The 288,358-nt window shown below is 41.1% G+C and overlaps 3 protein-coding genes and 1 long non-coding RNA gene across 10 annotated transcripts; 1 reads left to right on the top strand and 3 right to left on the bottom strand.

Annotated features, from left to right (window-relative positions):
* Positions 1-35,700: 35,700 nt before the first annotated feature.
* On the bottom strand, positions 35,701-41,721 carry LOC144464590 (uncharacterized). Its single transcript, XR_013492273.1, has 3 exons — positions 41,556-41,721; positions 36,161-36,276; positions 35,701-35,852 (listed from the first exon to the last, which is right to left on the bottom strand). It is a non-coding gene; the product is annotated as an uncharacterized LOC144464590 (long non-coding RNA).
* Positions 41,722-44,170: 2,449 nt separating this feature from the next.
* Positions 44,171-50,020, bottom strand: spry4 (sprouty homolog 4 (Drosophila)). Its single transcript, XM_033649671.2, has 2 exons — positions 49,774-50,020; positions 44,171-47,248 (listed from the first exon to the last, which is right to left on the bottom strand). The coding sequence occupies exon 2, from the start codon at positions 47,195-47,197 to the stop codon at positions 46,049-46,051; it is 1,149 nt and encodes a 382-aa protein (XP_033505562.1). The 5' UTR covers positions 47,198-47,248; positions 49,774-50,020; the 3' UTR covers positions 44,171-46,048.
* A 77,826-nt stretch (positions 50,021-127,846) lies between these two features.
* Positions 127,847-132,975, bottom strand: LOC117265400 (putative fibroblast growth factor 1). Of its 7 annotated transcripts, none has more exons than XM_033639879.2 (4): positions 132,820-132,975; positions 131,028-131,244; positions 130,313-130,416; positions 127,847-129,827 (listed from the first exon to the last, which is right to left on the bottom strand). In XM_033639879.2, the coding sequence occupies exons 1-4, from the start codon at positions 132,859-132,861 to the stop codon at positions 129,642-129,644; spliced, it is 549 nt and encodes a 182-aa protein (XP_033495770.1). In that variant the 5' UTR covers positions 132,862-132,975; the 3' UTR covers positions 127,847-129,641. The 7 variants fall into 7 exon arrangements, with proteins under 7 accessions (XP_033495770.1, XP_033495779.1, XP_078028683.1 ...); XM_033639888.2 differs by having other exon boundaries at positions 131,028-131,299; positions 132,820-132,955; XM_078172557.1 differs by lacking the exon at positions 132,820-132,975 and adding an exon at positions 132,334-132,438 and having other exon boundaries at positions 131,028-131,299.
* Positions 132,976-145,034: 12,059 nt separating this feature from the next.
* LOC117267754 (rho GTPase-activating protein 26-like) lies at positions 145,035-278,139 on the top strand. The gene is made up of 24 exons (XM_033643757.2): positions 145,035-145,741; positions 202,945-203,040; positions 204,973-205,034; positions 205,190-205,261; positions 214,835-214,936; positions 215,026-215,136; positions 215,819-215,923; positions 218,444-218,573; positions 219,068-219,168; positions 222,401-222,495; positions 223,944-224,022; positions 226,179-226,215; positions 226,425-226,490; positions 227,754-227,828; positions 227,919-228,003; positions 230,297-230,355; positions 243,495-243,600; positions 245,143-245,302; positions 247,396-247,540; positions 247,775-247,955; positions 270,499-270,534; positions 270,628-270,738; positions 271,752-271,843; positions 276,146-278,139. Exons 1-24 carry the CDS (start codon positions 145,588-145,590, stop codon positions 276,232-276,234), a joined length of 2,349 nt encoding a protein of 782 aa, XP_033499648.1. The 5' UTR covers positions 145,035-145,587; the 3' UTR covers positions 276,235-278,139.
* Positions 278,140-288,358: the final 10,219 nt, after the last annotated feature.

The raw sequence follows: 288,358 nt of genomic DNA, 5'->3' as shown, positions 1-288,358 counted from the left end.
TTAAAGGAGATAAATGAACTCACAGGATCAGCAAACACACTCACTTTGCAGCATGGTCTCAAACAAAATGGATTCAAATAGGCCACTCCCACACTTAAATAACCTTCCTCTTCCTGGATTTCCTTCTTACTTACACATGGCTTTCTCAGCCCAAACAGCACTGCCATCTTCAACCAAACCCAGGCTCCATACATGCGAGCTCCAGGCAGAAGCAATGCTGATACTAGCTTTCCTGTCACATTCACCATACTCTATTTCACACACTACATAGCATAACTACAATATAAGCTAAAGTTAAAGGAGCTAACTGGACTTACAGGATCAGCAAGCACACTCACCTTGCCGCATGGCCTCAAACAAAATGGATTCCAATAGGCCACTCCCACACTTAAATACTTCCTCTTCCTGGATTTCTCCTGACAGGAAGTGGATCTCTCCACCTGATCTCAAGGAGTTATGTGCCCTGCTTAGTAGTTCCCCCTGCTGGCCCCCAGCTGACATTATTTCTTCTGTAATAGATAAACTGGCTGCATTTAATTGCTTCATCTGACATTTCCCTCACTGTCTTCCTCAAATTCTGTCCCCGCACTCCGAGTTCCCCCAGGAGTGAGACAGTTGATCTTGCTATGAATCCCCTACACCCCACTTCCACTGGACAAATCCTAGTCTTCCATCCTCGCTGCTCAGCTTCTGCTCCTAAGTCTGCATATCTAAGCTTTTTTCTTTCATAGGCTTCTTCCACTGAGTCTTCCCAAGGAACTGTCAGCTCAATGAAATAAACTATCTGTTGACTCACTGACCACAACACTAAGTCAGGCCTCTGCCTGGTACAGACTATTTCCTGAGGAACAACAAGCTTTCCCCCTAAATCTACTTGCATTTCCCAATCACAAGCACCTTCTAGGCGGCCACACCCTTGCCTCCTCACTAACTTATCCCTTCTGTATTTCTCTCCCTCACAGACAAACTGAATTACTAAGCCCCTATCCTTAACACCTTCTGAATTCACCTGTCTTCGTTTCCCTTCGATGCCTGCAGCTAAACATTTCAACACCTGATTATGTCGCCATGTATATCGGCCTTGTGACAAGCCAACTTTACAGCCTGACAAAATATGCTTTAAAGTTGCGGTACGTGAACACAATGGGCATGATGGGTCCTCATTTACCCACAGTTTTAGGTTCTGGGGGGTTGGTAACACATCGTATGTAGCCCCTACCAGGAATCTAATACGATTCTCCTCCATACTCCACAGGTCCCTCCAACTAAGCTTCCTCTTCTCTACACTTTCCCAATTCAACCACTGTCCCTGTTTAGCCTGGGCCACTACCTTTGCACCCCTTACTATCTCTTCCTGTCTGCGTATCTGTTCTACAACCAGCTTTCTTTTATCTTTGAGGCCTGCTGTATTCCATACCGGTTTACCTGAGCCAAGCCCCAGGCCTCCCCGGCCAAACTGAACATTACCTACAATCTCTGCATGTCTAAGAGCTGCCTCTGCCTCCTGAACTGCCGATCTTGGGTTCCACTTCCTCCCCTTGGTTGGATTTGGAACCACACTCCTAACTACCACGTCCTTACTCCCAGATAACAAGAGCTCTGTCCTGACCTTGGTACATTTAAATTCCTCTGTTAAACTAGATACTGGCAGCTGAAGTATCCCTTTTCCATACAATGCAACACTACTTAGGCACCTAGGAGCGCCCAACCACTTCCTAATGTAGGAGCTAACCGACCTTTCCATTCTTTCCACAACAGATATTGGAATTTCATAAACTGACAATGGCCACATTAACCTAGGATATAGCCCAAATTGCAAACACCACAACTTCAACTTTCCTGGAAGTTCTGATTTATCTATTCTATCCAATCCTTCAGCCACATCTTTTCTAAATTTCACCACCTGTTCCTTATCATTCAACTCTACATTGTAGCACCTACCTAAGCTCTTTACTGACTTTTCCCTAATTGTTGGGATGTCCTCATCATCTATGACAAACTTCCTATCACTTAACTTCCCTCTACATATCGAGATGCTTCTAGATTTACTAGGCTTGATTTTCATGCTGGCCCACTTGAGGTTCTTATTTACCTTCTCTAGTAGCCTCTTTGTACATGGCATTGTTGTGGTCACCAGTGTCATGTCATCCATGTAAGCCCTAACTGGTGGAAGATGCAACCCATTCTGCCGTCTCTCCCCACCTACCACCCACTTAGAAGCCCTGATGATTACTTCCATTGCCATAGTAAATGCTAATGGAGAAATTGTACACCCTGCCATGATGCCTATTTCTAGCCTCTGCCAACCTGTTGCGAAACCTGCTGTACTTAGACACAACCTAATATCCTGAAAATATGCTTTCACTAAGTTTACAACTACCTGTGGCACTCTGAAGTAGTCAAACGCACTCCAAATGAGGCTGTGCGGTACTGAACCAAACGCATTTGCAAGATCTAAAAATATTACATGTAGGTCCCTTTTGTTAATCTTCGCTGCCTGAATCTGGTGCCAGATCATGCTAGTATGCTCTAAACACCCTGAAAAACCTGGTATTCCTGCCTTCTGCACCATGGTATCTATTAAGCTATTCCTTTCTAAGTAGCTAGCTAGTCTCTGCGCTACTACACTAAAGAAAATCTTCCCCTCCACATTCAAGAGAGAAATCATCCGGAACTGGCTAAGGTCCACAGACTCCTTCTCCTTAGGAATGAGGACACCCCCTGCCCTACGCCATGCTCTTGGTATAATTTGTTTTTCCCAAACTATTCTTAGCTGTTTCCACAAAAATTTAAGGGTATCAGGCGCACTTTTATAAACCCGGTAGGGGACTCCATTAGGCCCTGGGGCCGAAGAAGCCTTTGCACGCCTGACCACCTCCTGAACTTCCTTCCACCTAGGTGGCCTGACATCCATCTCATGCTCTATCCCTCCTAATTGGGGGATATCAGGTGGGAAACCTACTATCCTATTCTTCTCCAAATCTGAATACGTGTTTCTCAAATATTCTTCAACCTCTAACCTTTCTGCTTTAAGCTGCCCTCCCTTTTCCTGGCTGAACAATCCTTTAACAAACTTAAAAGGGTCCCTGAAAAAACCTGTCCTAGCATATTCCTTCTTCCTCCTCTTTTTCCTGAGATGCTCCGCCCTTCTAAGAACTGCTAGCCTGCTTCTCAACTCCTCTTGCAACACCTTAATTCCCTCCCTTTCTTCTTCTGTAGCCTTTTTCCACTGCTTTCTTAACTGTCTCCTTTCCTTGACTAACTTCTCTATTTCTCTCTGCCGCCTAGACTTACCTGACTGTACCCTCTCACTCCTCTTTCTCTCATGCACCCCAAACCTCTCTACACCATATGAATACATTATATCTCCCATCTTTTCTAACCTTTGTATTGCATTTCCTCTAAGCCTACTCAAGATTACTGACAAGTCTCTATTAACTATCTCCCATTCTTTACTGTCATTTGCTCTAGGCCATCTAACTCTAACCTTTTGCTCCATAGTTCTTTCTCTGGCTAGCATACTGGCCTCAGTGTCACCTGCATCCTCTCTTACTACCCCCTCCTCCTCAGTGGCAGCGTTACTGATATCCTGCGAACTGTGGTTTTCTACCTGCCGCTGGACTTCATCCGACTGACTCGACTGACTTCTTAGGAAGTACTGATCAATGCGGCTACTCTGCCCTTTCTTTGCCACACACTTCTTCTTTCCCTGATGAGTTCTGAGGCCTTTCACTGATGTTACTTTCTGCCAGCCGCAAGGACAAACCTGAAGCATCTTGTTCTCAACTATGCTACTTTTGCCCTCTACAGATGCGCTCACCTTGCCCTGAGTGCTGCTAATTCTAGCACTGGTGGATAGGTCCGTGCCCCTATCCTTCACTGAGTCACCGGTCCAAGTCATAGTCGTGTCCTTTCCAATGTCTGTTACCGTGTAATCCACCTGTGAGTCATCTTCCACCCCTGCTCTCGCTGACTCTTGGGGTATTTTCCCTATGTTGGCTGTAGCTAATTTTGGTTGTAATAAGGCTGCTAGGCCTCACCACTGCTACCATGGGTTGCTAACCATGCCAGCACCGCTGGGGTCTTTTCCCTCCTGTCAGCTGTCTTTCCAAGCGGTCACATGGTCTTTCCCTTGTTGTCAGCTGCCCTATTCACAGCAGTCACTAGCTGGGCTAGTTCTGAATTCAAATAAACACAAGAAGTTTGTGCTCTAATAAAAAAAAAAAAAAAAGGGATCAGCGCTCAGTGAATAATCCTCCTAAGCCCTACGATAAGCTATTATGGCAAGGCTTAACTATACAGACCCATGAGCAGTGATAACTAACATGTCTTTGGGGTCATCGGGTGGGAACCTCCTTTCACCGGTGTTTCGTCTAGTTAGTCCCACGACACCTCCAGGAGGCTAGACAGTGATCTCTGGCGTCCCAGAGACACTCCCCTAATGCCAGGTCTCACTGCTCCCCGCACTAACCGAACAACCTCCTTTACCTTACCTATACTACCACAGAGGAGGTAGACCCAGGGAAGGAAGCCTTGTTAGGCTATCACACTCCCCCGCCGGGTTAGGCTGTACAGTCTACCTACCTCTATAAATGTGTCAATAAGAAGAACAAAAGCACCAACAAACTAATAGACTCTAAAGAAATAAACAAAAACTCCAAACTTTACATCCCATCCCCCCCCCCCCCCCCATGATGTGGCAGGCACTTGGTTCATTCCGATTGGCCACTTCCTGTATTTAAGAGCTCTGTTTTTTGTGTTTTTGCTCTCTGGCCTGACAAGAAGTCCTTTCACCAACAGTAACCAGCAAGCGCACCTCCAGCACTGGTAACTCACAGAAATATAAATTAGAGTGACTTTAATTTTAATTATTAAAAACAAACTAAAGTGTGAGCGAACCAAAACACTACAAAAGAAACTAATGTACTGCCAACATGTATCTGCAGATGTATGTGCAATGTCTCCTCCTCAATGAATACAAAATTAAGTGTCATCTATATAAAAGTAAGGTGTAGATAGTATCAGTAAGGAGGTTTACCAACATTTAAATCAGCTGTGTGACAGCAGGTGTGGCCGTCGCACATCCAGACACTCTTGTATCCCTTCTTGTCCACCCTGCCCTGTAACCTGTATCTAACTCTGTAAACTCCTCACTTCCCCTTGAACATGCAGGCTGGTGGAGGTGGAGGTGGAGGTGGTAGTGGCTGGGCTCCTTCCTGCTTTGAAGCGCTCCAGTCAGCTGTGTTGCCTCTGACTGCCTCTCTCTGAGGGGCATATAATGGCTTTAAGACGTCTTGGCTTCCTCCATAATAACTGCTTCCTCTGCTCTTGTCCTGTCCTGGCTGGCTGGGTGTGTGTGGGTGGTTGGCTGGCCACCGGACAGACTGACCAACGCTTAGCTTGAATCTGTAGTATTACTAAGAAACTACAATAATGTCTCCCAGAATCTGTCCCTTGTACATAAAGGCCTGTCACAGTATTTTGTTTCATACGCTGCTGACTATCAGGTAATTTCCTGCAGATTATTTGCTGCATGTTTTAGCGGTAGTCAAGCAGTTATCAAACTTTTTTCCCCATCTCTGTGCTGATGTCTTTGTGTCACAGGCTAATATTGCTTGTAGATTACCGAGTAGTAAATCCCACTAACTGACTGAATGGCTGGTGAGTTGTTTTGCTGATTAACTGACGGGATGGATGGCTGCTTTACCGCCTGGCTCTTTGACTGACTGGCTGATTAAAAGCTGGCTCCTTAAGTAGCTGACTTATTGGCTGTGGAATGCAGCAGGTGGTTCAGAATCTGAATGGGTTTTTGCGGCTGTGCGTGCGTACGTGCACGTTTATGTCTTGTGTGTACGTGTGTGTGTCTGAGTGCATGTTTTTTCCCATGGTTGAAGCCATTGAGCTTGTCTGCAGGCCCTCAGATTGCTTCTCTAATCTGGCATGTTTCACATTCCCAATTTCCTCCGCTGATGCATGACTCCTCCGCTCTGTGTTCAACTGGAGACTGCAGAGAGGAAAGTACGACAACTGCCTGTCTGTCCGACTGTCTATCTCTCTCTTTTTCTCTACTCAGCCGGAGCTCTTCCTCCTTGCCGATGAATCTCACCTACTGTGTTCGTCTGTATCCCATTATCCTGTTTTCTCTCACCACCAGGAATGGAGTGATTGTCCTCTACAGTTTTAAACTGAGTGCATCCACAGCTGCTTAACCAACAGTCTGCATGCATTTAACTTGTACTCCAATTTAGAGTGACTTGAACCTGTGACCTTTGAGTTATGAGATGGCCTCTCTTACCTTAAGGCTTTTCCTGATACGTGTTTGTAGCTTAAACATTTAGTTCTGGAAGTGGTTGTAGATAATAATTTTCCCTGTTGGAGTGTCAATGTGCAAACATGCTTTTTGCCTTGGTTTTTTAGTTCAAACTACGTGATTTGATAAAAGGAGAGAAAAGAGTCTGCAACCACGCTGGTGGCTCTGTGAGGCTAAGCACTGCAGTGCTTTGAGCTAAATGCTAACATCAGCAGTGCTTAACATGATGCTTACCATTTTCACCATGTTAGTTTAGCATGTTATCAGCTACGTGACTCGCCCACCATACCTACACGTCAGTCCACGATCAGCCCCCTTTGCCCCTTGGTCCAGTAGTCGAAGCACTGAAGAAAATGCTAAGTTAGCATTCAGCTAGCTATGAAGTGTTAGGTTAAAAGAGAGGTGGTTGAGGTTAGGGTTAGGGTTTCATCTCGTAACTCATACAGTGAATCATGTCTTTATGTATAAAGAACTATAAAGTGGATTATTGCTATGTTTGGCCTCGTATTTATTCCCTACAATGTCATTTTGTAGCAGAGGCCAAACTGGTCCAGCCATGGGGTCCAGATTTCTCCTTAGTCATTAGTTCATGGTCCACACAGTTTAATATATTTAGCTTCCTACTCGCCATATGTCATACGTTTGTCCATGCCGTCAAGCTAGTCAAATAGCAGTCTGTTAGTCAGTCACTCTACAGGTGTAAACACCACCTTAAAATAAAAGTTTTGCGTCAAACAGTCACTGTACTTCAAAATAAAGTGTTTTTTTTTTTTACAAACTTGACATGTTTGTGAGTCATTTGCAGTCAATTCAGAATGAACCGACAACCCACTTTTGGACTGTGGTCCACCAGTTGGGAACCACTGCACTAGATAGATGGATAACTTACTGAGGAGAAGTGGGTATACTCTTCTATATAATATATTCCAGTGGCTTTGTGGCTGATAGGTGGGTAAATGGCCAGAAAAAGACAAGGGTATACGCTCCGCTACCTGACTGTTACCATGCACACATTTGGAAAAGCGCTAAATAAGCTAAAACTGTTGCTGATGGGAATATTTCTATCAAACCCGAAAATGTCAGCCTCAGGGTGGCACTACAGGAATAGCCAAGGGATCATCAAAGTGATTAGGATTCATCTTCTAGGTATGACCAATGTCTGTACAAAATTTCATGATAATTCGTACAGTAGTTGTTGACGAATTTTTGTCTGTTGTCAAAGTGGTCAAGTGACTGACCAACAGCCATCCCCAAAGCTGCGACGCTAGCATGGCTAAAAAATATTCTTCTTTTCCCTAAATACTGCAAATATCAGTTTAATTTTTAACCTCAGATTTGCCACTGAAATAAAAATCTGCGATCATCTCCGAGATATTATGTTGTATCTGCCCAGGTCTCCGGTATCGAAGTCCTGCGCTTCATGCACATAACTTTCCATCCTGGCCGCCTCCCTGCTACTTGTGAACTGTCGAATCTAATACGCTAGAAAAAATGTAAACACAGAACATAATCCAGACAGCAACTAAGTTTCCGGCAAAGCAAAAACTTATCTGTTTTGATAAGTAAGTAGTAGATGAATGTAATCTCTAGGACAGGGCTGCTCCAATTATACACAAGAGGATATGAAACATAGCCTGGTTGTGGCACTATGGGCAATGAAAAACACCTACTTAGTCACAAGTGTTCAGGTGCACACGCACGCACGCACACACACACACACACATACATACATCCACTTTATCATAGGTAAACAGAGGGCAGCGGAAGCAAAGGAACACTCTATCAGCAGGCTATCTACAGTACTGTTGACTCTACTGTCCCTTATCTGTTACATGAACTCTACTCTGTCACATAAACATGCTCTGTGTGTGTATGTGTGTTACATATTTGGATACACACTCATATAAATATACTCTCTGACTATGTATGTGTATCTGTCAGTGCATATGAGTGTGTGACCGTATATATTTGTGTGAGCTGGTGTGTCTGTGTTTTGCTGAGGTGGAATTAAAGCTGCAGGGCACGTGAATGTGACACCAGTGTTTTCTGATGCAACAGTGCTAGTGGATTCTTTTTGGGATATCCCCAGAGAAACCCAAATACACCAGAACTTATCTGATTTTCGTGCAGTGCTATGTCAACTTTTCTCAGGACAGACAATTATTGGCAGCAGTTTGCCACATGTGAGCAGAGGGTAACTGGGGTAAATTTTGATGCCATGTAAATAAGAAAAATCAATACACATTCTGTATTTTAGTCTTGCCCCAGATCACTTCTGTAGGTCAGATAAAAAAAAAAATCAGCTGTATCCTAATGAACTAAAGACAGTTGGAGCTCTTTCGTTATTTATAATTTTCCCATTTCCCGGGCAGTCACCTCTCCTTTTTCCACTCACCTCTCTTGGTCTTCCTCTCCCTTTCTAACCCCCGTCCTTCCTTCCTTCCTTCCTTTCTCTCTGTCCCCATCCTCCATGCTAAATGAGAACCAGATGTTCAGCAGACCTAATCAAGATGTCCTCAGCTGAATGAGCCTTATTATGGGATGGGTAAACAGTGAGTTCCGATGTTGCCGGGGGATAGTCCCGGGACAAACTGGGGTTGATTGAGAGGAATGATACTGATATCGCACACTGAACACTTGTCAATTACAACTACCATTTGTTGATGTCTGAGGAGGAGGAACAGATCGTTTCAGGATTAATTATAAAAAAATGTCAGGTTAAGGAGTAGTAAACACTGGTCAGCACAACAGTTGGCATAGCAACTAGCAACATAGCAAAGAAAATAAAACCATAATGTGGTCAAAGTCAATCTTAGGGCTATATTATATACCTTGAATTAGTAGCCTATGTGTTTGTTGTTACTCCCTTGAACTCTCTCAGGGAGTTCACGAGGGGTTTTGTGCAGTTTCCTGTGGATTGCTGACTTGAGTGGTCCTGCCATAAACTCTGAGCTGCGCTTGTTTTGTCCTTAATGATGAGAGGCCATTCAGACTAACAACCTGTACATAAAGCATGGCTGTAAAAAAAGCTGCGTGGTGAGAGTGCTCTTGAGTGTTAACTATGGATCAGATTCCTCATGGCAGACTTCCAGCCCCAAACACTGGGGGAGTTCATTACCTAAACGTCTTTGCCTGAAGATACATCGTTCATATTAGGAAAGCATTGAAGGTTTAGTGTGAGAGCTGGCGACCTTTTAAAGGTCCGGGGTGGAGGATTTAGTGGCATCTTGCGGTGAAGTTGCAAAACTGAAACCTCTCCCGTGTGCCAAGTGTGTGGAACTACAGTGGCTGACACGAAAATATAAGGGTCCTATCCGCCTCGTAGGGTAGACATATTGGCAGAACCCTTTTAGTTTAAACAGACCAAAGCGGCCTTCCACAACGGGAGGGGCTGTTGAAGATTTGTGGGAGGAGCTGTTGATGATGCCGCATGTGCGACCCACTGGCGGTGGATAAACAGGAAACAGCTGATAGCAGGAATTAGCGAGCAGCTAGTAGCAAGAGGGAAACACAAACCTGACAGACACTGTAAAGATGAGCAAGTGGGGAGACAAAGAATTGCGCACCCTCCTTGCTCTCGCAAACGAAGAGGCCATTAACCATCAGATGTCGGGAACGGTGAAGAACAGGCCGACTTACGAGAGAATTGCTGAAGGATTGACCAGCTGCGGCTTCCCTCCCACGTCACTGTTTACGTCACACGCTGAGCTACAAGTTTTGTTACTTGCTCACGCCCCCCATTGCCCCCAAAAAGGCGCATTCTAAATTTCTGCAAATTTGCACAATTAACAACCTATGCTACATTTCCTGCTCTAAGCACTCAAGCATCATGTCCGGGTTTTGCTCGGAAAAACTCTGCAATAGAGGAAGTGATGTGCTTTATTTTTGTGGCAAAATCTACTTGTTTTGAATCAGAGGATGTACTAGGTCGGCCTAGCTGGGTAGGTTACTACTTAAAATGCCATAATGTAATATTAACATGCTAAAGTTAGCATGATAACATGCTAACATTTTAGAAATTACATGCTAACTACCAGCATTTAAGCATTTCAAAGATGTAAACATGTATGTGACCAGGCTAACTGTACACATTAGCATCTACAGCTACAGCTAATAGCTATTCTGACGTTATTGTTGTTGTTTTTTTGTTTTTTTAAATAGCAGCATTTACTTTCTGTAGGCCTTGGAAAAAAGTCTAGAAGTGACCCCAGGCCCCCAGAAGTGCACTGGACTTTGTAACCCTTTTTTACACAGTGGCCAAACCGTGAAACTACAACCTCCAGGTCTGTCATGTGATGTTATTGGACCCAAAATGTCTTTTTCCCCAAAGACTTGCATAAGAAAAGAGACATCTGTAAATCAGTGGATGCATTTTTTGAGTGTCACAACTCCTTTGAAATGATGTGTTTCACTACTGGGATTTGATCCATTCAGTCTGATAACATTTTGAAAGTCTAGAAGAGCCGTATGATTGAATCATTTTATCCCAGATCAAGTTAGTGGAGGGTGAACAGGGAGTTAGCCTGTCGGCCAGCGAAGTGTCTAGTGCACTTGTTCTATGGGCCCAATGATAAGGAAAATCTGGGTAATTTCTACCCCCTGGAAAGTCAAACTTCTTTTGGCTTCATGTGTCACTGAACACCTTCAATAGGAATGAATGGGCACTGGCACAAACAAACACACACAAACAGCAGGGAGGCCTGCTTGTGTGTGCATGTGTGTTTTTACTTACATACATGTGTGTATATCAAACACGAAAGGACAGTTTACTTTCATGTTTGTGCATTTATGCTCTTAGAATGCATTTTTCCTCTGTTTTGAATTGTGTTGTTCAACTACAGCAAATAGTAGTCATAACATATTAATCAAAGCATGTGATTTCAGATACATAGACCACAGACTGGTGAAGTTAAAAGTTCATATTAAAGTGTCTTATGTTCTCTTTTAAACTTTCTATAATTAACTGTGCAATGCTGCACTGAAAACTCCACACCCATGCTGCACCAAAGTATGACTAACCACAGAAATTACTCTCCCATCCAGTCTGACCCACCTGGAGTGTGCTATATCAGCCAGACTCAAATCACCGAGAGCAACAGTTAGGTTTTTATAAAAACTACGTTCCCCACTGTGGCCTCTCTGTTGACTGCACCTTAACTGGTAGTCAAACAGAAAGCCCTTATCATAGGTAAACACTAAGTGGCCACTCAGCCATCCGGCTACAGAGATAGGCAGGGAGGGATAAACATCTCTGTATCGCTACGCAGAGCTGTGTTCAAATCGAATTTCCGCTCTCCAATTTGGAGGCTTGTTTATATCCAAAAGCATCTGGAATATTAACATGCCCTTGAAAGAATTTCCTGGCATGCCTCATGCAGTGACCACATGCGTCTTTGAGTGCCATATTAATGCAAGTGTGCGCATGTGTAGCAGGCACTGTCCTAGTGTGTGTGTGTGTGTGTATGTGTGTGTTTCTCTTTGTGAGAGTGTGCATGTTTGTGAACATGTTCCTGTTTTGTGTATTGTGTGTGTGCATGAATGTGTTCCACTATTTAACTACTAGTGAGGCGTCCTCATTACTATAAAACCATCTGACAACCATTTTTAGAACTTCTTTAGAGTTTGTAATTTTTGACTCTTGTTTAAATGGTCTACTTTTTCTTTCCAATTGTTTTCAGTTATTTTGTCTTCAAGAGGACGGCTGGCGCTGTTCTACTGTTGTGTTTTCTGTCAACAAATCTCATGACCTCAAGGATGCAATTTGTTCCTACTAAAGACAAAAATATTTTAAAAAAGGGTTCATATATAAATATATATGTAATAGCTGGGCACTGTAGTTTTTAGTAAACAGCATTCAAACAGAAGTTAATAGTCCATTGGTCCAGGACTCTTTTCATCTTTGGATTATTACACATTTGGTGTGCTTGTGAGTATTTACGGCACCAGAATGATGCATGTGGGATTGGCTCAGACTAAACTACACTACCCATGTTCATTATAATGAAGGAACATGTGACTCAGTGCTCACTGATGTGTTTTTAATAGTATTTGGACAACAATGTACGTCATAGTGCAGTGGAAACCGTTTTAGTAATCATGTCTGCCCGGGTCAAACTGATCACCATAAACGGATAATTCCTCTTTTTCAATATTTCTTATGTAGAATATTATCTGATTAACAATTTGTATGCTTATTACATTAGTGCACATACATTTTCTGTCTCCATCACTAGCACTAGTCACTGGCAATAAGCTTTGAGGAGACTACGTTTTTCATTGAGAGAAAGAGACTTTCTTTTACCTACGTGATTTCAATGTGCATGCAGCTGCAGCCTCAGGTAGCCAACCATAAATAAAAAAAAATGCATGCTAGCATTTTTTTGATGATCACCTCTGTTCAGTCCTTTCGACTTATCACATTTAACCAGTTTTTTGTTGATGGGCAGTGGCGGCTGGTATGCATTAAACTTTCAGTTTTGAGTCATGACTCCTTCTATTCTCGCTCCCAATAACACAACAAGATGACATTTTCAGACTCCTATGTAGCCATCAGTCCTGTGGTGGCAAGTCGTGTTTTGCCTCCAACTAACAAACTCACGTCACTGTGATGTTGGCCCTAAAAGGGTCTATAGAAAACAGTGCAATCAAACTGATTTAGTTGCTGACGCTCGCTCGCATCACACAGTTAGGACATGGTGTGAGCCTTTGATGTCTAAAGTCGTAATCATGAAATGTGGTTTCTACTGTACAAAGAGTATCAGGCTTTGGACATACAGGCAATACTTGTTGGTAGGACAAATTACTAGGTATTCTTGTTTACAGGGGATTTGTTGACAGTAACAAAAATCTAGAAATCATCTGCTTGAACACCTATTTTCATGTGGTGCTTGCATATAGAATGAAAAAGACATTCTATTCTGTCCTCAAACTCAGTTTGTTGTGTAAGTTGTAAAAATTGGGCACAGCTCAGATCTGCTTAATTCATGTTTAAAGCTAAATATGCAGCACGTAAAGTGTCTATGTATATGTGTTCATCTGGGACTTTTTTAGCCACGTATGTTGCCACACAAAGCCTGTTCCTTACAATGAACCTGACACCAGAGCAGAGCAGAAAGAGGGACGTTGTAAAAAATCTAAAAACAACTCCCTGCACGCTTATTTTGCTCTTGTTTTCCTGCAGCACACCAGTTTTTCATTTTGGGGAGGGATGGAGGGATGGAGGGATGGAGCGAGGAAGGGAAGGCGGGATAGAGTGCGTAGCGCTGACAGTATTTATAGCCCGGTGTTCTGACCAAAATTATCAGTGTACCACAAAATAACTTCCTCTAGCCTCACCGCCAAATAACAGGAAGCCTTCAATTGTGCGTATTTATTAATTCTAACGCGCACGCATGCACTCACGCAGACACACATAGCAGTGCACATGCTGAAATGTACTTGCACAAACACAAACAGCTCACACGTACAGCACATGAAAACATGCTCTTGTACACACACACACACACACACACACACACGCACACGCACACACACACACACATATGTAGTGAGGGTTTGCTGTCTTTATAAATAGAGCAGCTCCTGGAGCTCTGCAAAGTCGGCTGTGTAAACTTCCTCCAAATTCTGGAGTTGGTTTTTCTTTGTACTCACAAACTCTCTTTCTCTCTTTCCTCTCTGTCTGTCGCTCTCATGCACATACAGATGGACACATGCAACCAAGTATGAGCGCACGTGGAAATACACACACAAATATGCACGCACTCTCAAAGTCTGGCCTCCATTAGAGAGCCATTCAGTGGAGTTTAGACGGGGGGTCAAAGGTGAGAGTGTGTTAATAGGTGACGTGGGGGGTCGTTTCTGCTTGGCTGACCATCACTGCCATGTGCGCGCACACAAACATGCACATATAAAAACAAAACCCCACATATATAATTATAAATTATACCTAAGTCCTACTTTCTCTTCCACCACTTCAAGCTGTCTCTTTCGATCCTTCTCTCTGTGTTTTGCCTCTGGGTCTGTAAATCACAGGTTGGATGTTTCAGCGCAGCACAAAATACAATCACAGATGCTGCACCTGGTAGACATGTTAGTGAGCATGTGCACATGTGCAGCTCTTTGTGTGTACATGTGAGAATGTATGATTGCATGCCTGCCAGCCAGTGATTGTAACGGCAACTGTGCTTATGTTTCTATTAAAAAAACACACTCATATGTAAGCCTAACAGTGATTTTAAAGCACTGAGAATATTTGGTGTCATCTCTGGCAATACAGCAGGTTTTATATAAATAAGCCCAGTGAGGCCTGTTGAAACTAATCCATGCAAACATATATTACTGTTAAATGAATTGTAATGATGGTTGTCAAACTCAGGACGGTCAACGAGGTCTACACATGGCTTGCAGGATGTTGGAACACAAAAGGCGTACACCAAAACTGGAAGTCCTTAGCCACTCGTGCGTGTATTAAATTACAAGTGTGTGCCGTCCACTGGTGAAGCAGCATGTTTCTCTGCTGTAATCACTAACAATAAACACAATCCTCGATTTCTTTTTGAAAATGTAGCCAAACTTACTCAAAAGCAGCTGCCTGTAAACTGCTTTTGTTTCTTCAGAAAATAGATTGGATTAGGTATAAAATTAGTTCCTCATCTCCAGCTACTTCTGCAGGATCGATGGCGCAATATTTATATGTGAAATCCAAGATAGTCCTACAAATTTTGAGACTAGCTCTCTTGAAGCGTGGTCTGAGCTGGGGTTGGCTTCTAAACGAACCACCTGCCTCCTTGATGCCCTACTAGCTAAACCTTTGTAAGATTTCTGGCCATTTCTGAGAACCATGATGCTTTATATTGTTAACTTATCACTTGCAACCATAGACCAAATACAAAGAATGGCAATGTGCCTCTATGTCCTCCCACTGTGCAAAAATGAAGGCAACATACCCCAGATACGGGCTCTGCCATTTTGTGCTGGTGATGTCATGGAGCCATAGACTGCACAGAGTCGATTTCCACGGTTTTGAGTTTCTGCCCATACACCTGTCTAATCAATTGCGAGCAGCACCATTGATCACAAGCACACCAACTGGCATACACAGCTGTCAATCATGATGTCATTTCCCTTTCTATATCATCAAATAACTCATTAAAATCAAACTTGTCAGAAAAATGAACACTTGAACGTGCAACAGTATGATAAGACCTGCCTAAAATGATGTAAACCATCTTTGGGAAACATTTATTTGACGTGTATTTCAGTCTATTAGTTTAGTCCATGTCCCATCCACTACCATAGAGCCATAGAGGGGGCAGGGTTTATGACCTATACTGCAGCAAGCCATCAGGGGTTGATCGAGATGTTTTGTCTTCACATTTGGGGAGCTGTCATGTGGTGCCTCTTTTTTACACAGTCTATGCTTATGACTGGCACTGTCCCCACTACCCTTAGGACTTCTGTGGCTAAACCTCTACTTATAAAACCACACCTTGACCCAGGGTCAGTGATTTGGGACCAATCTTTAACCTTCCATTGTTTTCAAAGTTTCTTGACAGAGTTGAGCATCAGCCTTTTTTGGCCCACACACATTTTCACTCCACTTTCAGGGCCTGCCACTCCACTGAAACTGCACTTACACAAGTGGTTAATGATCTTCAGCTTTCTTTAGATACCAATTCCACCTCTGTGCTTCTTTTACTGAATCTCAGTGCAGCCATGTGCATCAAAGATCACTTTATACTTCTGGACTAACTGGAAAATCAGTTTGGCGTCTCTGGTCTGTCTCCCGCATGGTTTAAGTCCTACTTATCTGAAAGAGCACAGTGTGCTTCCTATAATAATACTACACCTACATTTTCTGATGTCAATTATGGGGTACCTCAGGGCTCTGTTGTTGGACTGCTGCTTTTCTCTCATTAAATTTCACCTCTTGGCCAAATTATACACAGTCATGGAATCAATTTCCTCTGCTTCGCTGATGATACTCACCTGTATGTATCTGTAAACAGGATTATTTAGGGTATGCGATAAAAGCTCGACCTGGATTGATTGACTGCCATCTAGTGTTGCAGTGGTGCTACAACAATTGCCGTGTCAAATCCATTGCTAAGTGCTAAAAATCAGTTACTACATTTGAGGCGTCTACAACAGGACTGTGACAACATGTTGACTGGAAACACAACTCCTACTTAAGTAATGCTGTTCTCTTCATTTCGTGCTACGCGACAGAGGCCTTTGGAGCGACCGTCCATGTCAGACTGAGTAAACAATTAGTCATGCAAGTATTATGCTGAGTTGAAATCCCATTCAGTTGGTGTAAGAGCCCTTGAATGTGCCTGCATACTTGTGAGTGCGTCTTTTTCCTCACCCAGGTGAGTGCATTATCTGTGTGTGTGTGTGTGTGTGTGTGTGTGTGAGAAAGAGGAGTTGGCTGGCGTTGCGTAACCACCATGTGCCTGGGTGCCTGGAGCCGGCAGCTCGTTAACCTGCCTTCCTTCCTGCTGTCACCTCAAACTAAATAAACACAGGGGCTATCTGCTGTGCATGCACACGTGCGCTAACACACACACACACACACACACACACACATATATATATACTCTATATACACTTCCATTCATGCACATGGACATTTCTTTCTGTCTTTCTCTCTTGCCTGAGTGCGAGCTGTGCATGTATGTCAGCGACGGCTCTTTCCTTTGAGGAGGACAGATCATATATCTCTGTCTGATCACACACACACACACGCACACAAGCTCCCCGCACACACGCACACTCTAACTTTGAGCTTTTATTTACCCTGTGGGGAGGATGTTACAGTTAGGATGGGATACAACATGTCATTAAGGAATCCTGCCTCTCTGACAGTTGAAAACAAGCTGCCAGGTCTCTGCGGACTTTAACCTCTGCTTGGTGTTTTTTCGGCGGGTGGCTTATTGGCACCCAACCGAGGTTTGCAGATGTTGTGACAGGGCAACCGAGATGTTATGAAAATAAGACGTATGGCATTTGGCCAGGTTTAAATGTGGATGGTGGTACAGAATCGTAGCTTTCAGGCAAACACTTGTTTTACCATCTGAACTTAGTGAAATGACAATACAAGCTTTTAATCGGGAGTTTTTTATATTTTGTTTTACGCCGAGCAAACATGGCTGTAAATAATCATGAGTCAACAATGACAGAAAGCCCTCTTCTTAACTTTACTGCCACACAGCAGGCTTACCTCATTGTTTTTCCCTATTCACACCAGAGTGTGAGGCGGGCTTTTTCATAATTATCCATTTTAGAAAATCTGTTTTTGGGTGTTAAAATGACAAGAAAAAGATGTGTTTTCAGACTTAGTTTGGATGTAGACTAAAACAACATACAGTATATTAAACATGTGACGAAAGCATTATGGATAACATACATAAATGCCATTGTTGTTGGATATAAAAATTCCCTTTGACCTCTTAACAGATCACAAGACGCTGGTCGGCAAAGTTTGACCTCATCCGATTTCAACTTTTCACTTTCTTTGTCCTGCGGCCTTTAAGTCTGTTTAATACCCACTTTGAAACTTCAGCTTTTCATTCCACAAACACAAAACATATCAAACCACATGTAACAAACCCACATCAAGCACTCATGTTTGTTTCATAAAAATAATTACATTAACATACCCCACTTTTAATCTTGAACCCAATGTTACAACAATAAACTCTGCTGGGCCTCTCAGTCAGTGGGGTTTTGTATTAGTGTCTTTCTTTTAAAAAATAACACAGGAACATGGGGGAGGATGGGCAGAAGAAGCATTAATAAACAAAGAAATAAATAATGTTTATTGAGAGCCAGACATCACAGTGGGTTTATGGCTGGACTGTAAACTAGAAGACCCGGCTTAGAATTTACATAATTACTTCCTGGTGTAAATTACTCACCCCCTCCTTCTCCCACTCTTCATCTCTCTGCCTCTCTTTCTCTCTTCTGCGTCATGTCATTACTCTTAAGCATAGCAGCACCGATATAGGTGCTTTTTTCAGTAGCACTTATCACCTTTGGATGGAAGTGTTTCTGGATATTATACATGGTGTTCATTTATCCTACAAAATAACAAAATGACTTTTGGTGTAGACGGAACAACAACAACAACAACAACAAGCTATGACCAATTCTCGGAAAAATGTTGTTGTGTTGCTATTTGTGAAATTTTAAAATCCTCACTTGTCAGCACTGTTCCAAAGTCGCAAAGTTGATTGATAATCATCAGCGTATAATTAGTAAGTTATTTGGTATAGCCTTCCAGAACACTAACATCAACCCTGGTGCCTTGAAATTATATATACCACTATTTTGCAACAGGAAAAACATTTTGGGAGTGATGTAATGCCACCTAAATTTAGTTTTTTTATCCACATAATGAGAGATTGTTTTTAATGAACATATTTAAGAAATGTTCACAAACAGCATAGGTGCAAAACCTTCATATACAACATATTTCATTTGCTTTCCCTACAATATCTGCTCTCATAATGCAAAACCTCCTTAGAGCAACAAAAGCATGATATAGATGGTTATTCTTATGTTTTGGCACTTAAAGCACTTAGTTAAATTTAGGAAAAGGTTGTGGATAGGTTGTTAAAGGTTGTTAGATATGGAAAAAACAACGCATGTTTACTGTATTGGATGTTATTTTAAACCGCAATCTTTTGTGAAATTTAAGCAAAGTGCTTTGCAAATCCAGGTGTCTGATAGCCATTCACTGCCATATAATTTTCTCTTTAAAAAAAGGACAGAAAATAAAAGAAAAAGAATTTCCACAAAGCATATTAATGTCCAAAGAACAACTTTTGTGTGTCTTCTGATCTGACAGTTGTATGGGTAATGTTTGGTTTAGGCAACTTTCAAATACTTTTGAAAGTGGTGCTATATGACTAGAGAAAACAGGAAACGGGCTGTGGCATTTGATTTTGCAGCAAATTCCGATTTTTACCCAGCAGAGCGGTGTTCGTGTCCCATAAGATTCTAAAGCCAAACCTTGTTCTTTTTTCCTAAACCTGACCATGTGCATTTGTTGTTGAAAAAAAAAAAAGTCAATTTGTGGTGTTGTACTGACATAGTCTGTTTATTTTGAAAGAGACTGTATGTAAATGTTAAATTTCCTGTGAAAATGGAAGTGTATTTTGAAAGAAGACAGTGTGTGTAACAGGCAGAGCTTGACACGGTGTCCCAGAACTAGAGATGCACCGATCCAGCTTTTTCAGTTTCGATGCTGATCCTGATGCTGTGGCTTTGAGTATCAGCCGATACCCGATACTGATCCGATACCATGGTTGACCTAAAAAGCTATATACCTTTACATGTAGAACAGAAAAGACTAGAGGCATCAGGCATTAATGACTACACAGTTCTTTCCTAAGATAAAATGAAACAAGATGAAACAGATTAATGCAATGATGAACTATTTATTTTCAACAAAAATTAACAACTGTGCAACAGCAGTTGAAATAGTGTGAAATACCACCACACAGCAGATTCTCTCCTTCGCTCCATGACGTATGACGTAGATCACGTTGCAATAGATTTAAAGAGAAAGGATTGCCTTAGGTATAGGCTGCATTTTCCGATACCTGATCCATCTATTTTGATGATATCGGGGCCGATATTCGATCCAGATATCGGATCGGTGCATCCCTACCCAGAACATCAACAACCAACGCACTCAGGTTACCTTGCACGTCATATGTGTACATGGAAAGTCCATGACCAAACGCTGATACGTGACGAGGTCGGAGTGAGAATGTGTTGCACTGGTAGGATGGAGGGAAGTTTACCAAAGTTTAGTTACACATATTACTCACATTGTTATGATACAAAGCTGGTTACATATTGGCAAAATATCCCTTTAAGGTCAAAGAGGTTAAACGAGCCTGAATGCTTAAAAAAAAATCCACACCAACCTGTGATAGGAGACAAGATGCTCGACCTTCACAATAAGAGGTTTTGTTGCATTACAACACAGTCATGTTATAGATAACAAGCATTATTTGCACAACTGCAACAAGTTGCTCTTCAGGAAAATGTAAGTCATTTCCTGTAATATAGATAATATGGCAGTGATACCAATGAGGGCATTCCTTTGTTGCCATTTTACTTATTTGATAGCATCTTGAATGCATCAGTAACACGGACACTCTGATATGTTCTTTACTGTTATAGAACTTTGACCAAGAAGTTGCACCACAGTTGTAACAAGAAACACATTACGTAACTTCCACCTAGTCATTGTTATTATTTTATCTCACCATTATCGCCCTTTGGCTAATATAACATTATCAGTGTGAGGAAGTTCAGCAGTCATGGGACTTGATCAAATGTCTGAGGAGTTTAAAATTTGTAACATTTGCTGATAACATACAGGACTCACTGTTGAACACTTCTGAAGCGCACTTTACAATGAAAGCCTTCCGCTGTGAGCTGCAGGGAGTGTTTTCTGTCTCTGGTCCAGCATTGAATTGTAAAGCACAGGGTTAGGTTAGGTTAGTGGACGTCAGGGAACACAAGGACAAATTACTAAATGAAACGTTTCTTCTTCTTTAGGTCAGACTCTTAGCCTGTCTGGAGTTTATGTCGCGGGCTCGAGAAGTGAGGGGTAGAGGGAGGAAGTGGGGATGACCAGGAAGGAGAGACAAAGGCTTTAACTTTCTCTGGCCTGTTTGTTCGGAGCACAAATGTCCCTCACTGTGGTCATATCGGTTTTTTCCTCTCTCCTGACACTTTCTTCATCTCTTTCTCTCCTCTTTTTCACTCTTTCACTCCTTTCACCCCCCTCTGCCTCTCTCTTCCTCTGTCCTTCTTTCCCACTGGGACGACAGCCATGTGCTTTGGAGGCCCTCAGAGATGAAACCACACACTGGAGCTGTAGCAGGGGGTAGAAGAAGAAGAAGGCTCCAGAAAAAGCTCTGCCGGCGCTCCCAGCCAAGACACCAGCCAGAAACCAAACTGGATGTGGTGAAACTGTCAAATTACTTAAGGAAACTGCAGCAAAACCTCAGGAGGCGAAAAACAGAGAGGGAGAGGAGAGGGTTTTTTTATTCATTGTGTTGCAAAACAAGCAAAGAAAATGGTATTTGTAAAATAATTTATGATTTTGAAAAACTGTCAGTGGGTCGGGCCGGCTGTTTGAGAACATATTTTTTCAATAACACTTTATTTTTCAGATGTACTTTAACTAGATCTTAGTCTAGGATAAGAATATCCTTTTGCATCCAGGTTGCTCTACAAAATATTTGTAGTTTTGTTAAAAGGGTATTTATGAAATGCATCTTTTGATTTAAACCCACTTGGGGACCTTTGTTGCGTGTCTTTCCACCTATATTTCAAATCAGCTCTCTAATGAAGGCATAAAATGCTCAGGAAATACCAATTTATTTGGCAACACTTACATTTTTTACCATGGAAAACAAAACTTTTCCAAAAAGTTGCACCTGGCAGTTGAGAAATTGTATGCATTCATCTTTAAAACAACTTCACTAGCAACTTAATCTTATTGTGAAATCTGCAAATGTTGCAAACCTGTCTGATCATAAGAGTTTACCAATTATTTAGTGAGGGAAACCAACAAGACCACATCCATTTGCAACCAGATCCCTTACGTTTAAATTATGTTCATGAAATAGCAATTTGTTATGTTTGGAGGAAACATAATTAATACCCAGAGTATATTCAGTGGCAGCATTTCTTTTAGGGAACTTTAGCAAGTACTACATTTTAGTACCACATGCAAGTCGTAGGGAGTTTCCTGGTGGAGATGGAAGGCGTACAAAGACTTTTTAGACAGCAAATGTACTTTGGTTAAGGTTAGGGAAAGATCTGAGTTTCCATTACTGGTCATTAAAGTAAACACAATGTGTTTTGTGCTTTGGACATTTTATTTTTTTAGTATTTAACAAAGACTAAACTGCGGTAAAGGAACCACAAGAAACATAACTGTGCTTTAGTTGCTGCAAGCAGATATTGTTAAAAAAATAAATGATATATGTGGTTGGCGAACATTTTGCAGATGTGTTCCCTATGGTATACCAAATTGCAACATGCCAGATACATTCATTTTTGGTAAGAAATGTAATTCTGGTGACATTTGCTGCTGTAATTTAGCAGTATATCACTGTAATTTCAAGAAGACCAGGTTGTCAAGCTTAAGGTTGCCTTAAAATCTGGATTCTTACAAGTGCATCAATACTGATGATTGGTTCGTATGCATCTCCACAAGAAGAGAAAACATTTTTCACTTTGCACTGAGTGGTAAAAATATGCAAAGCATTACAGGAGATCCCATAACTTCAGAACACGCTCTTTCCCTGCTGGAGGTACTCCTTCTTTGGGATCTTTTTTCCTCTGTAAAACTGAATTTGTGAAAAGTTAAAAACAAAACAATTTGGCACTATTTTCGCACTGTTTTTTGCAGATTCTAAAAATCTGCACTAAAAGAAATGAATGTCTTTATTTTCACATTGCTTCACTGACACAGGATTCCAGTTTCATGTCATTTAAGAGGAAGATGTAACATGAAAACGATGTAGGAGTTGACATAAGGGATGAATCAGCTCAAGGCCTGAGTGGATCATTAGGCAGCTATAAATCACTGCTATATGTTTCAAATAAAGCGTTACCATTTGTGTGTGTGTGTGTGTGTGTGTGTGCATGCCTTTGCACTGTGCTCTGGCTCCACTGAGACTCCATGCCCAGCAGTTATAAATGGCAGACATGGCTTTAACTTCCACTGCATCCATCCATCCCTCTCTTTCTTTCTCTCTCTCTCGCTCTCTCTCTCTCTCTCACACACACACACACACACACCTCCTCACCTCCTCCTCACTCCATAACAAACAGCAAGAGTCTGGGCCCCCAAGGCTTCCTGTATCCTACACACAGCCAGCAAATAAACACAATCACATTCATTTACCCCTACACACACACACACACACACACACACACACGCAACCACACAAAAGCATTCATTCGTGCACAGCCGTGCTGCAAACATACCCACAGACCCACACAAACACACACACACACACACATACACAAGCATTCAGGCATGTGCAGACACACAAACACACACACTCTGCGACTGAAAGAGGACTCAGACCAAATGGGTAACCACTGCTATTTCTTCCCTCATTAAGCAGCAATATTACGAGCTGACACTCTGAGAGGCCTGTGGGCTTGGACTCGGTGTCCCGAGGTTTCCACTGTTAAAGGGGGGGAATGTCTCCTTCTGTTACAGGAAGAGGGAAGAGAGGAATCGGAGGAGATAACCAGCGATGCCGCAAAGATTTAATGCCCATATTTTAGAGGTTAAATCGAGGAAACTGTGTGTCCACAGGATGATTAAGGTCACAGAGAAGGGGATGAGTTTTCTTTTGGCATTCTCAGACCTCTTTGTTTCTGGCAATTAAGTATTGAAATTACATTTTTTTTCTTTCTCTGCAAGTCTTCCAGGAGCATTTTCTATCACTATGATTATGAGTTATCATGATTTCGTGCGAATAATCAGTAACTCTGCCGTAAAAGCACAAATGGTCAGTTGTTAATTAATTGGCAGATCTGGGTTTTTGTTTTTTTATGTATGAACAAAGCTTAGTTTACTGTTGTTGCTTCCAGTCTTAATGTGCAGCTATGCTGATGACTCTATAGCTTCACATTTACCATACTAACACGAGTCGATACCTTCTCTGAGTATTTTAAAAAAATGTCTAAAAATGTTGAGCTATTCCTTTAAATTGTGCAGTTATTTTTGCCATTTTAAAATGGAGGAACAGTGTGTTAAATGGGGTACATACCATATATCTAATGTGGCTGTTCATGTCATTAAATTAAAGCTGAAAATAATCACTTTGACATTATTGTTTCATTAAAAATTAAATGTGCAGGAGTGCAGAACTGACACAGCAAAATATATAACCGTCAGGCCCCCTATGGGCTGCGCTGTATGCACAATATATAAACATAAAAGGCTTCAAAAAGGAATTTATTGTTATATCAGCTTAATTCACTACCGGGCCAAAGCAATGATTTGATTGATCTGTGTTGGCCGAACACCAAACTGCTGCAGGACAGATACATGTAAGCATTTGTGAGTTGGGAAGGAAAGAAGTGGTTTCTGGGAAACCAGAGCTCTCGTGGGCCTGCAAACAAGCCAGCGTGCAAGCCTCCGAAATTTTAAATATTTGTTGTGCAAATCTGTGGTTCTTTGTGTCAAACAAACTGTGATTAGCCGAGCGGGAAGGGAGATCGTGCGGTATCATTGGGATCGTGCAAACACCCAACATGGGACTAAAACAAACAACCAAATAGTGAGTATTATTTGTTGTTTCATTTTTCTTTATTTCATCTGTTAGTTCTGTTTTTATATACATTTGAGTTTGATACATGTGGCGAGTATTTATTTAAAAAATGGCCTCTAATTAATCTTATTGATCATATTAGAAAGTGGCACCAGTAAAGATCCTTGAGCTCCTTACATTTATTGTCAATTTTATACTGCATACTTGGAAGTATTTACACCGTTTCTCAATCTAGTGGCTCTGAATGTGCATTAGTAGTACATGCGTCACTGAATATGAAGTGTTGCTGCAAGTCTCAACAAAGCTGCAAACAACACCTATATGAATGACTATAAATGGAAAGTTCAGCGTGAAAACAATCGCAACAACCACTTAAAATCTCTCCCAACACCACTGTACGAAACTGTTCCCACTGGTTTGTCAACTCTTGCAAATTCCCTGTTTGTAGCCCCACCAATAATGTATTTTTGACTTCACCTACATGTGTTTATAATATCCTCTCCTCTCCCCTCGTCCTCCTCCCGGGCGTGTGAAAGGAAGATACCAGGGTAGCAACAGAGGAAACATAGCAACCACATAATTGGTGGCCAGGATCAAACTTCAATCACGTCGTCCTATCGGCGAGGTTCAGTACCCTGTTCTTTTCCCATATATCTTGTGCCATAATGACTGTGACACAGCTCTGCTACTACAGGGTTTGGTTGAGTTGGAATGTATGTAATTGGTTTACAGAAGTTGCATTTAAGACACAAAAAAAATCTGCACGGTCGCAAGTCACTGACATGTACACACTGTTGTGGTGGAAACGAAACCCACCAAAAATCTGTTTATCCGCCTCTCATGGTAACATAATTTTTGTGACATAAATCATCAGGATGCATATAGTCGATATTAAAGGGGACCTTTTATGCTCATTTTCAGGTTCATACTTGTATTTTGGGTTTCTACTAGAACATGTTTACATGCTTTAATGTTCAAAACACACTTTATTGTGCTCATGCTGTCTGGGACATCTGTAGACACCCTCTGTCTGAAACACTCCATTTTAGCGTAAGTTCCCCTTCCGAAAAAGCCCAGTCTGCTCAACATGTTCTCATCCCAACTCATCAAATAATGCTGTTTTGTCAGTTGGCTGCTGTTGACGTCCCTGGATGCTGTGTCAATTTATGCTTTTTTCAAAACGCACTTGTGTTTTCACAGGAACTGTACAGTTTCTGCTCCTTAGATACATACAGTCACATCCAAAAAAAACTTACAACGTCTATTTATTGATGCAACAAAAGCACCTGGTTAGGTTTAGAAAAAAGGTAACATTGGCTCAACGTTAACACAGGAAGCAAACAGGGGACACCTGGGTGAAAGTCCGCAGTAAAATTCCATTGTTACCAGTGGTGTTTTAAGGCCCATTTATGCTCAATGTTTCTGCACGTTGCCATAAAGCTTACGGATACGGGCCAAACGGAGCAGTACCACCAGAAACCGTGGGGGCAGTGTTGCTGTCAGTCTAGCTCTAGTGAGACACGAAAAAGAAATAACAATGGCGGAACTTTTTGAGGAAAGGTTGTGCGAGTTATTTAGAAACTATAAACATCTCTATGATGTTACACCCGGCGAAGCATCGAATGCCCCGGTGGACATCCTAAAGTACTGGAAATGACGCTCATCATCAATTTCTCTCATCAGCAGTACTAGAGAAAAGAATTCTCCGTCCTCCAGTCGCAATGTATTTAACGGCCTCACCGACCACCGCCTCCTACAACGCTGCCTTTGTTTTCGTCTTTTATGCAAGAGGTACATTATCAATATCTCCTCCACAGTCACCATGTTTGTTTTTGAGTTTGTTGTTGTCATAAACTTTTGACTCCAGGCTGCCTCCTGGTGGATATATTGGTTAACATCCATGCCAACATAAAGGACGCATGTAAGTATGTGGGCAGTGACGGCAACATTGTTTGAAATGGACGTATCCATTTTCGTACGTAAAGGGAGCATACATGGGCTTTTAAACTTACAATGTCCGACATTATTATAAACTTACACCACACAGCAGCTTATCATACTGATGTTCAGTGTTACACACTGTTGCTGCTTGGCGGTGTATCACATCGGTGTGAAAGGTGCCTTTTTGCATCAGTGTCTGATGCCAAAATCACTGACAAAGCACCGGTATTTGAAGACGGGAATGGGAATGGCTGGTCTGCTCTGATTGGGCAACATTTGCAGATCTTCCACATCTCACTACAGCTGCAGGAATGACTGTAACAGAGTATAGTGGCACTTTCTACCTTGAAAAATCAGTATTGAAAGTGTAGTTTGTCAGGCCTTGCTTATTCCAATAACAAAAGATGGTGAGATGATGGTGAAGAAAAGACTCCGCTGATACAAGCTTCGTAGGAAGCTTTAACTACTTCACAACTGGACATGTTCTCTGCAAAAGTTTCATGAAAAACTGGTGAGAAATTAACAACATCAGCAACCAAAAATACATGTTTCCCTGGCATTAGCATGTAAGAGCTCTTAAGCACATATTTATATTTGATGAAAACGTCTGTGTTGATATGACATATCAAATAGGTTCTGCTATCATTTAAGTTTACACAACAGTTTCTGTATATTTTAAATAGTGTATAGCAGTGGACTTTGCTAAAGTTATGTTAATATTTACTTTATTTATGTATGATAACATTATTATTATTATTAATATTATTTACGCCAGGTATGGTGCCGTGAGGGAGTTTAGTGTGCAGGACAAAAAGGAGATTGTGGACAATGTCGTGCATAAAAGATGACATGAAGTGTGTGTTGGTTTGGATCATATGTAGTAGGTTTTTGACTGTGTTATGCAGTGTTGAAGTTCAATAACAGGTCATACCTAAGAATATATAGAAATAGGACATATGAGATGTAGTTTTGGAAGGACTTGGCCTGCTGTTTTGTTTCTTTTTTGCATTTTCAATAAACCTTGTTCAACATTTTTTCCTGCTTCATGTGAGTACTGTGGATCTCCAGAAAAGGAACAGAAGCACGAGTCAAATCAAAAACTTCACACTTCTACAATTTCGACACCATAATCTTCACAACTGGACATGCAGGGATATGAACCTGAAATAGCTACATGTAGCAATGTAGGCTACATGTAAACACTTGCAGTAGTGTTCCTGGAGCAGAAATCCGTTATGACCTGACATTGGCTTGTCTTGATGCCAGCAAAAAAACAACAAAAAACAAAGTTGAAAACAGAGTATCCAAAACAGTCTGAAGTTTACAGTTTTTGGTCACAGTAATTACTTCCTAGTCACCTATTTTTGATGTAGACTACATCTCTGCATTTACGATACTTTTTGAAATTGAGATTAACTTTTTTGCTTGCTTGAAAGGAAGTATATTGTATTTTTGTTGTAAGAGCATAAATAAAATAGACTCAGGCATCTTTTTTTTTGCATGTCAAATAGCAATTGCTTGTGGTCAAACAGCCTAAAATAAGGAACATATCCTCTGTTTTACTCTGTTTTATTGAGAGCAATAGAAATGAGCAAAGCAGTAAACTCTTAACATTTATATATATTTTGAGTGTAAGTGATTTACAGCTGCAGCAGTTAAAAATATATTTAAGTTTACAAAATCTGTAAGCAGGAAAAGGAGGTCAGGAATTTTATGCCTTGATTTCCTTGAACTGTACAGCTATAAAAATCCAAGGACGGGTTTGTTGATTTTAGAAGGTTGAGTCTCCTTCCTGTTATCAAAGACAGACATTGAGGTGGTGGACAATTATGTAACAGTGAATATCACAGACCTGTTGCTGAGTCAAATTCTGAGGCCAAAGAAAAGGGGAAAAAAAGAAGCCTTTCATGTAAGCTTTAATGCAACGTCCCCATTTTCAAAAACCTTTTCCCTTTTGACCTCCTTATTAGCAACTACAGTATTTGAGCAATGCTACCTACATTTCTTCTATGGTTGTTGAGCTGTTTCCATGGCGATGGTAGTCTCAAGTTTAGCATCCAAAGTTTAGCCCTGAAGGGGGAGGGTGGCCAACTTTTGTGGCTGATAGTGATTCTAATTCCCTTTATTTTTTTGCACCCGTCTCCTGTCTTCTCCTCTGCTTTTGATATAAGTAAAACAGGAATTTTACAAATAAATGATGATTAGAAATGTATTAGAATCTGTAAGGAAAGTGTTTGAAATGACTGAAAGAACCAGAATTCCTAGAAAAAATGAAAACTTTAGTAGAAATATTTCTGTTTCTCTGGAGAGAATGACCACTGATTACTGCCCACTGCTGTGTGTGTGTGTGTGTGTGTGTGTGTGTGTGTGAATAGAATCAGCCTGCACAAACAGCTAGCTTGCTGTGCTGTTTGGTCGTCCCACCAGACACAGGAAGTTACAGTGTCCCGGACGTCATTGTACTGTGGGACAGAGGTGTCTTTGTGTGGGCCCCGAGGTCGCCAAGCAGGTGCTCTGTCTCTGTTCCCTCAGTGTTTCTCAGTCACTCTCTCTTTTCTCTCTGTCTCTGTCTTTCTCTCACTCACTCCCCAAAGCTCCGGCTGTGTTTCCCTCCACATTAAACACATGAAATTACAAACATTTAACAATATCTGCCTGATTTGGAGGCTGATAAAGTGTGAATTTCATTGCTGCTGTTTGGCTTTTACGTGTAGTAAAAATGAAACTGACATTCTTAATCCAACTAGTTTCACCCAAGACTATGGATTGATGATTGTCAAGGGGAGAGACAGACAGCATCTCCAAGCACTGCAGCTGGTTATGATAATGTTTTCCTAATTAAAAACACTGATGGGTGGATAAAAGTTTTAATAACTTGGGTTATTTGCTGAGATCCGGGATTGCTGCAACATAGCTGAAAAGATGACAGGTTTTAAACAAGTCCCCGAAGGTTAGCCAGACTTGATGGAGAAGGGGTTCTCTGTCTTGTGGACATAATGGAGCCTTTTGGCATCAGCGATGAGGCACTGAATTTGTTTCCTCTAACTGATTAAACATGATTGATGCTGTTCTTTTTGTACTTTATCTTTGCAACTTCAAGTTATGTGTTCTTTTGAATATGATGTCATTATAGTACATAGGGTGTGGCACTTGAACCTCCCATCCTTGGATCCATTCGATCCAATTGATTTGGAATCCGGTTCAACCAATTATCCAACATTCTGGCTGCCAATACATGTGTCTGCCATATGTCTCTGTCCATTTAGACTTATGAAGACACTGTGGTGTCCAAAAGGTTTGTCTGTTTAATCAGTCTGCTCCAGGAAGTCAGCCAAACTTATAAAAAAGACAATATGAAGGCGAACAGTGAAGTTATTATCCAAACTGTCTGCTGTGAAATTCCATCACAGTTAAAGACTGACCTCAGTGTTCAGCTTTGACACATCATACTTACCATATTTCTGCAGACACACAGTAAACCATACTGTGGTGATGACACTGTAATAAACATTAAAGCATTGTTTGCAAAATCTTCATAAAAATTCTCAAAAAATCTCAATCGAAACAGCAGATAATGACATTTTGGGAAAAAGAGCATAAGTGCCAAAAACCAAAGGAGACGGGAATAAATACATAAAAAATAAATAAATACTCACTCTGGCTTGACGGGATTGCAGTGCAAATATTATTTTTGAAGCTTGGAAATAAGACAGATGTCCAGTCTTTTGTCTTTTCCGTGCAAAACATGCCAATAGCGGTTACATGGCTGTTAGAGGAAACACATTACAATAATACCAAGTACACTTTTTAGTTCTCGTGGATCAAAGCATTAAATGTGAGCAATAATAATCTATCACTTTAGAATGATTCCTTTTTCCTTGTGGATGCTTCATTTGAAACCAGCTGAGGAAAACACAACTCACATTTTTCTTCCACTCTTTCATAGTTGGATGGTAACACAGCTCTTTATTTGTCTCTGTCTGGTTATTGAGCATTAATTCTAGTTTTTGTCTGACCCTCAGCGGCTCGCACATACGTAGATGTTTGGGCCTCCTGTTTACAGCACCGTAGGCCATCGGCAGGAAAGGAAAGGATGAATCGAGGCTGCAAAGATGTATTGAAGAAGGCAAGTGTATGCAACCACACACAAAACACTTACACAGACCCAGGAAAGAGGAACGTGAGAAAAGAACGAGAGGGAGATTAACACACTAATCCAATATCCGATGCTCCTGGACGGAGGAGCGGCTGTTGAATGATGCCTCTCTCTCTCTCTCTTTCTCTCTCTCTCTCTCTCTCTTTCTTACACACACACACACACACACACACACATGCATGCAAGAAGACACACATGCAAGATACTGTAATGGGGGGGTCTGAAGGATCCGTCTCGTAAGCGTTTCAGTGAGACCAACCACATCCTTGGCTAAGCCACACACACACACACACACACACACACACACACACAGCCACAGGAATAGTATTGTGGGCCACAAGGCTTCACAGGCCAGACCATTTCTCACACACACCAAGACAAAATTTACAAGGCTTGCTACTAATATGCACTCGACTGTATTTGTATGTCTATGCAGGAACATGTGTGTGTGTGTGTATGTGTGTGTGTGTGTGTGAGTATGTGGTTCGGTTAACTAGTTCCTGTAGTTCCTAGAGATTCTTTTTCTTGGAAACCATTACCCAAATCACTTTTCACAATCGCTGGCAGGAAGTGAATCCAGGGTTTATAATTCATTCCCTTTCTCCAAGTTTTCAGAGGTTCTGTCCATTGAGACCTGTCGATTGGCGGCTGGATACAGCGCTTTGTTGAGTAAGATTAAAACAGCAGTCAATTTATCTAATATTGCACATCTCTAATGTCAGGGGAGTCTCTATGCACAAACTTAAAAAGAAGAATGGTTCTGTCTTTTAAAAAAGTCTCGTTTCATGAGAATTGGATAGTGGACACCAAGATGGCACCCACTGGACTGCATGATGAAGAAATCTCTACTATTATAAACGGGGGTCTCAGTAGTGCCAGTGACTTATACTAGCGTTTTTTTCTATCATGCGGTACGACTGGCTTTGGCCAAGAGATCTATGACCTTCGAGAACAGAGAATGCATGACAGGAACTTCACAGGAAGAGAAAAGGTCAGCCAACAGGAACACGAGAGTGCCAACGGAGCTAAAAGGAAACATTGAACCGTGGTGAGACATGCCAAGATACCCCACCCTCAGGTCCTAAACATGCAAACACACATACACACATACGCACATGCACACAATTCTCACATACCTGGCAAAACATGACTTGACCTCTTTTCTCTTTGCCTAAAGGTGCACTAGTGTGAGAGCTGGTGTGTTGTTTCTGATGGGTTGCCGTGGTGATTTTTCTTGTTGCTCATGATATTGACTAAACAGATGTATGTTAACAGGAAGGAGAGAGGGTTTTTCAGAGTAGAGCTGTGTTAGCGGTCGGCTAAAGAAGAAGATGTGACCGTGTGAAATTTACAAGAGAACGTTTCACGAGAGTAGGGTCTCTCCTCTCCCGAGCCACAGAGAGAGTTGGCAGACTCGGTGGAGTAACAGATGTGTGTAACATCATTATTTCAGTTACTGGCAGGACCACTGTTGGATTTGTAATACAAAGCTGCTGTAAGTTTATCACAGCACATCCAGCCTTCACAACTAAACTCTACAAGTCCCCCAGAGTGTGTGAGAGGTAGACCATATTGGTTTTGTGTATGTATGTATGAGTTTATAGTTTGTTTATAGCTTGATGAGGTGGAGTCTATAGGCTGGCATGTGTGCATACCCACAGAATAAAGTTCACTGAAGCTGCCTGTGTCCAGTCTGATGTGTGACCTGGATTTCTTTTCTCTGGCCCTCACCTCAGTGACCATTACAGTCAGTACATTTACATGACATTAGAGAAAAAAGATGTATTGTGTTAGTCCTGTATGTATACAGTCAATCAGACCCAAACTGGTCTAGGTGATCTGCGCATGCTCCCCAGTTTCCACCCTGCGCTTTGACCCAGAAGTCGATTAAAATTATATTCGTAACAGAATAAGAAGTCAGTAACAACATTGTGAATCTACATCCGGAGCCATGTATTTTTGGACCGATGAGGAGACACAGTTCATGGTGGTACCAGTTTGCCGCTAGCTAACTGTAGCTAACTTGTTTGTCAGTTGTTTGGTCAGTGACATAATAGGTCATCTGGAAAAAGGTCCAATACTAACAAACAGATAGGGGGCATATTGCCACCTATGGTAGCAGAGTTGGACATACTTCAGTCAATAAACTGATCCCCCTCCCCTGCTTGCATACTGGGACAACCAGCATAACCGTAGCTCTACTGATTTGTGCATGTAAACATAGTGACTGAATCTCCGGAAGTTATAAAGCTTGGCGGACAGATATTCTGGTCATGTGGGCTGTCGGTGTGACTAGAAAGGCTAACCATGACTTAATTCATGCATGCAACTGTGCCTATTTGTGCTGCTTATGTTTTGGATGGCAATTTAACCTTAGACTATAAAAGAAGTTGACATAACCTCCGGTCGGAAAAGTTAAACCAATGCGGAAATGCCTTAGACCTGCATTATTTCTAATGGCCAGCAGGGGGCAGCTCCACTTGATTTATTCTCTCAGTAAATATTTTCCCAATGAGTTTATGGTCTCAGTCACTACTTGAAAGTCTTCCTTAATATACGCAATTATGATCCCATTAAGAGTAAAGTAGATGATTAAGCAGGCTGTGGCTACCTTATGATTGACAAGTGACTACCTCACCTGTCCTTGGGTTCTCAACCATATCCACCCCTTGCTTCTCCACAGCTCCACCCTCTCGTCCAAATATGGTCACGTGTGGCTCCAAACAAGACCACAAAAAAGGCAAAATGCCAAACTCAGGATTTCAAACAGTAGTTCACAATCCAATGGGTGATGTCACTATAGGTTCACGCTTGATTTTTGTCCGCAGCTTTAAGAAAGAACCTCAGGGCAGCAGAGAAAACCATTTTTAGTTAACTTCAAGACCAACACCAATAGTTTTTCATATGATAACACCATAACTACCATCCTCATCTTATACATTATGCGTTATTGCTTTCAATGGGAATATGAGTGTTTGTTGGTTAATTACACAGACAACTAAAACCCAAGAGTCAAACTGGACATTGATTCTTCCTCCTGAGTCCAATGACAAAACCTCATTATAGACCAAATAGCTGACACACATACAAACACACTGTTATGACACACATTCATGAATGGGTACACTCACAATTGTAAGATATACACAGGCTGTATACACAGGCTGGGGAACAAACAAACAAACACACACACACACACACACACACACACACACACACAATGGTGCTGACTTCCTGTGAAGTCATACCTGTTACATAAGCCTCTCTCACTCCTTGTTGTTTCACTCTCTCTCTCTCTCTCTCTCTCTCTCTGTCTTTATGTGTGTGTGCGGTGCGTGTTTGGCACATTTTGTGTTTGTCCTGACAGAAAAGAAACTGAACAAGCAGACACGTGAATGAAGCAGACTTCACCTTCAGTAACTTCAGTAACAATTACACGGAGAAGCATATGTGACTTTGAAGCCAAATCTAGGAAAGATGAACAAGCAATCTGAAAACATCATGTTGGGTCTATGGAAATTATCGTGGGCACCTTTTACTATTTTCTGACATGAATGGAAGCAGGAATAACTATTAACATAAACCAAAATTAAATTACTTCATAGTTGACATGGTCCCAAGGGTCTGTTTCTCCTTCTCCCAAAGAGTGCCATCCATGCATCTGACATTGGGCACGAGGCAGGATACACCTTGGACAGGACGCCAGACAATCACAGGGCTGACACATGCAACCACTCATGCTCACATACAAACCTATGGGCAATTTAAAGTCACCAATCAACCTTACCTGACTAGAAGCAGGAGAACCTGCAGAAAACCCACACGGACAAGGGCCCGAGCTGGCCAACAGATTCAAACCTGGAACCCTCTTGCTGCGAGGCGACAGTGTAAGCGTGCACCAGCCAGACGGGTCCATGTCATTGGTCTGACAGCCCATTGGTCCGACATCCCATTAGTCTGACAGTCCACAGTGCTGAACGGCTCCCGGCGGACGTATTTCTATCTTGATGGTGCGCCGTGACTGGCTCTGGGTCAGCTGGGAAAGGCTTGAGGCGAAGCAGGCTCACGGCTTATGTGTTTGCCACTTTCTTTTTCATTTTAACCCACACCATGATCTTTTCCTGACCCTAACCAAGTGGTTTTTGTGCCTAAACCTAACCAGACCTTAACCACAGGGCATCATGATGATTTCGGAACAACGGGACTTCGGAACAATGGGATGTCGGACCAGTGGGCTGCCGGACCAATGGGCTGTCGGACCAATGGGCAGTTCCCCAGCCAGACACCTGTGAAGCTATACATACATTATTATTTTTTGCTCTCCATCGTCATCAGGTTCACACACTGTCTAAAGTTGCCCTTTCATACATGTTGCACACAACAGGAGATTGTCCATGTCAGAGGCATTCTCACCTTTTGGAAGTATGCCATTTGGTTTAGACGAGGGTTGGCGCCTGGGCGGAACATGTTTATGTAGCTGGTTCGTAATATGGTCATAAACAACCAACTCTTGTTGTCTCTTGACTTTGTCTGATAATTTTGGTATTGTAACCAACAGAAGCTCCTGAATCTCGTCATCTCTCCAATTAGACATTTTCATTGGCACCTTCGTGTAAATGACTCTTCCTCTTCACCCTGTAATCTTCTGGTTTTGCGTCAGTCACATGATAGAAATGTCACCGACACGCCCACTTGCATGGTTTGAATTCTCCGGACAATTGCCTGCTCTGTTCACACACAGGCTCAATTGGATGTTATATGAACTTTGCAGTAGGTAGCTGGCAGCTGAAGTCTGTTGAATGACTGTTCCAACTGATTCAGACATTTGCGTTCTCACTTATACACGTCAGTAGATAAGTTTAGGGTTGCGTGCAAGCGTGAAAGGAGCTTTACAATAAAAAGGAGGAGCCAAGTATCTAACAAGAGCCACTGAATCTGATTTTTACTTCATAATTGATGATGCACACTTTATTCTTGGACGTAGTACATTTCTGAAACTGAAAAAGTTTTAAGGGGGAGTGTGAAGAGACCCATGAAGCTGAGGAGGTTAGGGTATCGGCTGTATCCCGTAACAAGTGGAGGTCAGGATGAAGGTGGTGTTATTTGTTATCTGGTGAAACTGTGAGAGAAAAAGTCAGTGCAGTTAGAAAAGAGAAAGCAAGATTAGAGAAACAACATAGATAGGAACACTTGGACAGAGAGGAGGAGAGCAAAGACGGGAATCAAAACAGTGTTTTGCAATACTTTTCTATGAGTGCATGCATGTACACGCACCGTCTTTCTTATGCATGCACACGTGTGTCTGTTCTCTGTTTGTGTCAGTACTGAGTGTAAGAGACTCAAGCCAAGAGATAAATGTATGAAATGTTATTGTGGCCGGGCTGGCCCTGCTCCAGAGGAAGTGCTTGGCTTTGACAATGCTCTCACCAGGAATGCACTGCAGGCCGCCGCCAAGTGGGCGTGTCGCTGCTCCGGGGTCGGAAGCCAAGTTTGGTCGGCTCAGTTTTGGCCCCTCCGACGCCTCAGGGGACTGTTCTGCTCTGCTGTTGTTCAGAAAGAGAGAGAACGAGAGGGAGAAGAGAGAGAAAAAGAGGGGAGAGAGGGTGTGGGTTTGTGTGTTCTTGTAAGCTTACTTTGTATAGATTTGAATGAGTGTGTTTGTGTGTGTGTTTTCCCCTTTGAGAGGAGGATCTGAAAGGAATGCAACTGTTCCTTTACACATGTCCACCCCCCCTTAGGCAGCCACAGGGCCTGTTGAAAACAGACACGCATCCGTGACACACACACACACACACACAAACACACACGGAGGTTGTGGAATGGAAGGAAGTATCAAACTACACCGGCAGAATACTTATCAAGACTGAGGAGCAAAGCTGCCCATTAAGATTCCAGACTTTCACTGCTTAACTTCTGCAATAAGAAAATAATAGGATCACAATAGAACAGAATAGAAATAAAATGTAGAATATCAAATTTTTAGGCTTCAAATGTTTAAAAATGTTTCTCCCTCTGCTGTAAATCTGAAAAACAAGACTGCAAAAAGTTGAAAAACTGATGCATGCATTCCAAAGTTGTATGTCTAAACTTTAAATACATACAGTAAAGTAACGCCACTGGTTTTCTTAGAAGATTATATTTTTGTCAAGACAAAAAAAAAAGTTAGAAAAATGTCCTCCTTTATGTTAGGAGGTGAGGAATTGAAATTCAATTAGAAATGCTGTTTGCTGGGGTTTAATTTGTTTTTCTTTTTCTGTGCTGCCCCTTTTGTTGACACCCCTGAAAGCTGAAATAAAACCCTCCCCCTGGGTACAGGGTTAGTATAATGGTGGTATAATGGGAGAAGGCTGTAACAGAAAGCAGTAAAGAGGCCGGTGTGGTGGAGGCCTCGGTGTGCTGCAGACTGGCAGTGCCTGGTGATAAGAGGCTGTGGCCTGGATGGCCTCTCTGAGGGGAAGTGATGCAAGACAGTAGCTCTTTGTTTAGTGGCATTACTTGGTCCCATGCCAGTGGCCCCACTGAATGAAATGGACCGGTTGGCTTGTTTGCTGGCTGGGTGACTGGCTTCATGGGTGGACAGGCTGACTGCCTGGCTGACTTGCTGGTAGGCAGGCAACTGCGGCACTAAAAATCGTGGCTAATCTCTCTTTTCTCTTCTTCTTTCTGTCTTTCTTCCTCTTTCGCCTCCTCGGGCTCAAAGGAACACTTAAGCCGTGAACTGGGAAATATTTAGTTCCATAAAAAATGCACCAGCACCACCGCTTTGGTTTTTGACATACTGGAAGTGAAAACTATTTGGATGTTTGACAATAGTTGTCAAGGCTGAAATTGTTTGTGAAAAACTTTAAGATGTTTTTAATTTAATATCTGCAGTCGTAGCTCCAGCACACTGAGGCTCTCATTGACCATTTTAGGACGGATGCACATTAAATCAGAAAAGCTTCTCAGAATCCCAAACAACCGCTCCTCCTTTGCGCCCTGTTCTCCTCCGACTGTCCCGGCAGCTCCTCTCCTCTCTGCTTTCCCCCGCCACTTCCCAAGTGTTGAAATGTGTGTTTTTCCTGCAGCTCAAGCCGTCCTGTCACACTTAGGTTCATTTTACTTTTGAATTCCACAGAGGAAAGAGAGGAGGGGAAAAGAGGGGGGGCAGAGGAGGAGATACTGTGTGTGTTTGGACATCTGTGCCTGTGTGTGTGTGTGTGTCTGTCTATGTGTGGTGGGAGGCGACATGATTTTACAATCTGCAGGTCTAAATGTCAGGGGGTTCCATTTCCAAACAGCGTGCACTTGCCATGTCTGCCCCATATAAGAGCGTGCATTCCTGCAGACCTGCGCAGGATCTCATGTGCGTACAAGCATTACGAACCCCTCCCCACCTCACTGCACACACACAAACTCTTCACTTGCCATCATCATCCTGCTCCTGAGTCACTAGCAGGAAGGCAACTCCTTGTGCATTTCCATCCACCTGTTTTTAGGCACTTTTTCAATATGCATAAAACAACTGAGTGGAAACACTGTAATTTAGAAAAATAAAAAGTTGAAATATTGCAGAAAAATGTGTTCATTCGAGATTTGACTGGTGCTTATATCATTACATCATCATGTGTATTCATCTGCAGTGGTTTAATGGCACCTGACTAAAGAATAGCTTCTTTGCATATAACTCCATACATCAGTGCATTATCTAGATGGAGGGTAGGCAACTGGAGGCAAAAACAAACAACACTCTAAAAATGCCTATGATTTAACTGTTTAGGATTGTTCCAGTCGATCATTTGAGAAAAATCTATGGTTACTTTAAATCACGAAAATAGTTGGATGTAATGGGGAGAAGTTACATAAAAAAGGATGCAATTATAATGTGCTGTGACGACTTCTTTGTGTTTTTAGCCATGACCCAGATTTTCAACGGTGTTTCTCCAGACCTTTGGGAACAGTTGATTTAGTAGGAAGAAATTAGCTTTGGTTAGCTAATATTAGCATGTAACGTTAGCCTGACAGCAGTGCATCCATGTAGCCTTCAGAACTAAAATATAAAAGAGAGTTTCACTCAAGCACATTTACTTCCACAGCCAAAAACAAGATGGCAGTCATTTCAGTTGTGGACCCAACGGCACACAAAACAATAGACCAACAGACACTTGTACACTTTCATCAGCTCATCGTATAATATTAGTAATGGTAACAATGTGTAGAGGACAAGATCATTTGCAATGATGATTGTGTCCACTAGGGATGGGCAAACGATCAAAATTCATTATTCGATCATCAAAAAAATTAACGATCAATTATCTATTAATTTCAAAAGAGAGAAAACAAAAGAGTGCAGTGCAGATTGTCACTGCAAGAGAGCGCAGCTGCCCCACTTTTTTTGCCTGGCGTAGGTCCGTCTGGGGGTCTCGTAGGCACGCCGGCTCGCCGGGCCTGTAGCATTGTAGGGGAAACACTGCGACTATTGGGCAAAATTATTTGTGTCAATCATCGATAATCGAAAACTGATGCCCATCCCTAGTGTCCATACCAGGCAAATTAGTCATGTTGAGGGCAAAAATCACTTTTCTTCATTTTGTATTGATCACATCCAACATGAGTTTCAATTTTCCGGGATACCTGCTGCCTTCAGGTTCATCTAACCCTTTTATGTAGTCAAATTCTTCTGTTTCCATTTCAGCAAATGGATTTATCACTTCCTGCACTCCAACTGAATTTAGTGCATCATAATAGTCACATGATCGTCAACAAGCTAGTAGTGCATCAAGCAACCAGGCCAACTCCTTATTTCCTTTCCATTTTATTTAGCTAATTTTCTGGAAATTTGGTTAAAATTTGTACTATATTTGGACGCAGACATGACTATTGTCTACAGGTTTATAAAGAGAATCATTTCCCCAAAAGCTATATTTTCATTTTGTGGCTGAGAAATTATAAAAACAAAACAAAACAACAACTTATATTTCTTTTAAAAGTGACAACAGCTAACAGTGTTAGCATTTCCAGATGATTACTGTGTCAGATGTTGCTGTCATTTGGATGAAAGACCAACAACTGTAGTTTCCAAAGTATAATGGGAATGTTGTAGAGACTGTCAAATGTATCCAACGACAACCAAAAAATATAACATGTTTATCTTTTCTTTGGGGCTTTGTGAGCTGTGAATTGTTTCCAATATGACACAAAACAGTACAGTGCCACAAGTCTGTTAGTTCAGCCGATTTTAGGGACAACATTTGTAGGGACTTTAGCAACAATTTTGTTGGACAGGGACTACATCTCATATTGTTTTCTCATGTAGTAATTTTGCCCCTCTATCTCCAAAGCTCTATCGTGGACAGATTGCAAAACTGTAATATTTATTTTTAAAAAATCAATCTGCATTTATAGATATTGTTAAGTAAAATAAAGAAAGAGGGAGAGGGGATGAATGGGGGGTGAAAGGAAAAGACAGCGAGGAACGTGTGTGTGTGTGTGTATCTGGGGGTTGTTGGGGGTGCGAGGGGGTTTGGTTGAGTGCTACACCAGATGTGAAAATGACTTTTGCAATATGTCATCTAAACAGCAAACTGCGGGGGATTTACTTGAGCTAACTTGAAGCACATAAGTGGTGGAAAGTCAAAATTACTGTTAGCTTCTTGAAAATCTCAAATGTATTCAGGGACCAGCTGAGGGGAAACATCATTCATTGCAGGAAACTGGCATGTGGTTTCCCCCATGGCCTCGGAGCATTGGTCTAACATATGTTACCCAAATGCAGGTTCACGCTGCAAAGGGGCGGCCCGCCCCTTTAAGTGGTATCTCGGGTCACATCGATGTAGGATGATATGGTGACTTAGCCGGACGAGTTCTGCCAGTTGTGAAACGCAGCAGCTGATAAGAAGACAAACATGAGATGGGTCAAGTCAGATTATGTCGCTTGGGGGTTTCACCTGATGATCCCTTTGTCCTGCATTATCGCAACACAAGCTCTGTTTTCAGTGCGACTCATGTAATGATGGACCAACCCACTCAAACACGCACACACAGAGGAGGTCACACGTGTCCTAACTGGAACAAAGTCCCATCCAGCCAGAGGGCGACTGACACACTTCTCTTTCTATCCCATCTAGTCTCTTTTTAAAAAGCACATTTACTGTATTTAAATGTCCTTTTCTCAGCTGTTTATTCAAATAACGAAAGTCACTTTTCATGTCTGCATGAAAGTACCAGCATGACAGAAATACTTTGCCATAACAACAGCTGACGTGTGTGCTGGGTGTGACGACCTTATTCTCGACACTGTACAATAACGCTGCAAATGAAGCAGAGCACAAACATGCAGCAGCAGTCTGACTAGCTCCCCGCCACACACACAATGCTGAGCAAATAAGAAAAAAAAAAACACAGTACACATGTACAGAATGCATTTTTTTAAAACATTAAAATATTAGTTTCAGCTGTTTTCTGGCTGGTGTTCGTTGCATTGTCTCCTGTGGTAAACCAAACCCTTTTGGTAGCACAGCAGGCCAAACCTCAGCACAAATAATTATTTGCATACACAGTTTCTGACCCAGGACTGGTTCCTCTGTGAATGCAGCCTCCCATAATACCAGCAGATAATAAATGGTTTCTTCTTCACCTGCCTGTGCCGAAGCTTCCTGTGTTGATGATATGTATGTGGCCCGATGGGGTGGAGATGACAATGTAGGTGTGGAGGAAGTCAAATGCAGGTGTTTGTGTGTGTGTGTGTGTGTGTGTGTGTGTTCGTGTATGTGTGTGTGTGCGCTGTCCCAGGTGGGTGCTGACAGACCGGCAGGTAAACAGGCAGGTTGGTCTCTGATCTCACCTGTTAGAGCAGACACTGCAGCGCCTGCAGGGCTTCTGCAGCGGAAACATGTTCTTTATGTGATGCTGGAAGGCCAACTCTGCTCTGCTCTGCTCTTCTCTTTATGTCTTCTTTTTTCCTTTCTTCTGCTCTGCCTTTCTCACACACACTCTGTGTCGCTCATTTGTTCCACTCTCCTCTCTCCCAGGTGCACTCGGGTAAACACCCAGGAAACAAGCGTGTGGAGGGGACGGGCATAAGGGGAGGAAGAACGCCTCGGGGTAACAGCAGCGCAGGTGGGCTGGGGGGAGGGGGTGGGAGGGTGATGACAGTGTGTGTGTGTGTGTGTGTTTATGTGTGTGTGTGACTTTGACTTGTGTGCTCCAGCTTCTTAAGGAGGTGCTTTGGGGAGAAAGGAATGTTACACATCCAGATTATAACAGACCACCCCTATAAACTAGAAGGAAGTCAGTTTAACCTGCGAGTCACACACACACACACACACACACACACACACACACACACACACACACAGCAGCCATCAAGCATAAGCTCTGATAGGAAGTGACCGTCTGTCTCATGTTACATCGTCCAGAGGAAGTCAGTGAATTATTTCCTGTTACTTATGTAATGTTTTCTTTCAGTTTGAGGTCAAGCTGCTTTATTTGGCCTTCGGTGACCTACCAGTGTTTTATAGAGAGCCATCTATTCAGACACAGGAAGCAGGGCACCTCAGGAAGTTGAAGTGTTGATATAAAACAACTAAAGCCCATAAATTGTCCTTTACAGGATGATTAATAGTTAAAGAAATCAGCATCTAGTAACTAATGTTCCTTGATAAGAAGCTTTAAAGTGGCGACAGAAACATTGAAAGATTTTTTGTGCCAAAATGTACTGTACATGTGTATCATTATTCCTTTTATGTCAGTTTTAATTGAAGAAAATGCTGATGAACACATTTTTGGCCATAGACTAAGCAGTGTATCTTTAATGAGGAGTGTAAATTTGACCAAAATCCCACTTTATGTCACTCTAGGTCACCCATAGTCATTCTGAGTGCATGATATATGTGTGTGAGTGTGTGTTATAAGTGTGGAAACGACTGACAAAAGTAACGACACAACAGCCCAGTATATTTAACAATATATATTTCCATTGTCAATGTACATTCCATTTCGACATAAGCTTTCTTCACAAACAAAAAGTTGGCATCTAAATAAATACTATATAAAATAGAACTTCAAAATAAATATATCTATAAAGGGAACCTTTTATATGAGAGATTTTTTTTTCTTTTTGTTATATCTAAACAAAACAAAAGCACAGATCTCGTTCTTTAATCCCCAACATTGACATTGCAAAGGCATAAAGGAATGGAGTAGCATCACCCAGCTGTATGAGACTTTTCCTCTTGTTTGGGTTTAAATTAATAACAATAATAATAATAATAATAACAATTAAAAATAAACAGTGCCTGCAAATGTGCGACACAAAGGGATACGGGTGTGTAAAAGTCATAGCATTGTAGCAAAAGGGGACAAAATGAAAAGAATAAAAAGTTTTTTTATCATTGAGTTGTCGTTGTTGGATGATTTATTCCACACCTTGAACAGGCTAGGGAGCACATGTAAAAGTATAAAGCTAACGTGTAGTGAGGAGAATTACTCGTGCAAAGACAGAGCTGGGAATTAAAGTAAAGAAAGGCAGCTGGAAAGAGAGGTTCGCTGGTTAAAAAGATGGCACAGAACTACAAATCCAGAGGAAAAAACGAAGACAGGGGAGAAAACAGACGAGAAAGGGAGAGAAAGAGAGACAGACAGACTTGTCTTTCTCCCCCGTCTCTGTGGTATGACAAGTTTATGCACAGCAGCTGTGTTTGTCAATCAAGGCCAGGGGTGTTTGTTGGACTATTTCTTAGGGAGGAAGGAGGGAAGAAGAGAGGAAGGGGGAAAAAGCGAGAAAGAGAAAAAGAGGGGAGAGAGCTGAGACACTGAGCAGTAACAGCAGGAAATGGGTTGATCCGGATAGGGGTAGATTGTGTTCCCTGTGTGGATTCAATGAGTCCACAGTCTTTAGGACTCGGAGAGGAACCAGGGAATTAGCTTAGCCTCTCGACTGCTAATGAGCCATGGATAGCATAAACAGCAGGAGTTTTTTTTTTCGCTCTCTTCTTCTTTATTGCCGGGCACACTTTTCTAAATCAAGTGCGAGTGATAGAAAGATCATTTTTGTTACCCCTTCCTGAACCTTCCTCTCGCCGCCCTCCCTCTTCTCCTTTTTCTGACGACCTCGAAAACATCTTTATCTTACCCTCAAAATATATATCTAATATATTCTCTATATATTTTGTACTGAATTGTAGTTATAACGTACCATGCAATCTTTCAAGGACATTTAAAAGTCTCTTCTAAAGAACACAAATGTTGTGAAACTATTTACAGCAAATAACATTTCACCTGCATAGCTCTATTACTAAATATATTGTCAAAACATTTGTGATTTTTGCCGCCCACCTACATGTATTAGGCCTTTGCCCAGTCACACAATCATTCTCAATTTTGGCACCTTTCTCTCAGACTGAATTGCTAGGTTTTGAAAATATTGCCTCATACATTCAAGACTAAGGACAGTGTGTTTTTTTTCTTTCCTTTTTTTGTGTTTCCTGTGTGTGTGATATCAGCTTTGTGCAACGAGACAAATACAGGTATGAGCAAAGTTAGGCACCCTAATGGAAGTTAAGGGTCCGACATGAAAGAGAGGTGTGTGTTATGGAGCAACAAAGACAGTATGCCTTTATGCCAAACAGAAAAGGCCATCTGTATTAAAGGGCAGCATGCCTTTAAGAAACCAACTGCTGTCAACTCCCATTTGGCAAGAGTGCATAACAACTGTGATCACTCCGACAGCGAAGACAAGCTACTGTATGCTAGCTTCCTTTGGCAAAGTCCTAAGAACATCATGCAAGCCACAAAAATAGACTTTAGGAATAAAAGACAGACTGACTAACGTAGCTATGCAGCATAATGATTAGAGTTAATGAAGACACTGTGTGTAGAGGGGGGGCTGGGGGGCATGTGGACTAAATGTAGTGCACGCAAACGTAATGTGAGATAGCTGAGGTGGTTAATACTGTGCTTTAGTACATCCTTTAAGGGGTTTGCATCTTCCTAAAAAGGTTGTGCAAGTGGCAGGTTTGATTTCGACTAGATACGAACACAACAACAACTTTGCTATGCCGTCTCTCCCCCCCTCTTCACTCTCTATCACTTGCATCCCCTCTCCTCTGGAAACATTATTTTCTGGCCAGTTTGTCTCTCACTTAGCTTACTCGTTTTAAATTATTCACTATTGCCTTTTTGCCCCTAAATGATTCTTTGCTGTCTTGTGCAAAGAGGAAGTAGACCAGGCTCTTAGGCAGTTTAGAAATCAACATGCTGTAGGCCAAGTTCTAGAGAGGATTACTGAAACAGTCCCTGAGAAGGTTGGGTGTACTTTTTTTTTTTTTTTTACACATTTCTCTACGATACATCGACTTCTAGCACGGTGGGTAACCATTAGACTAGAGCATGCAGTTCATGACATGCATTACCTCTGAGGTGATTGGTGAACAGCATTCAGTATCTTTTAGAATCTCTGGGCTTCACCCCCCGAAAAATAGAAAACACACTGTAAAGTGATTATCTCTCTCATTTGCAGTATGACTGCTTACGCACAATACAGAGTGAGAATTATGGGAAATGATTATATTTTTAAGTCTCAAAAGGTTCTTATTTTTTACAGCTCCTCCATGGAGATTAAAACTTGGAGATAAAATGTTAGCATTACCAAGCTAGCATCTTTAAGCTAACAGAGGAAAAATGGCGACACTAAAAGATGGTGATCATCATAATAGTGGAGAGAGTGAGTGAGTAAGTGGTAGTTTCACTCTTGCAGTGGCCTATCATAAAGCCACAGTATAGGTAATCACTTGTTTTCATGTTTGTTCAGACAGAAGGACACTGGGCTGTGCTTTTGGGGGTGGGAGGGGATGGGAGCGTTGAGATATTTATCTCCATCAAATAACTTTTCTGTTATCCGAGGATCAGCAACCAGCTTCTGGTTAGTTACCGTTACAAAATTAGCTGAGAAATACAGAGCAGCAGAGAGGTACAATGACTTTGTGCCTTCAGCCATCTTTGCAAACAACACAAACACCAGTCCCACAATCTAGTCTCTTCTTCGTCTTCTTCTTGTGTCACTCTTACAACAACAACAACAAAAATATTTCAGGGGGGCCTGTTAGCTATTCCTACTATCCAACTCTCTCAGGTCAGGCCCCTTTTGATCATCCACCCTATCAAACACAGGTCAAGAAGCCATTTAAGTACCTTTGTTTTACATAAGTCACCTTCCAGCAGATTAATGGGGTAGTTTAAGGGGTTGGTGTTGGATTGTCCTATCCATAGAGAGCAAGCAAGTACTGTGTGGTCCTGTCCGTTTTTAGCGAGGCCACTGCTAGCCAGTTCGGTCCACTATCATGACCCCTGCTGCTGCTTCTCTAGCGTCCCAACTTTTGCTTCCACGCCTCCGTTTTTACACACAGGGGCGCTCATGCCTCCCTGGGAGTTCTTGCAGCGGCAGCCGGGCCTGCTAACATTGTCGTAACACTTCTGTCCCAGTTTGGCCAGGCCCGTAGCCGGCAGATAGCAGACCAGGCAAGGCAGGACAACTGAAAGGGCAGCCATGAAGGACCAGCGTGCGCAACAGTTGGCCTGGGAGCACGAGCAGGGCTTGTCGGCACAGGAGCCCTCATCGTCCTCATCCTCGGTGCAGTGGTAGAAGATCCCTTTGACCAGGCACATGCAGGTGGCTGTATCCACCAGGCTCTGAGCAGAGCACAGGCACTCCTGGTTGCAGACCCAACAAGAAGGTAGGGTTCGGGGGAGCGTACACTCCGTGCATCGGCACTTCCCGCAGTGCTCGCAGAGAAGGAGGTGCTTCTTCTCGGCCGGGGAGGAAGGAATCAGCGCCAACCCCTGCTGGCCTCCAGTGGTGCACACGCCTCCCACGGGCATCTTTGCAGACTTGAGGTCCAGCGATTTAGAGGAGGAGGAGCAAGACGAGGCAGAGGAAGAGGAGGTGAGGACTTTCGACTCAGAAGAAGTGAAGCAGCCTGGAGTTCGGGTAGTGATTGTGTTCACTGGGCCCTGGTGGGGGTGCAGGTTTGGGTGGTGGTCTACCGTTGGGGTGGGTGCAGCGTGGTCCAGCAGTCTCTGATCAGATGAGGTGCTGCTGCTGCTGCTGATAGAGCTGGGCCTCCCACTGAAGGAAATCCAAGGGTGGGTGGTGGTGTCCTGGTGAGGGTGGGGCTCGCACCTGCCCTGCTGGTGGTGCTGGTGTTGGTGATTGTGATGGTGGTTGTGGTTTGCCCCCAGGAAGGCCTCCTGGTTCTGACCAAGCCAGGTGATTCTTCGGTTTGCAGACTTCTGACTCGGGGGCTGCTGGGAGACGACGGCCGGGCTGTCGATGTAGTCGTTCTCCACATGCGAGGACTTTATTTGGTCAATGGGGTAGATGGTGAGAGGGTGCTGCAGGCGGCCATAGGGCACTCGACTGTCCAGCAGGGGCTGGGATATGAGGGAGGAGGACACTCCGGGGATGTGGTGGGGAACCCTGGACTCCATGTGTAGGCTGGTGCCTCGCACGTCTTCACTCTAAAGCAACATTTAGCAAAACTGTAGAATGACAAAAGAGACAGTTATGACTGGCTGCATCTTTCACCATTTTGATTGTCTTATATCTAAACAACTTATTTATAAGTACAAATAAAGCAGAGCAAAGGGGACATGAAAAAAATAACATGAATAATTTTACATAAAGTTATTATGTCACAAAACTATCCAAAGAATGATAGCCAGGTTCGCTGTAAAGAGCGAGAGCGAGAATGCATGCCTTACTTAGTCTTTAACCAAACTGGGTTAAGTTGACGTCAAAACCTTTGTTTTTTTGACATAATGAAAGAAGAAAACATCCTGTCCATGCTGTCGAACTTGTATTTAATCACATATATTACTGTCTATTGAAAGGTCAGGTTGCAAACTGTAATTTTTACCCTCTGTGGTATAATTTCAATTTCCTGCTGCTTTGCACTGCCTCTGATGATGACTAACCAGTGCTTTATGTCACAATTTAACTGCTTACACTACTCTCCTCACATGATTAAGGCTTTTCTGTGCGGCTTTAAATAACTCGCACATTGACTGTGTGCAGGTATAACTAGATTTCAAACTAACGCCTCCAACAGCACGTAAAACGGTCATCTATTGCAAATAGCTTACTTCACCCAAGACATTTATTAAATCTCTAAAACCAGAGCGTTTCAGCGTCTCAATGGAAATCTCTTTCAAGGCCGGATCCCTGCAATAATCTGAATGTAGAGTTTCCAAACGATCTTGATCTTTAGACTGAATACCAACAGGGTTTCAAACCTCCTCTATTCTAACTTTGACATTAGAACAATAGAAGTTGGGCTCTCATCGCCTCCTTTCCAAAGAGCAGGGAGCACCAGAGAGCAGGGCTTGCATGCAAAAGACTCAAAGATGCAAAACAAGGCAGAGCAAAGAGAGGAGAAGGTTGCCAGGAAAGGGACTTCAACAAAGATCTTGAACAAATGAACAAGAGGCAAAGGAAATTAGGTCTTGGTATAGAACCACACATTAATAAAGCAGTAACATAATTTTACATATAATTGTATCTGGTATAAATCGTCTCTCGTGGTATGTGTAAAGTCTGAATCAGAGAGACAGGCCAGTCTAGCAATTTGTGAATGGATCCGAATTTGTGAACTGCAGGTTTTTGTGAATGAAAGCTGCTGGCTGCACTCGGTGTTGCAAGCATGAATCAATGCGCTCCAGTCATGATGAGCCTGAATGAAATCGGTTTCATCATTCATCTCACCGATGAACGCTCGGCAGCAGGCAAAGACCTAACCTACTTTACAGAAAACCAAAAGATGATTGAAGACAAACGACGCAGCACAGCCGACATTTCCACTGACCCATATCTGTGGTGTTTAGCTTCTTGCAAAATACCCCACAAACCCATCTCATTCACACCATAAGACGCATCATGGATACCTGGATATTTCCAAGGACCTATAAACTGCTGTCTTGTGGTTCACTATCCCTGATCGATGCGCTGTTTTATATAAAAATGTGTCAGTAGTCGCCACAGCTGTGCTTTGACCGTCGGCGTGTGTTATTTTCCTTTTCCACAGATTTGCAAAAGCAAATGGTTGAGAAACCTGTTGCGACATCGCTGGCACCGACACAAGCGCCTGTGATCGTCAAATGTAGACCATTATGAGCTCCAAGCCGGAACAGTGCGTGTTCAAGTGCGTGTATGTGCGTGTGTGCGCGTCCCTCCCTTCAATATGTGAATGGACTGAGTCATAAAAACCGGAGGCGGCCGCTCAGCATACTCAAATAGCATGTTTATATAGGCATTGTAACCACGTATTCAACGCGGCACCCTTAGTATCTGTCAATTGATCAAATTATGACATTGATAAATAAAAATGGTACAGTGTGAGCCACCGGGCAGACGGTTCGGGGGGTAGTTTTAATCCGAGGTGGTTAAATCTGTAGTTTGATGCGTAAACGTGGACGTTATCGTCCATGGCAACCAAAAGAAGCTGATTTAAGACATATTTATACATTTTATGTGGGATAACAGGAAAAGGTAATGGCAAAAACACCTGACACAGCCGACATGGTGCGCCTATCAGGCGGTCGCTGCAGCGAGAGCGAGACACGCAACTGAACCGCCCGAGATAGACTGGAACATGAACAGGCTTCAGAGAGGACGGAGATGGGAAAGAGGATCAGCTCCGCCGCCTTTTATCGTGACAGTGGCTTTAAAGGAAACCACAAAATTCGCCGCTGTGTATATGGACATGCGTATATTAAAAAAAGAGGTATTATGGGCAAGTAACGCTTAAAAACGCGACACTGTTTCCCCTCGCTGCGTCCGTTGGTACAAAATAAGTGGTTAAATATTGACTCAAAGTGCAAACACGGGTCCACGGAACAGCTTGTTGCAAAATAGAGTTTGCAGGAGCGTTTTCATGCCTGTGATCCAGCGGATTGAGGAGGACAGTCAAGCGTAGGCAGCAAAGGCACTGAATACTCGGCTTGTGCAGCCACACGTTCACAAGTCACACACATTAAGCGACGAGATAACACCGGAGGTGATCACTTACTGTGGTTTCAGGATAAAATTTTCATGTCTTCGTTGCGCACGATGATTGCGCGCAGGCTATAGTCCAGTCCGAGCGAGTGAGTAGCTCCACAAATGGCGAGTAAAGGTAAACTCCAAGTGTTCCAGGTTGTGTGGGCAAGGTAATGCGAAAGGAGAAGCGGGTCTCCTGCACTATTCTCCACTCGCTGGTGCGTAAAAGGCGACTGCGGTTGTGGACGCAGAGCTGTGGATTTGATGTTGCAACCACCGAGGGGGAGGGAAGTGAGTTTTTATGAATGGGAGGGTAGAGGAAAGGAAAGGGACGGCACTGCGCAGATGCCTCGGCTTTTTTTTCTCTCTTTTTTTGTGAATGGGAGGGCAGAGCGATTCGGGAGGGCTGAAATGCGGAGGTTACATTTTTATGAATGGGGAGGACTCCGAATGGCATTGCGCAGGCGCGATGCCGAGATTTTTATGAATGGGAAGAAATGGCGAATGGTGTGTGTGTGTGTGAGAGAGAGAGAGAGAGAGAGAGGGAAGGGGGGGTGAGGGAATGAGGAGGTGGGGGTTTTTTGGTCACAAGGGCAATGTCAGGCCTGATTTACATAAAGAGTCGGCTCATCGGCTGTGGTGCCACCCTCGCTTTATTTTAGCCTGTTAATTTATTTATCTATGCAGCTCGTGCTTCCTGCAACATGTTAAAGGAGACGTGATTATGGTGGTGTTGTGTAATAGATGAGAGGGAGAGCGAGATGTGAGGGGGCTAAATCTGCAATGAATGATTTTTTTTTTCTCACTGCTGGCAAATCTGATCTCTGATATTATTCTGATTGGTGCCAAAAAAGATGAAGACGTAGCCATGGTCTACATTTCAGGACACAACACATCTCAGCTGAACCACAAGTCTGCAGGAATATGATGAATAAAAGAATATGACGCTATTTAAATCAGTGTCTCCTCAACGATTATATCAGGACACCACTTACTCTCTCAGATCTCATACCTTGGCTCGATTATTCTAAATAATGGCCGCTCCCTGTGTGTTACTGTTCTATCTAAAGCCGTTTATTGCGAACAAGGACGTGCCCTTCCTTCCTCTGCAACAATGTGAGGTATGACTACAGCTTCTATGGTAGTGTAAAAAAAAAAACAGAGGAGAAGAGGAGAAGGAGGAGGAGGAGGAGGAGGAGGAGAGGAGGAGACGGGTGGGGGGTTATAACGCCTACTCTGAAACGCAAACCAGCATGAGGGCAGGCAGGATTCACAAAAGGACAGGATGTTGTTGATTTGTACCGAAACCACACGGAGGAAATGAGTGTGAATTTCCTTTCTCTCTGACATCCCAGTGTGTGTGTGTGTGTGTGTGTGTGTGTGCGCGCGCGCGTGCGCGCGTGTGAGATTCCCTGCAACCCCCCAACCCCCCCCCCCCGCTCCCTCAGCTTGGGGCTTTTAACCAGTCAAAGGTTAACAGTTGCCCCATTATCCGTTTGCACACATCACCATGGCAACCACTACACCTCCAAATTGGGATTATTGTTTTGGAGAAAGATAGAAACAGAGAGAAAGCGAAGGAAAAAGTGAATTTACTTCTATATATTTCTATATCCTATAATATTCACTCTATGATATGTCTTTAATAATATATAGGGGTTTTCTGTGTGACTGGACTGCTCATGCAAGTTACATTATTTTTTTCTCTTTAACCACAATTTTAATAGCTTATTGTTATATTATTAATAGTATATATATATATGAGTATTTTAATGTTTATTTAGCGGTGCAATACACACTACATGTATTGTACCAGATATAATTTTCATTTTCAGTAAGTAAGTAAAACTAGGGTGTTGTATGTAGGCCTACTGATTGTAAAGCCATTTGTGGCACATTTGTGATTTTTTGGCCACATAAATAAAACAGACTTGACTGCATTTGTACTGCAGCACTTTTACACAGTACATATGACAAGTACAAATAAAATAACACATTTAAATGACTATATTTAGGCTCTATAGGGGACTGATGAGGTTACAGTAATTATATTGCACGCCTGGTCTTGCAGGCTACTATTTTTTAGTAGCATCACTCCAATAGCTACAGTACAGTATTACAAAATTACAGTATTATTACAGTATTTAGAAAACAAGATGATAGTGCAGACTATAAAGCTGTATGGTTTTACTTTCTGTCAGCGGTAAGGTTATATTTTAAAATAATGGAAGCTTTCATAATTGACCATTGAATATGTAAATCTCAAATGGCAGCGACTCTTTCCTTTTCCTTACATTTTATTATCTCTCCCTCTCTCTCTCTCTCTCTCTCTCTCTCTCTCTATCTCTATCTCTATCTCTGTCTCACACACACACATGCACACACATTGGGAGATGCACAAAGCCACATACTGCAGATACTTGCAGATTTCTGTGCGCAGCTGTGTGGCTCGCAGGCATGGCCCACATGAAGTGCTTGTTGAATTGTAGATTTCTTGTCGGTGTGATCATCCAGGCATACATGCACGGAAGGGAAGGCCTAGATTTCTCTCCAGAGTCTTCCCTCCCAGACCTTCCTTCCTGCCACATCTGCTGGCTACTGCTGTGAGCCTGAGATTACTAATGGACAGCCCCATCTGCTTCCACAGCAGTTTGACATATTTAATGGTAAAAGTGTTTTTTTTTTATTTCACTGTGCACACCTAACAAAACCTTCATTATTCATAGTTTTAAGATTTGCTTCTGTTTGATTATAATTTCTACTAAAAATCTACTAAATCAAATTACAATGTCAATAGTCTTTTTGTTTATCACTTAAGTCTATCACTTGATGTGTTTCACTAATCTATTGGTATTTGTCAGTGTTGTATTTCCTGACTGCTCCCAAGACACAATAATCAGAGAAAAGCTGGTAATTGCTCTGTGTGTGTGTATTTGTGTGTCTGTGTGTGTGTGTGTGTGTGTGTGTGTGTGTGTTTGACAGTGCTTAAATGCAAATGGAAGCAATAGCTCTAAGGAGTGCTCACAGCTAACATCAAACACTTCCTGTTGCAGGTAAGTCATCATTTACTTCGTCCACCATCCCCCCTCGACACTTCCCAATACGCACCTCTCACCAATTAACAGTTGTGTGGGGCTCTGGCTGCAGTGCTACAGCTCCAACTTTCTGAATGCCTTCAAAGTGCATTTCACACCAGGTCACCATGTCTGCACAGCTTTCCTCACAGGCATGAAACAAAACCGTGAAGAGAAAATTTAGAACTGATAATCACACAAGAAGTGACTCATTACAGAGGATGATAAAATGCTTGTTTATAGGATCTGATAAACATATACAACATATAGTAAAGAGAAGCTCACTGCTTGATTTTGAGTCATGTTTCAGGAGCAGATGTGGAGCAAATATGCTGGGAAAAAAGTTGTTTAAATCTTCATATCTCCAACTTCAGTTACTAAAGAATTCCCCATCAAAACTGTAAAGTATCTGACACAATATTAGCAGTAAAATGGCTGTGTTTAAGATTAAATACAGTCGGTTGAGAGACAGTTACAGGCACACAGAAAACTCAAACACTCTCTAGAGTTCTGTTCCTGAGCTGGCAAGTTTGCTTTGCTTGCTTCCTGTAAATATTTGTGTTGTTAAGGAACATTGAGCAATCCTATTCTACCTTCTAACTGTGAGAACTGGTCCTCGGGTGCATTCAGATGAGTGACATATCAAAACAACTCTGCCTAGTCATGATGATACTCATTCCTGTTGTGGAGCATAATGTTAGTCAAACTTAGAAAAAGGATGTTGATCCAAAGACGGATTCAAGGGAAAATAGTGAGGAGCCCCACAACGTTATGTATCATCAGAGTATGATTGGTTTATTTCAAAGCAAAGCATTGATTTCCAACCAGTGGCACTTAATCTAACCCTAACCCCAATGAATTTATTATTAAAAATATATATCCACATATTTGTGTTAGTGAGGAAAATAAACCATCAAATAGGATTCAGTTGGTGTGATGCTGATCTTTATTAAATCTAAACCATTTAAACCACATGGGGACTGAGAAAGTATGTTGCATGTAAACTGGTTTGCGAGTAAGCGAGAAGTTGAAATAGTTAGCCAATGGATGAATGGTTGATACAGACAGTAAAAGGTCATGAATAAATGGTTGAAATTGTAATACAATAGTATTAATAATAGTAATTAGTAATAGTAATAATAGTAATAATAGTTTAACAGTTAAAATAGTTAGCAAGCTAAACAGTTGAATGTTTTGGACAAATGAAATAGCTACTGGATAGCAGTTAAAACTTCAGGTCTGTGACGTGGTGCTTTGGGTCCGGAAAACACGTTTTCCCATAGATTTACACCGTGAAAGTCATATTTCTCAGTCTTTTGAGGTACATCAATGTCCCAGTACAAACAACACATTCTCACTCTGACCTTTATTAATTAATTTAACATTTAACATTAATTAATTTAACATTTACATACAGTCTCTTTCAAAATAAACACATTACGTCGGTACAGCACCAGGAATTGACTTGTTTTTTTCTTTGACAACAAAAACACATGGTTGGGTTTAGGCAACAGCAGCATGTGGTTAGGTTTAGGGAAAAGGAACAGGGTTTAGCTTAAGAATCTTATGGGCAAACACTCTCTCGGATGAAAGTTGGTGTTTGTTGGACCCATCCACCACCCATCCTGCCTGCCCCAGTCGGACTTTCACCACCTTAATTTTCATCCTCATCCCACTGCATGTCCCTCTGACCCCACCAGCTGCCATTAAACTGTAGCGTATCATGCCAATGATATAGGCCACCTTTGTTGTTGCTTTCTGACACTGCAAGTCACTGTCCAAGCACCGGATTTCTGCGACTTCGGATTGAGACCAGGCTCGTGCAAAAACTTAAATAGTCCTTTTTGAAATCATTATATGTTATGAGTTATTTTCCAACTGTCATTCAGCACAGCAAGTCTGAGACTGAGTGCTTAGGAGGCAGGGTTAAAAGAAATACTAGTGTGCCTGCTCTTGGGGCCAATGGTTTTGGAAGATCTGTATCCGACAATCAAAATTTTTTGGTTTCATACACCACTGAGCAACTATAAATAAATGGGGCCACAACTCCAATGCTGTATCCAGTTATCTTTATACATCTATGGTTCAAAATTTAGTTAAAAGTAATGGATAAATGGTTGAAACAGTTAGCAAAAAGTAGGCTAATGAATAAAAATTAGCAAGCTTAAAATAATGAAATTATACATCCTGTTTCTGTCACTCCAACTAAATACAGTGCAAATGCAAACTTGATCAAAACCACCAGACATTGACTATTCAGTCGTATGAAAAAATGATTAGAACGTCATTTTCATTTAGCGTGATGGGTGGTGTAGAGCTCAACTGAAATGGCGCTGGGGGTTGGGAACTGCTGCAGCAGAGAACATCACCAGTACTTGTGTTTTTTGTAAACTGCTACTGAAAGGGTGGGTTTTTCTTTTAAACAGTAGGGTTGACTTTGGGCCAAGAGTAACAGAATTAGAAAATGTAATGACGTGTTTAAACCTACAGTAACACTCACATGGAGCAAGCTGAGAGCTGCATTGTAGAAAACTCTATAGTTTGCCTACAGTAAGAGGCGGATCTCGACCACGAGGCCATGTAGCTTCAACTCCTCAAATATTGACTTCCTTCCTCGCTGCCCGCCTGGTCAGGAGGTGTGTTTGTGTGCTTTGGAGTCAGGAGAGGTGTGTGGTGAGAGAGGTAGGAAGAGGGGGGTAGGGGCTCGTGTACGTGTGGTTGTATGAGTCTGTGTGTCCACATCCATCAAAATAAAGAGTTTGATGACTTTGGCCTGCCCTCATTGCACCATAATAGGATACATTAGACCTAATTCACTTAGAGCCATTAGAGAGCTAGAAAATTCCTGTAAAGGAATAACATCACACAGGCCAAATCAACTACACTGGCTCTGCTGCCTGAGGAATTGTACAGGTTGTTCTGTAATAAGATCATAACTATTATATTACTTGTAATCAAATATATGTTTGTAGACTTTGGAAGATCTAATTACTATGTAAAATTCTTGACACCAATCACACCAGTTTCCCTTCAGTATCTATAATTAATCTATCAAAAGTTACTTTAAATCAGCTTTAAAGTAAAGTTACAGTAAATAAAACGCTGGTGAAACAGTATGTTGTACAGATAGATACAGAAACTTTAAGTATGTGCAAAAATAACCTCCTATCTGCACCTATTATGTCTTCACTTGTTTTGCTCCTTCTAAATGCTTGAGTAGATTTTGTTATGCTAAATTTTTTTATGTAGGCTATATGTTTTGAAGGCATGTCTAACTTTTTAGTTTTAAAAATTTTAATCATTAATTAACGTCAGATTTCAATGTATTTTTTTTATATAAAGCAGGTATAGGTGCTGTATAAATACTGTGAAGGAATCAAAACACTCAGTACATAGAGAAGTGTACACAGTCCGTATCTAGAGACTGTGCCTTTAATGGAGCTGTCAGGACTTCCGTGAAGGTGTGATGTCACAACTATACTATGTAGACCATTTCAAACTTGAAAAATAAAGATTTTAAATGTGACCCTTTGTATTTCCTGTTTGAATGTTTAAAGCCCACTTCAGACCAATGATTCGTGACACACATTCTCATTGATTAATTGGCACTGGCTATTTATATTATTGTGCCGAATTTATTATCAACACAGTCCATCTGATGCTCGTTTTGTATGTTTTTTGTCGTTTCATCACTACTACAAATGCAACTGTAGCCACTAACTCACTATTATTATCCTCATTCATGTTTTAAGAAGCTACAAATTATATTCATGCACAAAATAAGCAGGAAATCAGAACGTAAGTACAAAGAGTCGTTGCATAGAGATGATACACCATCTCATCTAGTTGCATTGGTGTGAACCGGCAGACTGCATTGCAAGTAGTCTCCTGTTTCAACTCGTCTCGTCGCCAATCTTTGGTAATACAGTGTGTGTGAATGACATCAGCTGACAGGAAGTAAACCTGGACCCAAGCTGTTGCCTAGCAATGCAATTCCAGCTCTTCTATAGAGATAGAAAGTGCCGCTACAGTGCTGTTACAGTCATCCCCTCGGCTGCAGTGACGATGCAAAGATGTCGAGAGCGCAGGTGTGGAAGAATCAGAAACAATGACTAATCAGAGCAGTCTGGACTTTTTCAGAGAGGGGGCTTAAAGAGACAAGGGCTTAAACAGAGATACATGTGTAAGAGATACTTACATATGTATATTCAGGCAGACAGTATAAGGCGAGTTTTATGAACAATAAAATATGTAAAAATGTTCTAGTAGAAACCCAAGATACAAGTATAAGCCTGAAAATGAGCACAATATGGGACCTTTAAACTATTTCTTTTACCCCTCAAACAAGCAGGTCTTTTGTTGGTGTAGTCAGCTCTTACACGACTTCAGTCCACATTATTCTAAAAGAGCTTTTGCATGAGCATTTGACATTTTGAAAGGAAAACTTGTGACCAATAATTTGACATGGTTACGCACGAGGAAATGGGTTTGTGGCTCCAGATAGTCACACCCATTGTTAGAAAAGCCCTGTTCCGTCAGTAGCGGTCTGTCCAGATCAGCAGTGAGACCATAGGACGCTGTTGTTTTTTTCGCTCTGGGCAGCCATCCCAGGAAATGTGGCCTCACCTGGTCTGGGTTGGTCATACTTCAGACAGCTTTAAGTAGCATATGCCATTTAGCAGAAGCCTTTCTCTATGCTATTACAGGCAAGAGTATTACATAGAGCATAGGCCCTCAAAATAGCAACCTCAAAGTAACTCTGAATAGCCCGCAACCCCTATTTTGTCTCAGAAGAAGATTTTGTCTCAAGGAATGCTCGCTGAAAAGATTATTCTTGACAAGTAGGAACTTTATTTCATAAAAGCATAAAACAACAATCCTGTAATTAGTGCTTACACATGAGAAAAATGCTTGGAAATAATTAAATGTGACATCAAACTCCATCAGCTTCATTTTGCCGGTGACTCTCAGAGACCCCTGAGGATCTTTGGTTTGGAAACCTCTGACCTCGAGGTCAGGTAGACTATATTTTTACTTGATGACCCAGACACAGTGTCCATGTTGACAAGCATCTGCCCTGCTGAAATGCTCTCGAGCGAGACCCTGAATCCATGTCAGCTGACCCTGACCTCTGAACTTCCTGGGTTGGTGGAAAAGTGATGAAAGAATTTCCCTGTAGGGATCAATAAAACCATCTCATTAAAACACTGTGATACATTTTTAGCACTGGTGGTCCTAGAGGGAGTCACATGCCTTGGTTTTGGAGGGCCTAAATGTCTGATTTCTTCTATTTCAGGATGTTTTAATTCATTGTTCATGCTTCTACCTCTTGTAAAAGTAATGCAATATAACTTGCCATGTAATCCTGAACCAGATGGCCTGCGATCATGTGACCTATGCACTGCAGGCTGTTGACTGTCATGATGGTAGCAAACGATGAAGTCAGATGATGTAAAGAGCAACAAATACCATGTACGCAGGAAGTTTGAGTTGGTGGGTGGGTCAAACAAACAGCTTTGATCCAGGAGATAAGGTTTGTGTCCTGTGTAAAAAACAGAAGTAAACACGTACGTAACGTCACGCCACATCCAACCACAATTCTACATAATCTAACCGGTACCAGGGTTTATTTGTAACATATCAAAGGAACTGTGTGCAGTTACCATCCCAAGTGTGTTGTTATGGATGAACATCGGGAATAAGTACCTCCAAAGGGATATAAAGTATAAAGAAGTTGTGTTTTTGAAGAGCATCTTACCTCTGTGAAGGTGATACTCTTTGTGTCTAATGTTGGCCTTCCTTCACACTGCATTTACATGGTTTTGAGTTAATAAATCTAAAGCTGAATTACTACACTCTAATTGTGCTTTTACTGCAAATGAAAACAGTTGTTGACCATGAATTTACAGCAGCGCTTCTTCTATGAGTTAGCTGCTAATTGCTAGTAGCTGATTTTTAAATCTCCTGCGGTGGGTTGCATGCATAACACATTGTCAAAACGTCACACCCATGCCACCCATGATCCTGTCGTTGACATGGACAGTTTAATTACCTTTTCATTTGGAATGAAAGTTCATTCCTATTAAAAGTCATCTTGCAAAAACCTAATTTGGAATGAAAATGGCCAATACGACTAAAAATTCAGTCCAATGTAAGGGGCTGGAATATTCCGTTTCTAATTCCAAATGAAAGAATTTCTCGCACTTGTATACACTCATTCCTCTTTAAGTTCATGCCGGTCTTTCTGCGCATGCTCGTTTCCTTGTCCTTCTGGTGCGATGACGTATATAGCGCGCACGTGACTTGTTGCACTCATTTCTATTTGCCAAAGCATGGTCTTCTATCTTCCTTCTTCAAACTTCTACCTCCCTTCTCCTCCTCAACAGATGAAGCATTAGCAGAACAAGGTTGTTGTCGTACTGCTGCTTCAAGAATATAAGCAAAACAAGCAAGAAAAAGGCACTAAGAAGGGCATCTTCAAGCATCTTGTTATCCGGAACGAGGACTACAGTGTTTTCTTCCGGTAAACGTAAACACGTAACATCCGCCCCGCCCCCTATCCAATCAGGAACCTTCCCTGCCCCAAACCTTGCACAGACCCGAATAAAGGCGATTAAACTGATCCCCTGTGTAAACCCTCATTCGGAATGAATGTTTCCCATGTAAACTACCTGGAAAAACTTTAATTCCAAATGATTTCATTCAGATTTATTTCATTCTGAATGAGAAGCTATCATTTAATTGCACCCAATGTCACAGATGCACCTTGTCTTTAAAATGAAAATGCCACTACTACTCTTAAATTGCATTTGAAATTTGAGTGTTCACATGGGATAAAACATTTTGCATCTTTGGAACTGAGCATCATTCAGACAGTGTCGGACACTAATGTTGAAGTATAGATGAAAAGATGTCTAATTTCATATTTGACTCCCAGTGCACGATAACATATATATATACATGCACAGAAAGACATCCATGAACATACAGAGCATACAGAAATCACACACACACACACACACACACACACACACACGAACACACATCACTAACTTGGCCATCCATCCCTGTTTCCATAGTCAAGCGGCTGGTTGATATTATGTCTAATTCCAGGCATGTAATTAGTGTGTAGCCTGGTCTGGTTCTGTCTGGGTCAGTCAGACTGTGTGTGTGTGTGTGTGATTGGTGTGTGTGTGTGTTGAGTGTGATGTTAGCCAGCACAACAGGATGGGATGCGGACTGCACCACTCTTAGCTGAACCACACATGAAGGGCAAATAGAAAACACGTTACTATGCTAGCACACACACACACACACACACACACACACAGAAAGAGAGAGAGTAGGTCCATCCTTGGTGCACTTGTGCCAAGGATACGTAAGTAGTCATATGCACAAATACATAAATAGCAAAGAACAACCAATATGGGCCCAATGCTTTTTACCAGGCAGCCGCAAAACATACACATCACTCATATTAAAACTCATGAATGTGCCAAACTAAGCACTCAGACAGACAGAAGCAGAGTTCTGACTTTCAAATTTAGTTGAAATGCTAATGCGCCCTGTCCCAGCCAGTATTAACAGGGTACATCAAAGACAAAATAGGATATATATATATATATATATATATATAAGAAAAAAAAGCATGTGTGGGCAACACGTCGCATGTATGAAACCAATTCTGACATCAGTAAAAATCTTCCAATATCCATGGAAATTACAGAGGGGGGAAAAGATTCCCAGACTCTCAGGGAAAACACCATATTTTTACCATTTTCATGCAGAGTTGGATCTGTGAACGAGGTTTTATATGTTTCATTTTGTTTATATATGAGCTCTTTGTGGTATATTCTAATTTCATTTTGCAGCTCTTTGATGTATGCTGTAGTTAAGTTACTTTTTATTTCTAGTACTTTCCCTGTTCATGCCGTTTTAAACCTGTCCTCATCCACATCAAAGGTCTAAGAAGAAAAGATCTGGTACAGATTTTATAGCCCTGAGACATGAGGGAAAAATGCAAGTATGAGTATAGTGCAGAGGGGTACCTACCTCAGATTTGAACTTAAGATGAGTACTTGAAGAATTGTGGTATGTGTGTGTGTGTGTGTGTGTGTGTGTGTTCATCCCTGGGGTGCCTGGATGATATGTGCTCACAGCGACACTTGGAATGCCCAGAATGTGAGAGGTGGCAAGGAAAAGTGAGGGCCTTTGTAGCCACGCCCCTGATGGCAGGTCACGCTTCAGTGATTGGTTGGTCCCTGGAGGTCGGAGTGCAGTCGGGGTCCTGTCACTCCTCTGAAGAAATGTCAAAGGTCAACTTCCTCCGGAGCTCTCCTTTCCTCCCTTCGCCCGGTGGGGTTCTTCCAGCTTAGACGAGAGCCACAAAGTCAAAACTAAGCCATTTTCTTCAGGAATGTTTCAGCAGAACAGAACAGAGAGCTTTACTGCTAAAATCTCTCAACTTTATATTTTTTTACTACATGTTTGCAAATATAACACAGAATCTTAGAGCCATTAAGGATAAATATCTTACTGTGGTTTGAGTTTGATGCATTAAAGTATAATCTTAATATTCTCTCGAATTAGTCATTTAAACCCACTGTGTTCCAGTGGTTTCTACATTGACTGTTACTGTAAAATCTAATTGTTCTCTATCTGCTCAGATGTAGGTGTTTTAGTAATGTGTCACTTTCCAAAAGGGTGGTGATAGTTGAAGCTGATATGCTGCTGAGGAATGATGGAAAATTATAATGTGACCACAGCAAACTATTTATAGCTCAGAGACACAATAAACACCCCACGGAAAAGGACTTAAACTCTGGTACAGCTTAATCACAAGCAGCTATGACAGATTGTCAGGGGTTATTTCTGATCAGTCTACCTTTCGTTAAAGGGGCGGCTATAATGCTTTTCCTTATTTTCTGTCGCTAGTACTGTGTCCATTCAAAACATGCCTGTTCAGACTGGGCCGTACGAACAACTGCACGTCTTTGGGTCCTGCAATACACCGGGGCCCCTAACAGCTATAGATTAATAATGGTGTTTAGATATGAAAAATATTGAATTATGTTGCTATTCTTACTCATTGTACCTCGAAATAACTTACAGAAGGGCCCCAAAGCACTTAAAAAATATGCAACTCAACAGTATACTACCTACTGTGTATTTCTACTAGTACCTCAGACTTCAGATTCAGATTTCACTTACAAAATCTAATAGTTAAAATATGATAGATATTATTCATTAATAATAATTCATAAATCTGTCCAGTATTATATTAAAATCAATTCAAGTAGAGTGTGCCTTCATTGCTTCATATTGTTCTCCTCCTGCCCAGGGCTTCATGCATCCCTGAGCACATGCATTACATTTTTTTAACACCTGTTTGGTAAGTGCCACAGAATAATTTGAGTGCTGACAAAACTTTCAAAGTCATAACAGTTTGTTATAAGTTAAAAGTTTATCGAAACTAATTTCATCAACAATAGTTTGTCTATTTTTAAATTTTTAAAACATTAGGCACATATAAAATGATTTTCTAAGGGTTAAGTTGTTGAATATTTCTGGACACTTCATTGTGTGAGAGTGAATTTATTTAATTTTTTCCCAAAAAAGATGCCCCTAAATTATGCCAAAGCACAATTTTGCTCAAACTAAATGCTATATAACCAACATATGACCATTTATATTTGAAGTGTTTTTGGAGATATAGCACTTACTAAGAATGAAGTTGTTGTAGACTATCTCTTTTTGGTGTTGCACTTTGTAGACGTTTCCTGCTCACTTATCTCACTGCACATAAAGAAGACAGCTTGTTTGGATGAAATGTAGCTGGTTGTCTTGGTGGAAAAGAGGCGTCATTTATGTTTTAACACCGCTTTGCGCATGTAAGTCATTAATCTGGGACGTTCGAATGTGTTAATATCTTTCCACCAAACTGCTGCCTGTTAGGCAGTACTGACCTCCTTTCACCCCCGGTTTTAAGTAAGTATGGCAAAGAAATACACCACAGATCTCAGCCACTCGCGGTCAAAAACACAGTGAAATACACATTTCATAGATTCAAAGTTTATTAATATTGAATGTGTCACAAATCCAATCGACAATGCACATCCCAACAATACACCCGCCCAGTGTGAAGATGATCAGATGAGCGTTTCTTGAGATATGTGAAGGACACACAGAAAGACAGATAGACAAACAGATTCCCTGCTTCATAGTTAGATCCATGATGTTACAGTGTCGAATATTCATGTTAAACTAAGTTTTAAATAATGAGGTAAATGTATGTAAAAGTAATCAGTTCCTAAAACGTAAAACCTCAGACTTCAGACAGTTGTGAGAACCGTTTCCAGTGTTTTTTTCTTCTTTAGCTAGTGACAGATTTCTTTATTTGATCATCTTTTCCAGGCACGCTACTGCAGGTGCTGACATTTCATACACTGCTACATGTAGCAACATGCTAACATCAGGGAAACATGTAATCTTGCTTGTTGTTGTTGATGTTAATTTCTTCCGGTTGTAAAGATTTTGATACAGAAGCTATAGTTGGTAATTTCTCATGGGTAGAGAGTGCCGCTCTGTTACAGTCATTCTCCAGCTGCAATGAAAATGCAGTGACACGTAGGACCTGAAAACGCTGACCAGTCAGAGCAGACTGGGCTTTTTCGGGAGGGAAACTTAACGAGACAGAACAGAAAAAGAGCATAAACATGTTGAAGTAAAAACCCGAAATACAAATATGAACCTGAAAAAGAGCACAATAGGTCCCTTTTAAGTTACATAATCATTTAAAGGATGACTTATTCAAATAAAACAGTTTTTTTTTCTAAGATGGTTGTCAATGCAAAAAATTAAAAGTTATCTTTAGCTTATCCATATCTTTTACTTTGTCCTGGGACTTAAGCATGGTCATTTAATAACACAAAGGTACCTACAAGGTTAAACTCATTCAGTGTAAAGATCACAACAATATATTTTAGAGCTAACTGCACCTCTTCTGATCTCTGACCTCTGCACAGCTAGTTTCAATCTGTTGTCACAATAATCGGAAAAGCCATGTTATATTACATGATCTGAATTTGTGAGAGCTGGTGACAAATAAACTAAAGAAGTATACAAATTATGACAGTCATACATTATCATTCAACAGCATTTTCTTTTTTTGAATGCTGCACTTGTGTTGTCACATTGCTGAAAATGTTTCCTTGATTTCATTATGTTTGGTTTGTTTGCTTGTGTTTTCTTCAGTTGCAGTTGATCTGCCATGGACACTGTACAAAATGTGTGTCATTAAAATAAAAGAAATTACATTAGGAGAAGAGGTACATGTAGCACCAGTGCTGCTTTTAAAGTCGAATGAAAGCCATACACGCTGTCTCAAAGCCAGATAACACACTGGTGAAATCCACACCAAATCCACAATATGTTCCCTATTTTTAGATTGTCTGTGAACCAAATGTATTTCAGCCTGTTTTCTCTGCTCTTTACGTCTTTGTGTCTGCTCTCAACAGTGTTAGATAAAGGTGAGAAATAATCATTTAGTCATGTGAAACAGGCACAAATAGAGACCAGCAGTATTGCAGGCGAGTTATCGGCACCCCAGAAGTTGTGATGGCTGCAGCATCAGCAGTATCCAACTTCAGCTCACAGACACTCTGATGACAAGCTTAAATTAAGCCTTCAGAGGAGGGAGGGGAGGACAAGAGGAAAGGAAAGGAGCAGAGGAGAGGAGGAAAGACAAGAGGATCAGGTGAGTGGAAAAAGGAGGTAAATGAGAGGAGAGGGCAGGAGGACGGAAGAGGAAGAAGAAAAGAGGGTAGATGAGAGGGGTGAGGAGATCAAAGGCGAGGAGGAAGGAGATGAGAGGAAGACAAGGAGGAGATGAGAGGAGTATAAAGTGATTTGGGGGGAAGAGAAGAGAAGAGGAGCAGAGGGAGGAGATGTGGCAGTGGAAAGGACAGGAGATGGCGAGGGATGAGCGTGAGACAGCAACTTCCTGTGAGCCATCAGTCTGGAGATGAACACAAGGAGGATAAAGTGGGTGGCAGACAAAGAAAATCAGTTTCATGGTGGGAACACACCCGCAAAGATTTCCCAATGTAGTCAGCTGTGAACTGGTCATACATAAAGAAGCACATGCTTATGAAGGAATGTCTGGGAACAGGGTTAGACTGACTCAAGCCCAACGCTGGGCTTTTATTAAATAACTGATGTCAGCTGCTGACATAGCAGACACTGCTTTCCGTTACCTGTAAGAGACTATAAACCTGCAATGAAGTTTTATTTTCTTAACAAATTTTATTATATGTTTAAGTGACCCTGAGCTCCATTGTTTTCAGCAATCCCATGTTGTTTTGAAGGAATGTGTTTTTGGGAAGTAAACTGTCTTGAAGAGAGACACAGTTAGCTTAGCTAAATATAACGACCTGAAGCAGGGAGAAACAGCTACAGCTAGCCTGGCTCTTTAAACCAGCACCTCTAAAGTGGGATTTATACTTCTGTGACGAATTGTCAACATACCTACAGCATTGGGTCTGAGTTGACATAGAGCCAACGCCGTAGCCTACGCTGTCGCCTAAAGAGCATCTCCCCAGAATTGTAACTAGCCTACACGTTGCAGTGACGCAGACCTCCTGACAATAACACAATAAAGCCCCCACAAAAATAAGTCTTGTGTGTGATTTATCCTGGCTTCATATGAGCAGAGGAAATGTCCGGTCATTGCTAGGCTAATTTATACAGTGTAAAATGCCATAGACTTGTGCTAATAACGTTAGCATATTATATTTGTTTGGAAGGATGTTTAGTATTCATGGGTACCAGTGACGTCATGTCGACGAGACCGTCGCCATATTTGTGTCCAATTTGACCGTACCCCTCAGTTTCGCTATGGCAGTACACACCTCACACTTAAACGAGACAGAGAGACAACGATATTTGTTAAAAATTTCCATTATTGGTTGCGACCCATATTTAGTACCCTCAACAGTATGGGAACTGCCCATTGGTTCGACAGCCCATTGGTTCGACATCCCATTGTTCCGACCATATTAAACTCATTACTCCGAAGTCCCGTTGTTCTGAAATCATCATGATGCCCTGTGGTTAAGGTCTGGTTAGGTTTAGGTACAAAAACCACTTAGTTAGGGTCAGGAAAAGATCATGGTGTGAGTTAAAATGAAAAAGAAAGTGACAAACACATAAGCCGTGAGCCTGCTCCGCCTCAAGCCGGTCGCGCCGCACCATACGCTGTCGCGAGACGTTCAGCACCGCGGACAGTCGGACTAATGGGATGTCGAACCAATGGGCTGTCGAACCAATGACATGGACCCAACAGTATTTTGTCCGCTAACCTCTGCAACACGCTGTGTGTGCGTGTCCGTCTGTCCGTCCACCGGCCACTTCATTAGGTCCACCCGTGCAATCTAATCCAACAGCTCTGTCATACATTCTACTTTATGAAGCTTTTTACATTTTCAGTTTTTGTTGACATTGTCAGAAAGGTGATAATTAAACTTTATGTTTATTATTAAGGTTGTACTGGGTGGTGCTGGCGTACTGGAGTGTAATATATTAAAGTGTTCCTAATATTTTGTCCCCCTCAATATATGTTAATAGATTGGGCAAAATTATGAGAACACCGCACAATATAATGAACTCCAGTACACCAGCACCATCCACTATGACCTCTATCATAAACATAATGCATAATTATCACCTTTTTGAAAATGTCAACAAAAACCCAAAATGTATAAGCTTCGTAAAAATAGCATTTATGACATAACCATTGGATTGGATTGCATTAGACCACACAAGTGTTACCTAATGAAGTGGCCGGTGAGTGTGTATTATATTTAAGGACCCACACCACGACAAGAGTAGGTATGAATAATAGTTAATTAGTGACTGACATCAGCTCAAAACACAAGCTTTTGAGTGTACCATAATCAGATAACGTTAGCTAACATTAGCATAAGACAATGTGAATCTCCATTGAGGTAGCTAACATCACGTTAGGTAACGTAGTGTCAGGCTGTCGGCGTTAATTATATGGCATCTGAAGTTAATCATGTTTTGTGTGTTTTGTAAGGGGTTTTCAAAGACTAAAATAAAAATTAGATAGCGTTGAGGACTTACCGGACACAAAGTGTTGACTGCACAACCTGGAGTTAATGTTAGCTGTTGGCTGCCAGTGGTCTCTTCTTATCGCAGCCAACCATTTATTCCGCCGGTCTACATCCTTTGGGATGGAATAAAACTGCAGTCCGGGGTTTCTTTGTCAACTAGTATCACAGCCAACAGCGCAACATATTCCTGGCATCCTTCAAGTAACATACATTTTCGGTCTCTCGCTGATTTTCCTCGTACTCTACTTGTTTTGGTAATGTGACAACGCTGTGACCTGTGATCTGACTGCTGTGAGCGGACACAAATATGGCGGCGTGGAATCACTATGACGTCATGTGGTCTTGATGAATAAGACAGTTGTTCTGTCAGTGAACCTTGTGAGTTGTAATGGAGCCGAATTTTGTAACGTTACCTTTGTTAAATGTTGCTGTTGTCCCTGGCTTCATATGAGTAGAGGAAAAGTCCGCCAGCTGCTAGGATAATTTATACAATGTGAAATACCATAGGCATGTGCTAAAAACATTAGCAGGTTGTATTTGTGGGGAAAATGTGTCCAGCAATAGACAATTACTTTGTCTGTGAATGCTGCGAGTTACAGTGAAGCAGATTTATGTACTTGAGTTTGAAACTGTGTCCATGAAGCCATGTTTAATGTGTGTTTTGGGTGTGTTTTGAATCAACTAAACTTTACGGCACTTCAGAGAAACCCCGCTGCCGATCTCTGCATAGGCTCTGCATAGAGCTGACACACAAATACATACCGCTTAAGGGCCCTGACACACCAAGCTGACGGTAGGCTATTGGTCAATGTTGGGCAGTAGTGGCCTAGTAGGTTTTGCTGTGTGTCTTGCACTGTTGGCACTAGTCACCTTTTGTGGACTTTTTTTTCTTCTTGGCCGATTAAGCATTTCGAATCAGCATTTCTACTGTCAGTGTATGAAAGTACTCTGATTGTTCAGCTCAGTGTATTAGAAGATAAATGTTAATAAGAAAAGCAAACAAATGAATAAAGTCAAGAGAGTTTAAAATAAAAAAAATTGTTATGTTAGGTAAGATTATATTTTTTAGCCATCGAGCTCTTTGGAAGAAATGATTTGCAATTGTGTTGTTGTTTGCTAGCGCATGGTAAATATGATTTGTTCTTTCAACATCAGGTTATGTTGTAAATATGCTAACTGGCTAACTAGAATCTTCTTGACCTGTCCGGATAAGGTTGTTAATATGCTAACTGGCTAACTGGCATCTTCTTGCCCTGGCCGGATAAGGTTTTTAATATGCTAACTGGCTAACTGGTATCTTCTTGCCCTGTCTGGACAAGGTTGTTAATATGCTAACTGGCATCTTCTTGCCCTGGCTGGATAAGGTTGTTAATATGCTAACTGGCATCTTCTTGCCCTGGCCGGATAAGGTTGTTAATATGCTAACTGGCTAACTAGCATCTTCATGCCCTGTCCACTTTATGTTTTTAATGTGCTAACTGGCTAACTGGCATCTTCTTACCCTGGCTAACTGGCTAGCGTTTTCTTGTCCTGTCCACATTATGTCTTGAGTCACTGCACTGGACAAGAAATAGTTACAGCACATGACTCCCCAAAAAAATACAACTTGTCATTTTTTCTTTTCTTTGTGTAGTGATTAAACAAAACGAGTTATTAATTTGTTAATAGCTATTTCCACTGGTTTCCAGTTTTTATGCTTCACTAAGCTGATCAACTCCTAACTCTGGCTTCATACTAAACACAGTGATATTGATCTAATTTGAGGCAAAATATAAAACTATACCTTTAAATTTTGTTCAGAGGGCTTTCAACACCAGATATGCAGCCATGGGAAAAAGGCTGGACTTTATCAGTTGTGCCTTTGAGACACCAAAGGCCCTGGAATGAGTAAGCTGAGCAAATAGGGCTTGCTGACTCATTGTACCATCCTCTAAAATCAGTAAAAATAATTAATCATGAGTAATCTGTAAAGGTGTACCAATCTGTAATGGCTGTATGTAAATCCGATTTAGCCCCTGAGAGTTTTGTGTGTTTGTGTGCATTTGTGTCCAGATGTGAGCGGAGTGAGTGTGCTTCACAGTCCTCTGATTAATATAACAAGATCTCCTCCTGAGCTGAGAGGATGTGGCTCAAGAGGGATGCTTTGACTCACGGGCTCTTTCATTGTGATGGATGATGAGGTGGTCAATTTCCGAACTAAGGCCCAGTCAATACAGGATATGAATCAGGATACGATTCAATATGAAATGAAAATAAACAGCAGTTCTTCACTATAGGGTCTATTTTTACATGATACAATTCTCACTGAAATGAATCATCTCGGCGTCAGGAGCTGACTCAGTGATAATGATTATATCCTGACAGTCGGCTCATTGTAGACTACAAAGAATATTTTTCTGCATCGGATGAGCTGTCACTCAGTGCATTCACATGTGCCTGTGTACCTGGTTAAATTCAGCCATCTGCAGTAAATCAAGGATTAAGACAAGCTTGGTTAACAGAATTAGAACAGCATCAATTCTTGTCACAAATACGTGTAACACGGTTTATGGTGAGGTTTTTACAAAAGCATATATGCATAACAAATGGGCAAAATATGGCTGGAGCAGAAATGGGGAGGGGAGACAGGGAATTAAAACAAATAAACAAATGAAGCCAAAATAAATCTGAATAAGTCCGTTTTGGAGTTAGACCAAATGCTCAAAATTCTGCCTACAGTCTGATTACCGACATACAATATGAAAACACATTCAACAAACCTGTTTTCTTGGTTGCATGCAAATTATGTGATGACAAATAATAATAGTCATACTTTGTGTAACCTCTGCTATTTGTCACACTATAATGAAGCCATAGTATGTATAATACGTCTTCTAAAGATGTTGACAAATACTGTACATGAATAAGCACATTAAATTTCATTTTAACTACATTATAATGTGTTATAATCAACTTTTCACAGGTTAAAATGCTAATAAATGATATATGGGAATGATATTTATAATTTTTGGGCAAACAAACTGATGTTATGTAGGGATTGATATGCATTTTTCTCTAAAGGTCCAATGTTTGCATGTCCTAAATTGGTCATTTATCTTTTCTAAAAGTCTATTGTAAAAGATTTAGGGGGATTTAGTAGCATCTCATGATGAGGACTGCAGATTGCAACCAGCTGAAACTTCTCCCGGTTCGATTTCCTTCAGTGTTCATTGTTTTTACCAAGGGCCACATTATTCACAGAGGTCTCTTTTTCTCCAAAACAAGTGGGCCAGGTGATTAAAACTGAAAACACTGAATAAAACAGTTTCATGTTAAAAGAAAATCTGTATTTGCAATGCTCTCGTCGTTGAGTGAATGGGAACTACAGTGGCCTAAGCGACAGTGCAAAAATGCGGAAATGTGAATAGCCCTATCTTGAGTCAGTGTTTGGTTTGTCCATCCTGGACTACTGTAGAAACACAGCACTGCAACATAGCAATCTCCATAGACGAGGACCTGGTCCCTATGGAGACAGAAACGGCTCATTCTATGGTAACCAAAACACGATGATTCTTGTTTCAGGTGATTTAACACTTAAAGGGATAGTGCACCCAAAAATGAAAATTCAGCCATTATCTACTCACCCATATGCAGAGGGAGGCTCAGGTGAAGTTTTAGAGTCCTCACATCATTTGTGGAGATCCCAGGGGAGAGGGGGTAGCAACACAACTCCACCTGATGGAGGCTGACGGCGCCCCAGATTCAAGCTGCAGACTACAATGAGGCTAAAAACAGAGTTCAAATGATGTTTTTCCCCAAACAACTTTTTATGTCGGGGCTTCAGGATATTTGGATCACTATGGAGGAGCAGTATGGAGATATTTTGTGATTTCAATTATGTGTTTTTGGACGTTTGAATCTGGGGCGCCGTCAGCCTCCATTAGGTGGAGTTGTGTTGCTACCCCCCCCTCTCCCCTTGGATCTCCGCAAGGGATGTGAGGACTCTAAAACTTCACCTGAGCCTCCCTCGGCATATGGGTGAGTAGATAATGGCTGAACTTTCATGTTTGGGTGCACTACATACTTATTATGTAATGTTCCATTTTTGCTAAATCACACACACTGAACTTTTAATTTGCAGCGTTTATCAAACTTTTACAGCCAGTTGCCTTTGCTTTATAAGGAATATTTTTAACTGATGCATTTTATAAGAATATATTGAATATAAAATATGAAATGTATGGGTCATAGATTGTTTTTTGAGGCATTTTTACCAAAATGTCAAATGTTCCCTTCACCCTCTGTTCTGTAAGAGGTGAAATCCTGAAATCTGCATAACTGACCTGGAGAGGTGACATTTCATTCTGGACTTCACTCCCCCCCCCCCCCCCCCCACACACACACAAACACACACACACACCCCTCCCTTCATCACCACACCTTCATTTCCTAAATTGATCCCCACATCCTGCATATCAGGCAGATTAGCCTCGGATTAGCCAGGTAAACACAGCAAAGTGTGTGTGTGTGTGTGTGCATGCGTGCGTGCGTGCGTGCGTGCGTGCGTGCTTGCATGCGTGTGTGTGTGTGTGTGTGTTAAACCAGAAGGGGAAGTGGAGTCTTTGATCAGGCTAATGAGCTGCCAGTCCTCCCTCCAGGGCCTGCTGGTTGGCTGGGGGTGGATGGACACCTGAAACAACATGGAGACCATGCATAGCCTCCAGTGACACACACACACACACACACACACACCCTGCAGCACACCCGCATCCTGCCACCATTATTCCCTCCCTGCCACCTCCTACCGCCCCCCACTAGCCGTCTCTATCCATGTGTCAGTCACACCCTCTCTTCACCTCCAATCTCCTCTGCAGCTCCCACCCGACTAACAGTAGCCTATCCTTTCACAATGGCCACACCACCCACCTACTGCCTTGCCCCCTACCTATCCTCTATTCTGTCACACACACACTTCCACCTTCACTCACCATCCCCCATTCACCTTCATCTCCACTTCTTCCTTCAGTGAAGCTCATCAAAATAGTGTCACAAAGCCTCTTCTTCTGCCATTATTGTTTTTGTTGCTACCAATATATGAAAAACATACAGTGGCACAAAACTTCTAACACTAGTTTGCTTCCTTCCTGTCCTCCACTCATCTTACCCATGTAAAAAATGGCCCAGTGTCCTGTCAAATGTCACCCAAGCAATATTTCTTGTTCGTTTAGCCACAGGCATGAAACTGAAACATTTACTCTGCTTTGTCTCAGACTTTTTTTTTTTTAATTCACCTTTGCCATGGTGTTTTGAGTTTGGCATTAAAACTCTGGCTAAGTTGACATGCTCAACTGTGACCAACTAAATCTCTACTTTGAAAGATAAAATCACACTGGCTTTTCAGTGTGCTACATTCTTTATTTTTTTTCATCCACCGTACTTCCTGAGCCTGTTTTGTCAAACACGCTCAAAACCTGTCCTGCAATCACTGCTTTTATTGTTCCTCCTCAAGGAAGTTTCCAGCTCCCTCACACACTCACACACCCACATACATCACACCTCCTCACCCTTGCTGACCCCTCAACCCCGATGTGTGTCACTCAAGGTGGTGACAGTCAGAGATGGCGCTGCTGACGCGAGGGCGCTCAAGCGATAAGCATTTGTCTTTGCCCTCCTGCTTTTTCCTCTTCTGTGTGTGTCTCCTTCTCCCTCTGTGGCCTTTGCAGCCTACTGCTATGTGACCCATTGACCCATGACTTGATTGGTCTCTGACAGCCATCAAAGCACTTTCTCATTTCACAATGACAGCTACAGGACAATATATGACTCAGATATGTTTAAAATAGAACAAGGAAGTAAGTTAAAAACAAGGAGCAGCTGGGAGTTCTGATGTCATATGGCACTGCTGCTGTTTAAAGGTATAACCTAGAATTTATTTGACCATCTTAAATGGGTTGCTCCTCACATTATAGTCTTTGTCGTGCGTTTGTTATGTTATACGGCTAGGAAACTTTCTCAGCCCATCATAACTCAAATTACAGGTCTATAATGATAAGGAGGAGAAAGTTAATATTAAGGTTTAAAACTCCTGAGCCTTCGGTCCAGTGAATCGCATGGCTTCTTCAAATAAAGCCACATCTCATCCTGATTATACTTCACCTTACTCACCATCCTGTCTGGAAGCCGTCTTACAATAACTGAGAGGTTCACATTTTCACAGCCCACAACTCTGCAAAATGCTTATCTGCATGATTTCAAAACCTTCTTACCACAGATGTCTCCGTGTTATATTTAGCTCACTGGTGTAGCAACACTTTCAGTCATCTGCAGCTGACACAGGAAACCAAAAAAAGTTTCCGAGGTGAGGCGAATGGAAACAAAACACTGATACACTATTTTTGTGGACAGATTTTCTCATGTAATATGGTGTCATGACATGCGATACTCAAAGATAAACATCTTAAAAAGGTTTTGTGGTTAAAACTTAAAGGTTATCTTCAAGAGATTGTACTGGTTGTGGTTTGTCAATGTACTTTATGTCATTGTGAAAAAACATGAAAGGCCCCGTTTGACTCATACTTGTTTCCCCCAAATGACTCTGATGTGATGAGATGTACATGTTAACAACGTAATATTCTTTTCCGAGAAACAAAAAAAGGCACTTGTGTTCTTTTTAATTTTAATTCTTGTACTTTCTTTCACTTCGCTCCACCAGCTGAATTATTACTCATCTCACATGGACAATTTTAGTGTGTCTGTGTGAGTGTGTATGGATGTCTCAGTGTGCACTCAGGATGTTTTCACAGCGCTCACTTTTGACGGGGTGATTTACATCCTCTTAGACCTTCTTATAGAGCAAACGCACACACAAAAGCCACACACACAGACACACACTCCACAGACCAAAGAGCGGAAGACATGCTCAGCAAGAAAACAGGTTGATGATCAAACTGGTTTAACAGAGGCCTTATGATGTTTGTATAGAGATCTTGCCCTAGAAATCTGTTTCACATACTCAACCCTGACAGCACTTCCGCTGAACTCTGAATGCGAGGGTGATGGATATTTCAGAAGTTAGCGGGGTCCTGTCACACAAACATTCTGCTGTTTTAAAGACTGGCTTCCTGGCACGAAAATATTTGGCTTTGATAGCACAGCAGTACATTCACCTTGACATATTGTGAGCTTCTGAGTTTTGTTGTTTCAGGAATGAATCATCATCAGTGATATGAACAGCTGAATTAGTTAATGCTTCATGTGTTACTCACTGATGAAGTGTGATATACTTTCATTTCCTCCTCCAATTTCATAATTGCTGATAGGAAACTGTGGGCATAAGTTATACGGATGCTAATTAGCTAGTAGGCGTTTATAAAATTACATATACAATAGTTTGATATGCATCTCAGCCCTCTCTGGCTTGTTGTCTCATTTACATGTTTTCACAAGTAGGGACTGGTGATGTGAATTTAAAATTGCTGTATTACATTTTCAAGAACATGAGGGCAGCCCTAAATGTGTTTTATAGAACTGATTATGATTGAGTGTTTACAATATAGGCACAATTTGAATTTTAAAGTTGAGTGTTCACAAAAAATGTTTTTGAGAAAATGTAACGTGTACAACTCAAGCTTTGTTAACATGAAAATTAATCACCAGGATGCCAGCAGATGCATTTTCATATCGCAACTAATAAGTAGGGATGCACCGAAATGAAAATTTGTGGCCGAAGCCGAAGCCGAATAATATTAAACGCTTGGCCAAATACCGAGTACCAAATACCGAATATCGTTGTTTAGTTTTTCATTAGTTTTTGCAGATGAACCCCCTCCAGATTAGTGTTGTCACGGTACCAAAATTGGATCCCACTGTACGATACCAATGAAAATATCATGGTTCTGAGTAGTATCACGATACCACAGTGAAAATGAGGCAGATGTGCCTTTTGTCATTTATGAAAAGATAAATCACTTTTCTATAATACATCAATGATATTTCAATGGAATAAATTACTTATGGACTTATTCATACTTCAAAAACAGCATCAATGAGTGATGAACATAGGGGGGATCAAATAAAATAAATAAATAAATAAGAATCAACCAGCCACCCTCCTCCCCTGACAAGTAAAGAACAGTCCCTTCATAAGTAAAGAACAGTCCCTAAAGTGTGGTGAGGTTTGTGGGCTGTGAACGGCTCGTTTCTCTTCTGACACGTCACATACCTGTGTTCGGCTGGCTCGGCTGTTCAGGTACTTCCTGTATTTGACAGGAATGCATTACTGTCTGTGTCTGTGACCCTCGTTCAACCCACAATCGGTGGGATACACCTTTTGTTTCTGCTGCTGGTTGAAATCTGTAGGCTGCTCGCACAGCGTGCTGAATGATTTAAGCCTATTTTGCTCGCTCAAAACTATTTTAGTCGCAAATGCGAGTGCGGTGACGGGCGGATTGCCACGCTGCCGACATTTTATTCCGCCCGTCACGGCATGCTGTTTGATTGCGTTATCAAAACACGCCGCTATTATTCGGCCTTGCTTTTAACTTATTCCACTGAATACCGAATGTGTGTTTTTTTGCAATTCGGCCGAATATATTCGGTTACCGAATATTCGGTGCATCCCTACTAATAAGCCCAACAAGTGATGGAATAATGTGAGAATTACCAAATAAACTGAACTTGCACAAACTGCAAAATCTGATAGTAAACCAGATACAGATTCCAGCTGACATCGGGGCTCAACATTAACACTTTCTGTGTTCAGGCAAGTGGAATACCTTAGACAGTTTTCCGATTGGGCAAGCGAAATGTAACTGTGACGTTTAACTGTAATGGAATGTTACCTAAAAATAAACTGCGTACTGTATTGCTAAAGTAATGCTTTTCCATGTGTGAGTCTTTCTCACCATCAAGTGTTGAACAGGACTGATGTGAAAAATGTGACATGGACACTACTGAAGTTAACTCTGGGGTCACAGTGTAATAGAACGTTACTATGTTAGATATCTCTGAAACACTGCGTGTGGGAGACTTTTTTGTTTTTGGCCTAGTAGCTAATGCTAACTGATGGATGTTGATGGATGGATGATGTTCCAACAAGGACTCCGATGCAATTGTTTCCCTTTCAGAAGCTTTGTAATCCAGCCTTGAACTGTGGTGACTTTTGGGAGACTTTGTAAAATTAATCCGTAATGACAAATCTAACACTGAATGTCTTCTTTAATTATTTATCCATATTCCTGTGTCAAAAAAAAAGTTACTGTTGTTGTTAGCTATCCACTAGCTGTTCATGATGCCTTGGATTGAGTCTGTCAGCCAATCAGAGGCTGTGTTTCTGACTGTGTGGGCAATGCTTAAGTTAGAATAATCTCTAATCTTTAACAAAAAGTAGTTCATTTTGGGATTCAACCATCAACGTGCTCATCTACAGTGTGGATAACAGTGCCGTGCACAGACTCCAGGGTCTGGATCATGCGTCTTCATCTGCATGTAGGCAGATATGCTTTGGTGTTATTCAGATACTTTTGCGTGGCACAAGCATTTTGGAATAGAATAGTAAACACATTTTATACTTGTACAGCTTTTGGTATTTGGCAAACAAGCTCGTTCTGACATACGGGGATATTCAGGAGATGTGGCTTATTAGATGCAATTTGGGAGCTCTGCATGTCATCTCCTTTGCAAGCTTGTGTGACTTAGGGTTACTCGTAACGCCTCTGCATAGATCCATGAAGACGTTTATATACATCTGTATAAAATGCAAGGGACAAAAGTGACACTTCTTGCAGAGTTGGGGTTATTAAACACAATCGAGTGGCAGTACACCAGAGCATTTGAGCCATCTAGAGTTCACTTGGGTCTGACCAGAGGATCATCTTTGGTGCCACTTAAGCCCCTTTTACACTGACAGATTTTCTGCAAATGTTGGGCTGTTTTGCCGGCAAGCTGCGAGCGTTTAGACACACCATTGCCCCGAAATAGGCACATTCTGTATGAACAAAAGTAGGCAGGCGGCATTTTGCCGCACTCCCCGATTTAGTTTTTATACTGCCAATGCTGAAAGAAGACTGATTGGGCTTTCCTGCAAATTTGCACAATTCCTGTTTAAGAAGGGCTTTAGATTGCAACTTCAGACCAAAAATGATGTGAGGATGTGTCCTGTTAGTGCATAGACTGTAAACCAAGTAAATCACTAAGGAAGAAACTCAGGTAGAAGCACATAAGAGTCACTAAACTACAGTAGATAACCCCACAAAGACTTTCTCCAACCATTGCTGAAAATTGTTCTGTACTGACCAACATTTGCACTAAAAATTCTAGTGTAGCACTGTCCATTGCTGTTCATTGCATGCATATGTGTGTGAGTGCATGTGTGTCCATATTCTTCTGTGAATGTATGCGTCTCCAACAGCCACTCTCTCTGCTACCCCCTTTCTCCCCCTGTTGTTCTCTCGCTCAGGTGAAAGGGATCCTGGGAACAGCCAGGTTCCAGCTTCCCAAAAGCCTCTCAGTGCTCGCGGCTCACAATGGAACAAAGATTGTCTCAGTGTGTTGGGATGCTTATGGGAAACCCAACCCAGACTGTAATGGCCACAGTTTGACAACTGGGAACCAACAGGAGAATGGAGGACAGGATACATCTACTGTATAAGCCTGAGAGATGAGATTTTAATCCACCCTTGTGATTGGAAGACATACAGAAATAGAAAGTCTGGTACTTTTTTTTTTTTTTTTGTGAAATTCGCTTGATCACCCAAAGGATAGATCTGTGTAAATTAGGTAGGAGTACAGTACAGCTGTTTTCCCATATGAACTCTGGACAATGTCCAGTAAATCAAGTCCAGACATTGTCCAGAGTTGCCCTTTAACACATGTAGCCTAACAACAGGAGATTGTCCATGTCTGACACATTCTCACCTACTGGAAGTACTCTGTTTGCTTTGGGCAAGGGGCTGGCGTCTGGGCAGAGCATGCAGCAAGCAGAACCTGATGCAAAAGTACACTGCAATAATCAAATTTTGTTTCGAAAGCCCTAATTTAGCCATAAGCAACACAGTCTCTTGGGGTTGCTTAGATTTGTCGGCAATGGCCTTACTGACAGAGGTTCATGAATATTGTCACCTCTCTAGTTAGACATTTTCATTGGCGTCTTTGTTTTTATGACCCTCCTGTTTTACCCTAAGATGTTGAGTATTCTTCTGGTTTCACAACAGTTGCATGATTGAAATGTCATCAAAATGCCCAATCATGTGATGGGAATTGACAGTGACCTGCTCTATTCACACATACCCTCAGTCGGGCATTACCTAGCTCCTCTAGGTAATAACTAGGTAAGTTCAGGGTTGCATCGCATGTGTGAAAGGGGCTTAAGTTAGGGTTGGTGTGTCCTCTACAGATCCATCCTCGTCTACAGAAGCATTGTGACCAATTAGTAGGATCAACTAGAATTAAAAATGAGTTTGTGCAGTGTGGGTTACCCCTGTTCTACCTATAGAGAAGTTTTTTTTTGCCTTCTTTCTAAAGAACATTGAGGGTTGGGGTCAGCTTTAACAGCACACTAATTGTTGGGCATTCAATGTCTTGCTAAAGGACACTTTAGGACATTTGCTATCACAGAGTGCTGAGTAGGCTTTCTGTTTGAAGGATAGTCTGCAGTATGATACAGATACTATACACCACATACCATGCTATGATATACCAGATGTAATATATGGGTACATGTATGTAGATCCACTGGTGAGTGGAAAAAAAGCTCTGTTTCTGAGAGTGTCTCTGTGTTCAGCTTTTAGTATTATTGTAGCTTCTTCCTGAATTTCTGTAGTTTGGAATTTGTTTGGGACACTGATAGGTGGCTAGTCATTGTGAATAAGACCTGGTGTTGCAGCCTGGTAGGTCTGCTAAAAAGCTTGAATGGTGGCAGTATCTAACAGCTTAACTTGGCATGAGTATCACTAACAGTATGAGTATACCATGGTACACCATGCCATACCATAATATATAGCATTCTGCTTCTTGACTATTGTCAAACATCAAGAGAGAAGAGGAAAGGAGTCAGTAAATATTGTATTCTTTTAGCAAAACCCCTCCAATATCAAAGATCAAGTAAATCAACAGAAAACAGATGGTAATAGTGAACAGGAGCCATGGGTGAAAGAAAAAAAAAAACAGGTGACGAAAGACAGAGTGTGCATTATTCACAGGGTGTGACACCACAACAGAGGCTCCAATAGTAAACATGTGTGGTGGTTTGGGGCCTAGTGGCTGCCCCAACTCCCAAACAGGCTGTCTGGCTTTTGGTAGGAAGCTAGGCTTGTCCAGTATCTCTGTACTGTGTAACTGACACGTTAAAGGATTTGGACATTTTAGCCAATTTATAATGTACTTAACAATCCAAAGGAGTGCCAGTGTGCGCCATGCCTATTAAGATTTTGTACCTTTTAGGCTGTCACTGGTTTCAGCTCATATCAATACATTTAAAAAAATCTGCTGCCTAATCCATCACAGTGAACTTTTGTCAGACTTACATTATTATTACGTCCACCAAGAAGGTTATGTTTGCTGTTTGGTTTGTTTGTTGGTTGGTTTGTTTGTCTGTTTATTCAGCAGGATTACTGAAAAACTGCAGGCTTGTTTTTCATGAACTTGGTGGAAGGGTGAAGCACGGGCCAAGGAAGAACCCATTAAATGTTGGAGTGGATCTGAATCACAGGGCGCACACACAAATTATTTCATCAAAATTACTAGATAAGGCATTTGGCCTTTGTTGTTGTTGTTGTTTGTTTGCAGCTGCAAACATGGTTTCGATCAATCCGTCATCACGCGATCATCAAATATTTGAGGCTTGGCTGTTTTATTACTTTCACAAGTTTGTTGAGATGCCAAAAACCTCAAAAAATTAATAAAATATGCGACAATTGAATCTCAAATTTAAGAGTTTCCTTAATCCAAAAGACAAATCCAGTTGACACATGAAGCCAACTGTCGGCCACAGGTGAGGATCTATAGTCCTAGTTTTTGAGGTTTGTTCCACACCATCGGCCAATGTTGGCCCTTGTTGGCTGTTTTTCAGCTGATTCAGCATGTTGAATCAGTATTGGAGCTGGTAGAGACTGTCATGGAGAGAAATCACCCTGATTGGCAGTTCAGCTCAGAGCAAGAGAAGAGAAACAGAAGTGAGGAAAGCTAAGAAGCAACTAAAAGTGAGAGGACGTGAGATTTTTTTCTTTTTTTGCCATTAAGCTCACTAGCAGAAATGGTTGAATCCGCTCAGTCAGTTTCCCTTTTTGAACGATGAATTCAGACTTCTGCCACCTGCTGATATGGAGGGTTATTTTCTCTCACTCAGGCAGAGTACTTACATGCTTTGCTGTCTTCGCGGTGTGTTCAAGTGCAGCTTTTCAGCCAAGACACAGGCGACGTGAGGCAATGCAACAGTTAGCCTTCGTCACCACTAGTTCTTTGATGTTGGCTTGGTGTGTCAGGGCCTTTAGGCCTAGAAGTACATAAGCCACCATTACCGCACGAGGCACCTCACTTGTAATCACTCCACGTTGGCACCTCTGTTGCATATCCGGACTTTCTGCAGTCAAATGAATGAGGAGACTACATTTTTTATTTTTTTACATATGTCTAAATGTGTTATGAGCATGGCCTTAAATCAGTAAAATATTGGATTGTGGACATCTTGTCAGCGCCCTTTTCTTAATGCCTGAACATCTTTAGCCAAAATCACAATTTCCTGGATTCATCTCTAGTTACTGCCAAGGTACTAGTTTATGCCAAAAAAGTGTACATATAGGCACCAAATCTGTCTCCCTGTCATTCACAGGGTCTATCTGTCTGTCTGTCCATCCGTCTGCGTGGGTGTGGCCATGTCTGTCTGAAGTTTCTGAAGCTTAGAGCGAAGCATTGTACAAAGTGACAACCCCATCAAAGAGACCGGGCCTGCATAAAAGGACGTTTTATGACTCTGCCCTTCAAAAGAACAGTTTGAGGAGTTCAAAGCACACACACAGGGAGAGGCAGGCTGTGGATGGAAAGTTCAGCGCAAAACCAAGAGTGAGACAGAGAGGATGGAAGAGAGAGAGGGAGAGAGAGGGGAACATAAAAGGCAAAGAGAGGAAAACCCTCAAAAGCCATTTGATATCTCTCATCAAAGAGCGATACTAACCTGCCTCACTTTGCATTTCCAGCTCGGCGCTAAATCTTCAACATGAGGTTGTCATTCTCTCCACGGCAAACGCACATCAAGCGCAGACGTGGTGTTTGATCAATCTCACCAGTTTGCACGTGTGTTTTTAGGGCACACACCTTCCAGCCACATGCTGGGGATTTTCCTCAGAAGACAGGAAATGTCATTTTGTGATTTACAGGGAGGTATTGATGGATGGCTAAAATATGAACAATGGTCAATGCTGATGGACTGCCCTTTTGTACACCTACCCGCTGTAGTGCAAAGATTTAAAGCCTCAGATGGATGGTCTGGCACGAAGGCAAGACACCTTCTGTGTTTTTAATTAATGGCTGCAAATCAAAGTTGTTCATCTGTATTTTCTTTCCAAAATTCTTTCAATCCACCAAAAATCCCCAATATGTTCCATGCTCAGATACAATGTGATTTCTTTGTAAGCATCAAGAAATCAAAAATCCCTGCAGCTATCTTCAGTGTTGAGTTTTATTTTGTTTTTTATTGCACCAGCAGCCATTTTGCAAAAGCAGTAGTTGCATGATATCTTCATAGTCTTGTGTTTGTGTGTCTATGTTTTGTTTGGTCTTTCTGTCTAGAGGTTGTCTGTAGTTTGTGAAAATATTGCATTGAAGATATTTACTGTAACACACTGTAAATGTGCTGCAAAGTAATGGGTTTAGGATAGATTTGATATTTGTTTGAGATTCAACACTTACAGCAATTAAAAGGCTCCAGATTAGGAGCCACACCACTGTACAACAAAGTATACGCTGCCTAAACTTCTTATTGTATTAACATTATCAAAGGAGCTGTATACGACATTTAGAGCATTCATATAGCTATGCAAATATATACTGTAGTAGAGAACGAACTCGCACTCCCTCTCTATGTTGTGATTTGAGCTTCTCTGCTCTTTGTTGTGGTAGCCAGTCCGACTGCTCTGCACTTTGCTCATATGGTGGTTACAGCTGATAATGCAATCTCGACCTATGGTGGTAGAACAGAGTCTTTGCGGAAGCTAACACCCACCCTCTGATTCCACCCTAGGTTAGCCCCGCAACCATTGTGGCCATTGTTAGCTGTTCGCCCTGTTAGAACTGATAGCTGCCTTGCTCAACCACCTACATGTTAAGAGCCGTGCGCAGGCAATCCCAGCTTCGACTCTAAATCATAGCTATGCTCCAAATGTCGCATACAGCTCCTTTAAAGGGATACTTTGAAGATTTTCAACCAGCTCTGTATCATAACAATGTGGGTAGTATGTGTAAAGTGGCCAGATCCCTCTGCTCATCTCTCAACTCAAGTCTGCTGGAGGATGCAAAATTTTTGCTAGCTCTAGGGCTGTTGCTTGAACTACAGATTGTATTTCTGCATTTTCGTATGCCCTTCACCATGGACATAAAGAGTGTAGAAGCGGATCAAGAGAGAGAGAGAAAGAGAGCCACCCCTCTCCATATTGTTTCCTGTGGAAAGATGGCCAAGCTCACGTTACGTTACCCACCCAAAGGAGCATTTATAGGTCTGGTGTGCCGCAGTGCATTCTGGTAGTTGTAGGTTTTATACCTCTTGAGCAAATGCGAATGCCATAGCCTTTTTCTCTATGTTTTATCTGGTCATATATCATCAATTTCAAAAGTGTATGTGTCTTTCTCCTGCACAGACAGCCTAATTTTATGTAAAGATCCTTTCTGGCACTGAAATACTTCTTTAAGTAATTTATTTAAAACCTTGCCCAGACAATTTGTAGTACAAATGAGTACTTTAATGCAATCGTCATAAACCCAAAGGTTCCTTTCCTACTTGGAGTTACAAGACATGCTGATACATCCAATATTCACTTAATAAATCAAACCATGCGATCATATGTTGATGGTAAGCCTTTAATACAATGTCTTATGTGTCACCGCAAGAAATGCGCCTGATTTCTTTTCAGTACATCAACATTTAGCGTCTCTACTTACAAACATCCAAGTTTTCCTCTATTGACATCAAGCCAGGTATGCCATAGTGTGGGCCAGCTACTATCACTCCAACCACAGCCTCCACGTTTGCATTTGTTCTCTGTAAAACTTGTACTCTGAATCAAGTTTGTTTCAGCAAGCTGTCGATAAACTTGTACTCAGTCATGTGGTGGTGAAAGACGTGTAGAATAACACGGTCGTAATGACAGAATCTATCCAGGAGAAACTGCAGAAAGCGAAACTAATCAACGCAGTGAAACAAAGACAAAGAGAGATTGGAGACAGACGGCAGGTAATGGCTCATTCATTATTCATTATAGAGAAAAATGTTGCCTTCCTTATTGAATCACAATGTTAAACGCAGATGGTCACTTTCCCCAGATGACTGTAATACTAACAGTGACCACAGGCTCATAATGGAGCAACTAATACTGATTTGCACATATTAGGCCAAACACAACCAAGTAAACATCTGTGAATGTGGAGTGAAAGTGGTTCTTTCTTAGATCATATTTCTGTTTTTAAGATCTGGGAAGCATATAAAACTTCAAGCCCAGCTCACATCTACGCAGGCAGGGGACATTTTCTTAATTTTGCGTGTGTGTAATGTGGTGTGTTGTGCTGGTGGCGCTGATTAGAGGTGGAGGTGTGGGGGTATGGTGTTGGAGGTGGCAACCCTACCCTCACCTCCCCAACTAATCCCCCTGTAACAAAGGCCTGCTTCTCTGCTCTGCTGGACTCTGAGCCCTGCTGGACTCTGCCTAGGCCTCCAGGCCCAAAAACCTGCTGTTTACAATTTTGCTATTCCCGCTTTAAATGTTGCTTCGCTCCGAGAGAGAAAAAGGCGAGGTGGGGGGGTTAGAGAGATGGAGAGAGAGAGGGAGAGAGAGGCCACAAAGGTGCTGTTTTGTCCGACAGGGACAAGGGAGCTATTACACGAGAGATGGAGGGAGGAAGGAAGGAAGGAAGGAAGGGAGATTCAGGGAGGGGGGTGACGGGTGGAAGAGGAGGAGAAGGAGGAGGAGAGGGTCCCGTTGGGGATTAGCCAGCCAGCTGCTCCCTCAGGGACCAGATATAAGAGACACTTTTATTCTGACAGGAAGAGGGACTCCAGAGAGCAGTGAAGAAGAGACGGGAAGAATAACCGCAGAAGGACAAACTTAAAAAAACAAGGAGAGGAGGACAAATGCAAAAAAAAAGAAAAGAAAAAGAAACAAGAAAAAGCAGAGGAATAAAGGAACTACAGTAAAAAAAGAAAGGATGTCATTAAAAGTGTCTACTCTGTTAGTAGGCACAGTGGTTTTTATCAACCACGATAGACATGCAACAAGGGCTCCCATCTGGTCTTGGGATGAATGTTCGCCTACTCCTTGACACCTTTGCTCTTTCTGTGATTTATTTATTTAGTTAAAGGTGCAAGTAGGGGAGAGGGGGGTCTGATGGGACAGGAGAGAAGTTGGCACAGTTTCAGCACAGTGTGATGTTACAGAATGACATGAAATGAATGTGACATCTGAACGCCCTATTACGTTGCAGTGGCAAGTACTGTGTTGAAATTATGGTGGCAGCATGGTTGGGTTTAGGCACCATAACTACTTTAATAGGTGTAAAAAAAGATTGTGTTTTCAGTTTAAATAATTACGTTTGTTACATACAGGATATGTAAGTAAGTATAGGTATGTTGTAAAGTGACATAACTACGTCAAATCATGTGATGTAACTACATAAGGGGTGTGAATAGATTAAGCTGAAGTCAACAGTCAGTACGTTTACATGCACAGCTTAATCGAGCTATGCTCAAAATTCGATTTTGGCGTCTAATCGGACTTCTGTCTTTGTCCCAGTTTACATGCAACTGAGAAAATCAAATTACTGACGGGAACGTGTCCTCCTCCTCAACACTAGGTAGCGATATGTGTCGTTTCAGCGGGTTAATACGGCCCCCTTTCCGGTGTACCTATTACGTCACTTAATAATAAACAACTGGAGTCAGATGGCAGACCGGCATTTTCGAACAGCAGCAAGATGGATAATCGTACAGCTTTGTTCATCTTGTACGTAATGTACGTGTTACTGATTGTGCAGATAAGGTGCATGCTATCCCTTGTGGTCATGGTGATTTCGAGAGGCAGACAAGAATGCCGTATGCTGTTGGAGGGCTACAACAATAGCATGTCTTGTCTGTTCTGGGGTCATACACCAGTGCGGGGGGTGTGGAGCATGCGCACATGCATTGTCTAGTTTAACTCCGATTACGGCGTATTTTACACATATACATTTTACATGCACTTCAGTTGTCCAGTTATAGTCGGATTAAGGCAATAATTCGTTTTTTTCAAGTGTCATGTAAGCGTACTGACTGACTTTAGTTTCACACAGGACACAGACAGCAATCTCCTGAATGAAAGTCCGGTGTTTGTTGACCCATCCACCACCCTGACCTGTGAAATGCAAGTTCATAGAGGCCTACATTTCAACCTCTGAGCATATTTTCAATGTCCACAGTACAACTATTTAACATTGTCTTTAAACTCTTAACTTTTTGTTCATTGTAATTTCTTTTAATTTGGAAAATGAAGTAAACTCAGTAGCTTACGTAGACCTATAGGGTACATGTTGCCTGTGATAGGTGCCACTGAAATAACCATTCGGAAGACATTCAAATTCCTTATCTCGATCATTTATAAAGACATAATACTTTTACAAATGTTTTTCTTTCAAAGACATATATGATCAAGTGTTACTGTAAATATAAGGTGTTCAAATTCACAGCATTTTTTTTTTTAATTTAAATGTTGTTTTTTTTTCCTCTCTTAGCCCAGAACAAGATATCCAAACGGTCCCGGAGAGGCAGAGTTTTGGTAAAATGCCCTCCTTGCACATTAAACAAAGTTGTGCCTTTCAGGTTTGGGTAGGGCTCTTAAAAAATGTACACTGTTCATGATGAACTGTTAATAGAAACCCATATCTAGATATTGGGCTCTATTAATGTCCAACACCAACATTTTTAAAACTCTTGCTTTCCACAATCTGTTACTATGAGTAACTATAAAACCACCATATCTCAAACATTTTAATATCCCTTTAAACTTTGTTTGCACAAATCATTTTGTTGTGCTAAAGGCCTCACGTGTATATGGCAGAGATATGTGTCCCTGTGGACCAGAGATGGTGTGAGTGCGGCCGTGGTTTACAGCCACACATATCTTTACAATAAGACAGGATTGATATCTCCATCAGCTCGTTGGGACATCAGACAGCTCAGACGTACGCACTGCCATATGTGTTGCACATGACATGAAGCCATTCAACAGGAAATCTTAACGCAGCACATGACGCTTTGTCAATAATCTGATCAAAATTTGAAAACCCTATAAGATAAAACTTGCAGGTCCAGATAGAGAAAGAGGATGCAGAGTTTTTCCTCCCTTCTCTTTCCTTTCTTTCTCCATATGGCAGCCATTTGTCTGGAGGAGGTCTAACAGACATAAATAATAGGTTATGAAAAAACAGTAGGAGGGAGGGGGACGCTTGCTTTCTTCCTGAGGGACGGGATCTCCAGAGGCCTGGTGTCCTTCACAGCAAAACGGGGCGAAGGCGAGATGGAGGGAGAGAGAAAGAGAGAGATGGATTGAAGGAGAGATTGAAGGAGAGAGAGACAGAGAAGGAGGAAATACAGGCTGCAAGCAAGTGAAGTGGTCAGTCCGTTGTCTGGAGAACCAGAAAGACCTCGTGTTATAGTCGACTCATTTGTAATTTGTATGGTTTTTTACTTTACTGCAACTGTCTTAAGCTATGACCTCCATGACACTGCAACCTTTGCATTAAAGCAAGATGAAGATTGATGAATTGCCTGGGCAGGGCGGCAGGAAGACGACAAGCCAGGGGGAAGAGAAAGTGAAGGAAAGACAGAGTGGTGGAGGGTGTATTGTGAAAGGGAGATGGAGTGCAAGGCAAAGAACATTAAGGCCTTCTTGAGTTCGTGCGCGCTGATTTTCATCTGAAACCAATTAGTTCCAAACCACGAAGACAACACCAAGCCTAGTTTTTAAAAACATCCTCTTTTCCCCTCTCCCCATCCCCCCCCCCTCCTCCCTCCCTCCCATCCATTCATGTGTCAGGCTCTGCAGCTCTCCGCTCGGTCTAGACTCCTGTGTGTGCATGAATGCAAGCATGTGTGTGTGTGTGTGTTAGTGTGTGTGCGCGTGCTCTTAAAGGCATCGTGATTAACATTCGCCCCAATTCGCTGAGGGACACGCATTCTAAGCCCTTCCTTCCTGCTCCGAGTGGAATTCTCATTAGCTGATAACTACTTTTCAAGAGACTGCTGCATTCCTCTGCTGGATACCAGGGGCCTTACAGGACTCCTGAACACACACACACACGCACACACATGCATGCATGCACAAGCAAAGCCACAGATACAAACAAGAATTGGCACCCCAACATGCAGAGATACAAGCGGATACACTTGTTAAGCTTGTAAATCTGATTTTTGGACTTTTCCTTGTTTTCATTAAGAAGTTTCATGGCTGTGTTGCGCGCTAACAACCCTCCTAACTTCAGTCGTAACCCAAAAGTTTCCACAAACACAGACAGGTACACCGGCAATAATAATTTCTGATATGTTCCTGCATAATTCTGCCTTCCTGAGCCACAGGAAGAGAGCACTTTTCCTTATTAGATTCTCACCAGAAGTTTATGGTATCTGTTAGCATTGAAACCAAATGCTGTCTCGCATCTCACTCACTTCCAGGACTATGAGGCTGCCAAGCAGACCAGGTGGGGGGGAGAGGAACAGAGAAAGAGAGCGAGGAGAGAGGAAAGAGAGGTGAGTGTGTCTGTTTTTAAGTGGGGGCAGACAGAGGAGAGACAGGGACACCTGGTGCTCAGTTTTCTCATCATCATCACACCTCATTTGGTTTCATCCGATTCAGAACTTTGGGGAGAGCTGTATAGGATATCGACTACATTCGGGAGAACCTGACATTTATAATACTCATGGGGGCATGAAACCTGTTGATGCCGTAAAGAAATACGGTCAGGTATGGTGACATGGAATTTAAAAAAAAAAGAATATAAGAAAGGATGTGGAGAAGTACAGTCATGCTAAAAGAGGAGGAAAAGTTAGTCAGGTCTTCAGCCAGCCATGTCTGGCCAGGGTGTAAATGTGAAAAAGGTGCTCGGTGAGAGATTAATCAACAAATGACCATCTGTCTCATATTCTTCTCGCCCTGCATATGTAAACTCACCTCCTTTGCCATCTGCCTTTTTGCTCACAGTAACGGCTGCATGGGCTGTTTTGTTTTACAACGTTCAATTCTCCAACAAACCCCGAGATTTGTCTTGTGCTCAAAGTGCACCACATGCTCGATACTTCATGTCAACACATGGGGCTATTAATTTATAATGTGTTATGCAGAGTGGCCTGGTTATTACAGAGACCGAAAGGGGGAACGTCTCTGTGACAATGGAGAAACAAAGACTGAAGGGAAAGAGGATGACAGTGGACCAATATATTAAAAATTGAATTGAAAACATAGAAATGAAAGCACACAACAACGGCTATGAAATTAGACATTCATCTCCCGCTCTTCCCCAAAATGTTTTCCTCATAGTATCTCAAAATGGTTTGCAACCTTGATAAAAATCACTATAACCCATTGCAGACCTCTCTTACACAAGCTCTCTGTGTTTAACTCCTCTCTTCAACTTTAAAAGTGGATTGCATGTTAAGCTATTCTGTGATATTTCCGGTTGTATCTTTGCTTGTAAAGTCAGAGTCCACCTCCGTGATCCCCGTTGTCTACCTGTAGGACTGATGAAGGCGAGTAGCTCTGTTATAGGCCGGTGGTGCCACCCACTTAGCTCTCATTCAGTCATTTGTCTGGCTCCATCCCCTCTCCAGGAACACTTCCCCTCAGCCTGTAAAATGATCACCGGATGGCTACTTGATTTCCCTCTCTTTTCCTCTGTCTACTCTCCTTTCCCCCCCTTCCTCTCATCTCCTCCTTATTTTCACTTTCTCGACCCCTTTACTACTCTCTAGCTCACCCAACCCGACGTATAACCTTAATTCTCTCAGTCCTTCCTCTCCTTTTCTCCTCCTCCATCATTTTGCCTTTCTTCCGTTGCTCTTTTCCTCCCTAAAATGGATGCTGTTCCCCTGGGAGTGGTCAGCAGAGCACAGAGGAAGGAGGAGGCACTTACTGTAGAGAGCCAGCGCTGGTGCCTTAACACTGATGCTTCTGTAAAGGAAGGCTGTTAATTCACGGAGGTATTAGGTGTTGGCAGTTAAGGATGAGAGAGGTGCTGGAGCTATTTCCTGTCTCTTAATTAAAACTGATAAACACAGTTTGTTGTAATCAACTGTACGGTGTCTGAGTCATCACACTTTTTATTAATTTATTAACATGTCCATAGAAAAAACACCTTTACCAATTTGTCATTCTTCTTATTTTTTTCTTTTTTGTCACTTCAACTTTCCTTGTTATGTTTATGTCTAATGTGTTAAAAATTACAAAATTGATGGCACTGACCATTTAAAGTCCAGGTTTTCATAATTTCAGTCTGTGTGCGAGAGGTACTTCATAAACGTCCTAAAACCAATAACCCAAGCATCCATCTCATGCTGGGTCATTGGAGCTGGAACCTATCCCAGCATACCTTGTGCCCTATAAAACTACCAAGTTACCACCTAGAAAAGCCACAGGCCTGTGTCTGTGATTGGCCCAGTTGAAAAGAGTGCAGGAATTTTGGCATTTGCTCTCATCAGGTAAATCTTTTATGGAAGCCGGTTTGTGGTTTTTGCCAGCACTCAGGCAGCGGTTTGTGGAAGGAAGTGCACCTTCCATAATTTATGTTCCAAACTTAAAAAGTAAAAAGTTTCTAATGCCCACACTTGTGAGCTTTCTGACGTGAAATTGAGATCTGCCTTCTGTTAATTGTACATCACTCTGTATCCTCAAGCTGTTAGAGTGAAATATTCAGAATGAAGTTTTTTAATGTTGTATATTTTTTGTGTGTCTATAGCAGCTTGGACTTGGACAGTGGATGTGCACGCAGCTCTGCTTATGCATGAATTACTTTTTCTGCAACTGATGATGTGCACATCTATGTAGCAAACGCCCAGTGCAGACAAAACTACAAGGCTGTGTGTTTTGGGAGTATATCTGGTTCATTAGACTATGTTGGGTGTCTACTCGGCAACCTCTGGGGCTGAAGAATAAAGCCATTGCCAAAATACTGCAGTTCTTTGAATGGCCACTTAATTGGGGCGAGCTCCATTCGTGCCACCATAGATGCTTGAGTTAAAGTACCCAACTTTGCAGCAAAAATAAACATGTTGATAGACTGCTATGAAAAACGGTTTTGGTCTATACAGCTAATCTTCCTCTTCATGACAATGTAACAGGAGGTGGATTTTTATATAACTCAACCATTTACATTTTTATTAAAGCTCAAAGTTATGCATAATTAAGGGCAGGCCACTTTGAGTGACAGGCTATCTGCACATAGTGCCCCCAGCTTCTCAGTCAGATCCACTCCTTGCTCCTCCACAGCTCTAGCTTATCGTCCAAATATGGTCAACCCTGGCTCCAAAAAAAAAACAAGGTGTCGGCCAAAATGCCAAACTTGGGGATTCAAAATGGGAGTCCACAAACCTATGGGTGATGTGACAGTAGCTATGTCCGTTATGGTGTCTACACACCCACTGTTACTGACTCTACACCTTGGTTAGGAGTAACAGTGAAAATATTGTCTATAAGAAAAACTGAACTATGACTTTTGCTTTCAAACACATCGTAAGTGATTATAGAAAAAAAGAGGCAACAGAATGGAGCAATCATTATTCATTATTATTATTATTGTTATCATCTTAGTCATCAATTTTGCTGAAAAATAGAGAAATAATGTTTCAGTGTGGACAGATTATTGCAAATGGTCTGAAAATGCTGGTATGCAGAGTCAGACTGGGAACAAAATTCATCCCAGGCAATTTTCCTCTGGACAGGCCCCGTCGCTACCCATGGCTTGCAGCATCAACCTTGAGTCTTTTTTTCTTTTTGTCTCTGACCTTTTCTGTTCCATCTTTTTGCTTTTAAGATTCTTAATCCATCTAATTTGTATTTTTATTCCACTTGCTCCACTTTTTCTGTCTTGATTTCATTTATATCCTGCTTGACCTCTCCTGCTTGACCTCTGATATTAGGTGAGGGACCAATCCACTTGAAGGGGTCGGAGGAGGTGACAACAGTTGGTTCCACTACACCGTATAGGTAGGCCATTGACAGTTTTGGGACCATGTAACCCCTAATCAGATGGGCTGTTCCAACATCAAGTGGGCTGCAGCTAGCAGGTCTTTCCTTCTTTCCCCCCCTACAATTACTTTTCCAACATTGCTGATGGTGGCCTTGGGGCCCACAAGGTGGGGAGGCCCATCTGACATTTGCCAGAATTGCTTGATGGTCAGTCCAAGCTTGCTGGTGTCCATTCAGTGTTTTTAGGTTAAGCCGGTACCAGCATAGTCTTTGTGACTCCTTGCATTCCTTTAAGTTTTCCATTTGGGAAAAACAGATGGCATTTAGCTTGTTACTCAAAGCACAACATGTCTAGTGGTTGAAAGCCTGGTCTATTCAGGCTTCTGTTGATGGAGAAATTACGTATGTGCCACTGTCTTCCTGCAAAGTGTGTGCCAGCCAGTACAACATGATGAGTCAAGAATGAAGCTCCTGCCCTTTGATTCTGTGTTTTTTTTTTGTTGATGAAGCTAACATTTTGCTCCAAACTCCATGCTGATCCTCAGAACATCCAACCAGCTAGCTCTGCACCAATCCTGGGGCCTGGTGCCCCTGTTGTTGCGTGATCAGACAGGCTCAGGGGCCCCCGGTCGCTCTGGCTGACTCCACTTCTTTTCAATGGGGTCTTCCGCTGTCACAGTCACAGCCATGGGTCTGAATTCTCATATACACACACACTCACACACACATACACAGTCCCTACCCATCTACCCGCACGTGCACACACACTCACAGACATCAAGGGAGGTAGAGGCTGGAGTCGGGGGGACGGGGATAGGGGGGGCGCATTGGGATAGCCCCGACCGGAGGCACGCTTCTAGACTTGTGGATGAGGCAGAAAAGCCATTATGGATTGTTATGGTTGGCTGATCGCTCCCTTTCAGCTGCTGAGCTGCACACAAAAGCGTCAGGCAGAAGCTAAAATAATGGATCTCCTTTCCACACACCCCCTCCAGAGCGTATCTGAGTTTATGTGATCACAAATGCATGTTGGGAGGTGGAGAGGTGTGTTTTTGTGTGTGTTTATAAGAGTGTGTTTATGTGTGTGCCTGTTGTTGAGTGTGTGAATAAGAAAATGAGATCACAAGAGCAGGACTGTAAATCTTTGCAAATGCAGGTGAGCATTTTCATTGACGGGTTCGTTTTCATTGACAAAAATGTTCATGGGAGATGATTTGCTAAAGGTATTAGTATGATCCTCAGGTGTTACTAGGGAAACAAGCTATATTTAGTAAAACACACACACACACACACACACATAAATGCATGCACAAGTGTGGACACAAACTCCTACACAAACATGACAAAAGAACTACATCCTACTGAATGAGATGCTGCACTGCTCTGCTCGCTTAAAGACCCCTCCATTCAAAAATGTGTTTTTCTTATGTTTATATCATTTAAAATGTCTGAACTTGACTTTACTGACTTGTATCTGTGCAACGTTTGTCGCTACAGAGCTGTTTTTCCATTCCTCTAGAGGGGGCACTGTCTGTGCACTTCCCCAAAAATCTGAAATTCAAATACAACACGCAAGCTTCATTAGGTACGTCACCTGATAGTAAAGCTAATCACTGACTGTGTTTACAAGGTCTTTAGTATCCCGGTTTTGAGGCTTATCCCGGTTTTGAGCATATCCGGGATATGATGTTTACATGGAACACAGAGAAACCCGGTTATTCATATCCCTGTATACATGATAAATACCAGTAACCCGTTTTCTGATCCCTGCATCCTATCTGCGCAGGCATGTGTTACGTCTTTTATGTCATTTGTTTACAAGAGATTGAGCGGGAAATGTGATATATTTATTATATTTAGAAGTAAGACAAAAATGAGACCTCTGTTGCTTCTAGCGGGCTTAGCGTTAGTAGCTTGTCCGCTACAGACTTGAATAGGTCGGCATTTCTGTGTCTTCTGCCGTCTAAACATGTAGTTATGTTGAGTTCTTTCATCATTTTCAGGCAAAATTCAGTCTCTTCGTAGCTCCAAAAATGGGAAGCTCTCATTGCCGCCATGTTGCCTGTATATCTTGTGCGTCACTCTGGCACCTGCGCCCACAGCGGGCAGCCGTCAGAGACCAGCATAAGGCGTATACATGCTCCAGTATCCCGGCTTCTATCGGACTACTCCAGGTGGCAAAACCAGGTTTCTTGAAACCGGGAAAAGGGCATAACCCGGTTTCTGAATTCGGGATATGGTGTTTACATGCACAAACACAAAAATGGGATACTTAAAAAACCCAATCAAAACCGGGATACTAAAGACCTTGTAAACACACTCACTGTCTCAATGGGAGAACACCGGCAAAGAAACCTGGGGGGTATTCCAGAAAACGGGTTATGTGAAAACTCAGAGTAAGTTAACCCTGAGATGAGGGAAACTCTGAGTTATCCGTTCCAGAAAGAGAGGTAACTGAAACTCTGAGTCAGTCACCATGGTAACAGACTCTGTGAACCTAACCTGCTCGCTGACAGGTTTTCTTCAATAAACCCTGAGTTTTTCTGTCTCCTCCCTCTTACACGCGGTTTCATTTCCTCATTCATTCAGTCCGTGTCAAAGCTTGTATCGAAGCGCATTAATTAGCGGAGATTTACCGTCTGTCACAGTCTAAATCCTGCTGGATATTAGTTTGTTACTCAGGACTGTCTTAAGTTACTGAATTTATGCACATCACTCATTTCTTTGGACGTCGGTTTTTGTCTTTACATTCAAATATTACACAGCGAGAATTCACCCTCAGCTCAGAATCAAACCTCTGTCCTTTTTATATTTATTATTTTTTATAACACTGTGCACAAGGATCGGACTGTCAGTCTGTTAGAGCAGCTCCGAAATGTTTATTGCACATAATGTGTAGGTCTAATTATTTAAATTTTAAAAATCGGTATGAAGCTTTAGACACGTAGTATTAATGACTAATGATCTCTATCACTGATGTCACTGGTCGCACTGATGGAACATAATTCCTATAGCCTAATATTGGGGATTATATGTTAATATTTCTGAGTGAGCAATGGTGCAGCATTTCAGTGTCTTTAAATTTACTACATTTGTAGCTGAAATAAAGTCACTGAATTCTGTTGAGTCAAGATACAAATAGATGTCCAACATTTTAAAATCTACTGTATTTTAACCTCAACGTCTTTTCAAGTGCAAATCACCAAACTTATTATTACTGGGTCAGACTGTGAGTTTACAGTCATGTCTTTATGTCTTTGATCTATAGCCTAGCCTATATGTTTTAAATCTTCCTGTTTTTCAGTTGCTGCCTCCTGTGTTTTTCCCCATCAGATTAAATCTGAACAAATATATTATTATATATTATCAATATAATGTAATGTATCTACAGCCTGATACACAGTCGGATTCCACCACTTTATCTTCATTAAGGAAATGTAAGTCTGATAAATGATGAATAAACGGACAACACTGAATAAAACTTTTTTATTAACTTTATGGTTAACTTATTTATACTTTCCTCGCTCTGACTCAGGCTCTTCTTTTAAAGATAAATGTGCACCGTCTGCTACACATGCATTAATATAGCTACATCCACTGGATTAAAATGGAGGCGCTGTCTTTTATTTACCTGTTGCCATGGTGAATCGTGGAGTCGGAGCTCCATTGATGATGGCTTTTTATTGTCGGCTTAACTCAGAGTGAACATACTCAGAGTTGACTGAACTAACTCAAATCAGCTGTTCTGGAACCGGTAACTCAGAGTTTCCCATCTCAGGGTAAATCAACTCAGAGTTCAAGGTTAGACTCAGAGTTTGTTCAGCCTCCTACCTGGAATACCCCTCTGAAATCTTAAGAGCAGCACAGACTGTCAAGGGAGAGTTTGCATTAGCATAATGAACGTTAGCAAAACATAGTAGAGTGTGCAGTGTTTTGATGTAAACTCGACCAATGTGAACACACTAACATTATAGCATAATATTGTATGTTTCAAAACCACTAATGCTGTGTCAACCACTGCCAGTTACAAGCTAACGAGCTAACAAACAACATAAACAAATAAAAGATGCTAACCACACTTATCTTTCTGATACTTAAGCCAGCTGCCAATTTTGGTGCACAATAAACTCCTCATCTGAGTCTGGGTGTGACTGAAGCTCAAACATACATGGCCGAATCTCTCTGACATTTTGTTTTATGCTAACGTTACTCATATTGATAGGCACTGCCGGCATCTATCTCCACACTTCACGTTAGCACAAGCAGTGGTGGAGGAGGCCAGACCCAGAATTTCACAGTGAGGGAGTAAAGTGGCATTTATACTTATGCGTCGAATCAATGGCGTAGGTTCTGTGCCGTAACCTATGCCGTAGCCTGACGTGCACCTCCTCAGAAAGGTAACTGCATGTTACAACGACGCACACATCCTGTATTTTTGTAAGCTGAAAACCATTTCCCTCAGTGGAAACAAAGCTTTTATTTACTTTTATTTCACAGATAAGAAATAATAAATTGTGAAGACAATAAAGCCAGTAACATTACAAAATAGCATTTTAAGTCTTGTGTGTTATTTATCCTTGCTATGAGTAGAGGAAATATCCGCTAGTTGCTGGGCTAATTTATACAATGTAAAATGCCATAGGCTTGTGCTAATAACGTTAGCATATTGTATTTGTTTGGAAAATGTGTTTTGTACAAGACAGTTGTTTTGTTGGTGAACTCTGTGAGTTGTAATGGAGCTGAGTTTTGTAACATTACCTTTCTTAAATGTTTTTTTATTTATTTATTTATTGCCTTTATTTAACCAGGTCGGTCCCGTTGAGACACAATAATCTCTTTTTCAAGGGAAGCCTGGCCAAGACAGCAGCATAGAAAAGTTGCAACAAATATAAGACACACAGAAATCACACAGCAACAGAGATAAAATACATTACAGAATAGAAGCAACAGGACTAAAACTCCAGATTCACATTAAAACAAGAACAAGTGCGGTATGAAGCTGCTCCAATTTCTCTCACACGAGTTTTCAAAGATCCAAGGTTAATGAGCTCCTTTATCTTTAGAGTTTTCTGCAGTGCATTCCAAGCAGCACGTGCAGCGTACTTAAAGCAGTGCTTACCAAATTCAGAATTAACTTTGGGCACGTTTAATACATAAAACTCGTTAGAACGCAAGCGGTAATTGCTTTGGGATTTAGAGAAATAATTACATAAATATTGGGGGAGCAGACCCAAGATGGCTTTATAAATAAAAATATGCCAATGTATAAGGCGGCGTGCTGCCAGAGATGGCCACTCAACTCGAGCATATAAAGTGCAATGGTGAGTGAGGGCTTTACATCCAGTGACAAACCTTAAGGCACCATGATACACGGTGTCCGGAGAACACAGACAATTTGCAGGGGCATACATATATAAGAGGTCGCCATAATCAAGTACAGGGAGGAAGGTGGCAGCAACCAACTTTTTCCTGGTAGAAAAAGAAAAACAAGATCTGTGGCGGAAAAAGAATCCCAGTTTCAATCTTAATTTTTTTTACCAGGTTTTCTACATGTGGTTTAAAAGAAAGCCGATCATCAATTAAAATGCCGAGATACTTGTAACAGGACAAAAGTTCAATCTCACACCCTTGTAATGACAAAATGCTGGGAGGAGACACAGGTACTTCCCTGCCATTGGAAAATATCATCAGTTTAGTTTTGGCAGCATTTAAAACAAGTCTTAATTTAATGAGCTGACTTTCCACAAGGTTAAAAGCAACCTGTAAGTTGCCAAGGGCCTCGGCAAGAGTGGAGCCACAACAGTATATAACCGTGTCATCAGCATAAAAATGAAATTTGGCATTTGGGATGTTTCTGCCCAATGTATTTACATAAATAACAAACAAAATCGGGCCCAGAACTGAGCCCTGAGGCACACCGGTAGAAACATTTAGCAGAGTGGATGAGCTGCCTTCAAAATAAACACATTGTTTTCTATTTGACAAATAATTATCAAACCAACCAACGGCCTGCTCAGATAAACCTATGTCAAACAGTCGTCGTTTCAGAATAGAATGATCGACTGTGTCGAAGGCCTTAGAGAGGTCAACAAAGAGAGCTGTACAAAATTTCTTATGATCCAGCCAATCTATTATATCATTGGTGAGTTTAAGGGTGGCTGTAATTGTGCTATGTTGTTTCCTGAAGCCGGATTGATATGGGGAAAGAATGTTGTAAGTATGAAGAAAATCCTTCAACTGGTCATTTACTAGACCTTCAAGGACCTTCGACAGGATGGACAACTTGGAGATAGGTCGATAATTATTTAAACAAGTAGGGTCCCCTCCTTTCAAAAGGGGAAGGACATAAGCAACTTTCCAAATTTCAGGAATACAATTCGTAGTGATAGAAAGATTAAAAAGATATTGGAGAGGTTTGGCAATAAAATCAGCAGCTAGCTTTAAAAAATATGGTTCCAAGTGGTCTGGGCCTGCAGATTTAGAAATGTCGAGAGAGAGAAGAGCTCTATGGACCTCTTCCACTGAGAACAACCTAAAAACAAAGGAAGGTTGACCAGCAGAGATATGGCCTAGAGACATGTTACCAACATCTAGGGCAGAAGACACAAGATCAAGGGCAGGCATAGCAATCGTGGAAGAAGACCTAGAGAATAGGGAACCAGAGGCAGAAAAATGATTATTAAAACTATCAAGTATAGTAGCCCTGTCAGTTACAGTAGTAGCATCATTAACAATACAGGATGGGAGTTCGCAATGATTATCAGTGGCTGAGATAGATTTGATCACTTTCCAAAATTTTTTAGGGTCGTTTAAATTTTTCGTTATTGCAGAAAGATAAAAACTGGACTTTGCTTTTTTGATAAGAAAGGTAAAACGATTTCTAAGTTGCCTAAATATAAGTTTATCTGCCTCAGACTGAGTCTTTCTGGCCTTAGCCCAGGCAAGATTTCTATTATGCAGTAAATCGGCTAAGTCAGACGTGAACCAGGGATTATCCCTCCCCTTGACCTTATATTTTCTGAAGGGAGCATGCTTATCAAGCAGGGAAGAGAAACCCTCAGAGAAGAATTGCCATGCAGTCTCTACATCATCAATTAATTCAATACGGTCCCAGTTAGTATTATATAAATCATAGAAGAACCCCTGTTCAACAAAGGTCTTCATATTACGTTTTATCAAAATATGAGGTTTGAATTTTGGAATTTTGGCATTTCTGACTGCAGCAATCACACAGTGGTCACTTATATCGTTTGCAAAGACAGCTGAGCTGTGTAAGATTTAATGAAACACAGGAATCTTTGAAGGCATTGGATTTAGAATTTAGCCAATCCCAATTGAGATCACCGGTTAATATTATTTCATTATAGTGCAGGTCAGCTAAAAGCTGATTCAGAGAAGTTAGCGCTTCAGCAGTGGCTGATGGGGGTCTATAGCAGCCCACAACAGTGATGAAGAACCCATTCGAAATTTCAAGATTTATGGCTAAGAACTCAAACTGTTTACTAATTGATTTGGACTGCAGGACATTTACATTAAATTTTGTTTTACAATAAATTGCAACCCCGCCCCCTTTCTTGGGACGGTCGGCCCTAAATACATTATACCCTTTAATGGAGATGGCTTTATCAGAATAAGATTTACTAAGCCACGTTTCAGACAGAACAATGACATCTGCATCAGTTGATTTTGCCCAGATATGCAGCATATCAATCTTTGAAGGCAGACTACGAATATTCAGATGGATTAAACCTAACCCGGTCCTATCCTTAAATTCAGCAGGTGTGTTACAAATAGCGGTACCAGGACCAGGATTAGGCTGGATACCAGAAATCAAGAGTAAAATAAACAACAGAAATCTTTTCCTAGTAATTTCAAGGTTGCTAGGTGTTTCTGTTTTAGAGTGTAGTCTAGCATGCAACTTGACAAGAGACTTATCGGACAATATGAAGTTTGATTCTAAGACAGTGGTGCAAACAAGACATAACCATTGTGCAAAAATAAAAGGATCCATATAAGAATGGGTCGGCATTTGTTCACTTCGTTCACTGAGCAAGTTATTAGTTTCAGGGTTTGGAGTAATTGGAGGAGAAAGCACAATAGCTGGTGTGCACTCCCCATGGTAGGTAGTTAACCCAAAGTCCAAGAGAGTCACTGTCACAATCCCTGTCTCTCAGTCCTCTCCTGCCACTCTGCTGCAGTGTTTTTCCACTCCCCCTCCCTCTGCTTCACTCTACCTGCCAGCCGCGCCCACCTCATCAGCCCAACTCTGCTCACCTGCCTATACAGCTGCAGCTCATCAACCAGCCCTGCATATAAGCCTCTCCAGCACCTTCACTCACTGCCAGATTGTTCTTTAGCATTATGCGAGACTCTCCAGCGTTCTTCTCCTGCCTGATCTCCCGGTGCCAACTCTGCCTGTTCCCGACCTGCTCTCCTCGTCTGCCTCCCGGTAAACTCACCTGCCTTCTGTCCCCGACCTCGTGCTTTGCTTCAGCGTCTCTGGTTTCTGCCTGCTCGTCTGGTCTCGACTCCTCCGCCCGGCCTCGTCTACCCTCCTGCCTGCTCCTCAACGGTGCTTCTGCCTTCGCTGACGGCTCTTCTAGCTACGACCCCCCCACCGGCTCCCGACCTCGCCTCAGCTCACTCCTCGTCGGCTTCTCAGCACGATCAGCCGGCGCTTCAGCCTACGGTGCGTCTGCCTCGCCACCTTTGGCTGCCGTAAGCTTGATCTCTTTCCCTCATCTGAGCCTCAGAGACTGTGTGAGGGCAACTTGCCCGAAGAACGAACTTTATTCTGTGTTTATTCTGCCTGCTGCATTCCCTGTTTGCTGTGGTGCTAATAAAAGTCATTACCAACTGTTCCTGCGAGCCTGGTACTGCATTTGGGTCCACAAACACACCCGTTTCAAGTCACAGTAGCGATGAGGACCATGAAGAGAGAATGCATAGTACCTGCACAGAGTTCAATCCCAGGAGAGAAAATGGCGTGCAGGAAGCGGTGTATCGCAGAGCAGGGTGGATGGAGCAAGCCGCAGGCTGCAGAGCAGGTTGATGAAGCAGGCCTCAGGCTGCAGAGCAGGTTGATGAAGCAGGCCTCAGGCTGCAGAGCAGAGTGATGAAGCAGGCCTCAGGCTGCAGAGCAGGGTGGATGGAAAGGCCTCAGGCTAGAGAGCAGGGTGGAAGGAGAGGCCGCAGGCTGCAGAGCAGGGTAATGAAGCAGGCTTCAGGCTGCAGAGCAGGGTGGATGGAAAGGCCTCAGGCTGCAAAGCAGGGTGGATGGAGAGGTCGCAGTCTGCAGAGCAGGGTATTGAAGCAGGCTTCAGGCTGCAGAGCAAGGTGGATGGAACAGGCCTCAGAAGCAGTGCAGGATGGGTGAGGTGGATCCCAGGCCCCAAAGCAGTGTATAAAAAAAAAACTGTTGTATGCTGCTATAATCCAGGACCAACCTCGAGCCCTGACACAGCAGCTCCAGGCAGAAAGTCAATCACACCTCACAGTTCCAAAAAGCTCAGAGCAAGCCACGGCTAGCAAACCAGTCCACAAGCAGAACGAGCAGGCCAGAGCGTACAAGGCAGAGCAGCCTTCCAAAGCAGACAAAACATGAAACAATCCACAGACCTTTGAGAGTTGGCTATTCGTCAGTGCAAAAACCTTAAACACACTAAAAAAACACTAAAACAAACAGACACATGACAGAGACAACGGACATGCTGCCATCTTGGTGGTGGGAGGAGTCTGCTGATGATGATGTTGCTGTTGTCCCTGGCTTCACATGAGTAGAGGAAAAGTCCGCTAGCCAGCTAATTTATACAATGTGAAATGCTATAGGCTTATGCTAATAACGTTAGCATGATGTATTTTTTGACTTGAATCCTGTGAGTTATAACGATACCCATTTGTGTACTTGTGTTTGAAACTGTCGCTATTAAGCCACGTTTAATGTGTATTTTGGCTGTGTTTTCAATCAAGTAAACTTTACAGCACTTAACAGAAACCCCACCGCCAACTTGTGTTTTGGAGGTGTAAGTGCAGAGTGACACAGACACACCAACGCACAAGTATAAATGCTTGCAACGGCAGAGGCTAAAGCATAGGCTCTGCATAGAGCTGATGCACATGTATGAATCTGCTTAATGCTGCATTCACATGCTACTCAGATGGTCCCTTTTTCTGAGTTTGGGTGCTGTTGTTCCGACTTTGACGTGTTCATGAGCTTTTGATTTCCCAGACTGTTTAACGTCCCAGTGAAGATTCATGTTGCTAAGTATGCTGAAGCAGTTTGAAGCTTTATGTTACAAAGTAATTTTGTCCCAGACTTGTTACTGCGCTGGTGCGCTACATTCCCTAAAACCATTATAATAGTGCTTTACCCTTAATGTCTGGTTTAATGCTAACATATAACTCTCCTAACTAATCTAGGTCATTCTAGGAATAAAAGAATTAACAGTTACAAACGTAATATCATTTTACAAATTGTGTGCGAGCAAAAATTAATATGCAATAATGTGAGAATTAATAATCAGCCTACATTTACTTTTGTCCACCATGTTTCTGCGTAAGGTGACATCATCTCTGCATGTTGTGTGGCAATATTTTTGTGATCTTTCTTTGAGCTCTTGCTCCGACTGCAGGGGGCATTCATGTAAATTTTCCTAGTGGGGAACTGATTATTCAGATTATTGTGACACTACATGAATGCAGGGAAAGAGCAGAGTTTTTGTTTTACTTGTTATGTGGTAAAACAACATTAGACAAAATATTATTCGTTATTAATCATAGCAGGGTATTTTTACATACTTTAAAATGTGGCTAGAGGGGGACTTTAAGTTACACTTTGATATTAAATATATGGTCAGGAGTGAATGACTTCTCATGAACATGATAAAATGGAGTCATCAGTGATGGCTAAGCTTGCTGCTAAAATACTTCATTACTGTAAGGAAGAATTTTGGATCAAAGAAATGTGCAGATTGTGTGATAATTTATGAGCAAATCCTCATAATATGTTACCATTTGCCCTTTTACAAACAGCCAGCCTTAATTTGTTGGGAAGATGTTATCCTTGAGTGCTAACATAGCACAATGACAGTGGCACGCTGGCTCTTGTTATGTCACTGGGCTTCAGTGACATTGAAGGGAGTTACAGCCATCCATCCATCCATCCATCCATCCATTAATCTATAAATAGACCTGGAGCCATTTATAGACCAAAGCCACGCTGTGACGCCTGAGTGCTGCTTTTTACTAAATGGATGACATGTCTCAGTCAATATGAGAAATGGACAACAGGATTATGTCTCAGTGATGGCCTCACCTCACAGTGTCCAACAGTGACAGTGTATTCTTTTTTTTTTGGATTTACATAAACCTATTACAGTAATATAAAAATACAATTAAAAAAGTCACTTCATCTTTGCTGCTTATTTTGGCATGTTTACATGGGTATTTTTACTGCTGCCCGTACACAGGAACTACATCCTGTCACTCTCAAAGGCCACTCGGCTGTCAGTGCTGGCTGTTGCAGAATCAAACCTGTGACCTTTTAGTAGCACTAATAGGACCGTTTAATAGGCTTGCCTCTGTATGCCATAGGTCACCCTGATCCCAGGGTGCATTTTCAAAGGAGAGTACACTTTTTATGTCATATGTTCTAACTTGTGCCCTCACTGGAGAAAAGTCTGTCTGAGACCATTGTCAAAGTCAAACAAAGGCAGCACGCATAATAGAAAGATTTACACGTAACACATGTCATAACACCGACATCCATTGTTTTCTATATGTGAGTCTGCCATTCATGCAGGGCGATGTACCCGTTCATCCGGTATACCAGTCATAAATTCCCATATGATATGAGTTTTCATGTTCTGCCATATGGGCGCATATAGCTGAAATACCAACTGCAACTCCTCAACAAAGCAGCAAATTAAACATAGTCCTATTAACTTCTCTCTAATTTATTATTGGTCAGTTTATAACACAACAATTAATAACAATTAATAACGCCACTAAATAGCATGCTGGGTACAGCTCGCTAGCTAACATTAGCCAGTTAGCATAACAATCATAACTTTGCCGGGAGAAGCTCAGGGGCCGTTTATACGACAACAATTTCAGTAAAAACGGAAAAGTCTGTCCTTTGTGTTTTAAAAAACTTCTGTGTTTATATGACAACGTTATTGAAACGATCTCTGTTCACACCGAGCTGCAAAATCTACTGGAAATGCTGTAGTATGCACGCCAGGTCAATGGGTGGCAGTGTAAATTTGCAAAGCAACACCACAGCATGACGGCATGCGCTGAAGCGCCTTCCTCTCCAACGCCGTGATTATAAACCAAAACAAAGAAGACACACTGGTGAAAGCATGCACAGATAACTTTGTCTGGATGGACGACGAGGTGGAGTTGCTACAGTAACAGATCTACACATCACTTCAAATCAACAGGGTGAGCAGCGCAAGCAGAGCTCAGCATTGTTGTTGTGACGCTCGGCATGCCTAGTGACTGGAACCGTAATGCGCATGTGCGAAAAGTCTCCATTTTCAGAGGAACTACATATTGCAAGTTTACATGACAATGGAGACGCTGCCGTTTCCAAAACGTTGCACTCTGGAACCCGTTTTCAAATCGCTGCGTTTTCAAGCACCCAAAATGCCGCTGTCGTGTAAACGATCAGCCAAAACACAACTAATGTTTACCGTTTTCAGTTGAAATCGTTGTCGTCTAAACGGGGCCTCAGTGACCACATAACATTCAAGATCAGAAAAGAGAGATGGAGGATAAAGAAAGAGATCAAGAGATGGGAGCAGAACCAGAAGAACTTGTGTCTAAGAGAGGAGTTGTATCTGCTGTTTGGAAGCTTTTGGTGTTAAAAAAATCTGACTTGCTTGCACCCAAAGACAAAAAAAACCCCCCACTTTCAATAAAAAACAGCAGAGCTTACTGATAACCAGTGTTGTGCTAGTTACTGAAAAATAGTAACTAGTTACCGTACTAGTTACTTCATTAAAAAGTAACTCAGTAAAAAAAAAACTCGACTTAGGACTCTCGTCCTGGCTGTAGATGACTGAGTGGGGACACTACAGGGCACTAGGTGCTTTTCTTTTTTGCAGTGTAGTTTTTCTAAAATGAGCTAAAGAGAACATTTGAAGAGCTACATGATGGTGTCGAGTCTGTCGGACACCACAGACATTGTCTGTCCACAACAAAAGCTTCCTCGGGATAACAATGTATATCACGTCACTGGATATAACGTTACTGGGACTAAAAATCTACAGAAGCGCTAACATTACCGCTTAATGTACAGCACTGTGGTGAGGCCAGCAGGTGGACAGTGACTTCAGAGATGGTGAGAGACGTGTTTCATTAAGATGCTCTGGTAAGAACTGTTCATATACCTCTATCTGACTTGACTATCTTTTATTGTTTAGGGCTAAAATGTTTTAGTGAGAGGGAACTTCAGTTTGTGAAGGAATACTGCATGCTGTGCGCTGTTTTAAAACCTGGCCAAAAATAACGGAGTAACGCACAGTTTGGTAACGGTAACTGAGTTACTGAATTTAAAAACTGACGCGTTAGAGTATTAGTTACTGCCAAAACTAATGGTGTTACTGTAACGCGTTACTAATAACGTGTTACTGCCCAACACTGCTTATAGCGTTAGCCTGCAGCTACGCGTTTCCAAACACCAGGGTTAACTGCTGGAGTCGGAGATGACGGAGAAACAATGGAACTGTAAAATCTTTCCTGCTTCCCTGAAGTCAGCATTGTGGCAACATGTTGCCTCCGTGAGTTATGTAAACAACGAACGCATCTTGACAGGAAAACTACAGTCTGCAGGCTACACTAGTGAAGTGAAAGTCAAAATAGCCTTTTGCAGGTAAGGAAACTCAAGCTGTTGTTGTGAATTACCCTCTGCTAAAAAAATATTGTGATATACTGTGAAACTACCAGACTCTTAAAAAATACGTTGATACAAATTTTTGGTCATACCGCCTAGCACTTCCTACCATCATGATTTGATGTCAACTTGTTGAGCTATGTTACTGTCTTGGTTCCCAAATCCTGTCTCCCCATACGGGCACAGTTTTAGCCATATGACAGCTTCAGCATCCTTTAATCCTTAAGTGATCGGCAATGTGCCCACTATCTCTTGGACATGTTGGGCTCCTTTGTTGGTTCTGTGCTTGCTGGAATGACACAGAACTTGTGAAAAGGGTTGAGTGTATGTCAGCTGTGTTGCACCTGTTTGCCCTCCAGGCATGATGCACCAACATGTCTCTGTGCTCCTTGATGACCCCAGAAATGTGTGTGTAGGGTGTCTACTTCTTGTCTTTTGACGCCTGCAAGGTTAGGCCAAAGCTCCGCCCAATATTAAAAAGTAGGCGGTCTATGATGACTAACCTTTAGCCAGTCAGTGTGACTGGATCAATGTTATGTCGTGACAGGGCATCCATTCATTGGGCTCCACTCACTGTATCCATATAGTCTAATAGAGGACAAAGCCTGTATAAGACAGAATGCAGGTTACGATATTGTAACCTTAGTTCTATTAGCTAAACAGCTTGCTCAGCTTGCATGACGATGCTCAAGCCACACGACTTTTATCTTATGGAAACATCAGAGCTGTTATCAATGCTGACAAGGTTCTTGCAGTTGATTTGCTGATTCACTGATGCTAATTTACTCAGCAGTTACATAAATAGCTTTAATGTAAATCACAAACTATGGAGACATCAAAAACTACAGGGTGTGTTTCCTTTTTGTTGAATTTCTTCTGCACCCACTTGCAAAGCAGACAGATAAAAATATGAAGATTGTGATAAATGGTGGAGGGAAAAAATAAATCTGGTGTGTGTTGTGGCTGTTTGACTTCAGTGGTATTATGATGTGGAACCTGCTCTTTAGCTCTTTCCCACCCAGTTTGATAAGAGTGCTGGACTGACTCAATGCTGAAACAGTTATTTCCTCTCATTGTCTCTGATTCAAACACGCACACTCATAAACAATTGACTATAGGTGATGAATTTTCCAGTGAACTAATGTTTTTATGTCTATTTCCACCCAAGTGACGTTAATCAAAGATATTTTTATACTGCTAATGTATTTTCAGCTGTTGATTAATTATAGACACTTTAGATTCATATCACTAAATCTGTTAGCAAGCAGTTTATCTCTGTGACTATGCTGACATACTCTCTTTCCATTTCCTCCATTTAAAAAAAAAAAGTCCTTCAGTATTTATTTTTTCTCATCTCTGTCTCAAAGATCCCTTTTTAAAGATTTGTTTGGAGGTTCACAGCAATGAGACAATGAAGAAAGTTCTTTTAAACTAAAAAAAATTGCAATTTCTCAGCTTTGAGAAATTTTGACCTGTCTGAAAGAAGTCATTTTCAGGTTCACTTGAGGCGAAGGGAAGTGCTAGCAATCTGTCTTTTCAGGCCTTAGAGTCAGAGTCACAAGACTGAGAGTCAAGGCAGTTCTTGGTGTAGAGCAGCACCGGGAAATTTAATGCAGTGTTTGTTGACGTCGCATCATGTTGAGTCACTGGATATGCTACATCTAATGAAACATTCCTACAGTGTATTGTGCTTCATCTCAATCTTACTCAGACTGCTCAGGAGTAGTTTGTCATTTTCATATTGGTTACATATTAAATTGCAACTTGATGATAATTTGTTATATCGAGGGAACATCTTGAAATAGCCTCAGTAAATATGAGCAGTTGGATCAGGGACAAGGAGCCAAGTAAACAAAAGTAGTGGTTCTCAGACTTTGTCCTCAATCTATCAGCAGGTAAACTGACAACCCCTGACAACGTGACATAGATGTAGCATATTAATATATTCCATGCATAACAATAACAGTGTAGAACAACTGATAAACTGTAAAATTAACCTAAATATTGAAGTAAGTAACTGCAGGAAGGTTTTCAGAGATTAGTTTTTCTGTTGTTTTTTTTTTAGCTTTTTACTCAATTTTTTGTCTCTGTAATGTTTTTGTGTGTTTTTTTAATTTTTATTTTTAGCAATCATACATAGACCGACTTAATAGACTTTTTTTTGTTGACAAATTCAGTATTTGCTTCAGCTCTTTGCCTGGCTTAACTGCATACTTCTCTAAAGCAGGATAAGGCTGTTGGCATAAAGTTAGGGGTCTGTGAGTATAGCGCAGGGTCAGCAAACTTTACTATTGAAAGAGCCATTTTTGGCCCCTCAATTTTTTTTTAAATCTGTCTGGGGCTGCAATACATATTTGTGCCTTACAGTGATGGCAACACAGCCTATTTTATCTAAATTAGCCTATAAAAATCCTTAAAGGTCTAAATGAGCATTTATTGAATATGTTTTACAACAAAGTAGTTACTCTGCAGTGAGCTATTTATAATTATTTGGTACTTAAACTTTGCAGCGTTTCTAATGAAAGCAAACACATCTGTCCACTCACTATGAGATTCTCTGTTTTCCTCCGAGACATTTTCTTTTTTGGATGTGGAATCAATAGCTAGCCTCACTAAGGCCTCATTCAAGACAAGCCATCACTACTGAGATTTGGCAAATTGTAGGAAAAGGCACCGCTATCTTCTGTCCCTGGTTCGGTAATGGTGTTAGTAACCATCTTGCAACGGGCCAGCTTAGCGTAGCGTGCCTCACAGCATGTCTCACCAGAGTAGATTGTTTTGGTTTAGGATGGGTGTGGCAGACAGCATGTTGTCTGTTCCGTCGTATGGGCTGCCTTGTTGAGCGCAGTGTTTAAGCTGTATTTATTTTTTCCCAGATGTTGACAGGATAGTTTAACATATCATTCATTGTAAGGTGTACCATATACCAAACCAAAAGCCTTGTACTGGATGCTTCAGTATGAATGCATGTTTTGTTACACCTCTACTAAATAGTGTACTGTTCAGTATAGTAGCAGAAGGAAAACTGTAGCACTCCTCATACTGTCTGTGCTGGAACACCTGTATTCACCCTCTGTCTGAGGTCCCGTTTATATGACGATTTCAACTGAAAACTGTAAACTTTAGTTGCGTTTTGGCTGATCGTTTACACGACAGCAGCGTTTTGGGTGCCTGAAAACGTAACGTTTTGAAAACGGGTTCCAGAGTGAAATTTTTTGGAAACGGCAGCGTCTGCGTTGTCATGTAAACTTGCAATATGCAGTTCCTCTGAAAACGGAGACTTTTCGCACATGCGCATTACGGTTCCAGTCACTAGGCATGCCAACCGTCACAACAACAATGTCGAGCCCTGTTTGCGCTGCTCACAAACAGTGAAGTGTAGATCTGTTACTGTAGCAACTCCACCTCGTCCTCCATCCAGACAAAGTTATCTGTGCATGCTTTCGCCAGTGTCTTCTTTGTTTTGGTTTGTAATCACTGCATTGTAGAGGAAGGCGCTTCAGCGCAGGCGCATGCGTCATGCCGTGGTGTTGCTTTGCAAATTTACACTGCCACCCATTGGCCTGGCGTGCATACTACAGCATTTCCAGTAGATTTTGCGGCTCCGTGTGAACAGAGATCGTTTCAATAATGTCGTCATATAAACGCAGAAGTTTTTTAAAACGCAAAGGACAGACTTTTCCATTTGTAGAGAAACTGTTGTCGTCTAAACAGGGCCTGAGACACCCTGTTTTAGCACCTGTCTCTTTATGCTTTCCTCCCGAAAAAGTCTGCTCTGATTGGACAGCGTTTCTACAGTAGGTGTTCTGTATGTGCTCTTTTGGCCTCTCTGCACCATGATTACAGCAACGGGAATGACTGTAACAGAGTATAGCTGCAGTGTGAAAAATTATCAATTCAAACTTCCAAAGAAAAACGACCATGTTGCAGCAGGAATATGATCGAAAACTGGGGAGAACATCAGCAACCAAGAATACATGTTTCTCTGACATTGGCATGAAGCTACATGTAGCAGTGTAGGCTACATAATGCAAACACTTGCAGTAGTGTGGCTGAGGCAGATGACCATATAAAGAAATCCGCCTTGAGCTCATGTCAGCTTGTTGGAAACTGAGTATGCAGAAATGTCTAAAAGCTGAGGTTTCTGCTCAGGGAGTACTTTTACATGTGTTTACCTCATTATTTGAAACTTTAGCCACGTCTAATATAAATATCCGACATGTTAACATCACATATATGACAGAAAATGAGAACAAATACAGTACATCTCCTTTAAGGAACTGGCCAGTCCAAGTTAGGGAGAGAAAAGAGGGCAAAATAAACAAAGTCAATCTACTGTAAGTTGCCAAGTAACATGAAATGTTTTGTCTTTGGTTTACATTTACTGACATTTCTCTTTGTCTATGAGTGGAAATGCAAAATAAAACTATTTTGTGGTTAAAACAAAATAAACAACAATTTTCTGCAGTATAATAACAAAAATACTCAAGATAATGTATCCCCAAAAGAGTAACATTTCTTATCCAAGCGGAAAGCTCTGGATCCCAGAGCACTGTCAGTGCTGATAATGAGTGATTCTTGGTCATGTGTGAGTAATAAAACCCAGCACACTGTTTATTTCCTCAACCTGACCTCTTTTCAGAGCACGCATAACTAGGATTATTACACCGACCGCAGTGATTGTTTTCAGAGGTCTCTGTTTTTAACACATGCCATATAAAGTAACTCTTTCTGTGTGTGCGTGATTGACACTCGCAGCTTTAATGCAGCGATTGTGTAAGAGCAAAACAGCCCATTCATCATATTTTGCTGCGACATGAGAATCACTTTTGACACATTCTCAAACACCTTTTTGCCTTTTTCATTCCTCTTATCTCTTCTCTTCTTTGACTCTGTCGTTCTGTTTGCTCTTCCCTCTTTCTCTCCCTCCCTTTCTCTCTCTCAGTCTCTCCCCCCTCCGGTCTTCCCATGGGCCCACAGGAGATGATAAGGTGATGTCATACCTCCGCTTCCTGGGGATGTGAGTAACTGTACACTGTGTGCCTTGGGCCATGGCAAGGAGTGTGTTTGTGTGAGTGTGAGTAGCACGTAGTTTGTGTTTTTGAGTGTGAGAGAGACAAATGGAGAGAAGAGGAGGAGAGAGTCAGTGGTGGACTGACTGCAAAAGTGGCTCAGACAAAATGTTTAAATGATTGTGTAAAGCCTTCTTTCCCATGTCTGTAACACACACTACGTATTAAACGCTTTCAAGCACTAATATTTTGACATAACTGCAAAGTTGTTTGTGTGTTTGGGACTACGTGCACAATCAGTATGTGTTTGTACATCACAAGGAAAGTTATATATTGCGCAAACTGTTTACAGCCAATGCAAAATTTGTTTCCCCATATTTGCTGCTAAAGCATGATTAAAATATTTGTGGTTATGTCAAAGCAAGTGTCAAAGCACGAGATTTAAATCTGGGAAGGATCATGGTCAGAGTTTAGGTAAAGCAAAAGATGGGATCAGAAACTATCTTTCATCTGCTACAATCAATATTTTTATTTTAACAATGGATCAGATGACTTTGCAACACATTCTCACTTCAACCTCGTCACATACTGACATTTGGTCATGAACTTTTCACATCCAGATTCGATGTGAAAGGTACCCTGTGTGTGTTGGTTGTTGACGGTCTGGGACGCCGTGTCAAATTCTGCTTGTTACATGCATTGTCTTCTTTCAAAATACACTTCTGTTTTCACAGGAAATTTACCGTTTCTTTCAAAATAGATGCACTACGTTGGTACAACACCACACATTGACATTTTTTTCCCTCCAACAACCAACACACGTGGTTGAGTTTAGGCACCAAAAGCATGTGGTTAGGTTTAGCAAAAAAGAACAGGGTTTGGCTTTAGAATCTCACTGGATGCGAATACTGCTCTCCCGGGTAAACTTTGGAGTTTGTTGGACCCGTCCATCGCCCCTTCCACCCAGCCTACTCGAACTTTCATCGCCTTAACTGTCATTCTTGTCCTGCCACACTTCCCCCTGACACTGCTGAGCACCGTTAAACTATAATGGCAACCGGCCGCATATCACGCTGACATTAAAGGACAGCTTTTCCGTCAGTGTCTGACGCTACAAGTCGCTGCCCAAATGCCAAAATTCTAATGACTTCAGAGTATGTAATAGGGGTTGCTCGTAGTGGATAATTGTCATCCGAATCTGCAGTTCCCCTTAACTCTATGAAGCATTTTAATGTCTTTCAGCTTATTGTTTTGGTTTTTGGGTCCTCACCTTTACTTTTTTGGTTCAGTGTCATCCACATTTACTTTCAACTAAAAAAGCTTAAAATAATGACAGTATGCTACCTACCCAGTAAACAACACATAGAAAGGACACAAAGTTGGCAACTGGCTGATGAACTGTGGAGCATTTAGCAGCTACAGAACCAGATTTCCCTCAGGAGTTGGCAGAGAGCTAAAACCAGAGGGAATTTGACCTATATTCAGTCAATCAGCTCAAAAAGTATTTTTGTAGGCTTTGGTTTGAAAGTTTTCAATTTCCTAAATAATGCCCTAACTGTTTTTGGAGACCACTGTCAAAAACAGTTTTACAAACTCCCATCCTGTGTGGTGTTTCCCTTTAAACTGGAACCTGTGTGAACCAGACTTTATCTCTTATCTGTGGCCTTGTGTGCTTTTATTTGTGTGCTTTGAGTACTGTCATTACTGAATGGTGAATTCAGTCCATCCAAATAAACTCAGGTTACCTATCGATCTCAGAATTGAGTGAATGCTTAACGTTTCACATTAATGTCAACATTACACTGAAATCTACTGTGAGATCTACTGTAGTTGAAACTTGTAGAGTCTCATTTCCAGTGTCACTTTAATTCTGATACTCTGGTGTGACTTTAGTAAGCATATCAAGATCAGTGCACACAATAATTTCAAATGCATACCACTACCTCTAATTTTTTTTAAGTCTATTTTTAGTATTGATGATAATATAAAAAAATAATATAAATTCAGTTTTTCAGTCAAACACATTTTAATTCATGAATACTTTTTTTGTGTATAAATGCATTATGCTTCCATAAACACGTTTCTATTTACTGCTCTATTAGCTACTAAACAAAACCATAGACTGTATAAAATAATGCACATAACTAGGTGTGCTACAAAATGCTGCTGTATCACGATGATACCAGTCAAGCCAACAGACTCATTAGCTACTGCATGTAAGCTATCCAAGGTGCTCTCTTCAACCACGTTTGCTTGTGACTTGGGCTATAAAAAAATGTGAATCTTGAAGTTGTTGTGCACACCACATGACTGATCAACAAAAGGAGGTCACAAAAGATCTTTCACCTGATCAGGAACTGCCTACACATCACCCACTGGTTTGTGGACTGCCCTTTCAAAGCCTCAGATTCAGAATTTATTTTGTTGCCATCTTGTTGTTGTTGTTTTTGTTTTTCTTGAAGTTGAAAGCTATCCACACTCCTTGACTGGAGGGGACTGTGCAGGAAGCTGCGGAGACTGGGAGAAAACCGAGCTGCATGCTGCAGGGACACCTAGCATCATCTCTTGCTGCATTCAATTGCACTCGGTCATCAGATTTTTCGATCTTGTAAATTTCCAATCAGCCACAACTTTTTGAGTTTCTGGGGGCCCTCAGGAGGGCGGGGCCATTTCAATTGAAATGGGTAAAGCATAGCTAAGACTGCCAATGACCTTAGGGATAGCGGTGAATGTGAAAAAAAAATTTGTACTATTTTACTTTAAATGCAGTTCCCAGTTAGCCTGGAAATCCAGACTCAAATCTAGAAAGATTTTGAGTCTGGCCCTCACCGATACACCCTTCCTACCCAAGCGGCGGCACTAACTGAGGCATATTAAATGCCACTGCACGCAATTGGATAGCACGATAGCCAATCAGAGCAAAAAACAAGGTGATGTATTCATTGCGCTAAGCCCCATTTGTTTACCGAACAGTGGGGCTAACTGATATATTATGCTTTTGCCGTATCCGGTCGGCAAAATGGCAAAAACGTCCTTCCTGGAAGCGAAGGCTTCTAGGGCAGTCTTCTGTTCCTCTCTCAAGGAAAAAGATAAATGAAGTTGGCTTAGCGTTTTTTCCAAAGCTAAACTGAATGGACATGGTCCTTCAGCAGCTGCCATCTTGGCTGGCTGTCATCATGTTACGCCCACCCAAAGCCCACCTCTGTCAGATAGACTGATCTGATTGGTCCGATGGCGATTCACCGGGCTCTGCTCGTCGGGGCCAGAGGGAACTGCCCACTGGTCTGACAACCCGTTGTTCCGACCATATTAAACCCATTGTTCCGAAGTCCCGTTGTTCTTAAATCATCATGATGCCCTGTGGTTAAGGTCTGGTTAGCTTTAGGCACAAAAACCACTTGGTTAGGGTCAGGAAAAGATCATGGTGTGGGTTAAAATGAAAAAGAAAGTGACAAACACATAAGCTGTGAGCCTGCTTCGCCTCAAGCCTTTCCCAGCTGACCCAGAGTTGGTCGCGGTGCACCATCAAGGTAGAAATACCTTGAAATACCCGCCAGGAGCCATTCAGCACCGCGGACCGTTGGACTAATGGGATGTCGGACCAATGGGCTGTAGGACCAATGACATGGACCCGGGGCCAGATCCCCGTGCAGAGCAAATTCAAATTTGCTAGGGGCGGGGCATCTGGATTTCCAGGTTTAGTTCCCAGTGGCTCCACATTGCACACACCTTATGTTACTCACAGCCGTTTCTTAAAGCATACCTCAAGTTTATGAAATTATTTACGACATTCTAAGAAATTTTCAAGAAATTAAAGGAGACTTAAAACTTGCTTGATTAAAGTCAGCTTGCTTTTTTAAAATCATAGTTTTGTAGTCGAGCTTGTTACACTTAAGTAGATGCTGCAAGATTCTAGAACCACTTATCAAAAAATGTTAACAAGCTGTGATCCTAGAAAAACAAACCTAGAAGACAAACATGCAGAATGTGAAATATATATTTTTGTGTGAAATAAATTGAGTTTCCTATAAGCATTTTTGATCCTAAAAAAGTAAGGACAAAAAATGGTTGACCACAAAAATTTTCTTATTGTGTGTTGTTTTCAAGTCTGTGTAAACTGATTTTCATAATGACATGACATGAATGGAAAGCATGTTTCCAATGTTTGAATGGCTTCTAATGGTAGATCAATCAAAAAAAAACAAAAAAAAACAGTTTTCTGCTTTCCGATTACACACGCAAATCAAACTGAGATTTTTACTTGTTTATTTGATGCATCACTACAAATACTTTGAGTAGCATGCAGCACTGGACCAGCAACACTAAAATGCAGTCAGGAAATGATGTATGCAATGTACAGCCACTTTTGAAAATAATATATAAGCAGCTGTGTGTTCTCAACAGCTTCACATGAAATACAGCTCAGTCCTGTTCACCGCTTGTTGTCGACAGCTGACTAACCCGCCCACTATTATGTTACAGTAACGGATGAGTTATTTCGAGCCAGAAGCTCTTGGCATACATTTTTAGCAAAATTATACAGACGAATTCTCTGGGAGGGGAGCGGCGAGAACGGGCCGGAACAGAGGGAGTCTGAAAATAACTTAAGGACTGGAAAAAGAGAGATTCCCACCTCCTGTTGTCCCTTTAAGACCTGTCTGCGCCCTGAACCCGTGGCAGGTACGCTGGACGGCAGCATGAAGCTGTAAAACAATGTTGAGGGTGTGCTTGAGGCTGTTCCCTTATAAATCAAACATAAAACCATGCTGGCGCTGCAGTCCATCTGGGCCCAGGAGCAGCACTTCGAACTGTGATCATGTGAAGCTTTCACCTCGGATGAGAGCAGAGTTGCGTTAAGCTTCGATGGTGCTTTTAAAAGGATAACACCATGTTGTTTAAAGCTTGTACTGGACTTCTATACTGCTCTAACATGTTGGGAAGAGTTGAAGAAGCTATTTGCTGTCATTTATCACTTGGTTCTTATGATTTGGAAATTGCTCATGCAGACTTTTTTGGAGGGTCCTTTTCTAGTTGTGTATTCTCTCTTTAATCAGTAGCTTTTATTGTGACTACTTTTGAACATTTTGGATTGGCTGAGTAAGGTATCGGACACAGTTGAATGTTCACAAAACACATCACCAATCACTGATATCCTCTGCAGTCACAGTTTATTATAAATTACCTGTTAACCACAAACTCTGCAAAAACATGATGTGGTCCACACTAACTCAGATCATTTTGAACATTTTATTTAGGAGATTCTTGATTTTGAACACTATTTCCAAAGCCTTTTAAAATCACTAACATATGTACATAGGATAGTAACGCAATGTACCATAAAACTCAATTAAAAGCCCAGTCCCTTTTACTAGCTCGGTGTGGCTACACATTTTGACAAATAAATGCTTGTCTCAATTAGATTCCTGAGCTGGTTATAAAGCATCATTTTTTGTCAGTAGACGTTCATTGGATATATAAAACCAGTTTGTGGCTACCTCAAATTATGTGTCCATTCCTCAATTACCCTGTAAGTTATTTATACTCCTTTAGTCTGTAAGGGTCCTCAGATCAGAAGAATCAAAAGGGTTTTTCATAAAAATTTGTGAGTATTGTTTTAACAGGATAAAGTGGTGCTGTGTCAGTATGCTGGATGCCGTAATCCTTGAGTGACGTAACTCTCGCTCTCTGATGAAGCACTGCATGATCAAATTAATGATTTATAACTGATTTCTGACCTGAAGCCTAATTTTTAAACAAGTAATACTTAGGGGTGTAAATCACCAGCTTCATCACGATACAATATTATAACGATTTGTTTGGATGACGATATGATGTTTGCCAATATCACAAAATCTGTCACGATATGATTTCAATTCGATTCAATTCAGGAGCCTGCGATCGATATGACGTGATATCATATGCCCATCTAACACAATCATTTACATCAACTCACAAAAACAACTAGAATATGATTTGACCATTTTATTTCTGAGCTCTTCCAGGTATCAGGCATTTAAATGAAAAAGAGTATTCTTCTGTAACAAAAAATAATAAAAATAGACCTGTTCACTAAAGTCTCATATTTCTCATGTTTAAGTGAATTTCAAAATAAAGGTGCATCTTTAAGATGACGATATGGATCGATGTTTTCATTTTGCATCGATGTAATCGGATCGTTAATCAATGAATCGATGTATCGATGTGGATCGATGTATCGTTACACCCCTAGTAATACTATTGATTGTATTTCCTGATCTTTGCTGAGCAACAGTTTTGTATGAAAGGAATTAAAGGCCTGTCGCATATAGACGCCTGTCTATATAGAGACCCATTGATGTCAGTGATTTAAGCTATAATTGATGTTTTATGGTATCCTCATACAACAGTTTGTATGATGTCTTATGAGTTAGCACCCCATGAATGACATCACATACTTGATGTAAAGTTGAGTAGGTTAGGATTAGACACGTAACGTTACTTTGGTTAGGTTTAGGACATATCATAAAATAACTCAAAGTTTACTTGGTTTGACGTGGTTCAGAGCACCGGTCTCCTGAGGGGAATGTCCTGTGTTTTGTGACCCATTCGTCACCCCAACCTGCCTTCTTATGAGGACTACTTCCTTCTTTGCTCCCATCAGTGCATTGATCACGTGATCGCAGCCTTCCTTAATGCGTGGGTTATACATGAATTACTGGCTCATGATTATGTAGGTAATATACAGCTCTTGGTGTCTTTCTACTCGTGGTTATACGTATGAACAGTGCATGAGAACAGCCTCATGTCAATGTGGTGTCTGACAACTGAATGCTGCCTGGCAGAAAGCATGAAGGCGCTGTGTAAGGCCATCCAACCTTGTCACTTAAAAAATACATTTATATTCTAAGAAATATTCAACAACATTATGTTTCAAAACAAAACCACCAGATGTTCTTAGCAAAGTAACAAGGAAACATTTTTATGATCATGAACAAAGTTGCAACGTACACTGTCAGCCTATTTCATTTGTTTTGCGCCTGTGGCAACTGAAGCAGGATCAAAGCACTTAGTAGCTTTGTTGGACACCACCTAACCAAATTGTTCTTGTAGCTTAAACCTAACGACACGCTGGGACACGACCCCCGGCCTCTTGAGTCAAAATGCTTCATACACCCTCCATCCATCCATTCCGACCACCACCCTGTGAGTTTTCCGTGGTACATAGCACTTCCTGGACTGGTAAAACAGTCGCCAGTGAACGTAATCCACGGAGCAATTACGTTTCCTCCTCACAGTGTTAGGCTAACCCATTTAGTAGGCTATAAATGGAATTCTTAGGAGACAGGGTTGGACCAGCAATTGTTTGGGCCCTTATAATGCAGGCACTTAGTTGGAAGTCAATCCTCTGGCGACCTTAGTGTTAATCAGCAATGTGGCAGTAATATTCCTTTTCTTTCCTATCACACCTTTCTCTCATCTATCGTCATGTCTCTGTCCATTCCCTCCCTCCTCTGTCCTGTTTGCTCACCTTTCCATTAGTCCCTACTCTTCCTCCTCTTCCACCTCCTCACCTTCTGAGGTCAGCAGACAATGGGCCACTTCAAAAGGCTGGTTTGCTTTAGACATTCTTTCTGGAGTAGGAGAGAACAATTATAGCTACTCCTCTGGTCTGGACACACACACACAAAAAGGATGTTGCCTAAAAACAGAAAGGAAAGGAAGCGGGGACAGAATAAAACGGGGGAGTGAGTAAGACAGAAAGAAAGAGAGAGGAAGCCACAGTATCCTGCAGTGACACGGCCACGGCCACAACCAAACAGTCTGAGATATCTGGGATATGTGGAATGTCAAGCATTTGCCATAAATGGGCCTCAACGTTTGTTTAGGGATCTATTTTTCCTTCAGTTGGACTTCTTTTTATTTGCATGTTCTGAATGACAGGAAGGGGAAAGGGAAGAGGAAGAGATAAGAGGTTAAACTTGGATGTTTCTTTCCCAGAAAGGAGACTGGGCAGCGACGCAGAGAGGAGTGGGTGTAATGGCATTGCTTACGCATTCACTGCCAGAATAAGAATAATTCCATGACGACTTCCAGGGAAATGAAAAGAGGATATCGTAATGTCTTTTGCATCATGTCCTTGACCCAAGTGCAGTCATGTCTTTATTTCTGTTGGAGGGGGAGTGGGCTTTTTGCTGCTGTTTGCACATAATTGCTTTGTGTTTCACACCACTTGTTTTAAGACTGATTTATTCAAAGAGCGTAAGACAGATTGTAAAAATAAATGATATGATGCAAGAGAGATTCATTGTGATTTCCCTCAATGACAAATAGCAATCCAATTAGGTCATGAAGAAGTATCACATTCATAATCAATCAACACAGATAACAAACAGGAATATTAATTCCACCCACCAAAATGTCGGTTTTATTGTCCTTTTTTTTTGCTAAAATCCCAGTCCCACGCTTTAGCTGTATGTAGTAACAATCAGTTCATCGTTGACAACAATGTCTTTTACTTCATTGCCTGGAAAATAAATGGCTTCCTTTCAGTGGACGTCATGATGTCCTGCCTGACGTTTTGGTTCCTATTTTGATGTTTAAATGGGAAAGAAGTGAATAATACTTTTGAACAATACAGTACAATGGAACAGTAGACCCTTTCCGCCAATCTGAATGTCATCAGGAAGTCAAAAACGTCACAGGTAGTTTGAAAGACGCACAACGAAAAGGTGTTTTCAGCAGAAGAATCCAGAGCTCAGTTTTCCATAGGATGCTGAGTAATATGGAATGTCAAGACAAACACAGTGTCCACAAAGAGTCATGCAAACTAATGTCCTGACTTTAATCTTATACTGTAATGTGTCTCCATGTGCTTAAAGGAAAATTTCGGTTTATTTCAACCTGTCTCCTATTGTCCTAAATTTGTTTCAAGTGACTAGTGACATAGAAATAATAGTTAGCATGTTAGCCGTTAGCCTAGATACAGCCGGGGCGCATAGTAGCATCAGACCTGTTAAAACGTAAGTGAACGGGCATACTTCAAGTGCAAAGTTGGTCCACTAAACAAGCTTTTTTTCCACAAAGACCGCCTCATATCGTTAGGATAAATCAGAGAACATATAGAAAACGACATGTAAACGTGTTGTCTTACCTAACCGGTGTGCTGCCATGTTTGTTTATCCCTCTAGCTGTGCTTTCCAAAGCTCGGCCGAAATATCGTGAGAACAAGCAGCGATCTCATACTGTGCCTGAAATCTCGCGAGAATAAGCCGCAGCAGCAGCAAGGCAGAACCGGACAGTAGCCTGAAAAGTTCATTCATTTATTTTATGAAAGATTTATAGAATAATGGCTGACTTTTTGTCAGAGTTTGACTTTGTGGAGGAGGAATTTGATTTTGCAGAGTTTGATGGCCGCCCTTATTTATTTGAGCCAGAATACACTGACGAAGAGCTTCGTGAAATTGAAGAACGGAGGAGGAGAGAGAGAGAGAAGCGCAACAGGTAGAGGACGAGAGAGGAGGAATGGCTGCTGCAAGGCTGCGTAGCTCTGGAGATTGGTGGTGTACCTGTGAATGCTGTGCCCCAGTGCCCACAGAGGAGGAATGCCTCTGTTGCAAGGAATGGGACCGGTTGCAGCCTTACTTTCAAGGTCTGGATGTGACCGAGGACGAGACACCTCCACCTGGAGTAGTATCCAGCTGGGTGTTATCTAGAGCTGGCGAGATATATTTCGGCTGCGCTTTGGAAAGCAGAGCTAAATGGTAAACAAACATGGCAGCACACCGGTAAGGTAAGACAACACGTTTACATGTCGTTTTCTATATGTTCTCTGACATTTATCCTAACGATATGATATGTCTTTATGGAAAAAAAGCTTGTTTAGTGGACTAACTTTGCACTTGAAGTATGCCCGTTCACTTACGTTTTAACAGGTCTGACGCTACTATGCGCCCCGGCTGTATCTAGGCTAACGGCTAACATGCTAACTATTATTTTTATGTCACTAGTCACTTGAAACAAATTTAGGACGATAGGAGACAGGTTGAAATAAACCGAAATTTCCCTTTAAATGAGTGTGTGTTCAAATCATTTCTGGTGTCAGGCTGCAGCGTGTCAGTAGTGTAAATTCCACAGGATGTCAAAAGAGATAAAAGGAGCAGAGAGAGGTATGACTTCACTGCTAAATATTCCATTCAGGATATTTTTGACCATCACAGGCGTCATCGCTGCAGTTGGTCTCTGTGTGTTAGAGTGTATTTGTGTATGTGAGACATCACAGCTGAGAAGACAGACCAGCTTCCGGTCTCAACAAGGTGTGTGTATGTGCGTGTGTGTTTGTGCCTACTCAACTAAAACAATGGATGACAGTTCTTCCATATTTGCAGAAGCACAAGCAGTGATTTAGAAAGTCACACTCAAAATGTGTGAGACACTGGGGTGAAGACCGTGTGTGTGTGGGACTCTGTGTGTGTGTGTGTGTGTGTGTGTGTATGTGTGCAAATGGTACAGAGTGGAAGTGTGACAGGGGAAACAATCACCACATCAATTATCCATCTCTCACAGTTTTTAGGACATTTGTAAGATCCTTCCGAAGTCCTTGAAGAGTTTGATGATTAAAGTCTATCTTGGGACACTTTGGTTTATTCTGCAACACTTAACTCCTACATTTAGGGCACATTACTTCCTGTTTGGCACTAAATTTTGCCAGTGGGATTAAATCCTGAGGTGCAGAAGCATACGATACAGAAATAACACTGGTCTGTTCCACATGAATCACCTAATTTTCCCACCCGATACTCTCCATATAGTGCAAGATGCAAGATATCAAGAAGTTGCAAATCTGAAATTTACACAATGCCAAAGATTAATATCATTTCCACAATGAGAAAAAAGATAAGCTTAATAGGATCAGTCACAAATACAGCACTCAGTTGTGAGTAATTTTACTCATTAACCAATATGTTCAAAATCACAATGAGTGCCATTTATTGCTAATGACGGCCTGGTGGGAAAGCCCGTTAGCCAGAAGCTACATGATACAGCCACATGTTATCATGTGAATTCAGTTCTTTACTTGGGTCATGAGACGACAAATGAAATGGTTCCAGTCACTGGTTAAAAAAAAAAAGTATGGCAAAAAGCTTTTAGTTTTACCTCCTGGGTCTAAATTACAATATTTTTCATGGGTAACTGTTTTCTTTCAAGGGTTAAAAACAAAACAGTAAAAACTTCACTAATCTGACTGACAACAGTGACACCACTACTGGAAACATTTTCATGTTTCTCCTTTTTGTATGAACAGATCACTTCCTAACACATCCAAAAAAGTTTTCAAATTTAAAGAGTTAATTTGACATTTTTGGAAATATGCTTATTTACTTCTTTGCCAAGTTAGTTGTGAGGATTGATACCACTCTTATATCTTGATAATAAATATGAAGTAAGGGCCAGCAGCCCGTTAGCATATCTTAGCAAGACTATCCATTTTTGTTTTAAAATAAAAATTAAACTAAAAATTAAAAACATAACTTTTTTTTATTGGTAAGACAAAACAAGTCAAAACATTACAATTAGGCCCATACCTTTTGAGATTTTATCCCTCTTATGTGGGTCCTCCTTTTCCTTTGCCTTAGTTTCCTACAGCGATGGATAGGGAAGGGCGGAATGATTTGAGCCTGTGGCGAAGCTTAGCCACCCTTTGTTTCTAGGCAACCATAGGCCCTGTTTAGACGACAACGGTTTCTCTACAAACGGAAAAGTCTGTCCTTTGTGTTTTAAAAAACTTCTGCGTTTATATGACGACATTATTGAAACAATCCCTGTTCACATGGAGCCACAAAATCTACTGGAAACGCTGTAGTATGCACGCCAGGCCAATGGGTGGCAGTGTAAATTTGCAAAGCAACACCACGGCATGACGCCATGCACCTGCACTGAAGCGCCTTCCTCTACAACAAGGTGATTACAAACCAAAACAAAGAAGACACAATGGCGAAAGCATGCACAGATAACTTTGTCTGGATGGACGACGAGGTGGAGTTGCTACAGTAACAGATCTACACTTCACTTCAAATCAACAGAGTGAGCAGCGCAAGCAGAGCTCAGCATTGATGTTGTGACGGTCGGCATGCCTAGTGACTGGAACCGTAATGCACATGTGCGAAAAGTCCGTTTTCAGAGGAACTGCATATTTCAAGTTTACATGACAACGGAGACGCTGCTGTTTCCAAAAAGTTGCACTCTGGAACCCGTTTTCAAAATGTTACGTTTTCAGGCACCCAAAATGCCGCTGTCGTGTAAACGATTGGCCAAAACACAACTAAAGTTTACCGTTTTCAGTTGAAATCGTTAAATCGTTGTCGCATAAACGGGGCCATAGGCAAAATTGGTCATGTGACTGATTTTTTTTTTTTTTTTTTTTTTGCTGTTCAATGTAATTTATGTTTTTATGTTCAAGGAGTCTTGTGTCTGAAAAATTACAGACAAGTTGAAAAAAATCTCACACATATGTAAACGCTTTAGGAAGTTACGATATTAGGCTATATTGTTAGCATGATGCTAGTGCTTAACTGCTGGATGACACAGTTTTATTAAAAAGGTGGGAGTGGGATCATTTAAATGAGCCAAAAGGTCTGAGGAAAGTTGAACCAGTGGCCTACTGAGGGTGATTATCAACATATTATTTTACTGTCATTCTACATTGTATTCTTTTTATCACATACATGATGTGACATTTTAAAATTTAGACCAAAACCATCATGTCACGCTTCTATAAACGGAAAACGGACACAACTTCAACTCCTCTTGTTGGAGGAGTATGAGAGGTACAGAGGGGAAGTCCGTACATCAGGTCGCAGAGTCGACAGAACAACTTTAAAGTGATACATGGATATGAAGCAAGTAGGAGTATCCCCATGTGGCTTAACTTATCCTCTCCCTGGGCTCAACTTACCCCTCACCGGAGGTAAGCTGAGCCAAGAGACCACTTCTTTTTTGGAAGTCATACGTTATGAGCTGTTTATTTTAGATCTAAAGTGATTATTCTGAATGATGCACCACATCCTGATATATGTATATATTTTAGTTGGAAACATTACTGTCATGCCCTCACTTTAAAGATGTCTCAAATAAAACTGGTCCAGCTCACCCTGCTCTTTACTAATGCTTCCAGTACCACTCTAATATGTCGCCATATTTGCACCAACTCCCAATCTATGTGACTGCTTTATAATCAAATATTAGTCTTATTTGTTGTCAGTGCTGTTCTCCTCCATAGCAAACAATGCTAGAACACTCATGTGGATGGAAACACTATTTTAAAATGGGGCAAAATGGCTAGTCTGGCTACAACCGATCAGCCGTTCCCCGGAGCTTAACACATTTTTAACACATTAGCAGTAGTCAAAATAGTTGCCGGTGCTGATCAATAAACCTTTCCTTGTGCTGGCTCCTTTATATCCGTCCTCCATCTTCCGTGGCCCCTGCCTGCACATACTCTAACCAAAACATCCAGGGCTAAATGACTGAAAAAAATTACCCTAACCACGCCACTGGCATACCCACTACTTCAGTTACAAGCACACCGCTGCCTGTCAGTAAGTGGATAAAACATCTAATGTGGCAGCTTTGATGAACTCAACCCTTAAGCACATTGGAGACTTAAAGCTGCACTGAACAAGCGCTCAGTCGCTTTTGGCTCATTGTTTTGTTTTGCTTTGTTTCGCCAAAACAGTGCAGCAGCTCTCAGCTTTCATACTTGCAAGCCGGTCACACGCCACCGTGAAATAGCAGAGAGACGACCTAAATGAGTGCCATGTGAAGAAGGTCAAACATGTAGCACGCATAAATCTCTCAGGACTCTTTTTTTTTTTTAACAGTAAAAGCTCCTCTTTTTTCTGTCAGCCCAGAAACGACTGTGTCAGTTTCCCTTCACTGGATTCTGTGGCTAAATCCTAAAGGGTCCATCGGTTGACAAATGCCATTCGCTCCCACTCTGAGGGAAAGCTGCATGTTTGGAGCCCCCGCAGAATGTGTCTATCCAGCACAAATCGTCTATTAGGAAAACAGTTGCTGTAGGGCCAACCACAAGCATCCGGGCAATTCTCTGGGTTGTCAAAATGCTCCTGCTCGCTCTCTCTGTCCCCCCGTTTTCTCCCCCTCTATCTCCCTTCCTCCCCTCTTGTCTCAGAGAGCAGTAGCAGATGGGGAGACCGGTGTCAGCATTTCCAGTTGGATCAGCTGACGGATATGCATCCCTGTTTCCTTTCCTGTCGATGTGTGTGTGTGCGTGTTTGTGTGGTTGCTTGTGTGGAGGAGAAAGGTGAAGGCAATAGCATGCATACAGTAATGTTGACAAAGCATCTCAGTTTTCTTGATGAGGCCACCAGAACAGGATGAGAGCAAAGGAGGAGCGCAGAGGGGCAGAGTGCAGCAGCCACAGGGATTCAGTGTCCAAAGAAACGGGTCATTATTAAGTAAGATTTTGTCCAGTGGTGGATGAGGTTATTTAAATAAAGCCTTTGCTTTAAAGACACATTGCATAGTATGTCTTTATACCGACATTGTTGGGATAGATGAAGAAGATGAAGGCTGTATATTTACTTGCTTTACAGCCTCGGCTTTGCACCGAAAACAAGCTATGTCATGAACAGAACTGTTCACATGCTTGACTATGTTCTCTGCATGTTATTGAGGGACTTAGCCAGAGGGCACACCAGAGAACTAAGGCCGTATTGATCTTCAGGTTTTGCATGATGTTACCAATAAACATGGACACATAGAGGAGGTCGTTATATTCTTAATTTTGAGATCCTAACAGAAAAAGCAACAGCAGCGCCATTGAGATAGTAGGTTTTTCACAGTGCAGCGGCAATGACACGTGACGGATGACAGATATGGGTATTTGCAAAGCCCTACACTGCCCCCACTGTTCATGTGCATACTGCATCTTGTAAATGTACAGCATTATTTTCCAAGGGCGTGCACAACAAATGCTCCAAACAGACACAGTGTACGTGGACAGCCATCATGTGCACATGAATACGTAGTTCAAAGCAACTAAATCTCCAGCTTAAGATATTCTAATCAGCTTCTGTCTAATCGTGCATTTTCAAAAGTTGTTGGAGTTCCCAAGCAAGGGTCCGGGGTCCAATGGAAACTTAAAATTACGAAATTTCTCAAATAAAAGGACTGAAAAATTAGAAATTAAAGTTGATTTGATGTGGTTACTTAAAAGACAAAAATAAATGATATATTGGAAGGTACAGGGCAGTAAGAAATTAGGAAGAGTGCTAGCAGAGCGGAACAAAGAGAGAGAGAGAAGCAATGCTGGGAGAAAACGATGAGGAGAAAGCAATAAGAACGAGACAGAGGTTAAAGGAGGCTGGAAATTGAGAGACAGGCAGGAAGGGAGCGTAAAGAAAGACGAAATTGAGGAAAGAGAGAGGAGTAACAGATGAGAGAATGTGTCCCAGATCCAGGGTGTGTACGCGTTCATCTGTGTGTGTGTGTGTGTGTGTGTGTGTTTGCTAGAGTGGTTTGTGTTGCAGGGATCTTGGCCGCTGTCAGGCTAGGGGACTCCCAGAGGAAGCCAGTCCTTGTTCAGTTTACAGTGAATGATTCCCTTCCTGCCCTGCACAGCCCTGCAGGCCAATGGCCAAGCAGGTTTGTGTGTGTGTGTGTGTGTGTGTGTGTGTGTGTGTGTGTGCTGTGCTACTTCATAGGGCGGCCTGTTGGAAAGAAGGGGAGAGACTGTCCTGTAAATGAGAGGTCACAGGTTGCATAAGAATCAGTGTTTGTCCACCAACAGCCATGTGTCCGGTCAGTGTCCTTGAGTCGGACAGACCTTCCTTTTTTTGCAGACCCAATGAAAAACCGTTGGATAAGAGGACAGCTCACTTTTTCAGCTTGTTTTTATTTGAGCCTTCACTGGTTTCTTCTCAAACTTAAAAAAATTCAAGTTTGAGAATTAGTTACTTTAACTTTTCCCCCGAATGTGTAAGAGTCGTTAGCTTGTAAGAATTGATGCATTATTGGACTATGTCGTATCTTACAAAATACCGAATTACTATAGCTGTCAAATAAATGTAGTAAAAAGTACAATATTTTCCTGACATGATAGACAAAACACAAATATACATACGGCAATACTCGAGCTGATGAAGTTGCAGGTCAAGTAGTCAAATAGTGCTAATACTTCACTGTCAACTGAGAATGTTAAATTTAGATCTTCAGCAGAGACGTCAGTGAAATATTATCAGAAAAACAAATCGGGACGGAAAGGAGGATAATCTAGCTCTGATGTGACATTTACAAAGGGTCATCAGAAAGTAATCTCTTAAATTGGAAAATGCACAACTATTGCTCAATTTTAAAAAGTAATTTGTCACACTCTTGGAAAAGTAATAATCCTACTGTAATGTTCCCTGCCAACTCGGTTTAAATCCCACAATAATATGGAACTTGTTGGAGCCATGAATCAGCTCCAGTCCTCCCAAACATCTTAAACCACGTTCCAGTGTTTCCTCCAGGATCTTTTTCCTGGCACAGCGGCCTCCGAAACAGCGTTTGAGGCCATGTTCTGTTTCAGCCGTTACACATTAAGTGTGGATTACATGAAGAATGCCATTGCTTCCAAAAATGTGGTGAAAATACTTGATCGGGGTGAATGGAGGTCTTTTTCTGTTCGCCTGCGATCATCTGTCACAACTTTATGGCTGCAATGATTCCAAGTGGACAGCAGCAAGTCTTCACTGAAATTAGTGCAGATGGCTTTTGCCGAAAGGACAATGATGCGTTAACGTGGCTGAAATCTTCTCAGAAAGAGTTCTTAAGGTTGCATCATGCTGAAGTATTCAAAATGTAAACAAAAATCTGTCAAAGACTGGAGGTTGGCACTCAATTTTTGGTCGAATTCATGGTCTAGTTTCTTAGATCTGACATTAAATCGCATTTCTATTCATGTTGTAGTGGATTTTATTTAGGATTAGGATTTTGTATGGCTGCATGGATTAAGAAAGTCAAACACTGTATTTGGTCATTCTAAGTTTATTGTAGAAAATGTGTTTATACTCAAAAGAAAAAAGCATGCTATTTCTAAAAATAAACCTCACATGGTAAATTTTCCCCTACCTAAAATAAATACAATTGTCTTGGTAATTCTTTTTCAGATATTTAATTTACACGACACATTCTTTATTTAATGACGGAGGATTTGCTGTGTAGTGTGCTCCCTGAACTGTCACAACCCATATACAGGACCTACAGCTGGATAAACACATGCTATTGGCAGCAACTGTGTGGTTTCTTGGATTTACCTTTTTTCATTCATGATTTATTTTTACTGGGATTCGGCAAGACCCATGTGTGTAATGATAATAAACCGAGACTTTTGAAGCCCTCTGTAGCGGCCAGAGCGTAACAACACTAACCCTGGAGCAATGCTGCCATCTTGTGGCCAAACATTATTATTTCTAGTGTTTGTGTCACATGGAGGAATGTGTCTCTGGTCAACACCTGTAAGAGTGTAGTTCGTTAAAAACACAGATGTTCACATGCAGTGCAAGGAAGAGACACAAACAACAAGCTGATCAGCAACAGAAGTATTGAACACTGGACATAATATGTTCCTTTAAAGAGATGCACAGTTATACACTTTTATTCACATGTCCATGTTTTGGGATAAACAATAATCATTGTCACAGTAAACATACTATTAACTCAGATTATGATGCAAACTTCATACATGTCAGTACACTTAATACAATATGTATTACTTTGTAAAAAGGTTACCTTTTTCACTATGCATGTAAAAATTATTATTCAGAAAATGTCTATTGCAAAGTTCAGCAAAATTAAACTTTATTAGAAATAAAACTTTATAAATAAATATTCACAATAGTTATTTAACCTAGTATAATGTTACAGTAACATTTGTTTAAACAGAAATACATATGTTTACAGAAAGAGCTGTTGGGGTGAGAAGCCATTTTGCTAAGTGAAAGGAAACTTTTTGTGACTTCCATGGTCCAGGACAGAATGGTCAATATTTGGTCCGTCACTGCCTCCTCATAACTAAAATATAATAATCTACACGAGTATTTGGCGCAATCAAGATGTTAAATATTCTCTGGTTCCTCCTTTTCTTTAAAAATACAACTCAATAATAACTTCATTGATTAATGAAGCTCCGTTTTCACATCTGCCTCAGCTGGCCGAGGCACATAACAGCAAAATGATCATACAATACAATTATACAATCATACAAATGTTTCACTCTCGTCACAGCTAACTGTATCATAAACAAGGGTGCTGTTTTCAACCAAAAACTTAAACTTAAAGGTACAGTTCACCCCAAAATCAAAAATTCATATTTTTCCTCTAACCTGTAGTGCTATTTATTCATCTAGATTGTTTTGGTGTGAGTTGTCGAGGGTTGGAGATATCGGCCACAGAGATGTCTGCCTTCTCTCGAATGTAATGGAAATAGATGGCACTTGGCTTGTGGTGCTCAAAGTACCACTACAAAAACCTCAAACTCAACACTCATGTCTCTTTTCAGAAGTCATGACCTGGTTACTCAAGACACTCCACTGAACTACACCTACCAACCAAATTACCTGGCAGAAGTAAGCATGCATCTACTGCTAGCTCACCTAGCACCACTGAGCTAGCTCACATTACAGCTCAGCCAAAAGTAAAACAAACTTGACAACTTGCTTTTACATTGCTGACACTCTACATAGATCACTTGTGGTTACAGAAACAGACATCAAACAAGTTTGAGCAGAATAATAGTTACTAGTAATTCAGAAGTTAGCAAACACCCACCTTAGTGAACCATTAAGCAAGGCACCGAAATATTTATTTTATTACTGTACTATTAGTCCCTTCACTGTTGACTTTGTTTGCTTAACTTTGAATTCAGCACCAGATGGTCGGCTCTTTTATGTTTACTGCCTTGTTGGTTTCCTTTGTGCCAGACGTGATCAATTGTACAACTATTTCTGTGTAAAAGCGGCCCGTTGCTGTCTTCCAGCAGTGGTATTTCATACGAGGGTTCAAAGTCAACACCCATCTATCAAGGCTGACATGCACTGATACCGCACACATTTTCTTGTCTGCAGTGGGAGGGTATATATGTGCTCATATCCCTGTGATCATATACAGTGTAAGCTGCTTACATGAGCTGGAATCACATATTCCAAGAGGAATAAACAAACATGTAGGTTATTAACATTAAAATACAGCTTGAACTAACTGTAAAAAAAAAAACAGCATTATGTGTTTGCCTCGTGGGTCTACCACCCTACTGAACTGATTTTGAGTGACCTTTTAATAAGGTTCCTTTGCCCGGTGTGAGAATGCACTATTAATGTGCATTAATGTGAGCGTGTCCATGGTTCCTGGTGCAGTCTTGCTTTACATGTTACCCACAGGTCTTGGCAGGAAAAAGATGGCCTTCTGACCCTGGTGGGTGTCCGGCCCTGCTTTGGGTTGGCCGTTCCTCTTCAGCCCAACATACCAGTTGTACTTCTGAGAGCAATATGTGTTGTAGTGGTTTTCTTCATACTTCTCCAGGAAGTAACACTCATCGTTCAGTGCTTGCTAAGACAAGAAAATAAAAGAGAGAAGAGAAGAGAAGAGAAGAGAAGAGAAGAAAAGTTTTATTGCAAGTTTTCTAATTCTTCCCGTCCATTCATTTTAAATGTTGTGTGGATACACACACACAGCAACAGAACAGCAGACTATAGTGCTGAATAATAGAAATAAGAATCCATGTGACAAATCTGTAATTCCTTAATGGCTTACTCATCTGTACCAATGATATATCACTGCGCACAGTGATTTATAGTCTACCCTTTGGCGCTGTGATTTTCCAGCATTTTGCACTTGTGGAAATAACCTAGCTATTACAGCACTATAGGAGTGAGTCTGAACTTGTACTAAAACGTTAATAACTATTATGGAATTTGACGAAAGCAGCCCCAACGAAACAGCTCTTCAAACTGTTAGGTAACATTTAATCTTTACTCATCTTTACTTCATGGCAGCAGTAATTTTGTGACAAACTCCAAAATGTAAATACTTACCGATCCGTAAAGGCGCCCATTTTTGTTCATAGCCAGGTACCTCCCTGTCATCTCGCCCTTGATGACCACCACTCCCACGCTCACAGCCTTCAGCCTGAGGATGTCTGCAGCACAAAAATACAACCCTGTTCAACATAACACCGCCGCATGGCTTTTTTGATGCCTCTCCAAGGATGAAGTGGAAAATAAACTAACTTAAACATAATGTCACCATCATTTTTCTCCTGAAATAAATATTTGCCTGGCATTTTTCAGGCTCTGTCGTCTGAATGTGTACACAGGGTAAGTAATTATATTAACAGTGATCAAATCAGTGAGCAGCTTTACTAGAAGTGCAGCAATTAAATACCTTGCTCAAGAGGACTGTAAACAGTTATTTTCAAAACTATCACACTCATGAGCCTTAATATTCTTCCATTTTATCAAGTCCACTTATCATTTTAAGTCATTTATTGTGCTTTATATTATCATATTTTACCCCGTCTCTTTTGTTTATCATCATCAGAAAAGATAAAACTGTCATTTAAAGTGTTAAAAGTCAAAAGAGTAAACAGTAGATATGAGTAACATTAACAGAATTTGCTCAGTTTCATTTTCATCTTTAATGTTACAGCTAACAGACTCTCCTCTTGTCTTTTACTTTGCTCCTGATTCTGAGACACAACAACCAATCACACAACAAGAAGAAAGAAAAAAAAAAAGATTCCTTCCTCACCATAGGGATCATTTTCCTGTCTGCCACCGCTCACAGTTCCATCTGGTAAAATCCTCAGGTGATATCCTCCGTTCTGGCTGTACAGCCTGGTCAGTGTCTGGTGCTCTTGCCTGGACAAGTCCAGAGATGAAGGTCCGAATGGCAGCACTGTAACATCTCCCTCAGACATCTTACACAGAGTGTGAGGCTTAGACGAAGCAGAGTGATGTCCCTGTGTCTGCAAAGACAGAGGAGATCCATCGTGCTCACTGTTCATCTCACCTGGACTGTGTCTGAGACACGAGAGAAAACAGGAAGAGGATGACATCGCCGCTTTCATGATGTGATTACAGGAAATGCTCAACTCCCCCGACTCCCTCAATCACTTTCTCCCTCTCTCTGTGTCTCTGTTTCTCTCCGTCAACCTTTTAAGGCGCTGTTTTTTTTTTTTTTTTACATAAAGTGATGAAACCAGGCAGGGGATATGATCTGGAAGGAAGTCAGGCAGAGCCGCCGCATGATCAAACTTGTTTTCTAACTGAACATCACTTAGGTGCTTTCTTTGTGATAATCATTTCCAGATGGCAGTGATGTAACTTTCACCTGAAATCAGTGCAAGGCCAGACTACCAAATAAAAAACACGTGGACACACCGCAGCAGAGACAATTTGCGGTAATGGTTTTACTCCCGGCTGGAAATGTTGCATGTGCCAGCAATAGTCTATCAAGTATATCCAACAGTTTAATAAATGGTAATCCACAAGTGAAACACAAGAACCATTTTCATCATACTGGTTGAGGCAAAGACTTTTGCATTAACCTCCCTGCATTCAGCTGGCTTCAGCCGACTAGTCAAACAAAGTCTCCAGCAGCCAAACTCTTAAATCTTTCCACGAGAGGAACAAGAATCCAGCTCGCCCTGTCTGTCTTACCCTTGGACTGTCTGCTTCCCTTAAAAGCTTATCCAAAAAACAATCAAGCCCATCTTAAAGCCACAATGTCAGTGCAATCTCAACATCCTGAAGGGTAGCGATCCCAGAGCAGCAGTGCCTGTCATAAAGTCTGTCTTGTCAAATGGAAAAGTAGTAGGGAAGCAGCGAAGGACCCAGCCAGCAGTCAGTGGTACTGTACAGCTCGTACAGTCGATGTTATCATTTGTAGCCAGAGGTAGAGAACAACTGCTACAGAGTAATGCTAGCCCACATCTGGAATGTCTTGAAAAAGCATAAGAAACAGAGGGAGGAAGAGGGGAATGAGAGCAGGAGAAGGAAAGCAAAAGACAGAGTAGTGCAAAGCCACAAAAGGAATGTAAGGCCTACCCACTCACAGACGTTTTTTCCTAAGAACAGGACCTGGAGAAGAATGTTGTATTACGGGATATGAGAGGTTACTTTATATCCACAGGGACCTTCGGACAGAGCTGCTGGTGGCAATGACGTCAAAAGTCAACCTGGTGACCGAGTCAGAGTGCAGATGCGTGGGAGGATAGATTGAACCTGTGTGTATGTTTGGGTTGGGGGAGATAGTCGAATTGGATGATGTCTGGGCTAAAGTAGAGCAAAGTTCTGCTGGGAATAAAATACTGATGATTCATGGAAGAGTTCATGGATGCTGAACAGCGGCCCAGCTTGGCTACTTTTGATCCTTAACATGCAGAAACACACACACGCCACATCAGGTGAATTAATTCGTCAAAATTAAGGAAGATCAGTATCAATTTGCTTCCCTGTCATCAAAGATCAGCATTGGTTAATGGTGTATCAGCAAAACACAAACAACAAGCCTCCTCTGATCTAGTGGGTGAGTCACCTACCTGTGAGAAAGTCATGTGACAGTGCCCCTGATAAGCCAGCATGTCCTCCTCTTTTCCTCCTTTAAACTGAGGTTTGGGTGAAACCAGCTCCTTTACGCCAAACTTTCTGCTTCTTTTCTCCAGCCGAGAAGTGGCTGGAGTTTAGAGACTTAAGTGTGTATTTGTACCGTATCTACCCCCTCCTCACCTCACCACCCTTCTAGCAGCGTCAGAGGATTCATTTTAACAGGCCAACGTCAGGACTAAAATTACCGCAGTAGAATAGAGAGAGAGGAGACTGAGACAGAGTGACGCAAGTGTCCAGGCGATGGGATCCAGCCAGAGCCTGGAAATGAGCAGGGCTGCCCGTCTGACTGAGCACTGATACATTCTTATAGCGGAGTCCTCCTGGAGACACTGGTGAGCAACACAATATAAACATTTATAAAAGACACAAAGACGGTGACTTCAGTTTCCACAATTAATCTTACATAACGCCAGAACCAGTCCCAGCTGCTTTGATGCTCGGCCCAGATGCCCAGTGGTGAATGGTAAATGGACTTACATTTGTCTAGTGCCTTTCTAGTCCTCCAACCACTCAAAGCACTTTTACACCACCCATTCACACACACTTTCATACACTGGTGGCCAAGGCTACCATGCAAGGTGCCACCTGCTCACCTATTCATTCACATGCACTCAATAGGTGTATACAGTTGGGTGAATCAGGAGCAATTTGGGGTTCAGTATTATAGAGGATACTTTACATGCAGACTAGAGGAGCCTTGGATTGATCCGCTGATCTTCAGATTGGTGGACGACTCGCTCTTCCACAGCTGACCCACTGGTGACTTGTTTCACATTCCTGCAAAGTTAGAATATGTACTCATCAAAAAAATACATTTGACAGCTAGTAATCCCACATACATTAAAGCTACAGATGGTAACTTATATGAAAATAAGTGCAACATTTGCTGAAACTGTCACTATATTGTAAAAAGAAGTAAATTAGACAGTCTAATGCAGTGGTTTCCAACTGGTCCAGCCACAGGGTCCAGATTTCTCCTCCGTCATTAGTTCAAGGTCCACACAGTTTTATATATTCAGCATCATCCTTGTGTTCGGCCATACTGTGGAGCTAGTTTGCTGTCTCTGTTGAGTACTACTTACTTACTTACTGCCCTTTATGCCGGCTGGCATGTAGGGCAGCAACAAAGGATCTCCACTCCTGTCTGCTCTGGACCAGCGTCTTTACGGAACCCCAGGTGTGATGCAGGGCCTTCAGCTCTCCTTCCACCGTCCTGCGCCAGGTGTTCTTGGGTCGGCCTCTTTTACGTTTACCATCTGGTGTCCAGTGAAGGGCAGTTCGGGTGATGTTGTCCTGCTCTCTACGGATGACATATCCAATCCATTTCCACTGCCTTCTCATAAGGATGGTAGCCATATTTTCCTGCTTACACAGGCTGAGAAGATGCTGGTTGGATATGGTTTGAGACCAGAATATTCTCAGTATCTTCCGTAGGCTTTTGGTGTGATAGGCTGACAGTTTGTGGAGATCATTTTCTGTCGTTCTCCAACATTCTGAGCCGTATAGCAGGGTGGACAGGACGCAGCTCTTCTCTGTTAAGTAGCTGTCCATTATTTGCTCACTGTGGCACTTCAAAATAAAAGCGCTGTACCAGAAATTCCCTGTACTTCAAAATTAAGTGTGTTTTTTACAAACTTGACACATTCACAAATCACTTGTGGTCCATTCAGAATGGACCCATGACCCAATTTTGGACCCCAACCAAGCAGTTAGGAACCACTGGTCTAATGTAGTCAGGCCATGGCATGGTCAGTCAACAACCAATCCAATCAGAGCCAGGGAGTCTTTAACGCAGCTGTCAATCATATCAATCGCTCCATGAGCTGTGGTTAAACTGCCACACTAGGCAACGCTGATCAAATATGAATCAGGTTCTGTTACTGCGTTTCCTATTTCTCTCCTCAGATGTTTTAAGAAACATATTTTAGTGTACTGTTTAGCTGTAAAATGAGAAAGTTTGTGACTTGGCCGCCATATTGGATACAGTTAAACAGAGTAACAACTACTGTACTGTTAAAGGAAATGGCCACTTTAGAATGAAAATACAGGCAGCACTTACTGACCCTCATGCCGACAAGAAGTCCAGTGTAGTTTTTTAATCCACAAAACTCATTCGGGGTATCGGAGGATAACAGCTAGCCGGATTTTTCCATACACTTGAAGTGCACGGAACCCACATTTTGAAAATGTAATAAAACTCCGCTAATGCATTTCAAAAACGGCAGAACGGCTCGTCCATAGTAATCCAAGTGCCCTGAAGCCGCGGCATGCAAAATTGACTTGAAAAGACGTAATTTACTCCACTTTCATACCATCATTACTGTGTTTATGTGGCAACTCACGTGAGACTAGCTGATGGCTAGTGGTGCGGCTAGTTCTCGAGTCTCGTGCGTCAAATTATTGTACTATTAGTCCCTTCACTGTAGTCAAAGTCAATTTTGCATGCCGCGGCTTCAGGGTACTTGGATTACGACAGACGAGCCGGCTGGCTGTTATCCTCCAATACCTCAAACGAGTTGTGTAGATTAAAAAACTACACTGGACTTCTTGTCGGCATGAGGATGAGTAAGCACTGTCTGTATTTTCATTCTAAAGTGGCCATTTCCTTTAAGTTGCAAAAAGAGAAAGTTGTAACTCTGTTTAACTGTATCCAACATGGCAGCCGGGTCACAAACTTTCTCATTTTGCAGCTAAACAGTACACTAAAATATGTTTCTGAAAACATCTGAGATGAGGAACAGCCAATGCAGTTACAGAATTTTGATTCATATAATCAGCGCTGCCTAGTTTGACAGTTTTACAGCAGTTTACTGAGTGATTGACGGCTGGGTTAGAGACTCTTTGGTTCCGATTGGTTGTTTTCGTTCACATGCAGTATTGCCGTTAGAAACAGACAAGGCAGAGGAGCATGTTTTTTTTTTCATGGATTATATTTCTCATTTAGTGCTGTGTTGATATAGTGACAGTTTTAGCAAATATGAAAAAAGTTTTTCTAAAAGTTACCAACGGCAACTTTTAAATGTCCTCAATATATAAAAGCAGGTATAAAAGTAGATCTTAAGAGGGAAGATGGTCTTTGATTTCACAATAAATACTCTGTAAGTGAAAGGCAAGATCAGTTTTCTATTTTTTAAAAACTGTAAACTGTAATCTGCCACTCAGATTCCAGTTTTGTCACTGGGGCCCCAGTAGGAGCAAGCAAATGGGACCTTTGAAACTCTCTCGATAGTTTCTGTCTGCAAACAAAGATACTGGTCTGGCTTCAGACTGCCACACACACCCAAAAAAACAGAGAGGTAGGAGTATTACTGTCAGAAGAAAGAGAAAACATACCTATTATTGTGAATCACTTCAACACCTACAGAAGACAGATGATAGTAATGTTTTATTATTCATAATTTTTCAGGACACACCAAAAGAATTCCCCAAAGCCCTGTCACTCACTCGTGACAACTTTCAAAGTGAATGCACTCAGCTGAAAAATATATATTTCGATATGTACTGTGGGGGTGCTGACATCGCTCAATATGGTGGAAATGGCTTCAAAGGACTCACCAGACTCAGTATCTATTTTTACACACTCTCACTGTCTGTCTGGCACTTCCATGACAATAAACAGCAGTGGTGTGCGGGCTGGGTGAATTATTCACAGCGGTTGCCTCGCCTCTGTCTTCTTCTAATGGATACTCCAAGCTCCTCTCTGTATAATTCATTCTCAACAGTACATCTGCATTTTAAAATCACTCTGACTTTCTAAGCTGCTGGAGACGTAAGACTACATAGAGAATGTGCAGCAGAAAAGAGAGACAAGACTGCCAAAAAGTGGACAGCCTGACCTACTTTTCTCTCACCTGTTGAGCACTGAGCTTCTTAGGTTTTTGAGGAGGGAAATGCAGTACCGCGTACATACCAGGAGATGGCAGAAGAGGTCAACTATCACAAAAACAAAATCAGTTTGGCTGCATATTATAGTATACTGAAGCGTATTGCATTCACTTGACAAATAAAAAAAGCCCTGTTTTTCTGAGTAATTTTTTCTGTTTTTCAGAGTAATTTATTTATTTTTCTGTTTTTTGGTGTAATTTTTTCTGTTTTTCTGAGTAATATTTTCTATTTTTCTGAGTAATTTTTTCCCTGTTTTTCGTGGTAATTTTTTTCTGTTTTTCGGGGTATTTTTTTCATTTTTTTGTGGGTTTTTTTTTCGTTTTTTTGGGGTATTTTTTTCTGTTTTTCGTGGTAATTTTTTTCTGTTTTTCGTGGTAATTTTTTTCCTGAACGAGGAGACGAGATACTTCAAAATCTCGCGAGAAGCTCCCACCTGGCACCTGCAAGTGACCCCTGCATCCATGGTGACTCCTGCTCATGGATGTATTTTGCATCTGTGCTCCTGCTCCTAGACAATTTCAACTACGAGATCAATAAGGGTAAGGCACGTAATTAGTTACACACAGGGTATGATAATCTAGCTATGTTTTCCACTGCATCCTTCTAGTGTAGGCCTATCGCTCAGTGTAACAGGTTAGGTTAGTAAGGGGTTGTAACAACATTAGCTGACAATTGAAATCATGCCCATACACGTTTGTCAGCTAACGTTGTTACAACCTGTTACTAACCTAACCTGTTACACTGAGCGATAGGCCTACACTAGAAGGATGCAGTGGAAAACATAGCTAGATTATCATACCCTGTGTGTAACTAATTACGTGCCTTACCCTTATTGATCCCATAGTTGAAACTGTCTAGGAGCAGGAGCATGGATGCAAAATACATCCATGAGCAGGAGTCACCATGGATGCAGGGGTCACTTGCAGGTGCCAGGTGGGAGCTTCTCGCGAGATTTTGAAGTATCTCATCTCCTTGTTCAGGAAAAAAAATTACCACGAGAAACAGAAAGAAATTACCACGAGAAACAGAAAAAAATTACCACGAAAAACAGGGAAAAAATTACTCAGAAAAACTGAAAATATTACACCAAAAAACAGAAAAATAAATAAATTACTCCGAAAAACAGAAAAAATTACTTAGAAAAACAGGGCTTCTTTTATTTGTCAAGTGAATGCAATACGCTTCCATAGTAGTAGGCTACAACACAACATAAAATGTTTCCAAAAATTATTAAAAAACTGAAAAGTGTAAAATTCCAGTGACACTTTTGTTGGCTATAGTTTGCACAAAATGTGAAAAGAATCTGTTACTATCTTACATTTGTGAGGGAGCTCAGAGCTGTAAGACACCCCCTCACTATTGAGCATAAAAACACATTTAGAGTATAATGTATGCATAGAAACTAAGACAATAATATTTCTTTTAGTTCTGGTGATGTTTAAACCTAGATTCATTGGATTTTTTTTCTCAAGTCATACAATTTCACTGTGTAAAAAAAATCATACTAGAAAGTGTTAGCCAACAGTTGCCTTTTTACACATGGAGCATGTGTAACATTCATTTAGCGCTGAGTGTGATGAAGTCACTCCACTGTCCCTTTAGCACTCTTTTGCTCTCCAAAACTCCAGAGGGAAATATAGGTTTCTTTAAGTGCTAAATGCTCCACTGTGTTCAGCAGCTTGTTGCTAACTTTGTTTGTCCACCACGTGGTGCTGGGCAGGTAGTGCTCATTGGGATTTCATCAGAGCTTTTCTTCATCACATCAAAACAATGAGCTGAAAGATGCTAAACAGCTCCATCAAGCTGAGAAGAACTGGAGCCTGGTGATAACTCTCTGTGGCATATAAATGACTCCTTCCAAGTGCACATATCCCTTTGATCCATTATTGAATTATCTATCACAGCAGCTTTAATGATCATAGCCAGTAAAAGCAGTCTGTCAACCAGTAATAATGTCTGTTTGGTTAATAGTTGTGCTCTAAAGGAAGCGCACAGATGAGGCCTCTCCAGCTCATTCAGGCATCTTAATTGGTTTAAACCAAGTTGAACTAAGGAGAGGTGCGATATATTGTGTTGTGATAGATTGACTTTGTCGCTTATTGTTATTTCGGTTTGTTCTGTCTGTCAGCATTTGTTGCATTTCATAAAAAAATAGTTGTTGTAAAAGTTGTAACTATCCTGCAGACCTGTGGTTCCCGACAGGTGGGTCGCGATCCAAAAATGGATCGCTCGCAAGTGACTCACAAACGTGTCAAGTTTGCAAAAAACACACTTTATTTTGAAGTAGAGTGAATTTCTGGCAAAGAGCTTTATTTTGAAGTATTGTTTCCTGCTGTAGAGTGAGTGACTAATAGACAGCTACGTGACAGAGACAGCAAACTAGCTGGACTGCATGGCCAAACACAAGTATGACACTGACTGTGTTAAACTGTGTGGACCTTGAACTAATGACTGAGGAGAATTTGGACCCTGTGGCTGGACCAGTTGGGAAACACTGCTGTAGACCACTGATGTGCACCATCTCTGTTGTAAATACAGTTGTTGGAGCATATGTAGACATTGTCTGTCATATGTTTGAAGTGGACCTCATGGTGCTGACTGGGCTTGAGATGTTGTGCCCATCAACTTCGCTGCCATCCACTTTTGGCACAGATCTTTTTGCAGGGATTTTGTGACTTCACTAAAGCTCACAAAGTAGCATTGATACCACTCTTTATTTTACTATCATGTGCATCTCAGTGCCACAGGCCGCCATTTTTCTGTTAGATAAATGCACCTAAATCTTTCCATCCTCAGCCTTGGTACATTTAGGCTTCATTGTCCTTGTGGTGAAGGAGCTCGAACATCCAGAGGGAGCTCGGAGTAGAGCCGCTGCTTCTTCACGTTGAAAGGGGTCAGTTGAGGTGGTTCGGGCATCTGATCAGGATGCCTCCTGGGCGTCTTCTGTTCTAGGTTTTCCGGCCACGTCCCACTTGTAGGACACCGTGGGGCAGACCCAGAACACGCTGGAGGGATTACATATCTCATTTGGCCTGGGATCACCTTGGGGTCCCCCAGGAAGAGTTGAAAGGGTTGCTGAGAAGAGGGATGTCTGGGGTACTTTGCTTGGCCTGCTGCCTCCATGATCTAACCCTGAATAAGTGGTTGAAAATGGAAGGATGTTCTTATGATGTGACAATCCACACATGATGGTACTCACTGCTCCACCTTAGTAACATATTAGCCATGTATGTTACAGAAATCATTATCTAAATGTGGATCTTGTAGTAATAATAATACAGAATCATCTTCAAGAGAATCTGACTTAGGTCTCCAGTGGCTCTCAATGTATTTGCAAACTAATGTACAAAAAATGCACTCTGCATATTTAGAGCTCCTACAATGACTGTACTTAATGCAGTGGCAGGATGTTGTGCACAGAAATTAGTGTCAACTAGACAGTACCAGCATCCTGTTTTTAACACTGACTGTCTTTACACTTTGGGCAGAAGGACATCCTCTGACTCACCGTAGAGGAAGCACTGAGAATACGACATAAGTGGGTCTCTGGCTCGGCTGTCATCCTGTGAGGAGGAAAGGGGAGAGAAAGCAATGTAATACTGAATAGAAGTGATTGACAGCTTGAGACTCAATGAACAGGGCTGTGAGGGGGAAAGATTGGTGTGACTGGCACCTTGTAAGAGTAAAAGGGAACTTTATGAACCACATGAGACCCACCAGCAGATACTTTAAAACTGCAGATCTATATTTGTGATTCAAAGGTTACCTAAATGCCGGTCTGAATTCCAAGCAAATGTGTAGACAATGGAATATGCAGGCATCTTTTTTTTCTCCCTTCCATGTAATCATGGATGAATCTGGAGCAGAATGTAGCTTGCGACAGTAAATGTGACATCGTTCTAAGATGTGAAACATTTCTTCCAACTTTATGGTGACTTAGACACTTGAGGAGGACATTGGAGCTGTGAAATGGAAATAAGCATCCGTATTTTTAGCTGTCGATAATGAGGTTACTGTTCTCTCAACAGGAAGCTTTCTGTGGGAGAGGAGGTTGATGCCGAAGATGAAATTAGAGAGGGACAAAAAAATCTAATTAACAGCATCTTGATGGCCATAAAGCATCTTAGCGGTGATGCTGATTGAAGCCATCATCTTTAAATAGATTCAGTGATACTAATGTGATTGGAAATTCTTTTTATACTTAAACCCTCTTCAGAGAAAAGTCAGCATCAATAAGGAAACAGCACAAATGAATCTCTGATTGATGTAGTCATTAAACACTGGCCTCGCTACAGACTTGGATTATGTTGTAGAATTTGAAATTTCTTCCTGACATAGATCAACGACGGTACATGAGCTCATAGAGAGACTAATATTGTGTGATTGCTAAACATGAATTTGACCTGTATTTTGAAGTAAAATCAATTTTTAGAAAATTTTTCAAGTGCTGTTACTTTTTAATAATGGTTATTTTCATTTACAATACCAGACTACAAACAAAAACTAATTTTGGTTTTTGAGTTAGCCTCCCACATCTTAAACTTCACACACAAACAACAGGCCATGACGCCCGGTTAAATGGCTATTTCTGTACACCACAATATGACGAGATGAGGAGATGAAGAAATGAGCAGGCGACCAGATGCTGTGCTATGCTTTGGCAAAGGAAATTGCATGTCTAACTTTGAGCTGTTTTCACGCCATGACCACAAACTATGCATGTGTCGATCACATGCATGTAGTGTTAAAAAATGACATAATTTCAATTGCTAGTCAGAGGTGGCAGTGACTACAATATACAGTCCTATTTTAAGTCATTGTGTAGCAGATTCAGTTGGCTTGGGGGCTATTTGTCCTTACAACAGTTTTAATCATCATTAGTGTGTGTTCTTGGAAAATATGACATGTTTAGGAAAATTAGTTTTTTGTAGCTTTCCTCTCCCACCAAATCAAAACAGTATTTGATCCACATTAAGTTTAGAGTTAAAGGAGTCACTAAAAGTTGACCCAACAAATACAAATCTGTTGCGGTGCAACATTGTGCCAACAGAGGGCGCCAGACAGTGACGGCGGCTGTAATCCAAGGCAGATACCACTGCACAGAAATTCCCCGCTCTGGCTGAAATGACATCAGCGTCTCCTCCCACCAACCAGGCTCCACTCCCGGCTCCCTGCATGCAGAGATTGTGTATGCTCAGGAAGATGTCATACTCAACAGAACTTTGGCCCTGCGTGCACACTTCCTGTGTAGTTTCTACCTGTCCTGTTAGGCTGCTACTGACTGGGGATCCCCATCTCAGCTTCTGTTATTTTCCACAAGTTACATCATGACATTAATGCTTAAACTGGGTGTGTTAGCTTGACTGACTGGCTCATTCTGTTTAACCTCCACACAGATCCTGGAAACATCCTGGAGAACGCCATTTAACCAGGTGACTCTTTATCTACCTGCCAATCTGACAGAGCAGAGGACTGGTGAGAGAAGGAGAAGTGCTCGAGAAGTGCTATACGGTGAATAAGGACCAGTGTGACAGTGGAAACGAGAGGTGTTGTCCTGGTCCTGTTGTGGATCACAGCAGCGGTGGCTGCAGTGCGGTGCTACCTGTGTGAAAACCATTTGGAAACATGGACAAAATTTAATGAACTTAAAGGAGCTGATGGCATCACATTTCACTGGAGTTGTACCTAGTGTAATTCTGTGTGACAAATAAATGATTGTTTGATTGATTTTGAGTGATATGTCTCGACAATTGTGAATTGCTATGAATTTGCAAAGATAGCCTGCTCTCCGAAAACTTGGGTCTTCAACAGAGAGTCCATGACCCCTAGGGGGTCATCAGAGTTACTGCAGGGGGGACGTCAAATCACCTCTTGATAGTTTAAGTTTTTAAACTTTTTCTTTTTAAGAGTTAATGTCTGAAAATACACATTAACATGAATCCCACATATTATTAGCAGAGATAAATCGGCCTATTCATGAAACCTGTTTAATTTATAGTACACCCATGAATCCTCCCACCCCTCCCGTACTCTTAGATCCTCTTCTGCAATCCAGCTCACATCACCATCGGCCTGACTGACCACCAGGGGTTTTAGAGCCTTCCGCCATTCTGCCTCTCGCCTCTAGAACTCTCTCCCCAACGCCATTAGCAGTAGTGACTCCCTTTCCACCTAATATCCCATCTGAAAACATATCTTTTTAAAGCAGGCATGTTAGGTCTGATTTAATGGTGACACACATATTGAGACTTGCATTGATAACAATTTTATAATGACGATTATATACTTAATATTTATAATTACGATTTTTCATTTCATTTCGTTTAATTAACTTTTATTGTATATTATAGAATTGTTTGATATTATGATCTATGGATACATTGCTGCTTGTTTTTTTTTTTAACTGTGTCTTGTAAGGTGTCCTTGAGTGCTTTGAAAAGGGGGATTTATACTTGTGCGGCAGACCCTACGCCATAGCCTATGCAAGTGGCCTACGCCGTTTTTATTGTTTATTGTTTACACACCCGAAACACACATTAAACATGGCTTAAAAGAGACAGTTTCAAACACAAGTACACAAATCTGCTTTACAATAACTCGCAGCATTCACAGACAAACCACACTCTTTATTTGAACACATTTTCCCCACAAATACAACATGCTAATGTTTTTAGCACAAGCCTATGGCATTTTACATTATATAAATTAGCCTAGCAGCAAGTGGACTTTTTTCTCTTTCATATGAAGCCAGGGACAAAAGCAACATTCAACAAAGGTAACGTTTCAAAACTCGGCTCCATTACAACTCACAAGGTTCACCGACAAAACAGCTGTCTTATACTAAATATGTTTTCCAAACAAGTACAACATACTAATGTTATTAGCACAAGTCTATGGCATTTTACATTGTATAAATTAGCCTAACGACGAGTGGAGATTTCCTCTGCTCATATGAAGCCAGGATAAATCACACACAAGACTTAAAATGCTGTTTTGGGGGGCTTTATTGTTTTCACAATTTATTGTCTCAACTAGAGCGTGGATACCCGACCTGAGCCCGACGGAACCAAACGGACCTGTCAGAACCCAGTGGGCCAGGCCGGGTTCGGATGACAAATCAGTAATTTTTCTCGGGTTCGGCCCACTTGACATGCTGCTATGTTGTGCTATGGCCTATTCGAGTGCTGGATTTTTTTCATTTAAGTGACAACGCCTGAACGCAACACAGGCCAGTAGTTACATTTCAGGCAAACTTGCTATCAGGAAACTTAAAACTGCCAAAAACCATGCAGGGAAATCAGTGGTATGGAGGCATTTTGATTTAGTGATCAATGCAGGTGATAACGAAGCAGTTGGTTGTGTGTGTGCTGTGCTGCGCTGCTGTGCGTGTGGCGTGTTTGTGCGTAACAACAGCCTTTTTTAATGGTCATTTACACACTGTCCGTGTGTAATCACAGTAAACAGACAAGCTGTAACCATGATAACAATAACTGTGTCAGGTAACAAACTGCGTCGCTTGGGTCAGGTTCAGACATAAAAATCAGAAAGGCTGTCGGGGTCGGGCCAGGCTCTGTTTGGACAGTGAAAAATGCGGCCTGAACTGCGCTCTAGTCTTATCTGTGAAATGAAAGTAAATAAAAGCTTTGTTTCCACTGAGGGAAATGGTTTTCAGCTTATAAAAATAGACAGGAAGTCTGCGTCACTGTGACATGTAGTTACATTTCTGGGGAGGTGAACTTAAGGCTACGGTGTAGGCTCTACATCGATGTATAAATCCTGCAAAGGACTTGAATAAATAAAATGCATCATTATTATTATTATTATTATAGCCTGCTCAGTGACTGGTTGCAGATATTTAGCCCAAGATGTAAACCTTATTTGTCCCATTTCACCTGATGTCCTAAATTACCTGACTCCACCCTAAGACAGCTGAACAGAATACCTTTAAGTTCAGTCATGGTTTTTGGTTTTGTTATGTCCCATCTGGCCACCCGTATGAAAAACTTCTGGGGTCGCCTCTGTGCAGCACCTGATGAGATGCAACAACCCAAACTCTTTCCAGGAAAAAACGTCTCTAGAAACAAGCTCAGAGTGAGCCCTCTTCATCTCTGTCTTCATCTCTGCTGTAGAGTAGCTCACCGCGCACCCGTCCCCCGCAGTGTCAGCTCTCCGCTCCGGCCTTCTGATTGGCGGAGAGAGCCGTCAGTCAGGGGATTATCCGTGTCTGGGTAGGTTGATTACGGTCCGCAGCGCTGAGCCGAGCGGGGCTGTGCAGAAAGCAGTGCATTTAAAACCGCCCAGGGAAGACACCGCATTTACGAGGCTAGTTTTGTTTTTTTGCTGCCTCCCTCCCTCCCTCTTCGCCCCGGGTTGACTCTGTCCGGACAGCTATGACTTGGTGGAGAGGAATGCAGCACCGGTTCACCTGAGCGCGTGCGTTTTTCTTTTTAACCCCATCAAACACTTACTCTGCTACTTTTTATTTCACTTAATTGGATGCCGTGTCGGACTGCTGCTGCTGCTGCTGCTGCTGAAAGACACAGGAGGACTCTTGCTTGTGTCAACTTGTTTGCCTTAAAATAAAGAGACGCAAGGTTATGTAGGTAGGCGCTGCTGTGGGATACACCTCCGCCCCGCTGTTTACATGTTGTAATTGGATTTTCCATCATTTCCAGCAGCAGAAGCAGCACCAGCACCACCACCAGCAGCAGTAGTAGTAGTAGCAGCTCGGGGTTTCCTCCCTCCTCCTCCTCCTCTTGTTCTTCCTTCTCCTGTTGGGAGCGTTTTGCCGGGTGCTGGTGGTGGTGGAGAAGAAGATGGGACTACCTGCTCTGGAGTTCAGTGACTGCTACCTGGACAGCCCGCAGTTCAGGGACAGACTCAAGTCCCATGAGCTGGAGCTGGACAAGACCAACAAGTTCATCAAGGAGCTGATTAAAGATGGCAAGGCGCTGATCCAGGCTTTGAAAAGTAAGTGTGTGACATCACTAACATTCATGCATGCTCTAAATATTGACAAAAATCAGTTTACTGCATGTGGCTTCTCAGAGTGAGTCACAGAAGGCTCTGACAGAGTCCAGATGCCTTCAGGTGAGTGTGTGAGAAAGAGTGCTATGGAAGCCTTATCTCAGTTGCATTGGCACCAGATGAAAAGCCCACACTCTTTGCTATGTGTGTGTGTGCGTGTGTGTGTGTGTGAGTGTAACTGATAAAGCACATTTCAGAAGCTAAGAGGCAAGGCGGGTGAATTTGACTGAGCCCTGAAGCTGTCAGCTCATTTGTCCCCATCAGCTTACATTTTAAGGCATTTAGAGGGAGAGAGGGAGTGTGTGTTTTGCTCACACTGATACTGTGTTAAAGGCTGTGAAGTTGTTTAATGTTGATAAGGGATTTAACCACCAGATCATTGTCCATGCTGTGAAAGAGCTTTTATTAATGGCTTGAGGAGTGAGGAGGTGACTCCAGGTGAATAAAAGCTGGACAGATGGGTAGCAGGGCAATGGGAAGGAGCATGATGGTTGTTTTCAGGTATAGCAAGACTAGATATGATTATGTTTTTGTATTGTAGGAACACACCTTAGGCAAGGTTTTTTTGATCCACAAGAGCACAGCAATGGGTTGTTTTGCAAAATATTTTACACAGTGTATGAAACTTCTCGTTGACTTTCAGAATTGCAATGGCCAAATGCCAAATGTTAACAAGGACTTTGGTTTCTAATGGTCTTAAACGCACTTACCCTCAGTTCCAAGAACAATGTTCAGGAAGAAGCAACTTTAGATTGAGTAGAGATTTAGTATGTCCCAATACATATGCCAAAAATGCCAGGATGTCATACTATATCCGGTCCGACCCACAATCCTCTGCACTGTGGACGATACATCACATTGACGGAGACGCAAACAGATGACAGTCGATTGACAGCTGACTGAAGCCACAATGATGGATGACGTTAAAGTGACTGCTGCCAGTCGAATAGTAACAATAACCATAAATAAAAACAAAAGGGCAAAAGTATTAAATAACAATGACAGAGAAATGCAAATATGATTTCAATGTCGTGAATATAACATGTTAGAATCTACAATGTACGCAGTTGTAACTTATTGCAAAGTAAAAACCAACAGCTGAGCGTGATCTTTGTCTCAGGCAAGCTCGGTGAAGGCATTTTGTTTTATCCCTGAGGTAAGAGATATATGAAAATGAGGGTCAAAACTCAGGGCGTTATGTTATTTAGAAGTGGTATGTCCCGATTGTGTGCATGCTGTGTACAACACATTTTAAGGACAGCTGCAGTACATACTAAAAGTAAAAAGAAAAAGTATGTGTTTGGAACACACCCTATAACTTATGTGTAACCAATTAGCTGAAAAACTGTATGTGAGATATACATTTCATTGCAGGGTTTGCTGCTTACTTAGCCTACATTCATTCTTAATAGGCTATTCTCATAGAAGATTTGCATTTGCACGAAAACAAGTGTCCAGTATTCACATGGGGGATCTTATCAACTCATCAAGAATGTTATTGTGACATGACACTATGTGAGCCATGACTAAAACCTGATGCTAACCTAAAACAAAACTTTAACTGAAATAACTTAACATCACATCAGCCACCCCCCTCCGATAAAGACAAAGCTATCGGTTGTCTAATCAATGAAACAAAATAAAATGTAGGACTTTTTGTGCCACGTTTTATTTTGTTTCATTTTGTTTCATTTTGTTTCATTTTGTTCTTGGTCCATGTAGTAGCTGTTGTGCTCTTGGAGATTGTGTCACAATATTCCTCAGGAAAAGGAGTTGCATGAAGTAGATATTAAACGTTTAGATTTAAAGACAGACAGTTTCTGAGGGGACTACGTGGTGACATTATTCTTGATATTTAATATCAGCTAATGAATATCCTCTGGTAATATGAAAGGGATTTGTGTGTTTGACTGTTGTATAGTATTAATGTAGATTTTACAGTCATATGGTCCAAATCCTGGTTCAAATGTCTCCACTCCATCAAAGCACAAGATCTTCCTATGGAATTTTCTCTGGCATATAAAAGGGCGGATTAATATGTTATCCATATACTTGTAAGTCTTTTCACTTGTACAGTAAAAACAAATCAGCTGTTTCATATCTAGTTTCATGGTGCCACACTGTACATGCACACTCCTGATACTGTAGATACTATTGTGTTTTGGTGTATAGTATTATTTATACTGCTAATATTCAGATCCAGAGTCTAGCCGGCAGGTTAACCTGAACTTTCCACCCCTGTGTTATTGATTGTACCTTTAAAAACAAACCAGCTCAGTCCTCTGTCACCACAAAGCTCGGTCAGCTGACGTGCGGCCACAAAGACAATTCTGCTTTTGTCCACTGGTGAGATCTAGAAATCAAACAGCATGGCCTGATTCACTGCGGCCGCGATGAGAGTGAGAGTCATTTGCTTGTTCTGTGCCATTGTAGCAGGGCGCAGCTGAACAAAGGACAAGTCAGCAGATTTTCCTGGTTAATCTTTTTATACCTGCACTACACAGTGTTGCTGCCCTTTGCTGGCATACGAGATGAATCAGTTACTAAGGTCTTGTCTGACAGCACTTTGAAGTTCTCCATGCATCTGTGCTGTAAATCTTTTCTGCTGCATCTTTCAACGCACCTCGACCTCCTCTGCTTTGCTTGAGGCACTGAGAGGATGTGTGACCGACCGTCCTGGGAAGTCCCTCAAGTTTTGTTAGTCACTAATTGCTGCAGGAGGAGGAGGAGGCCCAGAGTCTCCTGACAGCTTTCACATGTGTTTTTGTTGTAAGGACTACATGCATGTTACCACAGGAGAAAGTGAAACATTTACAGCATGCTACTCAGAAGCCTGTTGTTATGTCTCTTGCTTCTCCGGGTTTTAAGTTTAGTTCAAATTGCTGTGTGATGACCTGTATAGGGTTGGGCGATATGATGATAGAGACTAATGAGACAATGAAAATGTAACTAATGTCAGAGATTTTTTAATACTGTTTGTAGGAGTTAAATGTCTCAGACGGTTCACTCTATAAACAAATATACATATTGTCACTCTTACCTGTAGTGCTATTTATCAGTCCAGATCGTTTTGTGTGATATCGCCTGTAGAGATATCAGCCTTCTCTCAAGTATGATAGAATTAGATGGTCTGCTTGTAGTCTCTATATACAGACTCTGTATATAGTCTGTAGGCAAACCCCAGAGATCTTGCCTCCGGAAGAAGAGTGGAAGAGCCCTGGTTTCCAGTTGTAGGCTGTTTGTAGTCCGCATGATGTTGACCAATCACGTTTGAGCCGGCCGCAGTTGTTGGCAGGTTAAACAGTCCGTGCGGTGAACTAACGAGGCGGAACATAACTGGCGTCACTGCAAACTCTGAATCCATCGCAATGGTTCAGCATATTTACTTATATATAAATGGAAGTCGGAAACGGAAATTCACCTCCTCCGCCCAAATCAAACTGGAATGCCAAAAAATCGGGGGTCTGCCCCCAGAGTCTGTATCGCTGTCTGCCGGAAGTCAGACGCCGAATACAGCCGATGGGTTCCAAGAATGGTCTGCTTGTGATGTTCAAAGACCCAAAAATAAATTTGAAAAACTCAACAGCAATGTCTCTTTCCAGAAATCATGACCCGGTTACTCAAGATAATAAACAGACCCTGTTGTGAGCGGTTTCACATAGGAACTGGTTTCCCTCTGCTGAACTACACCCGCCAACTGTATCATTGTGCAGAAGGAAGCGTGTATCTACTCATGGGTGAGGAGCTCGTGCTCTTGATAGGGCAAGATGTAAACATTAATGGCATCTATGCTGATGTGTAATGTTAGCTAGCTCAGGTGAGTTAGCAGTATTGTACTATTGTTAAGAATATTATCGTCCATGAGTAGATGCACTCTTCCTTCGGAATGATGATATGGTTGGCGTTTGCCTTTCGGTAACAAAAAAGTAGTTCCTACATGAAACTGATTTCTGGAAACAGACATTTTTGTTGAGTGTTCCAAATGTACTTTTTGGTGCTTTGAGAACCACAAGCTGAATGCCATCTTGTTTGATTACATTTGAGAGAAGTCCGACATCTCTACAGCTGATATTTTCAACACAATGATTGTCACACCAAGACAATCTAAACTGACAAATAGCACTACAGGTCGGAGGAAAAACATCTGTTTTTGATTTTGGATGTGAACAGTCTCTTTAATGTCTGTGGTTGTAATGCTCTACAGAAATACTGGGCTTTTGGGATTTTTGAATCAGTGTGATGGAGTATGTTTATTTGTCAGGTATTTCATTGCTAATTTTGATTTAATTTTGTGTTAAAAACAAACATTCAACCAATTTTGTCTTTAAACAGTTCAGTTAATTGGATTTCTGGGAAGTTTACTGTATCATGTTGTATATTATCAGTATAAAATTACATACATATATTGTGAGTAATTTTATATTGACGTGTACCCTCAAATGCCAGTTTATGGAGTACAGAAACAGACTCAGAGATGTGTTCATGTTATTTAGCCTCTCTGTATTGATATGGATGGGGTGGACACAACAATAGGAACACCTGTTTGTATGAATCCGCTTTTATGTCTGGAATCTCCCATCTACATTGGGCTTGAGATGTGCCCACGTTGAGAACTTGGCTCAGATTCCGGAGTTACTCCCTTATCCTTAAGCCTCCTTAAGGAATCTGATCCCGTTTGATTAGGCGGTGGGTACCTCTGGCGAGTGCATGCCTTTGCTGACGTCGACCCCAGCAAGATTCACATGGAAGACGAGTGCTCTAACCACTAGAGAGGCTCTGAACACCTGTCTGTATAATGCAATATGATTCAACATCACCACAAACTGCAGGCCCCAAAATGACCATAGTGCATTCAACACCTCACTACATTATAACCTTCATGAATGTAGAATTTACAGCAGGGGTCTTAGACTGCATTAGTTTTAGCAAATAAACTGGCAACTGCAGTGTATATCCATATTGTCCTGTAGAAGACTGCACAGCACACATCTGTTATAGATTCATTTTGTGTGCAATGTGAAGCTGGCACCTGACAGTTTGTTGCTGATGGTGGTTTCTATAAATGAATAATGTTGCCAAGTGCTGAGAGCGTTGTTGCAGATTGCATAACTGCACTTATTTTGCTGTTCATAATGTATAATCATCAGATGACAGGAACTATATTAGGGAATCTAATAGTAAATGTTACTAAACATTGATCACAAACAACATCTTTCAATAAAACATATATATGAAACTAATCTTTTTGCATATGTGAAAACAAATCTGCACTGATACTGATGTACCAGGGATAAACTAGCTTCCTTTTCTTATCTTAAGCGAGTTAAACACTTTGACGTGTCATTGCTCATCAACACCATTTTTCAAATAGAGGAAGTTACACATGAGCTATCATCACCCCATTCCAAATTTACCGCAGCTCTGTCCTGTTTGTGGGTACCATTTGGTTTATGTAGCAATTCAACATGTAGACACATTCAGACAAACGACTGTACACTCACACAAACTCACACAGACACATGCAAACTCTGCTTCGGTATGGACTTTGAAAACCACAAAGTCTCCTTTGAATAAGTACCTTTGAGACACACACAAATGCGCATGTACAGTATACACAGACACATATGTGTGTGAGTTTAAGTGTGTGTTAGCCAGATGTCATTTAAGGGCAGATGTAGCTTGTCATTACGGAGCCTGTAGAAATGTTTGGTTCTCTGCTCCACCTCTAACATGACACGGCTCAATCAGCCAAACAAACCCTAATTGCCAGCTTGGCCTTCACTGGTGCTGTGAGGGGGAAACGAGACACTGTGTTTAGATAGTTTATGTGACACCGACGCATGATGTTGCCATGTTTTCAGCTCAAAGTGTAAAGAGTAATGGAGCTATTTTTGTGTCTGGATTATTTTTGAGTTGGACTCCAGATTCTTTTTCTTTGGCGTCATCGTCCTCACCATGTGATGTGGCAGAAATGTCACGAAGCAGTGTGTAAAATTACTGACCAGATCTGTTGTGCTGCAGTCACTCAAATGCTCCTGTAGCTTTCCAGAGCTGAAATCCATTAGCTTATCTCATTTTGAGACATTGATTGGATTTCAGAAGCATCGATAAAAAGGTTTTAACACAGAGATACTACTGTAAATATTATCACTATCACGTGTACCATTTTTTCGCATGTGTGTACACCTGTTGTGAACATAGAAATACCAGATTTAGCGCTCAAATCCCCTTAACAGTTCAACCAAAAGTCAAGCACACCAGCAGTAATCTGTCAGTCAGTAGATCATTTACTCAAAACCCCCCACCCAACTCTATAATCCATGATAGCAATAATAAAACAGTGCTAGAACCAGTACATATCCAATTCTTGTTACCACCGTGGAGTCCCAGGGCTCAGCTGTCATGGACTAGTTTTTCACAATGAGGTCATCGTCCGCTGCACTGACAGCGCCGCTTCCTGGATTTAGGGATGTTTTAGCCCGAGAGTCATCCCATCATTAAGACACACACTAATCACATTGTCATGCACAGTTTGTGCACAAACACATACACACACGTGCTGCAGTGAAAGCGTGACTTATCATTCTGTCATATAGATCGTTTTTCTTAACCATTAAATAGAGCTTTTAGGGCCCGGAGGCTTGAAACATGAGAGACCACAGCTGGTAAGTTAGAGTTCCCTGTTAGTGTTGGCTGTGTGTGTGTGGTTTTATATCTGCGCATGTATGCTGTGAATATAGTACATTCCTTGACAAGTATTCATGTGGCCTGGTGACCTCTGTGCACTGTGTGTGTCTCCTGACCTTTCAGCAGCTAATGAGATGATGCTGATTAATAGAGGGTTACATGTCAGGACAGATACACTACATGGTGAGACAGAGAAAGCAAGAAAGGGAAAATACAGAGAGGCAAATGGTGGATGACCAAAGAAGACAACGCGTGCTACATTATGGAATTTGTCAGAAATATTTTAGAAACACACCATCTCAACTTTGCACTAAAACTAGAGCATTATGTCGTAATGATGAAATGGTTTAAACTTGAAAAGATGTGGGTTTTTTTAAGGAACGATACAGCTTTATTTCAGCAGAAAAACACAGTCAACTTGAAATTGTTTCACTTTATCAATGGCTACAGCTCAGCCAGGAAGTCTGTCTCTGGTGTAGTTTGGACAAAAATGGCTATGCTGAACCATAAAAATTTTCAGCGACTGTTTCAGCCCTATATAATTGTCCAGATTTAGCCAATGAAACAATGCCATGGCCCTTTGGGGGAATAGTTGATGCCTAAACTTTTACAACTTTTTTTTACCCATAACTAAATTTACTCTCCAAGAACCACTGCTATATGAAAATGACATAGTAAACTGGTTGGCCTGTACCAAAAAGTACAGCATCAAAGGCTTGACCCTAAAAGCACACACACACACACATTGTTCAGGCATGTGTGCGGCCTGTTACTGGTTAAAAACAGGCCTCCACCCATTAGCACTGTCTTGATAATGGCCTTATTTTCAGGCATTTACCCTGGCTTCAAATTGAACCATTAACTGCCCCTAGCAACCTCTCAAACAAGCTGCGGGCTATGCGAGCTTATTTGTAAATGTCCCAGAGAAGTGGAAGTGGGAATTCCCAGCGACAGACCGCACACTGTTGCAATCGATATCTCTCTCCATCTCCTTCCTTCTTTACCTTCTGTCTTTGTTTTTCTGCAGCCACACACTGTGCTGTCGGTGGGTAATAAGGAGGGTAATAGCAGTCATTCAGTGGCTCGCCTGTCAGCTGGGCTGATGGATGAGGGTCACACACACGCACAAATGCACACCGCACCATAACTAATTCTCAATTATGGCTGATGGAGGGAGTGAACCCCGGCTTTGAATAAGGTCCAGAGCAAAGGAAGAGTATGTGCCAAGTGGCAAAAGAAAGAGAAGAAGAGTGTGTGAGAGAGAAAGAGGAGGTGGGGGTGTTGTTGTCTTTCACAATGGTGTTTAAAAGCCGACATGGCCTTGTTTTCTAGAGGAGCAGAGTGATGTAGGTTGTGGAGAGAAGGAGAGGAGGGGAAGGGGTAGAGGATGGAGGTGGAAAGAAGCAAGAATCGGGGGGGGGGGGGGGTGAGACGGGTGTCACTGTCTGAAGGCATTCCTATGCAGACGTCACATGGGAACAAAGAGGAGAGAAGGGAGTGTGTATCTGTTTTTGCGCATGCAGCGTTTTGTCTGCTCTTATTAATATTCAAGATTTGCACTACATGCATGTTTTCTATTATACTGCTACATTTCTGCTTGTGAGAAGATGTGCGTGTGCTCAGTAGACATGTCCATGTGTGTGTGTGTGTGTGTGTGTGTGTGTGTGTGTGTGCATGTTGCCACTGCAATACAGCCCAGTGGGGGTTGGGGGTCTTCCTTGAGCTGTGACGTAGCGTGGAGGAGAGGGAAATTAGGGCACGACTCAGCCCAGCTCTGGTGCTATTGTTGCCTTGCTTTTGTCAGGGCAGACTGTCTGACAAACACACACACACACACACACACACACACACACATGCAGTCACTGACTTTTAACATCGTACTAGATCAGAATTACGTGTATTTTCCAATGGAAGAAGCACCAACACCCTAACTCAGAATTTTGCAACAGAGCAGTTTAACACATTTTTTGTGTATCTGATCATTTGTTGCAAAACACGGGATTTTTGCGTTTGAATAAAAGACCAAACAACTTGACTTCTGCACTCACGCACTTTAACTCCTTGTGCATGCGATGCAAGGTCTTTTGTTGTTGAACATTAGCCTGCTGAAATACAGTACAGGCCAAAAGTTTGGACACACCTTCTCATTCAATGCGTTTTCTTTATTTTCATGACTATTTACATTGTAGATTCTCACTGAAGGCATCAAAACTATGAATGAACACATGTGGAGTTATGTACTTAACAAAAAAAGGTGAAATAACTGAAAACATGTTTTATATTCTAGTTTCTTCAAAATAGCCATCCTTTGCTCTGATTACTGCTTTGCACACTCTTGGCATTCTCTCGATGAGCTTCAAGAGGTAGTCACCTGAAATGGTTTCCCAACAGTCTTGAAGGAGTTCCCAGAGGTGTTTAGCACTTGTTGGCACCTTTGCCTTCACTCTTCGGTCCAGCTCACCCCAAACCATCTGGATTGGGTTCAGGTCCGGTGACTGTGGAGGCCAGGTCATCTGCCGCAGCACTCCATCACTCTCCTTCTTGGTCAAATAGCCCTTACACAGCCTGGAGGTGTGTTTGGGGTCATTGTCCTGTTGAAAAATAAATGATCGTCCAACTAAACGCAAACCGGATGGGATGGCATGTCGCTGCAGGATGCTGTGGTAGCCATGCTGGTTCAGTGTGCCTTCAATTTTGAATAAATCCCCAACAGTGTCACCAGCAAAACACCCCCACACCATCACACCTCCTCCTCCATGCTTCACAGTGGGAACCAGGCAGGTGGAATCCATCCGTTCACCTTTTCTGCGTCTCACAAAGACACGGCGGTTGGAACCAAAGATCTCAAATTTGGACTCATCAGACCAAAGCACAGATTTCCACTGGTCTAATGTCCATTCCTTGTGTTTCTCGGCCCAAACAAATCTCTTCTGCTTGTTGCCTCTCCTTAGCAGTGGTTTCCTAGCAGCTATTTGACCATGAAGGCCTGATTGGCGCAGTCTCCTCTTAACAGTTGTTCTAGAGATGGGTCTGCTGCTAGAACTCTGTGTGGCATTCATCTGGTCTCTGATCTGAGCTGCTGTTAACTTGCGATTTCTGAGGCTGGTGACTCGGATGAACTTATCCTCAGAAGCAGAGGTGACTCTTGGTCTTCCTTTCCTGGGTCGGTCCTCATGTGTGCCAGTTTCGTTGTAGCGCTTGATGGTTTTTGCGACTCCACTTGGGGACACATTTAAAGTTTTTGCAATTTTCCGGACTGACTGACCTTCATTTCTTAAAGTAATGATGGCCACTCGTTTTTCTTTAGTTAGCTGATTGGTTCTTGCCATAATATGAATTTTAACAGTTGTCCAATAGGGCTGTCGGCTGTGTATTAACCTGACTTCTGCACAACACAACTGATGGTCCCAACCCCATTGATAAAGCAAGAAATTCCACTAATTAACCCTGATAAGGCACACCTGTGAAGTGGAACCATTTCAGGTGACTACCTCTTGAAGCTCATGGAGAGAATGCCAAGAGTGTGCAAAGCAGTAATCAGAGCAAAGGGTGGCTATTTTGAAGAAACTAGAATATAAAACATGTTTTCAGTTATTTCACCTTTTTTTGTTAAGTACATAACTCCACATGTGTTCATTCATAGTTTTGATGCCTTCAGTGAGAATCTACAATGTAAATAGTCATGAAAATAAAGAAAACGCATTGAATGAGAAGGTGTGTCCAAACTTTTGGCCTGTACTGTATATATGAGCACATATGAACTTCTTTAGATTTACAGAGCGCCAGTGGCAATATGGGAAAACTCCTAGTGTTTCATCAACAGGTTGCATCCATTAAGAACATCTATGTGGCCTGGTGCATGTATAATTAATATCCTCATTAAAAATCTGTTGGGGTCATAAATCAGGTAATGAAGTGTATTCAAAGTGAACTTCTAAGACAACAGATTTGTTGCAGAAATGGCATTTAGAGTTCATAACAATCACCACAGAAGTGGATCTCCAGCCAGTGCGCCGCTTCATCTCATTAGCTAAATCTTTGATGTGGTGTATCGGCCCTGGACTCCAGCTGGACTGAAGCTGGTAAATATTTTAGCTCGGGGGCTTATTTAGTTACACTGCGTGCCAATGATACACTGACTCAGCCCCGAGACGCACTGTGGTATTACTTACTTGTGTGTTTTCTCTCATGACAATATGGGACTTATTTTGCTGGTATGCAACCTCTGCTATAGGCCCCCAAGATGCATGCACATACAGATGTAAAAAGATGATGTGTTTCCTTTTTTGGGGGGGCAGGTATTGCTGTTGCAGCCGTCCAGAAGTGTTAACACAAGCAACACCTTCCCCTGAGTTTAACTCTGGTTATATGTCTGCCGGAAGTCTTCAGATAGTTTAAAAAAAGCAGGATGAATGTACAGTATGTCTTCAGGCAGAGGCAAGAGAGAGGAATGTAGATGTACAAACAGTTTCAGGGAGGTAATGTTCGAGAGATTTACAGGATTATATAGAAAAATCTGTCATCAGGGGAACTGAAAGAAGAAGTTTTTCTCATGCCATACTTAGAATACACTAGAGCCATTTAATTTAAATTCCAAATGTTAACATTTAAGCGTACCTGAAACTGTAAAGGAGGTTCAGCACAGCCACCACATCACCTTCAGTGATGAAAATACCCCTCTGACTCTTGACAGTAAGTTAAATGCAGAACTGCAAGCAGTGTCTGTGGTGCACCTTTGAAGATGCAAACACTGATGACTCATCTTGTTTTATATGTGCTCGGCCACAAAGTTGCAGTTCTATTTAAAGACAATTTCTGTTTCTCTAATGCTGCTGATCATTACTGATGTAGAAGATCTGGGGTTTTCCTGTACAGTGACATTTCTACAGAACAGAACTACTTTGAACAGTGCACCTACAGTATAACAAAGCTTTTTTGTTGCACTGGCTTCAAGCAAGTAGTGTTAATCTGCCAAATGTGATCGTTATGTAATGCTGCAGCGTTGTTATATTATCTTGTCAATGTGTAGCAACCGAGGCCTCACAGCCAAGGCTGATTCCCTCCAGACATGTTTCAAGATGTATAAGAATGTTTCAATAATCTGCTTTTTGCACAGAAAAGTTCAACCACCCTGTTAGAACTCTAAAAATAACATGTGCTCCTTCCTCCACAAGATGCCCCATAGATTTAAGGTGAGCACGGACAAACTTCGCCTGCTCAGCAGATGAATGTGAAAACAGCCTGTTAGTGTCAGACTCTGCAGATACATCATTCTGCACGGTGAAGGTCAAACATTCAGGTGACGTAACAATGAGCAAAGCACATTTCAAGTGGAGGCGGACCACAGGGAGAAGCCGTGGCTGAGTGCCATTAAAAAAATGAAATATCTTGTTTACTAAATGAATGTCTTTCAATAAGTTGTGATACTTTTCTTCTGTTGTGTGTTTAGTTTGAAGAAATTGGAGCAAGACAGGAAAACAAACCGTTCATGATGAGTAATTGTGGAGGAATTAAATGTGCGTAACTCTATCCTGGCTGCACCTGACTGTGTGTACTTTGTGCCTTTGCAGCTGCATGTAAGAAAATGCCCATCTTAGCAAGTTACAGTCATGTATTTATAAGCATAGTCTGGTCCTGACAGGTCACTTTGCTTAAAAGAAATGAAGCAGTCTGCCTTTTATGTGAGATAATGTCTCCTGCAATCCAATAAAAACCAACTTGATTCAAGAATGTTCTTGAACTGAGCTTCAGTTTTGTCTTACTGCTACAGCTGTTGGCCTTGTTCATCCTAAATTATTTAGCAAAACCAGGAAACTTTTTTTAAATATATATTTGAATCAAATATTCCTCTATGTGTAAATTTGGTCCAAGTACAGTTTTGCTGGCCACACATGAATTTGATCACCTTACTACACTCTGAAGATCATAAAGCACCAGGAGTGAAGCAGGATGAGAGGAGGGAAAGTGAACTCTGAGGAATGCTCTTTAACTTTCTGCACACCGCCACCTGATCGCTGCTGTTTGGTCATAAAACAGACAGCTGTGCTTTTTCACAGCTGCTTAAAAACCCTGCTTTTACTGCAGGTGGTTATGGATGCAAATTGTTTAATTGGAGCTGTTTTTACAGCAGGTGGTAGGCGATGAATTATCGTACCTGTACCTGACACCCTACCCTCGTCCTCCTGCACAAGAAACCGAACAGCAGCACGGTGGAGCTTGAGTGTGAAGTTTGTGTTTTCACTTGAAAATTTATGACAAACTTAGACACACAGAAGGGCTGTTATCTCGTTCATGGAGCAGGACTTTATGGCTGATCGGCACCTAATGCAGCAGATAAAAATGAAGAAAAAAGATTTTTCCATTTGGCTACATGTCTGAGCTCAGTTATTGAGAATGTGAATGAAATAGAGTCTAGGAAATGTTTTGCAATGTTTTTTTTTTTTAATTTGGCTGCCAGTATGCCCCTAGGAAGAGTCAGAAGTTAGATATATACTTTAATGTGTGTGTGTGTGTGTGTGTGAGTACATCTGTGTGTTGTGTCGTAGATCTGACCTGTCAAAGGCACTTTTTTCTTACTGGTTTAGTGGCTTATTTTCACTGCCACACCTGACAGGATGTTGTGCTGGACGTTGGATGTTGTTATTGTCCATAAAGTGTTACATGAGCTGACTTTGTTTGCAGAATTTTATGATGGTTGAGGAGCAAAATGTGCTTCCATGTAATGATAATACCCAGATTGTCCAAACAGGAAGCTACAGACTGAGGTTTATTACTGAATGCCATGGGAATGAAATGCTGCTTTTTCTGTCCTGCAGGAAAAAGAAATGTCAGAGGAAGACAGGAAGATTTATCTGAACCTCTTAAAAGTGAATCTTCACCTCGAGGTTATCGTTAACTGGATAGCCTGCAGTGTTGAGCTGTCAGTCCCAAATTCAAGACCTGTGTGATAATGAACTAGAAACTCTCAGCTGGCGGTGGCGTGAGGTGAAGATGTGGCTCTGAGTCGCTACGCTTGAGCAAAAAAACCTTAGGCCACTGTAGATCTTGCCACCCAGATATGTTACCAGGAACACTTACGGAAGGCCTGACAGGTGTGTTTCAGATTGGGCAGATAATACACAAATACACCCACACACACATTCTCTCTTACATATACATAACACACACATGCTGACACATGTTGTTGATAAAATAGCTTTTTTCCTCCCACATCGAAGCTCCTGTAGTGAGTCAGAGCGAAGGAAGAAGAGCCTGTGTAACAAGTCAGAGGCCGGCCTGGTGTTCATATCCAGCTTCTTTTCGGGGATCTGAGTCTGGAGGTTGGAAGGTGAAAACAGGTTGTTGTTGTCCAGGAGGGACGAAACTGTCTTTGATACAGCAGAGAACAATCCCTCTTTGTTGGGTTTAGGAGGCAGCTCAGATTTAATGTTCAGCTCCAGGGTTTCAGTGTTTTGAAAGCTCACTTCCTTGTGGGCACGAAGGAGTAAACAGGTTTTGGTTTCCAGTGACCGCTTGACGTCATGGTGATTACATTTGTTTAAGTACCATGCCTATTTACCAATTCTAGGTACTTGTACTTAACTTTCATGCCATTTTACACTTCCACTCCAGTTCAGACAGAAATACTGTATTTTTTTTCTCTTCAGTTACTAGATACTTTACACATTTTGATTTTACATTGTGGTGGCATGGTGGTGCAGTGCCTAGCATTGTGGCCTCACAACAAGAGGGTTCCCGGTTCAAATCCAGGGTGAGGGAGCCTTTCTGTACGGAGTTTGCATGTTCTCCCCGTGTCAGCGTGGGTTTTCTCCAGGTGCTCCAGCTTCCTCCCACAGTCCAAAGACATGCAGGTTAATTGGTGAATCTAAATTGGCCGTAGGTGTGAATGTGAGTGTGAATGGTTGTCTGTCTCTATGTGTCAGCCCTGTGATAGTCTGGTGACCTGTTCAGGGTGTACCTCGCCTCTGGCCCAATGTCAGCTGGGATAGGCTCCAGCAACCCCCAACCCCTAACAAGCCCGGAACTCCGTTAGTGCTTTTAGCACTTCCGGTTCTCTTGTCTAAAAGTCGATACATTTTTTGAATGGGATTTTGGTAAAATGCCTCAAATAAGGTCTATGGTTAACAAAAGCTTAAGCGAGTTTCAGGTTTTGTTCTACGACATAAAACACGTCAGTAAATACCCTACTTGTGAATTTTGAAGCTTTACGTGTCGTAAAAAAGGCGGTTGCTAACAAGTTGCTCAATACGACTACAAACCCTGTCGGGGACATTAAAGGTCATCACCCCCGAACAGGCGAGAGTGCTGGCAGTCCGCCATTACAGCTTCTTATTTAGCTTAAACAGTCCAATTTCCCCATTATACAATGTTTTTAAAATAAAGAATCCGAAATCAGTTGAAAGCTTAGTGGCGGTGACGTCATGCGACCGTGGAGTAGTCATGTAGTCCGTTAAAGCCTAACGTTAGCTTTTTACTTCTGGCGATTGCATTTAAGCTTCAAATGCGGTATGAAAGGTGTTCATATGTGAAGATTATCTCGCTGAACAAAACCTGTAAGTATCATAAACTTGTGTTAGCCACAGAGCTTATTTTCTGACATAATCCAAAATGCAATGTAAAAATCACATTCACTTTCTCTTCCGGGAACCAGCCCGATGCTTAACTTCCAGGTTTTGACGTCAGCCCTGGCACACTCTATTGAGCATTAATGCATCAGTAAAAATAATCTAATATATAACAACGTGACATAATGAGTATGATTACTTTTGATACTTAAAGGTCAGGTGTGTAGGATTTAGTATTGTCTAGCGGCAAGATTGCAGAACTGAAACTTCTTTCTTGTGCCAAGTGTGAAGGAGAACTTAAGTGGCTGACATTAAATTGCAGCCCGCTCTAAAGCCAGTGTTAGATTTGTCTGTTCTGGGCTACTGTAGAAACAACATGGCAGACTCCATGGAAGAGGACCCGCTCCCTAGATACAAACAGCTCATTTTAAGGCAGCGAAAACATAATGATTTTTATTTCCATGTGATTATAAACTAATGAAAACATAGTTATGAATATTATATACACTTTCCGTCCATAGATACCCTAAATCCTAGACCTTTAAAGAATATTTTGCTAATAATTCATAGTTCAAGCTTGTTATTTAAAGGTAATAAAAAGGCACACTGGGACATGTCGAACGTCCATACAAAGCAGCTTGAGGGTCACTCTAAAATGATAGACCACAAAACCCTGACATAGATAACTCTTAAGATATTCATAAAATAAACAGAAGTATTTTAGATTCAAACCGATGGGACTGAGCTCATGCGCTAAATTTGATCTCAACGAGTTGTGAAGTTTGCTCCTACAGGCTGCCGAGCTCCCGGGACACCCTTTAACACAATCCTCCTTTGTTGGATTTCTCCTTGTTGACCTCTTGGTGTTGTTCGTTTTAAAGTCTTTTCCGTTGACCATGTGTTGAAAGCTTTCTTTGCTGAAAACGATTACCATCTTGTACTTTAAACTGATTAATTGTTTCAGAGAACAAGTAACAAGACGTGGTAACTATTGGCGGCCTTTACAGGAAAAGGCGAACCTACAGCCTTCCTTTTTATTCCTCAATCAAGAGTTTGTTTTTGATGATCTGTGTGAAAAATGCTGTTAAAATTCTCACATAAACATGATATATGACTGTTCTTATCTTGATGTTCAGTTGCAGGTAATTTTCAGGGTGCAGTTAATTACAGAGGGCAGAGTTTAAACCTCATTTCCTCAGCAGCAACTTTATAACCTCAGTGTCGTGTGTGTTCATCACTGGCAAAGATATCACATGCTTCTGTTCCTTTCTTTACTAGTGTGACATCTTGTTATTGTGTTACAGCTGTATGTGACTATGACTTCCTTCACCACCCCTTCATAGATGCTTTTGATAAAGGCATTAAAGCACGGTGTGTAAGCTGGTAATGATTAACATGTAAAATGTAATGTCAACATCCCACTCTTCACCTTAAAAAGGCTCTTTATCGCAGCTTAATCTTCCACCAGGGTACTTTAAACAAGTCATGAATGAAAGGCGAGTAAGTCCTTAAGGCTCTCATTGTGTTCTGCCTGACTGGCATTGAAGGAGACAGCTGACCTTCCAAAACAATGATCCTACTTTCCCCTTCTCCTCCTCTTCCTCTTCCTCTTGCTTCCCATTGCCTCTTCCCTCATACGGGCACATTTCTACATATATACCTCATCCTCCTTCACATTCTTTTCCTCATCGTCCTGTCCCTCCTCATTTCCTTCTGTCAGTCTGACATGGAAATGCCTGTTACCCTTTGTCTTTCTTCCAGTCTCTCTCATCCTGTCTCCCTCCCTGATGCATCTCTGTTTCATGTTATTAAAGTAGGATAAGTGCTTGCAGAGAAACCTGACTTGGCTGTTATTGGAAGTGTCATGGCGAATGAGTGAAGGAGTATTAAATGAAGTGCAGGAGCCTCTTAACGCTCGCCATTGCTCCCATTGTTTCAGTTGTAGCATGGCAGGCGTGACCGCTCGCCGGCCAGGCCTTGTGATACGTTTGGCCGGAGGTTGTGTTATTTTTATAACAACCGAGACATGAGCAAACCCCCACTGTGGTGAAGTAATCATACCGGGCATCGGTCTGAAGCAAACACAGTAGGCTAGTGTAATGATGTGATTCAGAAAACTACTAGCAGTCGTTGGATTGTTAGTTGTTCATGGCATCTCTGAGTCTGAGACGCACATATTGAAAAGTGTATTTCCACGTGCGATCACACCCAGCCAGACATTTTCTATTTATGTCACAGTGATATCCTGTATATGCAGGAGATTAATGCGAAATGGTCCTAAAAAAGGAACGGATGCTCTGAATTATTGAACACAATGCAGTGACCCGAGCTGAGGCGTGCCCTCTGTGTAACTAGTGGAGAGTCAGCAGTCTCAGACATGGAGGTAGAGAGATGGAAACTGCAGCAACAAAGGAGAGCAAGTAAATAAAGACTTGTAGTAAGAGACTTATAATAGACCTATTTAATAGTGAAAGAGACAGAATAGTCTCCCTGTTTAGAGGCAGCAGTCTGATCCTTCTTTATGTTCAAAATGAATACAGGAAAAAAGCTAGAGGTGGTGCAAATGCATGCAAAACCATTGCAAGTAGGCAAAGTTTCAAGTGTCAGGTTTCAGGTTTCATGGCAATGAAACTGACCCAACTTAAAGGGATGGTTTGTGTCTTTTGAAGTGGGGCTGTATGACATACTTTTCCATAGTCAGTGTGGTGCATACAGTGGATGTCAGCCGCCACGCCCACAGTGTAGAGAAGCAGATACCAACACAGAAGCTAAGCAATGTACTGCTGTGGAGGGGCTACCATCAAAATGTATTATAGCCACCTGAAAATAGTCCCACTTTAAAAAATCACTTTAAGTTTAAGTGTGTGCTATATTTAGAAGATGTTTTACCATTTAACCTGTCAGAATGCGATTCCCGATGCAGCTGGTATATTGACCTCTACAAGCCAGACTCCATTGAAAAAAGCAGTAATTTTATCTTGCTGAACATGGGAGCTGCTGATCTACCACTGCCTTGATCAGTTAGTAAGATTGTGTTATTGTGTGACTTTGGTGTTTTAGAGGTTAAGTGCACATTCACTAAAGTTACACAATTAACACAAACAAACTAACCGAACAAGGCAGCAGTAAACCAGCAGCTCCCATGTTCAGCAAGATAAAATTACTGTTTTTCTCAATGGAGTCTGGTGGCTTTTACGAGAACATAGATGAGGAACTTAAGCCGTTGCATCTTTCCTGTCGGAACAGGCTGTATGCATCAAAGTAAAGCAGTGAAAATATTCTCAGTACAGCATACACTTAAACTGATACTGATTTGTTTAGGTGGCTAAAATATGTTTTGCTGCTGCCCCCTTCAACAGCAGTACATTGCTTCGCTTCTGCGGTGCTACTCCTGTTTGCTTCTCCAAACTGAGGGCGTGCCAACCGACACCTACTGTACGTAATACACTGACTATGGATAAGTACCTCAAATAACCCCCACTTTAAAATTAACGGAACTATCCCTTTAACTCATGGTGGTGCAAACTAAGGTACAGATGTGCATACTCCAGTTGAGAGATGCTTTTGAGGACTCCTGGTGTCTGTGACTTATTTTTAGTCCATTAATAAATTCAGCTGCAGGGGAAATGTGTCTATTGGGCACTGTGGACCAAATAAGACGGTATTTTTGTTGCCTTAAAAGACAGTTGATGTAGCCACATGAGCTATCTTTATGTTCTGCAGGTTTACAGACTTTTTTTAGCTTCCCCTTTTTGAAATGTTATGGCCCTCACATTTACAGTTTTGGTTTCACTGTACCTCTTACATCAGCCCCATTTCCAGCAGTAGTGAGCAATCTGATAAACGCTACCTGCCAGACAGACAAGGTTAGTGACTAGATGGTGATCATAATGAAGCATGGAGAAGTGGAAGGGACAGCTGGTTCTGGAGTTGTTATTTTTTCCTGTTCTGTATTTCCACTTCCCGTTTTTTCTATTACTGAAATTCTCAATGGTACTCAGCATAGAAACATGGATAAAGTAACAATACTCTGGGGTTATGTTACGGCCACTAGTGAGCCTCAGCCGCCACTGCTGTGTATAAGTAGCCAGTTAAAGGTGCAAATCAGAGCTATAACAAATTCAAAAAGTTGTAAAGAAAAAAGTGCACTGTAGTTGCTATTCATCCAAAATTGATAGAGAATCCGAGGTGATTCACAGTGACAGTGTGGTCCACCATTACAAATGAGTGCAAATGTTGTTCCATGTCTGCTGGATGTGTAAATAGGCAATCATTTGCCAACATGTGTGCCATAGGGAAAGTGTAAGCAATAATAATTTAGGGCAGTGTGTGAGCTTGTTGTGGAGTTCATCCACCTGTCTGTTGCAGTGAATGATAAGCTAATAAACAGCAACAGAGCGCCCTGGTTTAACTGTCATCTTTAGTTAACATTAAAGTAACAGTTCTCCTTCAGTAGCTCATACTGCTACTCTTTCCATCTCCAGCACCGAAGCACTTGAGCAGTGTTTGTTGGGGAAAGGAAGCGTGCTACTGCTCGACTTCCACCACTTAGATTTTCCCAGCTGGTTGAGGGATTTGAACTGGCATCCCTCCAGTCACAACCTATTATATGAATGTAATGAACTGATTTAATACATTGTTTCACTGCCCCACTTTTCCCCTTATTAGTGTTAACCCCGTGTTGATGTTAAGGTCTGTAGTACACCTTCATAGTAAGATAGAAACGTGCAACTTTAACTCTGTATCTGTATGTACAGGTGAAAGGGTGGGCTGAGGGTAAGACTCGTCTCCACTGCTGCCCAGAGCCAACTCAAACAAACCACAGTCCACTGGCATGGAGAGCGAGGAAGTGTGTGTGTATTTAACAGTGTGCGTGTCTGCGTTCGGCTCCCATCCTGCTCCAAAAATAACCCCCTGCTAAGATTATTTAATCCCCAGGTTACCGCACCCGCTCTCTCTTCCCTTTATGCCTTGCTCTTTATCACACCCTCACACATTTTGATGTGCATACTGTATCCACTCACTCTCGCACACACGCAGGGGTGGTGTGGGGGGTGGGTTTCCTGGTGTAAAGCCGGCCAAAACTCAGGCTTAGCGGGGGTAATCTGGTAGGTGTGTGCTGGGTTTATCTGTTTTCATGGGTCTGGTGTCACTGTCGGGGATAAATTGGTTGGCTTGGTCTGGTGTCTGGCTTTGGCTTTGGCCTCGGGGATGAGGGAGTCTCTGCATTAGTTATTTATTTCGAATTCTTGTTGTCTTCCTCAGGATTTGAGAACTATATTTTTATTTGAAGTGACATTTAGATCTTCCTTCTCCTCCCTTTGATACTGATCACATCCTGTCCACTAATGGAACTCGGGGTCATGAGGGTGAGCCGATTAATGCTGGAGAGCTGGGGGAGTTTGGGGTGGTGTAGATGGGAGAGGATTGAGTTTGGGGGAGTAGGGATTTATGTCCATTTCTGTGGGAAATTATAGCCAACACAGACTGTTTATGGGGTGGCTTGTGGTTGATGCTGGTGGAAGAGGGTGGGGCCCTCCTCTGGAGGACCAACAGTGTTTTGTAGTTAAAGAATTCTGCAGAGAGTTTGACTGTCAGCTTATACTTACTCATTTCTTATGATTCATTGAATACAGAAATGACACAGATGAAGAGATTGGCAGCGTGCCTCATTTTCAGGTCACATTGAGCCTTTTGTGAACACTTCTTCTTACAAAAGCTTTCACACTGAATGTTTTTCCACCTCTGTATTAGAGGAGATTTTGCAAAGAGTTTGATGAGATGGTGAGTTGGTGAGGTGTGATAATGCTTAGTACAAGCTCCATTCAAGGCCAGACGTCAGGTGGTTGATATAGAGTGTGGTTACTGCAGGGTTCAAGGTCGTCTCTGGCCTGCAAGTCGAGGCTGCGATCAATAATGTGACTCTGCACTGTTAGCTCTGCCGGCCTAGAAACACAGAAGTGCAGTATTTAAAGACTATGTGTGTATTTAGCAGTTAACAGTAATGTATTATTGCAGTATAAATGAATGTGAAAGTTCAAGAAACATTTTTTATTGAATAATATGTTATTTAATCTGCTTTTTAAGGGTTTTTGGGGAGTTCCTCCTTATCTGAAGTGAGGATCTAAGGCAGAGATTCTCAGATGTGGTGACTGAGTGCCAGTTTAAGGAGCCGGCATATGATTTAGGGCCGCACACAAAAAATGCAGTTAAAGGGTAATTTCGGTTTATTTCAACCTGTCTCCTATCGTCCTAAATTTGTTTCAAGTCACTAGTGACATAGAAATAATAGTTAGCATGTTAGCCGTTAGCCTAGATACAGCCGTAGCGTCAGACCTGTTAAAACGTAATTGAACGGGCATCCTTTCCAGTGCAAAGTTAGTCCACTAAACAAGCTTTTTCTCCACAAAGACCGCCTCATATTGTTAGGATAAATGTCAGAGAACATATAGAAAACGACATGTAAACGTGTTGTCTTACCTTACCGGTGTGCTGCCATGTTTGTTGTTTACCATTTAGCTAAGGCTGCAACCGGTCCCATTCCTTGCAACAGAGGTATTGCTCTTCTGTGGGCACTGGGGCACAGCATTCACAGGTAACGTTACACCACCAACCTCCAGAGCTAAAGCCTTCCAGCAGCCATTGTTCTCTGACATTTATCCTAACGATATGAGGCAATCTTTGTGGAGAAAAAGCTTGTTTAGTGGACTAACTTTGCACTTGAAAGATTGCCCGTTCAATTACGTTTTAACAGGTCTGACGCTACGGCTGTATCTAGGCTAATGGCTAACATGCTAACTATTATTTCTATGTCACTAGTCACTTGAAACAAATTTAGGACGATAGGAGACGAGTTGAAATAAACCGAAATTTCCCTTTAAGAGCTGACCACCAAAACTGCCAACTTTAGCTAATGTCACTAGCATTGGTGACAGATCATAAATCCTGCAACACTTGCAAGTTGCCACTAGTTGCCATGCAACCAGTAACTTCCTGCAAGTTTTAAGCCCAAACCTAACAGATGATTGTTGGAGGGCACAGTTTGACGCAGTAGCTGAGTAGTGTATTAAATATGAGATAATGAAAGTGGAAGTATTGACTTGGACTGCGGATGATTAAACATGCATTCATGTCACGTTTGGGGACCAAAGGGCTGCCATTGGTCGCAGGCTGTGCTTTGAGCAAGTATGGTCTAAGGGTACAGGGTGGTATATCTTGTACTGATTGAATGTGATTTTATTTGTGATTTTTCAGTACATAAATACAATTGACTATGAAAAGTGGCATTTGAGCACTACCCTTTAATCTTAATCTGACTTGCTGTGAAGTCAAATTAGTGCATTTATTGTCAGTTTTACAAAAACCGTATGCAGGTTTTAGCCCAGGACAGTAGAAGCTCGGAGCTATTGGTTCATTACACATAAAGGCAAAGTGATCGAATATCTATTTTTTTCTCCATTAAGGTGAATATACATTCTTTCAAAGGTAAAACAGCTCCTCTGATGGGTGATAGAAACTCACTGTCTGTTTCTGAATTATTATCTACAGTCAGGTCCATCTAGCTCAGACATTATGACTCTCTGAGCATACTGTTCCTTGCAAGTTGAAATTGAGTTCACAGAAGATTCATTAGACCAGATATAAAACTGAGTTTTGTTGGTTTGATTTGGCTGAGCTGGTTCAGTCTGTCCCAGGTTTCTGTTTGCCAGAGCGATAATAGCTCATCAAGCTGAATAAGCAGAATTTCTCTGAGACTTATTACACAGAAATGACACAGAAATCATTGTGCTTTCTTGCTGCTTGATGACTTACAGAGATCAATGATAAAAATACACATTTCTATTGGTATCATTTGGTATTATTGTCATTTGGATGCACTGCATAGCTCTAGGTTTCCATTTTAGAAGCACTAAGAAATGAGAGTATATTCTGCAGGGATGTGGGGCAGAGCTGAATACTGAAAAGCATCTTATCCCACAGTGGTGTGTGCAAGTGCTGAAATCAAATCTTGATATTTTTATGTTGTTATATATTCCCAGCATGACTTTTAACGCCCTCCAGAAAAGTGAATTTTATTGACAGTATTTCCAATTGGGGAAGAAAAGTGAGTAATATGCAGTATCTTGATGAATAATCATTTTTTAATCTAAAACTCCAGATACTGTGGCATCACCATCTTTGACTGACTCAGAAAGCCAGATTAACTTGTCTGTTTTTCATTGTCATGACAGATGACTTTTCTCAGCCAGAAAGACACAACATTCAAATTCTGTCGGGGGTTTGCACAAAGAAAATTCCTCTCTATTCTAAATTTAGACCCTTATATAAGCTGACAGAATCTTTCCAAAATTGAATTGTTTCATTGTGGCTTCTTTTTGAAGAAGAAAAGGGGGGCACAAGCCAAGCAGGTCTCTGACAAAATATAAATAAATAGAAAGGAAGAAGTAAACAAGAAAAATAAAAATGAATGGAAGCTCTCAGACCTCGAATGTAAAGCTGTGTTGTTTTTGTACCAACATTCACTAAACAATTACATAAGTTATATGTAATTGTTACATAAGTTGTAATACTATGACATTGGTCCTCTTTAGTATTTGTACAGGGGGATTTAATGTAATGATAGAGTAAATTATCACCATCACCATCACTCCCTCTTCACACAGCTGGCAAAAAATAGAAAAATCATCTTTCAAATTGAAGTTGTCACTTCGAAAGATGTCCCGGGGAAATCAAAAGCTCACTGTGGGAACTGCGGAGGATCATATGGTGATAAAAGCAAATTTTCTGGCCCACAACTGAAACACCAAAACCGCAATAATGTAAAGCTCATTTGTCTTGCTATGCGCCGTAGGTCCCAAGAAGTCAAGTTTCCCATCCACCGTCAACAGACCATCACATGTTGGACTCTTTATCTGATTCCCGGCTAATTGGTTTAGAACAGTCTAATCAATAGCCAATTAAAGTAACTTAAATAACTCCAAACGAATAACATGTTAAAATGGTAAATTGAGTGGAATTCCCCTTTCAGCTGCTCTGTAAACCAGTCCTCTGTCTTATTCGTAGGTTGTCCTGTACGATTTCACAGATTGACACTGAAGTTTGCCACAAAGATATGTAACCCCCTCATTTCAGCTTCCATTTAAAAACTCTCTTGAGTTCTTTTCCGATAAATTCATTTGGGGTATTTCTCTCTGATACTGTTATAATGAGCTAGTCATAACTGTATAAAAAAGAGAAGGGCAGGTGATAGCTGTATTTGCACCTACAGCGAGTTTGGGCTTTAGTCTATTAAAACTGCAGCATTCACCGCTTATACGTAAACATATCTGCCAGTAGTTTGTTGATTATATGTATTATTAGTTTTGGAGCCTGTGCACATGCGTCAGCCCCCCTCGTCCACAGTAAATATACTACGTTGGAGATGTTGTAGTTTCTCACAGTGGTTTGTGATTATTCAGGAATCCAGTTCCACTAACAATGAACACAATTTGCTCATGACTGTTACAGGACAACCATGAAATGTCCTGCTACATTATATAAACATGTACTTCCTTGCACAGACCAAGGTGACACAGGTCTAACTTAGGGCTGGGCGATATGTCCTGAAAATTACATCAAGATATGTATAGGCTGTATCTCGATACACGATATGTATCTCAATATTTTTAAATCTCCCCGAAAGTACTCATTAATGCTACCCTGGAAATCCAGAGTTCTCGCAAGAGCACAATTTGAATTTGCTCAGCGAGTCACTCTGGCAATCAGTAATGATGCTCATTACCTATGCCCATGATACCAAGCTGCACCAATCTCATCGGTGTATCTGATATAGGCGGGCCAGAGGCGAGCTAAACAGATGACGACAGCGCTGCGACGACGAAGTCCGGAATCAGTCAGTAAACATTGCAAGATGGCTACAGATGAACACCAGTTGTTTAAAACGGCTTTGGCCGCTACAATGAACGAGTCAGACTTGGCTTTTTCTCTAAAAGAGGAACAGAAGACGGCGCTCGAATCTTTCTTTTGCAAGAAGGACGTTTTTGCTGTTTTGCCGACCGAATACGGCAAGAGTGTAATCTACCAGTTAGCTCCGCTGGTAGCGCTCTGGATACGTCACCCCGTGTATTGTTCTGATTGGTCGTAGTGTTATCCAATTGCGTGCAGTGATATTTCCAAATGCATGCTTGGTGCTGCCCCTCGAGTTGGGCCATTTTCATTACTCATGGCCAGACCCTAAATCTTCCTAGATTTGGGCCAGACCCTAAATCTTCCTAGATTTGGGTCTGGATTTCCAGGCTATATTAATGCTAGGACTGGGAGATGAAATCGAACAGGACCAAATACCCTCTCAATGCAAAAAAAAGTTGTATGGATGTTTTTTTTTTCTCCAAAAATATTAACAAAATAATGACTACGTGGGTTAAAAGTCTGGTAAGTTGATAAATTTACATCACTTTACTGTAACGCAGCCTTCAAAACAAGGGAAAAAACACAATTTACTGTATGTCATGTCACAATACAATGATATACAAAATCTAAGACGATATATAGTCTTATATCTCGATAACGATATAATGTCTTCATATTGCTCAGCCCTAATCTGACTAATGACGGGTTTTTTGATTTGATGAAGAAATATCCTCTGCAGACGTATTGTAACATACATATTTACAATATTGTCTCTGTGCATTCAGTACCTTAAATGGTTAAAAAAAAAATCCAGCTATCATTGTGTTGATGCTAATTTTGCCACTAACATTTTGCCATCAAATGTAATGTAGCACCAGTATCATTGGAAATTTCATCTCTCCTTGCATACAGTGTATTTTTTAGTAGTATTCAGATTTCAGTATTTTGGACTATAGTATGTTTTTCGGTTGCTGAGCAGTCAGAATACCAGCCATTTTGCTGTCAGCTCATAAAGTTGAGATAGACATTTGCGGGGCATGAACCTGCCCAAACGGCAGAAAGGAGGATGGAATTCGTAATACCTTGCTGCCTCGAGGCAAAACGCGTCTATCATGCCTTCAAAGTTAAACCTCCAGCTTGTTCTTCCCAAAATCTGTGCGAGTGCATTAGCAGCGTGGCATTTCATGCGTTGTCTTGATCTGTTTTGAACCCACAACCCTACTGTTTTTTGTGTCTCTCTCATCTCTGTCTCTCTCTGTGTCATGCCGGCCTCAGAGGAAGGACTTAAACTGACAAGCCACCGAGCAGCAGCCACTCGGCCGCAAATCCCTCAGGCTGCTGTGATCCGTCCTGACAGAGAGAGGGACAGAGACACAGAGAGAAGTGGGGTGAGGAGAGGCAGAGAGAAAGAGAGAGAGGGAGAGAGAGGGACTAATGGCTACACTAACAAAAGACTTTACCAGGCTCAGAGGACAGGGCATGTACTCTCTCTTTATCTGTGCTATCTGTGCACACTGTAATAGCCACTGAACACAAAATGAGGCTGTGTGTGTGTGTGTGTGCGTGTGGTTTGACGCTAATAAAGCGTATGATGGTGCCTTCAGGGCTGCTTTTAGAGTCCTACTGGGAAAGAGAATGAGTTGAAGGCGGGGTGGAGCGTTCAGCTTCTGTATTTTCTGTAATAAAACCACGTGAGTGTGTATATGAGACAAGCTAATCAGCAGTGTTTTTATTACCATGAATGTTAAGTGCTGTAATCTTCTGTACTGTAGTCGAGCTTTTCTCTACATGTACAATGTCTTTCTGTCTTTCCTTTTGTTTCACTGAATATGAATTGATTTGAATCTCCTTCTATCAGTGAAAGGTTGTTTTTCCCTCATATCTGTCTGACTAATAAACACGCCTGAGGATTACAGACCCAAATTTATGGGTAGTTGGGTGTTTTGACAGTAAAAAGACAGATTTACAGTTTTGGATTTTCATGCAGATGTCCAGAGAAGAACAGTAAGGAAATTATTCTAACAAGAGTTATTGCAAATTACTGACTCAAGGTCTTTACACACCGGGGATGTGGCGAATAAGCGACAGAAAATATTATGCATCAAAACTAATCATGTGATGCAAATAGCGACACTTACAAGTGGTTTGTCATGATGTCCGTTCTGCACAAAATGATCGGTTGATGCCTTTATACGTGGTGTGAAAGCTCAGGAAAATCGACCTAGACCAAGGCGACAAACGCCTGACTGGCAAAGGGTGTTTTGTTCCCAAAAACGTGCTTTTTTATGTATGTAATATTTGTGTTCTGTGTAAAGTACTCGTGACAAAATGGCAATTAAAAAAAACATTCCTAGTGATACAGCAACTTTTTGGAGTACTCTCCGCTGCATCATGAAATGCCTTTTCAAAGATATTTTTTTGGCACAAGTGAACAAGTATTGTCAGTCACTGTGGCAGTAAAAGAAAGTAATGCACAGTGATTCTTCACCTCGCTGCTGTGGTGCCCTTGAACAAGGCGTTCATCACGTTGAAGGGTGCCAAAATCTGTCTGAAAAATTCTTCAAACCACTCGTGGTGTGTTCGGTTAAACAAGTCTCTTTGAGTTGATGTAATTAATCTACAACTTGTCATTTCTTCATTTAATTTGATTGAAGTGGATTCACAGAAGGATTTTGCAACCATTGGCTCCCTTTCCTGGGGAAGAGGTGATGTGATAGAATGACAGACAGAGATGGAAATAGAGGCACAAAGTGTAAAAACATGAGGAAGGGTATGAAAGTACAGCGAGATATTCTTACAAGAATTTCAAAAGTGTAAAATTGTGAAGAAGAAAGGAAATACAGCCCTTTTCCAATTGACTGCACAATGTTCTAACACAGAACGATGAGCTCAAGGCTCACAGAGATTGATCCACCCATGTACAAGTGTTCATGTAAAGTTAAGATAATTGAAATTGGCAGTATGAGGGATTCATGTGGCAACAGTGGTATGTTTCATGCTGTGTGTACAGTGGAAAGCCCAACTCTGCACGCTATCTCTGCACACTCTACCCTTATCCCCCAAACCCTCTGCCCTTCTGCCTTCAGTGACTCAGATTTACTGTATGTGTATGTGGGACTAGAGCTGCAAGTATGCTTCCTTAGAAGTGCTCGTCGGATGGTTGCATAGCTTCGTAAACCCCCTCTTTCCACACCTCTCTAGTGTTGGATTAGGGGAAGTTGTGTCTGAGCATTTCTGCAACTTTTCTGATCCAACATTCACATCCATTTCACACCGTGATTGGCCGGGAACTGCCCATTGGTTCGACATCCCATTGTTCCGACCATATTTAACTCATTGTTCCTAAGTCTGTTCCGAAATCATCATGATGCCCTGTGGTTAAGGTCTGGTTAGGTTTAGGCACAAAAACCACTTGGTTAGGGTCAGGAAAAGATCATGGTGTGGGTTAAAATGAAAAAGAAAGTGACAAACACATAAGCTGTGAGCCTGCTCCGCCTCAAGCCGGTTGCGGTGCACCATACGCCCGCCGCGAGCCGTTCAGCACCGCGGACAGTCAGACTAATGGGATGTCGAACCAATGGGCTGTCGAACCAATGACATGGACCCGATTGGCCAGCCTCACAGAGGTGATGGAGCCTGGGTTTAAACTCTCTCTAGCTCTCTTTTTCTTCATTCTTGGCTCAACTATGTCTGTCACTTAAAGGGATAGTGCACCCAAAATGAAAATTCACCCATTATCTACTCACCCTCATTCCGATGGAGGCTCAGGTGAAGTTTCAGAGTCCTCACAACACTTGTGTAGATCCAAGGGGAGAGGGGGTAGCAACAAAACGTCCAAAAACACATAATTGAAACCACAAAATATCTCCATACTGCTCGTTCGTAGTGATCCAAGTGTCCTGAAGCCCCGACATAAAAAGTTGTTTGGAAAAACGTCAACTTTTTATGTCTCCGCAAGTGTTGTGAGGACTCACCTGAGCCTACATCGGCATATGGGTGAGTAGATAATGGGTGAATTTTCATTTTTGGGTGCACTATCCCTTTAACATGTGAACAACCAAGTAATGACTTCCAGGAGAGACTGTCTAAAAATGCCTGACATTATCCCCATATTTAAATGATTTTACCGTAACATCGTAACGTTAATGCAACATTACTTGACCATTATGTAGTGACTTGGCTCCCGGCCTTTCTTAACCTCACGGCAGCTTGCCCGAGGCTGCAGCAGGTGTCAGAGACAGCTTGCTCACACATGCATGCGTACGCACAGCAGCATGAACACATGGGCGCAGAGACACACACTCGCCCCATTAGTTTGCCTCGTAGCTATGGCCACACAAAATTCAGCACAGCCACAGATTTGCAAATGACAGCTTTCCTCTCGCTGAAGTACAGATGCATGTCAGGAAAGGGCTCTAATTCAACACTTAGAGCTTGGGGAATTAATAGGATTGCCCTGATAACCTGGCAACATCTCAACAGGAAAGGAGCAAACAGGAGGACGAGGGATTAGCCATGGAAGAGCAGAGGAAAGGGAGATTACAGCTGGGAGGTGCTTGGTTTGCGTGGGGTTCGGCTCAGTAAAGGTTGAGGTTTCATTGCTGGTGATGGTGGGGGTCGGTTGGGGGTTGGGTGTTGGTGGGAATGACTGCGAGGCTCAGTCATGGAGCTAAGAGAATATTAATTTAAAGGCATATTTCTCTGCCTCTAGGGAGAGGGGGAGAGAGGGAGGGAGAATTAGCCAGAGCGAGGGAGAGGTTTGAAAAAAGAGATGTTCAGACGCAGACCGGCAGGCTAGACTCCACGTCTAGATCAAAGTGCAGTTTCTTATTCCTTCTTCCGGATTCTGTTTGAAGCTGGATTTTCTCTGAATACTTTCAACACCTCCAGCAAATTCTCTGCCGCCACAGCACATAAAAGGCAGCGAGGTGCGGGGAGAAGGGGGGCAGGGTTGCTAGGCTGGCTGGCGAATGTCAGATGGCATTGGATACACAACGAGATGACTTCTCTGTATCTGCTCAGTGGATAACTGGTGCTTGGCCAAGTTAAAGGTTGCCATGTGGTGACCATTCAGACTGTGTGTGTGTTCAGTGACTCAGAAAAATAAATGGGATCACAGGTTTTCTTGTTGTTGTTTTGTTCTGAGCAAACAGTTACAGTTGTATTTCAAGCCCACGTTTCCATCCAGCACAACCAGGCTTTGTCTTTTGATTTTGTGGTGGGTTTGAGCATGTCTTCCATATTGTATATGAATATGAATAATACATAGAAAGAAATTTAATAGGGAATATAATCAATTTTTAGTCTTTGTGTTTTAATGTATTTCTGCAGTTGAATAAACAAAGATTTTAAATAATGTTGCTTGATGCTTCAGGGGTTGTGTTGTGCTTCGTTATGCTCTGTTGCGTGCTGGTGTTATGTGCAATACATGAATGTATTATGGTGTATGCTTTTCATTTCTTCTGGACTATTATTGTAAGGCAGCAATACTTGTACAACTGATTCCAAGACGAATTTTCCTATGTGGACAATAAAGTATATTGCAGCGTATTGTATTGTATCATATGGTATCGTATCGTATCGAATCCTATGGGATGGTATCTCGTATCACATCGTATCATATTGTATCGTAATTCTAATAATTTTTAATGCTAATCATTTACTGTTTCCTCAAAAAATGTCAGGATTATCTGCTTTTTTATTGTTGTACAATTTATGTTTACAGTCATTTGACATGATATATTAGTTTTTAAAACAAATTGTACATTTTGTCAGAAAGTCTTCTAATGGAACTGTTCTCAAGCAACCAGTCAGTCAAGCATCACTTTTGTCTTTGGGTGAAATGGATAAGAGCCAGATTTGTTCTTCAAGTGCTGTGAAGCTGAGAATGCAGCAATCCAATCATCACTGACTGTTTAATGCTTCATTCTAAATAAATGTTTTGACACCGCAGCACATGAGATATTTCCTGTGCTATAATATAACAGAATGTTCCCACGTCAGCGTTTGGGTTAAGTTTTTCTGGCTGGAAAAAAGTCTGGATGGAGAACACACTTCCTCTTCCTCTTCTTGTTTGGCACTTCCTGATTCAAACTTCCCAGAGCTACGACAAAGAAAGTCAAGAGGGTGGCCACTGTAAGCCTGGGAAAACTTTTAGTATGAACGACATGCACAGATGTTGTACTTTGCCAGTACTTTGTACTTGGATTGATTAATCTGCACTTTACTTGCTCAATCAATCAATTATTTTGTCAATTGAATGTCAGTAAATAGTGAAAAACGCCTTTTAGAATTTCCCAGAATCCAAGACAGTGTCTTCAGGCATCTTGTTTTGTCCAGTCAACATTTAAAAACCCTAAATTATTCTGTTAATTATCACATATGACTAATTGCAACAAGAAATCCTTCTATTTGAGCAGCTAGTACCAGTGAATGAGAAGAAATTTGCTGAAATTATTAAAAGAATTTGGCATGATTTCTTAATTTTTGAATGTAAACTTGGGAAAAAGTGTAACTATGTCTTTCCTTTACGGGTTTCTTGTAATGTTCATTTTTTTTACAGACTTGACTTTTGACATTTTATATCATATAATCTCAAGTTTTATTTGAATTAATTTGTAGTTTTTTTGACTTGGAGCCCTTTTTGCTTTCATCCATGTCCCTTTAACTTTTAATTTCCTATGTCTTTTTGCTTTCACTCGAGTGTTGTGCTTTTGAAGCACTTTTACAGTAAAGTTTTAGGTTTTCTCATTGGGGATATTGTGATAATCAGGATCTGATTTTTCATGTACAGCTCAGTTATTTTTTAAATAGAGCTCAACCTTACCAGTTTTATAATTCCTTGTGTTTGTGTGACTCATTTGAACCCACATCTGCTCAGTTTATTGAATAGAGAAATGTGTTGCTCATTGTAAATAGTCCGTAAGCTTATTGCAGTCATCAGAATAGTTAACATCTGCATATTTCAAGTATACTAGACTCCCTAAAGAAGGTTTCAGAAGATGGTTTTATTAGTTAAATGTTAATTGTTTCATATCCACTTTCAACCGCATTTCATGGTCTTCCTCAGTGAAGAGAGTTTTCTCAACTGCATGGAAATGGCTCAGTCATGTTGCAGATATGTAAGTATGGAAATTCGGTCACCCCATCTGCTGAGGAAGACTATGAGATGTGGTTGAAAGCTTAATTAAAAAGAAAAAACACACTAGTTAGACGTGAGTTAAAATGATTGGTTCTTAGCTTGAGACGCTGTTAAAACTGATTTTTCCTGCATGCCACATTGATACTGTATGAAGGCTCACTGGTTCAGAGCAGCAGTAGTTTTATGACCACTTGCCACATTTACCACATAAATTCCTCACTTCACTGCCAGTTTTCACTATTTTACAAGCCATTTTATTTTGGAATTTAAATGAAGAATAAAGTAGGGCAGGACTTTGAATAATTTACCTGTCTCAATGGAGAGATTAGACAAACTTGGCAATAATCAAAACACAAATGATCAATTTTATGCACAAGTTAAAGGTAGATAACCTCTGCTTCCCATTTTTTCCCTCCAGTTTTGACTCTCACTCTTTTTTGGCTTCTCCCTTAATCCTTTCCTCCATCTGTCCCTGAAGACTTGAAGGAATGAGGTCAGGGGCTTCAGCCAATCCTGTTAGAGACTGCTGATTTATTTCCTGGTTAATGTCGAGTCGGGCTTGTGTTCAGAGCTGCTGTCCTGTGTCGTCTTAGACAGAGGAGATTGGCATTTATACAAAAGTCTTCAATCCAGTCAGCACTGGCGCTCTGGCAGCACGTTGGCAGCTAATTCACTGGCATTTTATCCAAGCATTCAGTTGTAAGTAAGGCTGGCATCCATCGAAGGCAAGTTGCCACGCTGTAGAGCTGGCGTCTGAAGGATAGCCTACTCCATTAACCATGTAATGTGTTTAAGACTGGCATGGCGGACATAATAGGTATTGTAGTTGGAATACATTCCACTTATGTAGGTCAATTCTGCATCGACATGATGCCAACAACATCTCCTGAGAGAGTAGGTCGTCTGTTTCTAGCCATTTTTGAGGCCTTTAATGAGACTTTCGTTACATTTTTATTGACCAATGCAGGCACAAACAGAAAGGTCATGCTGTTTGGTTGTTTATACCTCATACCCTAGCTGTTTTAGCTACTGAATTTGTAAAATATAGAACTAAAGTTATCAAGATGGGTGGTGGTAAAGATGCAGGCATGTGAAAAATGCTCTTATGCGACAGTCAGAGCCTTAATATAGCAACAAACACTGTTTGCTATGTACAGATATAGTGGAGTAATGGTGTCACGCTACCTTTGTGTGTGTTGAAACCTGAGCTTCTCTGTGGTTTGTTGTGGTAAGCTGGTCCAGCCGCATGTGCATGTTATTGCATGTGTGCACCTCACTGGCTAGCTCTTAGCCACTGCTTTGCACTACTGTCATATGGCGGTTACTGCTGATATTGGGACAGCGTTGTTGCAGAAGTTTACGCTCACCCTCTGGTTCCCCCTTGGTTAACACTGTTAGCTCTGTCATCACTGTTTCCATCGTTTAGTGGTGTTGATGGAGTTAGCTGCTAGCTGCTGGCTCAGCCAGACAACTCATATGCTCTGAATTTTGCAAAGAGCCCATTGAAATATTTTTCATTAATGCTGCACTCAAAAATCAAACAATTTTGGCCTTTTATAAGTCCATAGATGTTTCTGATGTGTTCGCACTACAGACTCAGTATTCAGTAAGACTTACTTGACAGTAAACTACAGGGAAGTTTCAGCTTTAAAGTAACCAGCAGTAGGAGGCCTCTAGTATAAGTAAGCTCACAAGGTCACAGTTAAGCTCTCAGAGAGGGTTGTAGGCAGTGTTTTTCTGTATGTTTGTGTTGTCTTCTGGCACAGAGGTCAGGTTTGTGTCGGGCGTAGGGGAGGAAGTGGACAAAGGCTATTTGGAGACTGGCGCTAATCTGGTTAGCGTGGTTTCCACCCTCTCTTCTTTCTCTTTCTCCTATCACCACCCTTGCCATTCTGGTCTGATCCGTGCCAAACAGTCCTTTATACCACTGACTGCTGCCTGAACATTGCGTTGAAGTGTCTGCATGAGATAAACTACTGTGCAAGTCGAGACTCAAACAGTTGAATTGTTTGGGTTCTTTATGTGAGAACACTGCTTTATGAGGAGAGAACGTTTGGGCAAAGCTGATGGAAAAATGTGTGAACAAGATTGTCTCAGCATTGTTGATTTAATATGATTTATTCACAACCTTTTGACATAATAATAAAGACCAAATGTTCTTTTTCCACTGTTTGTGTTGGAATGGCATTTAGTTTGTCTTGTACCAGCGATGACCTCAAGTGGGATAACGGAGTCTCCCAGGCAGCTCAGAGCAACTACACCAAAGCACAACAGAAGGGAAACTACTCTGTCATCCTCTGGCTCTTGTTTCCTTCTCCGTTTCTCTCATCTTCTCTATGTAACTGTGTGTATCTGGGTGTGTTTCTAGCATCCCGTGTTCTCCGCACTCACTGTCAGCTCTGTGTAAAGGGAAGGTCATTTATTCTCTTACATTTCCTGTTTTGAAGAGGACGCCAGGGCTCCGTTTTAAGTCATGGTCATCATATCAGGGAATTCTCTCAGATGGGTGGCTTTGGGGAGTATTGGAGCACCAGTCATGTTAAAAGGCTGCAACAAATTACTTCTTTTTTAATTAGCAATTTAGCAACCATTCATTTTCTCAATTGTATGATTATGGTTTGGTCTATTAAATGCCAGAAAAATAGGGAAAAATGCCCATTACAATTTTGTTTAGTTTGATTGTTTTTTTTCAGCCAACAGTTCAACACCCACAGATATTCAGTTTAGTGTCATAAAAGCCAAAGAAAGGCAGTGAACATTTACAATTGAAAAGCTTAAACTAATGTTTGGCATCACAATACTGTAGTTACGCTAGTGGAGTCATGTGCTCATATTTCTTAGTGCCTGCTAAAAATTCGGTTGGCAGCAGCGCTAGGCACCAGTTGGAGTCGGCGAAGGGAGCTCTGGCTGATATCAACGTGAAATGCATTATACTAGTAAAGGTGGGAAAAAAGCATATATCAAACAGTAATATTTTTTAAATTCTGATTTATCTGTTCTGGTTTTGTTTGTTGATTTGATCGGTGGTGACCTGTCCAGAGTATACCCTGCCTCTCCCCCCAGTGTCAGCCCCTCCCCGACACTGTACCAGGATAAGTTATGGAAATGAATGATTTGATTGAGGTGTTTATGGTGAACGCTGGGGAGGAAGTGGAAATATTTATGTTCAATTTTGACCTGTGCCATCAATTGTTAAAGTAATTTATCAGACAAAAATGCATAATTGTAAGTTATTGTAATTGACACTTCTGCCCAGAGGCCTGTACTACAAAGCCAGTTCAACTTGGATATCTTTGCATTATCTGGCTTGACTAACCATAACAGTGGCTGTCTGGATAACTGGTATCTCGAAGCTGGTTCTCAACTAGTTCAGTCAACTCGTTCAATAAAAGAAGCATTCAGTAAAACAGGCGGGGGTTTTAGTTACGAGCGACATCATCAGAAACATGAATGACGTGGGCTACTTCATATGACATGATGAAACGGTAACAGTAACTTTCGGGAAGGTCCGAAAGGTCCGTGGGACTATAAAAAGTCATTGGTGTGAAATGTAAATGATGTACTCGTATAACAGAAGATGTAGCAACACTGGAAATCATTTCCAAATATTAAACATAGGCGAATAATTAAAATATGTGTAGGTATTCTTATTATATGTGAAACTAGTATAGAGTAAGTATTTTTTACTATTTAGATAGATGATGAAGAAACTGCTCTGAAAATGTCACATAAAAACACTGCCAGACTGTTTATGATCCGAAATAAAGGGTGATATAATGACTGATGATGTCTGTCTGACTAAAATGTTGCATTTACAATAATGGGATCCAATGAACAGCGTATAAATAATTTCCTAATCAAACATAGTCTTTGGTTGTTTTTTCCCTAGTTCCCTGTTTTAAAACCAGTGGAAATAGAGCCCTGGGACAATAAAATGATTCTACTGACCTATGCAAATATATAGATCAGTCTTTTTAACATGTCACTCATGTCAGGATACTTCTATTCTTCAGTGATCTGATTGGTCGGGGTGTTGACAGGTTGTGATCTGCTCTGGATCAGGTTAGCTGTACAGCACAAGTTACCACAGTGATTTATCACGGTAAAAAGAGAACCAGCTTCGTAGTACTGAAAACCCAGGATTCAGGATTAACCCTGAAATGACCTTGTTAACTCCAAATCCTGCTTCATAGTACAGGTCTCTGATTGATTCACAGAAAACAATCAAAAGCTGATGAAAACCCACATCAAGCTGCAGAACTTGTGACCATGAGCAGCTGAAAATCACAACAGTGGATGATACTGTGGTTGCTCATCCAACTGACTGATAACAGATAATGAGAATTCACTTTGCCCGTTGAATCTTCACTTTTCTCCTCCTTCTAATGCTTGTTGCAGACAATCTTAACATCATGATCGAAGCTCTGGAGGAAATGCTACTGGGCACACACGGATACTTGTGGCGTCTGTGTTCTCCTCACTTCACAAGAATGTTATAAATCTGGCCGAAAACTTGGTGTTTTCCTTCAAATTAGGAGGTCAGTTTTAGCCAGAGCAGGGCATTTCTGGCCCCGTGTCCTCCGCTCGGATTCCAAGTCAGATTGTCCCACATTCCTGCTGTGGATTTTTCCAGCGGCAGCCGGCGGTCCACAGGATGATTTCACCCCACAGACGCTTTCTTTTTTTTTTTTTTTTTTATTTATTTATTTAAAAAAAAAAAGGGAGAGAGAGGAAAACCTCCCCAGTTGTCTCTGTTCGCTGTGTCAGCAACAGGCGTGGCAGGGCCAAAATCAGAGCGGGAGAGAGGTTGAAAGAGGGTAACAAAGTATGTCAGGCAGGGAAGGGAGAGGAGGGAAGAGTGTGAGAGAGCATGAGAGCATAATATCAAAAGAGTGAGGGGAAACGATTGAAATAAATAACGATGAAAGACACGGACAGAGGAAGAAGTACTGTACAAGAGACTTAAAAAGAGAAAAAGTGAACTTCCTGCTCCTTACGGTGGCCTGGCTTCTTTGTGCCTGTTGCTAGGATACGATAGCTATGTGGCCTGGGACAAGAGGAGGGAGAACGTGAAAGCCTCAATGATGTACAGTGTTCCTCTCTTTTATTCCCAAAGCTGCACAGATAACTTCCAACTATTAGAGTCAATCATTTAATTATAGTGTCAGCAATATAATTTGACCCGCAGACACTGAGGAGGATTTGGAAGCTCAATGTTTCACTGTCATGGTGAAGATATAAAGTGAATGCTCAGATATTTTAACATGTTATACTTAATGCAGATCTGACGTTGTGCATGTTTGTTAGAAAACAACCAGTACTGGATTAGGAGGCAGATACGATGTCAATATCTGTAAGTATTGCTGGTTAAACGCCATGATACAATTTTGATAAACAGTCATTTACCGAGCAAATATATAATTAGCTCATTTTGAAATTAGGGCTGTTGATTAATCTCTCGTGCGATGCCAAATGCTTGTTAGAAAAAAAAAAATACTTGTTTGAAATTGTGTGTCTCCCAAACCCAAAGATGACATGCTCATGTCCTTTTTGGTCCACAACCCAAATATATAAGTTTAAAGAACTAAAGACGCCATAAAATGTTCACATTTCAGAAACTGGATTCACATAATTTTGACTTTTTTGCCTTCAAAATTACTCAAACTGATTGATTAATGATCAGATTAGTCGGCTTTTAATTTAATAGTTGACAACTAATTGATTTGTTATTGCGGCTCTGTCTGAAACATAAGGATTGCTGCTTTTCTTTGTTTTAAATCATGTGTACATCATATATAAATTATGACTGTACTGAAAATCTTTGGGTTTTAGACCATTAGTGGGACAAAACAGCCGGTTTGAAGATGTTGCCTGGACACAAGGAACTTGTGATGAGCATTTTAGACGACTAAATGATTAATCAATTCACAAAATGAATAATTAGCAGTAGGGCTGCCACGATTAGTCGACTAATCGATGACTAATCGACTATTAAAATAATCGGTGACTATTTTAGTAGTCGACTAATCGATTTGAGTCATTTTTCATAGAAAAGTACTAAAAAAGTACCCTAAAATACTCTCACTGCAGCTTCTTACATTCAGATATTGGCAGCTTTACACACTCTTCCTTGACAGTGAACTAAAACCCTTTGGCGTGAGTATGAAACAAGACATTAGATGATGTAATTTTGGGGTTTGGGCGAGACAGACCGGCATTTTTCAACATTTTAACACATTTTTCAATGAAATGATTAGTCGACTAATCGAAGAAATAATCAACAGATTAGTCAACAATGAAAATAATCGTTAGTGGCAGCCCTAATTAGCAGATGAATTGAAATGCTGAAAATAATCACAAGTTGCCGCCTTGACTGGTTTGATAACTGCCTATCAGCCTATCACGTAACGTTTTTGATAAGGATACCGTTCAGAAACAGGAAGACACTTGACATAAATAAGTGGCAGAGGCGGCTGTGGCTCAGAAGTAGAGTGGTTCGTCCACTAATTGGAAGATCAGCGGTCCAATCCCCGGCTCCTCCAGTCTGCATGTTGAAGTATCCTTGAGCAAGATACTGTGCCCCAAATTGCTCCAGATGGCTGTTCCATTGGTGTGTGACTGTGTAGCAGGTGGCACCACCTCAGCTACCAGTGTGTGAATGTGACTCGTAGTGTAAAAAGCGCTTTGAGTGGTCAGATGACTAGAATGGTGCTATACAAGTGCAGGTCCATTTACCAATGTCTTGAATGCATGGACAACAGCATGTCAATATCTAGAAGTAAAGTATCAAATTGATAATGTTTTAATGTGTGTGTGTGTCTGATTTTGAAAGTAAACATTACACTGTTGATTTCTTCTTCTTCCCTCCAGGCTTCTCTTTCCTTAATATGCCCTCACCCCTTAAATATCCCTTTATTCCTCTTTCCTCTCTGATGCCTTAAATCCAGCCAGAAACCGTTCACATCCCCTTCGTCTACAGCTGTTTCTCAGCTCAGCGGCCTCCGTCCCTCACTAAAACTATACGACTTTCTTCCTCTTGCTTCTCCCTGTTTCCCCAACTCTTCCTGCCCCCTCTCCAACAACCAACTCAGTTCATTCTAGTTGCGACTCTGTGTGTCATTGTTCGACTCCTTTTGTTGCCAGGCTTCATTTAGCCATTGTTGATCACTTTGTTGGCCTCTGACCACCATTCAGCTAGTTTCTGATGAGCAAAGTGCTATTACAGAGTAAAGAGAAGCCATAATAAACCAACACAGAGCTTCACTGACTTTATAATCTCTGTGTGATTTGGAGGAGATGATTTCATCTTGGGTTTTTAGTGCTTTTCTTGTTCTTTGCGCCTTTAAATTCCCTCCATGGGATTCCTCCTTGGGATGGGCAGTTTGGCACTCATTAAACAGGAATGAAGATGCAGTTGGGGTGTGTGCGGACTGTCAGTGTATGTGTTGTGTTTAGATTGTTTAGCTCCATGAAAGGTCGGACCTACTGTATGTGGAAAATTAAAAGGCTCTGACTGTTCTCAGCTAATTACAGTGAACTTTTACAGTACACACACACTCTCGTACACACAAACACTTGTCCTCTCAGTCGCTGCACTGTCACATTGAGACGTGATGAAAGCCATCTGCTGAGATAGACAAAGGGAGTGTTTCCAGTTTGTGTGTGTGTGTGTGTGTGTGTATGTTCAGTCTGCTTTGTCAACCCCAGTGCTGTGTCATGTGTTGGCCCATGTTTGCTTTTATAAGTGGTTCCAAATGCGGGCCAGTGAGTGCCCGTGTTAGTTCCTGTGTGTGTGTGTGTGTGTGTGTGTTTACTGTCATGACTCCCACATGCGAGGGAGTTCCATCACAGCTTAGTGGTGTTTATGGTCCACGGAGCAGCTGCTGGCAAACACACAAAGGTTTTCACAACATTATCGTAGTAAATATAGAAACAAATGTTCGTAATCTGTTCATGGTCCTTGAAATACAGTATAAACAAAATGTATTTGTCACCATGTTACACATCTTTTGGGATTTATGAAATTAAAGGTCTTGAGTCTTTAAGTCTTTTCTAAATCAAAGCTGTAAGCCGAGGAACCTGAATCATTCGTTTAGGTTTAATCCAGTCCACTAAAACAAATGACATATGTATATTACTTAATATGTTGGTCAACTAACAGCTGTATAGTTTCATTCGCTGTTTTAAAATGTGGACAAATATTTTAAACCAGTGTCAAATTTAAGTACTAAATTGTGGCTTTAGTATTACCTCATTTCCTTCTTCATTGCCTTCTGCGGTTTAACGTGTGTCCAAAATAAAACTGCCAGTGAATGGCTGGCAGTTGGGGGTTGGTGGGGGGTCCGTGTGTCAGCCTGTAGTTAAAGCACCAGCAGGAATATTTATACAAGTGGCGGCAATTAGTGTGTGATTGAGAGGTATGTAGAAACTGTGTGTGAGTGTGTGTCTTTTAACATTTTGCCTTTTGAAACCGCTGTGGTGGATGTGGTGGAGTACTTTTACCTTGGAGCGCATATTCATGAGCACCATGCTGGTGATAGGAAGTGGAGCTATGTGGCCAATAAAAGGCTGCTCACTATCAGATGAAACATGAAGAAAGGTCGGCACACTGTGGCTCCCTTAAGTACGATTTATTCGCATATCCACATGGACATACTTTAGACTTGTCTGAAGAAGAGCATTAGCCCACTGGTGGATGTGCTGATAGATTACACTAAAGGGAGCTACAGTGTGCACACCTTTCTCCATGTTTCATTGCTGTCTTCCATTGGTCCGGCACCTTCCCTACATGGTTTTTGGATGTGTGTAACTACTATGCCTTCTGTGTTCTGTATCTGACATCACCACAAATCTCTAATGGATTTTGATACTGTGCAAATAAGGACCTTATTTAGAAAGTATTGAAATGATGTCCAGTATGTTGCATTCACTTTTGGTTTATAAATTCATGCATAAAATCAAGGACTGGGCAATAAAATGATAACTGTCTAATCTTGATATAATTTTCCTTGATAGAGATATAACAAATGTTTGTTAAATCCTTGATATGATTAAATTATCCATATGCCCGTGGAAGGAGGCAGTAAACTCCGGTTGCCACCCGCCATAAACCAGAAGAAGAAGAAGATGGAGAATCAGTTGTAGTAGTAGTAGAAGAAGAAAAAGAAAACAAGACCATGGATAACAGTGCTAGGCTACCCCATGACTGAATTCACCACATAACCTTAGCTGCAGTAGCTGTGTAGTTGACCCGCCTAATGCTGATTGTAAGTTAGCAAGTTAATGTGACTGACGTTGCTATTTCATTAGAATGATATGACATGATGCAACTAAAGGGGATGTGAATAAAACTTCTATACAATTCCTTGTTCACAAACATGATTTCTGTCTGAGTCACGCCAGTTAGATTTTCACCAGCAACAATCCCACGTTACTTCATGACATTATCAAGGCAGTTGTTTGTTATTGTTTTGAATGAGAAATGGCAGAAATGACTAGCCTGGAAATCCAGACCCAAATCTAGAAAGATTTAGGGTCTGGTCATGAGTAATGAAAATGGCCCAACTCGAGGGGTGGCACCAAGCATGCATTTGTAAATATTACTGCACGCAATTGGATAACACTACGACCAATCAGAACAATACACGGGGTGACGTATCCAGAGCTTAGCTACCAGCGGAGCTAACTGGTAGATTAGACTCTTTCCGTATCTGGTCGGCAAAACAGCAAAAACGTCCTTCTTGCAAAGGAAAGATTCGAGCGCCGTCTTCTGTTCCTCTTTTAGAGAAAAAGCCAAGTCTAACTCGTTCATTGTAGCGGCCAAAGCTGTTTCAAACAACTGGTGTTCATCCGTAGCCATCTTGCAATGTTTACTGACTGATTCCGGACTTCGTTGTCACAGCGCTGTCGTCATCTGTTTAGCTCGCCTCTGGCCCGCCTATATCAGATACACCGATGTGATTGGTGCAGCTCGTCTCCAACGGCATAGGTAATGAGCATCATTACTGATTGCCAGAGTGACTCGCTGAGCAAATTCAAATTGTGCTCTTGCGAGAACTCTGGATTTCCAGGGTAAGAAATGACACACTATGAGTACAAAACTTGTACAGAAAGTACTGACCTCAGTTGAGATTATTTTCATTTGGCTATGTATTTTGTTTACAGTGTCAGCTAAAACACTCACAGAATGTTTTCAACCATCTGTACAAAGAGTTTGACATGCTCCTAACCAGAGATAAGAGTCTTTTGACTTTTCATTGTTTGATTTGTTGAAATTATTTTGATTATTATTGTTTTGAATCTACTTCAGAATTTGGAAATATTCTGCTATTTGACAAATGCTGTCATGTTCTGACAATAAACAATAGTGTACACCACAGTTAACACAATGATTTCTTCAACTTTTACACAGGAGCAAAAATCAGCCTTTAAACTTAGAAATATTGATTTGACTTTCTAGTGTGATAATTATCCGTATTGACTTGACGTACAATTTTTTATCGTGATATGAATTTAAGCCATATCGCCCAGCCCTTATACAATCTAATGCTTTGTCCCTTGCACATTGTCATTGTCAAATTTAAGAAGGTTTGGCCTTAAATCTCAAATGCCTTGAATTTTAAATGAAGGTCCAAAATGACCAAAACAGCACCTCTTTAACACTCTGACAGCGTGTAGATAGCCACCAGCATAAATGTTTTTAAAATTAAAACTTTGATATTAAACTTAAACATGCTAGCAGCCTGGCTCTATGGATGGCAGTGTTGGTCAGTTGATTGGTCGACCACTTCGGTCCACACTCAAATATCACAAAAACTTTTAAATGAATGGCTGTGAAATTTTGTACAGACATTTATGGTCCCCAGAGGATGAACCCCATCGACTTTGGAGAGCTTCAGGTTTTTTCCTTCTGTCGCAGCCATAGGGTTCACGTGCTTTTGAGTGAAATGTCTCAACTATTGGATGGGTTGCACTAAAATTTGGTTCACACATCCATGTCCACCTTTGGATTAATTGGATCCCCTCACTTCCCCTCAAAGTTTCAATTTGTCCAATACTTTGCAGGGTTCAATGCTAAGGTTTTTTTTCACTTGCCCGGTCGGGCAACTTGGTCAGAGATCTACTTGCCCGAAGTCAGTTTTTACTTGCCCTATAAAAATTGTTTAATTTAAGCGGCTATCAAATAACAAAGACTGCAGTTATTTTTATGTTATGTAATCTTTATTCACACTGTATTTATTAATTAAAACAACGTATGTCATGTATTGTAGCTTAATTCCTACACAAAAATGACAGTGTCAGGGCTTAAAGTGAAAAATTTGTCAATCGTTCTTCGTCTATAATTTTGTGCCCTACTTGAGCCATGCCCACCTCTATTTATTTTTCACCCCTCTCTCCAGTTCTGCTGTATTAACACTGGGTTTAATATATTTTGCTTCCATCTCTCTGCCCCGCTCTACTGTACTTCAACGCTACTTAGCTGTCTCTCTACTCTACCAGTAGACTACCACATCCACCTGTTGCACAAAACGCACACAGCAGTGTTTCCCCTAGGATGGAGTTGTAGCAGCGGAGGTGAAGCACACGCATGAAAAATAATTTTCACATGCGTGAAACTTTTTTGTATGCTTGCAAAGCACAGCCTGCTGGGATGTTTCTATGTATCTACTGGCACCAGAAGGGCTCTTTAGGACTAAGTACATACAGTACATGTGTGCACAGTAATGAGCAGGTGAAAGGTCTGTCTAGCTTACATATGAGGTGTCTCAAGATTTAGGAACATACAATTTTATTGAATATAATAAAGTAAAAAGTCACTTGACATGCTGCTGTTTTGTGCTATGACCTATTTAAGTGTGGAAGTTGTTATTTACGTGACAACGCCTGAACGCAACACAAGTTCAGCATGAGTGCCGTGCTGCGTGTTTGTCTGTGCGTAACAGCAGTCTGTTGGTTATTTACACACTGTCCATTTCAGTCACTTTGTCAGCTGACAAACTGCACCGGGCTCGGTTTCAGGTTTGGTCAGGAAAATGCGGCCCGAGCCGCTCTAGCGTGCTCACCTGTGTGTGTGGCGGAACTCTGCCGTGCGCGATACAGAGAGCAGAGGAGAATTGTTAACGCGTGACCATGTAGAGACAGAAATGACACGATGACATAACACCATAAATAGTATATTGTTATGTTATTATATGAAGCATCAGTCGCGCAAAATAATATCAATGGGGGCTGTGGGCAGGACATTGTTACACAGCGTGTGCCTGTGACTTCAGGCAGAGAGACCACTGCATCAGAGCCGAAGAGCACGTTTTAAAATACATTTATTTTATCAATTAGTTATTAACTTTTACTATTTTTAGCAACTTGCCCGATCGGGCAAGTGAGTTAGTTTACTTGCCCGACCGTGAGTTTTATTTGCCCCGGGCAATCGGCAATCCTTATTGTTGAGCCCTGCTTTGGTTTATGACCAAATGTCTGCAAAACTAACAACAGCCTTAACTTACTGTGAACTGCTAATTAGCAAATGTTAATATGCTAAATTAAGATGGTGAACATGGTAAACATTCATCAAGAGCATGTTAGCATGCTAACATCAGCATTTAGTACAAAGCTCTGTTGTGCCCAAGCCTCACAGAGCCACTAGCGTGGCTGTAAACTCAGTCCTGCTTGTGTATACAACTAGCTAACATATTAGTAATATGACATACAGCACATTTAAAAAAAAAAAATCATCAATAAATGCATATGTGTGCTCATTTTCATATATAAATGCATGTGCCTCCTGCATGTGTGCGGGGATGTTTGTGTGAAGACTAAACCGCAGTGTGGAGGTTGTCTTGAGCATCTTGGCAGCAGCTTGTCCTGATGACATATCTAATGTACAGGCGGCCAGCTTAGCCGTTGGAAGGTGATGAGATAAAATATAGCTCTGAGCTGTTTTTCCACTTTTTCTCCCCACCTCTCTCTGCCAATCTCTCACTCTCTCTTTCAATCTCTGAAGTGACGTTAGCGCTGTAACATCCAACTCAAACTTACACTGTGTTGAAATGGTCTTGGGTATGATTTCTCATGTGCCATAACAAAACATTTGAAACTTGACTTTCTTGTTTGCACGTAGCTGGAATACCCACTCGCATGCTGTTTTCCAAGTCAGCCATAAAATTAACACCATCCATGCTACAGTATGACCGAAGAGGCTCAGTTTGATTCCGCCGCAATAAGAAATCCACCTTTAACCTCTGAACATTAACCCACTTTACACAGCCTGCCTGCAGGGGCTGCACGACAAGGTATTAGATGCTATAGACGTAATGTTACTGGACAGCAGTGAGCTTTTTTTCCCTGCTTTTCTCCAGCTGTGTTGGTGGATCGCGTTACAGGCAGATGATGGGCCTGAAATGTGGATCTGTAACAGGATCTACACTGATGGCCAGATTTGACCTTAATCACCCATATATGCTCCACTGTGGGCACAAGAAGAGCGATGAGACAGTGTTGTGCGTCAATGTGGACCGACCCAGTCTGCTTCCCATAAAGCTGACTGAGCAGAATGGACGGACGAAGGGTGACCTTTGACCTCTGCTTCCCCCACCAACCTGTGCTCACCATGGCAACGCCTGAAAGAAGCCATCTCCACTTCCTCGCCCTTTTTCTTTCTCACACTTTCCCTGCTTCTGGGACTTATTGTTGCCACGAATGGAGTGTTTCCTCCCTGCTAAATGTCCAAGTGACCTTATGTTCCCTGCCCAACAGGAAAGCCCTGTAAGTCCATGCACAGTGTTTGATGATGTTCACTTACACTGGGCATTCTTTTCTTTATAAAGTTGATCTCGAGCAGCTCCTGGTTTATTGTTGAGGAAGGAAAGAAGCTGATTCAAACCCACAAGGTTTCAATTAGAGTGTGTTTGTTTCAGCATAAAGCTATCAGGATGCCACAGTGATGGTATTTAAGTTTGACAGCAATGACCTTTGCAATATTAGCTACTCTCTCTGTATGTTCCTCCTCCCTTTGCCCCCCTGTCTTTACATCCCATGAACCCACGCACACAGAGAACAAGCTATACAAGAAAACAAGACTGTTTGGCCAAGGGGGAGGTTGTTGGCTGTCAGAAATCGGGGTCAGTTTCACAGAATTTTCCAAAGAAAGGTGAAGGGATTTGGCTCCTTGCTGTAGTGCCCTGTTCTGTGTTTTGTCCATCCCAGCCTGCTTATGTTGCAGCGCTGCTCTCCTTTTCCACAGCCAGGCTCTGAATCTGCACCAATAGAAATGTCGTGTTACAAGTCTGACTTCAAGAGAGGGTTTTCTTTCACATTTTCAAAGCCAGATTAATAAAACGGCCTGGACGATATTAGCTTATCACCAACATATTGGTATCTGTGTATATGCTGGTGGACAAGTAACAAGAAATGACAGTAATGAAATGCAACAGATGCGTTTGAGGTAATTTGGAAACAAGAGAAAAAGTGCACCGCTCACAATTCTTTAATGACCAGATTTAAGGGCTCCTCATCACTAGCCCCTTTTACACTGCCAGATTTTCCGCGAATATTGGGCCGTTTTGCCAGCAAGCTGTGAGCGTTTAGACACACAGAGCTGGATTGGCGAGTTGGTCCGAGGTGCCCAATTTTCCGCCTCATAGGGTAGACATATTGGTGGAACCCTTTTAGTTTAAACAGACCGAGGCGGCCCTCCGCCACGGGAGGTGCTGTTGATGACCTGTGGGAGGAGCTGTTGATGACACCGCTGACGGTGGATAAACAGGAAACAGCTGATAGCAGGAATTAACGAGCAGCTAATAGCAAGAGGGAAACGCAAACCTGACAGACACTGTAAAGATGAGCAACTGGGGAGACAAGGAATTGCGTGCCCTACTTGTCCTCGCAAATGGAGAGGCCATAATCAGATGACACTGAAGAACGGTCCGACTTACGAGGTTATTGCCAAAGGACTTACCAGTCGCAGCTTCCCTCCCACGTCACTGTTTACGTCACACGCTGAGCTACATGTTTTGTTACTTGCTCACGCCCCCCATTGCCCCGAAAAAGGCGCACTCTGTATAAACAAAAGTAGGTAGGCGGCATTTTGCTGCACTCCCCGATTTAGTTTTTATACTGCCAATGCTGAAAAAAGACTGATTGGGCTTTCCTGCAAATTTGCACAATTCCTGTTTAAAAAGGGCTAAAATGTTTAATGTTACTTACTACTGCTACTTTTTTAAGTGGCCTATGTGCTGTTAGCAGATTTTTTTAAAATTCTCAACCATTGATATTGGTATCACCCTTAATCAATATCTCTCCAGCTGTACTGTTGACCTAAATATCTTTCACAGTATGGGAACACAGAACTGTATTTGTTTATATGACTGTTAAATTGAGATGAAAAGCCAACGTACAGTATGCAATAACGATGGCATGAAAAATGCATCGTCTTTTTCTTCTGGCTGTTGTGGCAACACATTTTTATTTCTATTTAGTGCAGCTTCAGATAGTTCATTAAACAGCCAATTTTCCATCCAAAGGACGCAGTTTTTGTGCATATAATAAAACATGATAAGCATTTTTTGGCAGTTAGAAAACTCTTCTTCCTCGCAGGGCTGGAACTCGACTAACATGAAACACACTGTAGCTGGAACCATGTTAACTGATGTTGCATCTTTATCGACTCAGCGAATATTGTACAAGTCTGAAGCCACATGTGGAAGTAAATTAGATTCAAATGCCACATTTTTTCTGTTGGCGCTGAAACCAAGGCAACCACAAAGGAATATTTACACCGTGACATTAATTTTTAGCGATTAAGATCAAAACAAAAATGTCTCAAGTGAAACTCTGGCCTAGATTATTCTATCTGGACACTTGAATGTGTCAATCCATTGTTATTCAGATATCATCCTGTTAAATCACAAGATTTTATGACAAGAGCATAAATTGTGTTAGTGCGCTGTGTCGTATGATTTCACAGTCTCACAAATTCCTCTCCTTGCTTGGCTGCTGGGTCATGTAAAGAATTAGATGAGGAGACTGAAATCTGTCTTTGTGTCCACACATGAATGATGTGCGTGTGTGTGTGTGCGTTTGTCCCACTTGATGAATAGCATTTCTATTCACATGCTTGTGGAACAAAGCTACTGCAGAGTTCAAGCTACTGCTGGATATCCTGTTGATATCACACAGGCCCATTCTTTCGACTGTCTATATGTGCGTGTGTGAGTTAATACACACAGCGGCCGTTGTGCACTTCTGCTGCATGGTTGTGGTTAATTACAGATTCCCTTTGTGTAGCTTATAGTGCAGTGTGTGAATGTGTATGTGTTTTTTTTCTCTGTGCTGCTGTGAGCAGGAAGCCTCATTCCAGCAGTGTCTAAACCACTGTCCTTCAAATGTCATTGTTAAACTGAAGGCAGAGCATGTGACTGGCTGACAGGATTCACCTCACCACTAATGCCGCACATGACAAGCAAACGCTTTTTAAGAAATATCTGTGTGACGCCTCAGAAAGGAGTGACCAAGTCTTGCCTCCCTTCCTCCCCTTTGTCCAAAACTGCAACATGTCATGGCAGATAAACGCCCCTGTAGTGTTACAGCTCACCATGCAAACATAAGTGTTCGTTGAGTTTCAGGGGACCTTTTCTCGACACAACTCGGATCTTATTGTTGCAGCCGTGGTGATGATAGCTGTGTATGTCTGCCTATATGTTGTACTCCTGGCACATTTTTACCATACTGAACCCAAATCACATTCCAGTGACTTTGGTTTTGCGGCCAACTAAGATCTGGGAACATTGCGACATTTCTACAGTAAAGTTTAATCATGTAAAGCGCTTTATTTAGTGATAATCCCTCATTGCACAGGAGAACTGTTTGTGTGGTAGATCAAAGTTAAACCAATAAATGGGTCTGTAAACTGTGACAAATGTTCCCAACAGATAGTTTGGGTTATAATTTCACTCTTCACCTTCATTTTCCAAATAAGTTTGACTATCACAAGAGTTTGTTGTCTTAACTTCTTTTCAGCGACGTTGCCATTGTTTGTTTATTTGTATGTGTCTCCACTGGCCTCTGTTATGAGCCCAGGAGGGAGTGAAAGGCAGAAGAATGGGGGGAATTCTGTCGTACAAGTGTGAAAGAAGAGGGGAAGAGGACAGAGAAGCAAGTGTCAACAGGGCCACTTATTTTTAGCTGTCACTGTCCTCAGTTGTCCTTCCTGCCTGGACACGGACACAGAGACCCACACAAACACTAACAAGCAGTCGCAGCATAGCATCATCTGTGCATCTGGGAACCCCCAGCAATGTTTTTTATTTTTCCTTCAGCTGCAGATCAGATATTCCATCCATCCATTATCTTTACCCGCTCATCCTAAGAGGCTGGCTGGAGCTGATCCCAGCTGACACTGGGCGAGAGGTGGGTGATGCCCTGGACAGGTCACCAGGGCTGACACAGAAACAGGCAGCCATTAACGCTCTCATCAAACCAACGGGCAATTTATAGTTGCCCATTAACCTAACCTGCATGTCTTTGGACTGTGGGAGGAAGCCGGAGAGCGAATCTGATAATGCATGTTCAAAATATTTCAAATATTTTCTAGTCGGTGGTTGATTTTTATCAGTTTAACAGCCGACCTACGCAGCAGTACCAACGATGGAATGCTGGTGCAGCAGCAGGGGCTATGTAATGTTTAATTCAATTGTGTTTGGTGGTTTATTTAAATGGACTGTGCACTTGATGGACATATGTAAATGGGGCAATGTTAGTCAAAAATGGCCAGTGTCAGGGCAGCCCTGTAGCCTGAGGGTTAAGACATTGTCCTTGAACTTCTGTGTCCTCGTTTTGTGTCATGTCTCTACTAGTATTTGCAGTAAAGGACAAAAAAAAGGAACTTAGAAATAGCCAATGTAATCAATAGTCCGTGGTTAGGTACTGTATTAATGTGTCTTCACCAAAATTCACTCTAAGAAAATCAAGGGAAAAGAAGCTTGTTTTCCTTTCTAGGTATAAGTTGATTTTTGGTTGTTTGTTTTAGCATTTTGGGTGAACTGATCTTTTACCTCTGAAAAAATGGCTGCTGCAATTAGTGGCAATCAATTGCACAGCTCAGAGATGATCAGTGATATGATGCTGTGACCACCCAGTCATGATATACCTCTAATGTTATTCTTTGTACACTGGTGAACCTGTGAATCACCGCAGTGAAATCACTACAGTACCATAAATGGTAATAAGGCATCAGCGCTGCTACATCTGTAAGTAGACGTTCTCTTACACTCTGGACAATGTACTTGTTGTGGCATGTAATTCCCTCTTTGTTTTGTAGTAATTCATTTGTGTTGGCGGGATCTTACAGAATCATATTAGCCAACAATGTGTTTTCAATTTAGAAAAATAGTCAGAGTGAGCCCGAGAGCCCCGCTCGGAGCCGATGTGTGCTTGTGTACAGATGCGTGAACGTTCATGTGTGTTTGCATGTGTCTGAGTCTTGCCAGCATCTATGGAGAACATGGCTACGGGGAGCGATATGACATGCATGATGTATCTGCGTATACGAGCCAGAAAATATTCTTTGACGTTACCTCATCACACCGTTTGCCAAAATGTACAGTGAGACATCCTCCAAGGGCGAGTAAACTAAACACAAATGCACGCTGGCAAGTTTGTTTTTCATCACAGATTTGAGTGATGCAACCTGAACTCATTGTTTCCAAAGAAGAATAAAGTCAGTTGCTCAGTGCACCAGCACAAAGATAAACAGTGAAAGTCCTTGCGGCATGTAAATACAACTTGGACTTTGCAGCATTTAAAAATGTGTTATTATCTTAATAGCAACACTGTCAAGTAACTGACAAACAATAATATGAACAATAATGCAGTCCTAATAGTTTTTGCACCCATTCCAATGGATTATGGTCACTGTTGCTGAATTATAACAATGAGGAAGGACAAATCAGCCACACATTCATACAAAAAAAAAACCCAACCTGGATAATTCACCTTATCAGATGCTCAGCCTTTAATGCGCACAGCAAGGTGTATAAATTCACTCTTGTAGGTGTTAAGCACTTAATTTTGAGGATCAGTGTTAACCTTATGAAGGCCTATTTTACTTGTGCATAAACTGTGGTGACTGCTGTACTTTTTAATGCTCGCATAAAATACAATGGTCTGACCTAATGTGCCTCCACCAGCATTTAGTACTAAAGGTTAGGCAACACTCCACCAGGGAGATCCTATTAAGAATGTTTTCATTATGTTTTAATGCTCTGCTTGAGGTGCATTTAAATTTACGACCACTTAAACAGCCACATATATTTGAGCTTGATGCTAAATTATTATTATTTTTTTATATATCAAGCTGAAAAACTGCTTGTGAACTGTGACTCAACATTTCAGCTATGAACTGACAGTATCCAAGTCTGCCTTTTTGTAGGGTTGTTTGTGTGTACTGGTCTCAATGAGGACAGTTTGTTGCTCTGATTAGCTCTGATTTTCAAAGTCTAAAATGTTTCTCTCCAAGCATGTGTAAGATTTTTGAAATTCTGAGAGGTGGTTTTCAGATGCGTAACCAGTAACTTAAGTAACCTGTTTGCAGAAGTGGGCAGTTTCAAATCAGAAACGGTTTGTAACCTTTCAGCTTTTGTTCTCCAAACCAACGGTTAAACACTTTCAATCTGAGCTGATAAGAAAACACAAAAAAACAGGGAGGGATATGTTTGTCAGTTAAGATAAGCAGTTTCATTTCAGCAGTGACCATGGACTACCAGACCCATCAGGGCATTCATCTCTTATGTGTTGCGTATAGATTCTGTCTGTTAGGGAAAAATCTCCCCTAAAACACTTGATCTTTGTTGAAAAAGCTGATAGTGTATTTGTGATGTACTCTGCATTTCTGGGTGCATTGAGGGTTTGTCTGAAACATCAGTGACAATCACTTACAGGGGTGAGTCCCACAGAATCAGAGGAGGGGCTTCTCTATAAACTTAACATTTCAGACGGATGTTTGAAGGTTATACAGGAAGAAATTCATCACAGAAGAATTTTTCCGCTCACAGTCAAGCAGCAGTCACCATGTCTGCATGTTAACGCCACTGTAGATGTCATTTTAAAAAGCAGTTTCTGTAGTGACACAGGATTCTGGCTTCACTAAAACAAACACACAACAGCTTGTTTGTTTATTTTCCATAACTGTGTTAAAAATGTCTTGGCAAACCAAGCCCCTAAACCTCCTATTCTTTATATATTTCAGCTAATTTCAAGTCTTCTAATTCAGGCCTTGATGGCAGTTGTGAAACCATTGCTCGATTAGCTATTAAGGCATAAGGTCTTCAGACATGGGTGTAATCACAGGTTCTACATCCATGTTTCTGTGTCCAACAGACTCAATAGATCTCATGATTTTATGAAAGTATTTACCAAATGAAAAACCTCTCAACTGTTGCTCTGTCCTGCCAAAAGTTCATACTGACTGTCTGACCAAAGGCATTTTGGAAAGTCTTTTGTCCTCACAATACATGTAGGTGGACAGATATGCAGCAAGCTAAACACACTTCCAGCTAGACTGGCACAGACCTCTGCCAATGCCAAATGACCTATCTCTTTTCTTTTTTTTTTTTTAGATATATTTTTTCAGGCGTTTTTATGCCTTAATTGATAGTACAGCTCAAAACTGGTTGGGAGAGAGAGGATGGATGACATGCAGCAAAGGGCCACAGGTTGGAATCGAACTTGGGTCGCAGCTAAGTAAGAGTCTGTATACACTGTAGGGCACACGCTCTACCCAGTGAGTTAGAGTTTGTCCCCAAATGCCCGATCTTACAATGTTGACTAAAATGAAATATAATTTGTTTATCTGCCCTGTGACTCGAATTTGCTGTGAAATTTAATGGTTTCTTTTCTGGCCCCTTCTACACCCTTCCAACAAGTTTTATGAATTTCAGGCCTGTAGTTTTTCCGTAATCCTGCTGACAAACAAACCGACCAACCTATATTACTGATGTTATCTCCTTAGTGGAGGTAATATAGGTTGAAGACACAGATTGCCTTTGAGGTTTTTCTGGAAGCAGTAGTAGAACTGTGAAAACAGAATAGGACATCAAATTTCATGAGAGTGATCAGAAATCAGAAAATGTTTCCATAAACAAGAGTTAGATCAAAATGAATATGGTGCAAGACTGGATTCACAAAAGTACAGAGTAGCAGTCATGCTGTTACAATGTGCTTCATGTCAAGAAACAAAATGTCGCCAGTGAAACATTATTTAGTCCTAACAGGATGCATAACACAGTAATTAATTGTTTAAACAAGATACACAGTGGTTGTCCCAACAGTACTTTTAATTCAGCTGTTCCCTACAATGTTACATTAGCAACACATTAGCTCCAGACACTTTGTATGGTGGCCAGCTTGGTTAGCAAAAGGCTGATCATATGAAAACTAAATTCTACCAGATCACAAAACAGCTGTAACTAGTAAAGTGCACTCAGCAGATTGTAGATCTCTGCCAGGTGTGTCTGGGAGCATGTGGTTGGGAAACAGGGAGTGCAAGGCAGGCTGTGCGTCCAGCAAGTGTGCCTGAAAGAGAGTGAAGAGTGGAATGAAAAGAGAGACAAATGCAGGTTAGATTATCAAGGTGATAGACATGCTTGATGAGAGAAACCTCTACCTCTATTTGCCCTCTCAAACAAAGAAGAGTCTCATTCAGTTCACTCTCCCAGCACCCTGAAAACTAAGTTAGTTATTTATCTCATAACATGCCTAATTTTAGTGAATCTTACCATATTGGGCATGGAATTAATTTGCAGATACTCCAGTTGCTCCAAGATGCGGCCAGACTTTTCTATGAATGTACGTTTTTAAACCACAATAAAGGCTAAAATGTTGCCTGGTACAGAAAAGTAAGACTTGTTGTCGCCTAGCTGATTGTGGGAAATGCGTTTTGGCTATGTGAATGTGTTGAACACTCACAGCCCCTGCCAGCCGCAAGGTTAGAAGGAGTGAGGAGTCAGCAGTCAATGATGCTATAAAACAGACCAATCAATAAAACAGGTTTTTCAAAACTTGTGAATCACTGCAACCATGTGAGGTGTTTGAGCATATTAGGCTGATTGGTCCAGTAGTATGAGAGATTAGCTTAGGACAGAAAGATACACACATGAACACATACAGCTGAAGGCATGATCCACTCATGCCTGGCAGAGATAATAGAAGGAGTGTCTACAAATAATGCTCCAACAAGAGCATTTGCGCAGTAGATAAAAAATGCCAGTCAGCACTCATCTGACAAAATGGTGGATGTAACAATGTCAGTTAAACTGTTATAAAACTGCCAGTAATGGTTGCTACTAGCAACATAATGTTCAAATGAAACCAAGTGCTGTTGGCAGAACAAAATGTATGAAATGGCAAAATGAAGTAGAAGTGCATGACTGATACTCATCTAACAGCGTATGTAAGTGTATCTGAGGCTGTGCTTTTTTTTAAAATGCCCGTCTGTTTTCCTACTCCTCGGTCTGTGGCTGGTTTTGATGTTTATGAAAGGGAGCACGAGGAGTGTGGCAGGAGCCAGCATGAAGAAATTAACAACGACAGGCACGTTTCACTCACAAGGTGCTGAGAGGAGCTGTCAGTGGCAGAAAGGAGAGAGAAGGGAGGCAAGGGCCAAAAATAAATAGAGAGCAGGGAAGCAAGAGTGAGGAGGACGGTGTAGAAAGAGATACAGCTGTGTGTAGCTCAGTGGACACATAGCATGACATCAGTCGCACTGGGGTCACACAGGTTCATGAAACCTTATCAGCTAATATAACTCTTCATGGTAGCTGATTTGACAAAGGATTTTGGGTTGATTGCCACTTTAGTGCTCCACAGTGTTTTGATAACATGCAAAATAATGGTTCCCTACTCTCTCCACAGTCACTGCCAATGAATTATCATCAGGAACAGCACAAAAACACCCTGATATTTCTGCAGAGCTCTCACTGTTGCTGTTGAGTCACTCCTCATATCTCACAGATGAATTTGCCAGGTGCTGACATTTCTGGCTTTCAAAGCTGTGCATGCACACACAGCGGCTTCAAAGAGTCGGCTGTAACTTTCCTTTTAAGCAGAAACGCCGTGCCGTCTCTAACCTCGACACGTTTTCATTCGCTCAATGGTGGGAAAGACACAAGTGACTGTAAAAGGGTCATGACCATTTGCTGTTGGCCTCATTTCATAAGTCTTCAATATCCATGTCTTCTATTAGATGTAAGACCTGTTTCAGATAAGGTTTTAGCAATATAATAAACAGGTTTTTGTTGGTATTTATATTATTGCAACTTATTTATAATGACATTTAGTCGCATTATTAACCTCTTTTTAAACTGTTAAACTTGGATTTGTAATCTCCAGCACAGTTCATTGTAATGTATCTCACTTAAGTTTTTTTGCTCTCCAACTTTGTTATAATTTTTATTTTAGGGCTACTACTTTTGAATTAATTGTGACAGTACATAGGGTACCAGGGGACGGACGAGAAGAACTAGTAGTATTTCTTTACTCCACTGGACACTGGCACTGTAAAGCCGCAGTTTATCCTCCAAGGTCAGAGTGTGGTCTCAGTTCGGTCATACTTAAGTTATTTTGACGCTACAGAGCCGCTGTGACTGTGTGTTTTACAGAGTTTATCCCAGGAGAGATGGTGTGTGTGTGTGTGTGTGTGTGTGTGTGTGCGTGTGTGTGCATTTGTGTCTGCCAGCGTGTGTGTTTCTGGCAGAACATGCAGGAGCGCCTAGGTCTGTGTTTCATTTTGCCGATTGGCAAGCTGCAGTAGATCTTTCCAAACACACACACACACACACACACACACACACAAAGATATCTGCATGGTGTGGTATTTACATGAACATGGTCAATTACACTCTGTCTGTCTTGTCTCTCTACACTCACTGTCCTTTCCCTGACTCCCATCCGTCTTTCCATGAGACTCTTGATCTCTCTTCCCTCTTCATTTCTCTGCATCCTTGTCTTTATTTTAACTTCCATCAGTAGTTTGTAAAACTGGCTGGTGTGTGTGTTTTGCATAGTTTCTGTCCTCTCTCTGGAGAAGTTGGAGATCCCTGCTGAGGCAGACCACATCATAGTTACAGTATTCGTCTATATCTTTGACCATGAAAGTAAAGGAAGGCATCAGTAGAGGATATGAGCATTTTCAAATTCCTCTAACTCAGGATAACATGCAGTTCCTAGTCGCAGTGTGTCGTTCCTCAATATGTGCAGTTTCTCAGAAAGTTATGAGAAGTGTCTCTTTCCCTCCAATCATGCATATGCGGCTGACCTCGGCCAATGCGGCAACAGGAAATATGGCTGTGAAGGTGACCCTGTCTTGGGTTTAAATAGACGGGAAGCCAAACTCGCCGTGAGTGTCTGTCTCCTAGGAGCTCTTAGCGCCTCATGTATTATTTGAAAGGCATCCATCTGTCCGGCGCTTTTCACCGCCTCACTTGGCTGATGTGACTTAAGTTTAATGGAACTTTTGCACTTGTTAGCACACACACACACACACATGCACAGACACAAAAACTCCACACAAATGTAAGAGCTTTTGACCTTCATCACTAACACCACTGGGGATCCACTCAGAGTATCCGCCTGTCTGCATTGAGCCTCCCTCCGCTCACTCTCACTTTTACTAACAGCATGTTATAAAATAAGTCTAATCAGAACTAGAGATTGATATCCACTTTCAGGGGCTCATTACATGTTTTTAGGACAGCAAACCAAACTTAAAAGTAATATGTGATGCTTTATATGGTCCTCACTGCTGAAATAAGATGTCAGTAAACCTCACTGTCTCTTCTCTTCTCTCTTTCTCTCAGGTCTGTCAACGGCCAAGAGGAAGTTCGCCGACTCGCTCAATGAGTTTAAATTCCAGTGTATTGGAGACGCTGAGACGGATGATGAGATATGCATAGGTGAGCTTGCTGATATGAAATCCTATATACTCCCTGTAGCGACAGAGGGGACAGCCTGTAAAGAGACGGGAGACAAAACGCTGTCATTTATAGTCGCTGAAATCAAAAATTAAAGGCCAGCTTGATGCTAAGTGCTATTGCACAGGAAGCTATAACAATCATTATCATATTTTGACTTTGGTGCCTAAATGGGGGTAAAAAAGGACGATCACTTTTCATTTAAAACAGCAACTAATGAACAGTCAAAGTAAAACTTATTCTTCATCAACTATGAACTTAAATACTGTGATCATTTGATTTTATATTTGAATTTGCAGCCATTTTGGTGCTTTATCATCTTTAGTTGTCACTATTAATCTTCCTTTGTTTTATTTATTTAATTTTATTTCCTTGTTAGAATCCTCAACATAATATAAACTATATCATTATCAGAAAAGAACCTCTCACGGGGTCACAGAAGCTGTAGCCGGTCAAAATATGCAGGAGCCTAATCCTCACTCTCCTCTTTTCATTCTTCTGTTGTCATTATGTGATGTGCTAACAATCAATAACTAGATTTTTCCAGTAGCATCAGGCACATCCATTGTGTGGATAACATGAGCTTTACAGTCCAGTTTACAGTGCAGATTTCAGCTCAATAAAAGCTCCATATACAAAAGATATACAGTCATGATTACAGTGTCAGTGTTGCCTCATCCTCTATAATAAAGACATGATAAAGTATTGTACTTGAAGTGACATGTAAAGCCTGTTTATGTTGCTCCCCAACTAGTGTTAAACTCACATTAGAATGTTGTATAAAACTGTGGTGTAGTCTACAGTACGTGAGAATATAATCCTTTATTCCATGAACTCATCTAGGCCCCTCAGTGCTCTTTCTATCACCGTCCAAGCAGCCCGCTGTGAAACATGCAGCAGTCACCACACCCTCCCGTGCTGCCTGGCTCTGTCTGTGCAGGCTGCAGCTTCTCACTGGCCTGTCCCACCCACTACTGTTGTTTAACTAACCCCAGCTATCTTTCCTGAACAGCTTGCCGCTCAACTGGGCTGCACTGTGGAACTGTTGTTCTTAGGATATTCTTAGTTATACTCGTGTCCAAACTCGTTCCTTCTCTCCGGTACAGTGATGATTTCACTTCAAACGGCTCTACAGGATATCAGTCTAAAGATCATACTTTCATTAAATAAAATGCAATGGAAGAATAGCTTAGCTCTATGTGATTGATAAAGAATGTGATTGAGCTTACTGAGAGGTTTATAAGCTTTATTAAACCATCGCACACTTTGTTTTAATGCATTCCTCACATAGTCCTGAGGTTCTTCTCCCTTTTAGTTGGATCTAACTTCCAAGAGCCAAATCCTGTTACTTGAAGTCTGATTTTGAAAAGCAGAGTGAGTGTGTGTCGTGATGAGTAGGAATACACTGTGTATGTGCATGCATGTGTGATTTCCCTGTGCACATACTGCACGTGTTGAGTATGTTATGTGCACTCGCTGTGTCTGAGGGTTTAAGTGTGTGCGTGCGTGTGAAGTGTTGGACAGGGACGGAGGCAATTGAAGTGGAAACTCTGACATAAAACAATGTAGCCAGTCCTCGCTTGCCAGCGAGCGGGGAAACAAGCACTGAGCTGTGCTCACTGTGAAAGCACCATAGAAACAGACCATCTAAATTGCGGTTTCATTTCCAGTTAATTACTCTGCTGTGTCATGACTTTAGAAACATTTGTATGAGGTCCAAGAGCAGAAACAAAGCTTCATCCCCACCACCTCGTGCCAGCTCTCTTCAAACACTCTCCCTCTTTCTGTTTGCCTGTACTTGTGTGTTTCTCATGATAATTGTTTGACATAACTAATAACTTTGTCTCTGTCTCTCTTTCTAATTATCTCTTGTCTGTTATGTCTCTGTCTGTTGACCAACATGTCTGTCCTCAGCCAAGTCTCTTCAGGAGTTTGCAGCGGTGCTACAGAACCTGGAGGATGAGAGGACACGGATGGTGAGTGACATAACTACTTGTACTGGCTGTGGATGGAGAGTATGTTTTTGCATTATTATTATTATTACTATATAAAGGCCTTTGTCATTCCTAGAAAACTATTCCATGCCCAGCATCATATAGTAGCTTTGGTTTGTGTGTCTTTTTGCCCCCAGATCGAGAACGCCAATGATGTGCTGATTATGCCTCTGGAGCGGTTCAGGAAAGAACAGATCAGTGCAGCTAAGGTGAGGAGGCGACAGAGCACAGCCACAGGACTTGTGACTGAAACACATGTACTGTGCATCAGTACTGATAAGCTGGCAGCAAAAGAAAAATCAGAAAATCAATAAAATCCCTTTAGTGCTTGTGCAGCTCATAGAGAAGGGCACTGGCAGCCACAACACCCACACACAGCATTTAGCTGGTGATAGATTTTGGACCTCTGCTCTTATATTGGCGACTGTTAGACTTCAGTAAAGATGTGAGGACACTGGAGGTGGCAATTGATGTGTGACCTTTGACCCTTTGATGGATGACTGCAGTTGAAAAACTTGCAGCCTCCTCAGTATTGGCACCTCCACATCACCTCTACTTCACCTTTAAGATGTGACTGCAGGTTATCTTTTGTTCCAATACTGGAGAGTGACTTTGTCATCTGCACATCTGGGTAAAATTACTCTTACTAGTTAATAGTCACTGTATATTTTCATTTTCCTTGAAATATTTGATCACAGCAGCCCCAGAAAATTGCGCTTCTACTGTTCGCATTACCTTTTTAAAGTTATTGGCACATGATAAAATTCCAGTGAGATCCTATTTAATGAAGGATAAGTGCAGTATTTCCATGTGTTAGTAGGAATGTTCAATACACTGTGATATTAAGAAAAATATGTAGCATATTTGACTGAAAGGCCCGGTATAACAGCCTGACTAGGAGCAATATGATGTGTTGGAGCCATTTGTTACGGAAGTGTATTGCATTCAGTTGACAAATAAAAAAAGCCCTGTTTTTCTGAGTAATTTATTTATTTTTCTGTTTTTCGTGGTAATTTTTTTCTGTTTTTCTGAGTAATTTATTTATTTTTCTGTTTTTCGTGGTAATTTTTTTCTGTTTTTCAGGGTAATTTTTTTTCCTGAACGAGGAGACGAGATACTTCAAAATCTCGCGAGAAGCTCCCACCTGGCACCTGCAAGTGACCCCTGCATCCATGGTGACTCCTGCTCACTCAGTGTAACAGGTTAGGTTAGTAATAGGTTGTAACAATGTTAGCTGACAACTGAAATCATGCCCATACACGTTTGTCAGCTAACGTTGTTACAACCTGTTACTAACCTAACCTGTTACACTGAGCGATAGGCCTACACTAGAAGGATGCAGTGGAAAACATAGCTAGATTATCATACCCTGTGTGTAACTAATTATGTGCCTTACCCTTATTGATCCTGTAGTTGAAATTGTCTAGGAGCAAGAGCACGGATGCAAAATACATGCAGATCACTTGCAGGTGCCAGGTGGGAGCTTCTCGCGAGATTTTGAAGTATCTCGTCTCCTCCTTCAGGAAAAAAAATTACCACGAAAAACAGAAAAAAAATTACCACAAAAAACAGGAAAAAAAATACCCCGAAAAACAGAAAAAAATTACCATGAAAAACAGGGAAAAATTACTCAGAAAAACAGAAAAAATTACCACGAAAAACAGGGAAAAATTACTCAGAAAAACAGAAAAAAAATTACCACAAAAAACAGGAAAAAAAATACCCCGAAAAACAGAAAAAAATTACCATGAAAAACAGGGGGAAAATTACTCAGAAAAACAGAAAAAAATTACCACGAAAAACAGGGAAAAATTACTCAGAAAAACAGAAAAAATTACTCAGAAAAACAGAAAAAAATGACCACGAAAAACAGGGAAAAAATTACTCAGAAAAACAGAAAAAAATTACCACGAAAAACAGGGAAAAATTACTCAGAAAAACAGAAAAAATTACTCTGAAAAACAGGGCTTTTTTTATTTGTCAAGTGAATGCAATACGCTTCCGTAATTTATAGCAAATCCTAGTTTCCTATTATTTTTTTAAGTCACGTTAATGCACCACCTGACCCGGCATCTTGGGAACCTTTAATTAAAGACAGGTGTGTTGCAGTGAGTGTTGAGCGTGGAAGACGCCATGGGGTTAAGATCTTTAACTTTATTGCGGCTTCCAAATAAGTTCAAAAGTAGCCGCCCACAGACGCGGTAACAGGAGATAAGAGAAACTCGCTGCCCATTTTTTTTAATCTTAGTTTTTTGTTGTTTGATGAAGTCGTTTACTACCCCACTGATCTGAACTTAGTTTTGAGAAAGGCCTGTTTATTTGGGGAATCCTGCAATCCTGCAACATCCTGCAAATCAGTCAACTGTGGGCGGCTAATTTGAACTTTAGAAGCCGCAATATGATGATACAAGTAGTAGTGGTGGAAAGTATTTAAGTGCATTTACTTAAATAGTGAACATAAGTACAGTTTTGAGGACCTTACTTTAGTGTTCTCCTCTAATAATGTATACTTCTGCTTCACTACATTTAAGAAGCAAATATTGTACTTTTAAGTCAACTATATACAATTTTAATTAGTAGTTACTTTGTGGATTAAGACTAATGATGCAAAATATAATCAACAAATACATGTACAGTACAGGCCAAAAGTTTGGACACACCTTCTCATTCAATGCGTTTTCTTTATTTTCATGACTATTTACATTGTAGATTCTCACTGAAGGCATCAAAACTATGAATGAACACATGTGGAGTTATGTACTTAACAAAAAAAGGTGAAATAACTGAAAACATGTTTTATATTCTAGTTTCTTCAAAATAGCCACCCTTTGCTCTGATTACTGCTTTGCACACTCTTGGCATTCTCTCCATGAGCTTCAAGAGGTAGTCACCTGAAATGGTTTTCCAACAGTCTTGAAGGAGTTCCCAGAGGTGTTTAGCACTTGTTGGCCCCTTTGCCTTCACTCTGCGGTCCAGCTCACCCCAAACCATCTGGATTGGGTTCAGGTCCGGTGACTGTGGAGGCCAGGTCATCTGCCGCAGCACTCCATCACTCTCCTTCTTGGTCAAATAGCCCTTACACAGCCTGGAGGTGTGTTTGGGGTCATTGTCCTGTTGAAAAATAAATGATCGTCCAACTAAACGCAAACCGGATGGGATGGCATGTCGCTGCAGGATGCTGTGGTAGCCATGCTGGTTCAGTGTGCCTTCAATTTTGAATAAATCCCCAACAGTGTCACCAGCAAAACACCCCCACACCATCACACCTCCTCCTCCATGCTTCACAGTGGGAACCAGGCATGTGGAATCCATCCGTTCACCTTTTCTGCGTCTCACAAAGACACGGCGGTTGGAACCAAAGATCTCAAATTTGGACTCATCAGACCAAAGCACAGATTTCCACTGGTCTAATGTCCATTCCTTGTGTTTCTTGGCCCAAACAAATCTCTTCTGCTTGTTGCCTCTCCTTAGCAGTGGTTTCCTAGCAGCTATTTGACCATGAAGGCCTGATTGGCGCAGTCTCCTCTTAACAGTTGTTCTAGAGATGGGTCTGCTGCTAGAACTCTGTGTGGAATTCATCTGGTCTCTGATCTGAGCTGCTGTTAACTTGTGATTTCTGAGGCTGGTGACTCGGATGAACTTATCCTCAGAAGCAGAGGTGACTCTTGGTCTTCCTTTCCTGGGTCGGTCCTCATGTGTGCCAGTTTCGTTGTAGCGCTTGATGGTTTTTGCGACTCCACTTGGGGACACATCTAAAGTTTTTGCAATTTTCCGGACTGACTGACCTTCATTTCTTAAAGTAATGATGGCCACTCGTTTTTCTTTAGTTAGCTGATTGGTTCTTGCCATAATATGAATTTTAACAGTTGTCCAATAGGGCTGTCGGCTGTGTATTAACCTGACTTCTGCACAACACAACTGATGGTCCCAACCCCATTGATAAAGCAAGAAATTCCACTAATTAACCCTGATAAGGCACACCTGTGAAGTGGAAACCATTTCAGGTGACTACCTCTTGAAGCTCATCGAGAGAATGCCAAGAGTGTGCAAAGCAGTAATCAGAGCAAAGGGTGGCTATTTTGAAGAAACTAGAATATAAAACATGTTTTCAGTTATTTCACCTTTTTTTGTTAAGTACATAACTCCACATGTGTTCATTCATAGTTTTGATGCCTTCAGTGAGAATCTACAATGTAAATAGTCATGAAAATAAAGAAAACACATTGAATGAGAAGGTGTGTCCAAACTTTTGGCCTGTACTGTATATCCTTATCTATTATAATACATGATGTATTATAATAGATAAGGATATGATAAAAACTTGTGCACCAACTACCAAGCAGTATATAAAGCCATTAAAAATGAGCTCCACTTTAACCAGCTGCAGCATTAAAGTAAACACATCATGCATTTAAATCCAGTTATTTTGAAATGAGCCATTCTGCATAAAGGGTATGCAACTTTTGGTACTTAAAGTATATTTTGATGTTAATAGTTTTGTACTTTTACTTAAATGAAGTTCTAAATGCAGGCCTTTTAGTTGTAACAGAGCATTTTAACACTGGTATTTCTTCTTTTTCTGTAGTTCAAGAGTGCATCTTGCACCTCTGATAAGTACAGTATATATTGAAGACTAATGGAAATGCTATGATACAACACTTTGCCTAAACTGCAGACCTGTAAGTGTAAATGACGCCATAAAAGTCTCTTTACTACGTTAGTATTAGCACAGTACAATCACACATCCACACCACACAATGGAGCTTTGCACCAGCTCCAGATTATTCAAAATTCAGCAGCTAGACTTTTGACCAAAACAAAACGATTCTCACACATCACACCTAATTTGGCCTCCCTGTCTCTTTTAGAATCCATTTTAATGTTCTTTTAATTACATATAAAGCTCTCAGTGATCTGGCACTGCAGTATATAACTGAGCTTCTCACACTGTACCGCCCAAACAGGCCCCTCAGGTCTGCTAGTCTGGGTCTTCTAACTGTTCCAGAGTCCAGGTTAAAGATGAGTGATCGAGCCTTTTCAGTTCTTGCTCCTTGTCTTTGAAACAGCCTCCCACTGAGCATCAGATAAGCTCGAAAAATGCTCTACAAATAAAGATATTGTTATTAACCTTGCACCAGGAGAATATCAGAAAGTGCTTTTTAAGACAGGTTTGCAATAAAAAGCTTTAGTATAAATACAAATATATAATATTTACTGCATGTCTCCACCATGATTGTCCATAAATCAAGGTCTTAACTATCAGTGCATGACCTGGATAGGAGATTAGAGGAATACATAATCCTGCTATAAATCACTGGGGGGTCTCTAAGACCAGCAGGGCCCCCTCTGTTGTCTTAGGGTTTCAGTGTGTTTAAATCTTTTTGCCCCCTGACTGAATGTTCAGGAGAGTAAGAAAACACTGAACATAAAAAAGTAACTAAGTATGGGAGCATGTCAACTCAAGATTTACTATATACAAAGTATGGTAATTTACTCTGAAGACTTCAAATAACAGTTCTACAACTCTCTTGGGGTAAAGGATAAATACCATACTGCATATTTTTGGGTAATCCCTTGCCCCATGTTTTAAATATGCCATGATTCAGTATTCAAATCTCTTTACAGCAGGTCATGGTGCACTTACCCCGGGCCGTCATTAGCCATAGGACCTAGATGAGTAGCCACAGGGGGCTCCCCTGATACATGCAGTATTTAGCATGTCATCAGTGTATACTCTGCTAATCCATCCCCTTGTAGCAGGTCATTGTTTGATTGTACATCGTGGTCAGATTAAGAAGTGAACGCATAATCTGCGCAGTTAGGTCACCATGAGCGATGTACTAATCCCAGTTTAGCCCTAAAAGAACCGAAGAAAGATCTTCTCCTGGCACAGTTTCACCTCGTCCTAAAGCTCCCGAGCTGCCAGTCCTCTGACACAGGAGGAGTCGAAACAAGTTTGAAAGAGTTTACTTAAAGGAAACTCCAGGTCCTAATCTCATTCGCTGTAGAATTCATGCAAATTGTGGAATCAAAGTCTCAGAAAATGCATTGCACAAGTATTTAAATCCCTTCAGCAGTCACTGCAAGCATGAAGAGCACAACACTGCTTTGAAGATGAACATGACGCTGGCATGAACCCGTGTACTCCAAAGGACATAGTGCTGGTAATGTGACGGCCATGTTTGTGTAACAACAAATAAGACAGTCCTGCAGCAACTATAGAAACCTGTCTGAAAAGATCTACTGCTGTAAAGATTTTTTAGAGGTGTTTCCACTGATTAAGCAGTTAGAGAATACAATGAAATTCTGGTAAATTGGTATATCTGCAATCCATCTGTCCATCATTTAAGACTGAATGATAACTTGTTTAGGTTTACACATTTACACTTTGACAAACAGATGTGATCAGAGTCAGTTCAAGCCCCATGCAAGGCACGGCAGATGCTTCTCCTATAGGATAGGATATTTTTATTAATACAGCACAGTGCATTTCTTGTACTGCTAGTGAGCTTTGGTTTCATGGTCAACTGAATAAAAGCAAGAATGAAGTGAATGTTTACAAAAAGTGTCATGCCATGTGCTGCGTACAGAACCAAGCAGGGAGTGATGATGTATTGCTTCATGTCTCAGCGGGACCTCCTGGTAACTGTTGACATGACGGCACAGTGGAGTGTAGTATAACTTGATTGTAGCTGTGATGAGTCAGTGTAGTCGCAGGCATGACCTTGTATCAAAACATGTCATGTACTTTACTCTTCTGGTAGAAGAAAACAGCAGTGAGTGTCATACTGAGGGGAGACTGCCATCTGCTGGCTGAGAATGGAAGTGGCTTAAAGTCAACCAGCTTTAAATGCCTCTAACTTTTTTACCAACAACTTAGTAAAGGGGGAAAAGGTGACTAATAGAAACATGACATTTATACTGGCTGCATAATTTGAGGTTTTCATTGCCACATTACTTTCAATCAAGCTTCCTTAATTTGTTTTTAAAATGTATTTTTAGTAAGAATTATGTCATGAAACTCATAATCAGAAACACACAGGCGAAGGCAGCAGCTGCAGTCATTTCAGACACGGTTCCGCAGTGAATATGGAAAAGTCAAAGCGGCCGACTTTAAACAGAGGCCTTGTTGTTTAGAGGAATGTTCATCTTCTCTGATGCGTTCTGCAGCTGCTGTCTGTTCCTCCTCTGGCCCTGACGACTCTGCTTGTTGTTGAAACTGGCTTGGCAGTGGAGCACCTGTGTCATGTGACTGCAGCAGGGGCTGACATCACGGCGATTTTTATGTGATTGATTGTGACATTATTCCGCTGCTTTCACTGATCTGGGAGTTTTATTTTCTTGGCAAATGTCTTTCCGAGGGGTGTTGGGAAAACTAATTCACGCAAAAACAAATAACCAGACAGGAAGACTGGAGAGTCCAGCAAATTACGTACATGACGGATGAAGACAGTTCATCACATTAATGCATAAAGTCCTGTAAACCGCAAAATACCATAAAACAGTGTTGTTCAGTGATTCACAACGTTACCTCCCAACAGGCCCTTTTTACAGCAGACATTTTGACTTAGTATGGACTGCATTATCAGGGGTGGGGAGAAAATCGATAAGTAAAGTATCGCAATATTTTTGTGTGGCAATATCGTGTCGTCACACAGTGCCAGGTATTGATTTTTTATTACATAAATTATTAATGTTACAAATACAAATTAAACTTCAGGTAGAATAGTCCACTAGATACGTTTTGCTGCAGATAAAATGGCTGAAGTGATACAATATATTGTATTACAATACTCAGTGTGTGGCAGTAATATGGTATGGTGACCCAAGTATTGTGATGATATCGTATCATGGAGTCTCTGGTGATTCCCGCCCCTATATATCACTGGTTTCCAACCAAGGGGTCCCAACCCTCATAAGGAGAAGCCAAAGCATCGTGGGGGTTGTGAGGCCATCATGATTTTAAGTGATGTAAGAAACAAACAAAAACAACTACAGTGGGCCTCAGCATTTCATTCGTTTCTGTGAAGGAAACTAAGGAAACTAAACTACAGTTTAGATGGTATGGTATCGTATGTTTTGTATTGTTAAAAATTAAAAAAAAAATCATAATACAGACAGATCTGTATTATGATTAATAAATGGTTGTCTGTCTCTATGTGTCAGCGCTGCGATAGTCTGGCGACATGTCCAGGGTGTACCCTGCCTCTGGCCCAGTGTCAGCTGGGATAGGCTCCAGCCCCCCCGCGACCCTCAAGAGGATGAAGCGGTTAGAAGATGAATGAATGAATAATACAGACAGATCACTGTAAAGAAAACCTTTCAAAAATATCAGAAAAACTTATCTTTGATGCATTATATCTGCTCAAAATTCATCCAAATCACTCGTTTTACACAAAGTTTCTGTGGTTACTTCCTTCACTAATTGTACAATTTACCGGTTGTTCCGTACTGTTATTGTTATGCATTAAATATAATGTGAAATTTCTATAGAATATATCACTTAGTGAGGGGTTGTCAATTTTCTGCATGAGAGAAATGAGGTCTCTTAAGGAAAAAGGTTCAGAATCATTACATAAATTGTCACACTTTTCTGGCATCAGTAAGTTTAAGCTGAAAATAAAACCTAATTGGTGAACAGACGTTTGGCTCGCTAGTTCTCAGTGGATCAATTTGGCGATACATTTGGCAACTCTTCTGTGAATTTAAATTTGAACAACTTGTTTATAGCAATGTGGACACATAAACTGGCATTGAAAACTATTACTTTCTTTATTGTTTTTTGTCCATTAACTGATTAACTGAATATAGTGTAGGAGCAGAGAAAAGTGAAAAACGTCCCACTCAATTTTCCATCTTCTTCTCTGCAGCAAGGCCTCACATTGAAAAAGCTGGAACCAGAGAATGTTTAAATGTTTATTTCTTTAAAGCGATAAGTTAATTTTCTATCGTCCAATTATTGAAGTTGATTGTGTGTGTTTTTTAATGGTGAAACGCTCAAATGATAGAAGCACTGAGCCGGTTGCTATGCCCAGTGTTTATTAGTATCATTCTGAAACTCCAGCCTCGTCACTTTATTTGTTTTGGATAAAGACACACAGCACTGTTAACTGGCTGGGATAGATGTACAGTAATAATACCGCAGGGCCTCTCTGACAAAGAGAGACCCGCCCTGATCTGCCCCTCCTCTGTTTATGTGTCCACTTCTCTCCTCGTTTCCCTCTCTGTCTCTCCTCACTCATATCTCTATCTCCCCCTTCAACTGGCCTAAATTAGATTAAAGTTTAATGATCCTAATGAGACCATCAGAACATCCTCAGGAAAGAAACAATCGGTGTGTGTTTTTTCCTTTTTCTGCCTCTAAGTCTTCTTGGACACGTCTCAGTTTATCTCTGTATTTTTCAGTCCAGTGATCTTAGGAAATACACACCCTGCTGTGGCTGTCCCTGGTTTATCATCCGTCTAACTGTCCATCTCTTCTGTCAGTGATGTCAGCGCTGATGAAACAGTGTGTTGTTAAATAAGCAGCTGTGCTCCCCGGAGGAACAATTTCATACTGGAGAGTCTCTGAAAAATGAAAAATGTTGTATGAAAGTTAAAGTTTGAGTTCCTCTCTGGTCTCAAAACCTGCAGCTCAACCTGCAAGGGATACGATGGGTCGCAGATGGCGACTGTCAATGTATGATGAGAATTAGGACAGATGTTTGGTCTACTGAGGTAGCTGAGGTGAAGCTTGATCTTTCTGTCAGTCACTCAAATAAGAATTGTTTTATCTGTTACAGGAAGCCAAGAAAAAATATGACAAGGAGACAGAGAAGTATTGTGCAGTGCTGGAGAAGCACCTTAGCCTCTCAGCAAGGAAGAAAGAGGCACATCTACATGAGGTAAGATCCGATTTCATTTCACTATTTTGTCTCCCACCTTCTCTAATTTTTCTCACCATTGCGTTTCCTAATGTCCCTCTCCATTCCAGGCGGACAACCAGGTGGATAACGTACGGCAGCATTTCTACGAGGTCTCCCTGGAGTACGTCTTCAAGGTGCAGGAGGTCCAAGAGAGGAAGATGTTTGACTTTGTGGAGCCTGTAAGACGACGCTTGTTTTTGTTTTTCTCTCGTTTATGCAATGTGTCTGTTTTTAAACTCTTGATTTTCCCCAAAGTTGTTGTGCACACATGTTCTTTTTCGGTTGTGGGCTGTCATACATTTACTCACTTTGACATATCCACACCCAGCAGCTGCTCATTACACACACAGATCTCTGATGGTAACGAACAGCGGTGTGGAGGTTTTCGTGCCTTGCTTGAGGGCACCTCAGTGCTAGTCTCTGCGGAAATAAAGACAAGTTGTTGCACACGCACCACAAAAACCTCACTTTTAACCTTTTATAAACTAGGTACAATCTATTATGAGTTCTGTCTTTCGAATAAGAGATTGTATTTTATAATTGGTCATTGTTTTGTGGTACAGACATACTTCCAAAGTCTTGTAACGATAAAATATATCTGTTCACTCTTTATCCTCTTCCTTTCTTTGCATCCTCCTCTTCCAACTCCTCCACTTCATCTTCCCCCTCTTCACTAACCCAAAATTTCCTCCTTGTCCACATTCTTCTCTTCCTTTTTGGCTTCTCCCATCGCATCTGCATTACTTCGCTATCTTCCTCATCTGCCTTGTCCGTCTTTACTCTTTTTCACCTTCTCCATCTTTATCTCGTCCTTGTCTTCCTTCATCTACTAAATTATCTTGCTGTCATTGTTCCCCTCAGCTGTTGGCGTTCCTCCAAGGCCTGTTCACCTACTATCACCACGGCTATGAGCTGGCAAAGGACTTCAACCACTTCAAGACTGATCTCACCATCAGCATACAGAATGTAAGGTCCATCAGTGCTGGTGTTTAATTTGGTTTTTTGGTTAAGGTGGTAATGATACATCTGCCTCGTTCAGATTTGCTTTGGTTTTTTATTGACAGAAACATTTGAAAGGGCATCACTTTATCTTCAACTGAAAAGGCTGCTTCACACAAAATGTTACATTAAAGCACTCACGCTGAAAGTTCAAAGGCCATCTAAATTCATTCAGTCCTTTAGATTAGTTTCATTAACACAGAGGAAACATTTTCAGTTTTCAATCAATTTTATTTATAAAGCCCAATATCACAAATCACAATTTGCCTCACAGGGCTTTACAGCATACGACATCCCTCTGTCCTTAGGACCCTCACAGCGGATAAGGAAAAACTCCCCCAAAAAAAACCCCTTTAACAGGGAAAAATGGTAGAAACCTCAGGAAGAGCAACTGAGGAGGGATCCCTCTTCCAGGACGGACAGACGTGCAATAGATGTTGTACAGAACAGATCAACATAATAAATTAACAGTAATCTGTATGACACAATGAGACAGAAGAGAGAGAGACAGAGAGAGAGAGATGCAGGACAGATGGTAATGACAGTAGCTTACAACAACATTAATGAAAGAAATAATATTATAGTTATAGTTCTGGCTACTGTGATACAATATGTTGAAAGTATATATATTAATATCTGGCAGTATACATATGTGACAATAATCATATGTGTATAATAACAGTAGAAGTATGACTAATGACTAATGATAACAGCAGCAGCAGGAGGCATCTGGCAGGACCACGGCAGCAGCACAACCACACATGTCACACTATCCAGGCACCGCTGTGATATGAGTTAATCTGAGAGACAGTGGAGCACAAAGGCTCCGGAGAAGAAGCCGAGTTACTGACATGCAGTACGGCAGAGTTAGTGAGATGCAGTAACAGAACATGAGAGAGAGAGAGAGAGAGAGAGAGAGAGAGAGAGAGAAGGAGAGAAGGTGCCCGGTGTATTATAGGGGGTCCCCCGGCAGACTAGGCCTAAGTCAGCCTAACTAGGGGCTGGTACAGGGCAAGCCTGAGCCAGCCCTAACTATAAGCTTTATCAAAGAGGAAAGTCTAGTCTTAAATGTGGAGACGGTGTCTGCCTCCTGGACTGCAACAAGAAGATGATTCCACAGGAGAGGAGCCTGATAGCTGAAGGCTCTGGCTCCTGATCTACTTTTGGAGACTTTAGGGACCACGAGTAACCCTGCGTTCTCAGAGCGCAGTGTTCTGGTGGGATAATATGGCACTATGAGCTCTCTAAGATATGATGGAGCTTGACCATTTAGAGCTTTATAAGTTAACAGTAGGATTTTAAATTCAATTCTGGATTTTACAGGGAGCCAGTGCAGAGAAGCTAAAACAGGATAAATGTGATCTTGGAGGGTAGGAGATGTCTAAGAGAAAATGATCCTCCAAATATGAAAAGGCTGCAGGCTGGGAGGAATTTAAAAGTCAGTGAGTTATTCAAAGGGAGCTTTTCAATATGCTAACATGCCTTCTCACTTCCTGACACTACCTGGTGTCTTTGCTCCTCCCAAGGTGGGTGTGAGGGATAGATGCAGGAAGGAGACATGAGGACAGAGGAGCCAAAGCTGCTAATTAAATAAATCATTGGTGCCATAGCGTCAGTCTAACGGCTCATTTATACTCTCTTTATGTACAAAAATACATGTCCATGTCAGACTTGCAAATATCACTGCCCTCATACTTCCATGCGTCCATTATAATAACGTAGATACAACCACTAGAGGGCACTAGAGGGAGAGTCAAAGGTTTCACACAACAACAGCGGATGGGGTCATAATAATGCACCTTTTAACAGAGGTAGTGTTGTAGACAGTGGCGGTATGTGAGGTCATTCAATACACTGTGACATATGGACGGAGAATTCTTTTCACTATATCACCAATTTCTTGCATTACGCTATTTTTTAAATGTCTTTGTCATCTTCTGCATTTGTATCTCACGTGAACTACGCTACACTGCCTCTGTTATCTCAGTCGGTCCTGCTCCTTTCACAAAACATGTACAAGTACACACAAAACGAATGCAGAGAACAGACAGATAGCTCATCTGTATGTATTTAACGCTGAGCACAGATGAGCCCCTCAGTGACATCGGTTACTCCTAACATGCTGTGCCACATGTGGAGGTGTTGCGTTAATACATCATGCCATCTGATGAAAAACTCTGTGTAGGGTACACCTGTGTTTCCTCACTCTAACTTTCTCCAGAAGTCTCCTCTCTCCTTGCTCCTTGTCTGCTCGAGGTGCATTTAGGCATTGTAAGATTCTCCATGAAGGCGGTGGGGAAACGCAGGGTCATGGGAGGAGAGAGGACATGAGGAAGCATATGTTAGCCTAATGAAAAGCAGCCACAATTATGGCTTTAACTTTATAGTTATGGGTTATAAAAAAGAACATCCAGGAACCTCTCTTCAAAAAATGGAGCATTCAGTGAAAGGCCCACAGTGTGAGCTCCGCTGTACTTGTGTTGACAGACGAGGAACCGCTTTGAGAGCACACGGTCGGAGGTGGAAAGCCTGATGAGGAAGATGAAGGAGAATCCACATGAACACAAGAGTGTCAGCCAGCACACCATGGAGGGATATCTGTTTGTGCAGGAGAAGCGTATGTATCAGCCCATTTCTGTGTGTGTGTGTGTGTGTGTGTGTGTGTGTGTGTGTTCATGTCACATCTTACAATGAGGACACAATTCAGCAATAATTTAAAGTGTAGCAGTACCATGGAGACATGATTGAGCATGTGTGTGTGTATGTAGGCACAGTGTGTGCATTTTAAGGACATGTTGTTTGGCTCAAACATACACACAAACACTGTCAGAGCAGCGGGACAAACAAACCATAATGAACCTGTGGCTGACGAAGTCAAGTCTGATCTGTTGGAGACGTGACTGTAGCTCTGACCGCGTGCAGTTACCATGGTAACCCATCTAGCACTAACGCAGGCATGACTAAGACTGTCACCCCCCTCCTGCCTCTGTCTCTTCTTTTTCCTGATTGTTTGACATCACTGTTTTCTCTTTATTCTGCTTTTCTCCTGTGGTTTTGTTTTTAACCTTCTGTCTCTTCACCTGTCTCCATTCCTGCCTCTCTCTGACTCAGGCTCCTTTGTATCTACCTGGGTGAAGTACTACTGCACGTATCATCGTGAGCCCAAAAGGGTCACCATGGTCCTGTTTGACCCTAAATCAGGAGGGAAAACGGTGAGTAGCTTGGCCATTTAAATAAACAGATAAGGTTTCAATCTATCTGTCTAGCTCTCTGTCTGTATCAATATGCACATAAATCTTTCACATGCTCAGCCACTCTCATATACAGATGCAAGAGTGTCACATTGGCCTGTCGTTTTTCCTGATTTGCAGTTGGGTTTCACCCAGTTCATCCCACTGGGCTGCTCTCCAACACCACAAACTCTCACTGTGATTGGGTGTATTTTTATTATTCCCAAACACATGATGTCACAGGGTATTTTCAGGGAAGCTACAAAAGAGTTTTGCAAGCAGGAAGCTGTTCAACTATTTTAAATCATAAACAGTGTAAATGTCAAGCTTTGCGTCAGTCCTTCAGCTCCAAGACGAGAAGCGTTCCTGATGCCTGGTGCCACTTTACACCGGCATACAGTCATCTCGGGAAATATCACTTTTAACAATTTCTCCCACAGCAACAGCTTCAACAGACGAGAGCGCAGCGTCGCCTAAGATGTTTTGAGTAGGCAGCGTGACTCCAACTATTTTCTCAAAGTGCTATCTGTTATCACTCTCTCCACCTACACACTAAATAACCCAAAGCTGCTGCAAGTTCAGGCCTGCTTTCTGAAGGTTCTCACGGAGCATTTTGAGTGTTTAACTGAAGGAGAAGTAAAAAAACACTGAACGTCACAGAAAGCCTTTCAGCTCCCACACAGGAAGACAGCCAGAATATATACAGGGGATCACAGAGCCAAGCTGATAACATCACACCTGGGCCTATAAGAGTTTAAACCGGAAATGCTTTGCATGTGTGCTGTGTATATATGAAAGTGGTGCTTTATTAGAAATTACAAACATAGATTAAATGAAAGGAATAAAAACACACGATTAAAGAAACCTCCATTTTATGAGAGGAAGTGAGACCGAGCATTTTTAGAGATCGACTTGATTGATGAAAATACAGCGTGGAGGTAAGTTCAGTTGCTGCTTCTGAGGCTGTAACATGATTTATATCACTCAACATTAGTCCAAGTATGGAGACATTTTCTTTTTGTCTTTCTTGGAATTTTGTTCATGTATTCCTCCTTAGTTAAGTATTTAGGGCCAGACATGTGAGACAACTGCCTTAAGATGCATTTGAACCAGTTTTAATATATGTTTTTGTGACTTACAACATGTTGCACTACCCAAATTTTCTATGAGGATGTAAACCAAAAGGGACCGTTAAAAATCAAAATCCCATATTTTTCTTCTTACCTGTAGGGCTATTTATCAGTTTAGATTGTTTTGGTGTGAGTTGCAGAGTGTTGGAGCCATAGAGATGTCTGCCTTTGCTCAAATATAATGGAACTAGATGGCACTCGGCTTGTGGTGCATAAAGTGCCAAAAAATATATTTGAAAACTCGACAGCAAAGTCTCCAGAAATCGTGACCTGGTTACTAAACTCAACCTGCCAACCCTATCACCATGCAGAAGGAAGAGTGCATCTACTGCTAGATCACCTAGCACCACTAAGCTAGCTACGTTTACACCTCAGCTGTGGAGGACGCTATTCATTTTTACATCTTGTACTGTCAGGAACACGAACCTCTCATCCGTGAGTAGATGCACACTTCCTTCTGCGCTGGTGTTGTTCGGAAGAAAGAAAATAGTTCCTACATGAAACTGCTTTTTTGCGCTTTGAGCACCACAAGCCCAGTGTCATCTACTTCCATTATATTGGAGAGAAGGCAGACATCTCTAAGGCTGATATCCCCAACACTCCGCAGCTCATACCAAAATAATCTAGACTGATTACTTTCTTTCTTTCTAGTTTATTTGAAAGGGACAATGCACATTAATAAACATTGTATACAAAAAACACACATGTAAATGCACTCGAATTAGCTTAAAAAGCTAGTTTTCATCGATTGTCCCTTTGCCAATTTGTACAAGGCAACCTTTAAAAAGAACAACAATGGGATAAAATATTGTACCACATAGGGTAGACACAAACACATACTACTGTCCGTAAATACATACATAATAAATACACATTTGGACTACAACAAGGTGATGTGTGTCCACGTTAATAATACACATTTGGACAACAATTCACATCGGACAACAATATCAACATCAGTGCTCACATCTTTAGGTGTCTACAAGCCAGTTCTTAACGTTTGCTTGGAATGAGTGATATGATGGAGATTCTCTGATCGATTGTGGCAGTGTGTTCCATTGATAGACGAGACGAGACGAGACGAGAAAAAAGACAAACTTTACTGCCCCCAAAGAAATTTGTCTTGGGCCAAAAAAAAGTGCTGGACACAGCTGCATGACTTTCAGAACCTGACAGTACGTTACCACAGGACAAACCATGTACAACGAACAACATGATATCACATGACATGGAACAAAAATTAGGCGAAATATTGCACATAACCCCATAATGAGTTCACCAAACTATAAGATACTAATACTATGAAAAGCCCAAAAACATGTGATAGTGAGACCATGAGTCTTGCAAACTTACTGTAAGCCTACCACTGAAATTGACCTAAATTAACTTGCTCCTTAGCTTTGTGATTCGTCACCATTAAGGAGGATTAACTAGCACTGGAAGTGTGTGGAAAAATATGTACTTTTAATTTGGCACAGCAAATCATATTCTATGTAAATGTTGCAATCCATAAAGATATAACTAAGCAGATGGCGTTGCTGGTGTACTGTACCTGAAGCTAAAGAGTTTCTCATGACGAGTGTGTTGGGCTACAGTCTGTGAGAAGACAATGCTCAAATAGTTTCAACTGCTTTCAAAACTTTAAGATGATACAGTAACACTGAAGTTTTTAGTCCCTATTTATACATGTTTTTCAGTTTCAAACTCATTCCTCGTGAGCCAGTTCCTGCAGAGATTTGTGTCGCTGCCCATCTCACACTGCAAATGTTTGTCCAAAATTATCTGAATGTGCTTCCAATTGCAAGTTTAGCAGTTGTTCTCCAACACGAGAAGAAAGAGAGTGAGTCATTATCATGATATGCACTTATCTTAGCTCTAAAAGCTGACCTAGTGTTTTGCTAAACATGTCAGAGTTCTTAGTCTTGTACAAGAAAATATCCGTCATTATCTCAATAACACCCAAGATGTGGTTGTTTTCTCCTCTCGTCGTATAGAGAGCACTGAAATGGGTGGCCTACATGCTATTATCAAAATAATGCTAATATACTATGATGCTTTTTTCTCCTTCACTCTCTCTTTGTCAGGGCGAAGAGGAGAGCTTCATCCTCAAGTCATGCACCAGGAGGAAGACGGACTCCATAGAAAAAAGGTTCTGCTTTGATGTGGAGGCTGTGGACAGGTCAGTGTGTGTGTGCTTTGACTTTGTCTCGGCTTTACAGCTTCTCCATCTCCGGAATATTGTGAAGTTCTGCAGGAGGAGTTTGATGAATCCTTTGGGGAATACTGCGGCACAAATACACCAGATTCTATTTCACAACTTGTTTCTCGCACAGAGTAAATTAGAAAATGGTTCTCAGGGGAATTTGTCCCGGTAGCCCAGTGATTGTAATGAAAAAAAAAACCTATCTGAAATACAGGCATGTCAGGAAAGAGTAAGATATTGAAGGCTTCTGACTTTGTTATAGAAAGTAATGGAAGCGTCATGGATTTTGATGCCAGTGAATGCAGTCATGTAGCACATTACAGCCATGTTGCTCTGATGGTGTAATTACAGCTAACAGACACAGGGGGGTGCTCAGTCGATTTGGAGCTGAAGAAGAAACATTGAAGCTCTCCGTCCTCTCAGGCTCGGCCTCTTGCAGTGCCTCGCTTCCTACACTCCTCCTCCCCTCCTCTTTCTCCCTCCCCTCCTTCCTGCCTACTCCTCCTCATGTTCAACCTTCCTCCATTAAATCAACTCACCTTGTCATCATCTTCTCCACTTGTTTCCCCATCGTGCCTTTATTTGTATTACCGTTGTGTGCGTGCTAACATGTGAGTGGTATTTCCTCAAATGGTGTGTTTACATGTCATTTGTGTGTTGCAGGCTGGCATAAAAACATTTGATTATGTGAGTTTTGTAAACATTTGTTTCGCTTAGCATGTACTCATCTGCACCCGCGTGCAGAACGTGGCTGTGCGCAGTCACCTGAGTGTGACTGTACTCCGGGTGGTGTGTCATGATTGAAGGACAGTGTATAGATTGGTGTGTGTGGAGGGGGTGCTGCAGTGGTGACAGCTGAAGTTGAGACTGCTGCCAGTGACAGGGTGACAGACTGTATAGGACTGATTAGAAACCTTAGAAGACTGGGAGGGACATGACCAATGAGGCCGTGGGAGTGTGTGTCTGTGTGTGTTTGCACTCTGAAGGTTGCCTGTATCAGGGTGATATATCTTAGTTGCTTAGTGGAATGAATTTTCAAGCTAAATTCTTTGTCCTTTTTGAATCCTTTTATGGTGAAGAAGCTGTTGATCATCTGTTTTTGCTGGAAGGTGATACAGTAGCCATACCTCTGGTACCCACTAATGAGTATGTGAGATTTACTGCTGAGATCCTTCTGCACAACTACAAAAAACACTTTAAATGAATTATTTTCAATCATGGCATCAGGTATATTTTTATTTGTTACATTAGTTAGTTAAAAAAATCTAAAAGATCTCCTGTGTGATGTTATGGTTGTTATAATGATGCATTTTTATCCCTGTGTGCGTTGAGTCACTACTTGCAAGGCTCGGTGACGCTTTTAACAAACAGTCTTTCCCATTCAAATCATCATATCTAATAATGTACCTTTTGTGTGTGTGAAGGTCGGGCGTAATCACCATGCAGGCTCTGTCAGAAGAAGACCGCAGGTTGTGGATGGAGGCCATGGATGGGAGAGAACCGGTAGGTTACCAAGGTTACCAGTTTGTTCTTACGTGACGTGAGAGAGAGAGACAGAGACAGAGACAGAGGGACCGACAGACAGACAGACAGACAGAAAAAACAACATGCCTCAACATTTAAAATCATTTTTGTAGCACTGGTTTGACTCGTGCAGCCCTCCCTCTGTGCACGCTGTCAGGACATACATAGCATTATGTTAGCTGCTAACATAAAGTACTGATTTTCAAGACACCTCTGAGGGCCCTGACACACTAAGCTGATGGCATCTGCTGTGTTCAGAATATTTTAGCTTTGTTTTTGTACAGTGGGGGTGAGTGGAGACGCGTCGTCCATCTTTATATACAGTAAACGGTCAGTATTGGGCTGTCGGTAAGCATCTGTTGCCCTAGTTTTTGCTGTGTGTCCTTGGCACTTGGCAGCCATTGTTGGCCCTTGAATTGGCACTTGATATGGTGGTGCCTGTCAGTAAATGAAATCACTTTGGTTGGCAGTTAAGCCAGTGCACCAGAAGAGAAACGGAAGTGAGGAAAGCAAACAAACCACTACAGTCAAGAGGCCATGATATTAAAACTAACTTATTATATTAGGTGAGATTATGTTTTTAGCCATTTAGCTCTTTAGCAGACATGATTTATAATTGTTTATGTTATTATTTGCGAGCACACCATAGATATCCTTCGTTCTTTCAACATCAGGGGATTTTGTTAAGGTGCTGAATCCGAATGATGAATACAGACTACCGCCACCTGCTGGTATGGAGAGTTACCTCCTCTCACAAAGGTGCAGGGTGTTAGTTTTGGTTGGCTGTTGACTGCGATGTGTTCATGTGCAGCTTTTTAGCAGAGATACAGGCGATGTGCAGCAGTCGGCCTCTGTCACCACTAGTACTCGATGTTAGTTTGGCGTGTCTGGGCCTTGAGGACTCCCAAAATAAATCTGTTGTCAAAAGATGAGTAATGAGATTGTAAAAGGGAAGAAACTCAACACTTTTTCTAAATTTTTTCCTTTTGAAATACTAATCGATTCAGCTACTTTAGGCCAAACAAAGAAACAATCTGAGAAGGTTAGAAGGGAAAATCGGTCTTTGGCGAAGCTGCTCACAAGTCTTGACAAATAGTCCGCGACCTGTGATGAGGGCTTCATTTGAAGGGTCATAACTAAAAACAAAGAAGTTGTGGAACCACTGTCAAGACGCCATTATCCCGCAGATGATTTTGGTGTTTATGCTCCTAATAGGAAAGTTGACTGACACCCAGTTTCTCCAACTATTTGTTTATGCCTTCTTAATTTTCAGCTTTTTCCAACCCTAAGGCTTTCAAGCATGTGTTAGCGCTTATTTCCACACTCTGATTTAGTCGTGTTCATGCCCCAACACCTCCCTCATCCTCATGTCAACATTCAAACGTGCAAAGGTAATCACTGTCAATAAAGCCACTGCAAGCTCCGACAAGTAGTCGCTGAGCTCAGGCGATCTGTAATAAAACAGAGATGTTGGTGTTCATGTTTCACTTATGCTTATTCTGTCTTTGTTGCTGTCTGCTACTCTTTGTCTGTACATTCACACTGATACTTGGTGCAAACTCACCACTGACCACAACTGCACAGTGCAACCACAAGAAGTTCAGTGCATCCTGTACAAGCTCAGACAATGGAGGGGTGGGGGTAGTTTGTATTTTCTGTATTTCCTATATGATAGTTGGTTAATTGTTAATTGTTTCTAAATGTGACCATGTATGGATATTCTTTAAGGACATTTGTGAGTTATTTTTTACAATAAAAGTGGGCATAAACACAGAGCCCAAAACCTAAACTTAAAATCGTCATCATTACCATGGAAACTGAATTTATACAGATTGCAGAAAAGCCAAGAATAGCTGTGACATTTTTATACGTTTCTCAATATCCTCATGTATTGCAGATTATGCACTCAGATTTTCTCAGATTTAAACTAAGCAGCATTTGCTAACAAGCATTCAAAGCCCAACAGGGAGACATAGATAAACAACAGAATACAACAGGTGTGTTTTTCTGCTTTGTGTGTTTAAATTGTTGGCAACGGATGTTGTGATGTACAAATACATCCTGCTCTCATTAGGCTAAGTTGTGAATCATTTTCCTTCTGAAGGAGTTGGTGTTTTTTTTCTATTTATTTGCAGGTATACAATCTGAACAAAGACAACCAGGCTGAAGGCAGTAAGTAGCTTTAATTGGAATTGTGTTTATTCAAGGGCGCAGAACATGCAGAGTATTTTCAAATACTCCAGTCTCCCAGAAATCTGAACTTTTCCATTCACTGTTACTAAGATCTAAGGATTTCAACTTCCTGTTTTATGTTAGAAATCAATGCATAAGTAAAAATTTCCTGACTCTGTAATAATTCTGTTTGTCTCCCTTCCCATCAGTGGCCCAGCTGGATGTGATCGGGTTCAACGTGATGAAAAAATTCATTTACGCAGTGGAGACTCGAGGTATAGTGTTAACTCTGATTCATATTTTATTCCTTTTGTTCTGTGGATTTCCTGCCAGTTAAAAGATCAACTCCTATTTTAAGAGACTCTCTGGTAAGGTGTGTGCATGGTAGAAATGAAATTATATGCTCGAACCTTAGTATTGATTTTGTAGCACAGAAGCTGTTGGAAGAGGGGGTTTTGAAATAACTGGTTTCAAGGATCATCTGCAGGATTTAAACCCTCCACTCTCTGAATGGATTGTCTTCTGATGCACCTGGAGGTCCCTCTTTACAGACTTTCTTCTGAAATGTCACAGTAAAGGTTCCACATGTGCAATATCTGCACCTCTTCCTTTCATCAGCTGCTCTAAGAGCATCTTCTGGGACACTATTTAGCATCTCATCGTTCAGCAGATGCATTTACATTTAGATGGTATATAATGATGGCCCTTGTGTCTCCGAGCTGCCAGGATTATGCTTTATAGCAGGGGCATGTGTGAAAATAAAAGTGGGGAAAAAAAAAAAAAGAGTATGATGTTAAATCAAATGTCAAGGCAAATGTATATGTTCTTGGATGCTGAAATCACTTGAAGTATACTGAAATAATTTGTCACTACGGTAACCTTTGCTTGCTGCCCTGCTCTTGGTCCTCATGAAGTGTATAAGAAAAGACTTAATTAATTGCACACTGGGGAACTGCACACTCTACAGCAGCTCAGAAGTACGATAAAAAATATGATGAATTTACAAATTAGACAAAAAAGAAATAAATTAATATTGAATCTAAATATACTATGCTGAATAAAATCCGTCATACCCCTTTTTAGACTCAGCAATTTGATTTCCTGTGACAGATTAATTGAATTGCAGTGTGAGTGGGGCCAGGTTTAAAATAAACCTGCATAAGCATGGAGATGTGGCATCTTATTATCACAGGGCCCAAGTGCTTGAAGTGCTTGGATTTTGAGGAGAAAAAATCAAGTACTGAAATACCTTGAAAAACAAAGTTCTTAAAAAGAATTAAAATTTTGTAATGTCGGTATGAAGCCTGTAACCATTTACGCCTTCTTCAGATGGTTCCCGATGTTAAACCAGCTTGTTCTTTTTCCCCCACACCAAGTACTTTAGAATTGTTTGTAAGTGGAGGTATTAACGTTGCTGATGTATGTTACCTTTTATCTAAGAAATGTCAAATGAGGCTGGTGTACTGTACTCACATGAGGAAGCTCAGATAAATTCAGTGTTTTGGTTGGTTAAAAAATTCCTCTCCTCTCCTCTCCAGGTATCGATGATCAGGGCCTGTACAGACTCGTTGGCGTCAACTCCAGAGTACAAAAACTACTGAGCCTTGCTATGGGTAAACACAGACACATGTATAATATTAAAATTGAAACAGTGATATATTTTCCCCTCTGTAATATAATCATTTTTTCTTTACGTCCGTCAGATCCCAAAACGTGCGCTGACGTGGAGCTAGAAAACCCAGAGTGGGAGATCAAGACGATCACGAGTGCTATCAAACATTATCTCAGGTTTGTGTGAAAGCACTGAGACAAGACGTAATAAAAATTGCAAGTGCTCTGAAACAGCTGTAAAATGTTCTGTAGTTATTATCAAAAAGTTCCCTACTGTTGTGTTTCAGTATTCCGAGATTAAGAGTGTGTTTCCAACTCAAAGACCCTCGCTAAATGGATTGATTGCTCTTTTCATAACTCTGAATTATTTCTTCTTGTTCAGAAATTGCAGCATTTTTTTTCACTTAGTACTTGAATAAGTGCATATTGCTGCTTCCAGCCTCTGCCCCTTGTATGTAGCAGATTTCTGGCCTGGTAAATAATAAATTCACAATTTTTCCCACACAGTATTTGCTGTATTCACTTACTTTTATTTCACCATAGAGGGATGGTTCATCACACAAATGATCTTTTCTTCCACTTTGTATTCACATTTGAACACAATTGTGTTAACCCCAGTCGTACATGCAGGTCACTGTAAGGCAATACAAATGACCATTTTTATATCAATTATTCATGTTACATTGAATTTGTGAAGTGAACTGTTTCTCGCATGCCTCCAATGAACGGAGAATCCAATAACAGAGCAAGTTCTTGATAAATCTAAGCCACAGGTGACTGCGTTTACAGCAGCAAAACTATATCAAAACATCTGTTTACAAACTTTCACACAACTCCAAGTCTCATTTATCCAGTTGTATGATCAGTGCTTCACAAGCAGAGGCAGGACAGATTAAAAACTGGAATTTTACCTCATCAAACACAGGAGCTGCTTATCTACTGCTGCCTCAATCAGTTAGTTTGTTTGTGTTATTGTATGACTTAGGTTTTTAGTGAGGTAAAACTACTGTTTTTGTCAGTGGAGTCTGGCTTTAAAGAGAGCATAGATAACTTTCTTTTTTTTTTTAAGATGTTTTTTTCAGGCATTTTTAAGCCTTTAATCGATAGGACAGATGAGCGTGAAGGGGGGATAGCGAGGGAGTGACATGCAGCAAAGGGCCACAGGCTGGAGTTGAACCCGGGCCGCTGCGGCAACAGCCTTGTACATGGGGCGCGTGCTCTACCACTAAGCCACCGATGCCCCAGCATAGATAACTTTCAGTTCAGTTCCCCGTCGGAAAGGGCTGTCTGTTTGAGAAGTACTGAGCATACGACTGCATAAATTAGACTTGGATTACACTGCACAAATTGTGTTAGTTTGTAAATGGATTTTTGATATAGGCTAGTTTTACTGTTGTTAAACGCAGCTGCCTATCAAGAATTTTCTCTGTTTTTGGATTCGTCGTTCACTGGAGGCATGCCAGAAACAGATTTCATCATGAATTCAATGTCATGAATGATTTTAGTTAATAATTAATACACAAATGGTTCTTTTGGGGTTGAAGTATCCATTTAACAATCAACTGCTTTATGATGACCAGCAGGGAAGACTAGGGTTGAACTGTGGAAGACAAGATCATTCGTGTTATGAACAACCCCTCTATGGTAAAATAAAACTACAAAGCATGTAACTGGATAAATGAGACTTGGATTATACTGTAAGAGCTGTGTGAGAGTATATAAATGGATGTTTTGATGTAGTTTTGCTGTTGTTAAACACTGCTGCCTGTGAGTCCAATTATCAAGAATTTTCTGTTTTTGGATTCTTCGTTCGCCAGAGGAATGTGAGGAAAACATCTCAAATTCAATGTAACACAGGGTGAATAATTGATATACAAATGACCATTTGGGGGGGGGGGGAGTATTCCTATAAATGACTGCCTTTCCTCTTAACATCTGAGATAAGGGAAGTGAGGGAAGATCAGGATTGATGGAGGACAGGAATAGGCTATAGCAGAAGGAGCAATGCATGAAAGGACAGAGAGTAGTGGTGTTCAAGCTGTGCTCAATCTACTCTGCCCTAATTAATGTACACTGCACACAACACATACACACAGATAAAGATTCACATTCATACACATTCATACGCACACATGCATTTCAGTGGCCATACATGGACAGCTTCACAGAAAGACGGACTACCTGCACACACACACACACACACACACACACACACGCCACACTATACACATTAACGGCATTAGGACCATCAGGCCTCATTGAGAAGCAGCAGGAGTCATTACACTCCTCAGGCAGCGGTGATAAACTGATGTCCAGCTGTGCAAGCAGGCAAGGTGGAGATAAAAGACAAGAAGCAGAACATAGTTAGATGAGTGCTCTTCCAAAACTGTCAAGATTTATTGATTTTCCCAGAGCTCTGTTTTCCAAGCTGATATTCTACACCTGACATCTCCGTCTCCTTTCTCTCCAGAGTGCTGCCCGCTCCTCTCATGACGTATCAGTACCAGAGGAGCTTCATCAAAGCTGCCAGTGAGTGTTTTCATTTTATTTTATTTGCCTCTCAAATGTGGCTTTGTCGACGGAAGATAAAACACTCTCCTGCAGTTTGAGGTTGTTGGATTCCTACTACGGTCAACCATATAAAAACACTACCAACAGCTATTGTAAGACCACTTTGGATAAAGAAATAAATAAATCTGTACGGTTTACATGGAGAGGTTACGACTAAACTGCTAAGCACATAGGCATCGATTTCAATATTTAGAACATGTAGTTTTGACCCCCGCCCCAATAAAAGTAGCAGAGGGCAACATTAAAGGCATTTACACCATAAATTGATGCAGAAAATGCACAAATTGGTGCATAAACATTCACAAGCAGGCAGGAAATAAAGCATTAACTGCTTAAAGATTTCTACTGGCGGACCCCCAAACCCCCCGCATCACGTGTGTCCCCCTCAGTGTCGAAATGAAACCCATGCCCTTGGCTAAGTATGAGAATCCTTAAGTAGCCTTTGGTTTGTTATTGAATTAAGATGAAATCCCCTTAAGTCATGTCATTTTCATGCAGTATGTACAGTTTATGAATGGATTAAAGATGGATCAGATGTTTTTTTCATTTTTGTCGAGACAGGGATTCTTTGTCCTCTTTCTGCGAACGAGTGCCTGTTTGAAGCAATTTCTTAAGCATCCTCCTCAGTTTAATTTGAAGAACATATCACATGAATTATCAATCAATCAATCAATTTTATTTATAAAGCCCAATATCACAAATCACAATTTGCCTCACAGGGCTTTACAGCATACGACATCCCTCTGTCCTTATGACCCTCACAGCGGATAAGGAAAAACTCCCCAAAAAAACCCCTTTAACGGGGAAAAAAAACGGTAGAAACCTCAGGAAGAGCAACTGAGGAGGGATCCCTCTTCCAGGACGGACAGACGTGCAATAGATGTCGTACAGAACAGATCAGCATAATAAATTAACAGTAATCCGCATGACACAATGAGACAGAGAGAGAGAGAGACAGAGAGAGAGACAGAGAGAGAGATGCAGGTAATAACAGTAGCTTACAACAACATTATTGAAAGTAATAATATTATAGTTATAGTTCTGGCTACTGTGGTACAATATGTTGAAAGTATGTATTAATATCTGGCAGTATACATGTGTGACAATAGTCATATGTGAATGAGATCACGACTTTCTATTAAACCAATTACAAATAGATGTTTCACCTACTGAGATAACAGGGCGCCCACTGTGCCCAGGTCGCTTCTATCCGTCCGTTTGCTCTGGTAGCTGAGGCTCCCCCGACTGCTGCTTCATGTTGTGTGTGTGGCACACAGCGTGCCGCCGACCTGCTGTGTCAAGTGTTTTTACACAATATTTATATGAGATTCTAATTCCTCGTGAAGAGGAAAGGCCTGGTGAGCTGATCTGAAAGTGAAGTGAAAGCTGAGTATTTCGAGGTTTGCTGGGTTAAACAGCAGCTGCAAAATCTTCCAATTTTTTTAATTCACCAGCACCTGATGGGTGCAGTGTATTGAGCCTGGTTATATAATATCATTTTCAAAAAAACACTCGGCTGTCTCGAAGACAAATTGCCTAAACTCTCCAGCAGTCACTGCAATCATTTCAGTGTATTCGATTCTTCTCATGTGGCTCCTAGGCTACACAATAAACATTTACAAGCACTAATTGATTCAGACCATAAAATCTCTTCACAGCAGAATAATAGCTCGTACTTTGAAGATTTTACTGGCCTCGTTTGGTCTAGTTTAGTTTAGTTTAGCCTGGCTTCGTATGGTCTGGTTCATTTCCATGTTGTTGCTGCATCTGCTTTTTACAGTCGGTCTTTTTAGCGAGCCCAGGTGCAGTTAAATCTAGTCCAATCCAGTCTGCTTTTATACAGGATGCGTCAGTGACCTGTTTTCTCTGTTTGTCGGTAGCTAAGCCTCTAGAAAGCCAAACTGACAGGGGAAGGAACTGCAGGAAATGACCGTGTGTCTCTGGCAACGCAATCAGGAAATGGTTCCACAGTGAGGCCAACTGGAGAGAAAAAAAGTAAAGTGTGTCTGAGGAAAAAGCAGTAGAACGTGGCAGTTAAGAATGCCAAGGTCGCGGGTATAATAGCAACTGCTATAACGCATGCATTCATGGATTTGTGATAACCGTAAAATATAACGCATGCTTGCCAACTATTTATATAAGTTTACAGATTTATATCTCCCCTTTCGCCCCAGTTCCTTTCTTCTGTTAAACTTCTCTATTTTTTTCCCCCTCTGCAATTCATCCGTTTCTATTCATGTGGGTGTCCGCATTTGCAAGTCATGAATTTGTGTGTGAATGCAGTTGTGCAGAATGCGTCTCTGCTTGTGTGAGTATGCTTTTGAGTTTTTTCCAAGGCAGAATTTTGCAAAAGCAGCGAGGTGATTTGAGGACAGCGTCCTCAGTTGAACTTCGTCTTTTGGTCCTTCCCTTTTTTTCCTCCTGTTTTTCACGTGTCCTCTCCAGCTCCTCCCACAACCCTGCTCACAAACCTTGTGTTCCTCCTACAACTCCTTTAGTTTCGTCTCGGCTTACTCTCCCATCCTGTGCTAATCTGGTTTTAAATATCTGGTCTGAATGGAAAGCTTAATGTTTTTAGGTTTGTTGGGTCAAATGACAGCTGCAAAATTTTCCTTATTTTTTTGTTTTTAACCAGCACCTGATGGGTGGGGTGTATTGAGTCAGGATGAATAATTTTGTTTTCAAAAAAACACTCAGCTGTCTGGAAGATAAATTGCCTCAACTCTCCAACAGTCATTGCAATCATTTAGTGTATTAGATTCTTCTCATGTGGCTCCTAGGCTACACAATAAAGTTTTGAGAGCACTAACTGATTTAGACCATGAAATAGAGACTTTAAGAGAAAGATGAGGAGTAGGGAGGGCAGCCTGCCACCTGGATTTCAGATACCTGCCTCAGGCAAGTGCCAGCCCAGCAAGAAAACACACATACAGTAATTATTCTGTCTCTGGTCATTGGGTTTTGCTCGCAGTATCTCTTTCTCATTAATTCATGGGTTTTCTCCTCATATTTCACCTTTACTCTCTGTTTTCTTATTCCATCTTCACTTGTGTGAAATATCCCGCTCACTTTTCATTGGGCTTCATTTTTCAGTGCTGCAAAGTGAAGGATTTTAATAATGGTACTACAAAGCTGGACCAAACATTATTCACTTTTACCATCATTCCAATTTTTTACTTTATAACCTAGTACATAAAAGAAAGAGGTGAAACGATGAGAGATGATACAGCGGTGATGGATGATGACCCTGAGTTGAATTTAAAGCCACAGTGTGTAGGAATTTCTCCCATCTAACGTTGAAATCATATATTGTATTCAAACAGATGGCGCACTCTAGCGCCTCACTGTTTCAAACACGTATTGCAACAACTGTAGACGCTGTGTACCAAAAAGCTATGATAACACTGATGAAACCATGTCATCCAATACCACATGGAGTATTCATTCAGGCTCCTACACAGACACACGCGACGCGAGTTGACAAACCCCCTCCTCACCATGCTGGCTGTGTTTACAACGTAGGACTGTTGGGGCGGATGTAAATTGAAACAAACCAATCACGTCTTGTCCTTTGACAACTGACAAGTGGCTCAACCTCACACACCTCATCCCTCTCCTCGCATTACTGCGCCGCTAACAGCTGTTAGTGGCCAGCGGCACTACTGCCGCATAACAAAGTCCCACTCTTTGAGCATAATGCAGGATCATGTATTATGCAGCATCACGGGAGACGGAATCCTCGTCACCAAGAAAGTGCAAAAGGGAATCAAAAAGGCAGCGTGACTTAAAAAAACAAGGGTCAGCATTGGGGTTGCCTTTCCCAGGTGGAGAGAGCTGCTGAAGGAGAAAGGTAATACAATCACAGGCCAGCGCTAACAGCGGCTAACAGCGGCTAACAGCGGCTAACAGCGGCTAACAGCGGCTAACAGCTAACAGCGGCGCAGTGATGCGAGGAGAGGGATGAGGCTGTTAGCGACTGGCCACTAACAGCGGCGCTGGCCTGTGATTGCATTACCATTCTCCCTCAGCAGCTCTCTCTACCTGGGAAAGGCTACCCCGATGTGGGCCTTCGTTTTTTTAATTCGCCGGTCACGCTGCCTTTTCTATTCCCTTTTGCGCTTTCTTGGCGACAAGGATTCCGTCTCCCATGATGCTGCATATGCATGATCCTGCATTATGCTCAAAGAGTGGGACTTTGTTTCAAATTTGCCAGGGTAGTAGCGAAGCGCCTCTTGCTCCTCTCCTTCGGCTCCTCAGTCACGCAGTGCTGGCCTGGCTCTCAACGAAAACGCCAAAGGCGGTGCTGTATGTCCCTTGCTGGCGGGTGTATTCTCAAGATGGCGAAACGTAATGGAACCCCACAGACGACTTACCCGCACAATGTACAAACAAATCCGAAATTCTCCTTTTACAAGAATAAGTCAGATTATTGGTGAAGGTAATAGTACACCAGTGATGACATATTTATGAATGCAGAAATCAATTTTTGCCAATAAACAACTGAAAATGTTACACAATGTCCCTTTAAAGCTAATGTACAGTTTGACATTGGGAGTCTGCATGGTCCATATTTCACAGGCTTTGAAATATCCTATCCCTCTTTTCAAGCAGCCACGCTGACACAGGTTCTTTTGGAAAAAAAAAAAACGGTATCAGGTCTCAAAACCAGTCAGTCGCCTTGTTTAACAAGTGACGAGACGGATGAAGAGATTTCTTTTTTTTAATGCTTTGTTATCCAGATATTTGTTCTTGTTTTCCATCCATCCACATCCATCCATCCGAACCAGGTCTGAAACCTCATTCCCCTTAAACCTTTTCGATGTGGCTGCAGTCACAATTTTTGCAACTTTCTGAAATAAGGTTGCCAAGCAGCCAACTTCATGCAATAAATGAGAAAGTATGCAAGATTTTTTTCCGTTCTTCACACTATTTGTGTCACTTTTTGTCTGTGCAACCGACAATTGACAATTGTTATCCCCATTTCTGTGATTCGTCGTCTCTTCTCTATGACGACAGGCTTTCACTCCACCTTTAAGCATGGACATTTGGAACATGTATAAGTATATTTGCCGTAGACGTGGTCAGAATTTGTTGATTTTTAAGCATACTCTGGCCAACAGCAAAGTAGCCTGGATGCCCTGCTTACTAGTTACTATTCCAAGGCAATCCCAGGTCAGATGGAAAGCTAAAATCCCTCTGGCATGTTCTGGGTCTGGCCCAGGGTCTCTTATCAGTTAGACGTGTATGGAGTACCTCCACACGTAGGAATCCAGGCTGCATACTTAGGAGAAGCCCCAGAAATACCCCAATGCATCAGTGGTTTTACAAAAGGCCCCTTTCTGTATCATCACATTATCCTACTTAACTTGGTCTGGAGGTTCTCTGCTTTCACTTTGAAGGCTGTCATGGCCGTTGTGACAAAGAGAAGAATGTCAGTGATGATTGTGGTTAGATAGAACACGTCAATGAACATCGTCCTTTGAAAAAAGGCAAATAATTATACTTCAGAGAGCATCACAGCGAGAGTTTGAGCCTGGTGAACAGTTACATCTTCTCACTCAACAGCAAACCTGCTGGCGTTACTCCCAACAATGGAAAACACTGTAGTCAATAATTTAGACTGCTCTGTGTTCATCACTGGATGTAGTCAGTGTTATGTTGCTCCAAGCCAGGTGGTGTAATTTCAGCCTGCATCTTAAACGGTGGTCAAACATTATGTTTTCTCATCCCCTGCATAATAATTCTCATCACTTCTTTCAGTGACGGCCAGGCAGCTCCCAGCTTTCAGCTTGACAAGAGACAGATTACATGAAACAGAAAACTGAGAGCTGGAGAGTTGCAAAGACAAAGACAAACACCTGTTGTTTCCCCTATGCCAGACACCTCCTCATCATCATTTTGCTTGGAGAATTTTGACACTTAATCCATAAAGTTTGATGCCCGCTACGGAAATAAAATGGTTTTTTTACATGCTGAGCTTGCTGTCAGTTACTAAACAGCTTTAGTTGCCTGCAGCTGTTCAGAGCGATTATGTCTTTGTTCATGGAAACTGTGTCCAGGATGTAAAAGTAGCCTTTACTTGCTAGTTCAGAATGAAACTTAATTTGTGTTGTCTGCCATGATTCTATGAACATTTGTCATTAGGTGACCAGTGGTAGATAAGTATGAGAATATCTTTTGCATTGGGGCCTAAAGCAGTATTCAATGATCTCACGTGGGAAGCAGCGCAAGCTGTAAACACAGCTGTGACATTTTCTCATCTGTGGGTTTGTCACTACAAGTGACCCACATGTAATTTGGACCCTTGTTAATATAAAACATAATGATGATTGAGTGCAGCTTTAAAGATAATGCATGGAGTTCACAGTAGACCACTGAACCTATTACTAAAGATTATGCAACATTTCAAATTATTGTTTAATACCATCATTCAATTTATTTTTGAGGAAATAGGAAACGTTTGACCTTCTGTTCCTCACATTATATCAGTCACGCTCCAGTTAAATTAGAATCATGTGCTTGTTCAAATCTTATAGCAAAATATCTTAAATGTGAAACACTCAGTTTGTATAGACGCAACTCTTAAAAATACTTACTGTAGCAATGTTGGTTTAAAATGAAAAACGAAATTTGCCATCGTAAAAATGTAAATGTTTTGTATTTTTTTAGTTCTATCTTGTGTATTCTATATGAATCCAAGCAAGATGCTGGGGGTGAGATATGGATACACTGCATATACCGGCGCACAGACTGGGAGACATCCAGTATGAATAATGAATGATGAGAAAGTAGAACAGGTGGTGGTGCTGGAGTTTGTTAAGAATGAGCTGATGGTCAGCAGATGTGGCAAGCTTCTTGAAGCAATGTACGCTTCATTTACTGTATGTGGGTGTGTACGTGTTTGCTTTCCCCACTTTGATTGTAAAAGTATGTTCTCCGTGCATAATCAAAATCCCCTCTTGCTTTAGAGAAACAAAGATGAAGTTGTGATGGAGAAAGACCCAGACTTTTGTTCTCTCAACTTTTGCAGAGCCAGAAGCTGTAAAGACAGGGGTATTTTACACAAAGCTATGCTTAAATGTGTTAAAAGATAGAAGTGTGTGTAATTCAGTTTCAGCCAAATTCATGTACATGTGGAAATGCAAACACACATGTACAACAATTAGAGAGGATAGGCATAAATCCTAAATGGATATTGTGTGTTGATATTTACGTCCTTGTGTGCAGGTGCAGCTTTAGGCTGTTCATATGCATGATCCCCCACAGTATGTTAAAAGACAGACCATGAATACTGGGACCATAGTTTATTTATTCGTTTGTCTGAAGGACTGAAATCCAAAGTGAGGGAGGAAAAAAGTGGCTTGAAAAGGTCGTCGTCTGTTAAGTGATGGATGAGGTGGAGGCTGCAATGATGAATGACTTCTGCTCGGTGTAATGATTTGTGACTCAGCACCATAGCTACTGACTGCTGTGTCACATCGACATTCAGCCTACGTTTTGTGCATGTGTTTTGTTTTCTGACTCATCGCTGCTGCTGCTGTGTGTTTGTGTGTGTGTGTATGTGCATTTGAATGTGTGTCTGTACCTTAAGTCCCAGACACACCAAACTGACTTTAGAGAACTAGCAGCAATGAAAGCCGAATGTTGCGTCCCCTCATGTCGCCTGTGTCGCACCCATATAGTTGCACCTGTACACACCCCAAAGACTACAGCCTACAACGAGCATGTATGTTCTGCGCCTGCATAAAAGGGAATAACTCTCCAAACCAGCAGACAGTGGTAGTCTGTATTCGTTACTCAAAAAGGGAACGGAAAGACCATCTTTATGCTAGTTAGCCTGTTAGCATATTAACAACACAATCCAATGTTAAAAGAACAAAGCATATTTACCATGCACCAGTGAACAATACCACAAACCATCATTAAACGTTTCTGCTAAAGAGCTCAATGGCTAAAGAAAAATAATCTTACCTTATGTGACACGTTTGTTTTGGTCTCACTTGCTCTTGATTTAAGCTGTTTGGTTACTTTCCTCACTTCCATTTCTGTTCTCGTGTGCTGAGCTGAACAACCAATCTAAGTAATGTTATTCACCAATGGGCTCTGCTGTCACTGACACTGACGCCGACTCAATATGCTGAATCAGCCCAAAAAAAAGCCAGTGGGGCTGACTGGGGATGACAAGGGGCAATAGTGCAGGATACCGCACCAACTAGGGCAACAGACACTCACTAAAAGCCTAACATTGACTGATGGCTAACCATCGGCCTGGTGTGTCATTGCTTTTAGTCCAGAAAGAACACAGCTAATGTTCTTATTTATTTTACTGAGTGCTTTTAAGTAATTTTCCTTTATGGAAGGGCTGAAATTAGCCACTTAGCTTATTGCCTCGTGGTTTTTAATACACACAAAGAGAATCATAGCGGTCATGTGATCTCAAGGCAATAAAGCAAATAAGCATAATTCCCAAAATGCTGATTAATTCACTGAATTTCAGAATGACTGTCTGTACCATTTGATATAACTGAGGACAAATGATCTGCTTTTGTTTGAACTACAATCAATGTACCATCTGCACATTGATCTATGTGCATCAACCTAAATTGTGAGTAAAATAGTAAAAATAGGCTCTCCTGTAGTTTATGCTCCTGAAATCAAGCCTGTTAAAACCACCCTAATGCCGTGAGCTCAACATTACGTTTCACTCCCTGTATCAGTCTGGACACGGTGCTGCCCCAAATATTTTCAGAGGGTGAGAGGACTCACCTTGACAGACAAACTCCTTCAGCCAGTCAGCGTAACAAAACACCAGGAACATCTTCATCACCAACAGAGCCAGTTGATTAATCAAGCTTTTGCCAAATCCAGTTGCAAGTGCATACTCTTGTTCTTGTCTGCAATGCAGTCCCTGAACTACGGTGCAGATCCCTGATGGGCCTTGATTGGATTTTGATTTCAGGAAAGTGTTTGGGGCATTAGTGGGGCCAGAGTGATACAGAGAGTGAAACAGAATGTTGTGCTCACATCATCAGGATGGTCTTACCAGTCTACCTGAAAGCACCCAAAACACACCTTTTATCACATTATCAGCTTTATTGGTAATAGTGTTGCACGGTATACCGGTACTAAAATAGTACCGTGGTACTAGAGCATTCCAAACGGTACTATACTGCATTTGGAAAATACCAGTACTTTTTTAAATTGATTCAATTCATTCATTTGTTTAATTCATTTATGCACACAAACGCCTTCCTTGTTCCTATTGGAGCACAGATTGCACAAGTGGTGTGTATGACAACACCTGTATCAACATTCGCAGCTGGCGTACGTGAAAAAAGACAAGAGAAAGTCTGCCTCGCAAAGGGAGACAACACGAGACAACACAAACTTGGTGAAACATTTGAGTTACCAAACCGTGACGTCTGTACCGAGGTACTTACCGAACCATGATTTTTTGGTACCGTTACACCCCTACTATTTATTGTTCTAAAGGTTTGTAGCCAAAAGGACTTTTCCTTAGGAAAAGTACCGAAGAGTATTGAAAAGTATCGAAATTCATATTGGTATTGGTACCGAAACAAAGATTTTGGTATCGTGACAACACTAGTTGGTAATGAGTTGATACAAAAGATCAAAATTACTGTAAATTAAAATTTACCTCATGGATGAATCATATTTAATTTACCTGTCTATGTCTCTCCTGGCGTTTGGTAGGTGTTAGTGGGGGTTAATTCTAGAACTTAATGTGGTTGGAATATTAAGTCAAGGGGGGAAAAAACTGTCTGCTGTAAATTCACTCCTAGATAGAATAAAGATATTTTCAATAGTGGTACACAACACATGTGTGCATGTAGTGTATCGGGTTTGAAGGAAGAGAAGAGTGTGTGCTTTGGCATAATGTGTGTGAAGCGGTGGACACCAGTGAATGCATAATAGGGAACGATGTGTGTTGCTGTTTTCATGTGCATGCATCTGTTTGGTGGTATGTATGGGTGCAGTGGACGTGTACATGCATGTGTATGTTTTAGATATTTGAGTTTAGTGTGTGTGTGTGTGTGTGTGTGTGTGTGTGACTGGTTACTTGATTTTGTGTCTGCATGCATCTACTAAATTATTCACTTTTTATGTGTGGGAGTGCTTGCAAATATTTGCTCTACATTCACTGTATATTTGAGGGTTGGTGTGTTTATGTTTTTGCTTGTGTGTGTGTGTGTGTGTGTGTGTGTGTGTGTGATGCTTTGCCATTTGCGAGTGCATTGCCTGGCGCTGACAGCCCGGGCCCGAGGGCTGATCTAGTACGAGTCTGCTGTCATCTCTCGATCGACTAGCTCTGCAGCCGAGACTTATTATTGTCATTCATCAACAATAGGTCTCTCTGCCTGTCTGTCTGTCTGCCCTGCGTGTCTACCTGTTAATCACCATGACACAGAGCTTTCCCACTTTGCAACAGAGTTAAACACTCAGTGACTGAAACGACCTCTTCATTTGTCCCTGTCTCCATCAGCCTTTTTTTTTTTTTTTTTTGTCTGACTCCCTCTGTGTCTTTCAGTCTGTGTCACAAACACTTGACTTATTAAATCAATTCTGATTCAGGTGCTGCACTGCTTTTCACGAAAATTATTCAAACATAGTGTTGTCAAAAGTAGTAGTGTGCCATATCATCTTGTTCACGATAATACTGCTATAATTTCTAATGCCACATGAAAAATTCACATCATGATACACGCAATATTTCGACTTGTTGGCATATTGACGTTACACTGTTACCCACGGCATCAACAAGCATGGCTGAAAGCGGAATTATTACAGGCTCCTCTGTGGTTCCAAAACGAGGAGCAGCCTCAGTAGCCTGGGATGTCCTGAATGTTTTATGAACAGCCCCGGACTTCTCAGACTCTTTTAGCGATTCACCACTCAGAGCGAACTCAGTCAGTGGCTCCTCCGGCAGCAGCACAGCGTCTCTCCCTCTCCTCTCTCGCTGTGTGCACCCACAGCGAGAGATTTTGTCATAAACCTTTGGTAAAGTAAACCTACAGGACACCCATGGCTCGCCAAAAAAACAACATATATGTGAATGTGCAATAATTATGGTAGCATAACAGCCTGCCACATGTTACAGTGTGATGATTGGAGGAGGAATGGCAGAGCATAAAGGTCCAGGTGGAAAAAACACAACTCAGTCATTCAGGATTTTGCTGAAAGAGAAGAAATCACCTGTTGATTTATATGTATATATAGATCCCAGGGGACATTTTTTGTATTTGAGAGCTGTTTAAATGCGTAATTTGTGGTAGATTTTATTAAGTTGCACTATTATTATTGTACACAGAACCTGAATCTCACTCTGAGTTACTGTTGTTGTTCACAAACTAAAGAAATTAGAGATAATTTTCACTGAATATTTGAAAGCAAACTTCAAGGTTGACTCTCAAAAATACCTTGAAATATCTTGATATTATTTCAGGGCCATATCACCCACCCCTAATCAAAAATATCGAATTATGGATACATATCGAAATGGTTTTAAGTCTCATTTTTGGCAGTATCTATACACTGGTACCAGCTCCTGTCTCTCTGTCTCTCTTTTTTTTTTGCTAATGTTTGCTACACTCATTCTGCTACTAACCAAGAAAAGAGAAGTCTTTGTTTTAATGCCATAGCCGGGGAAGTTTTGTTCCCTCAGTGTCAATGTTTCCTTGTGGTATCAAATATCGATATTTTTCAAGATATTGTATCCAAGGTAGATATTCCAACATCATGACAACTGTACTCAAACTGGAGTAAACAGTGCATTTGTTTAGGGCCATTTTCAGTTACAGATTAACACACATTTAGCGCTCTAGTGGGTATTTAGGGCAGCAGGAAGGTGTATGCAGGATTAACTCAAAATAAAATACAGTGTCCTCATTCATGGCATTGAAGGAACATGGGACATACAGTTTTTGAAAAACAATGCGGCTCTATGGAACAGAATAATGAGTTATATCAGACTGCAGCTACACAGACACTACTTGTTAGTAAGAGCGATTCACTGTTGTTTGGTGATTTCACGAGATTCATTGCCAATGAGAAAAATCAAGCCAGCCTGGTCCTTCACATCTTGAGTGATGACATAAACATATACATATTATATCTAAGAGGACCTCTGCATGATGGATCCGCTGAATGGAATGATATGAACCTTATGTTCTTTTCATTTCTTAGCTCATTCTTACCAAGCGTAAGTGCAGGTGTACTTACCCTTTGTGTCTATACCAAGGTCTTTTAAATATATATAATGACCACAGTATGCATCATCTTTATAACAAGACTAGATGAACATTAAAACCACTGGCAGGTGAAGTGAATAACATTGATCATCTTGTTACAGTGCAAAACCTTTGCCCCCCCCCCCCCAGCAGGTCAGTGCACCATGCTGCACCACAAAAACTGCTCAGGAATGACCTGAGGAATGGGACAAAGAGCTCAAGGCATTGACCTGACCGTCAAATACCCCAGATCCCAATCTGGTCGGAACGTTTTAGGGATGTGCTGGTGCCCCAGAGGTACCCCCGATCCATGGTCGGTCCTCCTTGGACTGGACATGGCTCTGACCTGTTGAGGCATGGACACAGGAACTCTGGAGGGTGTCTTTTGGTGTCTGGCACCAGGGCGTTGGCTTCAGATCTTTTGAGACTTGTGGGTTGTGAGATGGAGTGCCAGCACGTCCGACAAATGTTTGATCAAATCGAATCCAGGAAATTTGGAGGCCAGGTTGACGCCTTGAGCTCTGTCACCTTCCTCAGGCAATTCCTGAGCAGTTTTTGTTGTGTGGCATGACGCACTGTCCTGCTGGGGCGGGGCGGGGGGGGGGCACTGCTACTGGGGAGTGCCGCTGACATAAGGAGGGGTACCTATTCTGCACTGGTGTTCAGGTGGGTGGCGCATGTTAGGTGGCAACCACATGAATGTCAGAACCCTGAGGTTTTCCAGCAGAACATTGCATTGTTACAAGGTGATCAATGTTGTACCGGTGTATGTATGTGTCAATCATCAAATGTGACTCGCTCAAGTCTTTAACCGTTTGTGTGTCTGTCCGTTTATCTGTCTTTGTCCAGAGTTGGATAACCAAGAGGCCCGAGTGACAGAGATCCATGCGCTGGTGCACCGGCTGCCTGAGAAGAACAGACAGATGCTGGAGCTGCTGATGAAACACCTGGCCACGTAGGTGGACACATCACACACAGACAACTGCAGTCATTCATTATGCTGTATTATACATTGTGCACCTACGAAACATCACAGGATTTAATTTTAGCAGTTCCTATGTCGTGTTAACGGCAATCCTTTTCTCTCATGCCCTCTCCTCTTTGTACACTCACACCACGGTAATACTCCTAATCTTGATTGTTGTTGTTGTCCATCCTTGAGGAGGATTAGGGCTCTATGTAATCTCTTGACCACATGCATTAAGGCAGTGTGCTCTCAAAATAGAAACCCATCCAGCAGTCATCAGGGCAAATCTATTTTCCAACTTATCCCTTGAAGGGAAAGAGGGGTTAATGGTCAGGTGCAGGTCTTTATGTGGATGCCAGGAAGCGTAGGAGCTACCATGGTCGCAGCCCATTGAGGACTAATTTGGTGATTTGCAGGGCAAACGATGTCCCAGTGTGTAGCTAGTTTTTCATACATTTAGTTTACTCTTCTGTGAACAGGATTGAAATTACTATATTTCAATCTGCAGCAAAGACATCAGTGCTGTTGAAACAATTTTATGTTACGTAAATGTTCAGAAACCGAAATGTTCAAACTAATTTAGCCCAGTTATAATCGAGATGATTTCTGAAAAATAACTGGTAGATAAAAGGATGCCACTCACCCTTTGAGTTGATTGTAATTCAATGTTTTGCTCAAGGACATTTCAGTGGGGCGAATGCTGATGAGCACTCTGGGTGATTGGGTTCAGTAAGTCAGTTGTAAGACTCCTGCAAAGATCTCATTTTCTTCTTATGAACGCCTTTCCCCGACTATTACCTCTTCACTTTTCCCCTCCCAGCACTTCAAATCCCACTTTTGCATCCACATTTTGGTTGGTTTTATACTGGAGGCAACGATATATTGTCAAGACAAGAAAAGAAAAACGTCATGAATCAAACAGGTTGTCTGTCTGTAGATTACATAACCACAAGCTGCTGCAGCCTATAAGCTAAAAAGCAGGGCACGGCACAGTTGGCTTATGTGTAATTATTCCTCCAAAGCAGCTGACTGGCATTGTGTTTTCACTCCAAACCCTCGTCTAAGCCCTCTGGCTTTATCAGGCTTTTCTTCAACAGCAGCAGCATGATATAATGTGTGACAAATGGGACATCAGCCAGGGTTATACAACACGTAGGCGGGCGCGAATGCATTCTTAAGACATGCACATCTTTACCTGGGTTTAGTGGATTATACCTGCCTGCGGTCATTATAATCATCATCAATGGCTTATAGGCTGAATGACTGGATCATAGTAAACACACCTTAGCTCTCCTCAGCTTTCTGTCTGCTAAATGCATTCTAGTACAACAATAAATCCTACCGTCATAAAAGCTATGATGTTCATTTTAAAGAGGTGTTGATTCAACTTTATGGTCACATTGGAGGATGCAGTTTGTGGTGTTGTGGAGCTGCTATACACAGAGAGGTGTTCTGTTATTCAGCCTCCCCCCACACTGTTATAAATAGGACTCACTAACTCTCTGTCTACTCCTCCCCTCACCTCGACAGAGTGGCCAGTCACCACCAGCAGAACCTGATGACCATCGCCAACCTGGGTGTGGTCTTTGGGCCGACTCTGCTCCGCCCGCAGGAGGAGACGGTGGCAGCCATCATGGACATCAAGTTCCAGAACATTGTAGTGGAGATCCTCATTGAGCACCATGACAAGGTAAGAGGGTGCGAGTATGAGTTTATACAAATGAATCACACGAGCAACAGGGTTTGGTGGCGTGGTTGAGGATTAAATGAATCCTTTGGCTTTGTGGAGGGGATTACCTTTTGTTTAATTGTGCATTCAGACAACAGTTAAAGGGATAGTGTACCCAAAAATGAAAATTCAGCCATTATCTACTCACCCATATGCTGAAGGAGGCTCAGGTGAAGTTTTAGAGTCCTCACAACACTTCCGGAGATCCAAGGGGAAAGGGGGTAGCAACAAAACTCCACCTAATGGAGGCTTACGGCGCCCCAGATTCAAACGTCCAAAAACACATAATTGAAACCACAAAATATCTCCATACTGCTCGTCTGTAGTGATCCAAGTGTCCTGAAGATAATGGCTGAATTTTCATTTTTGGGTGCACTATCCCTTTAATTCACCAAATTTTTATATCTGAATGAGCACCTGTCACACACACACACACACACACACACACACACACACCCCAACACACACACACACACACACACACACACACACACACACATACACAAGCCATAACTATGCCCTCCACTGTATATACACTTTAAAGCTACTTCCCCTTTTAGATCCAAATAGCTAACTGGCAGGCCAAGCTGCTTACAGATGTCACCATGGCAACAGACAAGTCAACATGACTGTTTCAGAACCTAGAATTGTGCACACATGGTACGTTCAGCCAGTGGAGGAAACAAATGATCAGACGCACAGACAAATGACACATATCCCACACCTGTGTGCGGATTAACACACAGACTGGTTACGCACACACACACACACCTGTCCCGCATCCAGACGTCCCAGGCAGCAGCTGTCTCGAGTGCAGTGTGCATAAACAAAACAAATACAGTATACATGCTGTGATGGAGGGGCTCTGAATCCTTAAAGAGATCTCATCACGGTCTTCGTGTCACCGCCTTCTGCTGTACACCTGCAGAATAATGACACTCTGCGCTTCGCTTATCTGCCTTCTCTCCACAAATAAAAGGAGGATTAGACCCATATTTCAGAAATCCTGTGCATTTTATTCGCTGAATTCAGCTTGAGTGAAGAGCTTTTTATCATCTTCCCATGACAATATAACCGCCTGGTAAAATGAAAAGATTTCATTTTGATGTAAACAGCATTGAAATGATGCACTCGAGCTTTGTGATGTGCTCCTGTTCTGTACTGAAACATTTGTAGATTTCATGTGATCCTGCTCCTTACAGTTTGTCGCGCTTTTCTGCATCCAAAACAGCAAATCCAGTGTGCTTTAAAATGAGTTATCAGCACTCCAGTCTGTTTTTTCCTCCTCTTTTCTTCTCGAGTGGAACTAAGGGTGTGGAGCTGGCTGAAAAGCAGGAAAAAGGCGATGACAGTTGAATGGATGTGGGAATGATTATGTTTTTACTTAAGCTGAAAAAAAAATACTAATACAAGCACAGCAGCATTAGTGGAAAAAAAAGTTTGAAAAATACGGAGATATGTAATTGAGGAGGAGCAAAAAAACACAGTGCAGTACCATATATTTTTATCACAGCATGGTGCTCTCTGCATCTTGCATAATTGTGCCTCAAGGAGTAGAAATGCACTTCACCAATGTCATGATAAGTGCCACAAATCACAGACAGAAGCCCACAATGTCCCCTGTTGTTACGTTTCTGCACATGTAATTATTCATAGAACTTTTACACAAAGCAGCAAGCAGCTTCGTTGTTTAAGTAGCATCTAAGCTGTGAAGGCTGCAGCTCAGTAGCATGAATCCAGAAATTAGTATTAGATGTGCAGATTTTTTTAGTACTGTTTTTCTATCAAATCACAGTCTTGCAAAGGTGAACATGTTTTTACATTTAAGCACAATTTAGTGATCTTTGTCTTGTGATAAGCTATTCCCTGACTTCCCTGCAGTTACATATGAGACCATAAATTGTTGGACAGCACCAAAAACATGCTGTACACATGTTGTTTACTGGAGAAAAACAAATAAATTCTGTAACTTTTTACCTGCATGTTTGTTTTGTGACTTTATAAATTGTTTCTTTGGCTGTACTCACACTTGACTGTCTGTTTTGTGTGTGCAGATATTCAGGGACATGCCAACTTCGGCAGGCGGTCCGACCAACATGCAGCTCAACCTGTCCAGGAGGAGAAGCACAGAGAGCAAAGCCCCGTCCTGCAGCGAGAGGCCTCTCACACTCTTCCACACACCAACACATTCCCAGAAAGGTGAGCTGAAGCACCTAATTTTTGATAGACTGTTTCCCTCTCCTTTGTTGTTTTATTTTTCCATTTGATTTGGCTCGCACCTGCTACGGTAAACTTCACTCTGGTGAACAGACGTACTGTTCTAAAAGAGGAAAAAGCATGTCACTATAAAAATGGCTTCTTGCAGAGAAAATTGACAAGACTTTTTAGGCTGAAATTACTGAAAAGTTTGTAAATCTTTTTTTATTCTTCTAGGTGAAAAGAAGAACAGTCTTGTCAACGCCACAGTTGCCGAGCTGCCGCAGCCGGTTTCCTCCTCGGCCAACTGTAACAGCAGCAGCAGTAGCAGCAGCAGCAGCCAAGGTCGAACCCCAAGACACAGCCTGACCAGCAATGACGGAGAGCAAGACACCCGGCAGATCCGGCCCAGCTCACTGTGAGTGTATCAGAAGATGAATCTAAAGTTACACTGTGTAGTTCCTCAGATGCTGTAGGTCCTGTTATTTACAGTTAAAAAAAAATCAAAAATACAGTAAAGGGTCACTGACTGGATAATGATAGTAACAGTATTTTAGAAATTAAATTTCAATTATTAAAAGTACCATTTACAGTGTAAATTCAGTGCAGTTTAACCATTTGCGGTTTAATTAATAATTTTCAGGGATAATTAACATCTAATTTTCATGTTTTTTCCCTATTTTCTCTTTATTTTCCACTACCAGAAACATTTTCTAAGCTTTCCTTGTTTATGGTAATCTGACGGGAAAAGTGTCTGATTGTAGGAGGAAACACTTTTGGATGTTTGAGGACGTAAAACTCATTTGAAAATCTGTTTAAAACGATCGGCATCTTGTAAAAAGGGGTATTTTTCAAGGAAAATCCTACTAAAACTCAAGGTGCTTTGCACAAAAAAACTCAACAGAAGCAAATATATTAAAAAAAAAAGAACAGGGAAACCACAATGAGAGAAATGTTAAGAAAAACAGAAATAGATTTACAGCAGATGGTTGTGAGTGAGGAATAAGGAATTTGCAGAGTTCTCATTTGTGTTTACAAGGAGAAGTACATATACACATGCAAACATGACCTACAAACACATGGGTTCAAGAATGTACACACCCACTTTTTTCATGCACACGGGAATTCACAGGAGCACACGTCAGCACGTACATGTGCATAATATGTGGCCGCTGAGCACTTGGAGAGTCAGTCTCATGACTGGCAGGTTGCCTGTTTAAAGGTATGGTCTACGTTTAGAAAGACAATGAGAAAGATTTGAAAAAAGCACCCCCCCCCCCCCACCCCCCCCCCCCCCACACACACACACACACACACACACACACACACCCCTACACCCCTCCCTCTGTGCTCCATGATCCCTCCCCTCTGAGCTCGTTTCCCCCTCCCCTTGGAGCCTCCTAACGACACACATTTATTGTATTTATTATTTTCATTGCTCTGTGTGTCAAAGGATGACCCGATGTTTACTCTGCTTTGAGCCCTCAATTTGTCGCATTTCCTCTTCGCTTCTGCCTTTTCAGAGGCAGACTTACGCTTCCTTTCGGCCTTTGCCGGTGGGGCAAGCAGAGGCTGCTTGCTGCTGTCGCTCTCTTTATTTTCCATATCGAAACTCGTGTAGCTGAATCGCTCAGGGCCTTACAAACCGCTCGTACTTTCAAATGCGGAGGGGGGTTGGGACGAGATGGGACGAGGAGCAGAGGAGTGTCAAAATGGAGCGAGGGGATTGGACGAAGGGTAAGAGAGAGAGAGTGCAAATTTGAGCAAGGAGTAACTCCCATGCGGACCGGATGGCTGTGATTGGTCAATTTCTTTGCAGGCCTGCAGCCGCCAGAGAGAATGGATTTTTTTGGTTCCTTTTGCTCTTCAAATTGTGTAGCTAGCACTATAACCACCATCTAAATGATGTTAATAATAATGATCAATCTTTTTCTAAACGTAGACCATAGCTTTAAATCCCCAGAGCACCTGGGAAATATTTACAGAAAGCAACTCTGACTGCACCAACAATAGAGGACTGTGTCTACTTCCTCTGAATGAGGGAAACTTGAAATAAAAATAATAACACAAAATTCCATTCACATGCATTCACCCATAAATGTATCATGTAGCAGGTACAAAATCTATTCAAATAAGTTTTGAATACATTCACATACTGGGCATGTATGTGTTGGATTTATCTTTCAAAGCGTGCCTACTTTTCAGGCTGTCTCGGTGTCTGGCCAGCAGTTTACACGACTGAAACCAAAGACCAACTTAAACAGAAAATATTTTCACAGGTCTGAAAAAGCACCACAGCCATGCTGAGGTTATTAACAGGTGTAAACACACGCCTGCATATGGAATTCACAGCAACATGAGGCTGAGCGCACACACACACACACACACACACACACACACACAGGCCGTCATCGTGGGATCTTCTGTTCCATTCTACAAGCCTCTCCGGTGTTGACACACACCTTGTCAGATAAAGAGAAGATACAAACTACCAGTCATCACACTTCCTGACTTAAGAGTCCTTCAAGTGCAGCCTGTCACCAAAACAATTGCACCTCACCACTGATTACTTTCCTTCCTCTGTCTCCTCGCTGAAACCTCCACTCCCTCTCCTTGACTCTCCCTCTACCCTTCACCCTCATTCTTTTAATCTCTCTCTCACAGATAGTTTTACACCCAGCTTTTGGTTATGTACTCACCTCTACATGTGAATTCTGTGTCCGTGTTATTTATTACTTTTCATTGCTCTCTTCATTGTGTCTGCGTCTGATGTTTGCTCTGTCAGGGATGAGACATCAGGTCATTAACTGACTGACGTGATCAATTAAAGCAACATGTCTGCACATCCACCACACTTGCAGCAAACAACTTGAGTCATTCACTTAGTGACTGTGAACATAGGTGAACAGGTGTGTGGAGTTCTTAACTCAAAATCCTGCGTCATACCTTCATTCTAACATAACAAAGAAAATATATAATTAAACTTTAGATAATACTCACATTTTCCTCAACATTTGCTGTTAATATGTGTTTAACATACAGTCTACACTGACTACGTTTACATATGCAAAATATTCTGGTGTCAGTCTAATATTCCTTTCATGTTGTTTACATGGGTAATTAAATTGAATATTCCAGTAATATTCTTGTTTTCATGCAGCCATGCATACTCATATTAATGTAAGGTGTCTCATAATGTATCTCCTAATAAATACTTAATATTTGCACATATACAAAAACCTGTTGATATTCTTCTTGTAACATTTAAAAGTAGGTGTGTTTCTCCCTCAGCTTTTCTTTTGGGCATGCATCTCTAACCCATGGCCTTGCAAACTGTTGGCTAGTTCATTTGGGTACAGCGTATCCATGGCAACGCACAGAGCTGACTGAAACAGGCAAGAGGCCCTGTTTCCCAAATTGGGATAAAGCCAGAGGATCCACCATACGATATTATCACGATACTTAAGACACGATACAGTATTATTGCGATTTTAAATATATTGCGATATGTTGCAGATTATTACCTTTTTTAACTGTAAATTATGTCCCCAGAGGAGAACTTTGTCAGCATCTGTTTTATCTAATAAGAAAAAGTTTTCAATCTGTTCATCTCACTTGAGCCATTTTTATTTTTTTTGGCAGCAGCAAAATGTATCCAGTGGACTCAAAAAGTAATTGATTATATCATTCTAGTAGACTACCTTAAGTTTAATCTGCATTTGTCATATTAATGATTTATAGGATAAAATCGATACTTTGCACTGTGTGACATATGATATTGCCACACAGAAATATTGCGATACCATGCTGTGCCGATTTTTATCCCCTGCCCCTAGTAAAGCCCCCAATCAGGATGCACATTCCAAATGCATGTATACCTGTCCGAGAAATGCTCCTAAAACTCAAATGATACCAGCATATTCCACATGCCTTTATGGAAATTGCTACAATTTGCTACAACACACATAATGTGCTGTTTACAGAGGTTTCAAGTGTAGTTTTTTAAGGAAGGAGTGCTTTTCATGTTCCTTTTTTAAACTGCACTTCTAGTCTTAACTTGAGTATATTTTTGAGCCAGTAATCTACTTTTTACTTCACTACATTTGCCATTTATACCTTCGTTACAGCAAGTCTGTTCTAGATGCCATCGAGTTTTGGGGGGAGCGCACCCGGATAGTCCCTGGAGTCCAGAGTTCTCGCAAGAGCACAATTTGAATTTGCTCAGCAAGTCACTCTGGCAATCAGTAATGATGCTCATTACCCATGCTGTTGGAGCCGAGCTGCACCAATCACATCGGTGTATCTGATATACGCGGGCCAGAGGCAAGCTAAACAGATGACGACAGCGCTGCGACAACGAAGTCCGGAATCAGTCAGTAAACATTGCAAGATGGCTACGGATGAACACCAGTTGTTTGAAACGGCTTTGGCTGCTACAATGAACGAGTTAGACTTGGCTTTCTCTCTAAAAGAGGAACAGAAGACGGCGCTCGAATCTTTCCTTTGCAAGAAGGACGTTTTTGCTGTTTTGCCGACCGGATACGGCAAGAGTCTAATCTACCAGTTAGCTCCGCTGGTAGCTAAGCGTATACGCCACCCCGTGTATTGTTCTGATTGGTCGTAGTGTTATCCAGTTACGTGCAGTGATATTTACAAATGCATGCTTGGTGCCGCCCCTCGAGTTGGGCCATTTGCATTACTCATAGCCAGACCCTAAATCTTTCTAGATTTGGGTCTGGATTTCCAGGCTACCCGGATAGCACCACAGTTGCAAACCAGACTGACCTAAAGCATCTCGGATTTTTCAAAAATGTGTTTTTCAGATGTTTTTTTAATGAAGCATCTAAGACCAAATGCTACATTTTACACATACATACAACATACAACTTTTCTTTTCAACCCCACATTGAAGTAATGTGCACAACCTGTAGTTGAAAATGAGTAAGCAAGCTAACCTTAGCTATGTTAATATTTCATGTGCAACATTAATTTTCAATGTTATGATAAGGAAGGGAGGGGTAGGGAAGAAAAGATGAAATAATCTTTATTTGTTGCTTGGCTTTTGCTATTTTTTGAGTAATCTATTAACCAGGTACTTTTTAGCTTATACTTGAGTAGGTTTCTCAAATGTTAATTGTACTTGTACTTGAGTTATTTTTTATGGGAGTAATTGGACTTCTACTTGAGTGTAGATTTCTGGGGGACACAAATGAAAAGGGAGGGTTTGGGGGTTCTTCCAGAGGAAATTTTAAGCATCAGTCACTTAATTTCCTGCCTTCTGGTGAATTGAAACAAGAGTCCTCTACTACTTTCATGCTTTTGGGGGGTGGGGTTGGACACCCAAATCTACGCCCATGTATTCCCATGACCTGTATCAAACTTGGACTATTGTCATATCCCAATTAATAGTGTAATATCAGTGAGCGTGTAAATGTAGTCAGTGAGTAGTAAAACCTGCAGCAAACACTTGCACTACAGTCGTACTAATCCTGTTGCATGCTATTGTTCCCTTGGGGCAACTTGCCTCAGGCTTCATTGCTCTGTAGATCAGCCCTAATTACAACAGTCGAAGGAATAAATATACAGACCAAACAAGTCAAACAGTATAATATTTTGGATCACCATGGCCTTAGTCCTTAAAAAGTGGAATATGGACGCACTGAAAAAACATCTATATAGACCGCTTGACATGCAGCTTCATCCTCAGAATGTTACAAAAATTGTCGCACTAGTCGACACATCATGATCCTGTCGTGTGTGAAGTCTGAAACTTATTGAAAAAACTGACACGCTTTAAATCCCAGGTATTAATGTAATCCAGTTAATGAGCTTTTCTGTTACACATATATAGGCATGTTATTTATTTATTTTGCATTTCTTGTACCAAGGCCAGGATCCACCTGAGGGTGTTATGCAAAGATAAAAGACATATAGCGTCTGTGACTGCTTGTTCATGTTGGAGGGGGGAAGTGAAAAAGAAAAAACTGAATTGGAAAGAGACTGAAACAGATATTCAAGAGCACGGAGGGCAAATGAGTCACATTAAAGAGGCATTTAACGACAGAAGTGAACAACCTGTTGGTCATGACAGGGCACCTAATGATGCATGAAATGAAACGTTCGCAAGCATCTATCCTAATTTTTTTCTGCCTTGTCTCCTCTTCAGGTGATGCTTGTGTGGAATAGAGTGCTATCAAGTGTTTTATACCTGTGGGCCTTTTATGCATGTATTGCATGCATGCGTGTGTGATCGAGGTGAAACAGATTTCCCTTTATTAACTCTGCCCCAGCCAATTTAGTTGTTAGCATCTTGCAGTTTCTCAGATGGAAAGCCTTACGCCCTTTGTAGGCGGATTATAGCTACATTTTATTTTAATGCATTTAAAAAAAAAAGGGCAATATGTGATCAAAGCTCAGTAGGGTTGGGTCGGTTCTCGGTAATACCAATTCGGTCCGGTACTCCGTCTTGGACCGGGTTTTATTTTTTGAGACCGACCGGACCGCATACTCGGGCAGAACGTACGCAGAGCGGACGCCACGGAGGTCCGCCCAGTAAAAGTGGACGTCCACAAGCCCTGTGCCGCAAAGCACAACCGCACGGACTTCACTCCACGTACCAGTGTCACACAAAAGACTGTTCGCCATGTATTTTTCACATCGCGGGGATTTTTCATGGACATTTTTACACGGAGTCCGCTCCGCTTATAGTACGCCCGAGTCTGTGAGCACCTGTGTCTGCTTCTTCACCAAGCGCACAGTGAGCAGGAGAGAGATGGGGGTGGGGCGGGGACTGAGCTAGGAGGTGCGAGTGCGCATGCGCCTCTACTGTAGCCTGGAGTTTGTTTAATAGTGACGGGGAGTCGATAATGGCGGACAGATTTAGTCTCGACGAAATCAAAGAATGCGCCACTATGGCAACACGTTGGCTTTGAGCCAGACGAAGGAGGCAACCCTTGTTTGCACTGATTGAGTAAGCTGCAAAATTTATTTGTAAGGAATAAAAGGAACAACACTCCGGTAAAAATCCGGTATTACCGACTTGATGCGTTTTTTTTTACAAAAAACGGACCGTTTTTATTTTTCTCATACCGACCCAAACCTAAAGCTCAGCGTGAAGAGACACACAGCAGAGGATTTTATTTTAGATTTAAATGTTGGTCTGCTGAGTGATTTTCAGCCTCTTAACAGTCGGCCACAATGAAAACACGACACATTACGGTGTAGAGAAAGTCTATTTCCAAAGCTTGTGGCTGGAGTTGTCAGTGAAGTGCGAATCTCAAAAGGGCTGCCAAGGCCGAGATAGATCCAGTAAGATTCTCATTATTGTACGAGGTTGTCCTTTTAAAGCAGCAGTCCCGAATTGTGCGAATCAGCCAGTAACATCAGCTTTTGTCTTTAGTGGGGACGGTTACATAAGGCCTTCATTTCTGGAACAAATGACGCTGCAGTCACCATGGGTATTATCAGCTGCTTGTATCCAAGCAGCGCTCACACATTGCTTGAATTTTGTCAGCACAGAGCTTAAAAACAGACTGAATAAGTGACAGATTAAAAAGAAGTAACCACCATAACACCTTCGCTGGCTTCCATGCTGCTTTTTACTGTCTATTTACCTGTTTGCTACTGCGTTTGTGACGCTGAACGTGACACATCAGGAAATAACTAGAAAGGCGTTCTCATCTAAAGCACAACTCTGGTCTACTGGCAATCTGAATGGAGCATATCGCCTATTTTTAGCGTGTTTTCCATGTTTCAGAAACCTTACATGTGGTAATTCTGGTGGAAAAAGGGTAGTATTCAGAGTCAGATGAGAGGATGCAAAATCCATAATAATTAATTTGATCTCTCATCTTGGCACAAAGGCTGAAAGAGAGATGAAACCAAGGCGTAATAAAATCAATTTAACTTGAAGGCAAATAAATGTACATCTCAGATAAATTTCCCTTTGATCGAAATGCAGTGTTAGCATGCTGCTACTCACTCTTGCTGATTGATTCTACAGGTAATAATAGCAAAAATAACCATGAAAGGTTTTATATTTGCATCACAATAACAGATGATAGGTCAAAGAAAAGCTTGAGAACCGCCACATTACCTTGGTTCATATATGGAGAAAAAATGCATGACATCTAAAAAAAAAAGGTCCCTGGAACAATGTTGTAGCCAGGGTGCTCCATAAAATGATCTCAGCAAGGATGGCAATCCTCTTGGCAGCTTAAGATTTTGCCTCTGCAAAGACACTAAAATAGAAAATTAGAAGCGGGTTATTCCAACTGGTATTTTGTCTGTGTTCGTTGGCTGCTGTCCTTGAAACCTGTCACTAAACAGTGAATGCAAGAAAGGATCATTTTTCATTTTATTGAAATAGATTATCTGCATCTCTTTGATTTGCTGTGCATTATGTAACTCCCTCTAATTTACCCATTCAGTCTAATCTAGCAGAAATGAAGAAGATGGGTTAAGCAGGCTGAAAGAAACAAAATCTGCTCATCGCAGATTATTGAAAACAGATATAACCTCGTGTTTACAAGGGCTGTGAAGACCCTCACACACACAAACACTCTGCCATAACAGAAAAGATTTAGTTTGACAAAGGCATGATTCTTTTGTTTGTTACCACATACCATCCATAAATAGTCATGATACTCCACACAGAGTGCACAGAGTTTTCTGAAGATATTCTGATCAGGATATAGAGCCTAAACTTCAGTTCAGAGCTGCAAGTGGCAGGTTTTCATACATTAGATCATTAGAAACTAAACATCATTTTTCACTAATGGTTTCATATATGAAGCAAACAAATATGTAAAAGTTGAATGATGGCATCCTGAGCGGAGAATGAAGTCACACTCCCCTTTGTGTATGTTGTAATCCGCCCGTTTATGTGTGGTAGCGTGGTCGCAGGTGCATATTTGTGCACGTGAGTCCCGCTCTTCATGTCCCACAGGCTACATAATCGCTGCCATTCTGCACGGCACTCATGAGATGGTTACCGCGTCTGTAACTTTTCCGACCCACGTTAGTACAGCTGGCTCTGTCAGTACTGTTGCCATTGTTAGCACAGCTTGCACTCCTAGCCGCCATATTTCAGGTTCACCCAAGTGTTACTCAGACCATGGTTACAATGAAAACACTTTTTACTTTGGTAAAATGTGTACCAGTATTTGCCTATCAGTTTAAATTTTGACCGACAGTTAAAGGGACATTCCACTGGTTTTTACATATTAAGATCAGTTTACTCGTTATGATTCCACCGCCTGTGAAATCAGTTGTGTAATGGTTTCTGTGGCTCTGGAGGAAGCTTTCTAAAGTTTAAAAATTAATCTCTGACGCACCAGAAGTCGAAACATTATTCTTTTTAATAAAGGTTGTTGCCTCTTGTCCGTGTGCTCCAGCACACTTTGGACCTGATCTCTGAAGTCTCCTTTGATTAAAGGCTGTCGACCAGACAGACCTGCCATTCCTTGAGTTGTGGCTGAAGCACGCTAAACTGTTTCCTTCTTTTCTAACTCTTATGATGATCCCTCCAGGATCTCGCGGCAAAAAACCCCTTGAATTTGCGGCCAATTTTGTCAAAAATTGCGATTAAAAATTGTGGCATTTTAATGTAATTTTTTGCGGGAAATTGCGGCAAATGACAAAAAAATTGTGGCTGATGACAAAAGGAGGGAAAAACTGTGTTTTTTTTTTTTTAAATTACTACCTCCAAAAAAATAAGTCATGTAATCACTTGCTACAATAATCACATTGAATATTCCAAAATAGCTGCAAATGTTTTTATAGTTCTCTTCTTTAGTTTTATTTCATTAGGCTAGTTTCAAAACATGGACTCCAATAATGTTGCAAAAAATCCTGAGTGAATACTGTAGTTCTCAAACCAGTGACTGTAAAACAACATGTAAGCTACATCCTCTGTAAACATAACATTTTATTACATTCAACACATATTGTATGCATTTAAACAGTGCAAATTCTCATGTCAATACAGAGCGTTTCTCCATACTGCAAAGCCATTAGCGCATTTGATGACACATCTGATGACATTTCAAATGACGTCGTGCAACGACTTCTGGTCAGCCGGAAAATGTGGAACACGGAAAATCGCGGGACTTCTGAAAAATTGCATGCCCCTAGAAATATTGCTGACTTTTGTTGAATTTGTGTCAATTATTGCGATTTTCTTGAGGGACTGAATAGTGATGTGTAGTGAAGGTTACCTCATCTCGGTCTCAGAGAATACAAATCCTTCTTTGATAGTCTTGGTAACTAGAAATGGGAAATCTGAAAGACATGGGTGTTACCAGTCATTCTTTTTTAATTCTGTATCTTGCAAGTGTTCCGATGTGCTGTGATGGAAGTGCAAAATCTAAATTTCTGGAGTAGTTCCTTTAAATCCCGACAATCCTGTTTTATATGCAAAGTTTATGATGGAACGTTCTCCTTTGATCAAGTAGCCTGGCCTTCTCCAATAGTGCAACAATGGCCCAAATCGGATTTATTAAAGCCAATTTACAGCATAAGATGCTTCCATTTTTTAATCAGCACATGGAGTCTGTCTGGGATGCCAGACATTATGGATTTCCAAGAAAAGCCGGCCTACACTCTTATCACAGACAAGAGAGGTACAAAGGTCAGAGTTTAACAGCTGGGCCTTCAAAAGCCTCATGCTCCCCTGGGGCAGATGTTATTTTCAGTTTTGGCACCTTGAGCACTTGTCAGGCTTTGTGCTCTTTTACTCTAGCTTGTATTTGGGTGGGAAATTTCTGGGGGACTAACGCCTCTTTTAAAATATCTCTTTTAAAGATCACTCACATGCAAATCACATCCCCATGACTCTTTTTAGCAATGCAGAAAAAAAGTTAGTGAAAAAGGAAAACACAGTCAAATTGGCAAATGAAGCGAGTGTGCTAGAGTTGGACTAGAGGATAGAGTTTACTGTCTGTCCTCTGAGTCTGTAACACACACTACACGCTAGCATATGTGATTAATATGACTGCTGACCCCGTGGACTTGACCTTGGACCTGATGTTCTAAGGTGAAAGCATAAATGGCGAAACGTCTCTTTCTGTCTTCCTCCTGTCCCTCAGGGAAAGTTTATTCCTCCTGTCTGTTTGGCATTTGGGAGAAAAGCAAAAAAAAGAAAATGGGAAGGAGAAGTGAAGCACAAGCATGGGATGAAGAGAGATTAGAGTGAAAGAGAGCGAAAGAAAGCTGGAAAATTAAATTAGCCCTGGTGGTGAAAAAAAAAAAACAACACACGCTATGGGTGAAAAGCTGACAGAAATCTCCATTGTTACTATAAAGTTTGTACAAAACCTGTCATAGAAATATTTCCTCCCCACTCCATAACTCCCATGTACACACACACACACACACACACACACACACACACACACACACACACACACACACACATGCAGTTCCATTCACCAAGTTTGCTTCTGCAGCTTTTACTGATGAGCTGCTTCTCGATGTTTCCTCTCATTCTCTTATTCCAGTTTTATTTATCATTTATTTTTCTGCCTTCAGCACAGCACAGACACAATATGTCTCTCTCTCTCACATGCTCTTTGATCTTCAGGTATTACACTGAGCACTGGCAGTTGCTCATGAGGGATTCAGCTTAAGTTTTGAAATGGGTTTAAAAGCTGCAACCCTGATAACACTTGGTATTTTTGATTTTGCCAAAGGCATCAAGATCAGAGAAAGTTCTGCGTAGACTTCCTCTCCCTGACATTTTCCGTTCTCTGCCTTCATCAGTGTCTCGCCCTCTCGTCTGCAACACTGAAAGTATAATTAATTTGTTGTAAGATCCTGTACAGTCATGAGTGTGGCTACATGTTACAGCTTTATCTGTTAGGATGATGATGAAAGTCAAAGTATAACCAGTAAGCAGGGAAATTAATCAGGAAGTGAGTTTGCCTTATTATTTTAACTGAATGACTATAAAGTAGCTGCTTTTGCTGTGAATCCTCATTTAAAAGTGAGTGTCACCACTTTGCTGCTCTAAGTTTCTATTTTCAGTATAATTACCAGCTTCATCCACCTGATGATTCCATTTTTCATATATCAGGTTTTTTCTAATTAACCTTAAGCTGCTGACAGACAGACTTTTAATGTGAAAAATCTGCTGGTCTTTAGTCGCCAGGGCTGCCCCCAACTAAGAATATTCCTAGTCGACCAATAGTCGTCATTTAGAGCCATTAGTCGACTAGTCACCCACATGTTTACGATATTAATTTAATTATTAAATTATATATTTTGGGCGGGGCAACACAATGGTTTGAGTTGAAGGTGTGAGAAAGAATATTATCAGTAACATTGTTAACACTGTGCTACATTACAGAGAAATACAAAACCGCACTAATGAACCTTCATTAATATAGGCCTATATTTTATCTACAAGTGCACGTCACACACTGAGCGAGCCGCCTGTTAATGACGCTGTGGGCTAATGGGCATGTAGCTACTGACATGTTTCAGATGATACGTCATGTTTGTAGTCGACCAATGAAGATGAGTTTACATATCACCTTGGGTTCATCCTTCACCTTCTCAAAATGATCCCACACTTTGGATTTCCTGCCCGACATGTTATTAACTAGCCTGTGGAATAACCACAGCTACCAGCCCTGGAAATTAGAGGCCATTCACATGTCGCGTCTTTAACCGCCTGGAAGATGCAAGGTTAGGCGCTGGATGCTACTCTTGTGCCTTTTCTGTGCCAGCTTTCAAAGGCACAGTGGCAGGTTGCATCTGAAGTTGCTTCGCAACCTTAACAATCATTGTATAGCCTATTTACCTGAAATCCTGAGTGCAGAGCTGATCTTCTTCCAGGCGCTGTTTTAAGTGTGTAGGCCTATCGTCCCGGGGACAGATGTAAAGCTCTGGGTAGCCCTGCACTAACATGATCAACTTCTCCATATTCATCAGACTGAATATTTACAGAAGAAGGGAAAGATATCTGTTGGCTGTGATTGGTTTGTAACGTCACTCCTGTCTGACTGCTGAGCGTGGCCACTTCCTGTGTCTGTCCTTTCAAATTAAATTCCCGCATGGTCCAGTCATATAGGTTTTGATTTATTTTGACAAGGTGCATCTCCTAATAGAGTTTCACGTTTGTTTGTTTGGTTTTTTTTTTCTGCGACTAAGCGACCAATGAAGTCTTGCAGACTAATGACCTCTCTGGTCAACTAACGTTTGGTCAACTATTCGGGGGCAGCCCTATTAGTTGTATTCATCAATCAGATAAAATCAAAGTAAAAGGATTTGAAATAATTCTATGTTAGAGAAAAGAAACTCGGAGCAACAGATTGGTTAGTATGACATGACTCTGTTGTTATATCGATAGGATATGTGCTGTGGAAATGGACATTATACTGTCATTATCAAGACAACAGTTTCACATGGAGTTAGTTTAGAGTTACGGACAGTAACAGTAGGAACTAAAAGCCAAATAAAGGGTGATTGTATTTTGGGAGTTTTATAAAACTGTTCAGCTGCACAGTAAATCATTAGATTAGGTATCACAGCTCTGTATATTCATGTCAACAAGATAGAAATACACCCTGAGGGAAGAGGCAGCACAGTTTATTAACCAACCTAGCTTGTTTGACCTCCTGCCTTGTCCTTTGTATCACTGTAAGTATCTTGATGTAGAGCATCTTTCTGTCATTGTAAAAAAAAACATTGAGGTAATCTTTGGCTGAGTATTCCCTCTGTGACAACTGTATAAACTAAAATTTACGATGCTCATTACTGAAATATTTCTGAGAGCTGTTTGCACCTTTGTGTTTTTTCTGGAGTCCAAACTTGAAATTTGCAGGTCATGCGTATTTATTTTGCGAAGGGCCTTTAAGCAGTAGACGATACATTCCTATGTAAGGGATCCTCCATAGGTTATAAACCTACACTGTATTTGTACCTCAACAGGACCCGTACTGTTAAAAAAGATGCCATCGACAACAAAGCAGTGACCAATCCGTGGACAAGAACTGCATGCTGTGGTTGCAGAGCAGCATTTGTGTCAGCAGTAAATACAGACACATACATATAGGTGTCGTATTGGTGGCAAACACATTGTCTAACTTTAATTTGAGATTGTTGTTTTTAGTATCAAGGCTGTTAAAATCTTCACTGCTTACATACACTGTCTATAAATTTTAAATACATGCTCACTGTTGGCAGCTATCACGTGTCATTGCATTCACTTTTAATGAGATGGAAGTGTGTGACTCTGCATGTGTGGCTGTGTGGGTGTGTGTAGCACAGTGAATTGATGGCCTGTTAGGGGAGGAGGTGGTGAGAGATGAGGGATTGGGTTAATTAAATCAGCTGTCAAATGTGTTGTGAGTGCGATGGTGAGACTGGTGAGACTGTATTCACCTGAAACAAGTTGATTCACTTTGTAACCATGCCGACAAATGTGAGTCTTACCAGAGAAAGAGGAGAACTCAGTCAAGAAAACACTATTGATTTATATATTCAATCAAAATATCCCGATTGTCAGCTGGAAAGCATTCCTCCTCGTCTCTTTCAACAGCTCTGCTTGAGGAAGGGAGAGAAGAAGAATGGATTAGAGGGAGATAGATAGGATGGAAAGAAATTGAAACAGAGGAAGCAGATGAGAGGGAGCGCATTGACAGACAAGCAGTGAGTGACAAATGAAGAGAGAAGGTGGATTGTTGAGACAGTCACTCAAACTGACAGTTTAATAAATAAATAAATGAGGACCACAACCACATCTTTTTACTGGGTTTTTCTTTAAGTTGGAAGTCTTAAATACAAAGCAAACTTCCACTGAAATAAAACACAAGAAGGGAACTGCATGGAGAAAATAGATAAAACCCACAAGCTAAATTTAAATCTGTAAAATGTCTTAAATATGCCTGATTGAGCTTGTTTATTCAGTCTTATTTATACTAAACAGCATGTATCATCCTTTTAGTGATTACCGCAGCTCATGTTCCAATACTGAGATCTGTCTAGGGCAGGAAAAAAAAGCAGGTCAGCTTCACAGTGTATCACTGAATTAAAAGGATATCATTTCCTGTTCTGTTTCCAATCCATTTTGGATATCAGTCAGAGCACCATCTGCTTAACACTCACTTAAAAAAAATTCATATTATTGAGAATTTCAAACCAAAATATTCATTTTACAAAGTCACTTCATAATGTTTATATCCTTTCCAAGATTCACAATATGCTGTCAGCACAAACATCCATCATCCGTGTGATACTTTGCAAAGGTCCAAAAGAGCCACAGAGGGGACCATGTGGTGAAATGGTTTTTTCAACTCCTGTTTCCAAGGTCAAGACTGAACTTTTCACCTCACATCCATCACCCTGTCTATATTCGTCACTTGGCGACTTGTGATTCCACCACGGAGTTATTGCCAGTATTATCTGCTGGAGTGCATTGTTGGCATCAGCAGATGGACTCCTTACAGCGTGTACATTTATCACTTCTCCTCGTTGTGTTATTGAAAGAGTGATAGCATTAAAGGTGGTTATTGAAGTGGAGCATGCGTTTGTTGCTAAAGATTATCCCAAATCTAGCCTGAGGATATAGAAGTGTCACTATGGCAACCACATTGCACGTCATCATAAAAGGGCAAGACTATGCTATAGAAAGAAGCCCTGCTATGAATGAGTTGATATTTTGTGCCAAGCGGTAGATAAGAGAAAAAAAAAGAAGCACTAATGCCCTGAATCACCTATATGCTGTAAAAAAGGAATAGGGAGTGAACTGTCTGACCCTGGCAGAGGCATAAAATATTAACATTCTGCATTTGCTGCAGAGTACTTCAGTTTTTTTCAAATGATGAGCCCTAAAGCTGCTTTAACCAATGTGTTTATGTCAACAATGGACAAATTGACTGTGTGTAATGTGAAAGGAGTAGGGATCCACCGATCCCATATCTGGATTGAATATCGGTCCCGATATCATCAAACTAGATGGATCAGGTATTGGAAAATGCAGCCTATACCTGAGGTGATCCTTTCCCTTTAAATCTATTGCGACACGAGCTACATCATACATCATGGAGCGAAGGAGAGAATCTGCTGTGTGGAGGTATTTCACACTATTTCAACTGCTGTTGCACAGTTGTTAATTTTTGTTAAAAATAAATAGTTCATCATTGCATTAATCTTCTTCATCCTGTTTCATTTTATCTTAGGAAAGAACTGTGTAGTCATCAATGCCTGATGCCTCTAGTCTTTTCTGTTCTACATGTAAAGGTATATAGCTTTTTAGGTCAACCATGGTATCGGATCAGTATCGGGTATCGGCTGATACTCAAAGGCACAGCATCGGAATCGCTTTCGAAACTGAAAAAGCTGGATCGGTGCATCTCTAGAAAGGAGTCACTCATAGTGACGAACCTACAGAAACTTACCACCTGACTCCAGTTAAGGGCAAATATTTCGAAGCTTTGAATCATCATTTCAATCGGGAGAGACTTGTTTTAATCGTGAAAAGAATATTTATTAACGTGCACATGAGAAAGAAAAATGAGAAAAGTCTTTGGTGACTGGACCCCATGGAGATGGTATGACGAGGGTGATGAATCCATAGTTGAACAGGAAGGTGGTCGTAGAGGTGGTGAAGATTGGTTTGATCGGGATGAGTAGAGGAACAAGTCTTTGTTGAGCTTGTTTCGGACTTTGGATACGTTGGCTGGAGGTGAACGGGGTGAAGGTTGCAACAGTTCTGCCTCCTCTGCCAGCTGACAGCAGCAGAGGAGAGAACAGATTTAAACTTTTGCAGTAGCATCCTGATTGGCTGATAGAGATCATGGCGAAGTTTGATAAGATAATTAGAAAAGTGAACACCCATAGTCAGCTGTGGGAGGGAGAGAATTGTGAATGGATGAGCACAAAGAAAGTCTTCCTGATTGAACTTACGCTGAGCTTCATTTATAACATTTGCACTCAAAAATCAACTTAAATCAAAATTCGAATGCTGTGCAGCTTTTTCTTTATGCATGTCTATTCATTTGGTTAAAACCCAGTATTTCTGCACAATTAGAGATTAAGATAAGGCAAATATTATTAGTATTATACTATTAAAATAATCAGATTCCAGTGATGTCTGTGGAGGAATGCGTCCAACTCGTGTGATCCAATCCAAATATTTTCAATATCTCCAGAGCGCTGTAAAGTCCAAATGTCAAAATTCATTGAAAAAAAAAGATGAGATCATTCTCAACATTCACAACATTCTGCTCTGTCCATAGTTTTTGGTGTTTAGCCTCTCAAAAACAACACTTCTGCTGTGATCAGAAAACTGTTTGCTCTTCTCATATATACCTGTGTTGGCCTAGCAACAGTCTAACAGAACTATGAGTAATTTTTTTCATTGAAGAAAGTTGATTTGATATAAAAACAGACAATCTCATTTAATCTGAAAAATTACCTCATTTGAATTGAGGATTTTGTTTCCTGGATTTTAAATTTATTTTACAGTAATCACATCATGAAATATGACTATGAACAATCAAGGCTTCATTCAAAAATCTCCACAGAAGCTTTTAAAGGAAAAAAAAAAAAGACATTTGGTCCAGCTGTACTGCAGTTACCCTTCGGCTTGTTGTTTTGGTGTTACAATCTGCATCTTTACTGTTTTGGTACAGCCGCAAACAGCAGACAGACAAACTTAGGGATTAGCTGGTGAAGATACTGAGGCATGTAGCCACTACAGAGCCAGATATTTGTCTCAGTAGATGGTAGAGAATAAACCAGAGCTACATGCAGAGTGACGATTGGGCTTGCAGTCACCAGATGGCCTGAAACATAGCAACAGTTTGCTATCATATAAGGTGTTGATATGTCAGTGTTGTTAAACTTGGTCAACAGTGTTGGGAGGGTTACTATAAAATGTATTTCGTGACAGAGTACTGAATATATGCACTGTAATGTAATTTGTAAAGTTTTGTCTGGGTCATATATTTCCATGCCAAAAACACAGGACAGTGTCCTGGCTGTGGATCTCCTCTGCCACTGTCGTGTGGCAGGTGCACTTCACACACTTTTTTAAATATTTGTTTATGGAAAATACGTGCCTCATTTGAATTTTTACGCCAAGGATCGCTCTCTGTCCACACTGAATCTGTTAAATATGAACTTCTGTTAAGTCATGTAACCACGTAGGCTCACATTACTTACAAGATGGGCAAGTACTTTCTGTTTTCTCCATATGCACTTTTTAAGCAGAAAACACACATTTTAGGGACGTCGGTGGCTTAGTGGTAGAGCAGGCGCCCCGTGTACAAGGCTGTTGCCGCAGCGGCCCGGGTTCAACTCCAGCCTGTGTCCCTTTGCTGCATGTCACTCCCTCTCTCTCTCCCCCTATCACACTTGAGTTTCCTATCAATTAAAGGCAAAAACTGCAAAAACAAATAAAATAAAACTTTCAAGTATTATATTTTGAATGCTAGGAATTTAAACTGTTACTCTGTCAATACAGTTACTCATATTTTATATTTTAAATATGTAACTCAGGTACTGGCAGCACAGTGGTGCAGTGGTTAGCATTATTGCCTCATAGCAAGAGGGTTCCTGGTTTGAACTCCGGGTGGCGGGTTTGTGTTCAGCCTAGGGATTCAACTGACCACAGTCCAAAGACATGCAGGTTAGGTTAAATGGTGACTATACATTGGCTGTAGGTGTGACTGTGAGCATGAATGGTTGTCTGTTTCTATGTGCTAGCCATGTGTTCAGGGTGTACCCCGCCTCTCATCCAATGTCAGGTGGGATCGGCCTCAGCCTCCTGCAACCCCTAACAGTATAAGCATCTACGGAAAATGAATGAATGAATTTAGTTACTTGTATTCCATTACTGCCAAACCCTGGAGATTATAAGAGTGGCCAAAACATACTGCATACAACATAACATAACTCCTCTGTTTCCCCAGTTATCACCATTTGTTTTTTGAAAGTGGTAAATGGACCTGCATTTGTATAGCGCCTTTCTAGTCATCCGCCCACTCAAAGCGCTTTGTACACTATGAGTCACATTCACCCATTCACACACACACATTCACACACCGAGGCTACCATACAAGCTACCACCTGCTACTCAGTTTTTAACATGCTCACACAGCGATGGAAGAATCATCGGGAGCAATTTGGGGTTCAGTATCTTGCTCAAGGATACTTCAACATGCAGCCTGGAGGAACCGGGGATCAAACCCCGCTGATCTTCCGATTGGTGAACGACCCGCTCTACCATCAGGCAAAAAAAAAAAAAAAAAAAAAAAAAAATTCTGATTATCACATTGTGTGTCTGCTTGTTTTAACATTTCATCAAAACTGTGTGCTGAGATATTCAAACCAACATCATGTCTTTTTTGGCTTCACCATCACATCAAACAGAAATGTACATTTATGTTCCATAATCATGTACACAATACTCAATGTGACATGTTCAGTATCTTTGGGAACTCCCTAGAATTCAAAATAAAGTTTGGTTTGAATCTCCACCCATGTGACTCTCGCAATGTTTAGGGCAACATTCACAATTAGCCGTATCACTTTCTAGTTACTTTTAGTAGCTGTTGGATACTTGCATCATTTTAAACAAAGTATTCAACCATCAGACATTAATTTAAAAAAATCCTGCAGACTTTGACAAAGGTAACTTTCTGTCTCCAATTTGTGCATCAGGGTGGGGTAATGTGTGCTTGCACCTAGCACTGGGGTTTGGTTACTAGGGATGTCACGATTATAGATTTTCCTGGTACGATTATTGTCAGAGAAATAATCACGGTTTTACGATTATCACGATTATTAATTTCACACTATAAATGTGTAAAATCCCATGAACACTCCTTATAGATCTTTAAGTTTCATTTATTTCCATGCCAACATAACAAAAATAATATAGTAACAAAGAAAAGTAACCAAAAAGTAGTGTGCGGACTCTGCTTTTACTACATGCCTCTTTGTGGTCCAGCAGTCTAAGTTTTTTCTAGGATGCGTGTTTCTTTTTGTTGTCTTTAAATTACAATTACACAAATAAATTGAGAGCACATCTCGTGCAGTGTTAATAATAAATGAAACAGACATCGTGCTGGAAGGACAAGTCCAACATGTACTCAACACAGATGGAAGGAAGCAAAAGGAGGAAATACTAATGCTAAATGTTCACTGACTGAGGACCTTGAGAAGACATTACGTATATCTTCCACATTGCACACTGACACTGAAACAGTCTGACGACTAAAAAAAAGAATTTGAACTTGTAACAGTCGAATATATGAAATGTGCCTTTAACATGGTGTATACTGTGTCGCCTAGCAGCAACGTCATCAAGCAACGCCTGTTATGATTTGAGTCTGTTGAGCGCACCCAACGCTGGTCGGACGTATACTTATGTGCTCCTGCTTTTTCTTTTATCTCTCAACACAACAGTAATGGTTTTAAGTACGTGTGGCGACTATTTTGTTCATGCATGAAAATGTAGTAGCCATCCAACTGGGCTTGGTAAGCTTGGAGTGTTTATAAGTTGATGTAAAAATAAACGACAAGCATTTGTGAAATCCCACACTCATGTGGACGTGAGTTTCTGCCTGTCGTCTCACTCCAAAGAGCTACACGGACCCAAAACCATTACAACCTCACGCTGTGTGCACACAAACTGCAAAACTATCCATCAAAAAAGTTTTTGAGACATGCCTTAGCTTGTCACGTTGCACTGTAAGCCCATCTCGTATCATACCACTATGCCATTAATTGCAAATGACACACTAACATCTAATTTTTAATTCAATGTTACATTAGATAAATCGAGATTGACGTAATTTAACCCAGTTATTGTGCATTTACCTTTACTTGCGCATATAAAGCCGGGTGGTTGTCCCGCAGGTGTTGTATCATGTTCCTCGTGTTTGATCCTTCGGCCGCGACTTTTTTGCGGCATGTTTTACAAACTGGAAAGCCGTCGTCAACAATGACCCCTAGCCAAAATGATCCCACACGGCACACAGTTTTTTTTTTTGGGGGGGGGGGGGGGGGGGGGGGCGGGGAGTCTTCTTCATCCATACTTCATTGCTCGGAGACTTTTGTAACTTTGTTTTCGAGTTGCGCTGACCTACTGTATATGGTTCCGTGTCCCGGCATAATCTTTGGAGAGTGGCGGTGTTGAGGAATCTTTACGAATAATTAACCGTGGCGTTTAAAATCGCGGTTAATAGTGAAATCAAGTAATCGTGACATTACTTGGCTGCGCTGTGCTCTTGGAGAGAGTTTCTGTTCCACACCTTAACTTGCACAAAGCACGGTTTGAATACAACTGAACTTCAGCACTATTAGCTTCAATAGCACCATTTATCTCAATGGACTGGTCAGGTGGGAACCCTGTTGATTTCACATCATGGATCCTGAACCAATGAGAATGAAAAGGCTCAAGAAGTAGTTTCGAAGCCCTTAAATAATGGAAGCAAATTGTCTTTGCAGTTCAGTTTCATGAATAACAAGGCCTGTAGGCAAGATCTATACAGTTTACAGTTAATTGTCTCCACTTAGATTTTATTAAAATCAGGCAAGTGGCATCCAGATGTACTGTAAAGGGAACACCAGGCAAAATTTACTGATATAATCCAGCCTTTTAAGGCTTTTCCAGTATTATTTCACTTCACATGGGGCAGAGCAATGAAATAATGGAGAAGCAGAGGCAGCAGAAAATCTCCTCTTTTAGCCTGAAACACACGTAGTCAGTCGTGATGCTCGACAGCCTGGCTGAGTGGTGGGTGTTCAGTGTCCTCATGACTCCACTGGCCTTGTTTATGACTGATTTTTCAGCAATGGCTGCGTGATCACAGAAATATATTAAATCAAGGAAATTATCTCACAGCCTGTTGCAAAACCCGGTCCTGCCTTTACATAATTTGATTGACACATTTTCTTTGCTTTCTCCTTTTATTATGCCTCGCTGTTTCCTCACTCCAGTCTTGAACATGCCTCTCTGTCTGTTTCTTTCACCTCGTCTAGACCATGATTCATCCTTAAGGGCAGCTTGTGATGGAAAGCGACCTGCGTGTCATCTCTAAGAAAGAAACCGAGACTTGAGTGATCGACATGCTGTTGGTGTGTGTGTGTGTGTGTGTATGTGTGTGTGTGTGTGTGTGTATGTTTGGCATCTTGCAGCATGAGATTAGATGGATAGAATGACAAATGGATTGATGAAGGCAAACAGCTTGTTTAGATAGACGGATGAATTATATTTCACATCATGATGTCGTCTGACAATTTGGAAATTAGATTAGATTGATGTAGATACACACTCTAACATAAGCTTGGAAAGAGTCCCACTACAACTATGTGTAATTACAGTAGATACATGAACCAAATCTAAATTACTTAGTCCTGTCAAATTGATGTTACGTGTGTGCCCCTGCTGTCTACGGACTGTGAAATGCAGCAATTAGTTTATACACTGGGCAGGTATAAGAATCATGTCAGGGCCAAGTGTACGTCAGCTAAAACCTTCATCTCTTTTGACCCTGGAAGCTCACCGGAATGTACTGTTTTTCTTCATCATGGCTATTAGCCTTCATTTAAGATTGTTATTTTAGTCAAGGCTGGAGCACATTAAAACAACTCACATTACCCATTGAGAGCTATTAAGGAGTCAGTTTCTCCTTTCAGCTAAATTATTTGGGTTTTATTTTTATTTTTTTGCCAAGCAAGCTGGGAGGTCTTCTCTGTGGGCTTGTCATTTGTTCCTTGTGTGCTGTAGAGCTAATGCAAATAGACCTCAGCAAGAGGACAGTGAGAAGGGAGAACCCCCTCAGTAATACAGTCTCTCTTGAGACTTAATGTCTAAATTAATATCAGGTTTGTTAAAATAGCTTTCCTTTGCTTTTACAAGTCCAGAAACATTTTAGTACTTAACCTTATAGCTCCTTCATTAGGATGGATTACTTCATCATGGTTCTTATTTCATCTTGTGTTTCCAGGCTGAACCCAAAGAGTCGTGGCAGCATACCAACCAGGTAAAAGATCACAGCTGACAATAATATAGTTTGTAGTCGATATAATGCTGCCAATGCTATAAATTGCACCCTCTGTATGTATGTGTCCCTCAGCACAATGTCTCCCAGCCCCACCTCCCCGCGCTCTCCCTCCTGGCCGATGTTCTCTGCCCCATCAAGTCCTCAGCCGACGTCCTCCGCCTCCAGTGACTCCTCCCCCGTCAGGTTGGTCCACATTGTTTGTGTAATGATTTAATCACAGCTTGTCACGAATCACGGTGAAGCTGTAAAAGACTGTTGGTGCACTGGGGAACTCTTTCTCAACAGGTAAGGTGTGTGATTGTGTGCAACAGAGAAGACAGGGAAGAGAAAAAAATGGATCCGTGTTTATTTCTTCTGGAGGCGTTGGAGTTCTTGCAATTTGGTTCAAGCACTAGTCAAGCACCATTCAGTAAATGATTTGAATGGTGCTAGCAATATGCTAATGTGCTCTTATTAATTCACGTAGTTCTTCAAAATTCATCTTTCCAAATGTCTTGACTGTTGCCATTTTACTTTGAAATAATAAAGAACAGCAAAGTAATTCAAGAAAAAAAACCTGAAGGCTTTTTCCTGCAAGTGTCTTTCTTTCTGCAGTGTCCTTGAGCAAGACACTCCCTATTTAGCGCCATCTTATAGTGGACCATGGCCTCGATCTTTTAAATTCAAATAGCTCCTCAGTGGATCGATATGGCCATGCAGACATACTATGCTTCAAGGTACAAGCTTCAAGTGTGCTGGTGCTGCTGCAGAAGCTGCTAGTTTCTTGCCACTGCTTTGCACCCTCAAAACCTCAGCCTTCCCTTCAACCACTTCCCACTGCATGGCAGCTAGCAGATTCTGTGGCAGACCATGATTCTGTAAAAGCTACAGTTATATAAAACAATGATGTAAAAGAAAAATGAAGTATTACATTTGATATATATGAGCATTATGTGTGCGAGAAAAAGGGAAACATTAGAACTGGAAATCCATTCCAGTATAAAAAGGATCACTTCCTTGACTCATGGTAGAAAACATCCTATATCATTTGTAAATATAGCCACCTGGTACTTATAAAACAGTTGATATAAAGTAATGACCCATGTCTGGTTTTAGGTGTCTAAGTTAAGCATTGTTTCAAACTGAAAGCTTTCTGTTTTTTCCCTTGAATGAGCCCAGAACCTACTGTCTCACTCTCACTCTCTGAATGTCTCCAGTATCGCGGGCAGGAAGGCTCGGGCGCTGTATGCCTGCAAGGCAGAGCATAACTCAGAGCTGTCCTTCATCGCCGGGACCATCTTTGAGAATGGTGAGTCAGGCCCTGGACTTGACAGCAGAAAGGAAATAGGAAAGAATGTGGGTTGGTGTTTGAAAAAAAACAAACAATTACTGTCAAAATGAACAGTCAGCCTTGGGAGTTCGCTGGACTTCATTTAGCCGTGGTGTTGGATTTCATTGTTGGGGTTGTAAGTAGTCGAAGGGTTTTGCCCAGAAAATAACAACTGGGACACAATCTTCCCTGGACTACCATTTTTTATAACAGACTTAAAAGGTCCCCTGTCACTTCTACTCAAAGTTTTCTCCTTAGGTAAAATGTGGTGGTCATTTTGGAGTGAAGAGGAAGAGGTGCACTGGAGTTGCACGAAGAGGCTGTTTAGTTGACATCTTGCAGTTAATTACTGAGAGCCTGAGCCCATAGCATGTAATACTTTTTTTCTTCTTTTTCGAGTATTTTTATCCAACACCTGGCTTTAAAATAAGCTTGTGTGTGCACTCACTCGTATTGCACACTACTCCAGAGAATATTAGAGGCTGGCAAGCAGACTGGAGTGTGACAGATGTAGTAATGTGCAATGCATGCAGCCAAGCACTTAATATCTTTTAGATCCGGGGAGTCACTTCTCTTTAGGGGGCGGGCAAAAGTAAGTGTTCATACTTGAAAGTAACCCTAAGTACACACACAGATATATACACACACACACACACACACACACATGGTGACACAGAAAAGCATTTAAAATATTAGTTCTATTTTTCCTTTCTCTTTTTGTTTCCTTTCCTCTCACATTCTCAGGGTCCTCTCCAGCCTAATTTAAGCCTCTCCAACCTCAAGCCCAAAACTATAAATCACATTTATCTCCTCGTAGTTTTGTTTGGCTCAGCTCTCCTAATGAAGACCAGATTTGCACAAATTTAAGGATAATAAAACCACTTGGTCAGTACTTACGCGGCTTCTCTAGTTCTCAAGCTGGAAACAGTCGAACATATTAGTTATCACGGTATGTTGTAAAGCCTGCAGGGGAATTCTGCAGGGACACATACAGGGATTCATTTTTTTGGTCATGCCAGTTGCCACATGGTGCCTCAGACCCTAAATAGAGTTAGCTGCGTTAAGGCTATTGAGGGTTATGTAATGCGTAGCAGTGTCATCGGAGCCTTTTGGGTCAAAATGTGACCTTGGGGACAGATAATCCCTACAGTGGTGTCCCAGTCTGCTCATGGCTAGCCACTGATGGCTGTCCCCTCAGAGCTTATACTGCAGACTCATAATGCCTTTGTAGCTGTCATAAGAACGCTACAATACACTGTATTTATGTGTTTATCTGTTCTACAGATTATTACCACAGTTTTGATTCATACTTTGTTGCACAAACTAATTTCAAAGGAAGAGGATGATTTAGTTCTGTCTAAACCAGAAAGACCCATGACTATTAAAGACAGATAAAAACCTTGTGCACTGTCTCAGTTTAAATTTTGTGTCTTCCTTTGATGTGACTCTGTGGTAGAAAGGTCTGCAGCTTTTATTGAGTCAGATTCCCTGTGAGGACAAAATGTGGTAAACACACAATTGATTTCTGCAGCGATGTTCCTTTGAACTTCCTGTGTTTTCGCCATATCTTGCCAGAGGCCTTCTTTTTTTAGTGGAGCTTTAACCAGAACATTACAATATAGTGCATGCAACAGCAGCACACAATTGGATCAATTATGTTGCTTCCTCAAAATCGTGGTATTACTGTAGTTCATGCATGTCAAGCCCTGCAGTGTTAGTCAAGACAGCTGTTTGGGCCTGTATACCCTAAAATCAAAATCAGCTTTAATGTTGGTTTTCTTTTCATAAGCTCAACTTCAGCTTCAACTTCCTTATATTTACAGCTTGCATCGTCCACATGTTTACATCTGGTCTTTTGCTTCCTACTGTATTCTACCTGCCCGGCAACAAATGGTCAACAGCTTAAAGGCCCAGACACACCAGAACAACTTCAGAAAACGTTGCCATGTCTCAGCCAGAAAAGTTGCACATGAGCACACCCCACAGACTTCAGCCAGTGGTCAGCCAGCACAAAAGTTTTGTGCCTGCATTAGGGCTGCAACGATTAGTCGACTAATCAATGACCAATCGACTATTAAAATAATCAGTGACTATTTTAGTAGTCGACTAATCGGCTTGAGTCATTTTTCATAGAAAAGTACTATAAAAGTACCCCAAAATACTCTTATTGCAGCTTCTTACGTTCAAATATTGGCAGCTTTACAAACTCTCCCATAACGGTGAACTAAAACCCTTTGGCGTGAGTATGAAACAAGACATTAGATGAGATAATTTCGGGGTTTGGGAGAGACAGACCGACATTTTTCAACATTTTATCACATTTTTTGATAAAATGATTAGTCGACTAATTTAAGAAATAATTGACAGATTAGTCGACAACAAAAATAATCGTTAGTTGCAGCCCTAGTCTGCATGAGAGGAAATAACACTCCACACCAGCAGGTGGGGGTAGTCTGTTATTGTCTAGTCTCGCCACCAGACAATCAGAGATCTCCACCTTCTGATAGTCTGGGGACACTCCTTTCTAAAGTGTGTTTAACACACCGGAGAAAACGGCCGTCAAAAAAGCAACGCCTCTTGCATTTTTGAAAAGGACACGCCCTCCCGGAAATGTGCGCTCCCTCTTTTCTCGTCCGCAAGGAAACAAACACACAGAGAGTTTGAAAATGGATACTGAGAGATTTAACTCCGTTTTATCAAACGTGTGCTCAGTCCACAAGATTGTGGAAATGAAGGACTTACAGTGACTTTGTTTAAAACTTTTAACGCAGTCGGACTATGTTTACGAGCACAAGAGTTCAGCAAGCCACCGAAGGACCGCCCTGCAGATTTACTATTGGTTCTGCAACATAGGGAATTTTTTTAAAGTCTGAAATTGTATCCGCCCATCTAAACACAAAATCAGGGAGAAAGACATCAGTCTTTAGTTAAGTGAAGCGTCTATGGACATTCAGAAAGGGAAACCAGTAAACCATCTTGATGCTAGGTAGCCAGTTAGCGCATTAACGACACAATCCAATGTTAAAGGAACAAAACATATTTACCATCTGCCAGTGAGCAGTAACACAAGCCATCACGAAACATTTCTGCTAAAGAGTTCAATGGCCAAAGACAAATAATCTTACCTTATGTAAGAAGTTTGTTTTGGTCTCACTCCCTCCCGTAAGCGCTTTGTTTAGTTTTCTGACTTATGTTTCTCTTCTGAGGGCTGAGCTGAACTGTTAATCAGAGTAATTTCATCACCGATGGGCTCCACTGTCGCTAACGCCGATTCCATATGTTCAGTTGTCAAGAAAAAAAAAAGGCGACAGGGGCTGGCAAGGGGCAATGGTGCAGGAAATGCCACATTGTCGAGGGCAGCACACACTCACCAATGGCCCAACTTTGACCAACGGTCGACCGTTGGCTTGGTGTCTGGGGCCTTATGAGTCAGATATTTCCCTCAGGAGGTGGTGGGGACCAAAACGGAGCTAAAGAAGAATGAATATGGACTTACGTTTGTAGAGTGTTTGGAAACACGACTCCAGTCAAATGTGTGTGAATTAGCACTTGCATATATACTGCCAATGTCAACTTTATAAGGCCATAATATTTGGATGTTGTGTTAATCCTGCCCAGAAAATTAATTAAGACTGGCGGCTCATTTAGATAAAACTGTCCATGGCTTATGAGGCACTGCATTGACATGAGGTTACACAGTGGTATAAATGCTCTTTTCTGATTAACAACAGTAATGCTGAAAGAATATCCAATGTAGCATCACAACTGTACAAAGAAAGAATGTTGCGGGGACAAGGACAATCCAGTCCAGTAGAATTCTCAATAGCAAACCACAGCTTTTATTAATATTTAACCATTATCACTTAGTTGCTTGGTTTTACAGCTTTTGCCAAAATATTTTTTCAGTACTTAGCTAGTTCTCACCCTCATCTACAGTCGATGATCTTAGTGGATCCAGCAGGAAACACTACATCTCTCATCCAGGCACATATTTCGTGCTCACTTATTAGCAGCTATTGCTGTGTGATTTTCGCGCCAGAGATGTATGCTCAAAATATTTAGATATGAAACACGTAGATAATGAGGAACATGTGAAATTATTGAGTGCCCTGTTCTCACTTATTGGCGTCTGTCTCTCCACCCCCATTCCCCCACTCTTTCTCTCTCACACTATCTGCACATGTTCATCCACATGTTTAAGTGCCACATCTTTGTAGGTATTTTCCTCCTCTATCTTGAGTTGTTCAAACAAAAATAACATTTCTTTCTCTCTCTCTCCAGTTCATGCCTCCAGGGAGCCCGGTTGGCTGGAGGGGACTCTGGATGGCCGAACAGGATTGATACCAGAAAACTATGTGGAGTTCTTATAGTCCAGGGCAGAGACAAAGACTTGAAGTGGACGATACTGGACTGGAGTTGACCAAACTGGACCCTAGAGGACTAGATTTGACTGCACAGGACTGAACAAACTCAAATAGGTCGTATATCATACTGGACTGGACCATTGTTAATGAGGCCTCTCTTGTCCTGACTGAACCGGGAATTGAAACTGGACCAAGAAGAATCATATGGAATGGATATAACGCAGGACCGAAGTAGAGACCCTTGGATTGCACTGGAAAAAAAAAAAAAAAAAGATGAGTTCCGCTGTGGTTCCGGCTGTTATTGGATTAGTGTGGATGACTTCCCAAGTCCTGGTGAGATGATGTGGTAATGAACCTGGAATGTGTGTGAGAGAAAAAAGTGGAGGGGTTTGAGAAAATCACATGTATGAATGAGTTGAAATTGAGGCTGAGCTGTGAGGCTTCTCAGCCCTTGCTTTATTACTTTGAACTGCACTGCCATATCTTCAGAATCTCCTCTTTTTATCAGCTAGAAATTAAAAAAAAAAAAAAAACATGTGGAGATGATGGAGATGATGACAGGGAGCAAGACTAAAAGCAAATTGCTTTTTTACTTTGGACTTGCTAGTTCACCTTCTCACTGTGCGCTGTTTGAATGATTGCTAATCCCACTGGGGGGACTGGAGTTTTTAAAGCCGATTTAAATGATTGGGTTAGGGTTGTATGGCTATAAATGTGTTTGGGAGCAATTGCTGTGGCGGTCCCGTAATTCCCCAGGACAAGACTCAACCTTGCTAATGTTTCAGATGTCCAGGTCAGAAGCAGGAGCCCTGGGGCAGATCAGCACAGGGTGAGGTTGCCTCAAAACAGTTCGCCAAAAGGTCAGCGTTGGGTTTATCCTTATTTATAATGCCTCTCCCTGCAGAGCCCTCACAAAAAATGTGAAAAATTTCAAACAAGCTCCCCAAGCTGGTCAGGGGTTCACAATACAGCAGAGGAGCTACAACTGATTCCTGCTGGTTAAAACAAGTCCAGATGTGAAGCCTTGCACTGCTACCCCAGCTTAGATGCTTTTTGATTGTTGGAAATAATTGGATCCAGTGTGGAACATAGTGTTGAGTCATGTTCCCAGAATTTCAAGATGTCGTATTTTTCAAACCACTATTGTTATTTTTCAACCTTATTCGACAAAAACGTATAATTGATCACATGTATTTCTATGAAGCCTGGACCTTTCTCTCCTAGTTTTAACCGTTATGCCAATTCAATGCTAATAATGTAAATATCTGAGGAGGCAATTAAATTTGGAACTGGGGTTTACAAGCCAAGGCTGTCATAAAATGTAGATGTGGATTTTAGAGAAGCTAAGACATTTGAAAAAAAGAAAATCAGTATGTTTTACCAGAATTGCTCAGATGTGTATATGCAAGCTGGTCTGCTTTGGGGCTCCAATGAATGTCCTCATTTCATGAGTCGAGGCTGAACAACTTGGAGATCTGTATTAAAGTATATCATTGAATTGAATATGTTCTGTTAGGGCAGAATATTGAAAGACCATTTAGCATTTTAACAGGAAAATCAAATGGGAGAGTACAAAAGAAAAAAACTTAAATGTGAAAAGAGACTACTTTGTTCATATCTGAACTTCTTATTTATGAGAGTTTCTGAAAGGCTCAATCCTGAACTGTATTCATTTTGAGGTGTTTTATTGACATTGTAAATAAATACACAGCATTTGATAAGGTATAATTTTTTTAAGTATGAAATTTTATATTTTGTATTTTTAGAATACTAACTTAATTCCTTAATTCCATCCTTGTTGCCCAGATTTTTGTATCATTTAAGTCTATCTACAGCCTTAAATATTCTTTCAGATGTTTTGGTGAATTGATAAGATTGTGCAGAATTAAAGATAAATGTTCAACGGCTGTACCTGGAGTCTTTGATGTTTGATCTTTGGATGTAGTGCCTGAAGATTAATACTGTGGCTGTATTCAAACATGCTGAAGTGCTTTCTTTGTATTTATGACTGCCGTGTTTAAGCAGTCAAAATCAAGTTATGTTAATGGAATAGCAGCAAGAAATGGATTCACTTGCAGCAGCAAAGTAAATTTGTACAAAATGGATCAACTTCTGTGCAGTTCTACGTATGAATTCACACCATTGACTGTTTTGATAAAGCTGACCTCTGCTTTTCAGCTATCGTACAAGCTGTGTCGCACGGCCAGCAAATAATCACCAAATTGCAGAGCTTTCGGCACAAGCTTTTTTGTGATGATGCACAAATGAGTTTTGGCGTGCCATTTTGGCATTAGCCAGCAATATGTTTTTGGTTCCCTGTACTGCAAGTAGAATTTCTAGTACATTTGTTGGTCTAAACCACTTGATTTTAAACTGATCCAAATTTTGGATCCAATTGTGCTAAAAGCTGCTAATGAAGACTTGCAGCTAAAATAAAATAAAATTACTTGATAAAATCAATCAAAAATCAAAGCACACATGATCTTTTATCAGTCATGCATTATTCCTTAATAAATGTACTATAATAAGTAAAACAAGAAATGTAAATGTCAGTTCACAAAAGCACGTTATATTTTAAACTGTATTCCAATTTTCAACTGCTGCAACAAACACTTACATTCACACTTAGGTTTGTTCACCATGTGTTTCTACCAAAAATGTTTTCTGCTGTTCAGGGAGTACTTGGCTGAAAAAATGTTTCAAAGCAGGTAAATTTTTAAAAAAAAATTGATTTGGAAAGCACTGTACCATATTATGACTTTCTCATACTACACTATGACTTTTCTTATGACATACTATATTATCAAAATTTGTATGGCATACTATACAATAACATTTTTTATTATATGTATTTTTTAAATGAGTTATCACCTGGTGTTTTAACATATCCTGTCTCTCTTTAATTGTCTTAAAATTATTTTTTAAAATTAATTTGCCAAAAAAATCAAACATTGAGCTTGTTTTGCCTCCCTGCCATACTGCGACTTTCTCTCGTGCGAGTACATGTGAGATTTTGACTGGTCCGGATGTTCATTGTAATAATGATAATGAGGCATGCGTTGATTGGCTGCAGGAAGGACAGGGCCGGAATGGGGGCTGGCCCAATACATCCACAAGTTGGCCGACTCCAAAATAACAACAATCCCTTCATCATGGTGCACGCACCAAATGAACAACCTGACTGGGCAGCTGTTTATGGAATTCGCTCTTTTATGTTTGAACCGGAGTCGGAACCTGCTGGAGAACCTGGGTCTCCGCAGTGGTCCCTGTCATGGTCTCCGTTTACAAACATCCATACCACAGTACATCGCACCCCGGAGATATAAAACGAAAGACATGGGGGTCATTTCTAAATCACATGAGGTCCACAGGTTATACTAGTCCCTTGTGAATAATGTTAGCATCTAGCGTTAGCCCAATTAGCAGTTAGCTGCTGTCTACCATCGTTTCAGGGTCAAGTAGCCGACACAGTAAAACATACCATTAACTGTTACATAACGTGGCGAGACTTACCGATTGCACTGCTGGTGAGTCTCGAATAGTAGGAATTGCCCCTTTCTCCAAACGCAGGGTTGAGGCCAGATTCGCCTGGTACTGTCCCAAATTTGAAAAACTGTCAGGCGAAAAATGTTTTCCACAGACGTAAAGGGCGACAGGAAGAGGCACGGGAACATTGTTATTGAAGATAAAATGTATCCACTGTTCCTTTGTTGCTTGGTCCGCCGATGCTGGGATGCTGAAAATACTTTTGTGTTCATTGTGGCAACCAACAACGGAACAATTAACGTGGGAGCGTCGTTTAGACATTTTACACACCTTGTTGGTAATGGCGGCAGGTGCAGTATGATTCAGGCGGGGTGTGGGGCGGGGTGGGGGGTGGTGGTAGAGAGGTCGGGTTTAGGCACATAGCCTCCTATTGTTACGTAACCTTAAGAGCACACCCAAAATCTCACTTTTTTGAGTGCGCACCCTTGTGGTTTGAACAAAGAGGCCAAAAAAAAAAACAGCCACTTTCATCCTCCAAAATTTCAGGCAACTTTCAACTGAGGTCTAACTCCAATATACATGTAATAACAAGGAAAAATGTGATTTCCGGGTGATGACTCCTTTAATGAAAATATGATAGTAGGATTTTTTTGTGACATTTTTGTTATGGCATACTATTGTGATGTCATTTTTTCATTTTAGGACATACTATGACTTTTATGACATTTGCTCTGACATAGTATATATCATGGTATTTATACTGCAACGTTTTTTTCATGATTTTGGTCGACATGCTAATAAATGACCTTTTTTCATGGTTTTTGACGACATACTATACTATCACTTTTTTTCATAATTTTGGATGTCATACTGTACTATGACTTTTTTTCATTGTTTTCAACGACATACTGTACTATCACGTTTTTTTCATGATTTTGGACAACATACTATACTATGACTTTTTGTCATGATTTTGAACAACATACTATACTATGACTTTTTTCATGGTTTTGAACAACATACTATACTATGACTTTTTTTTCATGATTTTGGAGGACATACTATACTATGACTTTTTTTCATCATTTTGAAAAACATACTATACTATGCCTTTTTTTCATGATTTTGAACAACATACTACACTATGACTTTTTTTCATGATTTTGAACAACATACTACACTATGCCTTTTTTTCATGATATTGAACGACATACTATACTATGACTTTTTTTCATGATTTTGGAGGACATACTATACTATGAGTTTTTTTCACGATTGTGGAGGACATACTATATTATATGGATGACATATAATCCCACCAGAAATCTGCGCTCTGAGAACGCAGGGTTACTCGTGGTCCCTAAAGTCTCCAAAAGTAGATCAGGAGCCAGAGCCTTCAGCTATCAGGCTCCTCTCCTGTGGAATCATCTTCCTGTTACAGTCCGGGAGGCAGACACCGTCTCCACATTTAAGACTAGACTTAAGACTTTCCTCTTTGATAAACTTATAGTTAGGGCTGGCTCAGGCTTGCCTTGTACCAGCCCCTAGTTAGGCTGACTTAGGCCTAGTCTGCTGGAGGCCCCCCTATAATACACCGGGCACCTTTGTGCTCCACTGTCTCTCAGGTTAACTCATATCGCAGCGGTGCCTGGATAATGTGACGTGTGTGGTTGTGCTGCTGCCGTGGTCCTGCCAGATGCCTCCTGCTGCTGCTGCCATCATTAGTCATTAGTCATACTTCTACTGTTATTATACACATATGATTATCGTCACATATGTATACTATCAGATATTAATATATACTTTCAACATATTGTATCACAGTAGCCAGAACTATAATTATAATATTATTACTTTCATTAATGTTGTTGTAAGCTACTGTCATTACTGTCTGTCCTGCATCTCTCTCTCTCTCTCTCTCTCTCTCTCTCTCTCTCTCTCTCTCTCTCTCTCTCTCTCTCTCTCTCTTCTGTCTCATTGTGTCATATGGATTACTGTTAATTTATTATGCTGATCTGTTCTGTACGACATCTATTGCACGTCTGTCCCTCCTGGAAGAGGGATCCCTCCTCAGTTGCTCTTCCTGAGGTTTCTACCGTTTTTTTCCCCTGTTAAAGGGTTTTTTTTTTTTTGAGTTTTTTTCATGGTTTTGGACAACATACTATACTATGCCTATGCCTAAGTCATAGTATTGTATGTCGTCTAAAATCATGAAAAAAAGTCATAGTATAGTATGTCGTCCAAAATCATGAAAAAAAGTCATAGTATAGTATGTTGTTCAAAATCATGAAAAAAAGTCATAGTATAGTATGTTATCCAAAACCATGAAAAAAAGTGGTAGCGTAGTATGTCGTCCAAAATCATGAAAACTTAATAGTGTAGTATGTCATTCAATCCATCCATCCATCCATCCATCCATCCATCCATCCATCCCCTCACTGCTTGTCCTCTTGAGGGTCACAGGGGGGCTGGAGCCTATCCCACCTGACATTGGGCGAGACGCACGGTATCCTGGACAGGTTGCCAGACTATCGCAGGGTTGACATATAAAGACAGACAACTATTCACACCTACGGACTTTTTTCTTTTATCATTGCATTTTTTATTGTATTCAGTATATTTTATTATATTCTAAAGCCTGACCAGGGACACAGACTGCAAAGTAGCTGAAGCTAGACATCTTATATGCATCACATTTTCCCATTTTTTTGTGTCAATGTTGTATGTATCGTCCCTGTTAAATGAACATTAAATAAATAAATAAAAATTGACTTATCCCCAACCTGCATGTCTTTGGACTGTGGGAGCAAGCATGAGTACCCAGAGGAAACCCATGCTGACACAGGGAGAACATGTAGACTCCACACAGAGGGGCTCCCGCACTCAGAATTGAACCAGCAACCCTCTTGCTGTGAGGTGACAGTGCTAACCACCACACCACCCTGCCGCCCTTATCATCATCATCATCATCATAGTATTATATATTATTGAATAATTGTCATAAATGTCATGATATTTTATGTCTAAAAATCATTAAAAATGTAACAATTAAGTATGTTTTTACAAAATGGCTTTGAATGATATTATAATAGCATACTATACTATGAAGTTTTATGACATTCTCTGTGACAAATTAAACTATGGCTTTTTTTTGGACATTCTTTTAAATAAAAATTGTAAAAGTCATAGTATCATACATCATACAAAATCTTATAAAAAAAAGTAATAGTATAGTACTTCATTAATACAATACTATAACTTTTGATTATTTTTTTTTTTTACATACTGTACTATAACATTTTATGACATTTTCTATGACAAACTATACTATAGCTTTTTTATGACATTTTTTATTATGGCATGCTATACTATGACTTTAATTACTTTTTCTTTGACGACACTATACAATGGCTTTTTAGTTTGTCTTTGTCATGGTATACTACCCTGTGACATTTTATATGACATACTGTACTATGGCTTTTTTAATGACATTTTTATTATGGCATACTATACAATGACTTTTTAATGACAGTTTTTTGACAACAAACTATACTATAGCTTTTAATTACATTATTTTAGCATACTATACCATAATGTATTATGACAAACTATAATATTCTAAATGGCATACAATACTCTGACTTTTTATATCTTTTATGTAATACTATACTATAACTATTTTCTTTTTTTATGTAATACTACACAATGACTTATTAAATGACTTTTTGTGTGATATTCTATACTATTCTTTTTTATGTATTATGATTCTTTCATTACATTTATACGACATACTATAGTGTGACTTTTTATGGCATTTATATTAAGGCACTATCATCATTAACAATTTTTTTGACAACACACTCTACAATAGCTCTGAATGATATTTTTACCATAGCATGATTTAATATGACATCTTTAGTTTCATTTTCCATGTTTTTTTTCTTAAAATGACATCTATATTATGGCATACTATATTATGACTTTTTTTTTTTTTTTTACAGTACACTTTACTATGGCTTTTGACATTGACATTGACATTTGACATTTATATCATGGCATATTATAGTATGATCTTTTTGTTTACATTTTCTATGACATACAATACTATCACTTTTTGATTACATCTTAATAATGGAATACTATCTATGACTTTTTATGACATTTTCTATGACATTATTTATGTACTATTCTATGACTAGGCATTTTCTGTGGCATGTTGTACTATGGCTTTTTTATGACATCTTTATTATGGCACACCACTATGACTTTTTTTTGACATTTTATATGACATACTATGGTATGGTGTTTTTTATGACATTATTATTATGGCATATTATACTATGACATGTTTTATACCATTTCTAATGACGTATTATACTATGACTTTTCAGTGAAAATTTTTACAACACACACTAACTTTTTAAACATTTTTTTTCTGACAAACTCTACCACAACTTTTTTTTGACAAACTATACTATGACTTTTTATGACATGTTTATTATTGCATACTATACTATGACTTTTTTTTTTTTTTTTTAAATAATGCCATGCTATATTATGATGTTTTTATTACATTTACCATGACATAGTTGCTTTATAGTTTGTTTGTTTTTTTTAACAATTTTATTATGGCAAACCATACTATGACTTTTTTTGAATTTATGACATATACTATGGCTTTTTGATGTCATTTAGATAATGGCATTCTTTGGTGTGACTTTTAATGACATTTTCTACAAGGTACTGTACTTTGACTTTCCTATGACATTTTTAATCATGTACTATTCTATGACTTTGCATTTGCTCTTACATATTATACTATGATTCATGACATATTGTGAAAAAAACTATGGCACACTTTAAAATGACTTTTTACTGGCATACTTTACTTTAACATTTTACCATGAGATATTTTATAAATCCTTATGACAAGTTTATCGCATATTGCACATACTTCTTTCAATGACAATCTATACTCATGCTCAGCAAACAAGTTGAGTGTATTTCCCAGATATCCATGTATTCCTTTAAATTATATTTTTTGAAAACCAATATACATGTAATTGCCAGCATTCCCAGGTCATTTTCACTATTTGAGATCTGAAATAAAAAGTAAAACCACTGAAACTGAGTGTTGAAAAACAGGAAACTTTATTGTGTAAGATGTCTGAACTAAAAAGAAATCAGTTCTTCTGGATCTCCACTTTCAACCAGTGATGAGAAAAACTTCAGCCAAGTTGTTACCAACACGATGCCAAATCCGATGTCAAAGAACAACACAGATAACTTAATTCAACATTTAATCAAATAGGTGAAAATATCGACACTGACTACAGAAGAGGTGTAATACAGAAGTAAAACAAACTATTGTTTTTTTAAACAAACATTTTATATTTTTTGTTTGTTTTTACATTGGATTACATTTACATAACTGAAATACGAACAAAACAGACTTCAATGAAAGCCATAGCCATATGTACCAGTGAAACATGATCTGCCCTTAATCTTTAAAGATAATATTTGCATGTATTTTATACAAAATAGACTTTATCAACCAGTATGAGGGTAGTGCAATTCCGTCAGGCTCTGGTAGATTTACTTTCACACGAAGATTCAACTTTTTTTGTTTCATTTTCTATTTTAAAGTGACCAGTAAATCCTCACAGCAATATACATGGGATCCAAAGCCTGGACCCTTACAAAAGATACCTTTCAAATAAAATAAGAAGTACTAGAAGTTGGATAATAAGTGCTACTTAAAATGTAACTGCTTGAATACTTCTTTTTGTTTGTTAAATCTTTTTTTTTTCCTCCTCTCTGCTTTGGTCACTCATATATAACGCAAAAACCTCCTCCGGTCCGTCTCGCCTTTCCTCCCTCGTTTCCTTATAACTTTAAAACACAGTGAGCATTCATATAGACTTTCCCATTGACTCGTAAAATTTACATTTACTTCACAAGACGAACATGTTTAACACTTCCTAATGTATTCAACACGTCTACCTTTATCAAACACAAACCAACAAACAGAAAAATATTTACTTTCTTGACTCGTTCAATGTACAAAAAGGATTGGGTAAAATTATCCATATCAAAGAAGATCAAGCTAATGTATTCAAAATCACAGAAAATATTGTCTTTTTTTTCTTACAATAGATCAATCTCCAAAAGCATTAATATTTGTTAAGGGTTTATCTATTTCCTGATTTGAAATTGTATTTCTATGGCTCTCTGTCTCCCTTTCGCAAGGCCTTTACATGTAGTTGAAAGGTAAAAGAGAAAAGTGTATGAGTATAGAGATTATGTCCATGTAAAAATATTTTGTAATAATAGACATTGTTTACATTGCACTGGATATGTTGGCGCTGTTATATACACTTATGGCCATTTAGAAATGAGCAGGGATATGGTTACATCTACATGTTAAAGCTGGTTCTCTGAAGCACCACCACCTGGAAACAACTGTACTACTGTATGCAAAAGTCACCCAAACAAATACACTTTAGTCAAAGCTTCCCCAGAATAATCAACACTGATGTGAGCGCCATCAAACCCATGTTCATCGAAGCGCAAGGCCAAGAGACCGAGTGAGCGAGCGAGGCTGAAAGCCTGCACTGCACATGAAACAACCCTGCTGTGAATGACCATCCTTTGGCAAAATGGCTGATTAAAAACATGATGGCTCTTATTTAATAGTGGCTTGTATGCGTCCAGAGTCTGCTGTGCTGTTAGCAGGAAGTAACACACAAATGATCGGTCTCTATGGCAACCTGCTACCTGGTCTGTTAACTGTCATTCAGAGTTATGCGCTGCGGAGGGATGAGTACCATTCAGAGTAAACAGCTGAAAATCTGTACGGTCGACATTTTAGGCAGAAAGGCCTGGCAGTTACAAGAAACACTGAGGAAAATAGAACTATGAGGGGGGAGCATTGTGTTTGCGCTTGCAGCAGAAGCCAATGTACAACTGCACTGTTAATGTCTATTTGCTTCGGCCATCACATAAGCTGGTACGGACGTTTTCACATTACAAATGTACCAAATGCTGACCACCAACTGTTTGACAGCAGTGTATATTACTGCTTTGCGATTTCAAAAATACAATATTTTGTGCATCTCCAAAAAAAAAAAAAAAAAAGTTGATACAATACATACATACACTTGACTTGGATGAGAACAATCAGTACTTCTAAGCTGGTGTAGGTGTGACACGGAACTAAGAGCTCATAAATGAGCACCCTCAAGCAAAGTTACAAAAACCACATCGAGTCCCAGCTGAATCATCACTTCTTCACATCTCCAGGAAAGGATATATATATATATATATATATATATATGTATATATATATATATATATATATATATATATATATACATATATATATATATATATATATATATATGTATATATATAAAAACTTGATATTACATTTGGCACTAGTGGAGCACATCTGGATGATGTAGTCACTCATAGCCTGAGCTTTGATCTACAAATTATTTGGATCAAGCTGCATCTTCTACCAAAAATATTTCAACTTTAGAGGTGAAGTCCTGTGCTGAGTAAAGAGTTTCCATCGATGACGGGTGTCTCTATTTTTATATATCTCATATACAAAACATATATTTATTTATATATATATATTCAATTACCTCTTCAGCCATGCTAAGCTCAACAACTTAATAAAAACCCCACTTCCCATCTGTGCAAACAATTTGAGATGAAGCTGATTAAAGGGCATTTTTCATTTAAAATGATGTTTTGAGTGAAATACTTTTGTCACAAATAATATGTTTTTTGTTGATCTATCAGGAGTATTAAAGGGTGAAATAATACTATTCTAAGTATTTAGTAATTTGAGAATTGTTGAGCACCTAACTTGTTTGTGGTACCTTATTTTGAAAATCTAGAACCTAACCCTAAACTAATACCTTAGCATGAATGCAGCTGGCAATGAAGGACGGTTTTGACTTTAAGCCAGGTTTTCTATGGCTATTAACTAACACACAGACACCTTGGATGTTTTTTTAAAGGTATTTCAGTCTTAAAAACCCCACCTGTGTGGCTGCATCTGAATGAATTGCAAAGATCTGTAAGAAAAAATCTTATTCCAATTAACAACTCACTGTTTATTCCAAGATCTAAATCTGTATGTCCCTAAATATGAGAAAATATCAAAATGCCTTGTTTAATTCCAGTGGCCTCCATCAATGTGGTTGCAGCCACTCACAAGCTTGTTTAGGAATTGATTGTTTATTCAGCGTTATATTTGTTGATATAATCTGGATACTGTAATTTTGTGTAACAATGTGACACTGATTGGAAGGTGCAGTATTTATCAAATATGCTTTACATGGGATAAAGAGACACTTTTTATTATTTTTTTTATTTTTTTAACTTTCCCTGTCTTTTTATCTGCGATTCTCAAACTTTCTAAGACCTAAAATTTCATTTCTAAGCTGTACCATAGGCTGTCTTGCTTGGTGAATGTCTGGGGATCAGAACCGAGAGAGCTGCCCACATTAAAAAATGCCAACAACGGCTGCTTGGAAAGAAAACAGAAACTGCTAGCTCGGAAACGAAAACAGGAAAAAAAATGTGGCGGTATGACGTATGTGTAAGTTAGATTCATACACGGAAAAAAAAA

This window comes from Epinephelus lanceolatus, chromosome 11 (genome assembly GCF_041903045.1).
Source record: "Epinephelus lanceolatus isolate andai-2023 chromosome 11, ASM4190304v1, whole genome shotgun sequence".
NCBI classification, from domain to species: Eukaryota; Metazoa; Chordata; class Actinopteri; order Perciformes; family Serranidae; genus Epinephelus; species Epinephelus lanceolatus.
This window is presented reverse-complemented; position numbering and strand designations above follow the sequence as displayed.

Coding starts and splice junctions, on each gene's coding strand:
- LOC117265400 (XM_033639873.2), bottom strand. CDS start 131,346: ATGAAAGCGGCGATGTCATCCTCTTCCTGTTTTCTCTCGTGTCTCAGA. Junction 130,417..131,027: donor ACAGGAAAATGATCCCTATG/GTGAGGAAGGAA, acceptor TTTGTGCTGCAG/ACATCCTCAGGCTGAAGGCT. Junction 129,828..130,312: donor ATGGGCGCCTTTACGGATCG/GTAAGTATTTAC, acceptor TTCTTGTCTTAG/CAAGCACTGAACGATGAGTG.
- LOC117267754 (XM_033643757.2), top strand. CDS start 145,588: ATGGGACTACCTGCTCTGGAGTTCAGTGACTGCTACCTGGACAGCCCG. Junction 215,924..218,443: donor TCACCATCAGCATACAGAAT/GTAAGGTCCATC, acceptor TTGTGTTGACAG/ACGAGGAACCGCTTTGAGAG. Junction 218,574..219,067: donor TCTGTTTGTGCAGGAGAAGC/GTATGTATCAGC, acceptor TCTCTGACTCAG/GCTCCTTTGTATCTACCTGG.
- spry4 (XM_033649671.2), bottom strand. CDS start 47,197: ATGGAGTCCAGGGTTCCCCACCACATCCCCGGAGTGTCCTCCTCCCTC.